Below are 262,215 nucleotides of genomic sequence, written 5' to 3'. Positions count from 1 at the left end.
ACAGCCTGAAATGTCTCCTCAGGCCTGAGACTAAACTAATCCACTCTCTCACTTTGGCTGAATCAACGCTGAACAGTCCCACACTGTGCAGTGCAACAATGTCGTACTTTAAATGTCTCTATTTGAGATTTTTTTTATTTGAGATTTTGCTTTATGAATAAATATGAGATGTGCCATCACAGTCAGTTTAAAAAAGTCCAGAGCAACAAGATGCTTTCAGTAAGCGAAGGAGAAACGCTTCTTATTGCTCTGCTTCTCTCTCCGGAGTCTTTACAGCACACGAGGAATACACTAGATGAAGAGACTCTTTTGTTAGTTGTAGTGGATGGAATTAGTTGTATTCCTCATGGAATATTTAAAAGCGACACGTTCAGTGCATACTTTTTTTTATAATAATTCTTTGATTTTATATAGCGCTTTTCTGAATACTCAAAGATGCTTTACATAAGAATCATTCACCCACTGATGAGAGGAGCTACCATGCAAGATGCCACATCAGGACTATCTAACATTCATACACCGTAGGCGCAACTACGGGAGCAATTTAGGGTTAAGTGTCTTGCTCAAGGACACATCGACACAGGCTGGCAGAGCTGGGGATCGAACCGCCGATCCTCTGATTGGAGGACGACCCTGCTCACCACTGCGCCACGGTCGCAGTTTATGGGATAAACAGCACTGCCTTTTCTGTTTTTCCTTTCTTCTCTCTCTGTATACAAAAAGGCATACAGATTGTTTGGTGCTGTTGTCAAAGAGCTCTACACGCTGAGGTCAAAAGCTGGGGAGGATTGGGCTCCATTTCATTTTTCAGTCATGTGACAGCTCGGCAAAGCATGGGTGTGGCCTCTCTGCAAGGGAAATGTTTCATATTGCAACCTTGAAGCGGTAAATTCTTTTTGGAGCATCTCAGTGGTGTCTCCAAGCGGATCGGTTGTGTAATTTTGAAGGGGCTTGTCATTGTCTTTTTAAGAAGGTAAGAAGGGAGGAATTCAGTTTCTGGAAGAGTATTATCTACCACTCATAGTGTCTGCCTGCCTCAAGTGCTAGAATAAAAGAGAGAAACTCACCAGAGACCAGATGACGAGAACAGCAAACGCTTATGCATCATTTTGCCACCGAAAGAGATTTGAGGAATCGTTGGTTATTTTTGGAGGCACACTTGTTTCATTATATTATTTGTGAGGAGGAACAAATGAGATATAACATATTATACAGTTATATTCAGAAGTGCTGACTGGCCTTCGGTCAGAGCACAGACGTGAGGGCGGTATCTTTCTTCTCATCTAATGAGTGTATTTCCAAATATGTGGAACGTTTGACACAGACACTGACATATTTGGCATTTGTTCCTAAACTTTGGGATCTCCACTGGAATTTAACATTAAGTTCTGTGATTGAAATTTGACTGAGCAGCACAAGTGTGTCAGGACTAAACCATTCGAGGTTAAAATATGAATTCAGCATTTTATGCAATTTTAAAGATTGTGTTAATTTGGTTACCAAAAATACAAAATTGTGTGCCAACCGTCTGTTAAATGAATCAAAGTGAAGGAGAGTGATTAATGGCCGACAGGAGCATTTCCTGGTTTGATGTGTTCCCTGCAGCCTCTCCCAGGCTCTGTATTCAGCCTGACTCAAGAGGACAGGGTTTCACCTTGATGGATGAATGTCAGAAAAAAACACTGAAATTAAATGGAGCTGAGCCAAACCTCACTTTTTTTATATTTAAATTTGAACAAGAACAACAGCTACGCTAATATATCAAAAGTTGTCGCATGGTCATTTTTATTCTGTGCTCATCTCTCAGTAGAATCTCTTTCAGGCACCTTTTAAATGTCGCGCTGAAAACCATCTCCTCAAAATTCAACCAAACCACTGTGACTCCGGATGTAAGATGCTGTTTAAAGATACAGTATACCCGTATATATTTCACAATTAATGCAGCAGTGGATGGAGACTTTTGCTGATTTATTTAATCTTCATTACAATATCTGAAATATTTCTATTCCCTATAATGTTGTGTGAGAGAGACACTTTTAGACACACCTGCCATACAAATATTGGGCTTATCTGTGACTGGAAAACAAATGTAAATATGTGAGTTATGACTATAATGTGAGATATTAAGCATGGATTAAGCGTCAAAGAAGTTTACAAAATATCAGAAGCTGTAATGTAAATAGTGTGCCGTCTTTAAAATGAGTGATGTTGAAGCCAACTGCTACGACAGTTTGCCCTCTGCTGGTGGATGGTGGCCACAACAGGATCCATGAACTTATCTTGTTGTTTCATAATACCCGACTGTGATTTCATACCTTTAGTCGCTGACTTGTTTTAACAGTGTCAGCAATAATTTTGTCAGATTTACATCTCCTACTATAACTTATATCGTCAACTATCTCAAACATCTGATCAGGGACATAGAATAGCATAGTCATTTACATTTTTACAAGTTTTTTATATTAGTTTACATATTATTATGAGTGCGGGCAGCAATTACATGCTGCTTAACACACCCAAATTCTTTAAAATTCTCAGTTCAACACAAACTTTAAATATGCCAGGTGACTGAACAGTAAATACTATAAATTAAAGAAGGCATTTCTTACTGGAATGAATCTATTCTATATAGGTCTATTTTCAATACAACAGAAACATGATACACATGCGTTGGCCTGTATCTTTATTTTAAAGAATGTATTTAATTGAAGAGCATTAGAGTAGTATAATAAGGTTATATATTTGAATTTTGGTTCAATACTACTGAAGACTACTGATGGAGCCTTTTTGTGAGATGGGAATGCGATTATGTATTTATATATATTTGCACCTGATGATGCATTCAAACGATGTGGGAAAGATTGTTTTACATTTATATATGGATCAAGTGATTAATGTGAATCACTCATAGTGATGTACCCAGATAATTATTCCAGACTCTGTAGTTCTGCTCATCTTGACGGAGCTTTCAGTTAATTGTTTTGGCTTTCTTTAACTTTACTGTTCACTCTCAACTACTCATCGCATTGTTTTTTGGCTGCAGCAGGCCCCCCCCCCCAAAAAGTATTTAGCAGCTAAAGAATCACATATTTCTCTACGGTGTTGGTAGACCAAAACTAGAGCCAAAAGTGAGATAATTTTGCTACATTTGTCTGTTGGCAAGAACACAGCTCCTAATGAAAGATAATGTTGCTAAATGTCTGCTGGGTGTGTAAATGAACAACTGTTTGCTAATACGTTCACCACATCGACTAAAGGCGATGTTAGTGTTGTCACACCTTTGTTTTTGATGCCACCAAAGGGGTAAAAAAAAAAGAAGCAGTTATTGCAGATTTAATTATTTCCTTGCTAACAATAAATCCTTTTATTTGAATTTCAATTGGCGTTTGGTTTACCAACTGAAACTAAGCCTATACGTTTACCATCTTTCCCACATGACATGAATGCACCATCAGCATCAGGACTTGAACCAGTTCCTCCCGACCCAGAAAGCAAGCATTTATCACCCTAAGGAGAATTTATCCTCACGTGCCCCAGACTGCCATCTTTTCACCCGAGGTCTATATCTGCATCACGTGAGGTTGCTCGGCTCTGACCGTCCTCCCACACCAGACGAGCAACCTGCCGCCCAGGATTGACTTTGCCCTAACCAGGAATAGATTATAGGCCCACAGGCGAAGTGAGACATCTATCACAGACCCAGAGGGGATGCTTTCCCGTCGTCTGAGAGTCCGGATGATTTGGGGTTACATGTCTGCGGGGCTGTGTTGATGTTAGAGTGGTGCAGAGGCAATCATGACCGGAGGGAGCCGAAGCTGAAGGTGTGAGGTGGAGCTTCAGGAAGTCAGACATGTGCATCAGGTCAAATGAGGTTACGTCGTTTCCGTGCTGCATACAGTTATTTCGTAAATTAATATCAAAACTATGCTTTTTGTGGCAAAAATCACATATTTTCAAAGAGTCACATTGTAGTCACTCCGGTCTAGATATGGTATTGTAAGAGTGCTTGTATGGCATGTCCCTTTACCCCAACACTTACCCACCCATGAATGTGAGATTCAATTTAACTTCAAGATGTAGTGCTGGGGGAAAGAGCATGTCACTGCTGTAAGCTGTTTAACTGAAATAATTGCAGATTTATTTACTCTATAAAAGTGTGTAAATATATTGAATTGCATATTTATTTTCTTTTGTATTATTGCCCTCTTCAATTTGATCACTATAAAAGTTGAATGGCTACTGATTATATATATATATATATATAAAGGTTAAAATAAAAAAAGGTTAAAATCTCAACATAATACAGACTTGCTTACAGTTTAAGAACAATGTGCTGCAGATGAGCTTCATATTTCTTTGTGCTGTTTCTTCTTCTTTGAAATGTATAAATAAAACAAAAGCTGCTTTAAAAAAAACGGTGTGAGATTTTGTGACCTCACCCGGCCGCACACTGCCAGATTACAACTCGTGTTTCGCCATCGTCGCTCAAAATCCATCAGCTGTCAATGTTTTCTCTTGAACAAATTAAATCTATAAAGATCTCTACTCGTTTTCACCTCGAACGCAGCTTCTTGGGTCCGTCAAGAAGTAGTGTACATACATGCAAGGGTTTATAAAAAGGGAGAAAAACTACTCTCATGTTTGTGTGTCTTTTCATGAAAACATCTGTAAGGATTTAACTTTTGTGTACATATTTTTTTTTAATGATTACCCTCCTCTGTACTGTTATGATCCCCTCCCTTCCTGCCAATGTAAATGTTTTGTACAACTACATGGTTTGTATATGAGAAATGCATTGTACCTGCATTATTTAAACACCTTTACCGTGTAAAACACAAGAAACGCAAATGTCTTCTTTTGTTTTTTTGGGGTTATTTATAAAAAGAAAATAAATTAACTGTGATGGAATATGATTTGACCAAAGTCTCCAGTTTTGTGCATCTACATCCTGCCACTCGGCCCAGTCGGGGTCCACTTTGAGGATCGGTAAATTGGATTCTTGTCTCCACAGTCGGTCTCCAGCAACACTGTCCTGTATCTCACTGCAGTTGAGTCCTCTGGAAATCAGCCCTCGAGCTCACGTTGTATTCGGCTCTCGTGCTCTCCCTCATAACACTGCAAACAGTCCTGCAGTGAGATGAGTCACTGATGGTGTTAGGAAGCCACTTCTTTCTCTGGTCTGCTTGTGTTTTTCCATCCTGGAGGATATCGTCACGCACCTGCAAACACAAACACACATATTTAAACCATGAAACATTAATCCTCAACTCCGAAGTGTCCAAACTTTGGTGCACCAGATCTCTTAATTCCTTTGAGATCATTAGCGAAAAGTACAAGAACACACTTGCCTACTTGCGTTTCTTGTTGCCTTTGATTTTCTGGATCTCCATGGAGCTGAGCATCAGCATGCCGTTCTTGAAGCGGCCCACCTGACCCGTGGGGGCCGAGCCAGAACCAGAAGTAGAGGACACGTTCTTCTTCTTGGCCCTAGTGAAGAAGGCAGCACAGTCACACACAAGTTTCAACCACTCCGACGCGACAAGACAACAAGTATCTGTCCATTTCGTTACACTAAACCAAAACACTAGTGCTGTGTTTTCAATCCATAAATTATGAATATTTTTTTAATGAAGGATGAATATTGAGCTTGCGAAAACTACTCAGATAATTACTGCATGTACGATATCTCAATAGAAAACAGATTAAAAAACACTCGTACAAAGACGATGTTTGCTGATGTTTGGTCTTGAAATGTTGGTTTCAATACTCTTTACACCACCCTACTGCCATGTGATATCTACGTATCAAACGCTAGTGCAAAATGTTTACAGATATAGTCAGAGGAGCTGCCTTCACCCACCTTTGATTATTCGGCTTCTTCTTCTTTTTCTTCAGGTCCTACAAAGTGACGACACGGGGTATAATAAGAACAGGTGGAGGTTTCTTCTTTATTACCACTGTTGTGTTTATTTGAACACATTTAAAATGTGTTTAGGATGTAATGGAAACACATCTCTATTTTAAATAATAAAATACATCTGCATATAATACAAGTAAAGCCGGAGCAGTTAGTGTTAAACCTGAGGCCGACCGACTGAAGGGGCGGGTCTTACCGTCTGAACCTCCTCCTTTGCCTTCTGCTTCTTGTCTTGGATCCGCTGCTGCAGCATCTTGTAGTTGACGTAGTCCTTCTTGGGAGCCTGATTAGAAACAAAATGATTTACTCGTAAACTGGTCACTTTGCGACTAAATAGGTACAGGACTTGAGAAAAACTGTTTTCCTTACTCGGGCTCCCAGCATGATCGCTCTGTCTTGTTCAAAAACCCGCTGCTGCTCCTTCTTATAGCCCGTGATTCCAAACCGATGGACCTCAAGACGAGACTGATGCCAACAAATATAGTGAAAGTGAGTTAGGTGACAATTTCCACATAACAAAGCAGCTCCAAAATTAAGCCATGATAAGAAACAAATCTCTTTATAAAAACAACAACAACAACAACAACAACACATCACCTTTTCCAGGTTGAGCACTTCTAGCTGGTCGCTCTCGTTCTCCTCCGCCATCTTCTGAAGGGCCTTGGAGTGAGGACGACACATAAAAGACAAGAGGAAAGTGAAGCGAATGGATGGTGACAAGAAGTACATTAACAGAGAATATGTTGACTGGAGGTTAGGTTTCAAAATGTCAGCGATGGAACGGGTTCTGCAATTTGCACAAATAGACTACTTGATGTCAAATCAAGTGCTAGTGAGCAAATGGCCACATTTTTCATTAACTCTGTAGCTTCATGTCGCAGAGGAAGAGGATGTTGTCACCTCTCTTGCAAAGGAAAATTCACTTCCTTTCCTCCACCATCTATTTGGCTACGGTTCAATCCTCTGAAGCAATATATTTAGTGCCATAACGAAACTTCCCTTTCTGATGTACATCAATTCTGCATCACCAGTTCTGACCAGCAACACACAGTATAAAATGCAGTGCAAACGACTGATCATTTTCTCAGTACAGATGATGGCAAAATGCTAAAGTTTGGATAATTTCAATGCAATATTTTTTTTAAATAGAATGTATTAAAACAGTTGATCTCTGCTCTTTTCTTATTAATCATAGTACCATTTTCCAGGCAAAAAAAGTTAAACGTTCGTTAGTTCCAGCTTTTCAAATGTTAGGATTTAATTGATTTTTGTGTTGTGTATGATAGAAAACTGAATATATTTGGGGTTTGAACATTTGGTTGAAAAAAACAATGTAATGGTTCTTCAATTATATTATGGATGCACATTTTCCAATATGCTTCTCTTCGATCTTTAGCACTGACGGGGCAAGACAATGCACAGTTGATTAATGCACCTTCCTTTAGTATAAAGGAAGTCCATGGTGAGCTAAAGTAGTAGACTTACGGGTATTTTGTCGGGCGCTGTAGTCTGCTTGGTTTTCCGGTTCTTTCTGGGGTCCTGATAGGTTACAACCTTCACATCGCTTACCCGCTTGATGGTTGGACCTGAGCAGGACGTGACTCATTTAAATACATATTGTCCATATATTTGGTCATTGACAGCTGTGCATATGTAGAGATGCTGAATCAAAAATTGATACATAGGCTTAAGTGCTACGAGTAGCATTTTCAAACATTAATATGACAAATTATCTGGATGCCTCTGGCTTGATTCCTGAAAACAAGATGAGTCAATGGAGGGTAGATCCATCACATGCGTGTGGGGCTGTTCCTCAGCTTGTTGCTATGCTGCCCACCTGTTTGCTCCGTCGGTGGTTGTTGTTGTTGTTGTTGCTGCTGTTCAGAGCCAACATTATTCACATTGTTGTCTTCAGAGTCCCTGCAGATATCTTTGACTGCAGGTAACTCCTCTTCTTCTGCTTCCTCCTCATATATTTTTCTTTTCTTCTTCTTCTGAGACTTGAGCTTCGTTTTGGATGCTGGTCCATCATCTGAAACATCGGTCAACAACAAGAACATGAAATGAAAGTCTCCCTCAAGTCCCTGCAACTTTTTGGGAAACACGATCAATTAAGCACACAAGACAATAGCTGAATATTAAGTCAGCATGCGTCTCTGTTAATTACACATTAATACAATGTAGGCAATACAACATGATAACTCTGCCGCACATTCTACCTTTACAAAGTTAATAATGTCATAATGGTGTTATAAACAATCACCTTTTACTGGATTGAACGTGTTTGTGCTGTGATCGGAGACGAGCCATGCACGGGACAAACGGGGATCTTTGATTAACGTCAGTTCAATATTGTTAGCCGAATTACGAACGTGACACAACGAATACATTATTCTAGTTTTAAACCGTAATATAGAGTTAGGGGACCCACGGCCAACCAAGTAAGATAGGAGTTAACCAACAACACACAGCCTTTCGAGGCATGCTAGTAAACCTAGCATATCTAGCTAACAGCACTTACCAAACTCGTAAAGTGTATCCAAAACGTTCTCAAGAAACAAACAATCTTCGTCTTCTTTTCCGTTCATTTTAAGCTAATGGTAGAAACAGGAAAACAGGAAAACAAAACCTATTACTTCTCGGGACTCAACGATATCCGCCGTTTGACAACATACAACGTAACGCTAAAGCACGTGTGACGATAGGTGATCCTTTCCGGCCACCGTAGTTCCGGAAATGCCACTGAAACGCCAGTTAATACGCCCATGTGAAGTTCTCCTGTTAACAACTAACCTAAACGTGTTTTATATATTAAGAGGGGGGAACTGCACAAACACCCCTGGACGTATGAGTTCACGGGTCGCAGCGTATATGAGTTTGTAAATAGTGACAAAGAATGGCATCCGGCGATGTTTATTCGGTACGTATGCTTCGCTTCACTTCGCCGCTGGCTGAGCTCACTCGGCTAGCTGTCCGCGGTGGCTCAGCGCTGTCTGCTTGACGTTAGACACGCAAACGGATCAAATCCGAATTAATGCACGTATGTAACGAAACGGCATCGACACGAACAGTGAAGGGGTCTTTCATTTGGCAATTTTGTTGTGTGGCATTTTGTCACCGATACAATCACTATTAAGTAATCACACTTTGCATTTCTTTAATGTGTATCCTGCAGGATGTTTTCTTTGCATAGAACATAGAAGCGTATGATGTGTTTATTTTTGGTTCGTCACATTTTAATTGTGTCCAATAGTAAACTTATTCCCTGCAGATGCAACAGTGTTTCCAAACAATAGCTTCTCCATGTATTACTGCCAACTCTGAAACATTTCAGAGGGAAATATTGCACTTTTCGTGTTTTTACTTCACCATAGTTAATTAAACTCCCAATATGTGTATTATATGTTACAAATGAGGTATTGTTATGGATTAAACTGATCAAATGCAGTTGCAGTTACCTCCACCTACAAGTACAGCAACAACATTGTAATGCTTTTATGTCTTTACTGCTCAGTACTGTGAATTTGTCAACAATATGTTACAATATTTTAGGGTTTCAGTAATGCACAACTAAGTAATATGGGTCTATGTCTTGATTCTATTATGTTTTGCTTTTAATAGCAAAGAGACCCTATGCTGAAGAAGAGGGATGACTTTGAGGACATTTTGGAGGAGAGGAGGAACTCCAGTGACGTGAGATACGCCCTCAGGTGCTACACTCCGGTTCTCTACAAAGGCGTGGCGGCCTGTACACCCAGCATGCTGAAGAGCATGGTGCTCCAGTCGGATACACTGCACTATGTCATCAGCCAGGTGAGAGTGAGGTGGTCTGACGGCAGGTTGACGTTCTGGTTATGCCTGATGGACGTGGTCTCAAGATTACACTCAAACGTTATTAAGAGAAGTGCATCTTTTTCTTTAGTTTCTAGTCTTTATTGTCTGATTTAGTGACCTGGCGGCTTCATCGTAAGGATTTCTGCATGGACTCATACGGTAGACAAGAATTAATTAACTTTGTTCTTCTCTTTATATAGATACATTTATTTATTCATCAGCTTGCAGCGAAAACATTTCATACAGCTGTATTACTAGTAGGTTTAAATATTAAACCGTATTTCAAGTTAGTACAGACATATACATTTTCATATCTAATTAACAGAAAGTAGATTCCTAGTTTATAACACAAATGGTTCATAACTGTAAGATACAGAAGTATAATTTTTTTTAAGGCTGCAGATACATAGCAAATACCAGGTTATTCATTTTGCAATTACTGTTCACCTTTCTAGCATAACAAATATATATGATGTTTATATATTGTATTTAATCCATATATTTCCACTTTTGCACTCACATTTTTCACTTTATATTTAATGAGCATTGTTTGAGGGAGCCTGAGATCGAACATGTGCATCGCCAACGACTGTTTCTCTGTAAATGCATATGACCATGAAACTCTCAAACTACAAAGTTGTAGAAAACCAGTACCATGCTTTGGTCTTCAGATCTCAAATACATTTATAATTGTATGTATTAGGCTTAAAATGTAATTATTGTTTCAATTGACCCTTTTTATTTTGAATGGTCCAGGTTTCCAAAGAGTCGGGCAGGGAGACTGATGCCGTCCAGGAGGAGGCGTCCGCCATCTTGGATGAGATGGCTCACTGTCTGCAGCTCAACACTGTTCGCTTCTTTGCCTTCACACTCACCAAGGCCTTCAAATCCTTGTTCAGGAGCATCTGTGTGAACGAAGAGGGCATCCGGAGGGTGAGACATTGGACCCGAAGAACAAGAGTGAGAGTGAAACGGTTGACGCAGACAAATGCACGCCTCATCTCCTCTTTGCTTTGTCCTCAGCTCCAGCAGGCCATTCACGAGCACCCGGTGGTCCTGTTGCCCAGCCACCGCAGTTACATGGACTTCCTGCTGATGTCATACCTCCTGTACACCTACGACCTGACTCTGCCTGTCATTGCTGCCGGCATGGGTAAGTACGGAAGAGACCGACATCCACTGAGTTACAAGCACATAATGTTGACTCTGTTTTAGAAAGGTGTTGGTTCTATATTATAGCATGTTTTTGAATCTGTACATACGACAATTGGTTTGAACTGAAGCATATTTAGTATTATATTTAGTTTAAATGAGTCAAATTACGGCCAGAATAACGGTAACACTCCTTAATATGATACAGGTCAACACCGTCATGAGTTGCACATACCCCAACAGTTGGTTTGTCCCTGCAGACTTCATGGGGATGAAATTTATTGGGGAGATGCTCCGGATGTCTGGAGCGTTCTTCATCCGGAGGTCATTTGGTGGGGACAAGATGTACTGGGCTGTCTTCTCGGAGTACGTCAAGACCATGCTGAAGGTGTGGAGAACTTTCTTTCCTCATACATCTTTTTTTCCCAGTTAAGAAGTGACCTTTTCTTGTACTAAGGTGGTGGAGTCGTGGCATTTTTGTGTGAGGCCATTTCTATGGTATTATAAAAGCTTTTTTCTTCAGTTAGTTCACAATGACAGCAACAGTTTATTGTACTGATTATTTTATGATTTGGGTTTTATTTTTAGACTGGATTTGCACCAGTTGAATTTTTTCTAGAGGGCACCAGAAGCCGGACGTCCAAGTCTTTGACTCCAAAGTTGGGTAAGGTACAAGCAAAAGCAACTGTGAACTCTCCGAGCTTTAAATGGGAAAAATGAAACGCTAAATCCACAAGTTATCTGTCGGACATCTGCAGTTGGATGAACATATATGTGACAAAAAAGTGAAAATGTTGTAAAATAAGTCATCATTATTTATTAGCAAATATCCAAGATAATTATACATACATGGTTCTGCAAATTTCCAATTTTCTGCGATGCAACTGACGAGACACATTTTATTCCATAAAGCTTTTCCTGCCACCCTCATCTCTCTGTCCTCTCCCAGGTCTGTTGAATATAGCCATGGATCCGTTCCTTAAAGGCGAGGTGTTTGACGTGAGCGTGGTCCCAGTCAGCATCAGCTATGAGAGGATCTTGGAGGAGACTCTTTATGCCAGAGAGCTGTTGGGTATTCCCAAACCCAAGGAGTCCACTTCAGTGAGTCATTTAAACGTCTGTGGCCGGTTTCACAAAACACTTCAAGTCAGAGTTAATGTTTCCTCAAAATACAATACGTTGCACAAAACACCCTTAAGTCTTTTCTTCATGGTTTCCTTAAAATGTTCTCTTAAGTATTTACGGTCTTATTCTAAAGGAATCCCTGAGAGCTAGTGTTAGAAAAATGTACTCGACACCTGGTGGTAAAATCATTGATCAGGACATTTATTCGTCGCAAGGAAGGAGCACAGAAGAATTGCACAACATGATATGTGAATTGCGTATCCTGGGCTGCTCTCTGAACGAGCAAAGAGTTACCTCTTAAATACATGAATGATACAATCACAGAAGCTCTCATGACGTCTTTAGATTACCTTGCATCGGCATGGCCATATAATACCAAGGAACCGTATGTTCCCAAAACAGAGACATGTAGGCATCCCCAGTCTCATGACTATCAGAAGGTCACTTGAAAAGCATATGTATGTTTTAACAGGAAAGTAGGTCAAATGAGAAGCCACAAGCCTTTACACAGTATATGATTAATAAACAGAACATATGATTATTAATATAACTGTGAAACAGGAATTGATTAATAGTTAATATGTTTTTTCTTCCAACAGCTAGTTAAACAGTTGCACAAAAGGTCTCAGCACCCAAAGTAAGGAAACATGCGCAATGGATAGGCTTAATGATGATTGAGTGATTTCACATTATATTTGACCGTAACAGTGACAGTATAACATTGTAGAGTTATCTGTGTATGCAATGGTAACAGCCAATCACAACACTAATCAGGTAAAATGGAACATACTTTCTGCAGCTGTGCACTTTAAGCTCCTTTGCTATTAGTGATCTATCCACAGTTATATGCTACAGGATCTTTCCAGTCAGTAAAAGGTGAGGTATTTCATGTCCAACGGTGTGCCGCTTCATTCATCAATTTTCAAATGCCCATTGGTGATGAAGTTTGGGGATGAGACACGGCACCTCTTTAAAGTTGCCGGATTATCAAAGATGTGCAGGGTGATAGACGGGACCCACTTCATGTTTAAGCGCCCTTAACAATTTGGATATCAATTTGTTCACTGAAAAAAAACTATAATAATTTCAGTCACTGTCCAGTTAGTCTGCAATCATGAAAGTAAAGTTACCAATGCTTTCTTTGATTGTATACCTCCAGATGTATAACATATTTACTCTTCTAAAGAATTTGGTGTTCTCGTCTTCTTGGCCAACTTTGTGAAACGATAGCCGGCTCAGACAAAACACGTGTGACCAATTGCCCTGCTGTGAAAGTTAGTTTCCCTTAACTATGGAATTATTTAAAGGGATTCTGTGCAACTCTCCTGAAAAGAAAATATGCCTCATACTTGAGAAGAAAACTTGAAGTGTTTTGTGCAATCAGGAAATGGAAACACAGTTGCTATTTATTGTTATGCAAAACCCTTATACGTAATATTTTGCAGCCTGCACACATGTGCTGCGATGTGGCTCTCTGCTCATCGCTAGTTCTTGTTATTCATTTCTTCTGTAGGGTCTGTTCAAAGCCAGAAAGATCCTCAGTGAAGACTACGGCAGTATCCATGTGTACTTTGGTCAACCTGTGTCTGTTAGGAGTTTAGCCGAGGGCAAAGTGAACCGCTGCCAGTTCAACCTCGTACCAAGGTATGATATCTCAACAATACATGTTGTGTGTAGTCTAAAGAACAGTAGGACGTCGTATGTTTGCATTTCCCCTGTGTATTGTGCGGAGTTAATATTCATGCAAAATCTCCAATAAACGCCTCAGGTCTGCTCTTCATTCTAGTTCGGATGTATATTGTAACAATGGGTCAGCTATCAGAACTTTCACAGCTATTAGAGCTTTACTTTTTTCATGCTACTAAAAACATGAATTAACTGTAATATTTCCATTCAAGACACATCCCGGGGAAGCCCGACGAGGACATCCACAGCTTTGTGAATGACTCGGCCTACAAGCTGGTGCGGGCCCAGGAGGAGAACATGGTCCTGAAGCCGTGGGTCCTTCTGGCCTCCCTGCTGCTCCAGAACCAGGCGGCCGGGCAGAAACGGGGGGTCGCGCTGGGCAAGCTGACGGCACAGGCCGTGTGGCTCAGGGACCTTTCCCGGCAGTACGGAGCCTTCCTTCACTGGCCCGGTACTTAACGTGCCCGCTACTTAAAGGTTCACAGTCGTACTGCTGGCTCTCTGTGTGCTCAAGTGGGTACTTTCTCTCTCCTTTAGACCAAATTACTCCATCAGAAGTAGTGTCCTCCAGTCTTTCCCTGCATCAAGGTCTAGTGAGGATCAGTGAGGGAAAAGTCCAGCTGGCAGTGGAACAAGGTCTGTGTTTGTTTGTTTGTGTTTCTTGCCGTCTATTTCTGTTTTTCATGTAACATCAGGGTAACTCAACAAAATGAGGTTGCAGAGTACATTTAAGGCATTTAGCTGTCACTTAATAATACACATCATAACAATAATAATACAACTCACAATAAAACTCTCTTTGTCTAGCACCTTTCATACAAGACATGCATCAGAAAGAGCTTTGGAATAAGCAAAAAATAGACCAAGAAAATAAGATAAAAAAAATAAAGCACACAAAATGTGAACATACGATGAAGAAAGAAAATACAAAATAATCCCCAGTGAAGTGAAACAATTGAGGATACAGAGTTAAACACTGACCTTTTAACCTTGTAATTTAGCTTTCATAATCACTATATAATAAAAGGTTTACAACAGACTATGATGTATTTTTAAGCCGATATAAGGAAAATTCTAAGTTTATAACAATGTGCCCTATTAGTCAACAAGTATATTATTACAACTGTGTATTACTATGTTGTTAAATGTTTATATACTGCTCATTAATACTAAATAGCTTAAAAAGAAGTGTTACCAATGCATGAAATGATAAAAAGAACAGTTGTGGCATTTCCTGACACTGAACTTTACACTGAAGAAGGAGGACAACCAGTGGGACCAGGGGATCCTCCCAGCGCCGCCACTCCGGAAGAGAAGCTCTTGAGCCGGGCGGTCATCGTCCTCTCCTGCGCTTCCTACAGGAACCAGGCGCTGCACGTCTTCCTCCGGCCGGCGCTGCTGGCCTCAGCCATCCACGCTACTTCCTCCAACCAGAAACGTAAGACTGAGAGAGAGAGACACACACACACACACACACACACACACACACACACACACACACACACACACACACACACACACACACACACACACACACTCTGTTTGCCTGCTTAGTAATGCTTTAAACTACACATTTAATTATTTAATCTTATTGTTCTAGTTTCACACTAGAATTTCCACAACATGAAGTTGATTTTTGTCCCTTTTTTTTTTTTTAAGGCCTTTTTTCTTTTCGTACATTAACAATGAAAAGCCACCTATCATACATATCATATTGGCTGGTATTGGCTGCGTGCTCATCATGATGTGTTTTGCAGAGGAGGTCTTCAACAGTTTCAGCTTCCTAAGAAACATGTTTTCCAATGAGTTCATCCTCTGTCCTGGAGCTACAGTGCAGGTAAGAAGCCCCATTCAGATACTGCTGTGCTTGAAATGAATGTATAGAAGTGAATGGCTCTGTTGTAAATATTTGACTGTATGGATGGCCACAGCTTTCATACGTCGCTCTGTGCTCTGAAGGACTTTGAGGAGGCCAGCTACCTGCTGGTGAAGACCGGAGCTCTGCAGGTTACCCAGCAGGAGGTTGTGGTGACTGAAGGAGGACACAGAGCACTGGCCTTCCTCATCAGTATGCTGGAGCCCTTCTTGCAAGGATACCAGGTGAGGGAGACACGAGGCGGTTGGTAGTGTGGTTTTGTATACAGAAGGGTAGTTGTGTGCACAGTAATCAGTTCAAGAAAAAGAAGAGTGTGTCTGCACGTTGACTCAAAGCCTCTTTTTACTTTCAGAATGTTTCTGAACTATTTGATTTTGTTTTTACAGCCCAGTTGCTGTTTCTAATTTGCATTATATATAGATTATGTTTTATTAAGTTGATACTATATCTTTGACTCGTATGTAAACTTTAAAACAACTTAACCGTGTAATAACAGGGTTTTTTCAGACTGCATGTGTACTCAGCACACCGCTTATTTCCCAAGTATCCTTTTCCGACCGCTTGATATATTTATATCCTTACATGGACTTCATTTCACGTAGCATTTAATATTTCATTTTGCAGATGCATGTATAAACAGTACGTACGTACACAAGTTAAAATATATGCAAACATCCTGCTTGTTTTCATTAACGACCAGAGATGTTGAAGAAAGTTTGTGTGTGTGTGTGTGTTACAGGTGGTGTGCCGGTTTCTGTGTGAAGAGGCCACTGAGACTCTGACAGAAAAACAGTTTATTCCTGCCGTCCGGAAATTCATCATCAAACATCTTCTAGCAGGTTTTTTCTCCTTAAAAGCCATTTTTCTTTTTTTTGTTTGGTTTTGGCCCGCTACAAAATGTACAAATGGCATGTTGTAAATGTGTGTGTTCTCCAGGTGGACTCAGGTATGCTGAAGTGTTGTCATCTGACCTTCAGAAAAACTCTCTGGCTGCTTTTCTAAGACTTGGAGCTGTGCAGAAAGTCAATGGGTATGTTGGTTTTGATCACCCTTGAGTGCCTGTTCGTCTTCCAAGCCGAGCTACAAATACAAAACTTTAATGACGGGTATACAGCATATCAGTGAGGGAAGACCATCCTCTGGAAACTACCTGAATTTAATATCACACACGGTGTGATACCTTTTAAGCCGAGTTAATGGTTTTATGTGTAAGACCATAATGGTCATTATATTCAATATATCATATTAACATAGTTTATTATGGTAACATAAAGGTTTAAAGTTTGAGGTGATTTGTTCAGGTAATTTCAGCTTTTAATGTGTAATTGAGCTGTAAATAATATTTCATTCACTTGTGTCAAGTCAATTTATTTAGGGAAAAATCACAAATTTTACTCAAAGGGCTTTACAATCTGAACATCACCCTTGAAAAAGATTTTTTTTTTTTATTGAATTTATTGTCATCATGCAATGACAGCGTTGGACAACACATTTCTGTTGTAGCTCTGATTGCTACACAAGCAAAATAAATGTCACTTCTTATAGCATCCAGCCATGAAGATAGTTTGGGGTTTATTTACTCTGAATAGTCAACAAAAATGACTGGGAAGCACTTTCCCTGGAACTACTCAAACTTGATTTTGCACTGAATAATAACCACTCAATGTGTTTACTCCAGTGCGGATCAGGTGACGTTGAAGGTCAACAAGGTGATGGTGAACTCATTGGAAGACACTCTAGGTAAGAAGCGAGCTGTCCGTTATGCACCCAGAGGGAATCAATCATGCTTTCCTTAAAAGCAAATCTCAAATGTGTCTCTTTGTCTAGGAGGAAAACTGCCCACTGAGAAAGCTGTCGCCGCTCGCCTCTAATTCACTGACCTCGTTAGCCAAAAAGAGGATTGAGGAGTGTGGATAATTTTTTACCTGCATCCAGCAGCTCTTTTCTCAGCGTGGCCGGCCAGGTTCAACCAGACTGAATAATTTCCATCTGGTGACAGCTTAATTTATTTTCTTTAATTTCACTATCTTCACCTCTCTTTTCAATATGCCCCTTTTCTCTCGCTCCGATCTTTTAATTAACAAAAAGCTTTTATACATGTTCATTAAGCCAGATGATGACTAAGGCCTGCAGAGGTCTATCAGCAAGCTCTTTGCATCATTTAAAAAAAACGGTGAGACTTTTGCTGTGAGCCGCCTCGTGAAAGCTTCTGAATGTGCCCACTCCACTCAGGATGGTGGCCGTTCCCCAGTGCATTTGATGAGTATCCTCTAACACTCGGCGTGGCTTTTCTTTGTGTTATTCTGTTTCATATCTGTCTGATTATTAGCTGTTGGACTTATCTCTCTTATTTTGAGCACTTTAATGATTTGATTCATGCCATGTGGTGTGGAACTGTATCTTAACACTCCTTTGACAACCTGCTTTTCTTCTTTTGTGGAACAAAAGTTGCTTCAAATTGGTGGATTTTAAGATTTGGTTGATTACATGATTTAGCGTTTGGTTACACCTTTTCTTTTGCACCGTTTGAATATATTTGAGTTGAACTTACCACAGAGCCAATGTCTACTTCAAGAATGGCTTGTTTGAGGTGTCGTTGTTGGATTTAAAGCCACCCTCAGGCCTTCGGCCAACACAAAGAGCTTCATTCATCTTTGTTTACACAGTGGAGCGCATCGCTCCAAGCGTAATACCAGTGTTGCATAGTTGCCAAACTCCATATACAATTGCAGTTACCGTAGTTATTTCCCAAGCACTACCAGCTACACCAAAATAACAAGTTTGACGTTTTTGTTCACTGTTGCAGATCATTTATATATTTCTCAAGTCTAGAATAGTTACTGCTAAATGTGCTAAATTAAGTCAGGAAATGTCTTTTTTTTTTTTTTCTTTTAAAACAACTACCGTACAAAGTAGCTCCGCAGCTAACGGACGTTTGTAGAGCAACAACCTGCCTGTCAGATCGTGTCATTTCAAAGTGTGTTTTTTCAGTCACGGCTTTTATATTGTGTAATGTCTAAATATTTGACTCCTTTGAGTTTGTGTGTGTGTTTGTGTGTATGTGTTGGGTGAGGCCTTTTACTACAAACTGTACAGGGTGATAAAAGCATGTTAATAAAGTGTTTTGAAATGCAACATTTCAGACCAGATTGCGTCTCTTCTGTCAATTATCTGGGGTCAAATTGCTCAGATTGATTTAAAATTCACATCATTCTATTACATGTGTTTGTTTGATAGTCAAACCTCTTGTGACAAACAGCTCAGAGAAACAGTTTGATCCTAATCGATTAAAACATGATGTGATCATATTCAATAATGCTGATGTGTTTACTCAAATGAAAAGAGAACATCTGAGTTTCATAAAATATGAGCAATAATTTTCACCTGGTGAAGGATTTGGTATCGAGTGTAGAAGCCACTGTTTGCATTTATCTGTTTGCCAATTGTTTCCAAACTGAAGCCACTGAGAAGAAGTATTCAGATCCTTTACCTTTTTTTAAGTATGAATATCACACTGTGAAAATACTCCACTGCAAGTGAAAGTCCAGAGTTCTAAACCCTTATCTAAAACTCTAACCTTTTTCGTGGTGTTCAGGTCTGTGGGACCCATTTTCCTTTTTTTTAATCAAAAGCAAAATTATACGATTCAGTATTTTTTCTGACTCATTGGCCGTGGCTCATTTTCTGTAAAGAACATAAATCAGACAGGGAAATGTTTTGGCTTAATCTGCCCCAAAATCTCAGGTTTTCAGTGTTCTATGCACTGACCTCAAGGTTCTATGCTTTGCTGTTAGGGTTCTATGCTCTGACCTCAGGGTTCTATGCTCTGACCTCAAGGTTCTATGCTCTGACCTCAGGGTTCTATGCTCTGACCTCAAGGTTCTATGCACTGACCTCAAGGTTCTATGTTTTGCTGTTAGGGTTCTATGCTCTGACCTCAAGGTTCTATGCTCTAACCTCAGCTAGTTCCAGAATGAAGACCATCCTGTCAGCAGCTAGCAAGGGAAGAAATATGGATGTCAAATTGTGAAATTGAATGTTCTTCTTGAATAAAGGCCTGTGATGCCACCTCCTCATATGCTTGGAACGTACCACTCAGAAACATCAAGGAATGAGAGTTGTGCTGGGCTAGACTCAAGGACTCAGTGGACACAGCATCACATGCAACAATCTTTTTACCACACAAAAGCTGGAACAGGAGCTCCTGAAGAGGAAGCTGACCAAGGTGGGAACAATACGGAAAACAATCTGAGCTCCACCTCAACTGCTGACTACACAGAACAGGCCGGTCACTCATACATGTGATCTAACAAAGGTAAAGGGAAAATATAAACCATATATATGCTGTTTGTATTGCTTGTAATTGGGATGAATTAATCATCTGTATTTTAATATAAAATTGTGTGATTGTGTTTATTAAAACCCCCAAAATGCAGCGGGTCCACCCGCTTATAAAAGAATATGAACACCACACAAGTATTTAAGTATTTTCAGTCAAATTCACTGAAATTTATGCAAATCGAAAGTACAAATTTGCACTAAAATGTTCCCTGTGTATTACTATTATATATGATGTTAATAATAATAACAATGTTATGTTGTGTTGCATTCATGTTGCATTTTAGGGCTGTAAATGTTTAAGCTTGAGTTCATTTGACCTCAATCCTTTACATTATATGATTAGCTTAATTCACAGAAAGCATTTTATTCTGTCAGGGCATCTTATGTTTGTGTGAGAACCACACCTCTCTTAAAAAGTCAAAAACAGCTGCTGTCTGCTTCTTGGCAATGCATTTTTCCAGCTGATCCAATGGGTTTTATTGTGTATTTAGCTAATTTTTTCAGCGTTAAAGAAACAAGTAATTATTTAGTTCATCACAAACATAAACAGATCAACACATCTGGATGTATATAGTTTTCACTGGACAGACGGGGGATGCAAAATGTAACCCTGAAAAGTAACTTAAGCTCCAAGACAAATGTAGTAGTATAAAAAGTACAACACTTGTCTCTGAGATAGTGAAGCATTAAGCAGGTACCTACAATGTGAATAAGTACAGCAGTAAATGTATTTAGTTATATTCCACATCTGCAAACAAATGATGATGTAGCATCATGGAAGACCTTATTGAGCATCTTTCACTAAATAGCACAAGTTGGTGAGAAACCCTCCATACAACCTCTAGGTGTCAGACTTGCCTCTCTTTAAGCTCTTTCTTCATGGCAGGTTCACACACACACACACACACACACACACACACACACACACACACACACACACACACACACACACACACACACACACACACACACACACACAGCAGCATTTTTCATTTGTTTTTGTGGCTCTGCTGCTGAGTAAGAGACTGCTGCCAGCAAATCCACCACTTTCCATCCTTATTGCCCTTTCTCTCACACTCACTCAGTATCTGACAAATTATCGGTTCATCTAAAGTTGCCGTACCAAATTGCTTATACACACACTCCAGTCCATCCATCCCTCCATTTATTTCCTCCTCCTGCTTTCTCTTTCACTCCATCCATATCCGTCTCCCCGGTGGTGGTGTATAATACTGTCAGCCACAGCCATATCAGCATTTTATCTGCTACATTATGACAAGCTGTATGGGACACACGCACACACACACACACACGCACACGCACACATACAGGAGGGCAACACCCTAATAAACTACTTTCTGACCCATGGTAGCCGCTGGGAAACGAAGGCAGCGGACAGAAGTGCATTGCATTTAGTTTTGTTCCTTTAAATCTTGTTGGTGTTATTGCTTTACTTTGTGTGTGTGTGTGTGTGTGTGTGTGTGTGTGTGTGTGTATAGGCGTGACTGAGTGCTCTGGTGTTGTGCCCGGAGGGGTTTGCGGAGGTCTATATGTTGGGAATTGATTGAAAGAGAAAGGGACCCTGGTGTATACTGTTTCAGCAGTTAACCTTAGGTAATGGTAGGTTGATGGATTCAGCTCATTTGCTGCTGCAGATCCTGTTTATCAGCGCTGGGCTGGAGGCTGAGGCATTTACATACAGGAGGGGGAGCCAGCACTCAAACCTCAAACATGGGGCCTGGCAGGGATCCCTGTGGAGATTCCAGGAGATCCCAGTTACTGCCACACATTTAAATGTTTTCTTTATTTCATCATCAAAACATCAGTATTCTTCCCTCAAACCACTCATCTCAATCTTTATTGACAAGTTAAGAGTTAACCTCAGGAATTAAACATCGTTCATAAATTACACAGGAATTGAATAGTGAGTTCCAGCAGTTTGAAGCGAGCTAAACTTTCCAGCCAAAGAAAAAGTGATTTACTCTGCTGAGCATTTGTTTAGTTGTCTTCAGGTGTACTGGCCACTGAGGTTCTCACTTTGATTAGTGCTTCAGTTCCCAGTGTAACTGCATCCTCTTTAATGGTGAGACATGCGGCACAGGGACAATTTGATGCCTTAAAATGTTCCATGAAATGACTATTATTCCTTTTAATGGATATTTAATGTGAAGAAAGCGGCAATGATCATCTACATATTGTTTTCATTGTACTGGTGAAGAGTCAGTAGGGATGAGACTTGACTGAGTATTTACATTTTCTGCTACTTTAAACACTAGAATTCAGATGGGAAATGTATTTTTTTTCTCCACTACAATTACCGAACAGGTGATATTCTTTTAAAGTATAATATTGATGAGGTGTTCAGAATAACATGTTCTGAACCTTTTGGGCTTGTGAACTCGAACTTGAAGAATCTGTGTCTAATTTGGCTTCATCAGATTTATCCTCAAACTCCTCCAATGGTTTCATTTAAATAAGTTTGAAGCACAAAGAGACTCAAAATTGTTAGATATTTTGCCAAAAAAGAGAAAGGGTTGTGGAAAATTCAAAAATATGTATAAGAGAATACTTTGTTTTTACTTCTTTCATCAACTTCAAATTTATCTCATGACCTTTTGAGGGGTTCTGACCCTTAGGTTGAGAACCACTGGACTAAACACAACTGTTGATAAACTAGCTCAACCATTAAAATGCTGCTGACACATTTATTCATCAGTGTTCGTTATCAAAAACAGATATTTGACCAATTTTACGCAGGATGAGTCAATTGTACTTTCTATAATTTAAGTGCTGATAATACGCCAGTACTTTTAATTGAGTATAATTGTATTTGCAGGACTTTTACAATTTTTACATTGTGGTATTTTGACTTGAGTAATGGATCTTAAAACATCTTTGATTAGAGTTTAAATTACATCTTTCATTAGGGAACAAATACAGTTTTTCCACACAGAAATACCGAGATTTCTATAAACGTTTTTGAACAGGTGGCTGTTTTATAGAATGACTGGAGAATTCAATTGTTTTTACAGCACACATTGAAGCCTTAACATTAATAAACAATCAAATGCATATGCCAACAACAAATGCATTTTTGTGGATATAAAATACAGTCTAGATAAGATCAGCTGATGAGACATTGAGGGCAAACTCACGTGATATAAGTGATATAATTAAAGTATTCTTGTTCACCAGTTATTGTTAATGTATTCCTCTTCTATTCCATAATACATCAAAGATAAGCTCTTCTAAGATCAGCGATTAGTGCTGACTGAAAACATTTGCATTTTTAACTATGTTTGCATAATACAGACATGCATGGATCTAATATTCTATGCTAATCTCTGCAATTAGCCGGAATTTGATTTCACGTGCTGAGCAACACATTTGCTTTAAACATCCCTCCGCGCGCACACACACACACACACACACACACACACACACACACACACACACACACACACACACAAAAACACAAAAACACAAAAACACACACACACACACACACACACACACACACACACACACACACACAAAAACACACACACACACACCAGATTGTATAACGCTGTGGGGACCAATAACTGGAAGCGTCTCGGTGTGGGATCCACCCTTTCTGAAGCCAATTAAAACAAAATGTTTTGAGTGTTAGTCAACTAAGCATTTCGTTGGTTGAGGACAATCCTGTTCTGCACTTCATAGTAAATAAAAACCACAAGTATGAAAAACGGACAATACTTACATGAAACTATCTTCTGCTGTGAGTAAAGAGGTGTTCTCTCTACTGAGACACTGAAAACCTGAGATTTGAGGCAGATTAAGGCAAAACATTTCCCTGTATAGAACTGCCATTGTATTTTCTGAGTTTACGAACAGACACACTCGAGTGGCTGATTCATGAAGTTTCATATGTTCAACTGTGGGAAATTGTCTAATTTACAAGGTCAACTGTTGTACAGTTTGTACCAGGAGAGTCTACACACACGGACAACCTCACAGTGGCAGATTACTGAAGTGCCATGTAAACACACACACACGCACACCCACCCACACCCACCTACACACACACAAATTATTCCTTTCAATCTCTGTGGGAGTCCACGGGCTGCCAGTTTTTGACAGCAAGATAAACAATAATTCTCTGATGGATGCTGCCATGAAGTGAAAGCTCAAGGAAGATTGAATCAAATCCAAGAGAATCTAATTGAACTGGCATGAGAGAAGTGGCATGCATGTGTGTGTGTGTGTGTGTGTGTGTGTGTGTGTGTGTGTGTGTGTGTGTATGTGTAAACACACACACACACACACACACATGTTTATTTTGGGGGAAATACTCTTATTCACTCTTCTGCCAAAGAAATAGATGTGAATATTGCTACCACTCTTATGTCTATATGCTAACGATAAAGCCAGGAGGCAATTATCTTAGCTTAGCATAAAGTGTGGATGCACAATGCAATGCAATAGATGCAATAGATGTCATGTGTAAGTCAAACAAAGAGTTACAACACATGTAATGCATATGACATAAATGATTCATATACTGAGTAGTAGGTGTGATGAAAATGGTACGACTACCAATAATAACAGCAGCAGTGGATATAGTAGAATAATGAGGATAATAAAAGCAGTAATGGTATCGGCAATAGTAATAGCAAGGCAACTATCCGGGGAAGAAGTAGAGTAGGAAATGTGTATTGATGGGACATGAATTCATAGAGAAGGAGAGAGAGAAGAGGAGAGAGGAGCTCAGTGTATCCTAAGATGTCCCCCAGCAGTCTAGGCCTTTAGCAGTATATCTAGGGACTGGACCAGAGCAAACCTGAGCCGGCCCTAACTATAAGCGTTAATAATGAGGAACGTCTTAAGTCTAATCTTAAACGTGGGGAGGGTGTCTGCCTCTTTGACTGAAAGTGGAAGCTGGTTCCACAGAAGAGGAGCTTGATAACTGAAGGCTCTGGCTGCCATCCTACTTTTAAGACTTGAGGAACCACAAGTAGCCCTGCAGTCAGTGAGCGCAGCTCTCTAGTGGGGAAAGCTGAGGATAGGTAAACTCCCCATTTTATCTTTCATAAAACTTGTGTGGAAATTCTAACATCATGTGTGCCGGAAAAAGTTATTAAAAAAATATTGTATAGTACACAGTAGAGTATTCCATAAAGAAGTCAGTGTTATCAAAAAGTGATAGTATACTGTTATAAAATATTTCATAAAAAAAATGAATTGTATAATAATACATAATAATATATCAATAGTATATAACAGTATAGTAAATAATGATAAGTCATGATTTTGGACACAGCCTTGGTCTTGTTATACGAATAAAGCGTCTCAGAATTAGTCGCAAAACAAAACATAAAACCACAAAATATAAATATAAAAGTAAAATAATCCTGAGTTTCTGAATGTGAGCTCACCACACATTCTCAGTAGCAATTTCCAATCGCATCAGAAGATCTTCCTGAGCAAATTGCATGTGGCCATAGAATTGTACATGTTACATTTTGTCTGAGCACTTTAGGAGCATCTCATATATGTTTGCTTAAATGTTTGGTTTGAAAGTTCTCGACCTTTGAAACTGCAGTTGACAAAATAAATGCTTTTTATCTGACAAGAGTTACATGTCTCACAGTTCTCCCATCTGGCTGCACCATTGAGTTTCTTTGCAGTTACACTTTACAGCACATGCACATTTCTCATTGCATCTTTGGCTGTAAAACACATGAACAAGATGGCAGTTATCAGAGCGGACACCTCCACCTGTTAACATATGCTGTCAGGGTATGCCACTGTCACAGACTGGATTTGCAACCAATTTGAATAGTTTCTTTCTTGGCCAACTACCAGCTTGTTTCACAACAGGAGGTTCAGATTCTGTCATGACTGCAGAGGAAATGGGATGCGAGACCAAATATTAGCCAATCAGCCAAGTTATTTGTACCAATTAAATCCATACAGCACATGTTCTTTGACAACTGGAGTGTGGTTTCCAGGTTCGATGCGTTGTGGTGAAGATGACGCTGTGTGAAGGGAAGTGTAGCAGGAGCTATTTAACTTTCTCAGTGACAGGCTAGCTGTTTCCTCTGCTTCCTGTCTTAATGCTAAGCTAGGCTAATTGCCTCCTCGCTAGCTCTCTCCTCATCTAACGTCTGGAAAGACAGCAAAAAACGTGTATTTCTTAAAATGTTAAACATTTTCTTTAAGGATTGAATGAAATGCATTATTTATGGGCTCAAAAAACAAACAGATGAGTGAAAAAGTGTTGTCTTTACAGTATATTTAATTAAACGAAAATATGATTTGTTTATTAAAACCACTTCCAGCACCGCCGATTATAAAAAATATTTTGGGAAAAGCTGACAAAATATTACATTTTGTTTTGTTTCTTGGTACCATATCAGAGTACAACATTATACCATTGAGGGAGTAAAACGATGAAGTGGCAGCTCATCAATAGCACCACATGCTCTCTCTGAGGGTTGCATGACTCTCGGTCACACCAGCTTTCATCTGGCTGCTGTCGGAATCCTGCAGTGATGATATTGCCAGAACCAGGGAGTTGAGAGATGACACGTTTGCTTTTGCTCCTGTGGACTTAATCAGGTGTTTTTCCATGAAAGTTATTAAATGGAGCTATCAAAGCTTTGCACGTGCACACAAAATGGGTACATGTACGAAAGGTGAAAAATGTCAACTTGTCGAATGTATAATGTCGTCTAAATAGGGTAATTTCTGTTTTGGCAAAAATCTGCTGAAATATCTGAAACGACTAGTATTATCATCAAATTTGGATAATACATTCATGATTCACAGAGGATGAATGTTCATGTGGTGATCACTTTTCATGTAGCTTTACTAGAAGGGGAACATTTTGGGTTGAAAGTGAAATCCTATAACCTCTTGCTCACAACACAATAAACCAACCTGATCTCACCTAATGTCGAATCAATAACAGCAATTTTTGAGTAATTTGATGTGCCATCACAACTATGGGTGGGAGTCTCTCGCCACCTCATGATTTGATTCGATTCCGATTCAGAGAGCTACGAAGCGATTTTAAAACCCAGGAGCCAACAGTCTGGTTGACATTTCTGAAGTTGCGTTAGTGACCTTTGCTTTGTGTTCTCCGCAATTATTCAACATTGTTTGGATACGTATTTTAAGCAGTTTAAACCATAATGTTTTTCCAAACTAAACAGTAACTGCTTAGTTGCATGAAATGACACGCAAAATGCTTAAAATGCGTTGTCACGCAGAATATCTTTAAAAGGGGCGTGATATGTTTACGCCTTATCATGGGATCACGTTGGCTAAATCCTTCTTATATCGGTGACCAAAGATTCAGGCTCTTACATTCGAATTGACTGCTAAAAATCAGATAGAAACATTCGACCCAATTATTTTTTCCTAGCAATTTGCTTTAGCGTCTCATGGATGATGTTTGACATAATTTGATGGCTAATGAATGTCTTACAATCAGGTGTGCCTATGGTCCATTTATTCTTTCTCTCTCTTCTCATCCATTATGATGCGCATGGCAGCAGGTCAGCAGGGCACACTGTTGTGAAAATAATCAGAAAATGAATCGGTACGACTGAGAACAAAAATGATGACTTAGCCTGTTTTTGCTTCATTGCCCTTGCGTGAAGTGAACAGGTAGTTTATTTGAAGCATACGGCTCACACCATGAAACATGACTCACACACACACACACACACACACAATGCCACATCCAGGCGCAGGCATGCGCACACCCTCACCTCAGCAGCAGTCTGTCTGAACAGATCTGCAGTAATGTGGAGGAGTGGGACAAAGTGGAGGAGAAAAAAGAAGTGGCCTGCATTGTGGTGGGGAGAGAGAGAGAGAGAGAGAGAGAGAGAGAGAGAGAGAGAGATAGAGAGAGAGAGAGCATGATAGACAAGAGATGTTGTTAATGCATTCCTGTGATGTGCGGCCGGAGAACACACAAGTGGCAGCACAGAGAAGGAAAGACAGTAGGAGAGAAAAGAAGCGATGCTAATACACAGAAAGGGTGAATGAGATAGAAAGCAATCAGGGAGAAAACGAAAGAGAAGGAGTGAGGGAGCGCACTGGGCAAGGCTGACACTCTGTCAGAGGCAGAGCTAGTTGTCAGACGGGCTAATGCTGCCTCGGTTCAAGTCCCTCTTAAAGACGTCAGATCACACAGGCAGATTGCCCGTGGAGGATTTGAGGCAGACGGCCGCCGGGGGAGCTGGGAAATTGCATTTGCTGCCTGCTACAAGATCCTGATAAGAGCAGATTTGTTCTAAGAACGCAATGACAGGGCAAGGTTATCACAAAGCTGCCTGCCTCCTTACTGCAAAGGAGAGGAGAGGAGAGGCCTCCTAACACTCCTCAGAGAAGACAAGGAGGAACTCACAAGATTACTGTGTAAACAAGATGATGCTTGTCCATAATATCTTCCAGCGGAACAGCAAAGTGTGCAACTGCCAGTGGTTGCAATGTATTTATTCATACAGAGGAGAAGCCGCGCGGGGGGAGAATCAGAGCTGTAGAAACTGTGGGGCGATTGCTGTTGCAATGAGGGACAAAACATAGCACAGCGGTGTCCCAACTGATTTCAACTGCTGAAGGTTTTATCAGGTTTTTTTTCTTCTTCTATTTGCAGTTGCTTGTGCACCCAACAGCTCACTGATTAGAGATTTCTTCTGGGAAAAAAATCCAGGTAAAAATAAAGTGAAGAGGAAGTATTTTTCTGAAACTTTATCGTTTGTTTAAATATGCAAATTATGCTTTTAATTATGCTTTTGTGCATGTATTTCATGAAGAAAATAATATGAACATCGGATAAAGCCCGGTAACAAAACATATTGTTTCATTTTGAGAAAAAACACCACAAATTGAGGGAATTTGAGATGTTTTATTATATTTATTTATTGTGTCACTCCAGTCCAATAATCCATCCATATGTATAAAGGAACACTTCATCCCTCAGTTTATCACATACATTAAAATCATCATGATGACTAAAGCTGTGAGAGAAATGTGGTGGAGTGAAAGGTACAATATTTGCCTCTGAGATGTAATGGAGTAGAAGTTTAAAGTTACATAAAATGAAAATTTTATGTAAACGTTTACTTGAATACATTTACTGAGATTCCATCACTGCATGACTAAATCAGCGTGATGTCATGCATTAAGAATGATGTGGTTGTGTGTGAATACAGAGACGAGACAGAAAGACGTGCTGTCTGTCATTCTCAGAGAGAGCACTGGTCAAGAGACATGGGAGAAAGAGATAGAGCAGCGAAGCAAAAGTTCAAAGAGGAATGTGTTGAGGTGTGAGCTTTGAAGGCTTAAGGCTGTCAAAACCTTAATCTATCTGTCATGAGTTGCGTGGATGCTGGGCTTAAAGTTGCCGGGATGTTGGGCTGATGTCATTTGGACAGTCATTGCCCATCACAAGACATTTCCCGCTGACACTATTCCTCAACACACGACCTTCTCCGCAGCCGCCGATCATGTGTCAGTTTGTGTGTCGGGGGTTAAGGTGTAAATAGAAATGTGACAAAGTTAAACTGTCCTAAATCTAATTTATTATTAGACATTTTGACTCAACTATATTTTCTTTGCAGATTCAGATTATTAATACAAAATATAAAATCAACTAATACATTAGGATGTATCATAATACCCAGCAGTATATAAAGTATTTCAAATGATGCCATTTTGCATCATGACTACTACTTTTGGTACTAAAAGTATATTTTCACGCTTGTACTTATGTACTTCTACATTAGATTACATATGATTTAAAATACAGGACTTTTACTTTTACAGCATGTATATAAGTACTTCTAGCCGAGTAAAAAATCGGAATATATTTTGCACCGCTAACTATAGTATATATGCAGTGCTGCACCAGATATTTGTGTCCTTTTTAAGGCATTTTTTTCCCGACACATTGAAGCTTCCCAGTCATTATTTAAACTTGGATGTAAATTTTAGGATTTGAGGGATCTGCTGAGTTCTATAACACAAATTAGGGAGTGTGCCATTTGCTGATCCAGAAGCTGCAGCTGTCAAACTTATGTGACGAGAAAACTCGTCCTGTTCAGCCTTTTTTACCGTCACTCCATTTTTAGACAACAACAACTGTTCGAAATCTGATGTGAGAGAGACACATGGAGTCAGAGAAAGAGGGGTGGAAATTTTCCAAATCAGCAATACAGGACGGGCTCATCGTTTGATGTACTGTCTTGTCAATATGTGTGTGTGTGTGTGTGTGTGTGTGTGTGTGTGTGAGGGAAGTAGATGCTCTTACTTGGTATAATTTAGTGCCTGCAGGGGTAAATTAAATCATGTCTCAAGGCCTCTGCTGTCAAATGTGTCACACAGAAAGATAATGCTGTCGATGCAACCTCATCTTCCATGAAACCGCTGGAGCCGACCAGAAAGGAACGAACAGGTCTTGGATCAAACTGAACACTTTATGATAATGTGTAAATAACTTGGGATTTACGTACTTTTGGTTTTTATATGAATGTTTCTGACACACCTACAAGTCTCCCACTGTTTTGGTACACAATAGCATGCTAGTATGAAATTCGGATGCAGGGATTGACAGCTGTCTTTTAACTACCCCAGAAATGTCTTAGTGGGAGCTTTATCTGTGGGTACTTCTTTCTGACAGCGGTTTTATTTATTTATGATTGTTAGTCTACAACATAACAAAATTGACAGGAGTTTTGTGAATCCATTTTCGTAATGTTCACGTTCAAATTCATGTTTTCAACACATTTGGTCTAGCTTCTCTTACCTTGTGTCTCATCTTTCTCGAAGATAAAGCGTGTTTACCTCCGCGCACTGCAAGCACACAAGAGATATAAGTATGAATCCTTTGCTTGACTGAATTCATGATGAGTAAATAAACAAAAGTTATGTTGTTGTTCACTGTCCGTAAGATTCAGTAGTCTCAAGCTTTTTGCTTGAGATGCTGCTGAAGTATTTAGTAGCATTTAGTGGAGAACCGCAATGCCGAGCAGCGGCACTGTGGTGCGATTGATGGAACCCTGTCGTGCTCTAAATCACACTCTTATTAACCCGTGAATGCCGGTGAGGTCACATCGGCACATCTCAGGGGAGCCTGCAACACAAGGTTGTTTTCACTTTTCACTCATTTCATTTTGGGTGACTCTTTTAGCCTTCAGCCAACGCTCAAGTTCAGATTATGCCTTTGATTCACAGTTAGTGATAGAGACAACGTGTAAATGCATGGATGCTGGTGGACACGAGTGATCATAAAGCATTTCGATATGGAATTGCCTCAGACGAAATGCTGTGACGTGATGATGATTAATACATGAACACTTGTGACACCACAATGCAAAGCGATATGTCTACTTGCAGCCCATCGTCAGTGGTTGCACATCTATGAGTTTTGAGACGTAAAATGGTCTTCTAGAGGTCTGAAGATTTAAACTAAATAGTATTAAACTGCACAATAATGTGGGGGAAAAGATGAGAGAAAAACCAACAATAAAAATAATTTAGTTTTTTCTTGTTTTGTATCGCAATGATCTTTAATTCTTCAAAGGACCTTGTGAAGATCTCATCACAGTCTAAATCAAGATGTACTAATGAACTACTGGTATATTCATGGTCCTCAGATGACAAATGCTTTGCGATTTTGCCTTTTAGCCCTTTAGTGACATTTTATCTGATGCCAAAAGTTCCACTTGTTCACAAGAAATAGCCCAGATGCAGGTGACATTTTAGACAGTAACACATGAGTCATGTCAAGGGAAGTACCTTAGTATCAGCATTTTTTTACCCAACTCATTTGACCTTTTGTCAAAATGTTTATATATCAGATAGTCTGGCTTTAAAACAGATTTCAAGAAGATTCCCTTTTTGAACAATTGTAATTTAAGAAATTGTTCGAGCCTAGTAATAGCTGGATGTAAAATTCACTAAGTCTGTCAACTCCGGTAACATTTGAGTTACTGTAAAAAGCAAGTTTGTAATGAGTTTAGCTTACTTATTTAATTTCTACACACACACACACACACACACACACACACACACACACACACACACACACACACACACACACACACACACACACACACGCACAAACACTCCTTTCTACCTGCCAATATATCACAGCCTCTAGGTAGGAAGATTGATGACATTAAATTGCTTCTATCCAGGTTTTTTATCAGGATTTACAGGCTTCGCTGTACCTAGAGCTTTCCACCACCACTCCCTTCCATAAATCATGCTTTTTTTTAACCTTACACCTATTCTCTACATACACACGTTTGCACACACACACACACACACACACACACACACACACACACACACACACACACACACACACACACACACACACACACACACACACACACGCACACACAGCTGCCACACACATGCACAAGCACCATGTACACACAAAGGTACACACACATAGACTTTGGGATATGGCTTTAAAAAGATGGATGACCTCTTTGCCGTCTGCTGCCAAAACAAACCTTAACCCGCACACACACACACACACACACACACACACACACACACACACACACACACACACACACACACACACACACACACACACACACACACACACACAGCAACTCATACGGAGCAACACGTGTACATTTTGACTCTGTAATGGAAAATGTCAATCTCTGTCGATGCCGGTGCCCTGGAAACGCAGTGATTCCTTCCCTTCCACCCATCGCTCTCATTATAGGAAAATGTCAGCTCATTTCCCAAGTACACGTTGCCTGATTAATTTCTGAAAAGGGGAATGAGAGAGTTGGTGAGACGGAGAGAGATGGCATCTGTCTCTGAGTCTGTTGATAGGTTTTCTATTTGGGTATATAGGTTTGTGTGGCAATAAGTGGCTGTGTGTTCCTTTAGGACACAACAATGGGGCTGACCCTGTGGAAGTAAAGCCCCAGTAGAGGCAGCCCTTTAAGCAAGGTGTCATCTTCCAGCTCCCCTTGTGGAATCCCCATGTGTTCCCAGTCCAGATGGGTTATACTGTATAATTCTTCCAGTATGTTCTGGGTCCGCCCAGAGGTCTGCTCACAGTGGAGATGTGCTCAAACTAATGTTTGAGAAAAACTAGGACGTCATCAGCAAAAGAACAACACACCTTTAGATCCACCTTCAAAGATTAAGTACAAAAAAATAATTGGTTGTATGCACATCTTTGGCAACATATTCTCACTTCCAACGTATATGGCACTATGAATCAAACTATGATGATGATATCTAAGTACTCTTCTGGCATCAGTTTTGGACACGTCAGGGACAGTGTGTCAGTTTATGCTCGTTACATGCATTGTGTCTTTTCAAAATAAACTTCCGTCATCACGGGAAACATACGGCTTCCACTCGTTGCATGCATACAGTCTCTTATTTCAAAATAAACTTCCAACAAAAAGTTTACTTATAGCTTTAGGTTGACTTACTTCACAAATGTACTTGGTCCAAATTAAGTACATTTGTTACAATTACAATTGTTACTTTTCTGGCGGTAAAAAAAGTCAACATTGACTTATCTTGGGACACGAACAGCAGCGTCTCGGTTGACAGTCTTTGGTTTGGTTGACCCGTCCAATCTAAGAAGACTTTCACGCTCTTTACGTCAGTTGCTCTAACCATCAAACAATGATGCGGATGGGTTTACATTGGGGTCAGTTGAAAGCCTGGTGCGTCTCATACAGACGCTTTAGGGTTCCTCGTGTGTCGATTTCAGACACAGAGAGTGACTGACCAATGGGCGCTATTTGACGAGTTGGGAGTGAGACCGGGTTGACCTTGTTGCCCTTATAAACAAGAGTGCAGACGGGGCTCTCACACAGACTATAAGAGCTGAATGGCTGAAGGCCCAAACAGCCTGTAATCAAGCAGAATAGCCCACGAGACAGACTCCTTTTCAAAGTCCATAAAACACATGTACCGTAGACTATAAGGACAATGACAGAGCAGTGTGCTAGATCCACTGGTGGTCCCTGATAACAAGATTTTAAGTTGCTAATAATCGCTTTTTGAGCACACAGATGTAATTGTTATTGATCTATTCTTGTAATTTTTTGTATAAACAAATGTCCCTCAATCTGGGCGTGTGCCTTTAAATGGCACTGCTGCCAGTAACTGTGGGTACGAAAATAGAGAATCGGGGAAGGCAGTGGCCAGAGAAAAAGACGATGTCAGACAAATGAGGTGGAAGCAAACTGGAGAGGCAGCGACAAGTGTTTTACAGCTGCTAAATAATTACAATCAGATAGAACAGTGGCATTCTCCCACCCCGCCTGTCATAAACTGGATAATGCAAACAAATGACCCTCAAATTGAAAACTGCGGGACAACAATGGAGAGCACCCAGTCTCCCCAGAGTCAGACACACACTCACAAATAAACACACATATCTTGGGGCACTAAAAAAAAACAGTTTACAATCCAAATTATACAGCGATGACAGTCCAATTCTTTTCAATTTGAATACAGATTAAATTCCCCTGTTGCTTTTCATTGTTACCCACCATGAATCAAGTGTGTGTGTGTGTGTGTGTGTGTGTGTTTTCGCTCAACACAAAATTGAATATTGTATTACTGTACTTTTTTGTGTGCTGCTGCCTTGTTTTGAATAACAATATTAAATCAGTTTTCCATGCAGTTGTCATTGTAAGCAAGACTGAATATAACCTTCATATTCATTACCAGCCTAATGCTGCTTTGCTGATGTAAATGAACATCATTTGGATCTTCAATTGACCAAATCGCAGAGGAAAGAACTTCACATTTCCCAGAAGTGAGCATGAATGTGTGAAAAGCTACAAGAATAATTGCTTGCCTGTAATTGTTTTGTAAATATAAGATCATTTCCTATTCAGCTGTCCTGGGACTACAGATGAACAATTCAACTGAGGTCAAATACAAATGAAAATAAATGAAAGAAGGATATGAGGAAAGGGGATGGAATAAAGGAAGAGGAGGAAGTTAATTAAACCCTAACCAAAGGCAAAGACCTGTATCGTTTAACTACCAAGAAAGTCTTATGGAAATGGAGTGATCGTGTTGTTACTACCATTCATTTTTAGTTTGTATAACGTGGAATTTAGGGTTTTCTGATTTAGACAAAGTTGTCAGTGGAAGAAAGTAACTATAAGTACACACCTGCATCCTAAATGTTTTACTTTACAAAACATGTGATGTTGTTTTCAGAGCACGCAATCTGCTTAATGAGTCATTTCAGGCCTTAACTGAGTCTTTAAAGGAAAGATTCACTCCCTTTATGGATATCCAATCTGTGCTGATGATAAATGTAGTCATTTGAAGCAATCATTTCCTCCAAACTCTTCATGATGCACCTGTCAACGACAGCACTTCTCTGGTTTGTATCTTTTCACAATAAACCCAACTTAAATTTTACTTCAGTATTTTTCAATCTGGACCATATTTTCCGATGTTTTTGTGACAATGGGGACAACAGTTTCTTTAAATGCGTCCAGTATTGAGTGAGAGCGCTGCAGACAGCAGCTGCTATATCCTCTCTCGGGGCAAATCCTCACGATCGATATATGTCCACTAAAAGTGTTTTTTTTTTTTTCCACTGACAGGCTCAGATTATTAATATAAGTATCTGACAACATTATGAAAAGAACCCGACAGAGAATTAAAACGTTTTTCTTAATTTTTGCCTTTTGTTTGTTTTTGTGTCATGTGACTTGTTGCCAGAAGACACCAGTGGAAACGTGAGTGATAGTTGAATGGAACAGTGCCCATGTTGTGAGACTTGGTTCTGTTGGACTTCAGTTTTTGCATTGCATTATTCTACTGATCTGCATTGCAGGATCAGTAGAATACAAGATACACATTATACATTACAAAAACATAAAATAATACATTTTTGGAAACTTAAATAATGAATCTCACAACATTATGGTGTCTCTTTTATTCATAGCAATTGTTGAAAAAAAAATGTATATCCTGGCTGGGGTTTCAAGAACAAAGCAATTTTATATATTTCCACATATCGACAAGTTATTTTAAAGAAAATTGCATCAGAAGTTGGGGATTTGCTCTCGAACCAGTAGGACTCTGATGGATCAATAATGAAAGAAAGAGATTTTCTGTCCCATCGAATGAAAGCTGCAAACCACTCACTCTTTTAAGTATAAGTTACCACAGACTGACTCCTCACCCAACAGATCATGACTGAAAGAAAAGCTCCTATTTGAAGTAAAAATATATATTTGGAAGTGGCGAAGTGCTTTATTTATTTTGGTGGGTTTCAGGGGAGCTGACAGTGACACTTTTTCTTTGTTCTGTCAATCTTCGGCAGCGCTCTCTCCCTTTCTTGCTTTCTCGATCCTCAGTGGTGCAGGAAGTGTACAGTGAAATTGAAACACTGACAAAAAACAGAGAGATTTAAGATGAGTTTCCTGCATGTGTGTGTGTGTGTGTGTCAGAGGTGAAGTGTGGCTTATTTGCTACCTTCTTCTTCTTCCCCCTTCTCGCTATATGTGAATGATCAGAGTCTTAGATGAATAGCCTGAGATCAAGGAGTGCATGGACTCAGAGAGAAGTATTCACATTTGAATGAAATGTAACATGCTCTTACAACTAATTGTAAAGATGCGTTTGCCGAACATTTAATGAACATAACTTGTTTTCCATTTAAAGACAGGGTTGGCATTCATCAAAAACATTTTTTATATATTTTTTGAAATTGTTATTACATCCCAAAAGCAATCACTGATTTGAATGCTGCTACAAAATAGAAAAAAGAAGAAACAAATCTGGTGTCTGTGGCTGTTTCAGGGATGTAACAATAATAATAATTAATAATAAATCTAATAATAATAACACCATAGTTTACTATTCAGGGTTGTTTGGGGCTAAACATCATCAAAATAGATGGTATCTTACTACTAATACTTTGGCTGTTATGTATTACAAATATTAGGAGTATCACAATAATGATTTCAACCGCTTTCTGGTGTTAATCAGCTGTGCAATACATATTGTCACAAGAATCAAGGACAGAAAGAGACAAGACCACATCAGTCATAATTTAAGGCTGTCAGTATTCTACATTTTTCAACTAATATTTTAAGTCCGTCTCTCAATACCTTCCTACTTCCTCGCCTATAGTGTCTGGCACTCACACTCTACTTGCTATATTTCAACACATACATCTTTAAAAATAGGTCACAAATATAGAGTTAATAAATCATACAGGTGCCTTATTTCCATTATATTCGCCATGGCAGCCATCATTAATTATATTATTAAACACCTGTGCTTCTCTGACTGCGATGTAAGAAAAAATATTTTCTGTAAAAAATAAACACCTGAGCTGTGAGTAGAATATTTAACAATTCAACATGTTTTCACACATTTACCTCCTTAATCTCTGTCGTTGCAATTTATTTTTGATTTCTTTGAACCATTGATACACATTGATACAGGTCCAGAAACCTCAAAGCGATCTAATCTACCCGCTGAGAGGGATCTGAGCAGATCTGCTGTTTGGAGACATTGGGATCGAGTGCTAAATGGAAACATTGACACTGTCAGGAGCTACAATGTACAGTGTGTGTCAGTTCCTATTCCAGTCGAGGGCTCTTTGTGGGCCAGAAAAAGGTAAATGCCACCTTCCCTTCAGGGTTGCTGCTCTCAGGCTGTCTTCCACTGAAGAGGCTGCGCTGACAGTGTAACTGTCTGTAAAGGTTGAAAAGTTAAGTCTGTTCTCTTTGTCTCTCTTTATCTCTTCACCTCTTATTGTGTCTTCCTCTTGTATGTCACCAACCCTCTTAGTCACTCTGACCTTCTAAGCAAATTCCCAACATCTTTAAAACATTTTGAAGAACAGATTTATTTCCTCCAAACCATTAAACCTACCAGGGATTATATGAATATTTACAGGCATGCGGAGAGGCAGCTAGTAGAAAGAAGGTCTTTTTTCCCGGTGAAGATGTTTACATGCACCTGAAAGCCACATCAATGAGTAATCAACTGAGCAGAATATTTCTGTCCACCTGTGTTGCCTCAGCTGCAGATGAAACAGTCCACCGACAGAGCCACCACCAAACATTGTGTAATGTTTACTTCACCGGGGAGAAATAATCATAGTTATTCACCCATAAAGCTTGAGCATCCATGGAAAATAAAAAATAAAAACACTAACATGGATTTTTCTGTGACAACCTTCGTTACATCAGAGGAGAATTATTTATGCATTAAAACGCAGGTGGTGTTTTTATTTACCAGTCATCCTACATGTTGTGTTTAGGAGTGGTTATCAAAGTTTTGCTCCCTATCTGGTAATATATTACTGTACATTTGACCCCCTGCAAATATGACAGCCAAAAAAAGCAACTAAGAAATATTGGGGAAATGCATTTTTCCACCATAGAAGCATTAAACAAGGTAGCAAACATCTAGTATAGGAAATAGTCCTATAAGGAAACTGTGCATGGAAAATGGCCATGGTTTTTTAATATGTTGTCTTGAACCCCGCAAACCTGGATTTAGGTTTTTCCAGCTAAATGAAGCCTTAGTTAAGCCCAAATTGTCAAAAAGATTTGGTTACATTAACCGTGACTTTAAAACTTTAAAGTTTTACTCAACTTAACTGTACGTCAATGACACTGTTGTGTGGCAAACAGATGTAAATGACATGGTGTCACGTCATCATGTTTCATCTCTTTAAAGATCTGCATTGAACATTATTTGCTCCTATATGTTTCAGTAGAACACCGGATGTACGAGACTGTTAAACAGCTGATCGAGACTATGACTCAGACGACACTGAAGGCCCAGGTAGAAAACCCACGGCCCGCCACTGCGTCACAATATCTACTGAATTTATAATGAATAATCATTGGTATCACTTTATTTGACTGATAATAGTTGCCTTATAATTTCCAAAAAGTTACATAGAGAGAATTCTTACACTTCCAATTCAACTGTAAACATTCAACACAGAACACAGTTTCCCATCATGAATGCAATGCAAATCAATATTTACTTACACATTACCCCCCCCCACACACACATTTCAACACTATGACCACATCAACTTTTTGGGAAAATGTTAAACGGCAGATTTCATTTGTCTACATAATCTCAGTATAGTAAAATAATGTAATACCTTTTTCTATTTAGCTGTGACACTTACGGAGAGGACCTGCAAGTGTGTGGGGAGCAGATTTAAACAGGTGTCACTCTGTCAGAGACAGATCCAGAGGTTCTCCCTGCCTGAGAAATAGTTCAGTCACTATCAAGTTGCGAAGTCACCTAAACGGATTATTCCCAAAATAATAACACTTATCTTTCAGGTGTGTACACAATGTCTCACTGAAATCCTTGTAGAATTGCACCCTGGGAAGAAAGCAATTGCAAAGTTTGCAGATCATCACACACGCACACACACACACACACACACACACCCACACACACCCACACACACACACACACACATACACACACACACACACACACACACACACACACACACACACACACACACACACACACACATACACCACACAGCAGGCTGTTTCAGTGGTGTTGATTTGTTTTTCTTATTTTAGAATTCAACTTCCTCTCCTCCTGATCCAAATGTCATTTCCTGACCTTAGCTATGCGCGAAGAGATGTTCATCCGGCCCTTTGTTAAAGTTAGCCGGTAGTTTGGTTCATCTAGTTTATACAACTTTATACTTCACTCTCCACATCCCTTGTCATCCACCTCTTCTCAAACCGTATCCATATAAGAAAGATCTAACTTGTAACTTCTTCTCTTCACCAGTCTTCAGCCAGCAATGATGTCCAGGTATCTGTAATTGCATCTGTAAAAAAAACACAACAAAGCATTTTCAGCTTCACAAAGGCGGCCCCTGTAATATCTTTGTTTTCATTAACAATATGATGTCTGTACGATAAGGTTGTATTTTATTGTCCATTCACACGGAGGATTCGCCATTGGTTGTCATCATTTATCTTGGTTTTGCAGCACGTTCTTTGATAGAATTTCCTTGCTGGACATGCTTGCAGCCCAAATTGGCGACAAAGCTCATGGTCTTCTGTCTTCTATCTTTCTAAATTGAGAAGATAACACACAAGACAATACGAGGAAGACGACAAACAAAATGCACTTTTAAAATGTTTTGCCTTTTCTCTTGTCTCATGTATTTCTCTTCCTCTCCCTTGAGTTATCTTGTTGTTTGTCATAGTTGATTATTATCTGTATAGTTATATTCTTCCAACCCTAAGCTATCATGGAGAATGAACACGGCAGTTCTGTTACCATCTTCAGTTGAAGGAATCCTTTAATAAAGTGGTCTCGCATGTAGCAGCAGCATCAATTGAGCAGCCTGGCCGGCAGCATCGGGTAGCTCCACTACGCTAGCACTAGCACAACATTAGTCTTGCTAGTAGAAGCAGCTGCAGCAGCTCTTACATCATGTTAGTGTCGTTTGTGGCTACCGTCAAAAAGGTTATCTTTGACAGTTTTGCTGAACACTTTCTGCTTTCCTCCTTTTCTCGGCACCGCCAGGGAAGCTTTGGCGTCCACTTAGCCGATCCGTTTGTTTAAACAAGTGCTGTCTTCCTGAACCCCCCCCAATCCCACACCCATCCATATTTCAACAACTTCTTTCAAACGCATATTGTAGACCTGTTGTTATTGTTTTTGCTATTGTTGTCGGCTTCTCTCTGCAATTGCTTTTTCGTTTTCGTAAAAGTTTGATTCATATTCATGCTGGGAGTGCAGTTAGTGGCAGTGTGGGCTCCGTGGTAGCTCTGACAGCCAAACTTTGCCTCATGGTAAGTCCGCCTCTGCCGGCAGTCTCATTGTTACTTAAATAATTCAAGAGAATAATTTTCTTCCTAAACCACCATAAGACATTTTGCACGACAATCACAAGAGGTCTTTTTGTCACATGTAGAGACAGGCCATTTTTAGCAATTGAACAAATTATCAATGCTTGTCGTTTGTCCGGTGAGGACAATGTCTGCACGTCTTCTGTCGACGCATCGCTCCATTCAAAAGCCATCTTCTCATCTTGCTCTTTCCTCCTCCTTCCTCACTTTTCACTTCCTTCATAATAGGATTCATAGATCGAGACACATGTCATATTCAATTCAGACAATGGGGGACTCTCAACACCCACCAGGAGGAAGCAAGGACTCTGAAGGAAATATAACTTTCTGACTCCCTGTCAGCTGGTGTGTGTCTATATCTCTCTCTCTCACACACATACACAAACACACACGCACACGCACACACACACACACACACACGGCCCCAGTACCCTATGATATCATCACGGGTGACTGCCCAATATGACAAATGTGAGGAGACAGGCTATAATGAGAAACAGTGTTGTAAGAGGGGGAAAAAATGGACGACTGTGTGTGTGTGTGTTTGTGTGTGTGAGAAAAAGATGAATTACAAGAGAGAGAAAAAAATAAATTACAGGATGAGAAAGTCCTTTACAAATTTGAGCAACAGGCTCCTCCTAATGACTTTCTCTTCCCCTCATCTATTCCCCATGTGCTTATATCAACCCTGTAAACCACCAGAACTAATAACCAGACAACTCAGAAAGAAGGTGAGGAGTATTTCTGGGCCTCCTGACTTCCAATTATAAGTCCATTTGGTCATGGATATTTAAGGAGCGACAGCAGAGAGAGAGAGAAATAGAGGGAGATGGAGAAATTTTAATATTTGGATATTCTGCGAGTTCGTTCCTCTTTTTTTTTCTCATCGTTCTCACCCGGCGATCAATTTCCCATTCCACAACCTTGGAAACTCTTCAGGGTCACGCCAAATCAATGAGTGCTCTCTCATGAAAAACTGAATAATTATCCAAACTCTATGAATCACAAAGATTGGGCTTGGTCATGATTTATTCATGTGTTTCTTATTTTATTGAGGCAGCACTGCATAATAGAGCTGTAACGAATGAGATGGATGCTGACGGCTTACAAAAAATAAATAAATAAGGAGAGAGAGAGAAAGAGAGAGATGAGCGGAAAGGAAAGGAGAGGCCGGCTGTCAGGATTGATTGAGTCAAATGGACTGATGGAAAGACGAGATGGATTTAAGGATGTTACAGTCTCCCTCTGTTCTGCAGACGTATATGATGCTGTCACCAAAGCCAACCGTTTATTACCTCCATTTTCTCTCCTCCGCTTAATGTCAGACATATTCACGTTTAAGTTGGTCTGTTAATCGGGAACAGACGACTACATACCAGTTGTGTACAAATAAAACATGAATTCATACTCAAGTAAAATAAAGATGTTTTGTGAGAATAAAGTTAAATTCTTAAATCCTGTATCTTATTTTAATTGTTCTGGTTTCGGTATTTGCATTACATGACATGACAGTTATTTTGCTGACTATTTAATTTTAAAGCGACAATAGGCATCAACCAGGTGCAACCTCTAAAAGTGCAAGAATCATGTAAATACATAAACTTCATCACATATGCTGATCTACTCTCAGAGTTATAGTTAGACTGAACTGCAGACAGAGCAGTCAAGCAGATACATACAAAACAAATGTAATGTTACTTTGACATAAACAGTTTTAATTTGAAGTTACGGTGCTGGGGCTTAATATCTAATTACTAGTACTATTACTTCCATGACATAGCTGGAGTTCCATTTTTGACAAACAAAACTGGAGATAATTAATCAATAGTTTTGTTGCCAGTCTGTAAATAAAGTATTTATAAAATCATATCAATTTTCCTGGGTGTTTTTAAACACTGAATGGCAAGAAAAATGCTAATCGTAACTCAAATTTAAAGAGGATCTCCCCGTACTAAATTGCAATTACATTTTCTCCAATGCCTCATATAATCTGTCTGTTATATTATTAACAATACAGGTGCTTTATCCTAAAATACACATATTGTATTTCAAACAATCTGGCAGCAGTCTCCGGCTGCAGCACCCTGCGGCCGCCGCCAGATGAATAAGGTGATCTGCCGTTGTTTTTACTGTGAGTTGCCATTTAGCTGTGTGTGGCTGTCGTGTGTGACACATGGTCGTGATTGGCTCAACCTTAATGCTGGCTAACATCTGAGAAAATCTACCTTGAAGTCCAAAAAAGTAATGCTGCTCTACTTCGCGCCATCAAATATTATTTTTGTTTAACCAACATTGAAATAAAATGAATTGCCACTAATTACGTCTTCATAGCTCTGTGAGGATATCCGAAATTCACTTTTTTACACACACCTAAAATCGTTCTTTTAGTTTCCTCAAGTTAGATTATTATTTTTCATGTGTTTTTATGCTGCCTAACTTCCTCAGACATCAGCAGGAACACGGATCCATGTTCACTGTCCAGCAAGTATGAACAGGGGAAGTGAAATGCTATAGTTTCCTCCTGAGGGAACCCGTGCACGATCACATCCAATAACACTGACCTGTATTGATCACAGTGGAGACGAGGCCCTTGAACATGCTCTTACAGAGAGGAGAGGGCGTTGTGTGCTAGATATTAATATGGTCTTGACTCCCCGTTGACAGCTCTTTACAGACGAGAGGCCTTTTCTCTGTGCTCCACTGACGCAAATCATATTCAGATGGCAGAGAGGCAGACAAAACAAGAATAATAGAATGAATATGCAGCAGTGACAGCTATTTGTGCTCGACTTGTGCACCTTCATTGGTTTTTTACCACCACAAACAGATATGCAAATGACTTGAGGGAAACCCAAACATCCAAATTCAAACTCCAAACAAGCTCCACAGTAAACGGTTTGAAAACTTTCTGTTTTATCAACCTAACGTTTTTATGCTTCAAAACTGTCACTTTTCTCATATATTTTGAGTAATTTACCTCTCAAAGCACTGTGGCACGAGACTGACAAGTGACGCAAAAGATTTGCCTGCAAGATCCGTCGCAGTTTGCTGAAAATGTGGAAACAGCAAAGAGACACGAAGAGCGTCTAACTTTGATGATGTAAGCCGCAGTTTCATCCTGCCGCCTAAAGAAAGAACTATGGTGGCTTATTTTAACCACGGCCATGAGCCTTACCTAAAAGCAAGGTGGGAGATGATATTAATCATTTTTGTAACACAGTTTGCGTGCTTCAGGTTTTTTCTGTGGTACCCTTCTTATATAAGTCGCATAGTCCTTTTGGAGAATTATTGAGAGACCAACGACTACTTACAAAAGTTCCATGCAAAGTCCACATTAAGAACATTAGATCTAATCCACAAAAGAATAACCATCTGTATTGAGTTGTAGATACATTTATATAGCCTTAACGTCCAGCAAAAGCCATCACATAAGCAGAGACACAGACCTATTGTATTTGGTGATGATTCATGCACAAAGGCTCATTTAATATTCATCAGGAGCACATTTTTCACAGCTACTGTGGTGTTGCTGCTATTCTCAAGAGTACTCTTAACACCATTGTTATACATAGGATAATATGTAGTATGATCTTTCTCTCTCTCACACACACACATGCACGCACACACATACGCACACACACACACAGGCTGCAGTGACCATAATAATGCATCATAAGAGCAAAAGGAGAATTCCCTAAAGCAAACTGAAATAAAAGCCATTGTAGCTCACACTAAATCATCTGTTGGCGCTGGTGGTTTGCCAGACTCTCGAAAAAGAGAATGCCCAATGAAAAAAAGAGGGAATTAAGTTGTTTAGAAAATAGTTAGTGGGAAATAGGCCATGCTGGTCTCATACACACACGCACACGCACACACACACACACACACACACACGCACGCACGCACGCACGCACGCACGCACACACACACACACACACACACACACACACACACACACACACACACACACACACACACACACACCAATTCTACCATTTTACCATTTTTTTTCAAGAGATTCAATTACAACTATATGACAAAACCTCAACATGTTTTATTGTTTTATAATTTATCTTAGTCATTAAGCAAAATGACTAAGATAAATTATAAAACAATAAAAAATAATCTATTATTTATTAATGACATTGAAATATCATGCAACCTTTTGGAAAACATAATGTGCATTGGCAGCGCCAGCTGAATATATTATCCAATCAGCAGACATGTCTGTAGTTTTGTCTTCAGTGATTATTTTCATTATGAAAGGAATGCAGCACATGACACATGTCAGGAAGAACTGTGATCACCTTCAGATGATGAAGAGGTTGTGGTTATTGGTTGTGAGAGAGGAAACAACCTGACAAGGAAGGAATGGGATTAGATGAAGGAATGGCGTACAGGGAAAACTAGAAAATAAAATCAGGTGATTATAATTATTGTGTCTGAGAGGAGGGAGGAGAAGAAAGGTGAGAGGAAAAAAATAAAATAATCAATGAAAGATAGATGAAGGGAAAGAGAAACGAAGAACGACAATGGGGATGAGGGAAATATGGTTGATTGGCTCCTATATGGTCGTGGGAATAATCCTCCATACATGAGAGGGCTGTGGCTGTGTGAGTGCATACATACCGTGCAGCACAAGTTAAGACTTGTTTAACACTGACCTCAGGACTGCAACACACAATGCAGTTTCCTTCACATGTCTGTTACCTATTCTTGCCATGGTTGAACCTGAAAAGGTTGTAAGAAAGTTCTAACAAGCATCTTGTGCAACAAAACAAACAAAAAAAGCAAACAAAACACTCACCTATCATTGCAGAGACTTTCAATTTCTTGCAGCAGAGCTTCAGCTTAGGTGTCTGCTTCTGCTCCAGTGTTCCAGTGGGGGATTCTTACCTTACTGGTTGAATATTGGCAGAAAACATCAGTGAGCAGCATGGTTATATCCCAAAATGTTGCTATCAGTGTGAAAACATACTCATTGATCTACACCTACCATGTGTATCGGAGTAATGGGGCACTGAAAGTTATGAATTAACCAGCGAACCGCAGTCAGGGGTCACTGGGATTTTGAGTTGCCCCAGCCTCTAACTGGTCCGGCTCAGCTGCCGCCTGCCGTCCTCCCAGCGACGTAGCCTCCCAGCAGCGGGGAGTGAGACGGAGTGTGCTCTAACTAGCTAATTCCAAAAAAAGTAGTGTGATTGTTAATTACGCGGCGACATGAGGGGTGAAAGCAGCGTGTAGGCGGAGCTTATGCGCCACAGAGATCACATCCATTTTGTCCTCAACGTAGCCAAAGCGTAATGTGTTACTAATACAACATTTCATATATTTAAAAACTGTTTTGTATTTCTTTTGACCTTTTTTTCTTTTCCTCTTCTATCCTTTCTTCAACTTTTATTGAAAACATGTGTAGCGAGCTGCATAGTGTGCACCAACAGGGCAGAAGAGTCAGGGACAACAACAAAACAATGGTTAAAATAAACCACGACAAAAAAAAGGATTCAAAGAACTGGTAAGCATGGAAGGGTAGAATAAAATTTAAAAAAAACTAAGAAAGGAAGCAAGGAATGCTGTAGAAACCTGGCCTCTTGTCATAACACAACATCTCTTTATTTTATTTTTCTATTTGCTTCATACAGGTAAGAGCTGCAGTTGAAAATCTACAATAGTGTAAAAGCGGCATGTTGCCATCGTCTCTGGGTGTTTGTGGGTAGCCGCTGGCCCGACACGTTGTCCCTTTTGTCCACAATGTATCTCTACTTTACATAACCCCAGAGTGTGCATCCTTTGACTTTATGAATACAACTTTGAACCCATAAATCTCTCAACCATTGGTCCAACATTATACTGTATGCTCCTCTCCAACAGTCCCACTTCCACCATAAACATAGCTCTTAGATTCTCTCTCTTTTTTTTTTTTTTTTACTCAAACACATAATGTTTTTCAGGTCCTTATACAGTTGTCTTGTTCAAACCATGCAACACATACTGTATGTCTGTGGTCAGGACTGTATTGAAAGTGTCCAGGTCGTTGTTGCATGTGTATCCATGCATTCATATTCATGTGTATTGTCACAGATGGCAGGTTTGCACAGTCACTATCAACCCTGCACACATATTATGTTTTTTTTCTATAGAAATATGCAGTTAAATGCCTTATGTGTACCTCCGTGTTTTATCATTTTTATGTCCAGTGTCCATGTGTGAGTTTTTCCTTTTATAGCCTCACAAATGTTCACATTCAGTGTGTGCATTCTGGTCACGACCTCTCAAACACACACAATGATTTGGTGTGTATCCTTGCGCAATCACAGCCTCTCGATGTCCCTGTATTTCTTCCTCAGGATGGAAACCTGATCCCTGAACAACACGGGGTCCAGCCTCATCTGGGAGTGCACCAGGGGCATGAAACCCAGCCAGCGACTGAAGGCGTTCATGCAGGTCTGTCGCTGGGCGAAGTGGTCTGGGTCGGCCCACCGAGAGGACTTGGAGCCCTTGGTTGAGAGAAACACAGATGAGAGGGGGAAGATACATGAATCAGTCAACACAGCTTTGAAGCAGCTGGTAATGTGATACTATTTATAAAAGAATGATGACAATAAACCTTTCTGCTTTACTTTTATTTACAGTGCAGCACAAGAAAAATGAAAAATTGAATATAAGGAATACACAAACACCTGATAAAGTCTCGGTCACACCAGAGAGTGGCTTAGCAAAAAAAAAAAATACTCTGCACCTCTTTGTGACATATATTTGGTTTGAGAAGCTTGGTGATGTAGTGATTACACACAGGGTTAGTTGGGGAACCACTGGACCGTGAAAGCTGACGGCTAACACAGCCAGGACTAAAACAATGCTTTGTTTCTCCCACAGAAATATATTAAATTGTAGGAAACACAGCTATTTTGATTGTCCTTATCCCATAGAAACATATGATTCCATATTGCTCATGAATCCATAGCCTAGGGAGTAGCGGCGTGCTGAGTTATTCGCCCGCGCCTTGAGCAAAGACAGCGGATTTTGATGGGTCAGGGTCGTAAAAAGGAGCGCCTCCATGCTGGGGAAGCGGCTCCTTATCGCCGACAGCTTGTCATGACGTGGCAGAAGGTGTAGCTCATCGTAAGACACAATACTGTATGTCCCGCTATTTGTTTTCACCACCTGCTCCTCTCGAGAATCCAGGTTCATCACAATGACAGAGCTGGTCGACCTGGCCAGCTGTTTCGCTCCGTGGGAATCCCCATAGTATTGGCTGACACTTTAGCAAACAGCAGCACAGAAAGTCAAACTGGTAGAAAACATACCATGCAGTGTCTGGGAGGGAATACAGCCTGCTTTGCAACTTTTTTTGCTGCAACTAGCAGGTTGTATGTCTCACCCTGTTTGTACAGCAGTGGTACGCGTAAGCGGGGAGATTTGCAGAATCTAAAATGCTGCAGCTGATCACATATTGTATACTTGTTCTTCTAGAGGCTCTCGCCGTGGGTTGCATCTTATTGTCAACGTGGTCTGCAGCTCTTTCATGTCTCCTTTTTTCGAGGTAGGTCACTGAGATATGAGGTCATTCGCTACACTTATTGGAAGTATGCAGTTGTTGTGCGGTTATCCCCTCGGTGGTCACAGCATTTGAAGCTCTCTGAATAGCTTCATAAAAAAATCATGCTATTGTCTCCTGCTGCTCTGTGTCCTCAGGGGTGGGCCCCCAAGTGGCTGCTGGGAGATGAGCTGGAGACGGGGCAGTGGAGGGCAGCAGACCCCTCTGGTTAGCTGTGGCACGGGAGCGTGGATGTGGAGCAGACTCATCTTGTGTCAGGTAGAACAGGTTCAAAACATCTCTTCTTTTGGAAGAGAAAAAATGAATGGCTGATTGCGAAATATCAGCCGAAACACATCTGTCGTGACTTCATTTGCTTCAAATCTAGTACAAGTTTCCTTAAAGATTTGTCCCCTTTACGTCCAGCAAAGCCACGAATCTGAACACTCAAAAAGGAAGAAAAAAAAGCGAGAGCGAGGGAAGAAGGAAGTAAATTTAGGTCTGCCGTGCTGCCTTCACAATTAAGACATTAATCACTGGGTCCATACTGCCGAGTCATCGTCCTGCCTGTGGTCAGGCCATCAATCAAAAGCTGACATTGTGCTGGCCACAGGAAGCACACACACACACACACACACACACACACACACAGACACACACACACACATACACACACACACACACACACACACACACACACACACACGTATAACATGGACATATATGGATCTCCCAAAGAGAAGGTCAGGGCTGTGTGTTGCCTGAAGCCTCAGCAACACAAGGAGGTGACTCCTTTTTTCCTCGTCTTTTCTATTTTTAAAAAGGGAGTTAGGGAATTTACCTATTCTATTTAAACATATCAAAACCAACGTCAAGCTCTCTTAAAGATACCCAGTGCACATTTTAACCAAATGTAGCGCTATGGAGTAATGTTAATGATAAAGGTAGCAAGAGCAAGATGCTGGATGCAGGATACACATTCATGTTCATTGTCTCACTATATTCCCCTGATTATGTAATCACCAATGAAATACTCTTTTTATTTATTTAGAAGAGCACTGAAGAGTTAAAGGGTAAAGACACATGATCAGGACAAAAGAGGATCTGAGGTCCTCTTGTTCTTTCTGATTTTTTTTATCATATTCAACATTTATCTGGTTCTCTGGTTAGCCCATAACACTGATGACTGAGCAAATCTGCTGTGCAACTCATTTTAATTCTTAAAAAAATAAAAACACATTGTGGCTGTGATCTTAAAGGTTAACTTTAGTATTTTTCAACCTGAATCTTTTCTTCCTATTTTTGCTGTGACCCTATGAGGACCACAGAAGAGCAATGCTGAGGCAAAAGCAAACACTTTTAGTGGACGTAACGTTACACTGAAGCTGCGCATTCTCCCTTGCAGCTTGTTTTGCAGTTGCCGGATACAGCACTGTCCCTCAATACTTGACCAATTTAAATAACCGTTGTCCCCATTTGTCACTTAAACCCAAAAAGATGAGAAAATAGGCTCCAGGATGAAACATACCAAAGTATTGCTTTACTTCCGGACCGACCCCGTGCCAGTAGTGTGTGTGTGTACGGCTAACAATAAAGCTCTACCTGGCTCATCATGGTTTCCTTGTACTGCTTCTTCTGCGTGACTTTGATTGGTGGCTGCTTGGTAACAGCTGAAACCACGAAGTTCATCAGGATGTCTTCACAATTGGCCATGCGGTCCACCATGGTCAGCAGGCTGGCCGGGACGTAGTGGGTGAACAGGTAGTGGTAGTATCTGAAACACATAAAGGAAATAAGACAGATGAGGTTAACTGTGTATTTATTCCTTTTATTAAAGCTGCACCTCTTTCTATTATGCTCTATTCTGTATGGTTTCTGTGTTGCACTTTCAGCAGCATGGGAGCACTAGATCACTGTCAACTCTGTTACCTCCCTGCCGAGGTCTGCTGTCCCCACACACACACACACACACACACACACACACACACACACACACACACACACACACACTTTCCTTTTCACTATCCTATTCATCAATTTTTCTATGAATTCTGTTGCCATTTGAGGTTTTAAAAAACAAAAGGACTAAAGAGTTGCACTGTAGAACAATGAGGGAGCTTTTTATCTGCATTACAAGATGAGAGCAATGCTCTTCTACATTTAATTTACCGCTCTACTTAATACTTTGGTTTACCTTTTTTTCCTCCTTCCAGTCTTTTGACAATACTTTTAAGACATATCAAATTATACCATTCACCCTCTCTATTACTCCACTTAAAACAAATACAATGTGACTGTTGAAAGATGACTTTGAATGTGGTTTGTATCTTTTGGAGAAGGAAAAAGTATATCTGTGAAGTTGGAATAAATCAACCTGACAGGTGATGCAGAGCAAGTGCACCACAAGGCAAATTAATGCTGGAAGGGTAGCTTGACTGGGCTCATTACTAATTCAGATCACTAAATTATATCATCTTTCATCATTATGCTTTGTTATGCCTTTACATTACCATCAGTGATAGCCATTAGTCTAGTCAGTGTATAGTAAACAATAACAAAGTAATATAGAGCAGTACAACATAATAAAACATATGCGTTCATAAAAGTGTTAAGATTAAGTAGAGCTTGTACTAAAATGAGAAATTGTAGTTCCTTTAGTACTTCCTGGATGCAAGTAATTTGGTGAATGTCGTACATTGTAATTATCGCATCTTCATTGTGAATCATTTGAATGACAAAAGAAAAGATCAGCAATTGCAAAGCTTGACTGATCAGCAGATCATGTGGGTTTTGTACCTGTGGTAGAAAGCGGCCCCCGTAAGGACCATGGAGTATTCATTGGTCCATTTGGAGGTGTAGCCCCAGCGGGACCTGGAACCGTCCCAGTAGTGGCTCCTTGCTGGATAACCAACGATACGCTCCGGAAAGCTTTGCCATACAATAAAGGCAAAATCCACCTGTGGGAGCATAAAGTAAAGAAAGACGCCAGAGGTAAGAAAAGAAGACGAGGCCAGTGGGAAATGAAGAGCATGAAGCAGTCAGAGGAAATAAAGACAAGGGGTAAAAAAGATGGTGAAAATAAGGAGGGGGAGATATGGTAGGGGAAAGAGGAAAGGTGATGAGAGGGGGAAAAGTGTAAAGTAATGTTGAGAGCTTATTCAAAATAAATAGAAATTCCGTCCCAATTTAAACAGCTTGTAGAATAGATAAACAGATGTAAACAACATATTGAGAAAAGCTATCAACTGGCATTTATTTTGAAAGGCTCCTTCACAACCAGACAAAAAGCATTGCAGCATTGTGAACGGTCCCCACCTGAAATGTTAACCATCAAATCACCTGTTGTATTATTATGAACATTACAAGAGATTCACTTGTTTTATATTAACATTTTGATTCTCCATTTGACCATGAACAGGCCTGACCTCTAATTTCGACCAAGTTCTTTGAGCTCGATCTTGTTTTTTAAATCACCAGCAATTCAAGCACGTCTGCAACAGTGACTACAATGAATAGCATTAACAATAAAGAGATACTGAAGAACAAGAGACCAAAAGAGAGCAGTTGTCAGAAATCAATTTAGTATAAAAGCCTTTCAATGGAAAAAAGGGATTTTTGCGTTTATGCTGCTGGAAGTGTTATGTTACAGTCCTTGAGAGTATTTTGAGTCTTTGTAACTTGCTACTTGTAAAACAATCTGGTCGTAGACGTTGCATTATAACACCAATTTTCTCATCTCAAGTTGCTAATTGCCAGTTGTCCTAATTTGATTAGGTCCATACCATAGAATCCAAATAACAATCCATTTCATTCCAGGTTTTAATGCAACAATACTTTTGCGAGGCACTGTAAATCCCTCACCGAGATCAAATCCGTGCCTGTTTGCTTCTTCTCATGTATTTTTATTGACTCTATAGGAACATACGCCCGTTCCAATTCCCTTACTTTTGAGTCCCTTACTTTTTTCAGCAGCTCAAAGGCATCCCTGTGCCTGGGTATGATTCTCTAACACACTTGTGTGCTGAGAGGGTGTTAACGGCTTCTGGAGCTGCATTTTCTTCACACATCCATTGGTCTTTCCTGCTCCGTATCACTTGTCTGGAGCACCTGGTGTCCTTGAAGAAGCTGGAGTTACCTGAGAATGAGTCTCTTTTGAATTCAAAAACACCACTGAGACTTTCAGGCAGGCACACCGGAGAATAAGGGGATCAGCACATAATGAAATATACCGACACACAGAGACACACACACACACACACACACACACACACACACACACACCACCTTGGGCCGGGTGAGAAAATTAATTACGAGAATAGTAGAGGTAGAGAGACAGCGTCGGGGAGGGGAGCACCGAAAGTGGATGTTCTTTAGCGAAACCTCGCGGCTTCTGTCACGAATCGCGTGAGCAATTACTGTAAAGCGCAAGCGCAGTGCCGAGAGAAAGGTTGGAGCTGCCATTCTCGGTGTAGTCCCTGATGATGTGTGCACACAATGTGTGTGCGTGTGTGTGAGAGAGAGATGTGTCAGATGTCTCAACAGCTGTGCAGAAAGGATTAATGACATCATGCAAATATAATTTAGCCTTCAGAGATTAAAAGGTTCTTTATAATGTGAAATGGCGTGTGTGTGTGTGTGTGTGTTTAGGTGTGTGTGTGTGTGTGAGGTTATGAGAGAGAGAGAGAGAGAGAGAGAGAGAGAGAGAGAGAGAGAGAGAGAGAGAGAGAGAGACAGAACCCAGATTTTTTGCATTCATAATCTGTCTCTCTTAATTACGGTTTAAAACAGAGCCTTTATATGGCTGAGGAATTCAAGGGAGGACTGGACGTTGAAGACAGCCTCTGTGCGTGTGTGTGTGTGTGTGTGTGTGTGTGTGTGTGTGTGTGTGTGTGTGTGTGTGTGTGTGTGTGTGTGATACATACTAATGGCTTCTACAAGGCCAAAATTGATCCAAGGAGCAGAGGGTCAATCCAGCAATAGATCTGTGACAAATCTCTTCCGACATTTGGGTTTAACGTGTCCAATGTTATCAGATGAAAAGAAGCTACATCACATTTTAGAGCCTGTATCCTCCCTCAGTATGTGGTCTTTTTCCAAAGGCGTTGTGTTTTTCAATCTGTTTTTATTTTTATTTTTCGCTCCATGTGAAGCGATGCCACTGCGGCGCTCTCACTGTCAACTACCATCTGATTTCATGGTGATAAAAGTGAGGAAAATGTGTTTTAAACTGAGCTTGTGTCCAGCAGGTTTGGAGTGCTGTGGCTTTACCAACAGTCCCAGTGTGATCCAGGACAACCAGCTGGGGCGTGAGGACCACTCTGAGGCCAGAACATCTTTTGAGTTACAGCCATTCTCAGCAGGTACATTTCTATGGTGTGTGGTTACATCTGGCCTGATGTATCCACCAACATTTAAACAGAATACTGTCAAACTTTCCATTATCTGCCCTGAACTGTTTATTTTTAATCGATTGCTTATGGCTCCTGACAGTGACCGTTTGAAATACGAAAACGGAAAGTTTAGTGTGAGCCATGCATAGGGGGAGGATAATAAGGATTAGGTGCTGGAGGTTGGTCTTAAAGGTGCTCAATTCGATACTCAGAACATATCTATTGCCACTCAATGACTCTAAACATGCCGATGTCTGAGCCAGCAGCTCGCAGCTAACGGCGCTAACAGCACTAACAGTGGCAACAGTGCTAACAGAGCTAAACGTGTTTTCCTGACGGGGAACCAGATGGTGGGCACTACGCTTTTGCGCAGCCGCCACCTATGAGAGCACTGCAGATGGTGGCCAACAACAGGAGGGTAAGCTGAGGTAACACTTGAGGTTTGAGGTTTGTCTTAACAATAGTAAAAGCCCCTTTTTTTGATAACTCGGCTTAAGATACACAAACAAAGTGTGGCCTCAGATAACAAGATGTGAGATGTATATCGTGATGTATATGTAGAATTTGTACTCAAAAACACATATTTATTTCCCAGTGTGTGTGCAACCTCACTGTTGATATTATTATTATCAGTTACATTTGTTTCTTAATGGTTTCTTTTACTGCACATATAATATGAATGTTTTACAAAGTTGACTTTCTTTTGCAGAAGTCTTTCATTTGTCATGCTACTTGCAGGTGCCGTGTCTCATCTTAAGGAAACTCCTCTTTACTGCCTTCTATTTATAATAAGACAAGTACACGCTGCAGACAATGATCCAGTTATATATCTGTACAGCACTTCAGACAACGGATCAGTCCAACACCCCCACACATAACCTTGGTATAGTCTTACCTGTCAAAATGATGGTACTTGCACTAAATCACACTAAATCAACTCTTTAAAAAGCATCTTGGATCAGCTGGAAAATGCATCGTCACGAAGCTGAAAACAGGGCTGTTTTTCTGAGCTCATGAAGAGTTGAGTTTTTAGAGCTTGGTGGTTGTCAGGGCAGCGATGCTACAAACATATGATGATAATATAGAATATGATGCCTTGCTGTTGATTAAACTACCCAACAGTATATAAAGGAGTTAAAATGACCACAACCGTAGACATATACAGCAGAAAAATGCAACACACACATTAATGCATCAGTAATATAAAGATACATCATAGTAAAACCCTGACAGGGAACATTTTAATGCACCGTGAGTACTACTTTTGATACTTTAAGTACATTTTGCGTCCATACTTTTACATAAGTATAGTTGAATGCAGGATTTTTACTTGTAGTGGAGTATTTTCATAGCGTAGTATTAGTAATTTTATTTTACCCATAAAATGATGCAGATTACGCCATGGCCATTGAGGAACTATTTCCACATCCACCATATTGAAAAAGACTTCCAAAGGGCATAACTCAGCAGCATGCTTGGCCGCCGAATAAGAAACAAAAGCTTTGTCAGGTTTTTTCAATCGTATTCCCCTCTCTAATCTCTCTTCATGGAATAATCATACATTTAATGAGCTGAAACAATGTAATTATGAAATTGGCACAGCCATTCTTCCGCTGAGGTATTATAATATGAAAAGTCCTATTAAAAGCATAATGTTCTCTCTTGCACATTTTCACTCACTTGACATATTTCAGCTCCTTTCAATAAATCCCCTCACCATGTTAAAAGGGCAATTAGAGGAACGGGTTAGTGAGCACAGCAAATATTCCCTCTTCTTCCCGTTCATGATCTCTCTCTCTCTCTCTGACATCTTCTTCTTCTTCTACTTCTTCTTCTTCTTCTTCTTCTTCCTCGCTTCATAAAACAAGCTGTGCGCCCATAAAAGTTTAGTTGTACAAACTTGCTCATATTGCTGTGCCACAAATTGTAGTGCAATAAAGTGTAATTGTGATCCCGCCAGCGTGGAAAAGGTGAACATTGACTCGCTCCTATCAATAAAACATCTCAGAGTTTAAAGATATATTGGATCTCTTGGGCTCATTGGGCTTCACAATCCATTATGGATTGCATCTTTTACTCGCTGAAAAGCTGGAGAGAAACAGGGCTGCTACTTATAATGACTCTCAAAGTAGAAGCACTCACTGAGCATCACAGATGAGCTGTTCCTTTTTTTGTGCTTTTTAGGTCTAAAACATATGAAATTTGTTATTTGTTTTACATGTATTTTTCCCGAAATAGCCATTAAATGTATTTATATTGGGATTTCCATTGTTAGTGGTAGAGTCCGCCATTCCCGTGCTGAATTGAAATTGCCTGCAGTATACATTATCTACACATGAGGAATTCAGAGGTGACAATGCATTTATTTAATCCAGCGTTTTAATCATTGATATCAACCTCACAGTCAACTGTTCACTCTCCCTCAGCTTTATCAGAGCTGTATTAAACCCTGAATTACTGCTGCTAGTTTCATGAAAAAAAAATCAATATTGGTGGAACGGGGGTATGTTTTTACAAAGTGTCAGTTCCACACCATAATTATACAAAAGTAGACCTAAAAAAAAAAAATTATACCAATTTCGAATGTGTATTGGCCTGGTTAATTAAGCTACCTCTATTTTAAGTTTTTGTCTTAGCCTAAGGAATCATACCACTCACTCTGCTAACACGTCAAAGTCTTGATTAACAAACCACTGGGGCGTTTCCCATCCTCTTAAGTAACAAGTGAGACTTTAATCAAAGAGGAGGTTTGACAGTGTAACGATACAGACACAGAGGTAATGGCTCTCGTAAAACTCATGACTGTGAAAGAGCTTTGTTTTACATTTTACCCTCTTCAACGTGCTTCTCTTCTCTCCTTTCCCCTGTGTTCCTTTACTATCTATCACTTTGTCTGCTTTTCTAATCCTTTAAATGTTTCATTTCTGTTACCTGTGATCTTTTCTCTTCTGCACTTTTTCCCTTCCCTTGTTTTCTTTTCATTCTCGCATATTTATCTTTTATTTGGTGTTTTTCTATCTTGTCTTTCAATTTCCTACCCTTTCTTCATTACTCCACTCCAATTTCCTCAGTATTAAGTTACTTTAAAAGACCACCAAACCTAACAGTATCTATCCTAACTCCACATCGCACTTATTTTATTCAAGACTGACTCGAGCATCCTGGCAAATCACTGAGCCTCCACGATATTGAAGTCTGTAATCAGAACTCTGTCTTTTGTATTTTTAATCTGTTGTTGAACTTTGTTGCTTTGCTGGAATTCTTACTCCTCCTACTTGGTTCAATTGTATCTGCTGCATTTGTAGTCATCCTTAAAGGAAAAGCACATTTTCCTCCCTGAGTTCAGTGGCCATCGCAATGTTTGGCAATTAATTTGTAATGAATGGTATTCATGACTGAGCGTGGACTGACTGCCTCATTTAGGAAAGAATCAATACTGTATTAAGACATCACCACCTTTTGCCACAAGCTGACACGGACTGTAGCTTGTTATACAAACATTGTCAGTCTGAATCATTCAGAGGGTGAAGGTATTCAAAAGTGTTGAGATCTCATGACGTGCAGTTCAGTTGTTTTGAAAGTTGAGAAAACCCTCTATAAATGAAAACAAGTGAACTATGTATGAAAACCAGAATGTCAGCCAAAAAGGGATATTTCAGAGTGGAATCCTTATAATACTAGGGTTGACGTTACAGCATAACATAACAGCGTAACTAAACAGCGTAATTCAACAGTGTAGCGCAACAGCGTAACGCAACAGAGTAACGCAACAGAGTAACGCAACAGAGTAACGCAACAGAGTAACGCAACAGAGTAACGCAACAGCGTAATGTAGTGTCAAGTGGTTGTCACCTGCGACTCACCTCATTTGTTGAGAGAACTGAGTCTTCATCCAGACTGAGAATGGCATCAGTGAGGATGACGTCGTGGGGGACAAAACGACTGCTCATCGTCTGGAGGGACAGAAAGAGAAAACTGACAATGTAAACAATGTATTGGTATAAATATCCCATCAAAAGTGATATGGGAATAAGCATCAGTGGTAACTGACCTGCAGCCAGTACTTGATGTTTTGGTTCATATTCTTTTTTGGGGTATTTTATAATTTTTATTAGATAGCTATAGAGGAGTGACATTTTAACGAAAACAATATTTTTAAATCAGGAAATATGTTTATAAGCATTTGAAGAGGTATAGAATTGGCATCAAGATATGAAAAATCAAGGCACAATAAGCAGTCAATGAAGAAATTGTCTTTGTTTCACACCCTGCTGTGTGTCCATCAATCAATGAGCTGACTCAATAGGTTTGGTGTGAGTCTTTATCAATTCACTGCGGAACAGAAAGTGAAGTGAACCTTGATCTATTGGCCGAAAGAGGGCTGCTGCAGCTGATTATTGACCTGTAATTAAAGTGTGAATTATTGAACTGTTGAGCAGAAAAAGAAAACAAGACACAAATCTTGACTTCATGAAAGAACCACCAGATGACACACTTCAGCATCACTCATACAACAATCAGCCCTTCTGTGGGTGTTATTCAAAGAAAATATGGTTATTTTAAAACATCTGGTCCATCAACCATACATCAACCATTATGGTTACCTCTGCATTAAGTAGGAGGAAAACTTATACGTGAAATTGTGTATTTTTTCACAGTAGTGGCATTTAACACAGATTCACTGTCTGAATTAAAGTGTATCGGCTTCATACGCCCCAGGGGTAATATTATGAGGTTTATTTTGCAAAGCAAAGCCACAAATATCTGCAAGTTTAATGTCTACTTCCATCTCTGCTTAATGAGCCGATGAATGCCGATGAAGAAGTTCAGTGTAACATCTAATTAATTTCAACGCAAATCTCCTGAATTATATGAAAGTGCCAAACACACAAATATGCATTAATTCACTGCTTTAAGTGAGTACTCTTGGCAGAAAATGTATTTTGGATGGACGCCCTATAATCAGCAGGCAGGTAATTAGTTCTGTCAGAATGAAGTTCAAAATAGTGTAACAGTCTCTCAGCTTTCTTATAAAAACTGCCATCACAGTGATATTGGCTGAAGTGAATTAGCCACAAATTCAAGAAATTAATGATGTCCATGAGTAATAGAAGCATATGCATGATCCCATGCACAATGCACACACATTGTCAAAGGTCAGTTTACATGAGGACCTCACTGCATTTCCCAGCATCCTTCAGCACCTTGTAAAGGTTTATTTCAAAGGGGCCCTTGTCAGTGCCTGTGATTGACTGATGAGAGTCTCTTTCATTGTTTTTCTCTTGCATCAAGTGTTTAACTAGTTTGTATGCCCCTTTACAAATATATGAGACCAATACCTGTGTATTACATCATCTAGTTGACAAATCATTATGGACTTTAAAAAGAGAAGTTGACAAAACAATCTAAATCTTAATCAGATGGTGAGGACCATGTGATATATTAAAAAGCTCAAAAACAACGTAGAAGTCAAGTCTGTTTCATCAGCAGTCAATCTACCACCTAAATTCAGATGGATATATCTTAACTGTTGGATGGATTGCCATAAAACCTGGGCAGAATTAATCCTAAAACCTTTGGGTGATCTCTTGACCTTTTCACAAGCACCACCCACGGGACAAAGAGAAATACCTCAACACAATTTGGTTGACATTCCTGGTTCCCCTTAGGAGGAATAACTTTGGTGATCCCCTGACAATTTTCATTGCAACAAGGTTAGGTAAGCATACTCAAAACGATAAACTAAGAATGTTTGCCTCTCACACATCGATGGCAGCAAACTACCATCCAAGCCACTGGCCTGACCAACAGGAACAAAATGTAGTTCAGTGTCTTCCCCAAGGACACTTCAACATGTATAGGAGAAGCTGGAGGCGACTGTTAGCCCTGATGGGCAGGTGGCACCTTGCATGGTAGCCCCTGCCATCAGTGTATGAAAGGGTGAATGATGTTGTCATGTTAAAGCACTTTAAGTGACAAGAAAAAGTGTCATATTTACCATTTAACCATCAACCCTACAATCAGTGGGCAGCCAGTTCCACCAAAGTGCTCAACATTATACCTGCTTAACGTCCGGATGTTAGTATCGTGTAGTATTGTGATAGTCGTGTACCGATTACTTGGCCCCCGACTTAGTCCGCACAGCCCTGAAGCCCTGCTTCTCAGAGCGCCGTTTACTTGTTTATTTTTTCCACGTTTATTAATACTGAATGCAAGAATGGATTGGATTGACGGTTTCGGAAATATGTGAAGAACACATCCACAAATGTACACACAGGCAGAGATTCCTTGGCTCGATAGTAAAGAAATGTACTCAAAAATCGTAGATGAACACGCTGACATTAGCAGTTAGCTCAAAGCAGTGCTGCGTAGCCACACAGGGATGCATGTGCATGGCTGTGGAGTCTTGGTCTCGTTTATTGTGATTTGTCAAAATTAATTCACATCACATCCAGACAGACAGACAGACCAAACCCCCCTCTGCCCACTTCCCTTTGGCAGGTGTCAATGCTTTTCGGCCTCCGGACAGAGATTAGATCCCACTGAGATCACTGGCAGTTCAATGGTCTGAACCTTATCTCTATCGTCTTTGTCGCTCTCCTTTCACCCATTCCCCCTCTTTATATTTGCCATGGCTCCTACTACTTCAAGGGGCGTCTTTTGGACATCTGGTCTCTCTTTATGTCGCAGATGTATCCAGATGTCTGTAAATTACAGCTAAAAGTTAAAGAGCACATCTTCAACTAGCTGCATCCTAAACTATCGACAGCTCGTCTCTCGTGATGAACATTGTGACGAGCACCTCATTATTAGAGTAAGAAGTTGTGGGACAGAAATGTTCTTTATTATTTCAGCCTTTATAAGTCAGTGCAAAATACATATAACAGATCATACACAAATATATATTGATTGAAACATGTCAAGGATAACAAAAAAGTTAAAAGTTGTATCTTATTTGAACTTAGTTTCTTTGCTAATCTTGATTTGTATTTAGTGCAATCTGCAACATGTTCAACCTATATTTTATGATTAATAATGTATTGAATTACTTTGTGTAACATGACAGGAGTTGAAAGTAGTGATGAACTCACTCAAATTATTAGCAACTGACAGTGTATGGACTGTTTGAGCATCTTTCAGTTCATTTCTCGTAGCAGCAGGCCCAATAACCCCACAAACTACCAACCTCCCGACCTGCCGAGCACGAACTGGCAGAGAGAAAACGATAGCAAATTGCTGGTGCAGGAAGTGGAGCTTTTAGCAGCTAAACAGCAAGATAATTATCCTAGTAGTTAGTGGAGAATAAAATGGAGCAAATATGAACTCAAATAGACACAAACTCAACTCCAAATATAATATAATAATAATAAATGATAATGTTGATCTGATGTGAAAATAGGCAACTGCTTGCTAAAATGTAACATAACAATTTCAAAAGGCAATGTTAATGCATGTCACAAGTAAAAATAACACATTGTTTTGTCTTAGGATAGAAAAAACAAACACATATCAATCCTACAGGTCTGTGCAACCAGAAATATGTTTAAGTTTGGTTGATACAATATACATTTGGCCAATGAGGGGGATAAAGCCTAAAGGCATTAATTAGAGTCTAAATATAATACACAAAATCATTTTTTTAGGTCAACACAAGACCATAAATTCTCGTCTGATACCGCTGCCTTGACCCTCTGTTCAATCACGTTTCAACATTAGGTCCCACTTGACCTTTGCACTCTTGACTTTTATGCTCCTTTGGTATAATTTAAATGCATAACTAAGGAGTCAGAATCAATGTTCAAGATTACCTTATCAATATTAAATGCAGATTGCGGTAGCAACACATGCAATATTGCAAGGTGATAGATGAAGGTGAGATATCGTCGACATATAGACAGTGAAAGTAAGGAGTCCTTTGACAATATTGACGTGTGGGTCATAAATGCTGAGCCAGCAGGACCCTACTTATAGCAAGGTCAAGCTATGAGCGACATACAGCCGTACAGAGATGTGCTTAAACGATTGCTAAATAATCTTAACTTGTACCATTCGGAATCATTAACAGGGCTTCAGCCGAACCGGAAACCCAGTGTAAACTACAATGATATGTTGTGTACGTATATTGACAGCACACAAGAAAGACTTAGCACAGAAGGACGTGACGGAGTTAGGATTTCTCTTGAGGATAAATGATCTTACACAGTGTAAGAAGACATTGGAAAGGGTTAATTTATCAATTAAATGGATATATGTTTCTGAAATCTCTGTTGAAATTGCCTTTCACCTGACACAGGCATCCACCTCTAATGCCTCATCCGAAAAGTTGCAATAAAAATGAACGAGGTATGCATGTTAAAAAAAAATGTCAACAGCTGCTGGAACAAAACAAAAATCAAACTAAGGCCAGAATAAAACAAAAGATTCACACATTGTATTCAAAGTTCCCAGCAAGTTTAAATGTGCAAAACGAAAGAACAGGAAAGAGTGAGAGAGAGGAAGTAAAAGCTTGCTGATGAAATGTATCCATCCACTCAGCATCATAGAGTAGATACAATCATAACCAACGGCAAATTACTCTGCTGCTGCGCTCTGTCAGGGCAATTTGCAAACTTTCCGTGAGTGTGTGGTTATGATAGTGGGAACAAACACAGCGAGCGCTTGCTAGGAAATAGACTGAAGAGCATCTGGCTGGGCTGCACGACAATATACCACATGACTAATTATAGGACCGTAGTCGCTGTTGGGTACCGGCACACACTCACACACACATGCATATTATTGCCTTTGAGATGCATTTTTATTGTCACCAGTGGAAACATTATTCTAGTATTTCAAGGGGGAGACATTTACATGAAAACAAACAGAAGCAATTAGATAACACAGCATCATGATTAGAGAGAGAGCGGCTTGGCATGTGAGAATGTGACTGGGTGTGTTTTGAGGAAGAAGCTTGATTGTTTGAATAGCTGCGCAAATGAGTAAATTGAAAAAACACGAGACAATTTTGAGCATCATGAGTTCATATGGCCGAGTATGAGAGGACAGGATGTTATCCCATATTACTGCAAATGACAGCAATCCCAACAAAGTCACACTGCCGGCTTCACTCAAATAGCTGATCGAATCTCCCGTCACATCAATCTGACATTATCAAGAGTCTATTTAAACCTGAAAATGCACAATACAATTAACGCAGGACAGAACATGATCTAATACACTATACAATAAATGATACTCCCATTCCAGCAGAATTGTCTCTCCATAGCTGTTAACATAGAGAAGTTGGTATGATTTGCATTATATTCCATCAAATTGAATTTAGGAGGAAAAGTGGTGGAATGTAAATCATTATGTTTATTCAAGTTATATATTGCTACCATGTTGAGGTACCTGCACTAAACTTTAATACCAATATTTCAAATGAATGCGTCTTATACTCCACTATATTTTAGAGTGAAATATTGTACTTTTCAGAGAAAAAAAAAAAATTGTCTGCAGCGGGCGATCAATGAACCTTTTACTTACAAGACTGTTAATAAAAGCCAAATATCGTCTGAGGCACTCGGCAGTAACAGAGCAAATAAAAGCCTTTTTCGGTGATTTCAGCCTTGAAAAGTTAAAACTGAGTAATTAATTTCATCCTTAATGAGCCATAATCAGGGTCCACTTTTGTTTTGCTGCGGGTTTTCATATAATAACAACACGAAAGGGAAACATCTGGCGTTCTCAACAGTGATTTGCTTAATTTCTTGGATCATATATCATGAAATGAAGCGGGATGCCTCCCTGAGGTTATTGCAAAACTCCAAATGCACATCACAGGATCATTTGAGGTACATTTAAAATGTCAAATCCTGTGCTGGTGAGGTGTTCTAATTTAAGAACTAGAGACTTCATAAGTCTGGGTGGATCCTCAGGAGACATTTTGACCATTAAAACCTCAAAGCTAAAGGCTGACTGTATGCTGTCACACCCCGAGCCTCTCTCGTCCTAAAAATCTAATAGTGAGATCACAGTTAATAGTTGAGGACATAGTTGTAACGTTAGGGTAGTCGTCTGCGCTTGATGCTGCTTTGCAATCCGCCCCTGACTTGCAAAGCAGCTGTGAGGGATCGCCTGATAACAAACACAGGTTTTTCAGGTTGCCTTTCTGTGCCACCAAAGAGGTGCACGTCTTCAAGCTACGGCATTTGTTGGAATGTCTGAATAGATTAAATGTACATATTTGGTACTCTGTTTCGTTCACATAATCTGAAAATATATTTGCTTAATTTCTTGAATCATATATCATGAAATGAAGCGGGATGCCTCCCTGAGGTTATTGCACAACTCCAAATGCACATCACAGGATCATTTGAGGTACATTTAAAATGTCAATTCCTGCATGGCAGCTCTGCAACCAGAGGTTCATGAATGTGTGTGTGAATGAGAAGCACATCTTAAAGCGCTTTGCCAGTTAAGGTAGAGTGGCGCTCTAAGTATTGTCGGCGGCTGTGGCTCAGTGGCTAGAGCGGATCATTCTTTAATTGCAAGGTTGGAGGTTTGATCCCCGGCTCCTCCTGGTCACATGTTTAAGTGTCCTTGAGCGAGACACTGAACCCCAAGTTACTCTTGTATGCTATCTGCTTAGGATGGGTTAAATACAGAGGTAAAATGGAATGTATGCTAAATATATTTGACAACAAATGAATGTTTAACTGTAAACTGCAGCTGAAAAGTAAGACTATATGTGGAAGCATTAATGAGGTCAGAGAGGCGTCTTTGTTTTAGTACATATGACTTTTAGCTTATCAACACACACGTGCACAAAGACAAAGAAGCATGCAGATGGTAAAATCCTTAAGATCCAACAGGTATTTTTCCTTTTGAACCCAAACATGTTTTAACCTCTTTCTTTCTAGTGTCTTAAAGTTGAGGTTTGTGGCATTGAGAAAGCAGCTAGAAGCCAAAGGGTCGGTTCTTTCATTGAACAACAAACTCAGAGTCCGTTTGAGAAAATCTGTTTTAGAAAGGGGAGATAAATCTCCTCACTGTTATTTAAAGAAGTATCTTTTAACGTAATGGATGCAAAAAGCCGGCAGCTGTTACCTTGGTCTGTCCTTCAATGACAGTGAGAGGCACGCTGGTGGAGGGCCACTTGTTCCTGGGAGGTAAAGGCTTGTCGCAGTTCCATAAAACCACAATCTATATGGGAAAATAGAGTCAGTGAACATTATGTAAGCATCAACATACTTTTACATACATTTCTGCATAGAGGTGTTTGAAACAGTTGATTTATTCCACAAAGTAAAACATAAAGACTCTCAGGAGGCATTTTTCATCTTCAAACGGTCAGTTTCCTCTAACCTGGTGTGCTATTTGTCAACTTAGGTTATAGATTCCTGAAAGGCATTTGCTGTTGAGTTTTTCAAATGTATTTTCAGGCGCTTTGAACACCACAAACCAAGTGCCACATAGTGCCATTATTTCGGAGAGAAGGCAGACATCTCTACAGCCAATATCTATAAAACAAGGCAACTCACACTAAAACAATCTGGATTGATAAATAGTATTCCAGGATAAGAGGAAACAAATGCATTTGTTGATACTCTCTTATGTGATAATTTTAAGATGGGATGTAAGTAGTCATGTTCATATTGTATCATCCCGAAAAGGTCAAGCAAGTATGTAAAGGTCAAAATAATTCAATGTTAGGAGTATGGCAATTGTAAAGAAAAATATACCAAGATCTTGAGAAAAAAAATCATTAAGTTATGAATATGTCCTAATTTTGTGAAAAAACATCAGAAAATTACAAGAAAACAATCATAATATTTTGCCAATATTAAAATATCATAAAAATTGTATGAGAAGAAAGTATTTTTTGCTTGATTTATTTGAACACCCTCTTGTATTTGAGGAATGGCTGAACCTCCTTGTCAAATTTTACTACCTGAAGATGCAAGTCGATGAAGAAAAACACACAAATAATGCAACGATCGCAGGAGGAGGAGAGCCAAGGAGAAGAAGAGGGGGAAACAACCGAACAGGCTATATTGACACCTCTTCGTATGGTGTTTACTTTGCTTCGTTATTGACTAATCACATTTAATACTGTTTTGCATTATTTCCCTTCGTTGAGCCACCAAATCACAGTGGGACGTAGACACGCTTCCCACCTGTGCACAGAACTTGGACTTGGCTATAGCGATGATGAGCTTCACCACGGGGGAGATCTGGGACTGCAGAGGAGTAACCGTATGGATCGCAGCTGTGAACTGCGGTGCCGGGCTCTTACCTGGACACACACACACACACACACACACACACACACACACACACACACACACACACACACACACACACACACACACACACACACACACACACACAGAGAAACAGTTGTCATGGGTAAACTGTATTTAGGTTTTTAACACAGTATTGTGCAGACGTAGCTCTCCATAAAGCTCCATAACGGTTAACTGGACACAGGGCGCTCTCAGCTGCACCCGTCATCAATCATTGTGACAGGATATATACCCCCCCTGCTTCCCATCAGTGAGCATGAGTAAACACGTCTAATCCAAGAGTTTGATTTGATTGTCTCCTTTAGTGAATTGGGAATCGTGCTGATTTGTTCCTATAAGGAGCCATTGTATTTGCTACAGCCTCACAAATACAACTGTTCTTGTTAGTTACATTGTTTTGGGTGCATTTTATTGTGGCAAACAAATGAACCAAACAGGTCAAAAAGAGAAATAACGAAGCGGAACCAAACCTTAAATTACTATCCACGATAAAGGACGCCCAGTGTACGGCACAATGGGTAAATTGAGTTAAGGAAATTGATCCCCTCTGTGGCAGTCTGTGCAAAAGAAAAATATCAATAATGTAAAGCATTGGTTTTAAGGATTTTATTTGATTTCCTGAATACGTTTTCTGTTCCGTAGTAAATAAAACCGTTTGTGTCTAACTGTATCTTTGAATAAGAGCATATAAAGCCATGTTACATGACGTATCTACATGCACCCTACTAGTTTGATTATTACCAGATTAAGATGAAACACACTTGTTTTCTGTAAAACAGAGTTATGTTCATGCCCGGTGTGAGAACAATATGATTAGCACACAATCATTGAATTTCGATGAAAGAAAAGATCACACACAGCTATCTTTGTTGCATGCCGATTAGGGCTGATGGTGATCATTAATATAATCAACAAACAATTCAGTTTATTAGGGCTGATCCTGAGGCTTTAATCAAACTATGTATTATCTTTTTCTCCGTGATAATCAGGTTATAATGTGCATGGCAATTTTGAGATTACTTTTAGCGTCTCAAAAGAGCCTCCAACAAAATAAAATAAAATTCCTTTCTGCAACAGCAAGCGATACGACTTATAGGGAAACCATACATCTGAGGGAGACAATTCTCTAAATCATCTTTTTTGTTGTTAATATTTTCAGTTTTCTGCACGTAATCTAGAACGAGCTGTTAACACAACCTGAACATGTTATTGCCTTCTAATATGCCACAATAAACAGTTTCCTATTTACACAACCAAAGAAACATTAGCATTATTTTGGAGTTACAAATTCATTTGTAAATCCAATAATTATTTTCCTTCTGACTTTGTTTTGGTCAACTTTTTGCTGCCTTTTTATTTGTTTTTGCTGCCAGCTGTTTCTTGAAACTGAGTGAACCAAAGGAGTAAAGTTGTGGTTTGTAAAACAAAAACAATATCTGAAAGACCGAAAAAAAAAGAAAAAACACTTTGCAGAGCCGAAGGGAGCTTCAGTTTCATTACACACAACCCTTTTCACATTACAGATTTAATTTGAACAATCGGAAAGTGAAAACTTGCCTTTATAAACCAACAAGCAAAATGCTGCTGTGTGGGAAGCTCAGAATATACAATTGGTAACCTGGGGCAGATACAGTATGAGAACACACACGCAGACACTACCAATATTCCCGACAACTAAAGAAGACGAGCATTGCAGGCACATGGCATGCCAAGTATCGGGTGGGTGTGGGAATAGGGGAATAGACATCCTCATGGACGCGTGGAGCCGGAGTGCTCTTTAGTGTTGCTCTATCCATCTCTCTGACACCGGGTCCCCTGACCAGCCATCTCAGGTGGGCCTAGTGGTATTTATGGAAGCACAAGGTCTGACCTTGTGGGGGTCACAGAAATAGGCTCGGTCCTTCTGTTTCATCTGCGCTTTCTCGGAAAGAGCTTTGCCACCTTTAGAGTCATTGAGGTCACCTGTGGGTCATTAGTCCACCTGGCTGTCATGTGAGAGCAGTTAGAGTCCCATCAATCCAGAAAGACGGCATTGTAAGTGGTTCATAAGTGTTGTTCTTTTTCAATAAAGGCTGGGGTCTGTTGAGTTGACAGCTTTGTTTATTTTTTAGTCGGCCTGCAGACAAGAGGCTGTTTTTTATTACACTTCACTTTCTTGCACCTGCTGGAGCCACTGAAGAGATACTTTACAGGACGCGTGTCCTGCTGACCCTTCAAACCAGTAGCACATAGTGGCCGAGTGTTGAAGAGGCATTCTCCGTGAGGGCAAAAGCAGAGAAACCCAATATCCCCCCCCCCCTAAAAAAAAAAATCTGAGGATTCCTTCCAACTCTTAGCAAAAAACTATACAAGAGATTACTGCCAATGCCACTGCACAGGAGACCTCAATGTGCAGCACAATTTCTGTGGGAGGTGAAGCCGGGAGGAAAACGTTTGCAGAAAGAGAAGAAGAGAGAACTTTAACTTGAACACACACATACACACGCCACACACACACAGCTAATCAACACTCAGACTCTCACATAAACACAAACACACACAGAGCAAGGACACATCGTTAATTATTTCCATCAGTATTCTTGATTTTTACCTTTCTGAATCTCATTATCACTTGAGGATTTTGCAATATTGTCTCTGTTACATTCAGGCCAATAAAGCACACTGCATTGAATTGAGTTGATCTGAATGTTTCAGCACCATGGAGAGAGACAGACTGCAGATGTCTCTCCAATCAGGGGTGCGCTCCTTCAGACGTTTTAATCCCTAAACTGAGAGGTTTCAAGACCCACCTTGCACTTACTTCACGGACTAATGGTGCATTTGGGTGGTCATTTAAAACTATTTGAAATTAAAATGAATACATTTTAAAGTGTATCATCTTGAATTGACTCACAATTGCTTACAAGCTGTAAACACTAAAGGTAAACTTGGCCAAGTTCTATGACATCTTAATAAAGAGTATGAGCGATGACTTTCCACTTGAGCACATAGTGGACAGTTGAAAAAAAACACTGTAAAAGTCAGAAAATAACATCAGTGATCAAAGTTTTAACTGGAGACATATTTTGTTGCCGTGTATTGATACTGTCAAAACAATTTGTTTGTTTGTTTTTGAAAACCTAAAGTAGCTTCACAGCACAACTTTTCACGAACAAAAGTGAAGCTATAACTTGAGCGATCACATCAGCTAATTCTTACAGCAACTTAGACCACTACGTCTGAGCAGTGAGTCAAACTTTTTCAAACTAGCAGGCAGAACTTGCAAGTGGTTTGCCATCAAAAGTTATGGGAAGGCAGCAGAGGGAGACCGTCGTCCAAACGGCATTGACGACAAGTTATTCCCACGAGCAGCAGCACTGGAGATGGCAGCCGCTAAAATAGTGATTTACTGCAGCGGGATAAACCAAACTGGCCCATCTTTCCTTCCATCCCTCCCTTCTTTCGTCCTCCTAACCCTTGTGTCCACAATTCCTCAGAGAAAGGCAAACATCGATCTTGGTTAGCCTCAGTCTCTCCAGTCTGCATATCTACACACACCCACGTATATACACACACACCAGTCCACTTTCACCTCACTCTTTGCCTGCAGCTTGAAGAGCTTCAACAGCAGTCTTATGGCACACACACTGCATATATTTACATATATTTTCGCACGTTTTGCTTATTTTATTCACAGGTTCAGTTAATAACCAGTGATGCAATATTTTGCATGAGGTTAGCTTGTACATTTGCTGATTTCTCAGATATGTTTTTTGTGTCCTGCGTTAAGTCCTGTTGGTGCAGCCAACATCCAGCAATGGCCTCCAGGCAAGCTGTTGGTGGCAGAAGCAATAACTTTCTTGGAAGAATTTTTGCTACATTTACAGAAAAACTACGGAGGAACACCTCCCATACTGAATTGAGATAACTGCAACCCCACCCAAATGCCATCTACCATTATATGTATGCCGAATTAGGTATTAACAGTTCCTGGTTGCAATGTACCCATAGTTGCACACATTGGTCAAACCAGACAACCAAGTGCACAATTACTTTGATACTTTTTTTTTTGTACTCAAAGTTCTGGAGTTATAAGGATCTTTTTTTCTATGATTTCCAAGTGGAATTATGAACACTTATTCGCTATGGATTCAGATATAAGGATATTCTCGGAACTGAAAGTCGCACTGAATCTAAAAATATTTCTTTCATGTCTGTGTATTAAGATTAAGAGTCATGATTTAAGGATTTTGGGGACAATCGTGACAACCGGGCGCCAAGGGGTTTTAATCGGCTCCATGAGATCATGTTCGGACAAAAACTGCGGGTGAAAAAAAACAATGACAGCATTTATGCATATTGAATCTCTAACTGACAAGATCAACTCTTACCCAGCATGGCATAGTAAAAAGGGAACTGGACAGGGTCAGTTGAGTACTGGGGGAGTGCATAGAGACCACCGGGAAGGGAATTCCACAACAACCCGTTTCTGGACACATGGGAGTCCACGCGGTCCTGGATGATCTGGAGAGACGGGACAGGAGGAAGTGAAGCATTAAAACTAATTAAAGGAACAAGAACAAAATACAAAAACAGAAATGCGAAGATAACGAGAAACACTAAGGAGTGGGTGTAGTGATGGAGAGGGGAGTGTAAATATGAGGTAGCTGATTGAAGAGAAGTGAAGATTAGAAGGTGTGACAAGAGGAAAAGAAAGACAAAGATGTGATTGTTTGAACAATTTCCTTTTCGCCCTATCAGTCTCTTCATTTCATGCACACGGCTTGCCAAATTAAACAGAGTTGACTTCAGGGTGTCAGTCACAGAATATTAATACAATACACATACTGTATAATATCCTATAATATCATATTGAAAGAAAACCATGTACAGGCAATATTTCCCTTGAATTAATTAGAACTCAGCCACATTGTTTTGACAACCTGCATCCAAACACACAGCTCTTCCCTCTGTCTCCATATTGCTCCATTAGCTTGTATTTGATGGATAGACAGACTGGAAAGGGTAAGAGGGAAGGGACAACATGTAGCAAATGGCCGCGGGTCGGATTCAAACCCGGACTCAGCCTTGGTCCATGGGGCTCTTCATAACGGACTCTTTACACTTAACCCTTTTAACTCCAGATATGTGATCATATTTGGGAATACAAGTGGCCAGCTGTTTAGCTGCAGTGCTTGGGGAACAAGATACTTGAACAGTTCATTTGTGGCATCAACGTGATCCCAACATGAGGAGTCCATTAGTTATTTAGCTAATATTATCCATCCGGCTTGTTACCAAAGGTCAGGTTATATGTTGAGTGTTGTGAGCCTTCAGGGGCCTCAGAGGACCAACGACACAACTTCAACCTGCAGCTGGGCCTCTGGATACACACACATCTAAAAGGATGTCATGTATTCCACTTACTGTAGTATCACTATTACTTTTAAAAAGGATATAATGAAGATATCACATTTAAAACATAGCTTCTTGGATGCTGTTCTCACCCGTGGTGAACATACACATATACACATTTATGTATTTAGGTTAGTTAGTTATTAAGCCTCTTTAAGGTTAAAAACTTGCATTCATTATATCACTGATACTAGTGTGTTTTCATGTGCAGGTTGCATTGTACTGTTGTAGTGTCAAGGTGGAGCTGACTTTATATATTGTTAGATGGTTTCATTTACCACAATAAATCATAGTTTATAAGCTCTTCACATGTTTTATGGGTAACCCTCAAATAACCTTCTAAATTGGACATCAATTTAATTTATAACTCATCCACTTTGCACACCTTAAGGCAATTTGCAAACTGTATGCAAGGACATTTTTAAAGAGCATGCTATTTTACTTTTGTCCATTGTGGTTTGTTTGTGTAATGCAATTGTGATATGAGAATATCCTTCTGGGGATTATTACAGTATTTATTGGGGAATACATGTGGAGTAGAAGTATAAAGTAGTTGGACAGGGACATACTCAACTAAAGCACGCTGTATTTTAAATGTGTACTAGAATGAAAGAGACCAAAACCCAAATATGAAGTGAGATCAGCACACACAGGTACTATATTTGTCTGACGCTGGCAGAGGGATGGTCATGTAGCCGGTTGGCTCAGCAGATAAAAAGAGACAAACTCTTTTCTTTCATAAGAGGAAAGCTAAGAACCACTCGCTCTGTTCTCTCTCCACTTATCACTAATGCAGGCGATGACCTGAGGTCCACGTCTGACGAGGCACAGCAGACTTTCTAAAGGTGTGATGGCTTCAATTACTTGGTGCTAAAGAAGTGTTTTTACATCATAGACGCATGTATTATCACGTTGGTACGCATAAGTGTATGCATGAGTATGAGAAACACATAACTGACAGAAGATTAAAAAAAGGATCTGTATTTGTTTAATTTCAATGTATTGATTGAATGAAGTTGGATTTATAGTGAAGATATCAGGCAACAGAACACTTTTTATTTGAATAATTCTTCATAAATAACTGATATCCACCTTTAAAAAACAGGTCTACCTTAACATAAATACAATATGTTATTAACATTTTTAACTCTACTGTAAGATCTCTATGATACTGAAAACAAAGAATAGATGAACACATTTTTTGGGGGCATTATGGTTTTTCTCTCCAGCTCCAGAGCTGTCTACTGATCTGTGGAGAATTGGCACTAAAGCCAGCTCTCAACACACACACACACACACACACACACACACACACACACACACACACACACACACACACACACACACACACACACACACACACACACACACACACACACACACACACACAGACACCTCGTGAACTGTCAGGCTCGCAGTATGAGGGCCACTGCAGTTATCAACAACGCCTCATTTCACCCATTTAGCCTGGTGGCATGCTGGCTCTGAGTTTTTAGCACATCTGGCTGTCAGTGTGGCTGTCAATGGGCTTCTGTCTAATTTCATACCCTGTTGGCGCTGGCTATTTGGGGGTGGCACAAAGGTGCTGTTTGTGCAGTGATTGTAAGACAAAAAAAGCTGTAGTTTGCTATTAAACTAAAATTTGGAGATCCTTTATAACGTCAGGATTTTACGGGCTGGTCTGTTGATCCAACATTCTGTTATTCTCTGCAATCTACCGATTGATAGCTGGTTATCTGAAACTGTCAGAATCAAAGGTAAACTGTGTTCTTCCTTTGTCATGCTGAATCCTGTTAACTATTGATCAGTTGCTGAGGAGCCAATTAAGCTGCCTGATCACTGAAAAGCTTCTAAAGGCCCCCACAGACACCAAGAAATATGGGGACACCTCATGCATGGTAACTAAGCACCACCATGTTCACTGTACTGGAGAAATGCAGCTGTTGTATGGCAGTAATAATAATAATTTAGTAATAGTAATAATTTTGACTTTCTATCTCAAAATTATGACTTTCTATCTCATAATTTTGAATTTCTATCTCATAATTTCGTCTTTCTATCTAATAATTTTTATATTTTACTGCCACACATGGGCATCCATAGTGTTTCATTACAAAACATTTTAAAACCCCAAAATACATTAAACCCCAAAAATATATCTTAAAGGGAGAGTATGTTTATTTTGAAAGCACAAGCAATACGTTTAATTTGATGGTAAAAGACGCCTTTGCTCAGTATAATACAGTCAGGCCTTTTACTGTGTAGCTCATTACTGAGGCGGTTTGTGACATAATGACTCTTCTTGCATTGTGATAGCATTTAGCATTATTCTGTATCTGCTACTTGTGGCCAATGTTCAGCAAAATATGCAAATTTGAAACATGCATCTTGATCGTTTAGTTTATCGGCACTGAGTTTAATATAAGACACTTAAGGCACAATGCACAGTTTCAGCACAAAATATATTTGTAAAAAAGACATGCCAGATAAAAGCTAATTTGAATGTGCTCTGATGCTGTGAAAGTGTTTAGTTTTTTCCCCTTCTTCTAATCAGTAATATGTGTAATAAAAGCACTATCTTTGCAATAGGGATTAATTAAGAAACTATTTTCTATCTTGAGTATGATGCATCACATGATAGACTGTATGACAATGAACCTCAAATGCATGTGATGAAAACATCTTTTCTACAACATGTCCACAGTTGAGGACGAAATACTGTGATTTAATTCTAAAAGATAATACTAATGATGCCCTATGTTGGTAATTATATTGTTGTGTCGAGGACCCTAATCTGAACAAGCCTGAAGTTGAATTGCGATGATGACTTCAATGCTATTGCAACGATACAAATGATGATAGAACGTGAGGATGATTGTGTGCTACGAGAGAGATCACAGCGATTGTACTGGTGTTTATGCGATGATGATGGCGGTAATTAAGAGGATTATTATGTACTGCGTCTGTATTTAGAGATGCTACGGAGAGCAAATTGTCCCCGAGGACTGAATCAAGGCTGCAGTGAACCAACAACAATAGAGAGTAAAATGAGAGGAGGAAGGTTTTTTTTACTCCAAGTTCATCCTCGACACTTGAGCTGGGGAGGTCATTTAATGAGGGCTCTAATGCTGAGAGCAGGCAGATACACACACACACGCACACACACGCACACACGCACACACGCACACGCACACACACACACACTGCAGCATCTCTAACTCGAGGGCATCTGGGCATACAGACCTCCTTCACATTTGGCCCCTCATACTTATATTGTGTTTGGATGTGTTTGTGTCCAGTCTACATGTGTAAATGTGAAAATCGAACTTTACTTTGTGAAAGACATAATAATATCTATATTCCTAATATTTACCAGCAATGTTATTTGTATTTCATTAAATATTTGTGAAATAAGTTTAAAAATTAATTTAGTTCTAAGATGTAAGAAATAACCTTTTGGCATCACACAGAAGCCAACACACACTCCCTCTCTCTCTCACACACACACACACACACACACACACACACACACACACACACACACACACACACACACACACACACACACACACAGACACTCGAGCATAATACACTTAAAAATCTTTACATGTCGAGTTCTTGCTTATACTGCATGTTAATAAGATGGACAAATTATTCATAAAACCCTATATGATAAATGGACTGCACTTGTATAGCGCTTTCCTAGTCTGACCACTCAAAGCGCTTTCACATTACTTGCCATCATTCACCCATTCATACACTGATGGGAGGAGCTACCATGCAAGGCCCATCAGGATTATAACTAACATTCATACTACTTTCACACACCGTAGGCACAGCTACGGGAGCAATTTGGGTTTGAGTGTCTTGCCCAAGGACACAGACTAGCAAAGCACTAATCCTCTGATTGAAGGACGACCCTGCTCACCACGAACCCATTCACCCATATTGTAGCAAATTACACAAAATTGTCTGTATATAACAATATTTTTCAGATTAAAGTTGCAATATCTGTTCTTTCTACTTCTAATATCTTTCTACCTTTCATATGTTCATGTCACCAATACACAATAGACTCCGTAGAGTAAGTTAATGCTGAACTAATCAATATTTTCATATTAATAATGGATCAAATTACTTTGTTTGCAGATGCAAAACCGACTGTGTGCTACCTGGTGAGTATAGCAGAGCTGGTGGCAGTTGGTGGAGACCAAAACAGAGGTAAGTGATTATCAGACTTTGAATGAAAGACAATGCTGCTCTGTGCCTGGTGGATATGTAAATAACATGTTTGTCGTGCCAATTAAAAAAAATATCACATTTACAAGGTGATACCATGTCAGTGTTGTGTCACCAGCTTTCTCCGCTGCCCCCGAGTGGCCAAAATAAGAATTTAACTGATCAAAACATCGGCATTTGGGTCGCATGTGTGTGTGTGTGTGTGTGTGTGTGTGTGTGTGTGTGTGTGTGTGTGGGTGTGTGTGTGTGTGTGTGTGTGTGTGTGTGTGTGTGTGTAAAGATGTACGTTAAAGTATATCTCTTAAGGAAAATGCACCCGTGCTTTTGAAAAGTAAAACGAAGTCGCAGCAACCTCATATCTGATCGTACAAGGATTGTCACGTTGTGAAGGTGCATTTTAAATTATTTCTCCGTGCTGACAGGAAGGTGGTTGAAAAAAGGCTGTTTTGTAAAAATGCAACAAAAAGTAAACCCAAACCTCCCAACTCCATCGAAAACTTTTTTTGCGGTGGCCTTGAGCAAGACAAACAGCCCCCAATTAATTCAGTGGAGCTATACTGTGGTTACTCTAAGAAGAGGTGGAAATGTATGAATGTGAAGCAGAACATTGATGGAAAGGAGGGGGCACATTCAGCAAAACCTTCTTTGTAAAAATATGACTGACATCTTTTAAAAGTTTATCTTTGGGAGGTGAGGCATCGCCAGCGGCGATGTACAGTATAGAGAAAGACAGAGCCGGTTGGTTGATTAAATCAAGCTCTCCTGACAAAACTCACATAAAGACCATTTCTCTCACATGAGCTTACCTCCAGAGTAGTTAAGACGATTTTGGTTACAGAAGAAAAGTAGGCATCCCAGAGGAACTGGGTCTGCTGGCGGAGAGCCAGGATCCTGTCACGGCCCACAGACCGGGTAATGGAGGGAACCTGGAGGAAGAGGAGAAAGAAGAAAAGCCAGAGGACAGAAATGACAGTGAGCTAGATTGAGTTAGATGTTAAACAATTTTGAGTGAGAGGATGGGAACCAGTGTGGAAGACAAAAAGAAGAAGAATAAAAAGCAGAGCGCCAGCAGACAGGTGGAGGAAGCATAAGTAATTTTGACGATGTGATTTTGAGACCAGATTAGAGGAAAGTCCTCCGTCCCTCAAGACTCTTCTACCCACACATCTCACTCTGTCTGTCAGCGAGCTTATCCTCAGGACAGTTTGGTAACTAAACCACCTGCTGTCTCACACACACACACACACACACACACACACACACACACACACACACACACACACACACACACACACGCTATAGCTGACTCAGGTTGATCGATGGTGCGGTCAGTCTGTTGTGATGGAGCTGGTACTTTGTTAATTATTGTGACAATAAATATTGCAAAGATCAGCCACACACCATTTTGCGATATTATTTGTGAGTTTATTTTCCTCCTAATAGCAGATATGTGCTATGAATATATTATTACTGCTATTGTTTCAAGTCAGGCTGAGTGAAATGCTTCCACAAACCGCCTAGCAAGTTAAGAAGCGCCTCACTGCTTTAGCGTGGCACTGCATTTGCATTAAAGCACCAATTAGTTAGTCTATAAAACGAAAGGAAATATTGAAAAATGTCACAATTTTCCTGAGCCCAGTGTGACGTTTGAAGAAAAATGGACGTGACAGTGAACGCAAATCCTCACAATTTAGAAGCTTAGTTTATGGCTTGATAAATGACTTAAAGGGACAGAATGTAGGGTTTAGAGGGATTTAATGGAAATGGAATATAATATTTATAACAATGTTTTCAGTGTATAATCACCTCAAACTGAGAAAGGTTTCGAAGGGTGTATTCAGCAGCTTTAAAATGAAGCCTTCACATTTCTATAGGGAGTGGGTCCTCTTCCCCGAATCCGTCATGTTGTTTCTACAGTAGCCCAGAAAGGACAATCCAAACTCTGGCTCTAGAGTCTAGAGAGGGGCGTTTAGTTGGTTGCAATCTGCAACCTCACCACTAGAGGCCACTGCATTCTACACATTGCTCCTTTAAACAATTTATCAACAGTCAAATGTGTCACCAATTCAAGCTTCAGTGAGTTCTTTATCTCTGCCGTGTTTTGTCAACCTGCTGTACATCATGTAAATCCATCATACATCATATATATCCCGACATATATTAATGATTGTTTATTTTTCTTGGATGAATATGAAGTTCTTTGCCTCCAATGTACCAACAAACTCTGCAAACCGGCTGGCAAGACAAGGTCCCAGCTCACATTGTCATGAAGGACGTGAGCAGCTGGCTTGTGCCTTGCAGCAGAGACCCCCTCCGGGAGAGGCAGCGGAGGGATGAAATCAAGGGAGACAAGGATCCTGCCAACCTGACCAGCGAGCTAAACATCCTGACGTGCCAAGGAAGACGGAGCCGGACTCTCTCTTGAATCACAGTTTGGAGAAAAACAAACTACCTCCTCGATGAGGTCAGACACACAACCTCAGCTGCCCAGCTCAGCTTGACAATGGAGCTGAAAGGGGAATGAGTAGCGGTGGAGCCAATGTTCCTGAAGAGCCTCATCAGTCCTCAAGAGGCGGTGGAGGATTTAGGATCGGTGTGTTCCGGTGTTCTGGCCAAGAACCCAAACACCTTTTCACAGAAAGTTATATTGCCAACAGTGGAATAGTGACTGATAGTGCTACAATTGAGCATTAAGCTACAGGGTTGAGATTTCACATCAACTAAGGGGCGTTGTTCGGCATGACATGGAACCTAATACCTTGTCATCAATCAATCAGATGCTTGGCTCAATCCCTCATTGTGATCAATGAGCTTCTTGACGCCTTATGAAGCAGCTGCTAGTAACGATGAGCCTGTCATTCATGTTCTGAACTCATTTTCCATTGAAATATGATGTGTCCCTCCAAATCCAAAGGCTTTTGCTTCACTAATATGATGGGGAACTACCATCAAATAGTTTATTCATGATTCTCACCGTGTATATTGTGAATTGACCTGTTTACACGGCTGGCATTGACTCCATTTTGTTTTTTCCACCTTCTTGATATTTTTCACTTATATTTGGTATATTTGCAGTTTTGCACTCTTTCCCACTTTGTCATGCAACTGCTGCACAACAATTTCCCTCGAGATGAATACGTTTGTTATCTTAAAAGTGCAGTTTAAAGTAAACTGCTGTCAGGCTGCATTGAGACACACAACAACACGGCATGAAACCCTCAGCCCCCTCATTTATTTAAAGCAGACCACTGCGTTGTTGTAGCAGGGGGTTGAAAATAACTTTAACCTGACTATTGAGTTCAGCACAATGCATCGTCATCGGGCCGGGTGCTGCGTTGACCAATCAAATACGAGCAGCACAAACACACATTCCTAGTGGATTTCTCAGTAACATGAACACCGTATTTCTTTCTGGATTGTATTTCCCTTCTCTGACTTCGAACTATATAATGCAGATTTAAACTACTTGATAATCCAAGATTAACGGTTTAGTTTGTGAAAACCAAAAAGTACATAGACACAGAACTGGAGGTTGTGTTGCTGTTGACGTCAGTGGGATCATCCGCCGACAGCAGAGCGAGCTTTAATTGTTCAGCTCTCTGAGGTGGAATATAAACAACACCAATCAAATCAGCTCAATTCTCTTCCCCTCGATTGACTCTAATAGTGTTTATGTTTCTCAGCAGGCGCCCTGTGTGTGTGTGTCTGTGTGTGTTGTGCATGTCACCACTCCACAGGGGGAATCGAAACTCTACATATTAAACAGCCAGGTATTGCAGTTCTCAGTGATGTAATTGAAAGTAATGAGATTCAACTCTCTCTCCAGGTGTTAGAGCTCCGATGTTGTGTTGAACAGTGAGTTTGTGTGCGTCTGTGTGTGTGTGTGTGTAAGAGAGAGAGCGAGAGAGAGACAATAAAGACAAAGAGGATCCATAATCTGTTTACCAATCAGAAACAGGTTCATTATTGTATTTTCATTACACTGTACAGATGCTGTCATCGACACCAAATAATTAAATGTTTTGGGGGTATTTTATTGCTTTTAATAACTCAGTTCAGTTGTGCTATAAAGCCACATCCTGAGCTTGAAAGAGTCTATTCTGACACTTTATTTCCAGGTACGGCTTGATCTCTTGCCGTCTTGGCAGCTGTCTCAGTGCTGCAGTAAAACAAAATGAAGCTGCTTGAAGGTGTCCTTAAAGTCTGGGAGGCTTTGTTTTCTAAAACACAAGAAGTGCCACACCCATTAACCTGCTCTGTTCAACTAGTATTTATTAAATCTTACATGTAAAACACATTTTCACATCAAGTAAATCAACATGTGGGCAACATCACATGTACACACGTTGGCATGTCTCAAATGTTACCTGTGAAAAGTGATTTTATGTCTATATGAAATATATGAAAACATGATGTTTTGATGCATGCTTTTTTAAGATCCATAAATTACATGTATATATGTCCTTTGTTGATTTAGGTCATCAATTCATCTATTTATTATATTTTGGACATTTTGTCGATAAAATCGAGTCCAAGGTGATATCTTCAAATTTCTTGTTTTGTCCAACTACATTAAAACATACTGAGATACTGAATCTACAATGTAACAAGAGTAATTAAAAATGACTTCAATAATGTACAACCTCGTGGCGAATGGAATGGTCTATTTAAAGAAGATATTAATGCAATGTTGAACACTTGAGGTATTTAGCTTTTAAAAGCTTTTCTTATAACACGGTATTGCAACTAATCTATTATGTCAATTATATTTCTAAGATGGGAACTCTGGCTATTTTACAGATGAGAAAAGAAAAAAAGTACTTAGCAAGAGGATCCCTTGCTCGCCACCTGTTTTAACAGACGGACTTTTGAAGGAACTTTGAACGATTTTTTTCAACCTGTTCTTAAGTCTTTAACCCAAAAGAGAAGAAAACGATTTAAATCCGACTTGGCTCACCAGATCTGGTTTTCTCACTCGCCTCTCAGGGCTTCCGTGGCAGTAAAGGAGGAGAGGAAAACGCCTCGTACAACAACAAACACTCTTCTCACCAGATTGAAGGATTGAAATGTATGCACTCCAAATTATGATGTGAAAAATGTGTTCAATGCATTCATTGTTTGATTTAATTGTTATGTGTACACACATGTCAGGTTTTTATCCCCGCCTCCTTGTGTTTACTAGTTTCTCATATGTCTGCGTCAAGACAATACGAGGACACAAAATTAAAATAATGCTTGTTTTGTTCCACCTCTCTAATAGCCTTCATATGAACACCATCATTGTTTCGCCGCTTCAAAAACATAATACTTACTTTAGCACCAACAATTAGCACGCTTTTAGACAGATGGTTCTGTTTTGTTGAAGGGAACAAACCACATAACAAAAACCTCTGACAACATTAGTGCATCATTGTGGGTCTTACTCAATGATTTAGTACAAAAAACAAAGATCCTTTATTGAATTTAAAAGCCAAGTTTGTCATACTTTTAATGATGGCTTGTCTGTAATTGTGTGATTCACAGAGAATGAAATTAACATCGTTGTTAGCCGGCGCTGATGGAGGGCTGATGGGAGACATGTTAATTAAAGGGACACATACGGTCTCTAACAAGCTCACACTGTCCAGGTGGCTGCATATAGGTCATGCAGGCGGCACGCGGAAATATAGAGAGTAATTAGATAATGTAAATACCACTAGTTCTGCATGCTGCCATAATTAAAAAGGAACAGAAGGAGATTCAACTGTAGAATACTCCATCTAAGATAAAAAAAATACTTCCTGGCAGAGTTGTGTGTGACAGTGAATATCACAGATGTCATGTAAGAATAAAATGCAATTTAATAAAAGCCAAAGACAGCAATCCTACTCCACGTCAGTTAGGTGTCGGTAGACGCTAATAGTTAATTATATACACTGAGCTGAAATCACCTTTTCCCCCATTAATACAACTCCTCATGTCGATAATACTGCAACTCTCTGTCACTCTGTTTGATTTCCTGCTCAGAAACCCTTCTGTCGTTGTACAATGTCACTATTCATCAAATAAATGTCAATTTCTTTCTAAATTTGGATTACACGTTCGTTCCTGTACATTTTTACGTTGTCTTTCGAAAGTCAGCTGTGAACATCGCTGAGGTTGTGTGTTCACAGCTGTCATGGGAGGAAAGCACGGTCTGGTCTGTGCAACAAAGTAGTGCAACCCATTGCCTGTCCTCTCTGCATGGAAGAGCAATTTTAGAAGAACAAATATTGCACAGGTGAATAGTTGTCTGTGTCGTCTCAGGCTGTTATGAATTGAAATGTACGGATGGTATGTTTTTGCATGTGTGCAGTACCTTCCAACCCGGCAAAAAACAGGGCCTCCTGTTAATTATATGTGTAATTCCAAACCTGCCTCCATCCACGTATCTCCGGTGACTGTATGGTGTGAAAATAATATTCATGCCTCCTTGTTCCTTCTTTGCATGTGCTCTCCTTGCTCTAAAGCATTTGTGTTTACCTGTAACAGAAGTCTCTCATCTCCAATGATGGCGGCTTTCCTCCAGTCGATGACTTCAGAGAAGGGAAGCTCCCAGCCGTTGCTTAGAATCACCGGGATGCAAGCCGCCTGTTAGAACAAGGGAAGTGAGAGAAAAATAAATCTGTATTTTTCGAGAAAAATGATAATGGGCAGGAAACGATCTTTTTCCATAACATCATTCAGGAATGATTTATTGAGATGAACCCAACCTTCTGTCCTTGTGTACTTGTGTTAGGAACGTATTTACAGTGGTATTTTTCTTTTCTTACTGGATGTTGCTGTTAGATCGTAAGACATGTTTTTTTTTCTGTCAGAGGATTATTTTTCCTCAAAGAAGAAATAAAATGCTCTCTAGTGAGATGTTTTCACAGCTTGTGAGCGAGGGAGAAAAATCACAGTAACACATGAAGTCTAACCAGTCGCTGATAAGCAGAGCACTGGGTGGGATCGATTTTGCCTCCACTGAGGGATTTAAAAACGTGTTTAATTAATAGATTGCACAAAAGTAGTGGTATGATGTTGGATGTTACAGCGACTTTGATTAAAAAGTTTAATGCAGATAGCACTGTTCTGATTGCATAAACGTTTTTATTAATTGTATGCATTTCGGTAGTGGGTTCTATGACAGTTTCCCTCAAATTAGATTTTTTTTTTAAAGCATGTCACCTTGCTCATAGTATTGCAAAACATTGCAATATGAGGTAATATATATTGAAGCCCCCGTATCATGATACGTATCATATCAGTCTTGACAATACACAGTAATATCAAATATTAAAATTAGATTTTCAAATATGCTCCCCTAGGGGGGAAAGACTGAGCGATTGTTATATAAAACTGTAAATCATAGCTTATTTTATGAAAAAAAGCCCAAAACTGCTGTATTTGGATGTTTGGTAAGTAAGAGGAATTTTGGAGACCTCGTCTGAATTTTCTCTGCACTAAACCCTCTCTAACTTTGTTCTGCTTCACTTTATCAAAGTCAACCTTTGCAGAGAGAATGTATGATTTGGGTTAGAGTCAGACCTTACAGCTGCATCATCTCAAAGAAATAATCATCCTGAAAGTGTTTTTCTAGGCGGACCTGAAACCTTTTCATTTACTCTTAACCAGTAACATATAGACTTATATTTACACATCGGAACACAATCTATTTTCTTATAGGAACACAATTATTCAAATAGCCCCAGTGGTTGCAGAGACACATCCTTTTTAGTTTGGGAATGCAATTTCCGAGCAGAGGCCTAAAAATAGGTTGCTTTTCTATTGGTTAAAATATCCCATTCCGGAAATACATTTTTTATGTGTGATAAACGCATTGGAAATATAATAAATTCACATGTGATTTTTCAATAAAGAAACACATGAGCAGTCATAGTTGTGAGCAAATACATGAATAAACACCTCATATTATATTCAGGAATATTACGTGTTCACATACTGCTTATAAATACTATTAATAAGAGAAAAGATAATTAAGGACTGATGTGGAGCGATCATAGTCCGGCTTTGAGTTCAGGATGCCAAAAGGGAGACACGGCTTCACTTTAATGACAGACTGTAGGTATGATTCGTCTGGGTGGCTTCAAGTAGCAGAGCGGAATGTGGGACAGAAAAATTCAATAAGTCTGGTATTTTCATTTAAAGTTCAAGTTCGACTGGATTCTCAATCAAGTGAACCTGAGAGATTAAAGGAGATTCACAAAATGCCGAGTGCATGATCAGTGACCCGTCGAGGCAAATTCCCACTGCTGTGATTAGTCTGGCTTTGTGAGATGACTTTTTCTTTTCTTGTCTTTTCTCACTGTCATCCCCTTGCATGTCCTCTAAATGTTGATTAGCATTATCTTGGCACAGAGGACTTCTTTTCCTCTCTTTGGGTTCTTTTTAATTTTTTTTCTGCCAATCATTCTACCTATTGCTTTGAGCCTCTTTTCTTAAGAAGAAATTCTCTAACCTTGATTAATGTCACCACAAAGTTCAGCCTCCACTTAATCATTATACTTTTGACGCAAAACAGTATGGAGACACCAATGCTAAATACAGACCAGAGAGAGCTTGGTGGCACCTTATCTTGTTTGTGTCGTTAAATGTATAACCTGCCCAGAGACTGCAGGCCCACATTTACATTTTGATTTATATATTTTATGTGTATTGTCCCTTATAAAGAAATAGGTATGTAAAGGAGCATGTCCATCATAACAACTTTTACCACTCAATACTTCAAGCTGATGTACTCCCTCTTCGAGCTAAATGGAGAAATCACTTTCAAAGAATGTGTTTTTAAAAAATGTGTACACATCCTTCCAGCTCTTCCTGGCTCGAAGGTGGAGGCAAACACAACATATTTCATTTCTAAGCGGCAGAGTGTGGAGCGTGTCATCAACAGAATATATCATTAGAATGCGTGGAATAACAAGAACAAGGTAAACAACACAGCCAGGGGCAGACGAAAGGCAGAGTTTGATACTTAATGTCAAAACAACAGAGAGACAGAGAGTAACCAGGTGCTGATGGAAGATGAACATGTCTGGGGTCTGAAGACGTTTCTCGTCTCTGTGATCTGTGTATCTACAGAAACAGGACTTTTCTGTGGCAAGGGGATGACAGATTGTCAATAATAATAAGATCAACTGTTGCTAAGAGGAGAACGAGTAACTCTTTGATTTGTTGAAGTGCCCAGCTGGAGCTCTACAAGCTGTCAGATACATGGATGTATAAAAAGAACAGAACACAGCGTTGGAGGCGTTGCCCTGTTCCTTCCTAAGCTCAGTGGAGAAAAACAACTGGCAGGTGCCCGGAAACATATGAGGACATTAGGTCATTTATTTTCAATTAAAATACAATATACATTTTAATATATATGTATATAACCTGTCACTATATATATTATATTTTATTTACAGAATAATTTTGTTAAACCTTCTCTTTCCGCATGACAGGGTTTGGTCCTGCCAGGTGCAAACGGTGCTTTAAGAAAAAAAAAGTCTGTCACAAATAAAAATGTGTGTATAGACGGTAAGTGGTGGAAATTGACTTATTGTCTTAGTTCATAGATACATAGTAAAAAATAATATAATAGAAATAATATAAAGTCATAATTAAGGTTTAAACCATCTCCCCACCAGTATTACATCCTGACAGTCGGGACAAACGTTGCACTGAAGCAACGTTTTAACCGTCAATATAGGAGATACAAATTACGGAACTGAGTTCAATGAATTCATGAAAACATTTCACGTGCATTTTTTGGGGGATATGGGATTTTTTGTTTTACCAACTGGGGTTGCATTTGGGAATTCGGACTCATGACCCTCTGGCTCAGAATAGCAACTTGTAAATCCTCAGATAAAGTAAAAATGTACCTGCTAAAGAAGTACCATATGTAACGTCATTAGTATGCAGTCTACTGCTACTAATAAAAACAATGCCCTCTGAAAGGATGGGTACTGCATATGTCATTTATGTACTCTTAGACTCGTAGAAAAGGAACAATGCAAAATCTTGTTTTGGCTCTTATATGACCTCGCCACACTTGGGGCTTAACATGTGTCTCTATTCATAAAATTACAAACCAAATATGGAAATAACTTTTTCAAAGGCCCGGTATGAATGATATGGCAGCATCTATGTAGAGATGTTGCTGATGTAAAAAACAACTGAAACTTCACCCATTCACCAAGTGTTGAACTACGATGGCCTACTGAAAACATGCAAGCGCAAAGTTTGTAGACTGTGAAGGGGACTGACTCCTTATTTAGATATGCAATATAACGTTTCAAAATCAACTCAGATGTTTTGCTTTAAGTGATTGTAATCTAATAAAAACAGAATAATTCATATTATATTCAATTTCTGCCAAAATGTCCCCCTAAATGCTAAACAGTCAACCTTTAAGGCATCAATATGTTTAAAACAAAGTGCATCTCTGTTGTATATGTTTACACCTTGCACACACACACACACACACACACACACACACACACACACACACACACACACACACACACACACACACACACACACACACACACACACACACACACACACACACACACACCTGCAGTGCCTCCAGAAAGCGGAATGATCCAAGACGTCGGCCCCGGGGCACCAGGCAGAAGCTGGAGTTATGAAGCAGCTCCTGGTAATCGAACCTACACAAACAGATACAACAAACATCTGGTTAGAAGATGAGGGAAGACAACCTCTGACAACAAAAGAAAAACAAAAGCGAGAGAAAGAGAAAGAGAGAGTGAGAGAGCAGAGTATAGTCAAACTTCCAAAAATGCATTTTATATTATTATTTATTTATTTATGCCTTTTTGTAATTTCTTAGCACCCAAAAAGCATTTTTCAGGAACATTTCCAGTTGACAATAAATTCTATGAAGTTGAAGAAACAAAGGGCAAAGAAAAAATAATTGTCAAAATCTGTCAAACCCTGAATCCACATGTTTCCACTTTGCTGTTTCCTCAATATTCACACATACATTTCAAAGAACAATCCCAGGCGAAATAGTTCTTAATGGCTACCTTCTCTCTTTCATAAAATGTGAGCTTGCAGAAGACAGAGCCGTAGCTTCAACACTTCAAAAGATACACAGCTGATGAATAATGATATGCGCTAGAGAAAAAAAGAAGCAATCCACAGCTGTTGTACAATGAAACACCAAGGGCCCTTAACACATTTCGTCTGATCAAGATATGTGAAGAGAGAATCCTCCACGCAGGGTTACCTTTAGTGAGGGTTTCACTAACTATTGATCTGACAGCATGGCGTGTCTTGTCTGTGAGGAGAGATGAAGGTGAAAGACAATACTTAAATTCTACTGGCAAATTTATATCAGATTTTGAGTGGTGCTTAAGTATCATACACTCCCTTCCTATATCTCCCTCTAGGAGCAGCTTTAATCACCTTGACAGCAGTAACAATAGATGTCAGTGGTGATGGACCTATCCTCTCTTTTTAGAATAAGATCAGCGAGTAGAATCCAAGAACTCAGAGATTCACAAAATGTACTTTTACCTTATTCTTTGCTTTAATAACATAATTGGAAAATAGATGGAGATTATCACGTTTGCATGGGGACAGAGAGCAAGTGGTGGATGTAAATGGAACCATGTCCAAACTACAACCTCTAAAATGTGAGGTCCCACAAAAGAGCTTTTTAGGTTATTTATTTTTGCACAATTCAAACAATAAAATAAAAAATCATAACAGAAAATTAACATCACAGTGCAGGAAGAGACAAAAAGCCAACTGGGCTTATTTGAAGCCTCCACCTTTATAGTATTTACAATTTTACAAAATTACAAACATGAAATATGCATAAGATAGACAACAAAAGAAAGAAAGAAAAGAAAGAAAAATAATGTAATTATTTCAAGTATGTGTGTGCATGTGTGAAAGTAAGCATGGTTGCGTTTGTTCCAGGAGAAAAGTAATTTACTTCAATCCACAAAGTTAGCACCTGGTTCGCAGAAAACAAGTTGGAAAACTAAAGAAGCTTCCTGTATTCAGAGTAGTGGTAGATGACTTTGAAGTTACAGCCAAGGAATCAGTTATGTACTTATGGTGTATATTAGACAAACATAACGTAACGTATAACATAACGTAGGAACGCGCGTTACTGAGGTCTAGTAAAGTAGTGTAGTTACCAATATTTTGAGTGTAATGCGTTACTTTACTTCATTACCTATAATAGTAATTACGTTACTGTAATCCGTTACTTTGTAACTCGTTACCCCAACACTGTTGACAACACATGTCAGTGTAGCAAAGGGGATAGCAAGAGTGTGCATGCAGCTCTGTGGAGGCTGATTGACTTGACTTTATTTATTTGATGTGGACATCACAGTGGCATTAGAATTCATAGCATACATATGCACACAAAAAAATAGATGCACCGTGTTAAGTGTATATAGCGAAATGCTAATTTCCAACACCTGTCCACAGGAGGCTTTTTCTTTTTTAAATGTAATAAAATAGAAAAAAAGAGAGAATACATCCACAGATACATACATAGATACATACACAAAGTAAAAGTATGTGTTACAGGGCTGTTAAATGTGTGAACAATGTTGTTTTTCTCTTATGATGGCTGGCTAGTTAGCTAGGTAGCTTGTCCTTCTACATCTCACTACTAGTAGTGTACTGATTCTTGTATTTGTTTTGAATTGGTTGGGTACGTTGTATTGACTATGTGTTGCCAGCTTCCTTCTCCTTGCTGCCTCATGACCAGAGAGTTTTTATAAGGCAGGCATCAAAAAACTATCTGATCGTACTGTTCCATGCTCTTCACAAAGTTTTTCAAATAACTAGCAAGTCACTTCTGGCTGTGACTTTAAAGCTGTGTCTGTGTGTGTGTGTGTGTGTGTGTGTGTGTGTGTGTGTGTGTGTGTGTGTGTGTGTGTGTGTGTGTGTGTGTGTGTGTGTACACATGATCTCAGGGCTGGCCTGAGGAGATTTCAGATTGCAGCCTAATCTGTCTGGGGATCAACTGTCCCCACAACCTCACCACTAGACACTTGTGTGTGTGTGTGTGTGTGTGTGTGTGTGTGTGTGTGTGTGTGTGTGTGTGTTCGTAGGTGTACGTGCGTGTGTGTGTGCCCACCGGCCTGGAAAGCGTGCCTCTATAATGTGTGTGTCTGTGTATGATAAGTCTTTGTGATGAGAGAACGTCTGGCATATCACTTACTGTCACTGCACCTGTGTTGTCTGTTTATCTGTGTGTGTGTGTGTGTGTGTGTGTGTGTGTGTGTGTGTGTGTGTGTGTGTGTGTGTGTGTGTGTTTGTTTGTATGTGTTTGTGAAAGAGGATAAGAGCAAAATAAGATGTCAGGTGCCCAGTTTGTCAGCCAAAGACAAGGTCATTCTCACCACCGCTGAGACTCAGAGAGCCTGTCGTCTCATATAAAGATGGTTATTTGAGAACGAAAACACACGACTGGTTTGACTACAATTAAATCTTCACCACAAGGCTCCTCTCTTTTATGGTTCGATAACAAAATCCCATTCTTGTGACACAGAGTTTTTCTGACGTCATCTCTATCTCAAATGAAAGAGCCTGGGGACATGAAGTAGAGCAGCTTTGTCCTGAGCTGCCGCCCGTACCCTTATTCTGAAATACTGAGCATCCAAGAACATTTTGCACATACGTGATACTGAGCTGGACACGCCACCGATGGGATTGTCTCGAGCCTCTAAGTTGACCAAAAACAAGAAACTACAAGGCCAATGAACATTGCAGAGACCTGACAGGAATGATGCATCTTTAACATATTCTTCTTCATAGGGGTTTTAAACTACGTGGCGACAAACAAGTGATTTACTAAATCTGTTGGAAATATTACAACTTAAAAGGTGTGTTTGATTTCGCCAGAGCTATTTGCAGGAATGGAATATAATACTGATAACTATTTTCCTGAATGTATAATCACCTGAAACTATGACTGGCTTTTTCATTAGCACAAAATGAGCCCTTCATATCTACATAAGGAGAGGGTTTCCTCCACGGAGTCCGCAAATGACAATCATATTCTCTTTAAAACAGTAAGTTTGGGGGATGGATTTCAATCCTCTAGACCAGATACTGACTGCTTCTCCAACAAACCAACTTCTAAAGAGCTTCCAAGACTCTGGTCCACTGTGCCACAAGTTGTTTCTCTTGGGCATTGATTGATTCAGCTGTCATGGCAGCCTCCTCATACCTGTGTTTCCTGGAATGCTTGCCCAGTGCAGCATTCCCATGTGTAGGCGTTCCCTCTCAGGGATCCTGTCAGGTGTGGCCGGCTTCTACATCTCCAGGAAAACATGCTTTCCTCCCTATTCTGGTCAAGACGTGACATGGCAACAAATGCTTTAAAGAGGATAAAACAAACTCAGTCATATTTACTTACATTGTAAGGCTTTTATCCGTCTCTACATTGTAAAACCTTACCCATTATTGTGTCTAAAATTGGTTCTCAAAGCCACTTGACCAAACATCATTTTCCCTTTAAGAGCCACGGTCTCAACGTCTCACTGCATTTGTTGACCCAACACGTCAGTGTAGACAGCGCTCTTTATTTCCGCTCATTTTCTGTCAAATCACTCTCCACACTCTGCGTTTAGAAATGGAAAGGTCAGTGACCAAGGACAAGGACGATGTACAGGGAGTAGATCCATGAGAAACTGGGACACCCCAGCTTGTCGAAGAGGGAATCCCAGAATGTCCCAAGAGGAGCTGGAGAGACACCCTGCACTGAAGAGAGAGAACATATATGCTGCTCTGCAAGGTGTGGTACTACCATCACCCTGACATAGATAACAGCACCAACATGCTCCAAACCATTTGACAGAAGTACTCCAATAAACCGTTTATGGATTCCTTTTAGCATCAAAATGAATCAGATGTATGTAAAGAAAGGGCTAAAAGAAGAACAAGAGAGGTAAGCGTTAAAGTAATAGGAGACATTGCAGTTTGAGTCAGATATTGGAGCCTCACTCCTTTCACTGGCTGATCCTCTTAGAGCACATTTTCTCAACTCATTTATCCGTCACTATGCTTTACCACAGCCACTGCCTCAGTCTCGGCAGTGACAGAAGCAGAGTGTGTGTTTCTCCTTTTTGTTCTAACACCTATGTGCATTCATTGTCTGTTTTTCAAGCGCTTGTGAGCGTGGGTTAATATACACAATACACAGCTGTAATCCTGGGTTATTGTTTGAGAATAAAAAACAAAATGATGAACTCTGTATATTTCATATGTGTCAGTGCCTTGATACCGAGGTGCCGAGGCACCCTTTAGCCTCTGTAATGCTCTGGGCTTTCTACTAACTCTAATGTGAACCCATCTGCTTCATTATTAGACAGTCAGAGCAATAAAGAGCACAACAGTCTGGGCTGCTGGGGGAACTGTTGTTCAACCAAGTGAAACCAAGTCCATGTTTTCTACATATACATATACTGTACATACTGTATATGTCTATTTTTGCCACATGAAGAGATCACACATGCATCACTGGCACATGCTCAAAAGTCTTAAATAGACAGAGGTATTAAACAAAGATAATCAGATCATAAGTAGCCTGGTTGAAAACTAAAATGTTTCACCATCCTTCTGTGTGTGTGTCCTTTTTATTTTCTGGTGCGAATGAGCCTTGTATCTGCACCTTACCTCCAGTCTGCTCCTGAGCCGTGCTCATTGCAGGAGGACCTTGATTACCTTAAACTGTTCTGATCAGTGTTTGATTGCAGCAGGACCCACAACAACTTTTGTATGCATGGGGAACACGACTCTCTGTGAAAATGGTCTTTAACTAATCTGGTAGTAATTCCTTTATAAAAAAAGAAAAGGGTAAATACGTGGAGACGATATGGGTGTGGAACTCACACAGTATTTTTCTCTGTTTGTGTGCATGAAAGAGACAGTGAGACAGACAAGAGAAAGACAGAGTTGGATGATACCCAGTAAGAAGGAATTCAAAATCAATACGTGCCACAGAGAATCACTCAGAACATTTTAGCTGAAAAACAAAACAAATCGTGTTGCTCACTATAAAGTAAAAGGGTTTTCTCAGCACAGACACTAAATAGTTTCAGGAGTGAGGGATCGATTTGTAGCCTTACAGAGTAGACCCGAAGGCCTGGCTTACACTAGTGAAAAATATGTTTTTATATCTGAGGAGCAAAGTAAAAAAAAACACAGAACAACATATCACACGCCAAAGTAATACAGTGAGCTCTCCTTACGGACACATTACATGACAGACAGCGCTGTGTAGTCGCTTGTTTATTGTCTGAGTCAGATTATGATTAAAAGGTTTATCTTTTTGTCGGAAACATTCTGCACATCATTTTCAAGGCAAAGTAAAGTGCAAAATAGGGAGCCCGGGAGGGTGACATGGAGATGTTTGTATAAAGCGCGTGTGTGTATGCTTCACTAAAGTGCACACGCACGTTAGCTCTGCCGACACACTCACTCTAACTTCACCCAGCAGATGGTTTGTCACACAGAATCATCTTGAGAGGCCGTCATTAGAAACTGTTTGGAGAAGAGGAGGTGCATTCAAAAAAACACTTGGCAGGTGATTGGATGAACCATCTGTCAATCAAAGTCTTCCTGAAAGCAAGTCGTGACAAGAGCAACATTTCGAGACATCGAGAAAAGCCTTCGGGGTCGTTCTTTGCTCTGACTTACACAAACTTGAGGGTTTTTGTGTGATGGACCCACGATTCTCGTAAAAAAAAAAAAAATGCATAGCCAATTTGTATCGGTGCTCAACGACACACACATGAAAAAAAAAAACGTGAACAGAAACTTGGTCGACATCAAGCCTTTAAAACTTCTTGAGGAACGACAAAAATGTGTCTGTGTCTGAAAAACGGTGAAACCACACACTCTTTCATCTGCTTCTGATAAATAACTGAGTCTACTTAGTTTTTGATCAAATATTTGCTGATTGCTAACTGTATTATATAAACACAGATCTTGTTCGGCTGCATGCCAGAACATACTGAAGCATTGAGGGTTTGGCATAGTTTGTTCAACAAATCTACACTTTCGTTTCAAGGTTTTGCAGAAAACACAAATCTGCACTTAAACTATGTGTGAACGCTTTACGCACAAATCCGGGATTCATCAATATTATCTGAAACTGACTTTGTTCATACTCATCAAACTAATATAGAACTGTCTCAGACAATGTGTACGCACAAAGGATGAAGGCCTGGCATAGAACATGTATAAAACACCTTTTAATGTAATGCATCTCACATTAAAACCACATTCATTAAAAATGGCATCAGTCATTCAAATATAAAACATACAAACTGAGAGTCCAAATAGTGAAAGAGGCCTAATGTTATCTAACTTTGCTAAAGTCTGGGGATTCTTGGCTCCAAACATTTATCATTATAAAGGCAGTGTACTGTGTAAACTATAAATGGCATCAGCAGTAATTATTGTAAAAAGGCACCTCAACACACACACACACACACACACACACACACACACACACACACACACACACACACACACACACACACACACACATTCAGGCAAAAACAAGTATACTAGTAGTTCCACTTGGTGTATTTGTTCAGTGTGTGTGAAGCCTCACAGGAATTGTGTGGACCCATTAATTATAATAAAGACACACACACGGATGTCCTTGAAGAGCAAAATAATGTTTGTTCACAAAAGAGCGAACAGGGCTTAAATGTTGCTCACTCGTGCAATTTACAAGACAAGGGAAATACATTTAACATCTTGATCCCTTCAGTGGAAAATAGTTTTCTTTGAACAGTTGAAAAATAAAGAGGGGGGAAAAAAGTGAGAACGCACAGCAAGACAAGAGTGGAAGATGAATCTCTAGAAAGAGGTCATCTAGTCACACAATCAGAGGTCTTTAAACGCACCACAGACTTGAGGACATTTGACTCTTTTGAAATCAGAAGAACATACTTAAAATACATGGGAATGACTTCCTCAATAAGTCCCAATTGTGGGCAGTCAGAAGTTCAAAATCTTACTTCAGCTTTGACTTACAAGTCACGTTCACATCCAAAGTCACGGCCATTTGTCTGTCACTTGAAGTGTTGCTGAGTCGACAATAAATATGTTCAATAACGTCCAGTTTGATCACTTCAGGGCCCTTTAGATTACATTAGGAACATAGAGCAAAGAGTGTGAATATACCTAAACTCAATCTTTAAAATGAATGTCCCCTTTCAATTTGAACCGCTTAAAGATGGAAAATAAATTGCAATGAAATAAAAGGAGTATAAACTCAATCCCTCAAGATGAATGCAGCTATATAGTGTGTCACAGTGTGTGTGAGTAAATGTATTGAGGCCACACAGAATAGTCACTTGCATTAATGCAATTTTCCGTCATCGACTCCTCAAATTGGTCGTCTCCTCTTCAACAAGTCGCACTCTTGCGAGTAGAAAACGGAAGAATGAAGAGTTGTGGTTTGATAAGTAAACTTACTTGCTATTAATATTGTAATATTGTAGCGAAATAAAATGTTACTGCATTTTGGAGAGACAGTAGTCTGATAATTATCAATCACTTTAACATGAGTGCACTAGATGCGCGGCATATAAAGCTGTTGAGGCAAACATATTGGCAATATAATAATTTATTTGGAGTCTTTCCACCTGACAAAGATAAGTCACACATCCCCTCAGCTTGCAGCTCTCATTCTCGTCAATCAGAAGTGACATCCTGTCTTCAACAAGTTCCAGTTAATACAATGTGGGTGCTCTAAGGGTGTAAACATGAGCACTCACACTGCTGTTACATTTGGAGCAGCTTTTATAGACAAATTTACTCGCACTAGTCTATGTTTGTAGTCAAATTACATGTAGTCAGATCTTCCATGACGAACACAGGCCCGTTTTGCACACGGTCACTAAGGGCAGCTGGTGAAGTCAGCATGATGGAGACTCACTGTTGGGCGGGTTTATAACCCACTCCCAAAGCTATTTGGTGTGAGGTGGCACGTCATATTCAACCCACCATGCGATCATGCAAACGGAGAGGAAGTGGGTCGGGAGAGGGTGAAGGAGGCCGCATTGGATTTGGGCCTTTGTGTCATACATGAGAGAGGGAAGGAGTTAGAGGCAATTAAAATGCAAAGTACAGTGGGGTTGATGGTCCCACAGCTCTGGACAGTGAATAAACACATGAAAAGGAATCCTAAGCTGATCCTTAGTAAGGCTTCAAGGCAAAGGTGGTCCTGATGTAGGACACCAAAGAGAAATGTGTCACACTTTGAATTACTAAAACAATTCAAAGCACACAGCTGAGGATCTATCTCATTAAAAACTCTTAAAGGAACTGTGGTCAACGCTTAAAACTGACTGAGGAGAAAAGGGTGAGCTGCCTCCATATCCCATCCAAATCTATCAGCACCTGGCTCTTTGGAGTCTGTTGGAAACTGTTTAAAAAACTCGTCAAAGCATCGACACAGCATTTAGTCCACCATCAAAGAGCTTGGCAGGGCGCGTGTGTGTGTGTGTGAGCGAGGAAGAGCGGCTACTTTCTCCACAGTTGGTCTTATAAATGCGTGTGCCGACATTAGTGCAGAGGCGTGCTTGTGCATTTAAAAGCGCTGCCGTTGTCTCCAATCTGTAGTCAACAAATCACATAACTCAGACGGCATATGGAAAATGTTTGATGCTTTAATGGCTTATGCTGCAAACAATGGGAAGAAATGGGGGTCTGTTTGAGTGGAGAGCATTAGTGATTTGAAGCTTTCATTTGTGTGCGTGTGTGTGGGTGTTTGTTTCTCTTTGTGTTGACCAAATGTTCTCGTAGGAATAGAAAAGATGTGAAAAATGTAAGGTTTTGGGTTAAAGAGGAGAAGGTCAAAGGTCTCAGTAGGCTTCAAATGAACTGCTTTTCAGAGAGACAATCTAATCTAACAACTATAATCTGTTCCCCTGATTTATTGTGACCATATTGAACATGTATGAACACTTTTGTCTTTATAAGGGTTTGAATGGACCTGAATAAGGTGGTCTGAGATCAGTCAGTAAGTCAAACCATGGAGTTTGCATGTAGTCACAACATATTTCATGTCGATGGCAGGAAAACAGGACAAATAAAGGGCCTCACTCGTACCACATGATCATTTTTCAAAGAGCGTGCATGTGGAAGAGAGGCTCCTATTGTGAGTCCGTTGCCCATGACATGTTCAAGCTCCCTGTCAGGCTCACGGGGTTCTGCCTGTCTCTGCATTGTTGTCTATTTCTTCTTCCTGGCACTTTCCTTTGACTACAAGACCACCAACATCAATGTAATGGTGGACAGTGGAGAACATCCTCACAAAAGACAGATTTCTATACAAATGTAGCACACATTCTCACTGATATTCGAGAAAAATAAGCAAAGGAAAATGGAAAATAAAGCCTTTTTCCATCCGCTGCCTTTATGCGATTATAAGGATCTGCTTCCTCCATTAAACCTTTGCAGAAGTAGAGGCCGCAACGCAAACGGTGCAAAAACAATGTAAAACACACAATGTATGCTATTTTAACCCTAGAACACTAACGTCGGGTGACTTTCACCTGAGAGATTGTTGCTACGTTATTTTCATTGTGTTGCTTTTGTCTGAGTTGCGTGGGTCCTTATAGCTTCATGCTGCTCACAGACGTTTGTGAAGGTGTGCGTGTCTTCCTGCTCCGATCACTGTTTTTTCTTTAGGCACCTGTTCGGGTCCACATGTCTAAGGAACATGTGGACCAAATAACAAGTATATAGCTCCTTTATTTATATTTTTAATGATATTTTATTGACGATTCTCTAATTTTCCACCGGATTTTGAGCCTTTTTTCAGGGTCTCCCCGTGATACCTGTTTATCGTTTTATGAGAAGTTCTATAGGGTAAAATAAAAGAAGACTACATGAACTTGCCTAGTATTGTTGTATTTGAATATATTTCGATGAGAAGTATATTTTATCAAGTACATTATATCGGATGAAATTCACCCGACGTTAGTGATAGTGTGACTATTATCATTAGTGGTCTAGGGTTAAAATGTATTTTTATAAAATGTTTCTGTTTGTGTCAAATATTAATTTAAGGGAAGTTTACAGTCTCCTCATTGCTCCACACAGATCTGTGTCTTCAGTGGACGCTTAGGCTGCATGCTTCATGTACGTTATCATTTGTCTAAGATTCTTTCCATTGCATTTTGTCAAATCTTTGTTGTTTTCACGCTTTTTATGAACAAATGCGCCAGCTGAGTGAGAGGGAGAGGGAATCAACCTGAAGGACTTGAACAAACTGAGTAAATTCAGCCAGCGACAAACTTGCGTGTTCCTCTGGAATGCTTCGCTGCGATTCTCCGTAGCATCGCTTTTAACCTTCATATCCAAACAACAGCAGCTCCGGAGGTATCTGGGAGACCAGGCCAGGCGGAGGTCGGGGAGCCGAAGAGTCCCAGAGGAGGCTCCTCAAAGTTTATGTTAAACCAAACCACTTTGAAGAGAAAAATACCGATTATTATAGGGGTCTGCTCCCGTCAAGTTTCATCGAAATACCAGAAGACAGATGGCACGACTTCACAGAAACACCTTAGCTTTGTGTATGTGTGTGTGTGTGTGTGTGTGTGTGTGTGTGTGTGTGTGTGTGTGTGTGTGTGTGTGTGTGCGTGTGGCGGGGTTTCAGGGAAGATGTGCGTGTTCATTGCTGTGTCTTTGAGAGCGAGACTGATAGAGGGAAATTTCCATATTCATCACTGTGTGTGTGTGTGTGTGTGTGTGTGTGTAAGTAAACATCACAGTTAAGACTGTTCCCTTCTCAGGCTGAGTTGAAACACAGGTCTCTGGGCTGGTATTAAAGCTTAATGTTCCAGACCGGTCTGGCTCAGAATATTAATGCACACTCACTAAAACGTAAATGCCGGAAAAGGTATCTGTATGGTTGGTAGAAAAAAAAAAGTTTGGTTGTTGCAACAACAGCTTTGGAGCTGCAGACAAAAGCTCAGTTCCTGGTTGAATATCGTACATCTCGAACAGATTTTAACTGTGCATCAATCCAACTCATTGGAATGGTTATTATGTAAAGGTGGCATGAGGCCGCGGATCCCACTACAAAATGTAACAAAGCGGATTTCATATTGACACTAACAAAGGAACTGCATTCAAGGAAAAGGCTGGTTATTGTTAATATTGTTCTCCCTTGAAAACACCAAGAACACTCTGGTCTATTTTGAGTCAATCACACAAACCTTAAATACTCAGCAGTGCAGTCCGCAGTTGGAAGTAGTCCCTGGCAATTACACTATTTCCTCCTGTTTGAGTAAAAGTGTGCCAAAAACTACAGAGCTCAGCTGTTGAAGGAAATTAATAAGCCTTTTTTTTTGTTTAAGGAAAGTAGCATTCAGTCTTTTAAAGAGTAAAGTCTTCAAACAGGAGCATTAATGTGTTTGTGATATTTTGTTCTTTCTTTTATGAGGCTTTGTTAAATAATGATCGTAGACGTAGAGAGACGACAGGGAAATCTGTGTCGTCTGAGAAACCGAGACTAAATTCATAATATTTGGAGAATAAATCTACCTGTCCTATAAAACCGAACTAACAGGAAACACGACTGATCCGGCATGGATATCACCATTGTGTTGCTTATTGTTATATGTGATTGTTGTGCAAGTGAGCCATAATCCATAAACACCTATTCAATTGTAAAAGATATAAAGCAACTCCAATCTCAACTCAATGTGGTTTCAAGTCATTCAGTCACTGCTGTTCACACCAGAAGTGCATTTTTGTCTGTTTACTTCATACCACGAGTTGAATTATCATCTACGTGCAACAGCACTTTGATGAGAGCCAGCTTTTTTACTTCCATTTTCAATGACTTTAATTTGACTTTATTTTAATTAGCCAGAGCGGCATCGTGTGTCACAATAACCAGAGACTATTTGGCCTTGGGTGCATCGAAAAATAATTTAGCGGCATATCCAATCTCATTCAAGTGGCCTGAACAAGAGATGTTGTTGTCGGGTAGACATTCTCGCAAGAAAGAGAACGGTAAAAGCTTTCTGCTGTTCAGCCAATGAAACTGTGACCTTTCAGGGTCGACGTCCTCCTGCTTCCACAACACCACAAAAACTACCTTCAAAGTAGAGAAAAGCTGCAAACACTGCATCTTCATTTTTTTTTTTCAAAGCACAAATCAGGGTTGACATTTCAAAATCACAGACATGGGTTATTGTGTGCGATATCAGCAGATGTGTATGTGTGTGTGTGTTATCAGAAAGCATGTGAACATGAATGGCAATGTTGTGAGTTGTATAAGTTTGTCAAGATAAGAGTTGTGTGTGTGTGTGTGTGTGTGTGTGTGTGTGTGTGTGTGTGTGTGTGTGTGTGTGTGTGTGTGTGTGTGTGTGTGTGTGTGTGTGTGTGTGTGTGTGCTGGCTTAGGCTGTCTACTAGCTTTAAGTGTGGTGTAGATATGGATAAAATGATGGTTTTCTAATTGAGATGCAAGTCTGTAAAGTGTGCTGTGAAACCAAATTCAGCGTACTGGAGCTTCCAACCAACATTTATTTACTATTGAGAAGTTTAAAGGGTCCAATGAGTTGTTTTGACCACTATTTGTGCTAATGGACATTAATGGACGGCAAGAACAACTTGTTCTGAAGTGCATGGTACGACTGATTTGGGAGAACTTGCCACATTGACTCAAAAAGAATTTTGCCTTACGTACAAACACAATTTACGAGTTGGCAAGTACAATTAGTCTGCATTTAACCAATACATTCATAAATGTATATTTAATTACTTTGAGACAATTTTGAGTTTGCAAATCCTATATAAATTACACTGCAATATCATATACTTATAACCTATATATATAGGTTGCGCCCTCTACTTCTGCAAAGGTTTAATGGATGAAGCACATCCTTATAATCGCATAACCAAACGATATCACCATCAATTTAAATTGTCAGCAATTGTTATACTCCCAGATTCCTTGGCTTTATCAGTTCCTTTTAATTCCCCTGCTGACGCTGTTTAAATAATTTATGGATTTCTGAAAGCAGGACTTCAATATTGGACAAATGAGGCAGGACTTGCACCCTTTGTATGGTATTATTGGGCTGGTAATTTACAATTATCATGAATGCATGTTCATTTACAAACAGGTGGCCTTCATCATGTTTACGCTGGTCATTTGCACAGTTATCTGATGCTCGGAGTTTGCTGTACCCACCGTACCAAATATCAAAATGTTGGTCCAATGTTTCTATAAATTGTTCCGCATTTTGTTTGTACGTATCTGTGAAGTTGAAAAATGTTGTTGCGTAGTACAATGCAATCGAATATTTGGTCACACAAACTAAGGATTGTTGAACTTCATGGTTTCTTACTGGCGTACATGGTCTTGGTTTGATGAAGAAAAAAGTTGAAACCATAATATGTTTCTATCCCTTGTCAAAGTGCTTTGTGCTTGAGGTGGTGGTAACATGCCAAGACCCAGAGGTATGCAAAGGTAAGTAGAATTACTGCAAGTTAATTAACAATTAATATAAACAATACAATAATAGCAACAAAGCTTTGCAAATGCTCTGTCTTTAATTCCATCTCTGAAACATACACAGACACATGTACCCTGAAAAAGTGCCAGTGCAGGTTTCTGGGGGCCATGTTGGTATGTGTGTGTGTGTGTGTGTGTGTGTGTGTGTGTGTGTGTGTGTGTGTGTGTGTGTGTGTGTGTGTGTGTGTGTGTGTGTGTGTGTGTGTGTATGTGTGTGTAAGCAAGTGTGTTACACTTAACACTCATGATTCTCTGTTGAGGTTGTTGTTTTTTTATCGTCTGCTTTCTGAGACGCAAGTTTAAAGTAAGAATATATGGAACCAAAACCTTTACAAATACATCCATTATTGAAACACAAATTGAATTGCCATTTTTACATTTCTGCAGTGCAGTAATTCTTCCAGGACTTGTGTTACATCGGTTGGATGAATGCCCTCTATGACCCCTGAGCAGCAATGCATAGATTTAAGTGGTTTTAATCATCAGTAGAAGCATTTAAACAACCCACAATGCTAGAGAGCCATGCTAATGTTAAGTGTAATTCTTCTATTTTTGAAATGCAAAATGTGTCATTACACGGCGGGATATAACCTCTCATTTTAAATGGTATTTTTTCAATGTAATACAATGCAACAACTATGGTATGGACAGTTCACATATCAACAGCACCAAGGTCATCAAAGGACGTGTTTAAATGTGTGTGTTTTTAGTCAATAAATCCATATTTATAGAACATCGACATAAAACAGAACCAGAGAATATTTGTTGGCTTAAACAATTAATCAATTATGAACATATGGACAGTGGACAGAGAGGCCGGGCAGTAAACATGCAGCAGTAAAAGTGTCTGTTGTCTGAAAGAGACAAAGCGTCACTAATACCTCCTGCACCCACTTCTTTTTCCTTCTTTTTCTCTATACTTTATCATGTGAACTGTATCGCATGGATTAAACCCCAATGCTTCAGGTTTATTCAGCATGGCTCCAGTCGCTCTCTGCAGAGAGCCTCTGCAGAGAGCCTCTGCTGATGACCGCAGAGACACACTATTCACACTCGCATGATGGAAAAATAAACTCGTGAGGTTACCCTTGGTGCAGGCAGCCAGGAATCAATATTTCTGAATACACGCCACTTAACTCTCGCCGGCTCTGCTTCTAACTCTCTCTCCCTCTCTCTTCTTCTCCTGAAGAGAAAAGTGAAAAAAAAAGAAGAACAGGCGAGTCACTCCCTCCCACCATGCTGAACACTTCCAAGTCCTCCCTGTTTCCAGAGATAGCGACAGGCATTAAACAACATCGGGCTGGAAATCGGAGATATAACGACGTCTTCTGCTGCTGAATTATTGAACACTACAAAGGTAGCGAACGCGAACACACACTCCAATGCACAAACACACGCTAATATGGAATTTCATGCAGGGACACTGATGATGACTTTGATAAGAGCCGGCCCAGACAGCATGTTATTTTTTATCATCTCTCTCCTCTCTCTGTCTCTCTCTCTCTCTCTGCATTAATATAACAGAACAAGAAATCAAAACACAATGTATTAAGGTGATGAATAGTCATCAACACTTTATAATTACATCATAGTTTTGGTCTTTAAAAAAAAAAAAAAGGACCAAAAGAAAAGGTCTCCAATAGCAGGAGTGGGGATGCAATGAGACTGCACATTTTGTAGTTGATAGTAATACAAAATGTTCACGTTTCTTAAGACCCGATTCAATACCCAGATTCAAAACAAAAAACAAGAAATCCAATGTAGGTCAACATCTGCTCCATTCTTGCCAAAACAATACATTTCAAGTTACCTTCACAGAAATCTATTTCACTGAATAGGCATGAAGGTGTCATAATGTAACCGAGACTTCCGTACTTTAGCCGTCAGCTCTGTTGACCACCGACGTTAACTAGGTTCTCTTCCTGCTGATTTTTAATACAGAATAGTTGTTCACAATGTAGCATTATAGTTCCATGGACAACGGGCCGACCTAAGTCTCAAGCCCCAGCCTGATCCATGGGAAGTTCTTATGTGTCATTTTACGCCACGCTGTTATCGTTAAAACGCCTGCAGTTGGGTAGAGGGAGCAAAACCAACAAAACCAATCGGTTAGCTTCAGTAAGCTTCAGGAGTTATCCACAAACACGGCTGGAATAGTTTTCATTGACACATATGTTAGGCGTGTGTTTAGGCACTCTTTTAAGACAAATTTCATTCAGTGAGGTCTCATTCAAAAACATCCATCACGCTCTCTTTCTACATGTATCATCATAGCTGTCGACAATATTGACACTTGCCAAATAGAAATACTCAGTTTCCCCCTATTCACTCTTGATTTTTCACATGATGACCATTACTCATTATCGATGGATGGGAAACACAGATGGTGGAGCCCTCGGCATGAGATCGAAGGCTGTGCTCTTGTTGGCCGTAGAGTGATTTATACCCAGTGAGTATTTATACATAGTGTGTGTTTGTGTGTGTGCGTGTTTCCTCTCGACAGACCATCTCCTCAGTGACGAATGAAAGGCCCGGGATGTCATCAGTTCCCACATTGATTTTCCTGCTCCCATGCTTAATTGAAGTTGTTGGGGTATACATAATTGAAGTTGGTTCTCTCAATCTCTCTCTCTTTTTTTCCCAAACATTAAAAAGAGAAAAGTCATACCTCTTCCTACACTCCACTCTTTTCTCATTTCTTTTCAAGAGACAAGTGTTAATGGGGAAGCCTGTGGCTATGTAGTTTTGATAGAGTGGTCGGTGTGTGTGTGTGTGTGTGTGTGTGTGTGTGTGTGTGTGTGTGTGTGTGTGTGTGACCCTGTTGTGTGAGCATATAGGACTGTATGTAGTTTCTGAGTGAACAACCTGATCTCATGGGAAGGCGTATCAATAGCACGCCACTTTTAAGGATATTTTGCATGTAATTTATACGCATTTTAAGCTTTTAACAGATTCATGGTCGTGGCTAACGTTGTGAATTGAAACACAACTATTTATGTTTCGGCAACAATGGTACTTGGTTAGTTTAAAAACCAAGAGCGTTTCTCCCTCTTTTTGGAAAAAAAAGGTGTGTTTTAAAAACTAAAACTGGGTTACCTCCACCACAAAGTCGATTTAAATCATTTAAATTCCTAAAATACAGCAACCCTTGTCAGAGTACGCGTAGGTGTGTACAAAATCATTAACGTTCAATATTTCCTTATGGGAAATTTGCGTCCATCCAAATACTAACGTTTCACAAAAGGCATCATATCTACCCCTTACAAAGTCGGATTTCAGTCTAAAACACATCCTTGTAATCGTATGAGCCTGTGGGAGATGGTTAAAGTCCAAATGACTAGTTAAGCCCTTTTAGCCGTTCAAAATTGAGAAAACTTAACAGACTCAAAGTTTTTTACTTTTTTCTTAAACATGATTTTTAATTCAAGGCTCTTGTCACTACTGTAATGGCAAGGCTTACTGCTTGGGGTGCCAGTTAGGTCCACGGCTATCGATATTTTCGGCAGGTTTGTGAGTCAATATTTTTAAGTTAGTCCACCGCACATAGGACTCAAGTATAGAGCGCCATAAACACATAAACACAAGACATATATCTTGAACCATCCAAAGTATCCCCAAAAGCAAAACAGTTAGTATAAGCCACCTCAACAGATATCTCTCAATGTATATTTAAATGTATTAGTAATTCACATGCAGGCAAAAACATTACACATTTCCCGAAAATCCCCAAAACCCAGTCCCTATTTTCCTCTCCACTCAATCAGTACATACCACAGTTTAGTTCAGTTCAGTTCAACAACAAGAAGGAAAAAACAACACCAGAAATTGTCTGGATGCCTGGAGGAAGAGGAGAATGTGATGAAGGATATATTACTTTATAAATGCATCAATACCTGGGAAAGCAAGTCCCTGTGTCTTTTGAGCCAGAAGCATGTTAAAAGGTATACATATACATATATATCTTGAGTATCTTTTGCTACTTTAAATGTGTACTTCACTGTAACACTATTTGTCTGTCGATTTACTAATCAATTAGCTGAAAAGTTATCTCTATTTAGATTGGGCTTAGTTTGTATTGACATAATTTGATTTTAAAACTGTATTTTATCTAATTTCACATGTTTGGTGTCATTTAATATCTATGTACAATACATAGTAAATGAGTGGTATCCTTAGATCACTGATTGTCTTTCATCACTGTTTTATCCCTGTGGCCACTCTGTGAAGAAACAATGACAATGATAAATGAAGTTGACACTGTCCAAGCTGAGACTCTGTTAATAAGAACAAGAAAAACCGCCCACGAAAGCCTCGATATTTACAGCTGTGGCCAGAGACCAAAGCCCAGTTATAAATTTAAGTGTTTAAATATCTCATCGTGCATGAATAATCACAAGTGTTTGCTGGGATTAGAACAAAAACAGCATAATTAAATGAGTTGTCACTTCTATAATTAAAACAGAAGAAAGTGAGCAATGAATCTCTCAGGATCAAAGTAATGCCATGTTTAATACAGATCATCAGTTAGAGGGAAGTCAGAGGCAAAACTTTACTGTAACGTCAACGAAAGCTGAAATGTCTCCTCTTCCTCATATCTTCATTCTTTGTGATAATCTTCCACTTTATCTACACATATTTTGATGCGTTTCCTTTTCTCCCTATGAGATCTTGCCTCCTCTCAGTCAAATATCTTCCTCATCTTCCACAAAGATCTCTTACCTTTTCCTGAAGATTGTATTCTCGTTTGGCATTATCCTTCTCCTTTTAGGAGACTGTCCTCCTTTTTCCTCAAAGATCATCTTCTCCCAGCATTTGTCTTGCCCAGAACTGGTAAATGTATCCTTATACTTAATATTGAAAGGTTCTATTTCGTCAGAAAACACAAATATTAAAAGGCATTTAAAACGGTCTTCTATTGAATTGATGGTTTGCTCAGAAGTTTAAGTTAAATACAATGAACACTGGAATGTATACGCTAATGAACTAAATGTCTCAAGACATTTAATGTGAAAAAGTAGGTGAACAATCAGTTGCACATTTAGTCAATTCATCATTTTAAAGCTACAGTTGGTAACTTTTATAAAAAATAACATCAGTCATATTTGCTCAAACTCTTGCTATATCCTGACAGTAGTACACGAGAAAGATATGCTGGGGCAAAACCAGGTCTCTTTGCCTCCTTTTAGTGCTCCTGAAGGTATTTAAAAGATTTCATCAGACCCAAAAAAACAAAAACAAATCAGAGCCGAGGAGTCTGTAAAGCAGCTGTCAATCACTGCTGGTGAAGCTTGTGAACTCCGATCAAACTGTCAACCTAGGCAGCGCTGATCAAATCACGATTGGTTATTGTTAGGGCTGCACCCTCTTAGACAACAAATCAGATGTGTTGTCTTAGTCGACGAAGATGCAGCACTACATTTGATTGTGAACTTGGGAAGACAACTGAAATATGTATCAAGGTCAAAGGTCAAACATTGAAAATCGGCATAGGTTCTCGACTGTACAGCGTACATGGTACTGGCATAACCATCGAGGTTCAGTTTCTTGCTCAAGGACACTTTGACGAGTGGACAGGAGGAGCCGGTGATTGAACCATCAACTCTGCAACTAATGGACGACCCACTTAACTTCGACCCCACCTGCACAAATCTATAAATGTCTTTAGCCCTCAAACATGCAGGCTTTAGAAACATCTGTTGCACATGTTACAAATGTGTCTTTGATAATTACCCTTCCGTCAAGGCAGCACCCTGAAGCAAGTGAAGATCAATTGTGTTGGCGTGATTGAATGAGGACTGAATCTTCATTGTTTTTTTTCTATGGCGTTACAGAGTGTGCTCAGGACCAGATTAATTGCTCCGAGTGTTAATTTGCAGCCCGCCCCCTGAACGCCACGTGTCTCCATTGATTAAAATTAGCCTGTGTCCTGTTGCTGCTCTTTGTTCATTTAACAGGGTAATTAATGAGGCCGGTTGTCTTGTCCTGTGTCCTTGATTCTCTCTCATCCTTCCTTTCTTTTCTTGCTCTTTCCTCCTCTCCTAAACACTTCTGTTTGCCACTGGCCTAGCTCCTAAATCACGCTGTTTGCAAGCTGTCTCCGAAGGCGAGAGTGTGTGTGCTTTTGTTTGTGTGTACCGTCTCCGCACACACAGCTCGCAGTACCCATTTTACACTCTAACATTACTGCCTGCCAGTGTTTGGTTTGGTTTATTAATCCTGACTGTTACAGCATATATGACAAAATAACAAATATGAAAGTAATAAGGTGCTGGTGTTTCTTTGCAAAGCTCCAGCAGCAGCAGCACTGCTTTTGATTCATTCAGATATGTCCTTTAATGTAATGTAGAATAGGACATTTTATAGACATGGTCAGGTGGTTGTAGAGGGGATGTCCTTTCCTGCCATTTTCAAATTTCACCACCAGCAGAATGAAGGCATCACTGACACTATTTGAAGGAAGGAACCAGGGGTCCTGCAATCCCCCATATGCACAGAAGCATTAAAGCTAGGGTTGGTAATCTTCTTAAAAAGAAAAAAAAGTTGTTGTAATTGTTGTAATTCTCTTCACATCCCAACAGCAATCTACAAATCAAATGCCATGACAAAAGAGAAGAGAATTCAAACTGTGTCTGTCACAGCAATACCATACGCACGTCCGATCGTGGCCATGTTGGTTCTTTACGTTAATGATGATCATTTTGAGGGAGCGGCTTTTGCGCCTCAGTTGTTAAGTCAGTGTGACTGACTTTCTTACTAGATTTAAGGACTTTTGGAACTAGTAATGCTACCGCCACTGGAAAAGAGTTGGCGACACTGGTCTGGGTTTTTCAGTTGGATAATATTTAAAAGCGTACGCTTGCTAGATTGTCAAGATTACATAAACTAGCTTTTAAGTTCTTGTTGCAAGAGCATTTGAAATGACAAAATGTTGTTTAATTCCAGTAGAATCGGAAGATTCTGTTCTTCACTCTTGAGGGGTGAAGTAAATCTGCATTTATTTTTCAGATCAAGTTTAATTTGTAACGTTGACTTGTCGCAATTTGTCTTGACTTTGAGGTGATGGAGAGCCAGTGAGTCCATTAGCTGTGCTGCACCAACCACTTGTATTTCAACGTCCACTGTCAGAGTACTAACAACTCCACTAAATGAAGTGGTTTGCAGGCACTTATGAGACAGAAGATGTTGTTACAAACATGTATTTTGAACAAACAAAGAATAGCTAAGCTAACAAACTAAGGAGTTAGATCCCAAGTGTTTTTTTTAATACTACCTCTGGGGAGTGCCAAAATTAACAACTAGGAAATTGTTCCCAAATTGTTCCCATATCAGATTTCCTCAATTCATTGAACTGAATTGACAAGCAATACATATTGGCTTAAAATGCAATTGCGTGGCTTTACATCCAACTTAATTTTCCTTTGTAACATGTGTAGTTAGTTTAGTTTTGTATTAATATGGTCTGATTGTTTTAGAATAGTCTACAAGTGTCTTCACCAGAAGGTCGGTTCCTTTTTAGTCATATTCATTGAAATCCATTCTAATGTAATTGCTCTAGTGTGAAGTTACTGGTTGATCTTCCTGGAAGTTCAAGGCTGCAGTTGTTTTCAATACTAAATCAAATTTTGCTGCCTGGGGCACTTTTGCAGTCTTGGAATTACAATAGGAAAGCATGATGCTTTGTTTCACAAGCAAGAAAAAGAGTATTGAAGGCCAGAAATCCATCCATTTGTTGTTGTTTGTGTTATTTTCTTTTTTATAGTATAACCAGTTTCTATCAGTTGTTTTGTATTTCAGGTGAATGATCTTATCCGACATAGCATAACAGCAGACCAAGCTTAACGCAGACAGCTCTTACAGTGAAGACAGAGCAGACGTTCAGTCCATTACAGTTAGCTTAGCAGGCCTATTTATCAGCAGGCGCGACCACATAGAAAACCCTGAGACTTCCCCTGAACGTCAGACAGCTCAGCAGCAGTGTGATTAATGGAGCCGGCCATCATGCACATACATCAAACGGACATGGAAAATGTCTGACTCGTTCTGCGACAGGCTGAGCTCTGACACATCATGTCAGTCACCAGCGTCTCGGTTTTTACTGTGTTTTCGTGAGTTGCACTGTTGACTGAGGAATGGCTACTAACCCGACAATCTCTGCTTCACTCACAGTGGTCTGGAAAGGCTCCATTATTGGAATTATCGCAGAATAGATGATTAAGAGTTCTCTCCTTGGCTCAGATATCACGTCTTTGCACCTCACTGGATAACCTGTGATGTGTCTTTGTTTCTTGAGATATTGCAAGTAAAAATGTGGACAGACATCTTGAGCTTTTAAATCTCTCGTTTAAATAGTTGTTACTACCCCTCTCTTGATCTCCCAGGACACATATCTGATGGGGCCTAAACGATTCTCACCAGATCTTCCACAGACTCTGTGTAGCTTTTTGAGGGAAATTATTTCGTTGCACTATTTGTTACATCACTTTTCATGATGCAACAACAAAATGGGCGTTCCCATTACCTTCAGTATCAACAAACAGGATTTATTAAGGGATTCAGATTTGAACAAAATAATCAAAAGAAACTACATTTTCTTATATATTGCGTTAACTCAATAATACATCAAATGTGGGTGCAGGTTCTTCTAATAGGTATACATGATCTCAAAAAACAGAAGCATTAGGAAGCAATATGTCAACTAAGGAGCTGCAAAAGCATGAGGAGTGCATTTCCTATTCACATTAGGATGTTTGAATAAACTTTATAGGGAAAAAAAACAAACAGACATCCTACCAGGTCAGACTGTAAAACGTTGTCTTTTTTCATGCAATTAATTTGCACATCAATATATGTTATATATGTTTTGGAACTGTTATTGTATTGCACACAGAACATTAATATTATTGTAACTTTTTCAGAAGGAGGTTGATTTTTCTCACCTTGTGCACTGTGAATAAAGGCATCAACCAATCACATTGTGTGGAATGGAGATGTACACAATGTGCACTGTAGTGTACAACAACACGGAGGCTCTGTAGCCCAGTGCTCTGGGTCAATGGAGTCTTAGTAGTTGGTCCTCTTAATACAAATGTGTTAAAAGGATTTTTTCTTGTTCTGGTTTTCAGCCATCTGTTATGTAAAGGCCTTAATACTGTAGATTGTTGGTAGCTCATTTTTTTCTATCAAATGACAAACTTTTTTTTTTACATCGGTAAAGCCATGACATCAGAACAAATCAGGTAGTAATATGTATGTTAGAGACACATTTGACAGTTATCAAGCTAAATAAAGTGGGGACACAAAGAGAATAAGTGAGCTTAAAGTGAAAAATGCAGGATAGATTGCATTAATCAGAGAGGAAACATAATGATGAAGAAAAGTCAAAAAGAGGAGAAAGGATGCTTACAGAGAGAAGAGGAGGGACATATTAGAGATTGGGTTGGATGGCGGAGAAGAAAGGGCTGGTGAAGGCAAAGGTGGACTGAGAAGTCATGTACAGCACATTAGTCACACTTCCAGTGAGCCATAGCGACACACACTTAGTGCTGTGACATACACTATGTTAGGGCAACAGGCAGTCACCTCAGGGAGAGACCACCACTGCACCAAAAAGAGGTTTAAAACTGGCCCTCCTAATTCGAAAGCAATGGTTTTAACAAGCCACAGTGAGAAACCACACTGTCTCAACCCGTGATTTGTATTAAAATATTTGTACGCATGGACATCAGCACAGGCAGGCTATTCCATTCCATTCATGTATGAGCTGTGTGGTGGAAAAGTAAGGTCAACATGAATCTGATCTTGTGGTGTTTGTCACTCAATAATGAGATGCACACAATTTCTAAATATATGACGTGCTTTGTATCTTATAAACTTGTTGATTTCCCTCTCAGCAGTGGGACTGTCACGTTGGTTTGAATGAGAACTGTCAAGTCATTAGTTTGAATGTATTCAAATACAACATAATCAAAACCTACACTGTAGAACTGACACAGTCTTTCATGACAGTCTCCCATGCCCATTGGGAATTTTTGGGAACAGACAAATAATTACAGGTCCAATGTACATTTTTTTCTTCCTTGTTGAATAAAAAGCGACAGCCTTGATGCAAGACATCTTTCAAGCATTTCACGCATAATCAAATCTGGAATGCTCTATGTCTTGAGTAATGTAGACGGCATTTAAGGTTTGATATATTCTACACTCATGGCCTTATGAACGGTTTTATAAATACCAAAAAGAAGGCCAAACTGAGCTCACTAGGGCATTGGGGGGTATGTATGCTCCCCCGAATATGACATAAATCTAATGGAAAATGTTGACCTCCGTCTAGTATTCAAGTATTTGAAGTAAACAAATTCCAGCAAATGCAGTTACAACAGACACTGACAAGAGTATTACTAAATAAGAACAATGGCATGCTATAAGCAATAAAGATCAAACCTTTAGATGAAAACATTTTTCTACGTCACCTCTCAGCAGTTTTTTTTTTGTGAGGATTGAAATGCGGAACATGCCGGTAAATGTTAAATATGAGGCATTAAATGGCTGCACCGAGCTCTGTGGCATCCACTAAACAGCCAGGTGGCTTAGCGGTGTCTTTAGCTTCAGGCTAACAACCGTACGAGTCACAAGATGACTGTCAGCATACTAAAGTACTCAAGGACAGTGGTGAGTGAAACATAAAATTTACATCGCCTTGCCTTGGGCAGTGCAATGCTATGAGAACGCTTTGGTATGCTTTTGAGTTGTGTATAAAATATATATTTGTCACAGTGTATGTGCTACAGGCTTTGCTGGCAGACTCTCTGGTCTTTGATATGCCTGCCATTCACCGGGGAAGAACTTTAATATTCCAACAGTAGCAACAACACACACACACACACACACACACACACACACACACACACACACACACACACACACACACACACACACACACACACACACACACACAGGCATGTGATCATGTGCACAAGCAGGCAGTGGGTGGTGGGTGGCCCGTTCAGAAGCTGCCTCTTGCTGCAGCAGTGATGGCGTCCCACAGGGCCATGCAGGGAGAGAATCACACTCTCTGGAAACACAGTGACAAACAGAAATCAATGTCTCAGCGTCAAATTTATAACCAATTCAGCCATTTTTGTCTCACAAAAAAATACAACTTAAAATGTTCACGGGAGCTGGAAAATTTGCTGTTCTCATACGCTGTTTGGAGCTTTAACATAGTAATGCACTATAATTCGTATATAGCCCACAAGTTGTGTGTGCTATTAGTGAGTGGGTAGAATATATCAGCAAGTTGGCCAATATTCAATGGCCACATATATTTGGAGGAGAAACTTATTCTGTAACATTACACTAAATTGAAATGATGTGCAGACTACGTTATCTGTGGTCATGTCCAGAATGCCAAATACCATGACACAGAGTTTTGACTTCATTGAGCTTTGCAATGGGCGCTATAAACACGAGCGTTCTTTGATCAATCCAGTAGTCAACCGGTTTAATAGCTTGCAGTGTAGACGGCACCAGTTTTGTGGTCGAACCAAATTCGTCAATAAACCACACAACAAGATACACGCAAAGACATTTGTGATGTCATTGGCTGTCAAAGGGTCTAAAAAAAGAGCCACATAGTCTGCAAAGAGAGGAGGGATAGATGGGTCAAAAAAGCCCAGACGCTCATCCAGGAGACGGCTGTCCATCTTTTGTGAAGCAAGAGGTCAACATTGATCTATTTGTCAAGTAACACCTTGTCCGTAGTTATTTTAACCCACAACAAAATCTTTTCCTCAACCTAACCAAGCCGTTCCCTGGGAATACAGGAATTCATGTTACGAGACATGTGTTGCCGGATATTTGTAAAACGCACGAAAAACCAGAATTAACTTTTCACAAATTGTCACACAAACCGTTTTATGAGGATACGCTGCTCAAAATGCACAATTCACATTTCTCAATGTGTCATGTGATGCGGTAAAATACTTTTTAGGTGGGTTGTCACTCCTTTTCTCTCCTTGGTTCACTGACACTGAGTTGTATGGCACAAACATATCTAGCGTGAGCTTTATCAGGATGTTGTCGCTTTCAGCTTCTTCGGAGGAATTGTTGATATTAATAAATTGTCAGTTCAGGAGACATGAATATACATGTTCAATATATGTGTTTGCCATAATCAAATGAGATTTGCTGGTTCTTAGAGACTTAAGAAAATCCCCATACATCAGCACAGCCACTGAATTTACTTTTTCCTTTCTTTTTTTTGACATGAATCTGTGCTGAATACAACGCCTAAAAAACTGCAAAGCCATTCATCATTTCAAGGCTTCAACGTGATCAAGGCATGAATAACGTTTTTCTCATAATTGTAGGTATGTCAATCGCTGGATCGGCCTGAAGTCCAATCTCTGACTCGACTCTGAATATCCTGATTCGGATACAGCCCTGATGAGAACGTTTCGGCCGGGGTCCTCACTTCTTCTGTTTCAGGGTGAAGACTTTTGTTTTAGGGTTAATGTAAGAATTAGGTTTAGGTCACGATTGGGGGCGCTCACAACTACACAAGTACGAAAATGTGTGTGCGAGGGTTTTCCATTTGGCTTACAGCCAGCAGTTCACTCCACTGGTCTGAAGTGAAACAAGGAGACAACGAAGCGTGCTGCTGGAAACATTCAGCTGTCAATATCCCGGTAACACACACACACGCTGAGAAATGCTCACGTATTTCTCCCACACAATGCTCTTCAGCCTAATTAGGGTTGTAATGTGAACAAAGGCAGCAGCCCTATCTGCCACAGCAGACCACAGAGCAGTCCAAGTTCAGACAGGAAGCCTCTTTGCACAGTATCTCCCTCTCTCTTACACTTAGACTCTCTCACACACACACACACACACACACACACACAAAGTGCAAATGTTTCACAGACTCACACACGATAACACAGAGAGAAGTCGGACTCAAAGTCGGTATCACCTCTGAATATGCTACAGCCCGTTCATACACAGATTTGTCGTAACCAATTTGAGCGACACATGATCATTACACGCCCTTGTGTTTTTCTCACTTAAAACATCCATCCATTTTCAACCGCTTCTCTGGGGTCGGGTCGCGGTGGCAGCAGGTTCAGCAGGCCGACCCAGGCTTCTCTCTCACCTGCAACATTTTCCAGCTCATTCTGGGGGATCCCGAGGCGTTCCAAGGCCAGCCGGGAGATATAATCCCTCCAGCGTGTCCTCGGTCTTCCCTGGGGTCTCCTACCAGTTGGACGTGCCTGGAAAACCTCTAATGGGAGGCGTCCAGGAGGCATCCTGACTAGATGCCTGAACCACTTCAGCTGACTCCTTTCGACGCGGAGGAGCAGCGGCTCGACTCCAAGCTCCCCCCTGATGTCCGAGCTCCTTACCCTATCTCTAAGGTTGAGCCCGGCCACCCTACGGAGGAAGCTCATTGCTGTAGTAAAACACTCTTCAGAGTAGATTCATCTGAAAGTGGCAGCCTCACGTTCAGGTGTGTCCACAAATTGTGACATAAGCCTGCTGCAGCATAAAGTTAAGAAGACTAAGTCCTGTCTCTAACTCTCTCTGTGATCACTCTTTATAAATGTCAACATGGCCGATCACAAGGCACAGCTGTCATTGTTAACATAATCTTTTTTTGTCTTTTGCTATGGTTCCATGAGACTCCATGAAATCACCATTCCACGGGCTTCGGTTGGGTATAAATATGTAAAGGAGAGCTATATGGTGAGTTTTGCTCCTGGGTGATCACGAAGAGAGGGAGTATTGAGACCACACAGCCTGGTCTCCTAAAGATTACGTTCCCATACCACAAAGCTGCATTGTCAATTACTTTTCAAATTTTCTGCTGGATTACGATTGTTTTTTATGTATAAAAGACGCGTATCCAATCATTGTTCGGGGGAACTATTCTTTTAAGAACGTCATGTTCACCCAACAAGGTGCTTTCATTTTGATGCACTCCTGATGATGAAGAGAGTGAAATATAGCTCAGTGACTTTAGTTCAGTGACTTTATAATGTGTTTTTATCTCGTAACTGCATATGCGTCAGTGGGTGCCAGGAAAGGATTTTCAATGCAATATGACTTTGTTCTATTGATGTATTGTAAGACGTTCCCACACTCTGTAGGATGGAAACCCCTATGGCTTTCTCATAAAACAATGGGATGGGCTTGGTTAACTGTTTGGCTCACACACATAAGCTAGGAAACACACACACACACACACACACACACACACACACACACACACACACACACACACACACACACACACACACACACACACACACACACACACACACACAGGCGCGTTCCTGTCCTTCTGCCAGTAATGAAGCAGATAATAAGCTGCTTCACGCTCTGCTGTAGCAAAACCAAAATCAAAACACTGTTGATTTAAGAATCAAAATGCGTACACTCATGGGTTTTTCATCTTCCATGCTCTGTGGAAATGATGAGGTAGAGCTTCAGTGTGTGTGTGTGTGTGTTGGTGTGCATTAAAAGCCTGAGGAGCAGGCAGTGGGTTTGCTAGGCGGCGTTGAGAATCCATTCCTCGTGCCTACCTCCTCATTTCAGCTCTCTGTGTTTCCAAGAAATGATTCTCTGACTTTGACACTGAACTTGTGAAAGAAAAAAGAAAAAAACAAACCATGCAATCGTCCTGATTTTGCAAAGGCACCGTAAAAACCTGAGAAATTACGTTTCCACGGGATCTGAGGATGTAGTTGTATCTGTGGCAACTCTGTGATATCAGGACTAGCTATGTGTTTCCAGAGCCAGTCCATAGTTTGTGTGTTCAAATCGACCATTATGCTCAAACTTGAGATAACCTATAAACCTATACCTTTATCCTTAAGTCAACATAAAAGCTTATGTTATGTATTAATTTTCCTCATCAAATCTAGAGATGTAGATAATCACAAGTGAAGAAGTCCCGACATTTTGAAGTGGAATACACATTTTTGAAACATTGTTGTTCCTGACCTTGCTATTTAATAAAACAACTCCATTATTTATTTTGAAGGTTTGTTTTTTGTCCTGTGTATGAGTTACAATAATGCCCAAATTCTCCTCTTGAGGGAGCAGTACACCGCACACACGTTGACCCTACTGTGTGTATACTTGTGTATTTCTGTATAGACAACACTCTGATTAACATAACTTATTACAACACGTGTCATATATTTGTAAATGTATGTGTTCTTCTTTGGAGGGGGTTGAACTATTGGCCAAATAAAAATGTTTGACAATGCATTAAAAATTGTCTCCAATATGGATGTCAGACATTTGAAAAACACAAGATTCCCTGCTGCACATGCTCTTCTCTCTGCGACAGCACGGAGTGTCCCAACACACTTGGATGTTCCTTTCATTCACCCCATTTGATATGGACAAAGCAAACCCATGCTTACTCACTTTTTTTCATGCTGCAACAAGAGACAATTCAAAGAGAAAGAAACACATTTGAAAACAACAGACTCTCAGACCAGGCATCTGAAATGTCTTCTGTTGGATCTAAGGAGCTGTTGATGTTGGCTTGGCAGCCCACCAGGCCTGTGCAACTGTTGCAGACACATTCATATATTTTGTCCTTGCATGTTGCTTTTTTGTTTGTTGGTTTCTGTTTTATTCCTGAGACGTTGAGGGTCTTGCATGTTGATGTCTTTGAGAAGCATCCTCCTGAACATAGTTTTATTGTTTCTATCAACGTTATGAATGCAATGTCCTTTTTCTTCTTTTTTAAAGAAAACATTTATCAAGTTCAGCCAAATTCTCTGAAATCATCCAACCTAAATTAAGTCAGTTTGGGTTCATTTTCATATCTACCGGTTTATAACTAGTCCGTCTTCTTTGTGTGTGTACATACATGCATATTGTCTAGATGTGTTAGGGAAGTCTTCCAACAAGCAGGAAGTGATGCGTCCTGTATTTGGTGTGCAATAAACCAAGTCAACCTAAGGTTTGTGAACAAACAAAAATCATAATTTGTTTCATGAAAATGTGACCTAGTTTCAATTTAACATTAGATCAATTGTTGCAGATCTGTTAGCTTCCTCAGATAATATGCTATTAAAATGCATAAATCGCATGAATGTTGTTTATGTCAATGTTTGTCACTCAAATCATATTTTGATTTGCAGTACTACATGAACTGCTTTACTATGAAAAACACTCATCATTTCCTGTTATATGGAGTCTATAATAAGTTGATAACTTAAAGACGATCAAGGTTGTGTTCATATATCATACAATATCTCCTAATTATTATGCCAACTCCATAGCTTGGAATTTCAAAAAGTAAAACATTTAGAAGTGGATAATTGTCATCCTGTAAGTACTTGTCCTCAAATCAATGCCACTGTAAGCAGAAAAATCCTAGTTTTTAATGTTATATCCTTCAAGCGTGTATCATTATTCAGTTCCTGTAACAGCTACTGAAGTATGACTGCATTAATCCAGGTGTGTATGCATATATGTGTGTGTATGTGTGTGTTATGCGGCACTCGTCTGTCTCCAGCGAGGGTTTAAAGAGGGATTGAATTAGAGGAAGGATAGCTTTCAAGTAGGGATTAGGCTAAAGCTGGGTCTCTCAGGGTCATTATTCAATAGCCACTGAGTGGCATCAGAACCCCTAAAGCCCAGCAGATAGCAGTCAGACAGTGGCAGCTCCATCTGTAATGAAAGGAAGAGAACATGGGCGTGTATGTGTGTGTGTGTGTGTGTGTATATAATGAATAATGCATTGTTATGGAGTAGTTATAGCTGAGATATTAACAGCAAAAACTTTCTTTGTGGAACAGAGACAGAGGCAGGCAGTCCACTTCGGCATACATCACGTCTCACACATGTCATTTTTAGGTCTACATGTTGGGGTTGCAGGTTGGACACCCATCCATCATATGCCCAGATGTCATTTGCCCAGATGTGTGTATGACATTAACACATAAGGGCTATGGTATACCAAGCCAACCTCAAAGACTACAGCCAAACAGTTAACATGCAAGTCGTACTGCAGCTGCATGGGAGGAAATAAGTACCCAGAGATAACAAGAGTCATATTGGGTTTGTAAACTTAATACAAAATGATAATAATCGAGGATGTAGCATCAACTCAGTAGCTTCAATTATAAAGTTTCACTCAACTGGGACATGCTTATTCAGACGATAGCAATGTATTCATAAATGTAGGAACAACTGTATTTATGCAAAGAAGAATGAATACCAGCAAGAGAGGTTTGAGTGTTTTTTTATGGATGTTTTGATACTTTTGTCACTATTAAAAATGGGTTCTTGGAATCTCTTCTAATGAACATTAATCCAGGCTGATCACAGCCGGTGTGGACCATGAAGGAAAAACAATTTTTCCTTTTACTTTAACTAAAGGATCAATGTTACCTCTAAGATGATAGTGTGACCCCATAATTGATCACATTTATTACCTGAAATGCTAATGTCAGTCATCAGTTACTGCTATATTATGTCTAGGCGGCTGTAAAAGGTTTTTAAAATTAGTTGCAAATTAGTTGCTTGCGCTAGAGTAAGCTTTTCTTATAACTTCATTAGGTTGTAACTGCTCGTGATGACAAGTTATGACAGCAGCAGAGTATTCTGAAAATCCTATTAGATGTGACCAAGTCCTGCAAGCACCTTGAATAGAATATAGAGGAAGGGAGGTACATGTCAGGCAATTGAAGCTTTTGTTTTTATTTCTGACTAAAACATTTTGAGAGAAAAAAATGCTAAATACTTTAAATACCATCAGATGAATTGGGTAATGAAAATAACCTATACTGTAATTCATGTTGCTTCTCTTTTGTTTAGTATTCAAAGCTACAACTTAAAATAGTACAATGAGAGCAATAGAAACCAACTCCTTGTATGTGTATATGGCCAATAAAGCTGACTGATTAAAAATAACAAATAGATTATAGTTTACAATACATTTTCACAATTCTGCCAAGCTGTGGTTTTGAGGTGATTTGTCATCTGGTGAAACATGAAGCTTACTTCGACGCTGGCATTCTTGGCATTGCACATCAGGTAAAGTCCTGAGACACCTCCCCATCTCTACTGTCACACAAGTGAAGCCAGTTTGAAGATCTGTCACTTTCTAGAAAATCCTGAGGTACATTTCACACACATGATTTCATCCCTGGGCACGTGAGAGTTTTTTACTTGAAAATGTCTCCATTAAACAAAATCCAAATGCCGTATTTGGTTAGTTCAAATACTGCAAATGTGGTCAGGAGAAAGGTCTCACCTTACACAAGGGCTCTTTAGTTCAATTAGAGTCTGCTGATTGGTTTCCATCATGGCTGAGGCTCCTTGATGCCTGATACCAGTGCTGCTTTTTGCAGCATTCAGTTTTTTTACACTGTGCAGGCGAGTCATTTTGCATATATTTGGTTGACTTTGCAGGTGGATGAGCCTGATGTCATGTTTTATGGTACACTTTTAATTAGAGCCCCAGTGATCAAAAGTGGAACTTGGAAATTCGATGAAGGTAGACGAGGTCATTAGATCGTGAAAGGTTTTTACATTTTCTGTTTTAAACATTTAATGTACAAAAGTATTTTGCTTGAACAGGCTGATTAGGATGAATATATATTTAAAGAGAACTGAGCTGCAGACAAGACACTGCAAAAACTCCAACGGAAGATGTTTTGGCCACTGTTTGATTTACGCATGACCCCCTTAAAGTGCAGGGCAAAACCATTACAGCAATGAGCAGCTACAATAAACCTAAAACCCATGGATTATCACTTCAACTATGGGAATGCACTAAAGTAGCAGAAGTTTGAATGAAAACAGGCAGAAAGAACTCAGTTACAACCATTTCCTCTTTTTTCTTCTGTCTTTCTCACTGTTGGTTCCTTTAAGTGGCATAAAAAGAGGAAACAAGCGATGAGATAATAATCAAGCTATCAACACTAATACGGTGAGTAGTCATTGCCGGATTCAATACAACACACACTCATACCATGTGAATGCCACCTTATGGGAAAATGTAAACAAGAAAGAGGAAGAAAATAAAAGCAGATTGACTTGGCAAACAATGACTTGGTATCAATCGTCATTATAAGGTATACTACTTGTAGAAAGCATTAATCTCTCTGCATTATTTTAATTTCTACAGCAAAAGTAATGAGAATATTTAACACTGATTATTAGCAAAATGATTTACTACGATGATCTAATTACATTTTTCGTTTAAAACCAAGTTAAGACCAGCACAAAATGAGTAAAAGGTGATTATTACACAGCACATTTATTTCATGAAAACTGATGTAAGGTTTAGCCCTGTTAAGTACTAATGACTTGCAAGAATTGTGTGAGCTGACAAAGGTTATCACTCATTCTCCATCTGGTTATACTGGAGAGCTGCCAGTGTCAGTTGATACCGGTGTTCTACAGCCTCCTGCCTACTCCTGTTTGTAAAGTTCTTCTTTGGCGCAATAGAACTGGATTGATCCATTCTTGGCCCACTATTGTGTTCATATGCCTTGTTTATGACATGTCCCACAGAACAGTTATGTTCTCTATATTTGCTCGTACTTCACATACTGGTTGTTTTGTTTAAATATTAGTACTAAGGCTACCAAAGTATGCATTCTATTATATTTTGGGTCCTTTTTCATTTTGGGGGGAAATCTTCTTGTCCATAGTGTCTACCACAATGTGGGAACAAAAAGGCAGCTGTATGCACTCCTCAGGTTCACCAAACTGCTTGTGTACCGGTTTGAGCTGGTTTGAACAGTCTCAACTGCTCAACAAAACAGAGGGACGATGTTCAGAATGTTATCTTGAAATCCCCAGATGCAAGTTCCACATTATATTTCTGCGTATTCAAATGAATAAATAAAAAAGAGTGGGGGTGTTTCAGTTACAAGCACACTCACCAGTTTTCTGAGAAATGATAACTTGACTTTTGCATGCGGAACTTAAAGCTGAGAGAAAGCTTACATCAGGTCGTGTTTTTGCATCCTGTATCAATCGTGAAACCAATTCATACAGCGGGATTAAGATGAAGGGTTGTAATCTACATAAGTGATACGGTTGATAGTGTTGATGCCTAAACCTTTACCAATACTATATTGATTTCCATACTCCATGAGCATTGCTATCAAAGTGTCTGATTCTACATATTTGAGAAGTGAATAGTTTTCTGCAGTTTTTTCGAAAGACTAGACTCAAAATATATTTTGTTAGATGAAAATATTTTGGAAATTATTTCATCCTTTTTCAAAAGTTGTGGCTCTTCGACTTAACAACGTTATGGAGTTATTGGACATTTTGGGATCAAACGAAATTCTACGCAGCCCCCACTGAAATCAAATTCTACATCGTATGATACTTAAAATAATAATAGCCTGATCTTTATCTGTAACTGTGCAGGTTTCGATAATGATAACTGCATTGCTTTCCGATGCCACCAAACAGAACGAGCTGAGTGGAAGCCTCAAGAGGCTGCATTACACACAGGTTTGCAGCCAGGAACTTTTTTTTTTTTTTTGCGATGCAAAATGTACATCAGTCTCAAAATGCAACCGTTTAGGGAGAGAGGGCCTGCACACTTTGATGAAGCTTGCGTCTGAGCTTTCACACAAAGTGGGATGAGGAGAGGATCCACTGAGCGCAAGCGGCACTCGTGGACTCATCGCTATCACTTTCTGCTGCCTGAAGATACACTAATGCTGCAGCAATGCAACTGACCAGGCCTAATTTTAACCATGGGTAAAAACAGTTGATCAAAAGAGTACTTCGACAACATGGGCGCTAGGCGTGAAAAGTACAACTGTGTCGGTCAAAATTAGCACGACAGTTCCTCTGCGCTGCTTTGCGCACGATGCAAGATTGGGTTTTTGATAGCAAATGTTTTTACACATATCTAGAAAAACACACACAGCTAATAATAATTAATTACATTGACAGACAGCAATTATTGACCAAATGCAGTGAGTTTAACATGAAGCTTTTTTTTTGTCTGTAGATGTTTTGTCTCTTTTTGTCGTTCTGCACCTTTTTATAGTTTTTTTTTCATCTATGTTGTTGAAATGAGTGTTGTTGTTTCCTTGAGTGTCTACTGGTTGGTGTGTGTCTCTTTGAATGAGATCTTGTAGATGAAGGCCAGGGGAGCCCCTGACACTTAAGGCCCCTTGGCCTGTGCCTGATAGACCTGTTCATCAAGTTAATAAATATAATGTAAATTTGCTTAGTTGTGTGCATCTCCCTCTTTTGTCTCTCTTTTTATTTAACACATTGAAGAGCACCTCAACGTACGAGTTTAATTTAAATATTGAAAAAGGAAATTTAAGATGTACAGATATAACCCATTAATAGCTATATTGATTAAAGATATAAACATATAATGAGAAAAACAAATCTTCAGATTAAGATATCTGTTTGACACTGTCATGAAAAGAGTGAGCTTCCTATATTACAAAACACTACACAAACGATGAGTCAGGGAATTTATCGCCCGCTATAAAAAAGATGTGTACCGACCAACCCACATAGATTTGACCCACCTGTGGATCTCACACTGCTCTATTTGCCCCTTTTGATAACAGCTTTTTGACTTTTACCTTCAATCTGTGGAATTAAGTGAGTATCATCATCTGTCTTAATTTATCCTGACAATTATTTAACTCTTTGTAAAATCCATGACGCAGGCAGGCTTAACATTTGCGGATTGTTTGTTTCTTGTTTTTCAGGATGAAGTGCATCGCTCTCTTTCTTGTGTTGTCGCTGGTCGTCCTCATGGCTGAACCCGGAGAGTGTTTTATTGGCACCCTTTTCGGTGGACTTGTTCACAGTAACCAATCATAAAATATATATTTTTTATTTTTCACATTTTGACATACCTGACGTACCTGAAATTGCACTTGTGTAATTAATCTTCATATCAAGTTTGGCTCTTTTCGTTAAATATAAAAAATAACTTTCCATTGTGAATGGGAACAAAAACCTACATGCCTGATAATCTACTTTCAGCGCTGTCTAATTAGTGATAATAACTCATACATTAAGGCTTTATAACAATAACACATTAAAACACATTTTATAATTATTTATAAAGTCATGTTTCATCATACCTTATGATTGCTGATCACAACAGATGATAGCGTATTATAATTCCCATAGTCTTAATGCATTTTAATATTTTCATAATCCATTATAATCACTGTAAATCAGTGGCCATTGCTTGCTTTAAGCATAGTGAACATTTGTTTTGTCTGTTGTTCCTGTATGGATTCACTTTGCTTAAAGCAAACAATAGCCACAAGGAGCAACATATAATTGCAGTATAATGCATTATAGCAGTGATTATAATGGTATAACAATGTATTTAATAATAATAATACACTATGATCAATGCTAAAAAAACTGTGAGTTAGTGACCAGCAATAATTATAGCATTACGATACTTAACCCTCTAAGTCATTATAAAATACTTCATAATATGTTGTATTTATTATTATTATAAATAAGCTGATTCTAATGCATTACAAGTATGTTAATAATATGTTATAGAACTCTTATGTAATTTTGGAGCTTTTATCAAAAGATGCCACCAATACCAAGCACTAGGAGATACACTATGTGCAAGTGTTCAATGAGTTAATGACAGTTTATAATGCCATATTTTGTGATGAATTACTTACTGAAAAGTCCTAAAAGAATCATGTGAATAACACTATTTTCTCTTGTCTGTTTTATTTAGTCGGCAAGGAGATCCATCGGTAAGGAGTTGTATAATTAAACAACTGCTCGTTGCATTAGTTGTCCTTTTGTTGAGCTGAACTCTCTAAATCCTCTCTCCCCCATCAGCCTTATCCGCAATGGACGACAGGAGGTAGAGCAGCAAGAGATGGAACAACGTGTGTTTGACCGAGAGCGAGCGTTTGCCTGAGTCTAGGATGGTCCATCTGAAAGAGCAACTCTGAAACTTTGTCTGAAGAGAAATGCTTATTGCGCTTCATCATTAAACATATTGAATTGCCTCACTAGGCTGAGCATTTATCAAAAATATTTTTACATTGTCTATAAAAAATGCCATTTTAATTAAATCCTCAAACTGCAATACACCAACATATTTCTCTGTTGTTTTATTTTTTTAATGAAAATCTGAATACATTTGAATGGAAATGATGTGAATGTGTATTATGGCCTAAACATTCATGAGATCTTAACACAATAACCTTACAGAGATTTGGGTAGATAGGTGATAGATTAAATATATAACTTGTGTAAGGTAGCTGACATGTTGCATTTAATACATGGAGGGTTAAAATATTCCAATCATGAATTTTTATCAATTAAGTAACCCTCAAGATTTTTTTTACAAGAAGAATATAGAAAAGAATGTTTTTTGTACGATAAACGTACAAACATCTCTTTAATTATATTTACACTCGTGAACTGGAAAAAATATATAATTGTACACAACCTGGCAGTGACTTTGTTTTAGCTCTGAACATTGTTTGCGTTATTTTATAATATACCAAATCCTTAAATTTCATAACATGAGAATTTACACTAATGCATTTGTCTGCTCATATAAACCAGCCTTATTCATGATACATATTGCTCGTTGTTGTAGCAAGACTGTTGAATTTATAAATGTTGTATATGTTAACCCCCCACACCTGAGGTCTGACAAAAAAAAATATTACTTCTTTACTGATTACCATGTCAATAGAATATATATAATTTGGAGCTGATTATTGTTCATTGGGTTGTTTTAATGGTGTACCACCATGTAAACAACTTTGAACTTGAGCTGGAGTTTTTAAAATATTGTAGGTAATGTATGTCAAGGATAAGAGCCTCAGACTACACATATTTGTAGCAGTTGTATCAGCCATTCTTGAATGTTTTTGTTAATCAGTGTGCCATATTAGCATTGAGGAAAAATGTTATGTGTCAAAATTGAAATCACTGTTGGAGCTATACTTTTATTCCATCCATAAAAGCAAGTGAATGTACCCTAAACGTCCCAAATGTAACATGCGGTTTAATGGCCAAAAGGCACTTTTCCACCGTGATGACAATATGGTGGCCGTTTCGCCTACATCCCATTTGGACGATAGGGACAAAAACTGCCATTTCGGGCACAGATGGTACCGGAGTGGGAATTCCTGAGGAGGGTGCCATTAAGTAATTTTTGTCATATGGGACATATGACAACATTTCTGGGTATAACTTTCAATGGACTCTCAATGGAAAAAATTGAAATGGGTGAGTTATCACAAGTTTGTGACAAGTTAAGAAAAATAATTTATCCGATCTGACAACCTTCTTCAGAGGGTTTCATACATGTCAACCCTGACTCCATCTTAATCTTGGATTTTCAAACAGACAATACATTTTTCTAGATGCTTTGGCCCCATCCACAATGTGTTTCCTAAATCTGGAGTCCCTGGGCCCAATATTTCAGATATTATGGCCATTTTTACGTATGTCAAAAAAATCACAAAAGATAAGGGAATATGGTTTTAATTTTGCCCTTTGGGACAGTTTTTGGGGACCTTAACTTGCAACTATGAGCACCAAATGTTTGTTATTTAATATTCACAAGCCCCTCTTTGAATTTGAAAAGGTTCAATTTATCTACCTGGATTTAAAGTATAAAAATAAACAGAAAAGACTGATATGAAAACTGTCTTACTGCCATTTGGGCATATATATATATACATACATATATCACATCTGCTATTTTGACTACATTTGTATGGTCTGTAGGCCAATTGTCCGTACATATTTTCCTTGACTTGAACAAGGACGTCATGGATCTGATCAAAGTACCAATGGTATAAACATTACAAATAAATATGGATTTGTCAAAGGGCAACAACGTTTATGGCTTTCTGAGTTGGGACCGGGGAGCATCTGGTAGCCACATCTGGTGGCTGCCTGGAGAATAAATCTGAGGCCAGTGCCTTGATAAAGGGCAACGGCAGGAAAATGCCTGTCCAGAGGAAACCAATATGAACATTTAGTAATACAAGTTCCAGTTCAAACTCAAGATGTCCTTACTGTGAGGCAACAGTGCATAACACTCCCCACCAATTCTAATTTTTGCACGACAAATATACCATTTTTTTTACCCACACATTAAATGTTTTTTCAACAGAAAAATAGTATGTCTTAAACTCTGCAGATGTATATTTCACAATCTACTGATGTGTGATCTGAAAATAACTAAACTACAGTGTGACTCTGAAATTATGATGTGTATGGTGTACAGCACATAGTCATGATCACACAGAACAAGAAGGCTTATGGTGAACAAACAAGAGCATCTCTCCAGAATGCATACGTTAACTGAGAAGAGGCCGTACTGCACAGTAGAAAGGAGATTCCACCAGGCGCTGAACACACCACAACACACATTTCATTGCATCCACTAAGGTAACAGAGCACAAAAGCAGAATAAAATCAGGCTCTACAACAATGGTTCCAGCACTGCAAATAATTGTTATGAATGCACACCAAACTGACTTTTGCGTTTGTCTTCTGATCCAGCACCTATTGACGATTATTTGGGTGTGTGCACTCCAAACACCAAATGACCAAATTATCAAAGCGAGTTGTTAACAATTAGACTAAAGTTTGAGCGTGGTGGTGTTTTTCCTGTTACCTCTCAAACATGTAGTATTATTCTTTATTTCCCTTATTCCCATCAAAACACAGAGACATTTATTAATCACAACTTGCACATATGTGTTCAACGATGAAGTGACGATAAAGTCCAGACAATTTATAAAGGCTGGGCCAATAAATCAAGCATGTTGTATATTTACTTACCAAACTTAACTTTCTGAGAGTTATGATCTGGTTCTGTATGAAACGCATCACTTTTCAAGCATGCTTGCAAACAACTGCAACAGTTATGATCAGTGTTGGGGGTAACGAGTTACAAAGTAACGGATTACAGTAACGTAATTACTTTTATAGGTAACGATGTAAAGTAACGCGTTACACTCAAAATATTGGTAACTACACTACTTTACTAGACCTCAGTAACGCGCGTTCCTGCGTTACTCAAGACATTTGTACCAGTCCGAAAAGTTCTCTTTTAGTGGCGCGCGAGTCACACGACACTTCCTGCATGAACAACCTATCACAGAACTCCATCTGAGTGATTTGAGTGACGTAGCTGCTGGTGCGTAGAAGGAGGGAAGCGGGGAATGGATGAGATGGAGACGGAGACGGAGAGCCCGGACCCAACTGGGAGGTTCTCTCCAGGTTCCCTAGGATTAAGGATATTGCAAAGCAAAACAACACTCCAATACCATCAAGTGCACCTGTCTGTAATGACGTGGAGCTTCTAATGAGGACAGGACACGTCTGGTATGAACGGAATCACTTTACTGGTGAACTGCAGTATTACAACTGTTAAAGCGATTGAGAACGCGCTCTTGCACCCGACATGTATATATTTTCCACACGTAACATCAACATTAGTTAGAGTCAACAAGCACGTATCATTGTACTTTCTGCCTTCAAAGTAAAAACACTTCCTGTTTACATTCTCTTCACAATAAGAGTAAATCATGTATTAAAACAAGTTACAACACTGTGGAAAGGCAGTATTGTTCTGACCCCAAGGAGGAACAGGCTGTCGGATAAAAGATTGCAGAGACTTTTACTCATGCGATACAATCGCTATTTTGCAGAATAGAGAAAAATGATAAACTTCATAGGATATAGTGCACTTTCTGTTTATTTAGGCAATGATGAAGTGGATTTTCTGTTTATTTAATTGCATTTTCTGTTTCTATTTTATGGGAAAAAGTGCCATTAATTTTTCTATTTTTCTTAAACCACTACAATGATTCCTATAACAAGCTGGTTTTGTTCTTAGGAGTCGGCCTCCATTTGGTTTAGTGGGGTCTCATGTTTCCAAAAGCCTGTTTTTAATGTGTTACTGCTGTTTGACCTGAATGTCCCCACCATACACAGCCTCTTGTATCCTGTTTGTGGATTTTAAAGTGAGGCATATTTCTTTGGTCAGACAGTGTGAACAGGGTTAATGTTCGTTCAAGTTAATGGCTGAGTTTTATATGCCATTTTGTTTTAAATGATTACAATTACAATACACTATGTGGAAAGGCTAAGAGATGCCCTTTATTGAACATTGAAAATAAAGTGATGAAAGGGCCATGATGTTTGTCCATGTATCTTTGCGGTTAATTTGGACATTTGCTTAAAAAAATGGAAGGTAAAGTAACTAGTAGTGAAGTTACTTTTCAAATGCAGTAACTAGTAAAGTAATCTAGTTACACTTTTCAGAAGTAACTAGTAACTTGCAACTAGTTAATTTTTCTGAGTAACTACCCCAACACTGGTTATGATACTGGGGCAACACAAATAAGAAGTTATTGCACATGCAAAATACTTCTGCTTACAGAAACCACATATACTGCAAAGACTATTAACTAAATAATGCATTACTTTAAGTTAAAAAAAAATTCCAACTATGAGCCTCATTCTTGTATGGGAACGCAAGAGTATATGACTACATTGTTGGAAATTAAACATGTCAGACTTATCGAATAATGTGGCTCGATCAAGAGTAAGTATACTGTGGGTGCGACTGAGCCCTTACACAAACTTCCCATGGCACACTTTCTGGCGTTGTGTGTCAAACTTTTGTCAGCATCAATGTGTTGATGGCTGATAAATATTCTTGCACTGTCAATGTGACTTGACATCTGATAAGATCTGCCCACTGTCCAGCTAGCTTGTTATGTTGCAGCATTTGTAGCACAACTGTGAGAAGGTTGATCTGAACCTTGACTGGTTTTCTCAAATGCCTTAGTCATACTGGTTTCACAACATTTTGCTTATTAAAAAAACCAGCTCCTGTTGCCAAAATGCTCCACTGTAAGGTTCAGAATGTCTTTTGTTCCTGCAGCTTTTTAATGGACAATATTGATGCAATTTTGATGGCAATTATCATTGTTACAATGGAGCTATATATTCCCCTTGTTTTAATCATGTGTGTTGAACATTTTTCAGTTGATGGCTGATAAATATTCTTCCATTGTCAATGTCACTTGACATCTGATAAGATCTGCACACTGTCCAGCTAGCTTGTAATGTTGCAGCATTTGTGGTGACCATTTCCCTTGACTGGTTTTCTCAAATGCCTTAGTAATACTGGTTTCACAACATTTTGCATATTTTTACTCATACTTTTACAACAGTGTTTTTCGAATTCATGTTGTATCCAGACACATGAAACTATTTTAATTCTTCAGCGATCATTTCTCACGGCATGAGAAACATTACTTTATAACAAGTGACATTGTAAATGTAGTCAACACCTAGCCATCTGTGCACACCAGATGTTGCAAAATACAATGAGAAACTAAATTTGACTGAATACTGCACACAAACAGTAAGGATTTCAACCCTGGCCTAGTTTTACAGAAAGTGACCGGTTCTTCACAAGCACACAGATTCATATTGTCTGGAGGTCTCACAACTGCTCCCTTTGCACTAACGTTTTTTTTCAATAGTCAATAGTTGGAAAGTAAATATTCAATGTTCCTTCTACTTAACGCAATGACTTCAGGATATGTGAAAAATAATGAGTATTTAATACATAATGTGACTTGTACAGCTGCTATAATGTTGGATGGATTAATGAAGTAGATGGAAATAACCGTGGCCACTATGTTCTTGTTTTCAGGAGGAAGTGTGTCTTTGTTTCTGGTGTTGACGGTCGTTCTCATGGCTGAATGCTTGCAGAGGCTTCACAGCTTTATGGAGAGGGTTGAAGACTAAATGGAAAGGTAAATCACAAGTGAATACTTTCAGGCCCCATTGATGTGTGTTGTCACCATAACAACTAACACCAGTAGCCATTTTTTGGCCCCGTCAAATGACCATGCAAAGCAGTCAATGTCCATTCTCCTCCTATTCAATTTCTATGGGGATAGAAATTGCTGCCAATTGATTGTTGTCACCCAACAAACAAGCTCCTTGAATCAAAGCACTGGTACAAAACTATCATGAATTAATGTAGTACCTCGGACAATTATTCTCCCATTGTTTCTACCAATGTACTGAATAAAGGTGATTGGTCTTTGTGGGCTATTTATTGGACCATGTGCGCACTTCAACAATGGCAATAGTACAACAGTAGATTTCATTACAGTAAGGTTTATTCAGTTCACATAGTCTCGTTGTAAATGGAAGATGAATCTTGACTCAAACCACTTTCTCACCACTGAGAAACTGAAATCTGTCCCACCCACTCAAAGTAATAGCTACAACTGTTAAGTACACAAGTTCACATCAGCTGTAGATGCAACAACTTTTCTTACTTTGACACCAGTCCTTGGACTTCATCAGTAGAAAAGGTAAAACACTAATATTTCATCTTCATTTACCTTGACTAAATGCAGCGTCAATAGGGAATGTGATGTGGATTCACACTAAGAAAGATATTTCAACTTTAACCCCTTTTGCACAAAATATGCCATGTTAAAATATGCCATACAATGTATACTAAACTACTAAACACAGAAAATTAAAAATAAGTAAAAGAAAAATATATCTGTAGGAATGTGGATTATGCACATGAAAGGGCAGGGTCACAGTTTAATGTGTCATCATGTGATAAAGTTGACCCCGGAATGTGGATTTGTTTTTCAGGATGAATGCATTATGATCTTTCTTCTGTTGATGTCCCGGAGAGGGTTTTTTTTAAACACCTTAAATCTTTATGGAAATGGACAAGGCTGCATTCAGAGCCGCCAAGGCAGGATGGAGAGGTAAATCATAAGTTTACATGCATTCTGTGTTGTTTTTGTGTCGTTGTTCTGCAACTCTTTATAGTTCTTTTTCATCTATATGTTGTTGTTCCTTTGAATGTGTCTACTGGTTGGTGTGTGTCTCTTTGAGTGAGATCTTGTAGATGAAGGCCAGGGGAGCCCCTGACACTTTAGGCCCCTGGGCCTGTGCTCGATAGGCCTGTTCATCAAGTTAATACATACAATGTTAATTTGTTTGGTTGTGTGCATCTCCTTCTTTTGTCTTTCTTTTGATTTAATACATTGAAGAGCACCTCAACATACAAGTTCAATTTAAATATTGAAAAATGCAATTTAAGATGTACAGATAAAACACATTAATAGCTAAATTGAGTAGAGATATGAACATATAATGAGAAAAAAAAAACTTCAGATTAAGATATCTGTTTGACACTGTCATGAAAAGAGTGAGCTTCCTATATTACAAAACACTACACAAAAGATGAGTAAGGGAATTTATCGCCCGCTATAAAAAAGATGTGTACCTACCAACCCACATAGATTTGACCCACCTGTGGATCTCACACTGCTCTATTTGCCCCTTTTGATAACAGCTTTTTGACTTTTACCCTCAATCTGTGGAATTAAGTGAGTATCATCATCTGTCTTAATTTATCCTGACAACTATTTAACTCTTTGTAAAAATCCATGACACAGGCAGGCTTAACATTTGCGGTTTGTTTGTTTCTTGTTTTCCAGGATGAAGTGCATCGCTCTCTTTCTTGTGTTGACGCTGGTCGTCCTCATGGCTGAACCCGGAGAGTGTTTTATTGGAAACCTTTTTAATAACATCATGAACGGCCTCGTTCACAGTAACCAATTATTTTGTATTTTTCACATTTTGACATACCTGACGTACCTGTAATCATCATATCAAGTTTGGCTCTTTTCATTAAATATAGAAAATAACTATAACATATAGGACATATAATGCCATATAATATAATTTCAGCGCTGTCTAATTAGTGATAAGTACTCATACATTACTGCTTTATAACAATAGCAATAACACATTAAAACACATTTTATAATTATTTATAAAGTCATGTTTCATAATGCTTCATGATTGGCGATACCAAAACATGATAGCGTATTACAATTTCCATAGTCTAAATACATTTTAATATTTTCATAATTCATTATAATCACTGTAAGTCAGTGGCCATTGCTTGCTTTAAGTAAAGTGAACATTTGTTTTGTCTGTTGTTCCTGTATGGATTCACTTTAGATTCAAGCAAACAATAGCCACAAGGAACAACATATAATCACAGTATAATGCGTTATAGCAGTGATTATAATGGTATGAAAAAAGTAATAATACACTATGATTAATGCAAAAAAAAAAACTGTCAGTGAGTGACCAGCAATAATTACAGTATGATGATACTTAACCCAATAAATCATTATAAAATGCTTTATAATATGTTGCATTTATTATTATTATTATTATTATAAATAAGCTGATTCTAATGCATTATGTTAATAATATGTTATAGAACTCTTATGTAATTTTGGAGCTTTTATCAAAAGATGCCACCAATACCAAGCACTAGGAGACACACTATGTGCAAGCGTTCAATGAGTTAATGACAGTTTATAATGCCATATTTTGTGATGAATTACTTACTGAAAAGTCCTAAAAGAATAATGTGAATAACGCTATTTTCTCTTGTCTGTTTTATTTAGTCGGCAAGGAGATCCATGGGTAAGGAGTTGTATAATTTAACAACTGCTCGTTGCATTAGTTGTCCTTTTGTTGAGCTGAACTCTCTAAATCCTCTCTCCCCCATCAGCCTTATCCGCAATGGACGACAGGAGGTAGAGCAGCAAGAGATGGAACAACGTGTGTTTGACCGAGAGCGAGCGTTTGCCTGAGTCTAGGATGGTCCATCTGAAAGAGCAACTCTGAAACTTTGTCTGAAGAGAAATGCTTCTTGCGCTTCTTCATTAAACATATTGAATTTCCTCACTGGGCTGAGCATTTATCAAAAATATTTTTGCCAAAAAATGCCATTTTAATTAAATCCTCAAACTGCAATACACCAACATATTTCTCTGTTGTTTTATTTAAATGAAAATCTGAATACATTTGAATGGAAATGATGTGAATGTGTATTATGGCCTAAACATTCATGAGATCTTAACACAATAACCTTACAGAGATTTGGGTAGATAGGTGATAAATTAAAGATATAACTTGCATAAGGTAGCTGACATGTTGCATTTAATACATGGTAAAAGGAATACTAAAATATAGAAATACAATAGGAAAAAGGCAAAGGCAGAAGCTTAATGCTTATATATATATACCTATCTAACTCTTATCAATTAAGTAACCCTCAAGAAAAATTAAACATAAAAGAAAAAAAGAACAAAAAGATATTTAATGAACACGTGTAAGCCTAAAAAATAGCTTCATAAACAATCCTTTTGAAACCAAAAATTAGCAACACATTCTCATATCTTCCTTTAATCCCTTTTTTAGCTTTTTGTACACTAAACTAATCATATTTACACTCATGTATTGAAAAAACAAACATTTGTACAATCTGACAGGGACTTTGTTTTAGCTCTGAACATTGTTTGCATTATTTTATAATATACCAAATCATTCAATTTTACAAACAATGCATTTGTGTGCTCATATAAACCAGCCTTATTCATGATATGTATCGCTCGTTGTTGTAACAATAACTGTTGAATTTTCCTTTGAATATTATGTTTTACTATCCTCTAGTACTTTATGATAGTATTCCTTTTTTCAGTTGTAAATATTTCTCACTTCTCTCCGGTGTTCTTAATCTTACCAATTTACACAAAGGCGCACTTTCGCCAACTGAGCCGGTAACCTTTGAATTATGTCGGATCACAAATATAGGAAAATTATCACTGATATCAGTTGAAAACAAACTACTTGTTACTTGGTCATGGACGTTTGTAAAAATGTTATCAATAAGTGTGGCACTTTCTTCAGTTATGCTACTAGGCCAGCGACCAAAGCTAAACATTGCATCACAAAAGTATTTTCCCATTTTAACAGATAATTATTAAAATCAACACAAACAAAAAATTATTTCTTATTACAAATTTTACCAAAAATATCAACTACGGTTTTCATAAATTAATCAATGCAGGAACCAGGCGTTCTATAAATGCAACTCAAGAATATTCTCTTAATTTGTTATTGTCAAACTCTCCATAATATCATCAACAACTATGCTATTAATTACCTTACAATGAAAGTCTATCTGTACATAAAATGCTACACCACCACCTCCAAATTATGACACATTTGGGCGTGCCTACAACATACCAGCAGAGCTCTGACAAGTTTAGAACAAAATTTCTCCGATCTGACCAACTTCTTCAGAGGGTTTCATACTTGTCAACCCTGACTCCATCTTAATCTTGGTTTTTTAAACAGACAATACAATTTTCTAGATGCTTTGGCCCCATCCACAATGCCCAATATTTCAGATATTATGGCAAGTTTTACACATGTCAAAAAAAATCACAAAAAATAAGGGAATATGATTTCAATTTTCCCCAGTTTTTGGGAACCTTAACTTGCAGCTATGAGCACCGACTGCTTCTTATTTAATATTCACAAGCCCCCTTTTTGAATTTGAAAAGGTTCAATTCATCTACCTGGATTTAAATTATAAAAATAAAGAGAAAAGACTGATATGAAAACTGTCCTACTGACATTTGGGCATATATATATATATATATATATATATATATATATATATATATATATATATATATATATATATATATATATATATATATATATATATATATATATATAAAATGGAAAGACAGCGATAAGATAACAGAGTAAAGTTCAGGTTGTGTAAAGACAAAAGAGCTTCTCTACCCACAGGGAACATAAAGTGCTGCAGGCCTTGTAGAGACCGTTTCCCACAGAGATCTTCAACCATATTGGGCATAATTAATGAGATGATTAGTCACTGCAATGTACAAAAATTTGAAGAAAAAAAACAATGACGCATAAATGGACTCTGTAGGAATGATAGTGCACAGCTACGATCCACGCATAGAGACGGGAATACAGTAAGTATAATATTGAAGATTCCTCGCCCTTCAGGTTTCATGTAAACTGAGCACAGCAACGTGACGTATGGGAATGATCAACTCTTCTTCTTTCATAAAGAAATTCTCTGCTCAGGTATACATCCTTCCACTATATCTTTACGTCCACATCTTTACTTTTAAAGAAGCCCCTGAAAGAATAAACTAAATAATGTTTTACTTTAAATGAAAAAGTGAAAAGAAAATGTCCAACTGAAACTATGGACCTTATTCTTTAAAATTAAACCAGTGGGAACGCAACAGTATATTACTACATTGTTGGAAATTAAACTTCTTAGACTAATGGAATAATGTGCCGATGTCTGCCACTAAATTAAACTTTTGGATTCTCTCTCAGTTCAGCCGGACCTTTTTCTGGCTCGATCAAGAGTAAGTATACTGTGGGTGCGACTGAGCCCATACACAAACTTCCCTTGCACACTTTCTGGCATCGTGTGTAAAAACTTTTGTCAGCATCAATGTGTTGATGGCTGATAAATATTCTTGCACTGTCAATGTGACTTGACATCTGATAAGATCTGCCCACTGTCCAGATAGCTTGTAATGTTGCAGCATTTTTAGCACAACCGTGAGAAGGTTGATCTGTTCCCTTGACTGGTTTTCTCAAATGTCATACTGGTTTCAAAACATTTCGCTTATTTAAAAAAAAAAGCTGCATTTCTTACTTTTCTAAAAACATTGACACAACCAGCTCCTGTTGCCAAAATGCTCCACTGTAAGGTTCAGGACGTCTTTTGTTCCTGCAGCTTTTTTATGGACAATGTTGATGTAATTTTGATGGCAACTATCATTGTTGCAACGGAGCTATACAGTATATTCCCCTTTAAGGACCCCGCCTGGTGTTAACTGTGATGTTGATTTTTGTTGTGTTCATTGTGTCTATGTCTTTGTATTTTGTTTGTTTTTGTTCATGGTGGGAAACCAGTTTCCCATTAGGGGACGAACAACTTTCATCATATTCTACAGTTATGAGGCATGAATTCCATTGGTGATATGAAGTCATGAAGTCCACAGTCACCGACACTTTAAGTACCACAAATGTTTGATGCAACAATACATTTGACATTATTGCTTGTTTCATCAAATGGTGATTTTGTTTCCTCATTAGATGCTGTTAATTGAATTTAATAATCTAACGTAGATGTGCAATATTCCGTCCATACTGACGCGGTTATACAAAGACATCTGTTTAGGTTGGGGAATAATGAGATTTCATGGTGCGATAGTAAATTAAAGAAGAAGAAAAACAAATATTCGATGACTGCCTGGATTTCAACCTTGACTTTCATGCACTTTTGTTTTTAAAAGGTCTCATTTCGACACCATTGTTCTTGAAGTTTATTTAGGATATCGTATTCAGACACATGAAACTATTTTAATTATTCAGCGATCATTTCTCACGGCATGAAAAACATTAATTTATAGAAGTGACATTGTCAATTTAGTCAACACCTAACCATCTGTGCACAGTGCCAGATGTTGCGAGATACAATGAGAAACTAAATTTGACTGAATACTGCACAAACAGTGAGGATCTCAACCTGGCCTAGTTTTACAGAAAGTGACCGGTTCTTCACAAGCACACAGATTCATATTGTCTGGAGGTCTCACAACTGCTCCCTTTGCACTAACGTTTTTCAATCAAGTCAATAGTTGGAAAGTAAATATTCAATGTTCCTTCTACTTAACGCAATGTCTTTGGGATATGTGAAAAATAATTAGCAATTCATACATAACGTGAGTGCTATAATGTTGGATGGATTAATGAAGTAGATGGAAATAACCGTGTTCACTATGTTCTTGTTTTCAGGAGGAAGTGTGTTTTGGTGTTTCTGGTGTTGACGGTCGTTCTCACGGCTGAATGCTTGCAGAGGCTTCACAGCTTTATGGAGAGGGATGAAGACTAAATGGAAAGGTAAATCACAAGTGAATACTTTAAGGTTCCATTGACGTGTGTTGTCACCATAACTACTAATACTAGTAGCCATCTTTTGGCCTTGTCAAATGACCATGCAAAGCAGTCAATGTCCATTCTCCTCCTATTCAATGTATTGATAGAAATTGCTGCCAATTGATTGAAGTGACACAACAAACAGGCTCCTTGAATCAAGACCAAAGCACTGGTACAAAACTAGCATGAACTATTGTAGTACCAATGTTCTAAATAAAGGTGATAGGTCTTTGTGGTCTATTTAATGGACCATGTGCACCCTACAACAATGGCAATAGTACAACAGCAGATTTCATTACAGTAAAGTTTGTTCAGTTCACATAGTCTCGTTGCAGATGGAAGATGAATCTTGACTCAAACCACTTTCTCACCACTTGAACAACTTGTTAGATAAGAAACGTAAATGTAGCACCTCCAGAATATTAAAAAAGTGCATACAGTACTGCTAAGTCCCACACTAATACTTAGAAACTGACATCTGTCCCACCCACTCAAATTGATAGGTACAACTGCTGAGTACAAAAGTTCAGTTGACAGCTGTAGAGGCAACAACTGTCAACTTTGCTTACTTTGACACCAGTCTTTGGATTTCATCAGTGGAAAAGGTAAAACACTAATATGTCATCCTCATTTTATTTGACTAAATGCAGCGACAATAGGAAATGTTATGTGGATTCACACTAAGAAGGATATTTCAACTTTTTTAACCCCAGAGAAAACTTTTTCACAAAATATGCCATCATAAAATACAATATATAATGGGTACTACACTACTAAACACAGCAAATCAAGAATAAGTAAAAGAAAAATATATCTGTAAGAAATTGTGAACCACCATGTAATCCACATTCTTATGCGTACCGAATGAAAGTGCAGGATAGTGGTTTAATGTGTCATCATGTGATACAGTTGACACTGGATGTGTTTTTCAGGATGAAGTTTGTTATGATCTTTCTTGTGTTGACGCTGGTCGTCCTCATGGCCGAACCCGGGGAGTGTTTTTTTAAACACTTTAAATCTTTATGGAAAGGGGCCAATGCTGCATTCAGAGGGGCCAAGGAGGGATGGAGAGGTAAATCCTATGTTTACATGCATTCTGTGTTGAATTCAGACCTATGATTTGATATGAATTAAGCATGAGTATCATATTCTCAATTGACTGCACTCAGCTGTATTATCTGCAAAGCACTAAACCTAAGTGAAGAGAGCATCATTAATCTGATCATTTCAAAAATATTAAAATATACAAATATTTACTGACTATGATAACAAGATATAATGTAACTTTCATCTTTTTGTCTGTTTAGCACACAGAAACATAGAGAAGGCCGGAGGGTAAGCACTTCTGATTGTTGAAAACATTGCAACAAATGCAGAACAGTGTGTGTATTGTTTGGATTTAGAGCAACAACTGACCTGAAAATATAAAATGTATTTCAGCAGTTCATCTGATTAAACCCATTAATTCATCAATCATTTGACCTACAGGATCTACAAAATATGAATGATATGAATATGAAATATGTGTGAAACAATACGCATCACTATTCGATCAAATGAATGTCTTCAAAAACCTTGTTTGTCCAACTTATTCAAAATCAATTCATATCAAATTTGTGTTATAATCGAGAATAAAGCAGACTTATTCCAGAAGCTGTCATTTTGGCTCGATAAGTGATTGTAAAAGTTATTAAATTATTAAAATCTATATTTGCCTTCTCACACTAGGTATGAAGGCAGAATGAAAAACCAACAAAGAGGCCAAGTGGATGACGATCAAGGTCAGCCGTATCGGCGAGACTGAATCAGTCGATCCTGAAGTCATGGTTCGAGCGCTAACTTCCTGCCCGGCAATGCAAGAAACAAACGGATGAGTGAACAAACCTGTGGTCTGGAGTTTGCTTAAAGCACTTGAGATGAGAAGTGATTTTCGGCACCACTGCAACTGGTTTTGAAAAAAAGTAAATGTGCTAAATAATATATGCAAACTGTCCTGCTAAATAAAGCTTTAATGCAACAAGATCATCTATGCTTTGTGGTTTTCTTTAAGTGAATATGATAATGAAAAACAATGTTTTTTATTCAGTCCTGGGTAAATGTTAAAGTTACTCTTCTGCAGGTGTGATCAGTTCTTCCGGTGTATTTGGGTTTGTTTCTGAGAGCACTTGTGTCAATGATAAAGAATCACGAGTCTTTGGGAATTATGTAATTCTGGCAGGAGGTATAGTTGATGTCTCTGTCAAAAAGAAAATTATAACATTGATCAAAAATATGAATGGCATTAAGAAATAATTGGCATTGTTCACAAGTGGTTGGAGGATGGGTCCAGATCACAGATTAAGGCTTCGACTAGTGATTATTTTTGATCTATCAACTGATTATTTTCTTCATCAATAGATTAATTTCACAACCTGTATCCCTGTTATATTGTTGGGTGAAGTTATAATAATTAATGTATTGCAATAAACAATTTAATTTTCAAAACAACATAATGTGTTTTTCCCATTCAACCTTGCAGTATTACAGTTGAATTAAAACATTGTGAATGACGTTAAAATCTATTAACTTTCATGTTAAATGATGTGTGAGCTTTGAATATTAAATAGTTTGTGCAATTTCCCTCACTCCATAACACTCTGATGGTATTTTTTTTGTTTCATGTACATCACTTATTTGACAAAAGGCTGGCATGACTTCTTATAAAACACGCAACCACTTTCTTTGTAAAAGTTGTCAATAATAATTTGGAGTTTAAAAAGCTTCAGTTATTAAATAGATGATGTTTTTTTAATGAATGATTCATTTGTACCTGGCAACACTGTCGGTAGCCTACAGATGTTAACATACCACATTCTAAAGAAATGTATTATGGCGCTATTGGAGGAACGTCTACTTGCAGTTGCAGTATGATGTTTCCCAACCGATGGAAACAGGCGATTCACGTACTGCTTAAGAAACACTTCAGATATCTTGTTATCATCTTACGGACCTTAACATTTCAAAATACAGTGACTAATACAATGTTGCTAAATATATGTAAATACTGTGAGCATGAGCCTTTATAAAAGACACAAGTACTTCCCAACTCGCACATACTGTATATTCACAGCACCACCAGTAGATCTCATTTTGCTCTCTTGACTGGTCTTTTTGGGTTCGACGCTCAATCAAGTAAAATAACTTTTGCTTCCTACTTTATTTAAGGCAAAGTCTTTGGGATATGTGACAAGCTTTGCACTGTACATATACTATGACTGGTAGCCCTGGTCTACTGTTGGATGAACTAAAGTCTTTGAGTGACTCATGATGTGTGTTTTCAAAATTCTAAATTCAAATGCCAGAGACATGGTCTATTTATTTTTGCCAAAACTTTACTGTGAATCAAGCTACACTAATTACTCTACAAGAAGTCATTACTACAGGAAAGCTATGAATTACATTATAAAGATATATAATATATATTCTTAAGAGCAATTAAGGCAGAAGTGGCTCTACATACTGAAGCCGTAAGTTTTCTCTGAGTTTATGTTAGAAAAGTGAAAAGCGGAACATTTGCAGGTTGTCTCCTCAGTGCTTCCAGACCATCGCTTTAAACAGTGAATAATGTACACGTATGTATATGTTTGGCCCGATTGTTATACACTTTCGGCTTTTCTTATTTTTTCTTCGCCAAATGAAAACAGATGGGAGAACAAACTGGGAGAAGACCCCTTTCCTCTCCACCGACTGATGTGGTTTGAATCTCCATTGAAGTGGAGATACTCACATTGTGCGAGTATACACAGGAAGCCATAGAAAAAAAGACGCCCCCTTTAACTCCAGAACTTCATGTTTTTAATTTCCCTTCAGTATTAAAGTAGGTGTATGTACATCCATGAGTACATCACAAAGAGGAAGTGCTAATATCTGATTCCACACACTCCTAATGGGGCCAATTTGCCAAACCAACAGTGTGCATAGTAGCTTATGATCGTGTGTACAACTTGTCATAAAGCCATAAAACCCAAACAATGAGCTGAAAGAAATGAGCTGCCGTTTCGTTGTCTTTCACAAAATCAAACGTGCATATAAATGCTCTCCCCCACCCCAATAAGCGGCTCTAATATGAATTTCTAATGTGATGTTATTGATAGTTAATCTTTTGCATGTGTGTCAACCACCTGGCTCTTCCCTCCACTAACCCTAGCCTCAGAGAGGAGTCCAGGCAGGCGGTGGTGTCAAAGATAGCGATGATTGATCTCTCTCACAGTCGCCTGAAAACAACCCAAAGGGCATCACGGAGCAACCCTGAAAATGACACCTGAATGTCCCCCCCACTCCACCCACACACACACACACACAAACACACACACACACACACACACACACACACACACACACACACACACACACACACACACACACACACACGACATAGAATAAAACAAACACACACCAACCGATCGAGCAAAGTTTGTTTTGGGCAGATGGGGCTTTGCTTAAAACATATTGATTGGAAATGAGATGTGGTCAGAGGACGGATGAGGTTAGAAAGATATGTGTGTGTTTGTGTGTGTGTCTGTGTGTGTGTCTGAGGGTCAACCGTGTCACTGGCAGTGGTTGTTTACCTAGAGGCGATTTCTGGACTCACACACAAGCCCTGCCCAGACAGAGAGGATAAATAATAGAGGAGCTATGACAGAGGGCAGACACACACAAACACAGATCAGCATCAAGGTCAAAGATGGGCGTGGGGCGTAACGGGAGAGGTCTTCGTCGACGTGGCGCTCGTACGCGAGGAAGGAGGGAGTGCGGAGACGGTCATGTAGTCGCCGTGGATCCCGACATCTGCATATCAAACGCACGAGAGGTCTGCGTGTCTCGATGACAGTTCTGTCAATATGAGGGTCAGGTGACTCCCCGCTCACTTCCTCGCATTACAGACTTTCACCGTTCGTGTAAGCTGTTGAAGATCAGGTGTGACAATAACAATAATGTGGTTTTTGAAAAAAAAACTCGGCAAACAGTTGCTGCAATGTTTGATGTTTGAGCAATTTTAAGAGATGTGAAATTATGATGGCTATTTTTCTTGACTGTTTGATATTTTACAAGCATTTTATAATGCATGTCTAAATAAAAGCATGAATAAATGACATCTAAATCATTTTTTTTATTATTTACTAACACTTTATAAATTGTCTTTTTAATCATCTATACGTCCTTAATACTTTTTGTTTAATAAAGTATGAAAACCCAATCATGAAACGTATAATAGTGAATCCTATTAATCAAGAATAAAACATTTATAACTGTGTTTATGAATGGCATACTAATGAGTTACTAATAAGTATTCATGTTGGAACAATACTTTATAAATAATGAATTAAGTGTTTATTCATGCTTTACTAATGGTAAATAGTGTGTAGTTATGATAAAGTGCTATCAATTTTCATGTAAATTTCTACATTAAAATTACTTTTACTTCAAAGCAGTTTTTCATGAGAATCATAGTGAAAAAGAGCTCTGTGAAGTTGTGTATTTTTCTTTTCTTTCAGATTTTTTTGCTCTTGCTCTGGATTGGCCTCTTAATACTTGGCTGCTGAGGAGTCATACAGGGCAAACAAGGAAGAAGGGGCAAATATGTCATCAATCACAAAAGCTTTAGCACAGGAACAACAACACGATCCCTCTTGCTACGTTTCTCTGCTTCCTCTCCAACTCACTGCAAGTTCATAGTTACAGCAACAACAACAACGCCAAGGGTTGACTTTAAGAAGCAAAACATACATGCATTAAATATGTTTCCTAAACGCAACACAATGTCCTTGACACTCTGGGATTACTGCTTTTTGTTACGTTTGTAATTTAAAGTTTGTTTGTCCTTATCTTATTTATTTATTCCAATATTATCTCAAAAATAACACTCAGTAACATATGAGTACAAAAAATAATATTATATCGTATCATTATTTAATGTAAAGCACAAAACATCACCAGATGTGCTGCTGGTACATTTAACTAAATGACCACACATACATTTGCTGCTGCGTGTATGAACACAGTCACGCCTTTGCAGATGGCTCGAATACAGTTTGACCCAACGCGCCTGTTATCTGGAGAAGTTGCCTTCCAGGTTGTTGTTCGTGTCACCCTGAGAGCTGCAGCGAAACAAAGAACGTGAACGCCAGTAAAAGAAACAGTAAACAGGATCACAATGTACTGTGTGTGTGTGTGTGTGTGGGGGGGTGTGTGTGTGTGTGTCTGTTGTGCATTGATCAATATGGTGGTTGTCACCAATCTCCCAAGTAGTGGCCGAATGTGGATAAAATCCCCCAGAACAATTACCTCTCTCCCTCCCTGTTTGTGTGTGTGTGTGTGTGTGTGTGTGTGTGTGTGTGTGTGTGTGTGTGTTTGCTCGCTTTTATTTTTCAGCTCCTTACTCTTCTCCACACAGACAGTTTGACAGGTAGACAGCTGACAAACAGGCATTAAAAACAGACTGATATCCACAGTGGATATCTATAAACACATCAAATGGATATTATTGTGGCCGATCAAATGTTCTGTTTCGCTGCCTCGAGGATCGGAATAAAAAACACTGCTTATTTTTTTTTAGGCATCCTGACTTCTTTTTGGATGAAATTGTTGTATGCAGCTGACGGATTTGTGTTCTTGTCTGTTTATTTATTGGAAACAGGAATAACTGCAAGTTGAGAATGTATCGACGGTGAACAATTATTCAGCATTACAACATTTCTCCTCGTTATGTTGAAGGGGGATGTTCCTTTACTTTCTTGTTTGGCGGCACAGACATAAGCAAGCAAATGAGTATTTAATGTGAGTCACAGAGCAACCCGGTCTCCTAGAAAATGACGTTCCCATTGAGCTAAACTGCATTCTCAATTATGCTTTGAGGGATACAACAAATTGTTGTCCTTGATTACAGTTATAAAAATCATGGTTTCGCTTAAAATACTTTGTTTGTTACGTTACTAAGTAACCAACGTAAATTTAAATAGTGAGCCGGCAGAGGGCTATTCCATACTTTATGCATCTGGGTCAGTTTTTATGTGGCAAACTAAAAAGCCACTTTAACGCCGAGAGCAACACATCAACAGCTGGAGGCCCTGGAGAAAACTTTGACCTGGAACCTAAAAAGGACACCTTTGGTTGTGCCTGTGAAACAGATTTACACAGCATGCGTTGTATAAATATTTGTTCCTTTTAGACGGACAACAAAAAAATAACGCACAAGGAGTGGGAAACGTCAATTGTACAAACAACTAAATAGCAACTTTAAAACGTCACTCGGATTTTCAAGGAATTATTATGCAAGTTGCAGCCCTAACATGCAAAAGAGACGCATGAAGACACACAGGAACATGCACACACGCTTGCAGCGGTTCAAACTGACGGCGAGTTAACCGCTGGGAACAAGAAGCTCTGCTCCCCTTCTTCAAAGTGGTCCTGTTTATAGGATGAAGTGCCTCAGCGAGCCCTTAAAAGAGACACACTGAGCAGACTGACGGAACAAGACTTACTTCTTTTCTTCTGTCAATCCACCAAATCCATACGGAGAGAGAAAGAGCTGTCTGCTCAGATCAAAGTGGAAGTCTAACAGAGAAATAGCTGTGATCCCAGTCATCTTATTACAAACCTCCTTACATGCAGCAAACGCAGCATGGCACATTTTTTTAAATCCAAAACTCATAAAGTGAGAGACAGTCACAAATGGGGGTTAAGACCTGCTGCTTCAAACCGATGAAGCGGAGCGGCCAGAACATGAGTGCCTCCTTGTTGAATGGAAACAACCTCACACAGACATGGATCCCACTCAGTGAGATTGGGATTGCTTATGTTGCATTTAAAAAAATATATATATACACATTTGTGGGTTTATTTAACCACTTTGCCTCTTTGCATCTGTAGATTTCTCCTAAATTCACCAAATGTTAGCAATAGATAATGATGTTTGTTTGGTGTCCTGTCTTATTGTGAAGTCCTTGTCTTGTGTGTCCTCTGTGTTCCTGCACTTCCTGTCCCTGTGATTGTCTGTCCGCCCTGTTCCCTGATTGTGTATTCCTTTCACCTGTGCTGCCCTCATTGTTTCCACCTGTTCCTCGTTACCCTCCTCTTGTATTTAAACCCTGTTTGTCTCCTGTCCCCTTGTAAGTTTGTACAGTTTTTTCCCCTGTCTGTTACCTGTCGTCTGTTTTGGAAGCCTGACCTGAGTTTTGTTTTACGAATACATTTACTTTGAAACTGTTGCTCTGGCGTTTGGGTCCACTCTATCATACCAGAACCGGACAGATAATGCCTTATGTGCATATTTCAACATAAAACAGCTGAAAACATGTGATACACAATAATTGTCTTAATCACCTGGGGAAGTTTCATGGTAATATCGATTAGTTTAACCCTTTTTATCTTCGTCGAAATTTGTTGACTTTCCTAAAAACAGTTTTTTCCTCAGCCAGAAATCTCCACTTCAGTTGCACATACATGCATCTGACCTTTCAGGTTAATTATTTTCTATATTTATATTTCTTTAATAGTCTGATTGATACCAAATTGTATTCCTAAAAAACACGGAGCAAACGAGCATTAACAAGAGCTATCTAAAATGAATCCTGTAGACACTTTTGACTCTAATATGTTAACAAAATGAAACAAGAATGTTGAACCAGTGTTATCCAATATTCAGATATTTCTTAAGTCAATGTATGAAATTAGCCCATATTTTTTATAAAACCTAATTTGCATGTCTAAACATAACATTTCAGAAAACTATGGTTTTATGGTAAAAAAAAAAAATCAGCTGGGGAAGTTTCATGATGAATTATTACAGTGATCATCATCAAAAATCTTGGGACGGAATCCTTCGCTTACAGTAATCAAGAAAAACATCTTAAAACTAAGTTGTTTTTTTTTTTTGTTTTTTTTTTACCTCACTCCCATAATGCTCCGTCTTCTTTACGCCTGGCTACCTGAAGCCGGTGCTGCGTGCGTATTGAAATCATAGTGAAAAAAAGTACATTATTTTCGAATGAGAAATGAATGCGCCGAGCGCTCTACATGCACCACAGCAAGGGCAGCATGCAGACGTCCATCTGTGACACAGAGCCGGCCAAAAGACAGCATTTCATAACTTCGTATTTAAGTAATAAAAATACAAAAAATTAAAAAATCTGTCACAATAACAACCCGCTTTGACCAATTTGACCCGGTTCAGACATAATCACGATAAGCTGTGACCGCTGCAGTTAAAATGTTCCCCCTATGCTCCGGTAGTGTCTCCCTTTTACACGAGAGTGGAAGATTTAAATGGCAAGTTAAAATAAACTAGCATGACCTTTTGGGTACATAGAATTGAATGCAGATAAAACATACAAGTGCAAAGAGATTGATGGACTGAAACCCTGGAGAAAATGTCTTTGGCCTGAAAAAGACATCATGGGGCTCTAACACTTTGCTTGCTTTTCAGACAGCTGCGTCGAAACGAGCAAGTGCTACTGTGACGCGGGGCTACTTATCCAAGTGTATCCAAAAAATGGGCTTCATTTAACGATTTCAAGGTAGGCTAAGTACTCAGATGTTTTACTGAAAAGGATGCAGTGATGTGCATGTGTACTGCAGGACCCTGTGACATCACAGTGATGGTCAGAGGTGAAACAGGTGTGGATCTTCCAGCCAGAAAGGGCAGCCACAATCTTTCAGTAATAGTGTCTTCAACTCATTAAGCAGATCACCAGTTTCAGAGTAATGTATATGACAGGATTATAATCATTGATGCATTCATGTGTGTAAGTGTCACTGTAGTGTTGCAGCTGGTAAACGTGAGGCTAATTGTTGGTTGATCGCTTTTGTATTTGCCCCTGGAGAGCGATACAGCTCTATCGACACCTATAGTAATACATTAGCATGTGTTTGTTGAGTATCTTTTGTATTATTATTCTGAAACTGGGAAGTAAATAACGTTGTAGACAGGCTGCAACCTCTGGGTCTGAAATGTGATGCCAATGGGGAAGTGCCTTTAACCGGCATTCTTTATTATGGCCAGCAGGGGGCAGTCTATGAGAAAAAGACTCTACTTCTCACTTGATCAGTAAACATTGTAAAAATGAGTTTATGGTCTCAATTGCTAGTTTCAAGTCTTCTTCAATACAGCATGATGTCCATTTAGTAAATTATGGTCCCATTTAGAGTGTGCTTTAGGGCGTGGCAACCTTGTGATGGATTTTTCGGCGTTTTCATCCTACAACTCTTTCACAGTGTGTTTTCAGGTCATGAAAGTTAATTATAACATTTTGGTTACATTTTAGCATTGAGTTGTGCTTAGCTTCACCCTGTCGTGTCACTTCTGGATGCAAAAAAACAAATTGCCAAACTTGAGGCTTCAATACGGCAGTCCACAAACCAATGTGTGACGTCACAACTGTCAACTTATCTAGTCTGTCAAGTAACTGAGGAGTAAAAAGTACAATATCTATCTCTGAAAATAGGAATATTAGAAAGCAACAGAAAATGGAAATGATTTGTGTACTTTGACGTGTACTTTGGTGTAGTATTCAGTCAGGTATGTTGCATATACGCCGTCCAAGAGGGTTTCCCAGAACAGCCATAGGAAAAGAGGGAGATACATGACAGCATCCATTAGTGTAATCAGAGCTACTCCACAGACAGTCAAATTGTGTTATTTCTTTGCTGTTGATTGTTTTTGCTTGATTTAGCACCAAAAAATGCATCTCGCTGGGTTTTTGATTTGATTTTTTTTTTTTAAACGGTGTCTAACCATTTGTTAGATTAAAAGCCTGTGGAGAGAGGACATTTATGATTTCTGTTCTAGTTCTTCAGAGTACTGTAGCTGCAAAAATATGTGTCACTTTGTGACGAAAGAAAACAACCAAAACAACAACAAAACAACTGTAATGTATCGGTTGCTTCCTTAACCCTCTGGGGTCTAAAGTCATTTTCTCGAATTTACATAATTTCTTAAATCCCACTTTTTAGGCACTTTCATATGATACATACACATGTCTTGTATATCAAAAATTGCAGAACAATCTCAGCTCTCGAGGCACCATTGTCCTAAGGCACAAGTGTAAAGTGGTAATATAGCCTTAAACGTCCATATTTCAAGCCATAATGATGGATTTTATGGTCTCATCCGAAGATAAATGTAGCCTTCTTTTACACAGTTCTTAAAAGGATATACAATTACACCATGAAAAAAAGATTTTAGCATTAATAAATAACATTAACAATAGTAATTAATTTGAATAAAATTAAAAATTAAGCCAATACAATTCCCTTTCCCGTTTAAGGGTACATAAAAGTACTCACTGCAAACACCTACAAATGTAAGTGCCATCGTTGAGGAACAACTGAATTAATTTAGACCCGGACTCAAGCTCATACAGCATGAGGTGAGGCAACACCGCAAAAATAAGCCAGCTATTAAACACTTTGCAGATTCCTACATGGATGAATAAAAACATGTATTTAGGGCAGATTTGCTGCTCTCTTCATTTCCCCCTCACAGTAAACTGAGACCTGTGGGTAGTGGGGGGGCAATATTAGTTAAGTATTTATTTACAGATCCTGGCAGAGCCGTCCTGTGAATAATTCATCTTCCATGCTCGGAGGAGTCTGTTGACAAGACAGGAGAAAGGAAATCAATGCAGCTATGATGGGCAGCAGACTTCTGCAGATCTTCTGACCTGAGCCAAGCTCCAGAAGAGTGTGTGCGTGTGTGTGTGTGTGTGTGTGTGTGTGTACTTACAGTAGTTACAATACCGTCCTATGTAAAGTGATCAGGTCTTGATCTGCTGATCTGAGCGAAACAGTGTCCGTCGAGGGCAGACATGCCGCAGGGAAATGTCATCCTCACGTTCCTCCGGTTATACGCTGCAAACAGCCACTTGAGTATGCTGCTGCACCTGAACCCTCTTTTACAGACGCCCAAAGGCCGATGTGGTGGACAGAACACTTAACTGTAAATTGAATGGATCTTTTAATGTGACTATTTTGCAGGACAATCCATAAAAATAAAAAAAAGAACCACAAAAGACATTGCACATTTTTTACAAGCTGAGGACCTGCTGTGTCCCCAGATTGTAGCAGCTAATTTGGGGAGAACAATTGTATCATTAATGCTAGAAAGGTATGACGGCATATTAAGGCCATTGCAAGGGAAACAAATTATAATTATCTTCCCGGGGGGAGCGGGTAATATTCTGAAAAACAAGCTCAGGATTTCCAAGATTAAAGTTGTAAATTTACAGAAAAGAAACAGATATTCTTGTAGATTAAAGTGGCAAAGAAAAACTCAGATTTGCTATTATAAAGTTACATGTTCATAAGGGAAAAAAATAGAGTGCAAAGCCATGGTAACGCCAGCCACCATCTGAATATCGTTACTCCTTATTTTATGTAATTATGGGAAGGGTGACCTCTGATCAAGACGAATGTCATGACAAATACAGATGTGGGTTTATTTCCTGTTCTTTCAACAATATTTTATGAACATAATGCTAATATCAGAATTAATTTTACTTCATCCTCATGTGAGATCTGTTGTTCATTTTATTTTGCGAATGCGCTATCACATAAATCTTAAGATTCCCGTTACCAAATCAATGTCCTCTTCACCAGACGGCCTCTGAGCGAGACAAAGGTCCCGAAAGATATGAACGTGTTTGCATTCGTGTTCTTTCTGTATTCTTTTATGAACAAATATATATATATATATATATATATATATATATATATATATTTCTAGAAGCTAAAGCAATATTTGACTGCACGTAGACATGTATCTTTCGAAAACCAACCGTTGAGACAATGTTACTCTGGACATGCTGCCTTACAGGGACCATGTACTGTCACTGCGTCGATGTGAAGGGAAAGCAACATCACATGACTGCTTGTGTTGAACACAGATTGATGTGAATTATGTCCTTAAAGGTTTGCTGGGGAGAGAACATGTGGAACAACATGCTGAGCCGCCTGAGCCTGCGACCCTGGGTAAGCCGGTGAGGATGGATGGATGGCTACAATACAATGGGTTTTGTACTTGGTGGCTCGTTTTACCGTCGTTTTTAAAGGGTGGCATCAGTGGCGTGATGAGGTCTATCCAACCTTGTGAAGAACACTGGGAGGGCGGCACATTGTTTTGTATGGTTTGAATGAAGTGTGTTTTATGATGCTCTAAATCACAGATGCCGCCCCTCCTCCCCTGAACAAAGTACCTATTTTAACACAAACCAGGATTTTGTCCCAAACCGTTTTTGTCCCGAAATCTAACCAAACCCGACCTTGCAACATGATGAAATAGATATGTCTCTAGCCGTGATTTGGTTTGGTTTTGTATGGAACAGACACATTATGTTGTATCCAACTGTTACGGCCGACGAATAAGAACACATTTGCTTCATGTTGTTGTAGAGGGCATGGACAAGCAACATAATTTGTCATTAGGCGCCGGCCAGCAGCTCCACTGCCAGTAACTTTTATCTTTGCCAATATTCGTCTTCCTCCTCCTCCTGTAGGAAACCTGCCAATAAAGCCAGACTTTGCACATAGTTCCAGTCCCATGGCAGACTTCCTCAACTGGATTTGTGGGCTAATAGTCCTGATGGTGACGCTATAACCATCTGAAGTTTAACCATTTCAAAATCCATAACACATCAGCCGTACATGCTTTCGCCACAACGTAGGCCCAAGTGAGAACTAATGTTCAGATGCTTTGAGCTGCCAGGAATTATAAATGACGTCACTCGGTTTTTCCTCAAAAACTTTAATTTAACCTATCTCATATATTGCTTGATTGAAACTAAACTTGCTTCGTTGCATCATTCAGAGTGACCGCTACAAAGATTCAGGCCAGATTTTTTTAATTACTACACATGTAATCCACAGTACTTTCAAAACTGAATTTCAATCTTTGTGTACGCTATTGCAGTCAATGGGAATAGAGCATCTATCTATAAATATTTATGTAAATAAATTAAAAGATATCTCAAGTTTGTCTCAATGAAGTACACAAGTTCTCAGAATGTTATCGTGATAACTGCATTTTTGACGCCTGAATCCCATTCAGCAGTTGGCTCAACAAGATCATGACCTTCCCTGACTGTTAAAGGTTTGAGTTGAAGGCCTGGCTGGTGCAGAGCGAACGTGCTAACGTCAACTCAAATTGCTGTGTGGATTAGAGACGTCCACACCAAAACGCGTTGCAAATATTCGCGCCGCGTCAGTTTACTCACTCGACAATAATCCTGTGTTCACACCAAACGCGTTGCGAATGTTACTCGCGCTTGAAAGAGGGCGTGGCTTATTTCCGTAAAAACAGTTACCGTTTCCACCTTGGCAATAACCACTAGGTCTGCTTTATACTTGTTGTGTAAATTCCACATACGTCGTAACATCAAACTCCATCGCGTCTGGGTTCATAATATTATCCGTCTGAATGACGGCCGCTACCAGCGCTACTTCAGGCGGACCAGCAGGAGTTTGCTTGAGCAACGGCAGTGTGGCGGTGATGACGGGCGGAGCTTCTCAACGCTGATTGGCTTACGCAACTCAGCGTCACGCGAATTGTTGGAAAATTTCAATTTGCGCAAATTTGCGCCGCGTCAAGCGCTCTGTTCGCCCCACCTCAAACGCGTCATTCGTGCCACCCGGCGGAAAATTCGCTTTTTCGCAACCTATCACGTCTGTGCATTGACTTTGCATGTAATCTACTCGTGCGTCAAATTCATAATGCGTTGGGTGTGAACGCAGCATTATGATTTAAATTATCTTCCTCCTCCTTTTTTATATCTTACTTTATATCTTCCTACTCTGCCTCCTTCTTCCTCTTCTTCCTCTACATGGCCGGCCCGACTCACAGCAGCTATCATTTGATCATCATTGTTGAGAACACGCTGTATGTTTGAGTGCATCATAAAGTGCAGCGACAGGACCAGTTTGGTGTATTCACTTTTCTCTATCCTCCTCACTTCAGTCCCTCATTGAATCTGTAACCACTTATTTCAACTACTGTTTGTATGTTTTCTATTTAATATCGCTCAGTCAACGTCAATCCCTCTCTCTCTTTCTCTCTCTCTCTCCCTCCCATCCTTTAAAGCTCCTCGAGCAGAATGAAGACAAACTGCGGAGCGATAATTGGACACTAACATGAGTCAGAGCGAGATGAATGAAGACAGACGACAAGGCTTTTTCCCAGGATGTCTGTGCTCCTAACGGGCAAATTCAACAATATAGTGAGTGAGATGCCTTTGGGTTTTCAGTTCATTGATTTGAGTAACAACAGGAAATACCTGCATTGAAGCCATCTCTTTATTTAAACATATTCCCTTCTTCTCAGTTTGGCTTCTTATTGTCCCCTGTTTCTTCCCTTTATGAAGTTGCGATCGACACATTTTAGCGTTGAGTTTCCACTCAAATTAGAGCCTATAACCTTGGAAATGTGGGGCTGCTATGGATCACATTCAGTGTTTCCTTCAAGAGTTTTGTGTGTGAGATTTATTTTGTGCTGTCAGAAAATATTTGGAGGGCCCGCTGACACAGGAATGGCTATAGACACATATTTGTGGAGTTGTAGATGTCAAATTACGTTTCATAAAATGCTTCAAGACGTCTTGCCTCCCCTCTTCCTCCTCCTCGCTCCTGTCCTTCTCCTCTGCATTTTTCTTCTCTCTCATCTCTTTCCATACTTCCTGTGTCACCTGCGGTCCTGTTTAATAATGGAATACATCAAGTAAAGTATTTGACGAAGCAACCGGAATTTTTTTAGAAAATAACTTGCATTTCTACATTTTACACACAAAAGATAACATACCCTCCTCCTCTCCTCATTAATTTAATAAAATGTGTATTATTCTGTCAGCATTGGCATCACATGACATTAAAATATGAATTATAAAATTAAAACTCCAGCAGAAATATATTTGAATTTCTTTGAGATGTTAAATGTGTATTTGTGGAACTTCGTTCACTGGGATTTTTACAATTCATAATCCACGCTAATCCCCAACTGGCTGATCAAAGTAAAAGATAGTGTGTATTGCAATTTATATAGCAGCGGCACTTATCACACTTCACTTGATGGACATTTTTCAAGGTTTGAAAGGGCTGATTGAAATAATCAGCAGGTTTCCATCCCTAACAAGTCTGAAATGATGTGCCAAATACAACGAAAATGCCAATTACCTCTCACCACTGGAGAGGTAATTGCAGTATTTGGAAAGTAGTCTGTGCATAGTTGTGATGTGACGCTCTTCCCATGATTCCCTGCCAGTTTACACTTCTGTCCTGCAATTGATCATAGACCACTTTAAAGCTGCTGAAACCAAAGGAAAATATCCAAGAAATCATCTTCATCATCCCCTTCATTTGTCAGTCTAACAAGCACTAGAAAGTGTTAATCTCTTTCTCAGCTGTTTGCATCTCAGCTGTTTGTACTGTATACACAGCACTCCATCAGGTTTTGCTTTAAACAATCTAGTTTTCATCGGCTACAGAAAACTAAACTAAAAAGAAGAGACCCTTTCATCTCCACTTGATCACAAGGGAAGTTTGTTCACCACACACACACACACACACACACACACACACACACACACACACACACACACAGTTGAGCATCTCAATGATTCACTGGAGCCCAAATATGGTCTCTCCTTTATTAGATTTTTCTTTTCTCCCATAACCATCAAATTTACTCGACCTACATTAACAGCCCATTCTCATTCCCAGGGCACTGATTCTTTGGCACGGCCGTTGTGTCTGAAACCGACGCACCTTTTAGCGTCTGTATGAGATGCACCGGGCTCTCAAAGTAACTTACGTAAAGTTTACTTACTTAAGTAAATACTGAAAAAACACATAAAACCACGTGGGCAGGAGGTGGATGGGTCAAACAAACACAGGACAAATTTTACTTTACATTGTTAATTGAATTTGGAAATTATATACGCAAAGAACTTGTATTGATGATATTGCACTCTTTCGGGAAATGTGAATGGCTATCAATAGCTACTAGGATAAAGCACTACCCTCTTCCTGTTTTGGTTGGGCGATGTCTGACGCAGTTCCTTTGTGCTCTAAATCAAGCCTTCATTTCCCAGGAGATCGTAACTGGTGGCAGACAGAATTACACAGAGAAAGCAAGACTCTAAATGCCAACGGTAACGTTATTCTAAAGTCAGGCAAATAAGTGTATTGCTTTTTGCCATTAATATATAGGCAAACATGTGCTCATTGGAGTCAAAGGATTTGCATGTCAGGGTGAGAAAGGTCTAACTCCAAACCCGTCCCATACGGAAAAACTGAACCTATTCCACAATTACATCAATGCACCAGTACATCAGTGTCCCCTTCCCTTTTGCGAAATAGAGATATTTGCTTTCTTGCCAAGAGTTAAGGAGAACATTGATTCCAGTCTCATATCTACAGCCAGAAAATAGTTAGCTTAGCATAAAGACGAGAGAAAATGTGGGGAAAGAACCTACTAGCACCTCTAAAGCTCATTCATTAACATGTTATATCTTCTTTGTTTTATAAGTACCAAATGTAACTTTACAGGACTAATTAGCATTACATACGGTATTTTCATCTCAAACTGTCTGCAAGAAAAAGAAAACGCATATTTCCCAGAAATACGCTTTTCACAAAGCATTTATTATTTATTTTCTGAATGCGTTTTAATCTGGTGCCTCTGCTCTACAGCTTGTCAGCTGATGGAAAAACATGCTTAGAAAGAAGGCAAGCAGTAAATAACTTCTAAAGCTGAAAATGCAATTTTCCAGCATGTGACATACATACAAGTTGTCTGTATATATTATGTACTGTGTCTTCATCTGTCTTCAACTTGTCCTTTCAGCTGCCTCTCAGTTGTCAACTCATACTGACAATTAAGGACCAATTACATGTCATAGCTGTATGTTTGCACACCTGTTATGTTTGCATGTTGCTCAGAAGTGACAGAGACGGACGAACAAATACAAAAAACGGCGGTCGACACCAGTTTCAAAGATCCAATAATTCATCCATTATTGAAGGTATGAAAAGCAGCGTAAACTCCTAATGAGATGGGGATGAAAAAAATTAGATTCTGCAACAAAAAAAGATAAATACTGATGGAATTGACAGGTGACGGATAAAAGATGAATGGAAATACTTCCTGAGAAAACAACAAGAATGATTAATGAGGCAGGAAGAGAAAAAGATGATAAACTATCCGTTCCGATTCTTGTGCCATCTGTATTGTGTTACGAGTCAAGGTCTGCAGTGATATGGGTGCTTATAGGTGCACAATTTCTATCTAATTTGTAGAAATCAAAATAAACAAATAAATACAAGTTGGAGTGTTTCTTCCTGCAAGAGGACACTGTTTCGTAACAGATGTACTGAGACGAAGGACAGGTCTTGCTCGTTCATTGTACATATTTTTTTCAAAATACGGTCCCATTGTGTTCAACCTGAAGGGGCTGGACTTTGCCCCAGCAAGCACAAACTCCAGAGAAAGGATTGCACTTCATATGTGGAACCCAAGTGAACCCAATGCCGAAGTGCCTTAAAGTTGCGTTCTTTCTAATGGCCATCAGGGGGTGCTCTGGTTGCGAAAAGAGGTCTGATTGAATAGAAGCAATAGAACCATTTCACAGTGTGTTTTCAATACATGAGAGTTCTGTTTTAATAATAATGCATTTAATTCATATAGCGCTTTTCTTGGTACTCAAAGTCACTTTACACAACATTACAATGTCCTAAAAATTATGTAATAAAACAAGTATAATAAAACAGATACAAAATAAATAACAATAAGAGCACACAGTCATACATTAAAAGCAGTTCTGAAGAGGTGGGTTTTGACTTGTGATTTGAATATGGAGAGGACAGTTACTAAGTACTTCAGTTTGACACCCTCTTGTGTCCCTTCTGGTTTATAAAAAACAAGATGGCAAGTGCAAAAATTCCATACTCCAGGCTTCATAACGTTACATGTGAAAATGCAATGTTGGTTGGACATTTGTATGCATGTATGAAATATTCCCCATCAAGGTTCAAAGTGTGGTTTTGTTTCAGCCTTTGCTTTTCAAAATCAATGCCATTGTTGGAATGAGTGAATGCAGCCTGGTGTATAGCATAAAAGCACTGTATAAAAATGCTCAAAGCGATCTGAAAACTAAAATGTATTGAAGAAAATATGAGTGAGTGTGGAACTCCTTTAAAGAGGTTTGAAAAAGCAGCGTGTGTGCACGAGCTGGAATAGGTATTTTCAATTATTTTCTGAAGTATGCAGTCTGGAGTAGACAGGAACTAAAGGAAAGAATAGAGACAATCCATCAAACAGACAGTCTGCACAGACAGAGCAAAAGAAGAAAAAAAATCAAAAGAAAGGGAATTGCCTCATACGAATCGGAACACCTTGCTACAAGCATATCTTAATATGCTAAATCTGTCACAACTCACAAGGAGATGAATAGAAACTCCTCTGTGACATATAGGGAGACACCACAAAAGGAAGCATTCATATTCAAATAATCCAGTAGACATAAGATCACAAATTATTTCTATTATCATGTCTCCATCTAATAATGGGTACTAAATGGGCATTGCTGTGCATTTCCAGAACGAGACTTTCCAAAGAGCACATATCAATCCAATACTGCAGCTTCTTTTCCTTCAGATTGTTCCCATCACTGCTCCAACAAGATACATTGTTTTTCCTCCTTTTATGTCCCTTTTCTTTCATTTTAACAAAATCTGGAGAGAACACACGTCCATTGTTGTACCTCCAAAATAAGACTCTCCAGTATCCTGCATGTGTTACAGCATCTCAATCAAAACAGGAATTTAAACATTAAAAGTGTTGTTCTGTTTTAAGGAGTGTTTCCACAGTTGTAGTACCGGTACATTTTCAAGTAGAAGAAAGTTTTGCTTCAGCTGTGAAGAAAGGTGCATCTCTCCTGTGTTTTGTGCTTGGCAGAACATTTACATTTCTTTGTCTCACACAACTGACTGGGGACTTCGATAGTCAATGTCTTTTTGTTATTTTTGTACTTTTTTTCTGTTTTCTCATCTAAATAAAAAACATTTCCCCTTTTAAAAGGAAAAACTACTTCTATGATGTCGTGGAATATACTTTTCAAGAATACCCATGTGCTGGGGGGCAATAGTAGATAAAAGCTGCTAGTTTGAATCTCATGGGATGTAGGTTCCCAAAGTGACATCTCTGGGTATTTCTTTTACAAGTAAAATCTTTAACAATTATTTTACTTATTTCACTCAGTTATACATTTTTACTGGATACTTTATAATGTTGCTCCCCATCAACAGTTTAGACAACAAATTAATGCAGTAGGGCTGAGACACTTTCAATTTAGATCATCAATTAATGGTTTTATCCCGATCACAATTTCCTTAAGCCCAATGTGTTGACTGTAGCTGCTGTGGTGATCCTATCTTGAAATGGTTCAAAGAATTAGAATCACAAGAACCATAGCGTTCTAGTGATATATCAAACTATAAATAGCAATCGTGGAAAGTCGTAGAATGTACAGTCTGAAATCCAGGGGGCGGTCCGTCAGAATATTAAGACGGCTTGTTTTGTACAAAACCCTGAAATGCAGCAGTTTTGAGTATTTTTTCACATTTGTAATTGTTTTAACCACAGAAAACAACTTGGTTAGGTTTAGGAAAAATGGTTTGTTAAGGCTGTGACGTTATGCAACTCAAGTTAAGTTTGTTACATAACATAATTAAAACCTAGAACCTGTGTCACTGAACGCTAATTTACCCAAATTGGGTGTGCAATTTTCGAGCAGAGACCTAAAAATAGACCTAAAAATAGTTTGGGTGTATCTCTGCAACCACTAGGGCTATTTGAATAATTTTGGTGTTACACATGTGAGATGTTGTTCAGATGTGTAAATATCACTCTATATGTTACTGTTAAGAGTAAATGAAGATGACACACAGCAAACATGAAAAGGTTTCAGGTCCGCCAAGAAAAAAAGCACTTTCAGGATGATTATTTCTTTGAAATGATGCAGCATTCTCTCTGCAAAGGTTGACTTTGATAAAGTGAAGCAGAACAAAGTTAGAGAGGGTTTAGTAGAAAGAAAATTCAGGGGAGGTCTCAAAAATTTGCATTGGGGCACATTTGCGCACATCTGTGACATTTTAATTTTCTCATGTACCAAGCCATATATTTCACTTTTATATTACTTATGGTGTTCAATATATCCAAATACAGCAGTGATGGGCTTTTTTTTTATTCAAACAAGCTATGATTTACAGTTTTATAAAACAATCGCTCAGTCTGCCCCCCTTAGGGGGGATTAGTTTTTAATTGGTTAAAATAAGTCAGCGATGACTTTCAGTTTCACATAGGACACAAACAGAAGCCTCCTGAGTGAAAGTCCAGTGATTTTTTACCCATCCTACGCAGATTTGTCCCTCTCCATCACCTGGGTTCCTCCTTTACTCTGGCCATAACTACAAGCACAGACAGCTACCAGTTGGAGCATCGGATCCCCGACCGAGCTGCCGTATATGACGGTTTGGGAGTGAGCCTGAGCTGACAATACGAACAACATGGTGACAGGACGGATCAAGTCAGGGAGAAAGGAATCTGTAATCTGATTTGTAAAATTGCAATATCCTCTTCAGGTACAAACTTAAATGTAGAACAGGAAGCAGACCGATTCCAGGGGGCAGCTGAATTAGTTCCACCTGTAGTTTAAAGTCGCAACATTAGCTGGTGTAAGTTGTTACCCTTTAGAGCAACATGCAAATCACTGGCCTAATTCTCCGACTATAGTTGAAAAATAGTAGCTGTATTAATCTGTTTGGTAGGACCATCAATCATCAGAGCCGCTGTACGCTCTTTCATATTAGAGCTGCTTTCGGGTCAGCAGCCCCAACAACGTGATGTATTCATTACTTAAGCTGACCAGCAAACTTCCCTCTTGGTTCCCTTTTGCATTCTGAAAGTGTGTGGCCTTTAAAAACACACATCTTGTTTTCAGCATTAATTCACTTTTTCTTTAAATTAATTTTAGTTCCTCCCTATTTTACTTAAATTGTATATTTTTTGTTTGTTCTAACTATTAACTATCTGTATACTTTTTGTTTTACTATTACTTACATGTTATTCATTATGCAAGTGAAATGTGAAGTAGTATCAACATGTGGTCTAATGAGAGGTTATCATTATTATTTTCACCAGTGTTCCGCTTTTTCTGTTCTGACACTAGAGCCATGCACTTGCATTTGTTTTAGGGGTGCAACTGAAGATTGTTGCTGTTATCAGTTAATCTGCAATTAATGTTCTCGCTTGATTGTTTAATTGTTTGGTCAGAGATGCTGTCAACAGTCTAAAAACAGAACTGAGAAACTGGAACCAGACAATTATTGTTGCCTTTTTTGCTTTAGAAAAGAAAAGAAAAATGACAATCATCAAAATTGTTGCTATTCATTTTTTTGTCAGATACATAAATAATCAATTCAACAGACTCAAAACTGTCCCAGAGTTTTCTAATGTGCAGTTTTCTCTAAAGTTATATCTAAATATTCTAGTACTGTCTTTGTTTCAGTTTCTACCAAAGGACAAGGTGAATTTGATTCATGAAAAATGGCTAAATGCTGATGGTACACTGGTTTAGAGTAGTTTTGAGATAAATTACGCATTTGTCTTACAAAAAAGAATCATAAAGAAAGTCATTTGAAAGACAAAATCACTCAACAAGAGGACTGCTTCAACTGAACCCCCCAAAAAACCCGAATGAATCCCACTGTTCCCCATTATGTATTCGCACTTCCATCAATGCACATCCATCACATAAAAATGACTTACTATACAGTCTTTATTGAACATTTCAATCCTATTACTATCTTCTACTGTGCTGGCCCATTTGAGGACGTTGAAAAAGGATATTTGCGTAAAGAAAATAGTTCTGATCCATCATGCAGGACATAAATTCTATGTATCTGACCATAATGTCCTCTAGCAATGCAGGGACACTTTGGCTCCAGCGGTCTGGGGAGGACACGCATGCTGGAGGGGACAGCGCCATCAATCAGCACATAATCTGAGAAGGCACACTGTCAATGACAAAAGAGAAATAAACACGACAGCTGGGATAATACAACAAATATTCTTCAATAAACTGGAACACCAGCAGGACTCTCAGATGAATCTGCTCAGCTGATTTTTCCGAAGCTACACTACAAACCAGACATTAGTGGATGCTGTGGATGAGGAAGGACAGTTACTGGAGTGACCAAGTAATTGTGGCCCGAAAGACATGTGAGTGACAGAAATAGAGAGCCAGAGAGGTCGGAAGGACAAAGGAAATGGGAAAATGAAGCCCAGCTAACCTGAGGGGACGGGCAACCTTCACCACTTCTATTATAGAAAGACAGCAGCTGCAGCTTTTTAGTCATTACTGTGGACCTGAGAATTTGCCCTTTACATGTGGATCCACATAGCATGCACATAATGCAACAGTTTCTCCCAAAAATATACCTAACTATTACGAGCCACAAATGTTTTGCAAAAAAAAGAAGATATTGTACCTGCCATATTTTATTTTTTGAATCAATAAAACATACAGTATCAGCAAAATGTTGATTTTCCATTGTTTTTTCCAGCGTGAATACATAGCACAACTCCTCTCCCACGTGCTATGCTGCATAAAGCCATGGCTTTCATTTGATGAACGTAAGCTAGAGTTATGCCGGACTCAAGGGGTTAATGGTAGACCCCATACGACTACCACAGAGTAGGGATTTGCATTTCAGTGTCAGATTTCTCCCGTTGAAATCTCACCATGACCTCATAACAATTACGTCGTGGTGTCGCGTAATGTGCACCATGGAAACAATGCCAATAGCAATTAGGATCCTTTGTGGTGGTGGACACACAATGTGTTGCTCCAACTCTGTGGGTCAGGACTTTTACCCAGGAAACAGATGTTCATGTCCCGTGTGAAACCAAAGGTCATCATTTACTTTCTTGGGATTACTTAGACAAGGTAGTTACGTACAAAATGTAAGTTATTTTCTTGTAAACCATGATCTTTTCTTTCCCAAACTTAACCAAGTAGCATTGCTGCCTAAACACAATAATGTTTTGTTGTCTAAACCTTGAATTAAAGTATTTTCATCACAGCGTCACGTAATTTAATACACATTTAGCACACACTGTGCAATCCTAAGTGTTTAGGCCATATCATGCTTCATTATGTTTCTCATAGCAACTGTGTTTCAACCAATTTCTACATTTGTTGCACGCAAATAATTTACAAAAATAAAATAATGATCTTTCTGGCTGGTCAAACCTTCAACCCTGGTTAAACCCTGGAACCAATTTTGGCTCTAAACCCTTTCCTTGTGTTTGAGTCATCGTAGGAACCCCCAAATTAATTCCAATACTTGTGTTTATTGTATGTATTTGTTCAGCAAAGACTTGGAAAAATATATATATCTGAAAAAAAAATCACTTTTAAAAGATATTGTGATCATAACTATGAACATCGAGCATGATATGAGCAAGATTTCCCAAAAATGCCTCCTCGAGCGGTCACCGAGTTTTTAAAACTCTATTATGGTGCCTTAACAACAGCCCACATACTAATGAGACACCTTTTTGGAAAGATTAGGAGCTAAATAATCGGAATTGTCTGCAATAACAATCACAATAAAACACAGCAGTTAGGTATTCAAAGGAGTTTCAGTCAAAAAACTGTTGTTCGGTTCAAAAATGAAAAAAATACTTATTTTATGTGAAAAGATTGTCTGAATGGGGCATGTTGGGATTTAAAATGTCCGTCTCCTTCCACACTTCCTGTATGACGTAGTGCTAGGAATGTGAGCAGAACGTGACAGAGGAAGAAAAAAAAATACTCCGCCCGTTTTGTGATTTTTAGGGGGTCTGGAAATGTAATATTTGGAATCACACAAGTTTTAAGTTTCGGATGAAACACCTCAAGAAGAGAAATTTTTGCAGAAAATAAAAACTCCCAGATGAAACCCCCCTTGCATGAGTTGACAATTAAGCTGACAGGTAAGATTAAATGTGCGCTGCCAATCAATTCTACAACCGCTGTGTGTGTTTGTGTGACTATTTGTAGACCTTCACGTTGGAAAGACCAAAAATAAAATAAAAAATGACAGTGAATCTGTCTTACCTTCATATTTAAAGCAACAACGGAGCCGGAGATGTATGCAAAACAAGTTGTATCATATCTGGAAGCTGCCCAGTACAACCAGCTTCAAACTGTTGGCCGCTGAGCAGCTCTGCTGAGGTGGGGATTAAATGTCATGCATGAGTGCACACTGATATTGCAAAAAAAATAAAAGCAGGAAGTGACCAATTTCCCTACTCAGCTTTTCCCAAAATGGAAAGAATTATGAGATCACACGTCTGAACTTCAGATCGCTGCTCCTCATTATCAATCTGTAATCTATTCACTCGCGCAGGTGTTCCAACCAGCTTGGCTTCAGGACAGCAGGTGGATGAAGATGTCCGAAACGTCCCACACTGTCATATTTCCTCTCTGGCAGGAGTGGATGTTGACTTTCGGATGTGCCAAAGCGTGTAAAAGAAAGTAATGATGTCGGACCAGCGTCAGTTATCTTACAGCTCTACATCCAGAAGAACTGGTGGCCACAGAAGGTATAAATTAAGATGCTGGTGACATTTTTACATCTGGGAGTACTGGCTTTAATTTAAGCCACAGCCAGTGACAGACTAAGCGTGGCTGTAAAAAAATGTTTCTCTGCCCAGAACTTTGCTTCTTATCCAGTGACTTTATATATATATATATATATATATATATATACATCAATCAATTTATGCAAATGGTGTCCCAAAAGAATACTGTGTACCCAAATAACCTCCCTCCATCACCGCATCCAGGCGCACCGAGCTTAAAACTAATCTGATAAAAGCTGACTTTGTCATTAAACAATAATCAAATACCTTTTCAGCCAGGGCCTCCAAATGATTTAAGTCTCTGGAATTTGGAAGAGATATATCCTTGAGTGGGGTTGGCTGGATGTGCAGTGATAGCAGTCACTCCGACGGTGATCCCGCTTTGCAAAGTCTTTGAGGTTGTGGACATCAGAAAAGGAATTTATTTATGCGACAATGATTGTGAAACTGACATTGCCAAGTGTTCACTAATCAACACAATGTGGGGTTTTCAAACACGACAGTCGGTTCTAGTCCCCTGCCAAAGATTCTTTCTTTCTTTTCTTACATGAAAAAAAAATTCTTTAAGAAAAATATGTTATCATTCTTTCTCTACTCTTTCATTCAGCATTTCTTACAGTGAGCCTGTAAGCTGTGTGGCTGCTATTCATCAGTTCAAAATCTAAAAGACAAGGTCAGTCGAGAGTTGGGAAAAAAAAATGAATTGCTTCGTGTGACGAAAAGCAGATACGGCAAGAAATTGTGTGAGCTAGGGTTGCACACAAGCTGCTTTGGTTCATTCCCATCACTCTCTCATCACTTTGATTTTAACGACGCCTGTGTGTGCACAAGTCTCTGCAATGTGACGGCATATAGTTCCAATACTTGGCAGCATAGTTTGCTTGTACCTGAAGGATTAAAACGCCATTGGGGAGCTGACCGAATCATCCCTGACTGACACTGGAATGTTTTCCTCGCAGTGTAACAGTTAGTTATTGTCCTGTTGGGAAACCTTTTGTGTCTGTGGCAATTACCAGACGACCACCACAACAACAAAGTACACTATGATTAAAGACATACATCAAACAGCAGTCGGCCTCGGATGTACCATCACATCTCTGATATACTGTCCCCACCATGCATATACATTCTACCTTGTGTTAGTGTTAACACGTCTGAGGATGCACAAAGCTTACAGGAAAAAGTTGTTATTTATCTATAAAAAGAAGTAATTTGTCCATTGATTCATCCACTAAATATAAATTAGGTCAAACTCCTCTAAATAATCGTGGACAGTGTTTATCTAGTCCGCCGTTTGTCCCGATTCACAATGAAGTATTTTACTTTTTTCATCCGTCCCTTTAAATAACAATCGCTGAGACCCACTAAATAAGCTTTTTTCAGCACAGACAAAAGGTTGTCCTGGTCAGTGTCATTATTTGCGGAACGATAAAAGCGGCCTTTAAAATGAGAGACAGCATATTTTATGGGTTATCCCCTGAGGAATATATCTTATAATAAAAGAGTTGAACCAATCCCAAAACATGCTGCTCTTTGCAAAAACTACAAACTACCCAAGTGTGTCGTTTCTTTAAATTAACTGGGTCTATTGATCAAACACACACTGCTGACACATGCTCGTCTTTACAATGTTTCTGTAACTAAGGCGTTTATTTCACTCGGTATCTAAACAAGGCGGCGCCTGCAGGGATATGTATGTGGCAGCACAATGTGCAGATGTTGAAAACAACATAAACTTGACATTGATTTTTGCTGGCTGAAAACACATACTGCCAAGCCTCTCTTAAGGTTTCTACATAAATCCTGAAACAGGCGTTTGATTTCAACAAAGATGAATCCCTGTTGGGCAAAACTGGACCTCAGATTCAATCCACTTCCAAAAAAAGGAGCCGTTTGTCTGATTTAGTGGCATTTAGTGCTGTTGAGGTTACAGATTGCGACCAACTGAACTCCTCTCGGCTCACCTCTCCTTTTCCAAGTGTGTTGGAGAACTACGGTGGCTCTCGCGAGAGCAAGTACTTTGTTTGTCCTTTCTGGGCTACTGTAGAAGAATGGCGAACTCCGTGAAGAGGACCCGATCTTTATGTCGATATGAAGGGCTCCTTTTGAGTTAATGAAAAAAACAAACATTGTTTCAGGTACACTAATGAAATAACTAATTAATAACTAATGAAATACACTAATAAAAACAGTTATCAATGTGATACCCTATTTCTGTCTAAATCCTGTACACTGCTCCTTTATTCATTCTCATTAAATAAACATTCTTACTTCTTTGTGTGTGTCTGTTTATGTGAAAACATGTACAGCATCAAAGATGACTGGACGATTAGCAGTCAAATGATCTGTTGCCGTGTTGACGCTGATACAAACGTGCACACACATCCATCAAAGTCCAGACTGATACCAAAAACCATAAAAGTGTATATTAATGTTTCTAAGTCAGCCCACGTTTCCCACATTAGCGACAAATCCATCCCGCCGATGTCATTTTGATTGAACATAGAAGCAACAATAGCGGAGGCTACAAGCAGTTATTTTCACAAGATCAAAGAAATATCTTGATTTATGACTTGTAATCTCTCAGAGTTGACTTACAACAGATCACTGCTGCCGTGTCGATCTTATCCACGCTTCTAGACCTTTTTGTGACCACTTTGCTGTCACTATAAATAATGTCCTCCATTCTTAATCCCACAAACAAAGCTCTGATTGGTCAACTGTTGCATCAGATGGCAGAAAGTGCCAACGGTGGGCACAACAAGAGCCCTGAGGGCCGGGAGCCAATCAGCTGGAAGTAGGAAACAAGTGACACTAATGATGTTATCTATCTATTATATGTTACAGCTTAGCCTTTGCAGCAGTCATTCCCAAAGACCGGGCCGGGACCCACAGGTGAGTGGCGGGAGATTTAATTAGGGTCGGCAAATAAATTATCAAAATTTCCTCCATAGTCTTTAATTTAACATTGATATCGCCAGTACACCTTTGAGCCTGAATGCTCATATTGTTATGATAATTGTCGCCTAATTACAACACTGAGTCTCATATTAAAAGCTTGCGTATGTTTTTCTGATGACACCGGGGAGAAAGGTTGGGTACACTCTGCACAGGCCGCCAGACAATCACAGGGCTGATACATAAACACACACACACTCATGCTCACACCTACAGGCAAACAGCGTATTAGCGTTAACCTGCGAGTGTTTGAACTGTGGCAGAAAACCCACGCGAACACTGGGAGAACATGCAAACTACTTAACTCCTTTATACTGTTCAGGGTCACACGGAGTGGGGCTTCCTCCTGAGGCACGACGAAGGAGGCAGCAATCCAAGTCAACAATGATATTAAATAGAAACGTTCTTGCTGTCATTCAACGGCAACATTTCCATTATTATGGGGTAAAAGCGCCGCGCGCCAACCACAATGACGTTAAAGGCGTTCTATCCATCTGGGAGGGAGGCACATTAACCTTAAACTGATATTTAAATGCCAAGACAGTATGTGTGTGTGTAGGAGGAGCATATAGAAAATGTAATTCAATAGAGGCCTACCCTTTCCAGCTGCATATTATATCAGATTATGCAGTCAGAGATGACTGATTGCAGGGGCCAATGTTTTCATCAATTAGGCCCAATTACCAAACAGCTCCAGTAGCACCCGACCTCAACCTTCTCAATTATTCAGCGACATTGTGTTGTTCAGAGCCGAAGAGATTTTTCAACTGCCAAACAAGCTTGTTTTTTTAAGAATGTGCATGAGTGAGGATGTGCACGCGTGCAGGTCCATACGACGTTTGCATGTTTGCGCAGTGCAGCCCGGCTTATCGCACAAAGCAACCTGAGATTTTAATGATCTGGTGTGGAGATTTAGAGATGCTTTGTCATTTTGTTTCAACTCCTGCATCTCTTTTCTTATTCCATATCATAAGAGGAAAAAAAGTATTTGGTACTTCCATCGTTTGGTACTTCCATTGTTACTACAATCCATTATGGTAAATCCCATGTCCAGAGAAAATAGGACACATTATCACAATTGGTCATTACATCATTTTAGGGCTACAACTACTGGTTATTTCCATTATCAAATAACCATTTAGTCTATAAAATGCCATATAAAAGTAAAACATTTCCATCACAGTTTTCCAGAGTCCAAGGTGACTAAAACAAAAAGATAAGTTTAGAAAGACTAATGAAACAAGCAAATATTCACATTGGAGAAGCTGGAAACGGTTATTAGCTTCTTTTATCTCTTCAAAATGACTCAAAGGGATGAATCCATTATCAAAGCTGCAAATTAATTTTCTAATCGATGAATCAACTGATTGTTGCAGCTCTAGGTGTTTTCCTTCTGATTTTCTCCTCATATCCTTTATCATTTAGTTTTAAGTACCGCTCTAGACTGTAGTTTTTGGTATTAACGGTACGTGTCATTACTTTTATTATGACTTCTAATTTGTCATTGCTAAAGAACCAAAAGGGTATTTGGCAGTGAAGTGGCTTGTGTGAGTGTGTGTGCAAGGGAGCACAGCTCTGGTCGAGTGGTCTGGACGCCTCCAGTACGCAAAGCCACCTAGGCCTCCAGATGGTCACTGGGAACCCTGGGATCAGACCAGGTTAAAACCTCCAAACACTGAACCCCGCGCTGTGTTTACCTCAATCTGCCCAAAAGTACAAAAACAAGTGAGCATGTTCACACCCATCTTAACAACTGGAGGGAAGTGCAAATGCACTGGCAGAGCAACATTGTGCTCGGTTTCAATCTTGTCTGTCTTTGTGGAGTTCTCCTCACGTTTGCGTTAGTTCGGATCCTAAAGTCACACACAATCACACAAGCAAAGCAACCTATTGATGGGGCAATAAACCAGCAACTACCCGGTTCCGCCAGGTAACATGACTGTTTTTGTCAGTGGAGTCTTGAAACTTTGAAAAGGGCACAGAAAAGGTTTCAGTTCCCTTTTGAAAAGGGCTGATTGCAAGGTCAAGTGGTTGAAATATTCTGAAAACAATCAAAGTGATATTGATTGTTTTAGGTGGATAAAATATGTTGCCGCTCCCATCAACAGCTGCTCGCCAACTACAGCATCAGTAATGTTACCTTGCAGAACAGGGAAGTATACATACAACCCCACTCCAAACTAACACTTTTAGTTTTTTTGCAAAATTTAGCCCCGATAATGTTGACTTATTTTTCAGATGTAAAATGTAAATAAAAACAACGTTGTTTTAAACTCAACATTAATATCGATATCAGCCAATCCATCCGGCTCTGAAGTTAAAAGCACTCCAAGTGGCCAATATTCTCATCATAAATCAGAGTTAGATAGGAGGCATTTGAAAGAATCATGTCGCAACATCTCCCTTCATCCAACCGGTGCTTTTTTGTTTGTTCTGCACAGTCACAGTAAAGTCTTCAGACAGACAGTCTGCCCATCCTCCCCTGGAATACACATGCACTGTGAGAAACCCCAAATCTCACTAAGTTGCAGCAAACGCCTGGAACCACAGAGACATTCAAGCTGCTTATCCATCCCATCTCATTAAAGAATGTCACTTTGGATCCTGTCATTACAGGGCAGGGTTCTTAGTGCAGCTGAGATTGAAATCGCATCTCTTCCAAGGGTAAGATGTCAGATCTTGCCAAAGATCTCGGGGATGTTCACGATAGTGCCCTATTTTTAGAGAAGCAATTTAGGCTTTTTCTAACTGCGGCAGTTTCTAACATCCATTAGAAACACACCCATGGTGAGAACGCACGGTAGACGCCTGGAGCAGGTGTAAACACTGTGTGACATAAAACAGTCTTTAATCAGGAGAACTCCATGCATGAGCTCCATGAGCTCCATGAGTTCCTGCTTCCACTGGCTGTGGCAGCGATGAACACTTCTCGTCTCTGCCTTTGTCTGTTTTTGGGACATGTTTCGGTGCAACGCTTTAGCTTTACAATATACCTGCAGAAGCACTCACACAAATAATTTGGCAATAGGCTCATGTATATATCACTTTTTGAAGGATTAGACAGTTCTCTGTTTGGTGTCTAGTGAAGACCATACATCTCCGTCTATTTAGTATTTCTATTCAATCAGGTAGTTAAACTCAAACAAGCACACAGCCAGCGTATTACAATAACACTTATAAAGCAATCAAGTAACATTTCATTAAAAAAACTAATCCGTCATATAATCATAATACATTTTTGAGTATCCAAGGTTATTGGATAATCTCCTATACTGTAGGTAAAAAGACGGATATGATGGAAGAGATGTCAGTTTTATGAATTAATTTCATGATGATATTATAAGATGATTCCTTATTGTCAATAAACTTAAAGAGAAGATTAAGTGGGTCATTAGTGATAGTGCAACACACTGTGATTGACAGGATTTAACTGCTTACGTGAGTCCTCAGATCAACTGAATCATTAAAAGTATTGCATTGAGATGTTGAGAAATATTCCTCCAATTTATTTGGCTACAAACGTTTTTTAATGATCAGATTATTCCCAAAATAAAGTTGTTGTTCTCCTTAGTTGACATTTTGGAGATATATTTGACAATAGGCTGTGTATTAATACAAAATAAATGTGTATAAATCCATGTAATATAACATCATTAATATGTGAACATCATTTGCTTCATTGTCCTGTTTTTTTTCCCCGAGCTGCTGGCATTGTGTTGCAGCGAGCAGATGTGGTGTTTAGAGGCCAGGCTGAAGGGACTACAATATCCCATTAATTGCATTTGCTAAGAGAACATGCTCATTCAGCAAACATTAATTTACCAATTGCAATAAAAACATGAACCTAAAATATTCAAAACAGCTTAAAAGCAGGCCAGAAGCTGTGAACGAATCCCAGCTGCTTTGCACCAAATAAAGAAAAAAAAAGACTGTCAAATTGGCCAAAAAGTCAAAAATTCTCCAACCACCCAAATATCTGTGACTCCAACCAGGATTTACTTGAAGATGAGAGGACATGATAAAGGCATGGCAGAAGGCCTGCCTTCAGCTAAAGCCTGCAAGGCCACAGTGAGATATTCATGCAGCTGCAATAATCTGGCGACCCACTCTGAGAGCCGGCATGGCCTCGCTGTGGGAGAGAGGGGCCCCGCGTCCCTGCTGCAGCTGCAGCCGGCGGTAACACCGGCAACAAAAAGGTATCACAAATGTTCCTCCATGCTTCACTTGCCAACAGCTTGTGCAGAACCCATTACTTACGCTATGCATGACGACCGGGTAGCGAGGCAGTATGCGTCAAAAGAAGCCGGTTGGAACTCACTACCAGTATACAGTATCTCTCCATTGTCTATTGAAGTTATGAGGAAACTACAGCTGGTATTATATAAGTTCACACAACAGCTGCTGGAGAAAATGTGTCTCAGGTGAATCCCTGATTGTGCATTGTGCTGTATGGAATCAGTGACATATCTAATAAACAAAGCAATTAAATCAAAGCTCAATAATACTGTGTGTGTGTGTGTGTGTGTGTGTGTGTGTGTGTGTGTGTGTGTGTGTGTGTGTGTGTGTGTGTGTGTGTGTGTGTGTGTGTGTGTGTGTTATCTTTCACACATTTAGAGCTGTCGGTCCCCATAAGAATCAATGTGCTCCCCAATCATCTGGCTGGTGTCCTATTCATGTGCTCTGGGTGGGACGACACTTTATTGTTGGTGTTCATGTGCATCGTACAGATACAGTGTGTCCGATTGTCCATCTAACTCGTGGACTATTGCATTTGACTGTGTTGATTTAAGGAAAGGATGAGGAATTATAACATATATGGCTTTTACAATAAATAATAACTGATTCTAGTTTATTGACTTTTAGTGGAACTAAGACAGTCATGGTCATATTGTTTTATTATTTGACAACACTCTTGAATGACAACAAATATATATAGTTGAAAACAAAAAGCACTTTTTTGTTTCATACGTATGAATTCAGATTTGAACTGTTGTGCTTTGTCCGATGCATAATACGGAAGTATACAGTAATGAGCGTCATTTTTAATATCCGATTTTGTATACATTTACCAGTTTGCGATATATATATGTGAAACATATTTGGATTATTTATTTTATTTCAATAAAACATATCCTTCAGCTGTGTTCAAAATGTAGGTGCACTCTGCAACTGTATTTAATTTATCTGGATAAGTCAAATGGAAATCTAATGGGAAAGCCTGATGCCCGTAAACGGAGTACAAGACGAGCGGTATGGTGGTAAACTGTCTTGTCCTTACTATACACAGCTGCAGCCCACTTGAATGCATGTAAGTAAAGGTATGCTACCGTGGATTTTATGTCTTCTAAAACTGCGGTCACACTCAATTGACAAGCAGACGGCTCGGAAGTTTGTGGTGTCTGCGTATTTGTGTGTGAGAGTGCACTTCAGAAGTGTGAGCTCAGCAGGTTACTCCCCATCTGGAGCCCGGCGCCCAAGGGTTTGACAAATAGGATCTGCCCCGCTGGTGCTGCTTAGTAGCAACATTTGTATGGGACCTCACCTGTGTGTGTGTGTGTGTGTGTGTGTGTGTGTGTGTGTGTGTGTGTGTGTGTGTGTGTGTGTGTGTGTGTGTGTGTATCACTTAACATTTTAATGTGATCTAGGGAGCTCACCTTTGCTAGACCTGCAGTCAGCATTTCTCACATGTAAGACACACTCCTCAGGTTGGCGGGCAGCTAATGTTCCCTTAATACCTGCGACTGCTGCAGTCCTCGGAGTGATAAGAAACTTCTCTAGAGATCAGCGTTTCACGATGAGGGGCCGTGTTGGTAACAGCGCCGAGGAGAGGCAAACACACTGGAGTTTATATGTGTGACTAAGAGTTGAAGAACTGAATATTAAATGTAACTGCAGATTCTGGTTTTATCCAAATAAGGATCCATTTGCGCCTTTTAACCTCCGCCACCTGTTAATGGACTGTAACACATTAACCATCTCAGACATACATATACATAATTACATCGCAATTCTAACCAATTACAATTTCTATCTGATGGTATTTTTTGTGCTCACACTTCATCTTCAATGGTAGTGGTTGGTTTATTTTTGGGATGTTAGAATTTTGCAGTGAAGAAGCAGCACATTATCAAATGTAAAGGTTTAAAGTCTGGTTCTCCTCGACTTCTGAATCAAACTGTAAAACAGAAAGTCTCTCCAAAAAGAATCATGCAAAAAGAATCACTTTTTACCAGAGTCGGCTCATTAGTTTCTTGGAATAAGGTCGTTCAGCATGAATAAACGACTAGTGGTAGTTAAATGTTATGTCACTTTGCTAAATGAAGACTCTAATGCAGCTGGAACTCACCATAAGCTTTTGGAGCAGAAAAGAGAAGTCAGTTTAGTTTTCACACTTAACTAGAAGCTACAGAATTGACAAACACATGTAAGTTAACAATCCTCCTTTCTCTTCTCTTCCTACAACATGGTGACCAATCCAAAATCGTTCCTTTTTGTTACGTTTACCACGGGTCCAGAAGAAACTGAGGAATTAAATCATCAGAGAGAGATAGAGATAGAGAGGAGAGAGAGGAGAGAGAGAGAACGAGAGAACAGCCACCATCAGGTTAATGAGCTGTGAAATTAAATGTATTTCTTAGCCTGCAGCCCACATCCCCCTAAATACCAACTAACATGGCTAACGAACTTCACACCGTCATCAATTACCTGTAGCCGTAGGATTAGAATATGGAGGCTGTGTAGCCGGGAGAGGAAGACATGCTGTACCTATAGGCATACATGCTCTATATGTAACACAGTATACATATCACAACTCTATAGATAGACACAAATTTATAGGTTATTGGAAGGAATTAAATCGACTTTACATTGCCTGACTTTGTTAGTGAGACAGCTGAATGGAGGAAGAATACATCTTTGCTGTTTAAAAAAAAAGACTGAAAAGGTAGAAGCATAATGCTTATATATTCCTATCCTAGATTTGTATCAATTAAATCTGACATACATACATACATTTCATTCACACTTGTAATCCTCAAAAATAGTTTTATAAACAATCCTTTGTTTGTGTGCCGGACATGTTGTACATCCATAGATGTTTATATTTGATGAGCATCAACAGACATACCTAATCGAATTAGCTCTATCTGTTCTATTTCTATACTTTTGGTGCTCATAAATGGGTTCCCGGCTACAAAATCTCCACAGTCTGAGGGATGCATCGACTGTGAAACAGCTTTGTCTGAGGCGAAGGTACACAGCAACAAACAGCAGCAGGCTCCAGAAAGTACCTGAGGTCGAGTAATGTGATTTGATCTAAAACGTTATTGTCTTTCAAGCTGCAAAACTGTCAACATTAATAAATCTCTGAAAGAGAGAGTGTTTCCTGTAATCACTACCACCATCTGATCTGGAGTTGCATTGCGTCATCGCAGGGCAAAGTTAGTTATAAATGGCCGGAGTGAGTCTCCAATCAGAATCAAGGGTTGGCAGCCATGTTTAATTGTGCTGGTTTTGGCACAGAACTAAAGATATCATCACAACTGTCAAAAACAGAATTGAATGCCAAAACAATAATTTATATTTGAACCCACGGCATATTCATTTATTTGCCAGCTCCTGTGAAAGGTTCTCAAAAAAACAAATCAGCCTCTTTTGTTTCGAGCATCTTCCATTAAAACTTTGTTCCATGCAGTGATTGTGTGGACTGAGCGCTACTAAACCTGGATCATGTGACTACGTCTGTTCACAATTCATCAGACATTTAATGAGTAGAAGAGATAAAATATGCCGTGTGTTCAACTTCGACACTCACAAAAATACACTACAAATGCTGTAAATTAAAAAAGCTGCCGAGGAAATCCAGATTGACATACCGTGAGACAGATTATTCATTTCATTAGTAATTTGTCCCTCAGGCTAAGTTAGCTCTCTGTGGATCGTCGTCAATGGAAACAAAAGCATGCGCGGAGACGAGAAGATGGCAGCGGTTGTGGGATCGCGCGGTGGCAGCACGCAGGAACGCCCGGCCGGCAACGCACTGCACTTTGTCTCCCACGCCGTCTTTCCCGCCCGTCCGCCTTGCACTCCCTCCTCTCGGCACTCCACCTTCGCTTCCTCCTTTGACACTAATAAGCAGTGAATACTGTTGGGCGCTGGAGTCCTGCACAGCCGACCGTCATCTCAAATAAAATCATACGGCCTCGGCTCTGCTTTCTTAACCCCACACGCAGCCTGTCAGCTTCCAGCGCACAGCCACCAGGAAACGGACACAAAGTGGTTTTGAGGCGTGCGACTTCTGATGCGTGAGGAAACAAGTATGATAGGCCATCCAACCGGATCACGCGCAGATGAGTTGTACACAGTTGGTTGACAGGTGGTAAACCAGTGCTCATAAAACACCACCGTACACTGCCCTGCCTGTTCAACTCCAACAGACTGAGCTGTTTATAATGAAGTTATTTCATTAGGAAATGATAGAAGAGTGAAATACACAGAAGTAGAGTAGTTAGTGTGTCACTCGATTATTTGCGTGCCTGTGGCTGAACGTGACTAATGAATTTTAAAAAGAGAGATTCAATTGTTCAGCTTTATAACAGTTCTTCTTCGAGTCCTTAATAAATCCCTCAACCTTTAAAATGTCAGAAAAAGCATTAAACGTGCCAGCACAAGTTCCGGGAGCCCGCGTTCACATCTCTCAATGCGTGTGACAAAACAGCAGAAATATTCATCGCAAGCTTTTCTCATTTTGATCACTCAAGCAGGGAATGAAAAGAACACCCCACAGAAAGAAGTTCAGAAAAACAACAGGTGAAACAAGGTTGGCAGACTTCATGCAATCACACGCTGCCGGGGAATCACACAGACACACTTTCACCTGCCAAATAAAGAAGTGGAACATATGCCGCGGCTTGACTCTGCACGTGATATGTTGAGGTGGAAAGAGGTGTCATCGAGACATAATAAGTTATTAAATATCGTTCAAAAAGAACTAATTAACGACCTGAGCTTGAGGATTACGAGTTGTCATGAAAGCCTCTCGACTGTGCGTGCTAATGAACGTGAGCGTGCCCCACTGGTTAGCTTGCGTTCGCTGCTCGACTCTGTTTTGCTGTTAGCGCTGTTAGCGCCATAAGGCTCCGGGGGCGGACGCCGCCATGTTGAGAGCCGCTGAGAGGCAATCGAAATGCTCCCAATCTCGTATTAGGCACCTTTAAAGCCTGTCAGTTCGGCCATGCAGGTAATGGATGCCAACAGTATCGATGAATGATATTGTCATTAATGTATTTGTATTACTTATTGAAACCTATCCTACAGAAGGGCCCAAGAGGCTTTGGCTGATTGCTTTTCACCTTTATGTCTTCACAAGGAGTCTTCTCAAAGTCTCTGTGTCTATGTGTATCATAGCAATTCTGGATCACACACACACACACACACACACACACACACACACACACACACACACACACACACACACACACACACACACACACACACACACACACAGATCCCTGAGCAGTTGACTCACAGGCCAAATGTGATTGTTAGAGGCAGAGCGATGGGAACAATTGTTTGGACAGTTAAGATATAATCCCTTCATCTGGACCCTCTCTCCCTCCGTCTTTTCATCTCTCATACACTGACACACTCTCACACACGCAGAGATACACACACACTCTCCCTTTGCCCAGCATGGCACATAACAGTGTGTAACTGTGTCACTTCCCTTCACTTGCAGTGTCTCGCTCTCTCTCTCTCTCTTTCTGTCTCTGCCTGGTTCCTCAGTCCTCAGATATCAGATAAGTCCAAAAACACAACAAAACAAAAACAATGCCGCTTACCGATGGGAACCAGTGCATCCACTGACTTAACTGGACGAGTCTCACAGGCTAAATTTCCTCTTTATAGATGCAATATCATTGGGCAGTGTGGCCTTTTAAAATGCTCTCTGTGTCCTCAGCATACTGATGGCTCCGCTGCTTTTTAATACTTCACTCGGTTACACTGTGAGCCAACAGGGGCCAGAGAGTCTGCACATTGTGTTACATTATTTCAGTACCAACCATAAGTGGCAACATGATCCATCATTTTCTGTTGCACTCATATTTCATGTGCTTTCCCTTTCCTTGCATTTGGCTAATTAGAGATCAGTTTGCCAACAGGATTTGAGAAAAATAAGTAGCTGACTGCCCCAATAACACGACAAATATTATGCCGTCTATTAGTAGAGGTTCTTTTGTTTCCATATACTTACTTCAAGCTTCACCCTTTGTACTCAAGCAGCAGAGCTACTGTTAGGGATCGCCTGATAACAAACGCCTGCTTTTCAGGTTTCTGTGCCACCAACAAAGAGTCTGCTGAGAATTGTTTTCAGTTTCATTTTACACCTCAGGTGACGAGAGAAGCGGCATATTTCAGTCATTATGTGTTATTTAATTAACTGTGAGAAAGAACTGTTTTCAACTATCAACTAATTTAACACTTCTTTTCTTGCTTCATTAATTCAGAGTTTTGTCTTAATAATAATAAAAATGTCCACGACAATTGTAGCTGTAGACACTCAACAACGTAATATTCACACAAAATAAAGATTTTCTAGCCTAATCAGTCTGATATCATTGCCTTCTTGTTAGCCATATACTGTTCCAGACGATTTGGTATTCATTTTAAATACTCTGATTGTATTTTACTTGCATATGCCGCACATCAAGGACATAGATATATTTACAGTAACATACTTTGCAAGTGCATTGCAAAAAATAGTTTCCATATACCTTATTCATTTTCAACACTCAGTAATTCTTCACAGCTGGAAGAACGCTCCATGGTGTTGCTGTATCCATGTGACATGATGCCGCCATGCCGGGTGTCTCTCTAAAATAGCAACACAGTGTCTCACTACCTGTGTTCATTATGTGGGAAAAGCCTGATTTCTGCTTTAATGAGACATGCTGCTGCTCTGAGCAAAATGTGGCATGTGTGTTAGTGTGTGTCTGTGGGAGAGCACAAATCCAGAAAGCAGACGTAAGCAAACAGTAGGAGGCAACAAATCCACACACACACACACACACACACACACACACACACACACACACACACACACACACACACACACACACACACACCTGTGCTCTACAGAAGATCAACTGATAAGGGACATAGACTCAAACCTCAGAGTCAGAGAGAGTTAGTGGTACGCTGTACCATCCCGTCGACTAACACACACACACTTAGTTCCTAAATGAAACGTCATTATCAGCTTGTGTGTTTGCGTGTGTGTGTGTGTGTGTGTTGCTGAATGGCTTGACAGTCAGCCATCCCATCGCTGGGGAGAAGAGGCGGCTGCCGCATTGTCTGCCATACAATAGTGATTAGGAGGGCGACGGAGACAGAAGGAAAGAGAATGAATCTTATTGTGTGTCACACAATGGAGTTCTAGAGGAATGCAAGAGAGAGAAATAGAGATAAAAAGGGGCTTTACTGTCTGTTGTACAATAGTATTTAGCAGGATGAGTGGAGAAGAGAGGAGAGGGGATTTAACAGGCGATTGACTCGATCTGTTGGACTGTCATTTCAAAGCGGGGCATACATAAACATGCACTTATGCAGTTTCCAAACTGTGAACAATGGCTGGGTACCAATCCCTGTGTTTTTTTTTGTAATGGGAATGTGGAGAAAGACAGCAATAGAAATGGTCAAGTGCGAAAGGATCATCTTCCAGATTTGAACACTAATAATTTTGAAACACTTTAAAGTGTAGTTATTTTATTGATGTTTGTCTTTAGGAAATATTGAAAATGCCTGACATGTTAAAACATGTTAGACTTTCTTTGCCCTGAGAAATAGAAAAATCCCTTTTTCAAATGTTAAATATTTTTTTCTAAAGACAAGCAACCTCAATACATTACTGACATACCACAATGACAGTCAACTGCATTTATAAGTTTGGCACAAAAAAAACATCCCTCATTATTGCTTTTTTAAGGGCTTTCACTGAACGCTGAAAGCGGGAAAAACTCGTAAATCCAGCAGATGATATTCTATAAATAAATCCAGCTGTATTATAATGCTACATTTTAAATAAGGGTAGAAAAAAAAGCGGTCGTCATGTCTTTAGATGTGTCATATTGGCTCTGAAATCAGCTGCAGCTATCAATTAGTAATCAGGGAGCTATAGAAAATATATATAGAAGTAGAAGAAAAAATATTTGCAATTTCTATTGCTTAAATTGCAGACAACACATTAACTGTCAAAACTTACCCCGTTCAGTGCATTTAAGTGCCATGATACATGCTAGGCTTCAAGGTACCAGCCTAACATTTTCACTATAAAATAGTGTTTTTTGTTCATTTGTAATATTTATTATGCTTGCTATGTTTTATATATAATATTGTTTATATTGTTTGCTTCCATGATTTGTACATTTGTTTACATTCCTGCTCTAGTCATGTTATCCCTTATCCTTGTTATCGTCGTCTATAGAAGTTTCTTGCATAAAAACAAACTGACGCCTCGGAGCTCTTCCAGGTGGGTGCATTAGAGGCAAAATATAAATATAATTCAACCAAACTCTAGGAAAAGACACAAAACGCAATGATTTATGGGTGGGAAGGGATGGATGTTGACGTTCAGCCGTTCATTATATCAACATAACAAAGTGAAGTCTGGACTGAAGCTCATATTCAGCTGTTTCCTCATGTGCTTTTAGCCTTTGCAAGCAGCAGAGAAGATAAATCACAGTCAAATCCTATTCATCTCCAATTACAAAGACTGAACCTGATTTGCTTTGAGATGCCACAGACTTCTTTGTAAAGTTAACTCACAGAGACACATTTCTTCACCGTGTCTCCCCTGTACTGTCTGATCATCCTTTCCTCTGCCCCATCTGTTATCTCCATGCAGATATCCTCTGGCCTCCATTCCCCTGATTGTGATTGAGCCGGCTTCGTCTCAGGATTGGCTCTCCAGCGTGCTCTTCTTATCCTCAAAGCTACATTGCTAGTCATCAACCTCCAACATGACTGTCTCTTTGACTTTGGAAAGTGATGAGCGTTTTACTTCATTCAAGTCAGACGAGGATAACAGAATAGTACAGAACTGGTATTTCTGTCACTGTGTGGGGCTTTGTACTTTGAAAGTCGTAGAGGCGGATGTTTTGAGGTGCACCGTTTGGAGGCGGTGTGTTTTGCCCTTCAGCTAATTTAGGACACCCGGACTATAAAGCTGGCATCTACGTCTTCAACACTGTCACAGCACACATCCATGCACTCTTTTCCCCGTTAGCCTATTGTTATTTTCAGTCTAATAAATTGCCCTTCTTTGAAATTGATCTTATTTCTTTTCTGACACTGTAAATGCAAGTAAACACCACCAAATGTTGATCATCCAAAGTCATAGGAAACCTGTGAAATGTTGCCTTTTTGATGACATAACTGTATACAACATATTCCCCTCACAGCAACATTGTTTAATACTTCAATCAACACCTTTTTGAAATCGGAATGTTTCATGTTTCAATTTTGTTTTCATCTGTTCACTAAACCAGCCATATGTTTATCCCCTAAAAAAGACACAACCAAGCGCTTCATTTCATCTGTCATATCAGAAGGTAGAATCAAACAGATCAACAGAGTTTTCTGTCAATAACATTTTTTTTTCGCATTCTTATTTCTGAGATAAAGACCATTATGAATATTGTTTCAGACTGACGAGGCATGCAATAGAATAAATCAAATTGTCTTCTTGAGATCAGAGCTAGCGTGTTGGCTGAGATTCATCTCTTGATGAAACGTATTGACACACAGACCTGAGACCTGCAGCAATACAATACACCTGACCCGATTTTATTTGAATATAATTTGGAACTGGCGTTACTTGGGTTCCTGAGAAGACCCATGGCCATCTTTAACCCGGACGCCAATAAGTGAGCCAAATGCAGCTCGGTTAAGCTGAAGCACTCCTCTGATGTGTTTTATTATTTTTCATGGCAACACAAATTGTCAAGTCTGCCCAGAGAAGAGATGCCACTTCTCATCTTCACCTCTGCTCCTGTACCGCCAGCCACCAAAGTCACTCAAAGAAAAAAATCCCATCACAGTCGAGGAAATGAGGGTCAATGGCGAAGATAAAAGATGTTTACCAGGAAGAAAAAGCATCCTGTAACACAGCCCAGGGTGAGGTCCCGGTGATAGCCATCATGTGACAGTTTTCATATCTCCTCTGTGGTAAACTGGCAGAAGGTCAGGGATATTGAACAGACATGTTGCCAGAAGTTTGGCTTAGTGGATTCCCAGGGATCTCAGTTTGGCTCTTCTCAACAAGCCTATTTATAGCCAATTCAAGCTCCTCTAATACAAATATCTGTCCATCTGTGAAAATCAAACCCGTCTGACCTTTTTCCAATTCGTGTCATACTCCACAGTGAAGCACAGGGATAATGTGCTGTTAAGGGGGATTGGGTCGTAAATAAGAATGGATCCCGATCTGTTTGATTGATTTTACTCAACTTACTGTACACCTTTTCTTGGCCATATTGTCAGTTATTTCTTTCTCCAGATTGATCCTCCTACAAAGCATATCTACAGAAATACAGGTGTGAAACAATGTGCACTCTGAGAAAAGAGTCTACAAAAGTGATGCATTTTACACTGCTAATCTTTTGAACAGATCATCTCTGCTTTAGCCTCATCGGCTCGGAGCTTTTTTTTAACAGATTTTTCATAAATGAGGAAGTGAGTTTTATAAAACTCAAACGCTTCTAGATCATCAACCACAGGTCCGAGCTAATACATTTAAACGGCTAAAGTACTGTAAACCCTTGTGAGAAGAGAAACAATGGACTACATTTAAAAAAAAAGATTTTTATATTTTTATAACGATCCCTAACAACGGCGGATTTCGCTCAAAGTACCTGTAGAGACTGTACGAATCTTCCAGTAGTACTAATGTACTGTTTGTAAAGTATTGACGTCGCGAGCTGCGAAAAGGCAACGGGAGTATTTTTTTTTCAATTTTTGCTTCCGTGATCTCATTGGGCCTCAGATGACACGCGCTGACGGAGACGGTCATTTGAAGTACACAACGGTCATAATGTGAGCAAGATTCAGGTCAAAGTTGCTAATTTTTCTATTTCTGAACCGAAAAACATGATTTCTGGACTGAAAGGCTTGAAAAAATGTCATTGCTTATGTTTATTGTGATTAGTATTGCAGATTTGGATGCTTTATGTCTTAATCTTTCTAAAGATTAAGACATCGAGACAGCGAGGCACAAACAGTGCCATGTTTGCGCGTGGTAAAGCAAAGACTGGTGGGAAATTCTTCTTTGGTAAAATAAGGATGAATTAGTATTCAAATTAAACCTGATGTTGGTGCTACATGAAAAGTCAGGGGATCACCAAAGTTTTTGTAATTCATCCTGAGGGGATTATGACAATCCATCCAATAGACGAGAGATTTATTGCAACCAAGATTGCAAAGATCAGCCTCGTTGTGATGGAAAAGGTGCTGACATCTTCTCTTGAATGGTTGGCTCAATATTTGTAGTAGGTGTTGTTGAGGAATGTCACTGTATTAATCAAAGCTTTGGCCTTGTGGCAGCAGATTGAAAAAGCAGAGATTCATCCTCAAGAGACCAAGGACATCAGTATGAAAACAAGTCCTCCAATACTTGTTGAGATATTTCCCTTTAGACCAAAGTGGTTAGGGTTAGCGGTATACTGCTAGCATAGTTGAAAAGCTAGAGAGCAAGCTTTACTGAAGATCCACACCTGATCATAGCCCACCATACCACAAAAAATAAAGAGCTCCTTGACTTTTTTTGGGAATTTTTGTTGTTACATCAACACAGTTGTACTCTTCATCATTGTGAAGTACAAATATCAACCTTTATCGCGCTGTACCCTCGGCGTTTTACAGCAGTCCTTCCGAGGTCTCACTGTTAATTTGACAATAATGGATGACACTATATTGGTCTAAATGATACACAAAGTAGTGTCAGCATTCAGAGTCTCTGTTACATTGAGCCATAACAGTCGCACTGGTAAGAGTGGGAGTTCACCGCTGTCACTGTTTCCACATGATTTGCTATAATGGAGGACTCAACCCCCTCTGTGTATTTCAAGGATTAATGTGTTTGTTAATGCGTGTACATGTATATCTGCATTATTGCCTGTGGTCACTATTTTTCAGTGTGTGTGTGTGTGTCTGTCTGGCCCTTTTCTAAAAGGTTAATGAGAGGGGAGTCACCACACTGAGGCTCCTCTACAGCCCACAGCTAATTGGGACACTCTTTAACTTTATGGTTAATGATGTCAGACTACAGTGTGTGTGTGTGTGTGTGTGTGTGTGTGTGTGTGTGTGTGTGTGTGTGTGTGTGTGTGTGTGTGTGTGTGTGTGTGTGTGTGTGTCACAGTTCCTTTTATCCAGGCTTACCAGTTTTTGGTCAGTAAACTTGGATGAAATCCAAACAAAATGTGCCATTAGAAAAGGCCTAAGAACATGAGTTGAGTGTTAAAAAGTATCAAAATTACCATTTCATATGCACTTGTACTTTTTAAACAGCTTAAACGTTCCTGACAGGTTAACCTCATCAAAAGACCATGTAGCTGCAAAGGAGACCTATCCGACATTCAGTTTTTTTCAAGGCAGACTAGAGAGAAGCATACAGAACTGGGATGGAAGTTAATACAGTCCAGAGTCAGGCACAAAACCTGCTTCAAACCCAAAATAACTCTTTACTGGTTCTGCCAATAAGATCCAATGATATGCATTTAAAGTAAACAGTTAAGGCATTTAGACACATGTCTATACATATCTATAAAGTCTACAGGTCTATTTGCGCAGATAGAAGACCAACTACCGAATTTCTATTGACCCAGAGAATCGTCTGGCAGTCCATCTGGGAAATCATTGTGTCCTATGAGAAAACCGTCTTGGCCAGTCAACTAAAACTCAGGATTAGGTGAATCTTATTGATTTAATGAGGAAATAGGATTTTTGCAGCGGTAAAAAGCTTAAAGCAGGAGATACTAGGGGAAATTAAATACAACCCAATCGATACAGCACTAGGACCTGTCATGAGTGAATGGATGGATGAGGGTACGACAGTGATACAAGTCATTGCATTTGTACATTTGTTTAAGTGTGTATGTGTGTGTTAAATTGTCAGCAGTGCAGTGTGATTTACACAAGGTCTTTACGGCAAAGTACCATGAAGAACATTAGACAAATGACACTGAGACCAGAAAAGATTGATTATAGCCAGACAGGCAAAGGACGGGAGTCTGTGTGAGGGTGTGGGGGGTTCTCCACACACACACACACACACACACACACACACACACACACACACACACACACACACACACACACTGAGGAAGAAACATCGGGGCCGAAATGAGATGTAACCGAAACTCATCCTAATGGGTCAGTTTAGCTGGAAAGCATACCCTATTAAATATGCATAATATTCAGAAAAGCCATGCGTAATAGCCACTCTGAGTCACGGGGAATGGGCCAGGATCATAGATAGAGCCTACACACACACACTTTAACAAAAAAAGTGATAAGGATGAAACTTTAATGACCCCAGTGGGGAAACTGGGTCATCAAAGTGCAGAGAAACAGAAACATGATACAACGAAAGCCTGGTAGAATTTAGTTAAGAATAGAACAAATGGTTAGAAAGTGTAACTAGACTTCTTTTATTTATGTTTTTTTGGCAAGTTCATTCATTATTAAACATTATTCTGTTGTGAAACGTAACATTCAGTAGATCACAGCTCTGTTATAACCAAATGTAAGGGTTATTACTCATAAATGTGTATTTATGTAATTACTAAAAAGTGTTTTTGCACACATAAGTGTGTGCATGAAGTTTGGCAACAAGCAGTGCGGTAGATTCTGACATGTACCACTGGTTTCGTATACAGGATTTTTTCGTGGTTATACTTAGAGTAATAAATAGTCGATACTACTGAAATTTGTGCAGAAATATTTGTTATTATTTATATTTGGAAAGTTTTGGAAAGTGAGAATAACAAACAGGCAGACAGCTATCATGCTGTTATAGGCCTCATTTCTAAATGTAAGTTAAAGGAAAAAACCTTCCAGATCAATCTCTGCTGATTTAGATTGACAGTACACAAATCCGAGAAAGTTTTAAAAATAATCTTAAGAAGGTTATACTTTGATTGGAAGTTATTGGTAGTAAATTAGCACATCAAGGTTCTGGTGAGGAACATGGAGATGTACAGTACCAAGTCAGCACACTGTTAGACTCAGAGTTGTGTAACCGCGGAGCGACCCCAAACTGTCACAAACCTTTTCTGCTGTTTCCGACTTTTCACTAAACTTATAGTTGCAAGTGAACCTGTGACAACCATGTGAGACTTCTCATCTTGTTTCCTTCACAAATGGAGTATGCAGCTCCCATCTTAATTCTTCGGTAAATAAGCAGAGTACCATTGATAACCCTTTACAAGGCCCTTTGAAATACTTTGAAATTCAATGGATGAATGGATGGAGACATCCTCAGAAGCCCTAGCAAACAAATTAAAAGCCCACTTGTGTGGCTTGTTTTTGATATACTGCCTCAGGTTGCCGGCTGTCTTCCCTTTGTATGCAACCATCACCTCATCCACAGACTGTTTGGGGGTCTGTGGCTCAAGCAGAAAGGCGGTAGTGAGGAAAATTACCATATATGGTTACTTGGTAAGGGCTTCTACTAATGGAAAGGTGACCACGGACCTATGCCGTGTCAACATGTGGGCTGATCTGAAAGAAATTAGTTTGGGATTCAACGTTAAATCTTAACACAAGGTCCACTTTGTTGATTCTTCTCACACATGAGTTTGCTCACTTGTCATGAAGATGGTTTACTTGTGTGGGGAACTCTGGTCACATAATAACAGATAGCAGGTTACATCTGGTACTACGCTGTGGACAACACTTTTATTAACCAGCACTTTTCCATTTGCACTTTTCCATTAGTGGCAGGTGTGGTGGGGCAGAGACTCGGAAGTAGAGAAGACGACAGGAGTCACAGTGAGGCAAAATCCAAAAGATATTTTACTCAAAGTTACAAAACAAGGTAAAAGACTGGTACAGGAAACAAACACAACAACTGCAGCTCAACGGCACCGCAAACACGTGGGAAGGAAAAGAAGACAATATCACAACTGACAAGGGAAAGACACAGACTAAATACACAGGGGAAGACAGGCAACGAGGCACAGGTGGAAACAATGAGGGCGGGGCTTTACAATCACACAGGGGGGAGGAGTCTGGAACAAGAACAGGTGACGGGGATAAACAATCAGGAAACACTGGGCAGACACACACATGCCGTGTTCATACCAAAAGAGTTGCGAAATATTTGCGGGAGTAGATTACATGTTAAGTCAATGCACAGATGCGAATGGTTGCGAAAAATTCACTTTTTTGCCGGGCGGCGCAATAGAGGCGAAAAGGCCTTGCGAATATTCGCTTTTCCACTTATTAGTTGTTGTATTTCAACCCTGGCGAAGAATTCGCCCGACGCAGAGTTGCGAAAGCCAATCAGAGTTGAGAAGCTCCGCCCGGCGTCACCGCCGTCGCTGAATCAAACTGCTGCTGGTCCGCTGAAGGAGCGCTGGAAGCGGCTTCATTCAGACACTCGCCCTGGAAGAGTCGGAGCTGTGTGCGACTACGGGTAATATTAAGAACCCAGACACGGGGGCGTTTGATGTTCCGACGTTTGTGGGACTTCTTCAACAAGTATAAAGCAGAACTAGTGGTTATTTCAATGGTGAATGGTGAAAAAGCGAAAAAGTGAATTAACCACATAAAGTCGAGCAAGTAAACTCGGGCGAAAAAGCGTTGCGAAAATTCGTGAACACGGCAACAGAATACACACACAGTTACAATTTTCATGATCAAAAATTAACCTTGAAGCTCAAGTTCAGCTTGTTTAACGGTTCATGAGATGTGATTTTTCCAAATCATATCCAAACCACATTTGAAAGAGTTTTAAAATAAATTTCTACTTAATGTATAGAATATAATTTAAGAAACAAAAAAGCTTTCAAAGGATGTCACTCTCCCGGGTCATTAAAAAGGAAGAAAATGGTGGCACCTAAATTGTCTTTCTTGCCAGAAATGTAGCGGGTAAGCGTTTACCAGCAAATCTTGCAATTTCTTAAAATCTTTTTAATTTGTTTTGCAGAAACAAAACACATCCAGACACAGCAGATGCCGTCTGCAACTGAGTAGTGACTGAGGTAGAAGGATGTCGACAAGCAGAGTTCACTCTGTAGGAAAGCCCCGAGGGCTGCTGAGAGCAGAAAGAGGACGGCTTTACACACACACATGCGCACACACAAACACGCGCACACACACACACAAACACGCGCACACACACGCGCACACACACAGAATCCAAAGAGACAACCTGAACGCACCCTCTGATCCAGCGGCGCTGGGATTCATACTTCTGAGGACATTTTGTTGTTCTTAAAGGAATCGTTAACTCCTCTCGCCTGCAGCAAAAGAGAAGGCAAAACTGCCCAAAGGCAAGACCACTCTCTCACACGCGCACACACACACACACACACACAACTACACAAGCCTTTGCCTCGGTGTGTAACCATAATAAAACTGTCCTACGCTCCGTGAGCTTTTCACTTTCCGCTGCCCTGAGTTTGCTCGGCCTTCACCCCGCACCCTTGGAAACGCACACACTCTGATAAAGACATAAATTGAACGCACACCTGACAGACGTGCATTCACCCTCAAACGGGCACACGATGCTTGGCTGACCGTGCACTTCCTCCAACGCCCAGTTACACTCCGTCAGTCAGTCAGCAGAGAGAGTTAGGAGGCTGATTGACTGCCTGGCCCGCCGGCTAGAAGCCTAATATAGCTAAGTGCTCCGCACCGAGTTAAACCGTGGCCAGTGACTGTTGTGTGACTTTCTAATAAATGCTTCATTTTCTAAACGAGTCTTGTTCTGCCAAAATTCCTAATTCTCACTAAACATTCTCAATTTTCAAGTAACTTAAAGAAAAGACGAGAGAAGAACCAAATCCTATCAAAGTTGAGAAGCTCCCAACTACGTCATGTTTGACTTTGAACAACAACGCCACAAATCAATTTAGCAATTCATTGTTTCAGCTCTAATCCCCAATTTTCCCCATAAATCTGTGGAATGGTTTCTTATATGTATCAGCTTTTTAGCCTACGAAACATTACTTTTTTTTTAAATGGCCTACTGTCCAAGCAACAGTATATACATATATATATATATATATATATATATATATATATATATATATATATATATATATACTTTTTGTACAGTTGTGAAAAAAAAACCCATTATGAACACCTAAATGTTTCAAAATCTGGTTTTATTTTATGACTGTTTCAGAGGAGAAAGAAATGGGGAGATTGAACTGCCTTCATGCTAATGTGAATCTTTAACCTCCATTTGGTTTTCACAAGCTGGTTTCACTTCTTTTTTTTGTGTACAGGCATTCTTCCCCCAGCTGGCTCGCATGTCATGCCGGTTACTCGGCGACCCCATAAATGTCAGGCCATCTCAACGTCACTTTTCCAACATCTACTCTGGTGCAAGAGGACGCTTTCTCCGGCAAACCTGTCAGCTTTATAAGGCTGTTAAAATGATCAAAGTCCCTTTTAGAAACCCGGAGAGAGAGAGGGCAGGAGAGGGAGCGAGAGACGGAGTGCAGACAAACACGCAGACAGACAGGAGGCGACGTGGTATAAACACAAAAGACAGACAGGAGAGTTTGGAGAGTGAAATAAAAAGACGCATTAGTCCTTTGAGAATGACACAACGCGGATCAGCAAGACGGGCCCTTCGCCGTTGCCTTTGGTACTAATTACACTTTGTAGCGAGTCTCCAGCCAGAAGCTCTTGAGTGATAATGTGAAGCAAACATGATGTAATCTACGAGCCGAAGCTGGTAATGCCAAAGAGATGTGGAAGCTGGCGGAGAATGAGTGAGCAATAGTTGTCTCAAGTAGTCCGGTGAGTGCGAGCCGGCTATCAGAGAGGAAGGCTCTCCGAAGCGACATTAGAGAGCCTTATATAGCTTGCGTAATTGGAAGCGGGATGCTTTAATTATCACGGTTTTGTGCAGCAGATAAAAGCAGTCAGATGCGTGTTGTTATGAAACTGTTATGTGAAGCTACCCCAACGAGATGACATAAGATTCGGATTTTAGACGTCGGGATCTTGGCAATGTATCGCCTCTGCTTCGTCTTCAAGGAGGTTTTTTTGAGGGGGGGAGGGGGGGGCAGGCGTTTGAAGAGTTCAGCCAAAACTCTCAGAGAAAGAGCCTCATTTCCACCTGTCAATCAGCTGCACACTGATTGTTCCAGGTTGGAGTGAGGAGAGGAAGAGCAAAGCTGACAGCGTTTGTCTGTTTGGTTTGCTTCAAAGTTTTTGACAGACATTTTACTTTGGAATAAGCTTTTTTTTTTTCTTTTTGCAGTTGTCCACACATCGGGAGAACATGACGTGAAGTTCATGTATCCGATTGTTTTACCAGTCGAACGTACAAACATGGGCCGCGTGATTGTCTAACGTCACAGCCAAACACACAACATGCAGGTGTGTTCATGTCGGCTGTCAGTTATAGTTCTTAGAAAGAACGAGAATCAGAATCGAGGGATCTCCAAGATCTCCATGAGGACGGAGTCATAATCAGCCAATAATGGGCAATTTATATCATTCAATTATAGCCGATATATCATCAGCTGATAACGGAGCCTTTCATTGACATCACAAGCACAGAGCTTGCGCACTCTGATGGGCGAGGAGTCTGTACGCATCGGTCACGTTTGCCCGCGATCTGGCAAAACACACGGTGAAGAAGAAGAAGAAGAAGAGCGAGAGCCAAACTCTGCCGGTCTGGATGGTTTTCACAGTTTCAGAGGAATGAGAAGTGGGTAATTACCCATTCAGTATTGGCTGAAATAAAATCCATATCATGCATCCCAGTCTGGATTGACACCAATTTAAATCAGGAGGGCAGACTTTTCTTATCCAGATCCTTTAAGAAAATCTCTAATAGAGCATGCAATAATTCTTTGTATATTTTGGCAAATATATTTTTGTATACATCTTTCATGATATGCAACACAGGGGTGTTGCAGTTTCATTTAGTTAAAAATGTAAATACCATTAGAAATGATATATTACAACACTTGAAAAAAACATTTAAATGTACCCTATTTAAATCTAATCTGCAAATGAGTGTTTTTCACTGAGAAAGAGAAAGGGGAGAGATCACAAAGCATAAAAAAGAGAACAAGCAGCAGACAGAAGAGAATAACAGAGTTTGAGAGGACACTTGTTTTCATTATTTATTCCCTCTGATGTTATCCACTTTAATGTCCATGTGATTAATTTAAAGAGTTCAGGCGGATTCGTAAATACATCACAACCTCCCGACTGTGGTTCAGAGATCCGCCGTCTCGGAGCACACTTCCCCATCTCTATTTTTCATGGAGGACTTGTTGTGTCCTGTTTGATCTTGTTGTGCAAAAAGGAACCGTCTGAGGACCAAGTTGAAAGTTGCATTTACAGTCAGAAGGACTCTCTGAAAGCATTGTGTGCATCCTTGGGTTATTACAAACATGTCGAGTGCATTTCATTCCACATAAAAAGTCTGAAGCATGTATCGTTCACATCCACGTTTCCTAGCTAGCACTCTTATTTTCTAGCCTTTTCTGTGTAACTTGGAGCAGTATTGCCACCTGTTGATCAGTGGGATCATGTGAAACCATGAGCTGGACTGCTAATCTTCTTTTTGAGGTCAACAGTTTTGAGGTTCAAAGTGTACTGTAAAGCTCACAACTAGCCGTGGCTTTGAGGAGACAACATGGTATAAAGGTGTTCTCTATTATAACACCTTGATTGGAGTTGATATGTTTCTCTGCTGCTCACTTAATTATGACGTGTGTGTAAAACATGTCAAACTGACCAACCCACGTGATGTTTCACAGGAAGCCAATAGGACAAGATAATCATTTATTTTGGGAAAGGGCAGTGTGCAAAATAACACAATTCTTTCCGTCTATGAAGTCAACGTGGATTGTTACCCACGGTGACAGAGCTGGTCCCAGTGAACCCACAAAAATAACGGCATCAACCAAGAGATAAATATGCTGCAGCAAAACCAACTCCACCCTGAACATTCATAATACTTAAACATGAGTATTCGTATTCTGCTTTGTAAATGAACAGCATGAGAGCATCACAGGGTACGTGGCATATTAACCAACACAATAAGCTTAGTCACTACAATAAATGAATTCATAATTACTGTGATGCCAATACAAATAACAAACAGATGGGAGCAACATAACCACAAATATTAGCCAGCAGATGTCATGATTTGAGTGGACCGTGACAACGTACAAAGTACTCCCTTAAATACCTTTTTGAGGTACTTGTACTTTACATTTTCTGCTACTTTATTCTTCTACTTCCCATTATAGAGGAAATATTATACTTAGTAGTACTCAACAAACCTATATGACTTTCCAGATTCAGATGAGAAGTACAAAATATAACCAACAAACACATTACTTTATTTGGAAAGCTGAGAACCAATACAATTCATTACATTTGCAAGAACATAATCAAATAATTTAGCTAAGAAACCTCTGAGGACGCAAAGAGACCATGCTATGATTACAATTATAATCCCATAAAATCATCTCACTCACATCAATTTAAACAGATGAGAAGTAGAGAAAAAGACATGACATCAATAACGCACAACATGTCTGATATTCTCCCTTTTACAAGTGTGCTTGCTTTGTCTTGATTATCATCCAACGCAAGACGTGTGATGATCAGTAGAAGTATTACCTTACCTTTCGTGCTAAGATTCTTCGTGTCACATGCACATTCATACATTCATACGTTCATACATACATGCACAGAATTTACAGCAGGACAATCAACTATGAACAGTAAACTTCAGCAACGAGCAAGCATTAGCCTAATATGCATTCACAAAGCCACCACAAAAATCCTCTCAGCAAAATATGAATTATGAACTAATGTGAATTATGGCTCTGCAGGACCGTGGCGTCTGCTCATTAATCAATGTGTTATTCAGTAGAGAGGGAGAAGCTTAGCCCATTCCCAGCATGTTAATTCAAAGAACAGGTAGGTGCACGTACGGATGTGCCAACACAAACAAATGAGCAAATTAGATTTGGAATCAATTACGGAGTTTGAATCGATGTGGCCGGTTATCAGCTTCCACTGGAGTTTGTTGTGAGCCAAGAAGATTGGAAATGTTCATAGCTCAGGATCAGTTATTATTTTATGACATTGGACGTTTCACATGGGATTCTTCATCCCTCACTGTGGACAACTGCTTCGGGGGCCCAAATCCCCACGGCACTCGAAGGCCCCACAAGGTTCACCGGTTGTGGTAATTTGATTTATTGCAAATGTGTCTGGAAATATGCACCAACCCTGCAAAAATGCATCAAATGCATGGTAGCTACAGTTACCAGGTTACGGAAAGATAGTGGTTATGTCAAATAGAGAGGCAGTTAATGCATTCTTTGGGTTAGGAGGCTAACATTGTGTTTAGTAAGATATGAATGTTAACTCCAGGTCTGTGATGAGAACATTAAAGCCCATCATCTATCACCCTTTCACACTCCACAACCTCACTTTCCTCCTTGCTGCATAAAGGTCACACACACTTTCTGGATTGTTACTGAACTTTGCTACTGCAGAGTAACTCTGAGGTGCAGAATCATGCAATTTCGATGATTGATGAAATTCTGAGACTCCTCTTGTCCAGGGTTATGTCTAGTTTTTAACTTTTTTTTATTATTGAGTTGATTATTTGCTCAGTCTTAATACCGATGCCTCTATGTACCTGCATTAGCCAAAATTTGGATGATTTACGGCACGCAGGTCCACAAGAAACTCCTTCAGCTCGTACTCCAGTGGGGCCTCCGGCAGCCGCCGATAGACCCGGAGCCGGCTCCGCTGCCGCCTTCGACCTGCGGTCTGAACCTCCGGCGGGAGGCGGAGAGATCAACGCTGATCATTTAATCAGACAAATTGTCTTTTTAAAATGCTGTTATCTTCAGCTCTTCAGTCTGTGATCTCATTAACTTTCGACAACAATTTGACGGCTTTTCCGAGCCCTGCGAGTCTTCCAGTCAGTGCATCCAGTGTGCTGACAGACTTAAGTGTAATTGACAGTGTCAGGGGGAACAATCACAGCTGATCAACACATTTATTTTGGGCACATAGCACAGCAGTCCGATGTCATGAACATGATTCAGTTGTGCGTGAATGTTATGTATAATATTCAAGATTCCTGTCACAACAAGCCTGTTGAAGAGCGTGTTTTCTGCATCGTTTACAGATATACAGAAACTCTAAGGCAATGAAGTTTGATATAATTCATCTACGGGAGGAAAAAAGAAAACTCTCATACTGACTGAATGACGTGTCTTTGCTTTTTGGTGACCACACCGATGCTGTAAAAGAGCTCGTTCAATTTCAAATACCGATCTGCAACATTTGCATCCATATAAATGACCACAGCAGCCAGTTCCCAAACTCACTTTGAACACTGGCCCATGAGTCATGAGTCCTTCCTGACCTGACATGCACTCACAAATTTCCCTTTAGCTCCCCTAGGAGAATCCCTGCTGCTGTTAAGTGCTCTTCCATTACTGCGATAACTCAGGTGAACCTCCCAAAATAGACCCTTGGAGAGAGAGAGAGAGAGAGAGAGAGAGAGAGAGAGAGAGAGAGAGAGAGAGAGAGAGAGAGAGAGAGAGAGAGAGATGATGTAAACTCCAAGACTCCTATTTATGCCCAGAATGCTTTGTGACAATTCACCATTAACTGAGCACGACGCACTGTGGCAGGAGGACGAGCAATGCATGGAAAATACTTTGAGCACAACGTGTACCTCAACAAGCAAATGCTCTCCGTCTCCTGGAATCTGTGCATGACGCGTGGCGTTATGATTAAGTACTGTGGGGAAAAAGAGGCGGAGACAGGTCACTGGAATCAATGACAAAATGTGACTGAGGTTGATGCCAAGTCAGTCGGTCTCTGGTAGGTTTATAAAGAAAAAAGAAACGGAGCAGTGAAAGCCAATGTGTCAGTTTCAAAAAGGAATTTCCAATCACTCTAAATCTTGTCCCTGTGTACATTTAGCATGTAACTTCGGTGTGTTTCAACCTGGACCCCATTGTTCCATGTTTTTCTGTCTAAGTGAGTAATGGGGACAATTTTGTTTAATTTGTCTGCTATTATTCTCTGTAATCGCTCAGTGCCTCTTCGTCAATGAACATCCACTAAAAAAGTTGCTTTTGCCACCGACAGGCTCAGGATCTTCTTACGAGGTCGCAAGACATTGTACAAAAGGGCTGCCCAGCAACATGCAGTTTGACGAAGGGGAAGAACAGTTATTTATTTCTCTCCATAATGTTCAATGTTACAATCTGAGCCTGTCAGGGACACACAACAAACACTTTTCGTGGACGACATTGCCGGTTAGGAATATGATCACGTTGCAGCTTGTTTTGCGGCTGCTGGCTGAGGCGTTTTATTATCAATTTAAAAAACAGTTTTCCCCATTAGTCGACTGGAATTGATCTGGTTTGCTTGTGATCAGATTTCATCAAGTTGGACATGCAATCGTCACATTTTTAAGAAGGAAATTCTTCCCGCTGGCCTGAGCGATCCGGGCAAAAGCTACAAGTTGCAGCAGCATTACAGTGCAGTCAATGTGTGATTTGTGCTAAAGACAACAAGATGCTCAAAAAAAGGTTACGCTCCCAACAGCTTGGCCGCAACAATTAACCAAAGTCTTTCGAATGTCATGAAGCTCTTGCTGCTGTTTATGACTCCTTTTTACGTCCTTTGGATTCTGCACCATATGCTTTATTCATTTATTTTATCCGTGTTGCTATTTCAACCACACATAAAAAACATGTTGAATTGCTGAACTTGTCTTGTTAAGCCAAACCATTTGCAGGTTTTTCTTCTTCTATTCTCCACCTCTATGTGGATTACGGGGATGGATGGACGGAGGGAATGAGAGGAGGAGGAGGAGGAGGAGGAGGAGGAGGAGAACTGGAGATAGAGAGAGGTGCGAGGCGGCCGCAGAGCCTTGGAGGTGGATGAAGGGAGCACACAAGGAGGTGCAGAGGGATGGTGGGCTGACATCACTGCCTGCTCTGCTGCTGCTGCTGCTGTAATAGGCCCACATCACAGTTCTGCCACCTTCACCCATCTCCTCCCATCTATCCCGACTGTCTTCGTGCCTTCTCATCAGAGAGGGAGAGCGAGCAACAGGAAGAGAGGCAGCGAAAGATGGAGAGAGAGAAAGAGAGAGAGATCACACAAAATCTAGTGGATGGCAGGGTCAGCATGCTGTGTTTAGATGAATCACAGCAGCTTATGTAGTGATTTTATTCGGCTGGTAAGATATTCTTTGCTGGTCAGGGGTGATAATACAGACATTGCAGACAGTGGGGTTGCAGCCGCAGAAAGAATGGGACATGCAACAACTTGCTGGGTGTAAAATGGGCTGCTTTTAGAAATGGGCCTGTGTTCAAAGGAAAACTCACAATAACTTTCAGATGGTGCCATTTGCTTTATGACTTTAAAATGCAAACCCATCTTAGTCGTAGTTTTCATTTTGGGGGTAAAATAGCCAGTAGTTCTTTACAACAAAATCATATGCGTATTTTACGTAAACAACAAAATCTTTGAATGAACTATACTCTGGTGTTTTGGTCACATATATACAGATATGCAATGATGATAGCAGGCGCCGCTGTAACAACCTTACGCCACCGCGGGTAGTCCAGCTTTCTGTAGGTTGAACTAAAAAGAGGATAATTTGTCACCCAGATTATGTTGTAAATTGGTAATTTGTGTTCGGAAGAACTGGTGGTTTGCATAGTTTCTGGTAATAACCCAGCTAGCCAGACAATTTCTTCAATAGTGTATAAACGAATACTGTGAATTTAATTGAAATGAATTGTGTTTTCGTTACTTTAAAATAAGCCATTTATATCTAAATGAGGAGCGGGTCTTCTTCACGGAGGCGTCCACCACGTTTCTACAGTTTCTACTGGAGATAGGACCTTTTGCATTTTAGTTTGTTGCAATATGCAAGCTCACCACTAGATGTCGCCTTATCATATTCCCATCCCCTTTAAACCTTTGTCATGGTAGCAGTAGCAGTCAAAACATACTTAAGTTAGTTGTTTTTGGGAAGGTCATGCGTTTATTTCTGCAAGGGACTGTCATTCATTTTTGTCATCATTAGCTACAGTGTCATGATCTGTTGGACTGTTTTTTCGTGTGTGATTTTGTTTTCTGCTGACGGAAAAAGAGCGATGTTTTGCGAGGAAGCTGAAGAAACACAATGCAGTGAGCTGATGGGGAGCTGTGAAGAAACAGAGTTTACAGACGGATGCTGGGTGTGAATGAACTGGCAGCAGCAGAGAATGTCTGACAGCTTAAACAGCCCGCCCTATGAGAGACAGCAATTACACGAGGTCAGCTGACATGGCAGCTAATCCAGTGCTGCTCAAACTGTCTGCCTTAACAAGTATGACATAAAAAGTTTGGGTTTTTCTTTTATTATCATAGGAATTTCAAAAAAAAGATTGTCTAAACCCTCAGTTGTTATATGGTTAGTCGGAAAAACAAGGGAAAAGTTTGAAGAAAAAAAAGTATTGGCTGCTGTGGTCTCTTTTCGTGGTCGGGACTATCTTCAGGCTGAGGGTCAGACCGTGATTAACACCCATGCAGGACATATTTCATGTTGTAATTTATGTAGCGTATTTTGTCAGGGACATCTTTACATCGTGACGCATCCGAGCCGCTCCTTCCCCTGAGCATGGCTGGGGGCTTTCAGTCATTCAGACAGCCCGGCTGTAAAGACGCTGCTGACAACCACAGTTTTAGATAAAATTGCTCTTGGCACTAACAACTTTATCTGGATGTTGTGCCCTTTGGATATACTCCCAACCAAAATGACTCAGTTACTGTCAGCATCTGTCAGCTCTTCAACGTAGAGATTTACTCCAGTGACAGACAGTCAAACCCAAACAGGCCAGACCTTGAATCCCCTCAGATGACGATAGCCAAGAATTTGGGCATGACAGTTTAATCTGCAGCACTCAAGATCTTCTTAGTTTACACTTTAAATCTCACTCGCTTTTAGAGAATGTCTTTCACATCTCCCTCTCTCTCGTCTGAGGTACGTCTCCACTCATCAACTCAGGACTACATATCTCAATAAAACTACAAACAGCCCTCTGTTCACTTATTTAGAATACAAGATCATGCACCAGTGCAGCAAATCAAATGTGTTTATTTTTATATATCCAAATTTTGCAAATAAGCTTAAACTGAAACGTAAACCGTGACGCATGTAAGTCCATGATCAGTCTCTTATTGTATATTAAACGTTAGTATGTGTAAATCAATTAACTAAAACAGTTCATCTGTTATTTCCATAACTTTGATCAAATAATTTGAATATTGATATAGTTATTTTATTTTTAAGTTATATATTGTATTCATAACACCCTTAGTATGTTGTATTGCAGTCTCTTTTGTGTTTAATTTAATTATTGGGTGTATTAGTCTGCTATTTTACATATAATCCCATTAATGTGTTCAGTTACTCATTATATTAGCCTGTACTTTTGAGTATGACTTCATTATTTCTAAAGACAATTCATATATATATATTAAGTTCATTATTCTGTATGTCAACATCATTATTTTACATCAGTCCGTGGTTTTGTGGATCAGTCCATTATGTCATATCAATGTCCATTATCAGCCACTATTGTATCCGTATCACGGTTCCCTATCGTGTTACCAAGTTTGTTATTTTGCAGATAAGGCTGTTATCTTGTGTATCGAACATGCATTTTGTATCGTAGGACCATGTATTGAAGTGTTGAGGCGCCGATCAAATTGTTATCCACTTTCAATGTTTGTTTGTGGTTAGTTTGACGTAATATTAGGTATAATATGAAGCAGAAGAGTTGTGTCTATTGTTACCTTGAGTGAAATAGGGTCTACTCTATGCACTAAGTCACAAGGATGTTTCAAATGTTGCAGAGTCCTGCTACCTAAGTTTAACAAAATACTCTCTGTAGCCATGATATAAAGTGGAAATAAACCTATACAATGGAGGTGTGGGAGGAGACCCAGCTCAGCCCGGATCATATGTCACTAATGCAACATGAAGGCTGGTTAATATCACGGCATGACAACTGGCCGTATGAATAAAACAGTGGCTAAGAGCTCCTGGCCGCATCCAGGGATCTCCAGATACACTATGGTCTGTCCTGCTTTCAGTTACATCTCCACAACATCAGACCGTGTTCCCCACTATCGCCGTGCACGCCTGTCCAATCTCACTCTGATGGAAAACTCTGGAGGACGGGGTGGGACAGCTGGTCCCTGCGTGAGGAATCCTCCGGCTATATGTTGTCACAGGCAGGGATTTGAGCACAGGGCTGGAACATTTCCAATGGGCAGGTAATGTATTAGTTTAAAACAGAGCAATGTTTGGGTGGAAAAGGGGAAAATTCACTCATTAGAGACATCTGAAACTGAAGCTGTGTCCCAAATCCACACTATACATACATACTATTTCTAGTTGTGTCATAGTAAACCATTTTAAAAGTTAGTACCATCGTATATTAACAAGATATTACTTTTCTAAGTAGCCTTTTTTTTTTGCTATTCCAGCTGTAAGCAGCTCCTCCATTTACCTTGCAATGCATTGTGGGAGGATAGTTTGTATCTATAGGGAATTGAAAATGTACTGTGTCTGCTAAGAATATTTTTCTATAGTACATACTACATACAGTATAAAAAAAAGTCTGGGAATCAGTATGTAGTCTAGATTTGGGACACAGCTTAAAGTATCATTTTATTTCTAAATTCAAGAAGTGACATATTGAAAAAGTGAAATTCATGTTTAGCTCCTGTATTTAAAATGAACATAAATACATGTTGTCATATTTAGAAAGCACATCATGATACATTATTGTTAATACATATATTTATCCCATAGTGTTCCGTTGGTATTACGTAAACTGAGACTCAAAGATAAATGGTAAAAAGTTTTAAAATGATGAAAGTTGAAGAAAGAGATTGATTTTTTTTGATAAAGACAAACAATACTTTAGTTAAAACACATTTGGTAAAAGTGCCAAATTGCCATTGCCTCTGTCTGGAAGCTTTACATCCAGTAAAATCTTTCCGCCTGACATACAGGACGAACCGAAGGAGGACCAAACAATGAGTTACTGTAAGGTGCTCTGTGGAGCTAAAACTGCATTTTACAGTAATATGCAGCTGCAGTCCGGCCTCAGGGAGCTTCAGTCAGTACAGTGCGTGATGTTAAATGCATGGTTTGATCAAATCATACATGTTTTAATAATAGTGTTCATTTATGTGGAGAGTTAACACTGAAAATAGGAAAACCTTTCTTGCATAGGATGGTAGGAGGACAACATGTTTTATTTTTCTTGAGCTGCCCGCTCAGGAAGATTGGTGCAGAGGTTTGTGGAGAAGCAAAGTTTTGACAGCAAAGATGCAGAAAAAAAGACAACAAAACTTTCTTCTCTGTCAAAAAGGATTTGGTCTGGAAGTGTGCAGATGCTGTTGAGGAGTTTTATCTTTATTTCACTACTTTTCCAACTGGAATATTCTTAACCGAGGTAAAGGTAGGGGATGTTAGGGAGGATGGGTGGTTAGAGGGAGAAGGACAACATGTAGGGCCAAGCTCCTGAGAAGATATGATCATTTCTGTGCTGCTTCTGTATCTTTACAAAAAGTGTATTCCCAGGTAACACATTAAGTCCCCCCTATTTAACATTTATGAAACAGTATGAACATATTGAAATGGTTTATAACACTACTTCTATGCAAGTATAAAGGTATTTCTATCTGTATTACTGCACAGCATTTGTTAATAATTGTAACTTATCCCATGAAGACATTTTAAATTATTATTACAATTGTTTTTGTATTATGTTTATTCTTCAGCCTCCACGTGTGGGTGACCTCCACAAGTTATACTTTTGAAAAAATGAATTATATCTACCTGCAACTACAATATAGTATGTTATAAACTATGAATGTGCATATACTGGTCGTAAATGTTAAATAGGGGGGACTTTCAGTTACATTTATTTTTCATAAAGGATGGTAGTTTTTTTATCTCTGGCTTGATTTGCTGCCAATTTTTTTAATCAATATTTATGAATGTATTTTTAATTGGTTGTATGTCTTTGACTATAGATTGCTGCCGCGCTATGCCATCAATGGGATTTCTTTGACTTATGCGTTTAATACGTGGTATCTTACAAAATGTCCCTTGGGATAACAATGAAGTTAAATAACTTAATATGAAAGAGTTCCTAAAAGCTACATATTATGTGTGAGACGATGAAAAAGAAGCAACCAATCAGAGGATGGGATTTATATCAACATCAATGTCATAAGACTCTGTTAAACGGTCCATCGTGGGGGTTGAACCCTTGTGTTTTCAGTCGTTACCACAGAAGCAGGGTTCTATTCTGTTCCAGCCTGGTTGCTGAAGCTGTAGGTTCATATGTCTTCCTGTCAGCCTCCACTTGTCCAGTAACAAAGAGCCTGATGCTTCGCCTCATTAGTTACCATGCAAACGAGATCACTATTGATATCTCTTAACGAACTGCCACCTTGTCCGTTCGATTTCCTGTTAACTCACTCCAGACAACGGAAATCAACATGCAGCAATTAGTTTCGAGGCCGGGGGGATCTGTCTGCAGGGCTCGGATACGATGTAGATATTCATTACTCTAAATGGGACCCGTCTCGTTGCTGTTCATTGGTTCAGCGCTGTCACTCGTCTGATTGGACGAAATGGTCCTCAAGGGGCAGGTCTGAAGACGTCTACAGCGGATGCTCACTTTACTTTGGGCTGTTCAGTCCCAAGTTTACAGGAAACGGTGGGTTCCCCAATAGGGGTAACACATCTGAAACTGAAGCAAACTGCTTATGAAGGGGAAGAGCATACAGTTATCTTATCTAGTTATAATTTACAAACATAAATACAAGAAAAAAAGTTAAAAGGAAAACAAGAGATCTACAAATTGTAATTAATACACATTTTACATTTAAACTGTTTCAAACGATTGTTCATTCAGCATGCTTGTTGAAATAGTCTACAGAAATAGCTATTTTTAGTTATAATTCTATACAAACTCTTGTTGTGGTTTTTCTTCTCAAGTAAAACAGCAACTTTCACAAAAAGCTACTAAGTACTTTCCAAGGGGGAACAATTAAGGCAGCACTATAAATCAAGCAAATAAGAAAATGTAACTGAGTGAAATATATCAATATTATTATATAATATAGTTTAAAATAAATGAAGTTAAAACATTGAGATGCAACACAAAACTACATTAATCTGGGTCAAGACCAAAAAATAAATGCACTCATTAGGAGTTAAATATGTTTCGATTGATACAACTCTCATGTTTATGCTATGACTCAACAAGAAAAGGGAAAATGTCAAATTCAAAGAGTATTATATGACTGACCTACTGAACAATTAGATTTGCATTTAATCTAAATTACCGAACGTAACCCAGCCAGTGGAGATCATCTGCATATTCTCTCTCCATCACCAAATGCTAATCTGTTGGCTGGAAAGTGTTTTCTCTGTGTAATGGAGAAATATTAATGACACGCCTCCACCTTTTAGTAGCACTGGCTCTCTCGTCGTGTCCTCTCTCAGTGTGGTGCGGCGTTGGAAACGACCAACAAAAATGACCTCCTTTGTATCTTTGCAGATCCCCTTTCATTTTCACGTGGAAGGAAAGAAAGAAAAATAATGAACAAACGCACTGTACGAACTATTGGAAGTCAAGTCAAGAATGACCTCCATTTTCTCTTTCAAAAAGAGTATTATTGGACAACTCGTACGCCTGGGCTTTTATCACGATAGAAATCTAATGTTTTCATGCGGTAAAACATTTCACTTTTAAAGTGTCAGCTCTACGGAAAAAAGCTTCAGTTGGCACTTCTGTGACCAGCTGAGAGGGGGGAAAAAGCCAAAAGCCTTTTATACCCATTTAACTATTTTCCTTGCTTTTCATTTCTTATTTTCTGCTTTCACTCCATCTCCCTCTGCTGCTCTTTGCTTACAATAATAATGATAACCGCATTCAGTCACAAATAATACTGCTCTTAGAGTGTGTAACATTATATAGACTAAACAGGCTCAGACTCCAGTACCGGTGCATTATTTGCAGTGCCATTAGCTGGTGGCTGCTTTTTTTTCTTGCCCTCAGCAGCAAAGGTGAGTAATTTCTGCCTCTGCCAAGCCGCCACCATCCCACCCACACACAGCCAGACACACAGGGCCATTTCCATTACTGTGGCTGGGGTCAATTGCATGTGGTGGGTCGATGTCTAGGCTTCGATACGCTAAAGCAGGGCAGTTTATCAGACTGGGCTGGGACCCGTGGCGGGTCACCAAGCTTTTCATTGGGGGGGATTCACGTTTGCAAATGAGTAAAATTGGGTTAAGAATCACATTTAAAGTGTCTTAGTTAGTTTAACAAATGTCCCTTGTGAATAAAGTATATATCTATCCATCTATCTAATAAAATATTAAGTAAGCACATTATAAATAGTTGCATTTTTTATTCAGTGTACAAAATGAGTAAACATCTTTGATTATTTGTATATGTAATAATCATGATCATATTTAGATGGCGCTGGAGTGACGTAGAGACGCCTTATACGCCTCTGGTAGGGTAATGACCTGTCGATCATAAGGTAGCCCCGCCCTAAAGCATACTCCGCTTCGTGGGTCTGTACCTAATTGTCCTATTCATAATCCATCCTTGATACCAATAAGGGGGTCCCTTATGGCCTGTGCCACCCCCCTCTGTTTCTTCCCCTGGCTGGGACACTCGTCTCTAACCTCACCCATTTTATTTTATTCTCCCACCTCTTTGCTGATCTCTCTCTTTCTATTTCTTTCTCCTTTCTGTATTGTCTCATTCTTTGTGTCCAACAAATGCAAAAGGCAAGAAAGGGAATTGGAATATTGAAAGAATGAGGGCAGTGTATTTGTCACGGTGGAGTAGACACACAATGCAACACCACAGCGGAATAAATCTTTTTCACATGGTGAGAAAAACTCTGAGGGATTTGAAACGATGTTGAGGCTCGGAGCCAATCCCCCCATAAAACTCAGAACACTAAACAGACACTCTGGCTTCATTAGCTTATTTGGAGACCAACTTTATTTTTTGTGTGTTATTTCTATGATGGCACACTGAAAAGGGGAGGGGTTAACATATATTTTTTTAATCTTCCTTACATTATTTATTTGAAAGTTAAAGTCCAACTGAAATGCCATTTAGTCATACATGTCAACATCTTTAAAAATATATATTTTTATATAAGTCCTGCATGTTTTACAACTCAAAACAAGTATCAGAAGTTTTTGATACTTTAGTTAATGATCTGCTCACCCCCAACTGAAGGAGAAGAGAGAACTGTTTACGTAATTTATTTATAGCGGGGTTCTGAAGAGCTCCTGTTTATACAATGTGGGCCCATAGAGTGGGCTTTAAATGAAGCCGTAGTGAATGACTTATGTGAATGCATCTCAGACAGTAACAGCACCAGTCTTCCTCCTCTTCTTACATGATGAAAGGATTCGGACGTTCCATTTGCAGCAATCATTATTTCAGCCATTAGCTTCTGTATTAGCTACCGGAGGCTTTTCTAAATCAGCTACATATAGATTTACAAACACACACACACACACACACACACACACACACACACACACACACACACACACACACACATTGCTGAGTCCATTAGGGCTCCACATACAATCAAGCAGGAAATACAAACCCTTGTGCTCCATCACTGAAAATGAATATATGCAAAACAATGAGATGCTCCGGCTTTTAAAACATCAATCCAGCAGTGGTCCTGAATTAGGAAATAAGATACAGGAGACAGGACGTGATGCCAACAGGTAAGCAGAGATGGCAAGAGCAGAATTAAAGAAACTCAAGGCCCGATATCCTCCCAAAACAGTTTGCATTAGCTATCATTTTAAAAAGTGCGTGTTAAACGTCTTTGGTGCATGTACTTTTTTTTTTTAAGTTATGCGTTTCTCTTGGTAACTTAAATTAGATTTTACTACAATAATGTGGGAAAAAAAGACTAAAAGAAAAAAAGTTATTTAATAGGCTCTACAGCTCCACAGTATATTCAATACCCCTCACTCACCCAACATCCTGAACACATATTATAAAACACACGCACACACATGTTCCACACCTACCATTTGCATCCATTTTGCTGGACTTCCATTTTCTACTCTCAAACCGATGAGTTTGAAACTGTGTTAAACTCTTCTGATTGTTTGTGTCGTCCTTCTTACTTTGTATTATCCCCATTGTGAGTTCATGTACTTGTCTGCATTTATTTTCACACGTAAAAAATAAAAATAGGACAAGAATGTGGTTACAAAGCTACCATCAACCCAATATTACACACATCATTTGTACTGTATGCACTGTAAATGCACACATACCTATATTCCTCATTTCAGCTCTCGGCGCTACTCTCGACAGATATTCCTGACACTCTGTTGCCGAGCAATGTACGGATACTCCCGCAAGGCATGGGTTTCTCCTTTTGTCTGTCTTCACATCTCTGTCTCTTTCTCCTTCTCAGGTACATAACAGTGGTACTTTTGCTTTCAGGCAACTCCTAGAAAGCCTGTTTGGTATCTGAGTAGAGACAGAAGAGCCAAAAGGAGAAGGATCTGAATAAATGAACTTCAGAGACTGTCGGCATCTCGGGGAAAGACAGGGAAAGTGAGCGCCGAAGTCAGACGCGGGGAGCCTGCAAGAAAAAGGGAGGCTAAAATAAGACAGAGGTGGGGGTGTTAGATGGTGAGAGGAAGACAGCCAGACATAGCCGTCTTGTTGTCCAATCCTCACCTTTTAACCTATTCTTCATTCTCACACCTCCTCTTTTTCAATATTAAGTTGTTTTTTGTTGCCCAGTCGTGCCATTTATAAAAGTTGTATTCATACAGTCACAGCAGAATAGCCGTTATCATCATTTCTATGTCTGAAATGCTGCAAGGACCTGCCAGTTCACAATCTAAAATATCATTGTGAAGTGCTGTAGGAAAATAGATGTTGGCAGACCAGGATGTGCTGTCTATGGATTGATATAAAATGATAAGTTGTCAGACTTCCGTTGCAGACGTCTCTCGTGAACAGCATATAAGATTGAACTCGTATATGAATATTTGAAGTGGTGTATTCCGTTTGCAGTGTGAGTATTTCTCCAGAAGAAAGTACTTACTGGTAAAAGCTGGTCACAGTAAAGACAGTGGGTTGATATGTGGAATAACAGGGACCTTATTTATGAAAATAACCGTCGCTCTTTAACAACAATTAGATCTAGAGGTAGGTAGGTCCAACACCAGACTTACTGAAATTTGGACGAGACATGCATGGTCCCGCAAGGATGCATCCCACTGATGCATGATCCCAACTTTTCATCTAGTTCCAGGACAAGGTTTACAACATTTTGCACAGAGATTCATGGTCCCGAGAGGATGAATTATAATTCCACATTTTACCTCTAGTGCCTTCATGAGGTTGAAATGAGTGGTTTTGATTAAAATGTCTCAGCACCTACTGGACAGACATTCATGTTTCCCTAAAGAAGACTTCCTTTGACTTCAAGCGCTGTGATCAGGTCAATGTCAATGTTTTCACTGATCCAGCAAAATCTATTATAAATCTATAATAAAGATGACTACTAAATGCATTAGCACAACAATGTTGTTGCGGTTCCCAGAAGAAGCATCTTAATGACTTCCTGACTCTTCTTCTCCCACCACAATGAGGTTGATTTTTGTGGTTTTGAGTTAAATGCCTCAACAACTATTGTATGGACTGCCATGAAATTTGGTTCAGACATTTATAGTACCCTCAGGATGAACTCTGCTTATCTCTTAACATTTCATTGAGCACATATGGATGAAAGTCTTTTATCATTTTGGTTAAATATAGTTTCCTACCCTACAACAAAAAACAAATACTCATCTCACATCCTCCTCCTCTTGGCTTTGTCACCAACAAACTAATTACAAAGTGCTAAAGAAAAAAGGAAACAGTAAACTCCATGTGGACCCAAATAATGTGGACCCAAATAACATTATTTGACACTTCTTTGCATTGAATAAATGTTGTTTTGACTCATAAAACTTCCACCGGTTATTTTGCATTTGATGTGTGGCACTGAATATTTCTCGGCTAATTAGAAAAAGTTTGAATCTAATCAAAACAAACAGCTGTGCTGTTACAGTAGTGGGGATATAAATAGCCCACCTGTGTGGACCATTAAGAACTACTGTATCATAAACTAATGTTCTCTACAGAGGCAAACTGCTCAGATGAAAAAAAAAAATAAAACACCACAGACTCTAGCTTCGGGCAAAAAAATATGCTGCTGTCAGACGGCTGGAACAAACAACTGCACCTCTGCTGCAATTTGCACTTGCTGAAATCATCAATTTAAACAGTTACTTCCAGAGTGGGGTTCCTATTAAAGATGAATATTCTCAGCCACTTTGAGTGCTACGCCTATTTACCGGAGCGTCTTCTATCTTTTGTGAAATGACTGTCTATTGCAGTCGGAAGGGGGAAGTTGTGAATGTGCTACATTTTACTTGCATTTCCTGTCTTCTAAAATAGTCAGTCTCATGACAGATTAGACACAGACGTCTTGCTAACTGATTTATGATCATTTTAGTTCGCAACCCACATGAACTTCTTACATAGATTCTCAGGTGTGTGTGAAAGTGGCTGAGCTAGTCAGGTTAGCATATGCCTTGTAATTTCCTTTACCCAAAGAGCTTACTGTTACTGTTTCTTTTCTCTGCAACATTGTTGTGATGATACAGCCATTCTGTGCAGGGTCAATGTTTTCCTTGTTTACATTTTCGCAGAGAGTCAACATTCAGTCTTCTCACGTCTCGTTCAGCCATCGAGACAAAGTCAATTCAGTTTGATGGATTCGCTCGCGGGGTAGAGGTAGAGCTGTGCAAATCTATTGCCTCAAGAGCAACGCTGGTTCATTGTTTGGGAAGAAGCTAATTAGCTTGTGGACTGCCAAGCACGAGTGCCTTATTACCATAGGCAAAAGAATTACAACCAATCAGTCGTCTCTAAATCTTGAACGTTCCCTCCCTTCAACAATGCTCATCAAATATGTAAAACTCCACAAGTAAAAGCAAAAGGGGAATCGTTATACAAGTTCACATACGGGAGTAACGTATACACATGAATAAAATATGAAATGAAGTGAAATAAATGTGTGGTATGGAGTTTTCTTGGAGGTATCGGACCGGCTGCTCGGCCAATCAAACACCGCAGCATGCGACCAGTTTAAAAGAAAACTTGCACAACAGTGCAGTCGCTATGTTGCACCCAACAGATGATGAAGAAAGTTAGGTCAGTATAGGTTTTAGAGGCTGATGAGTCGAATCCAAACCACCAAAATCAACTATTGGACCACAAAAACTAAAAGACAGAATCTCACTGAAAGGGAAAGCATTGATTTCAAAGACCAACAGTATCCTGATGTATTAAATAATTTGAATTGACGACACCTTCTGGAAACCTAGTTTCAACGTTTATCACTTTATTGTATTCCAGCAAAAATGTTGTAGTCGTAAAAAATAAAATAGCCCCATTCTCTGATAATGCCACACACACACACACACACACACACACACAGCAACTGAACGCACACTCTTGTCCCTGGTCGCTGTTATTAATCACAGGAATGTTCAAATCGCTGTTAAATTGTCCGTGATGCAAAGTAAACCTTGAGACAGGGACGACGCTGGATTTGAGCTCCGTGCTCTTTACCTATTAGGAAGTGATGCGTGTGTGTGTGTGTGTGAGAAATGTTTCATCGTCTCTCAAGCTCGTACACAGCGGTTGCTGCCTGGCAGAGCTCTGATTAATTATACAATATCTGACCTCTTAATGTTCACTTTGTTAAGCTCTCTCCAGCTCTCGTTCCGTTACTCCTAATCTCTTCTGATCTCCCTCTTCCTCTCAACTGATCTCCAGACGATTTGTTCAGCTCACAATGTGTGGTCCTCCTTTCTTTTTTTAAGAGTGTCGATAGCGTGTCCTTTTTTGTGAAACATGACCTGTTCTCAGTTACTGCTGAGGATGATTTGCCAGGTGACCTCCATGTTGAATGGCTTGCCTTATCTTTTTTTTGGAGTCAGGTTTGCGGGGATGACTGTAAACCTGTGTGATTTAAATTATGTGTACCGTAAAAGTCAGGCTACAAGCCGCTTCTCCGGTGGGTGTCCCCGCTGTAGCAAGCTGCTGCTAGTTCCCCGCTGCTGCTGCTACTGCCCGTGTCCCCTCTGCCCGAGTCGGGTGTCGAGCCGGGGCTGGTCCCGCTACCTTCGGTTGTTGTCGGGGGCCTAGCGGAGCGCTAGCAGGAGCGCTAGCTCGCTACAGCGCTAGCTCGCTACAGCGGGGAGCTAACAGGGACACTGACCATAGGTAGTAGCGGCTTGTAACCCGACTTTTACGGTATATGCTGCTCATGCCATGAATTAATCCTAGAGGAAACCGTAAAGCTACTGTATTATGATCAAGAGACTTTCTTATTTGGTACATTCGAGACTTGTGTCAGTGTTCTGCATCTCCAAAAATGTATATTTAGGAAAATAAAACGGAAAGACAAGGTTAACACTGCATGAAAGCAGCATCCGAACATTAGGTTATGTGTTGGGGAGTGTGTGCCGTCAGAGTGATCCCTTACGCTCGGTTAATGTTACTCTTGTCCTTGAGTTACAAATGCAAATGACAGCTAGCTCCATTTTCCTCAACGCACAGTTGGAGAGGCATTTTAGAGCATCACTCTTCACCTCCTCCGTTGATCCCGAACACACACGGACACACACACACATACCCACACACTGTAAGAGTGTGTCAGGCAGTAATGACGAACAACTCGCATGCATTAAAAGTTTCCACCTCTAGCCCTCGCGCTGCAGATAGGCGTCATTTTCACACAGGAAGGCCACAACCTTGACTTGATTTATTTACCTCTTTTCCCCGTCTTCTACACATCTAGTGTCTCTTTCCCCATATGTGTGTGTGTGTGTGTGTGTCGCTCCCTGTCTCTCTTAAGGCGTCAGCGAATCCGCCTCGCTTTTAGGGCCGTTTAAAAAAAAGTCAGCCTGGCGAGTGGCGAGATGGCCAATCTTTACTTTGACAGTGAACAAAACTCTACACGAATCCTGACGGATGGTCCTGACCTCGCATTGTCGGGGATAACATTAAAGTGTGTGTGTGTGTGTGTGTGTGTGTGTGTGTGTGTGTGTGTGTGTGTGTGTGCATAAGCGACCTTTAGCAGCAGCATGACAATGCCATTGATCCTGGCCTGTAATTGGACGGCATCAATGCAGACCCATCCAGAGTCAGTCTGTACATGTGGTTGTGTGCACATGTTTTTCCCCCAGCTCTTTTCATTACTTTAACAGGAAAGTAGTTGCTGATCTTTGCACTACATCAGGGATTCATATTCACACTGTTTGACGCTTTCACAGTCGAGTATTAAATTGGCAAAGCTTTTGGAAAGTTTCCTTCCGCTATTTCTCAGACAGATGCCTCCTGGATTAATCGCCAATGCGATAGTGTTGGGCTACAATGTTGAACATTTGAACGCATTATGTTTCCATTTCGGCTGCAACCCATTCCAACCAAATCCGTCCCAGAATACCAGACCAAGAATCTGAAATGGACAGGCTTGTGCAAAGCATATTCTCCATTAGTGCCATTTTAAGATTAGTGATTGGATGTTTCCGCCCCGAACCCCTCAGGAGTCGAAGTCGTCCTCGCTTTCTAAACGTTTAACGTCCATTAGTAAACTAAATGTTTAGTACTCAGCCTGTGCACAGCGCTGTAATATCTTCTCGGGATGCCGAGGTGCTTTGTCAAGTCTGAGAAAGTAGAGTAATGCAGAGGTTGTCAACTTCTGATTTAGTTTCATACATTTCCCAAATAAATGAGAAACAGAAAGTTTGAAAGATGTAGGCGTTTACCAGTCATGGAGAGCCTAACAAGAAGAGGCTGTCAAGTTGCATCAGAAGAAGAATACAGAATGGAGCAACTTTGGAGCTTGACCCATGCCGGCCCACTTCTTTTTTCTTTTTATCAGTCCCTTGCTTGTCTCACTAAAAGTGAGGACACCAAATCACCAGAGTAGTCGATGAAATAACCAGATATCTTCTCCTGACAGTAACCGCACATTGTTTGTACAGAAAATGGTATGAAATTGAACTTTTAGACAGACAAAAATACATCCCCGCTCTTCCCTCCATAAGGAAACTGGCTCCTAGTCGTCTCCTGGTAGTGGTTCTGCAGCATTCGCCCAGTGTGTGAAAACACAGATACAAGGCCAAAACCCGACTTCAGGCTTTTTGTGCTGTACGAATGTGCGCATGTAAATACGATCCCACTGCTGACACCGACACTTTCCACTTTACATTCTGTTGCCTCCGCACTTCCCTGCAGCACACACTTTTTTTTGCGAATGTTAAGCTGCTAAACTTCGATATCTGTGAAACCACAGGGTCAGACTGTGCACTTGCAGCTTGTATCAACGTAGGAGGAATGGTAGAAGAATCCTTTAAAATGTATCCACAGAATGTTTTAGTAAGCCTGCATCCCATCTGATTTCCTGGGACACACTGGAGGATATTTGGGATGATGTAAACATATTTGGACATTCGGGAATCCATGATCTGAAGCACAGTTGGCACCGATGCTCATCCATCTGGTAGAGAAAGGTTTTCTGATTCAACGACCAAAGAGATAGTCAAATAAAAACTGAGCGCAGCCGATCATATATAGAAACGAGTTATATTTATAACCCAGTGGATGCACAGTTGTCGACTGCTGTGAGTGTGTGACAGGTCATGAGTCGACACGAAGGCTAAGAAAAAGTTCTCGAGTTTGTTTCAAAGTGTTTTGTATTCCTGCTTATTTTATCCACCTGAAAATCATTTTCTAATATGAGCCGTGTATTCAGGATGTCTGTGTGCGAGACACACGACTTTCAGCACGTAAAGCTAAGCCAAACCCTGAAGTTTATGTAACACCAGCCAGGTTGTATTTTAGGAAAATTAGCTGAAAAAAACCCCCTGAAAGTTTCTCTCATTTTATTTTTAACGTAAAAAAAAAACATTGCATACGCTACTTAATCTTGACATTTTGAAATTGGGTTGAAAAAAAAAGAGTGACGCACCTCACAAATGGAACTTTACTCAGTTAAAGTCTCAGTGAAATGGAAGTTGGAGCGTCTTTAGCTGCTGTCGTGGTTTCAAATGTTTGATGAGGCATCCGGCACTCGGCGGCGTTTACGTAAAAATAAATCCAAACAAATTAGGCGACCAGTCGGTAATCTCGAACCGCAATCCCGCAATCTTGTTTGGATGTCAGTGGGCAAAAGGCGGCTAAGGCAAGGATTTCTCAGCCCGCAAAACGACCGACGGTCCTAACAAATGCCCCTCAGAACTGTAGACGGGCTTCTGGTCCTGCTGATCCCACCGAGAAGCAAATATCCCGCCTGCAGCTCTACGTGCGGCCTTCCGCAGCTCTTTGTTTCGGTCCTCAGCGCCATCTGGTTGAGCCCCGTGGAGATCTGTGGACAGCAGCTCCCAGCACACACACTGATTGTACACTACGTATCCGCTCGGAGCCAAATGGCAGAGAGCCGAGGTAAACAAGTGTCTGTTGAAGAGAAGTCAGGCAATTTTCTGAGGAGTCGGTGACTGACTTTCTTTTGTTTCTACAAAGAAAAGAACAATGCGGACTTTTGGAGCTTGTGCTGCTGCTATCCACTTTTATTGGAAACCAGTTGGTAATGCTGAGCTGGATAATGTATCTAATCTAGCGCTTTGCTAGTTTCTCCAATGTTACTTACGCTTTAAGTACAGTTCTGAGGTATGTGTACTCCACTTGGGTATTTCCATTTCATGCTACTTCATACTTCTACTCTACGAAAAAGAGGAAGATTTGGAACGTTTTACTCCACTACATTAATTAGACAACTTGAAATCCGATGTATTTTAATGGATGAAAATATAAGACTGTATTGATCCACTGGTGAAATTCACAAGCGAACAGCCAATAGATCGTAAAAATAAAATGAGCTCCACCTTTGCATCTTAATGCATCAATAATCAGAATCCAATAATATAATATACATAATTTGTATTGCTGTATCATTATTTCTTTCACTACCACTGCACCACTAAATGCATGTGGTGTACATTATCATGCTTTAATAATGAAGACATAAAGACATAAGTAATACATATACTCAGTCGTGTGGTATTGAATAAGGCCGGCCTTTTCTCTACAGTGAATTGGACACAAACACTTTCTTTCTCTGCGAATATCGCAGTTAGCAGCGAGTTCGTAGCTGAAATGTTTTAGCTGTATGGGCGTCACTGGAGAAAAGTCAGACAGCTGATAATAATCATAGATCATTAATAATATACCTGTTTATCATGGCAGACATGTTGACTTGACATACACAGGTGAAGCTAATTAACGACGGCTCAGGGTCCAAGCAAGCAAAGCCAGTGAGCCAGCATACACAATACCAGTATGGCTTTTAATGGTATTAATTCCACCTGTTCCTTTCCTCCTGCTATTACATGCCAACATGCACTCCATAAAAACACACTTACAGTTAAGTAAATAATAACAGTAATAATACTTAGCATAACAATAAGGACCGTGCCATGCATTACTAATATATGTGAAGTATCCATGACGTTTGGGTAGAGAGGAGTCCAACGAGTGTGTGACAGTGCGGAGGGGAGACACACACACACACACACACACACACACACACCAGTCAGAAGGAGAAGTAGGGAGGTAATAAGAATGGAGATTAGACTTTCGATTAAACTGCTTTCTTATTCTCCAGCCCTCCAACAGCTTTGACACGGCGCGCCTGAAAAGCAGCCGTGGCCAATTCGCCTTCAGCGTTTACAAACGGAGACGACTTTGAACGCTAACTTCTGAAAGTGTGTCTGAGTTTCCAATCGGCAGCCATAGCGCACAAAGGGGAACGTGCCATGGCGTTTGCAGAGAAGGGGAAATTGCATTTGTGTGTGTGTGTGTGTGTGTGTGTGTGTGTGTGTGTGTGTGTATGTATGTGTGTGTGTGTGTGTGTGTGTGTGTGTGTGTGTGCTCATGCATATGCATATGGAACAAATACATGCCGACGTGAAATAAACAAAATAACAAGGAAGCTGTCAATAGATGGCAGTCGGGGTCACGGGAGACGGTGGTGATGCTCGTGCTCAGACACACACACACACACACACACACACACAGAAAGCAGGGCAAGACTGAAAACAGAAGTTAGTAGGGAGACAAGCTGCTGTCATCACATCACAGACATGCTAGGCTCTGGGAGCAGGGAGAAGATGGAGATTCACACGTTGGCTTTCAAAACAAACGGCAGAAATTTACCACAAAGGCTGCCACAACTTTTCACCGACGTGTTTCCACCTCGAGATTTGTGAAGAAAGGATTTGTGTGGCTTTCCCTTCTTGGCAGAAGACGGGAGAAGCCTGTGGCAGACTGCATTATGGTTAGTTTACTGCAGATCTAGTTTTTCCTCTGAATTTAAATTTCTTTTAAAAACTGGTTTTCAGTAACACATGCATGAAAAAAAGTTATGATTTATCATCTCTTCAAAATGGCTGAAGGAGGTGTGGACAGGGCAGTGAAGATTGTCAGAAATATTGGAACATTTACTAATGTACATCTATAAATTAGGCCCATCGTGACCTAGGTAGGTTAGTGGGTCGCCCGGGATCAGACCCACTGGAAGGTACATCTCTCAGAGCTAAACCTTTATTATTGTGATTACAAGGGAATCTGTATGCTCATTTACTCATGTAAGGTCTGCTAACCTGCTGTGGAAAGACTCAAAAACTCTCCAGATTACACAGCCAATTAATTAGAAGGAATTAGCTGGAAGCGATCTGATCAATTGAACACCATCCCCATGTCCTCTGTAATTAGTAAAGATCCTTTTTTTGGAACCTCCCTGTGAATGTACAATTAAACATCACTTACTTTTCAGGAAATGATGTAATCATATAATCATGGGCAGATTTGTGACCGTTGTTATCATTTAAGTATTAAATCATTAGGTTAAAATAATTAAATGTTGCAGGTACAGTGATTTAGTTTAGTGGTAACGTGCAGACGTTTGTTCCCCTCTATCAACCAATCGATTGGTTCAAGAGTAGAATTTCAGTCGGTCAAGATTTTTGAATTATTGCAGGAACACAAACTCAGGATTTCATAACTGCACTCTCACGTTGCTGCTGCTGTAGCCATACTGGGTGTGACCATTTTGTTGATTTCCTTTTTTTAAGAAATAAAGGACATTGGGTATTCAACATTTGCCTTCTGAAGTGGAAAAGCACACTTCATAAAATCCAAATATCAATCCATATATTCATATAGTATAGGCAACACAATGTCCACATAACCCTGCAAATCCTACATGAATACAAAGACACGGACACTTTCATCCCTGTGGCTACAAAGAAATAAGATATGCATTTGTTTTCATTCTGAAGGCCATTTACATAAAAAAAAAATGTAATAATGATAATAATGTGGCCTGCTGAATAATCCAATACCATCCAGTATGATGATCCTGAAATAAATACACCGTTATGTTAGTGAAGCATATACCATTCAAATGTTTTGGAGACTTTCAGAGACTCAATTATACATATATTCATAACAAAAACTAGCAGATGAAGGGACAGACTGGGCCTCACTGATGCTCATTAGTCTCATGTATATGTTTTATTTGTCAGTCGTGCCTCGGTGAGCTGTGGATGTCTTACGCATTTTTTAGTTATTTTTTACCGTAGTAGAATATCAAAAGGTCAAAAGTCGTCCCTCTCTCTCTGTGAAAGTTTCTTTTCCGCACAATATGATGGCCGACAAGTTGAGCTGCAGAACTTCAGTTTGAGAAGTGGCCACCGACACAGAATGTGCTGCAGATGTTTGACACCTTGTGAAACAGCTGCAGCACAGTTTGCGTGTGACGTGTGCCGCAGTCAGCAGGAACAACATATGGCTGCATTAGAAAATAACACAAGTCAATTAATAGAGCAGGTTAGATCCGCCAACTTTTTCTTCGAGTCAGTCTACAGACCAGATCAAGCAAAACTCAAAGTGCATTGTACAAAAAGGCCCTGATGCAAATACATTAATGTTGGTCTTTTGTTTCTCTGATTGAAAATGAATTGATTCGGGAATAAAACATACTTATTTATTTTTTCTCTCACAGTGTCCTGTTTTTCATTGAACTTGTTACACTTGTTTTTATACATGTGACTTTTGCCATCTGATCGTGCCAATCGCATAAATAACTGGCGGGAGTGAGTGCGTGAGCTCCGACACTCCGATGCTCCTTTCTGACAGCGAGAGACATTTGGACTCGCTGTAGCAGGAAAGCAGGTGAAGCAAATGTCTCGATCGACGGCTCAGTTCCATTAATGTTTTAGCCGGCTGCTCCAGTGACCCAGAAGCCTGGAGGCGGCTCATCGGAGTCGAATGCACTGCTTATTTTCTGACTTCTGACAAAATTTTCAGCAGAACGTAATCTAATTCTAATCATGCCAATTTCAGTTAATCAAATTATACTTTTCAATTAAGACTTCATGTGTCAAGAAGCTTGAAATACAAGGTGTGCTAAATTTTATTTGAAATCAACATGGCATCATCATCTTTTGGTCCAATTAGTGTGTTTATTTTCACAAAGTTTACTGGCAATGCATTGATCTCACTTTACATTTTCAGGTCGTAGCTTCCAGAATGCAGCCGTGTTATTGAGATAAAGTATCGACACATTAGTAATTCCAGAAATCAAATGACGATGCCAAATCCATGTGACGATGTGAAAGGCGCTCTCCTCGGCTTTATGGAGCTCTGGTGCGTTTCAGTGCATCGGTTATCTGTCTGGCCCACAAATGTATGCGTTGGGTTCACTCTCATCGCTCTCATGTGTTGTTTTCAGATGAAGGCGGCAGATGTTTTCACTGAAAAAGCTTGAAACCTGTACACTACCTGCTCAGCAATAAACAGCAGACCGACACCGTTAACGACTGCAGTAAAAACACTGATATTTCCCTGAGGAGTATAAACAGAGCTAGAGAAAGAATTCATATTGGACTTGTATGCAATTGAATGGAAAGTATGCTCCATAACTGCTGGATATGTAAATAGGCAACTGACTGCTAGCAAGTTTGTACGTGTCTTTACTTTAAAGGTCAATGCTGCGTTCACACCTTGTTCCGCAGCCAAGCGACAAAAAAAAAAAGTAAACATTAGTTGCTGTAATTTTAACGATTTGGATTGTGGCCCAAAAGAAAACAGGATATCCATATGAACAATTCTCTTGCATGGAATATGACAAAAATGATGAATGAATTAGCTTTTTTGATTGTTAACTTTTCTCTTTTTTTTATGCCATACAGGTGCAGGGTTGGTCTGAGCTTTACATGTGTTACTGTATACAGCCTGCTTCTCTCTAAACACAATCTTTACGCCCTGCTCTTCTCGTGTTAAGGAAAATGAACGACACAAAATAAATAAATCTGTCACAAACTGGGCTACTGGAGAATCAACAGTAATAGGCAGTTTGAAATAAAATCTATTACAAATAATATAGACAAAAGGAAGTGTATTTAAACATAACACAACCGGTTTACTGCAAATACTTACATCACAGAGACAAGAGCAGACAGATGTGTTACAAGTCGGCTGTCAGGAGTCAAAGGGCCTCGCACCATTTTCTCCTCACCTGAGGCTATTTCCTCTCTCTCTCTCTCTCTCTCTCTCTCTCTCTCTCTCTCTCTCTCTCTCTCTCTCTCTCTCTCTCTCTCTCTCTCTCTCTCTCTCTCTCTCTCTCTCTCTCTCTCTCTCTCTCTCTCTCTCTCTCTCTCTCTCTCTCTCTTTATATGACTGTGTGTGTGTAGCTCTCGCCTCAGGCACATCAAACTCTCAGCATGTAAGGATGAACTAACAGGCATCATGCAGACACACACACACAGACACACACACACACACACCATCATCATCACATGGCCCTAGTTTGGTTTAATCCTAACCTTGAAATGACCGGCTCTCAACACCGCTGTCATGCTACAAGACCGACACCAGACCAGACCACACACTGTGACAGAGAGAGAGAGAGAGAGAGAAAAAAATAACAGATGAGCAGATAAGTAAATGGAGATTAATATAAAAGAAAAGCATGAAGAATGAGTAGGAGAGGACAGAAGGGAGGAAAGGTTTGATGGGCAGAAAAAATAAAGAGGTGGAAGAAATAAAAGAAGAGGCAGAAAGGGGAGCTGGAGAAGAGAAATTGAAAAGGAGGAGGTGAGATAACTGGAGGAAAAGGGGAATGGTGAAAAGAAAAATTATGATAGGAAAGGAAAGGAAGACAGAGAGGAAAGAAGGTACAAATAATAGGGTAGAGGAGATGAGGAAAGGAGAAAAGAAAAAGGTAGAGAAATGAGAATAAAGCACAAATTGAAAGAAAGAGGGTAGGGAAATTAGGATAATTCAATATAGGGAGAAGAGGAATGAGGAGACAAGACCATAAAATGAAATGAAAGGAAAAGGAAACAAGGTGGGGAGAAGGGGGATGAGGACAGGGAGTGTAGGGTAGAGGAGAAACAAGAAGAGGAGACGAAGATGTAGAGGAAAAGGAGGACAAGGAGACAAAACAAGGAGAGAAAAAGAGGAATGATGAAGGGAAAGGAAATTAAAGGGATAGAACGGATGGAAGGAAAAAAGGAGACAGACAGATGTGAAAAGAAAAGGAAATAAGGAGAGGAGATGAAACAGGAGGAGAGGAAAGGACTAAGGTTAGGTAAACAGGGAGAAAAAAGGACAAAAAGAAAGGAAACAAAATAAAAGGAGAGAGACACACACACATTTTGGCCGTTGACCATTTATTTTTGCCGGAGAACTATACAAGGTGATGCCGGCTCCTTTTTGCCGACACAGCGTAATGTATAGTGTAAACCTGACACAGACGCCACGTGGCATCTTGTAACAGACACACAAAGGCGTCCGTTATGCTGTATACACGTTTGGCGTCTCCACCTCTCCGGGTTCCCCTCCATCTCTGAACCAGGACACTGCAGAAGACCGGAGGCCAAGAATAACCGGAGGGGTTTCAAGTGCAATATCACATTTTCATAATGAGAGCCAATGAGCTGTAAATCCCTGCTGACAGAGTTATGGAGTGAGAAGAGCTTATGGCGGCGATACTGGAACTATTAAAACAGCTGCCTCCCTCCGGCACACGGCGCTGCGTGTGTGTGTTTGTAAACATACTGCATATGTATATGTATACGTGTGTGTTTGTCAGCATTAACAAGAAACAGCTGCATGTGGAGGTTCACTGCTGAACTCCCATCGTGATGCTTACATTGGTTTACAAGCTCCCTTTTTTAATTAAGCTGATCCCACATTACCATTGTGTGTATGTGTGTGTGTGTGTGTGTGTGTGTGTGTGTGTGTGTGTGTGTGTCTTCTCATCAAAGTAAAAAATATAGACAAAGCAGCTGGTTTGTTTATAGGACAATAAATCTTGTATTGTGTTTTTATTGTTTTATTGTTAATCCAGTGTTTTTTTTTTATGGATGAATACTTTATTGCCAGATAAAGAATCTACTGATTATGGAAAAACTGCCGTGAAAAACAGATCTAGGAGGCTGGATACTATTGCGATTTTTTTTTATTAATCTTCTTTTATACCCATGTATTTCATTTTCATCTTGAAAAAAGATTTGTTTTATTAAACTCAATAATTCAGCAGCTCAAAAATAAATATTAGAATAAAACAGATAAATAGACAAAAACATCTAATTTAAAAAAGGCCAAAAGTTCAGGCAAATATGTTTTCATCATAATTAACATTCTCTCCATCCTCTTTGAAATTCCAACTTAACTCAAATATAATGTTGATGTTTTATGTTTTCCCCATCATTTGATTTCCAGTCTTGAATGCATCAGAATGATTTATACATGCATAATTTAGATTATTTAGAGATCTTTAACATTTGTATATTCTATAAACTGTAGAGCATTCTGGGAAAGAGAGGATTTAAATTTGGAATTATTGAAGTCCACTGAAAGACCAAATATAGCGAATGATGTGTGAAAAACTGTATTAACAATAACATTTAGCAGAGTCTGGTCAGGGGATTTTTAATGCAGGGGATGTTTTAAGAGCTCAACTCAAAGACAAGCAGAATAAATCTAGCTGCTAAAAACTAATTAATTGCAAAGAGACTCTCAACTCTCACTGGTTACAACTACAGGGGGTGTGTGTGTGTGTGTGTGTGTGTGTGTGTGTGTGTGTGTGTGTGTGTGTGTGTGTGTGTGTGTGTGTGTGTGTGTGTTTGGCTAATCACAACTGACTACACACACTGTGGCAAGTAGCAGTGCAGGAGGTGTCAGGCATTGTGTAAACTCACATGCCTGTACCCGTTTATACAGATGATATATGTCAAAATGGTGCTTTAAATCCAGTTATTTGACTCATAGATTTCTTTTTCACAGACAAAACCTGTGGAAGGCAATGCATTGACTTACATTGATCCTCCAGGCTCGCCCTGACCTTCACATCAGAACTTAAACGAATTTTGACTTCATGCTGTAGTTTCCTGAGTGCAGCTGCAGTGAAAAAAAACACAACACGGCAACATCACCAAAACAAGAGTTCTCCGTGTGGTTTCACTCCATTTCATCACCTCACATCAACAGTTGCTTCAATCACAAAGGTTCATCTGCCAAATCCTGAGCTGTGATCAACTCCCCGGTGAGCAAAAAAAACAAGGCTGGTGTTTATTTTTCTGCACCATAGTCCGGTGTGAACATCAGAGACAAACATGATCCTTGTCACTGACATTCAAGTCGTAGATACTTTTTTCACCATGAAATAGAGTAAATACCCACCGAGTGAAGCCGATGCTGAAGTGTCTTAAAAATTGCATTCTCTCTCCTGTCCAGCAGGGGGCGACTCCTCCGGTTGCAAAAAGAAGTCTTTCTGTGTGCTCTTGTCTTTCTAAATATGGTAACTTCCGTTCACCAGTTGCAAACAGCCAAGATGGCGACGACCGTAATCTAAGATTTCCGAATTCGAGTCTTCACAACGGAAGTCCACAAACCAACGGGTGACGTCACGATGACTACGTCCATTTCTTATGTGCAGTCCACGGTTAATAGATAGCAAATAGGCAAAGCCGACAAAACAGGTTTTGCCATAGTATTTACAGTAATAAGGCTGTGACTCCTTTTTTTTAAACAGTTCTCTGAGTTCTAAAATCTACCTTAAAATATGATGTCCTCTCTAATTATGTTGAATTTTAAAGAGGACAATAAGCATCAGAATGTCTGTCCTCTCAAACCACTCTTTGGCTCTCACAAGCAAAAGTAACAAATTGGAAACCCTCAAGTTAAGTGCTTAAATGTGTACTAAACAGTAATGAGTAACAGTAAACGTATCTAAAGTCGGAAACAGTAGCAGCTTTCCAAGGAGTTCTCCAGGGAGCTGCAATACAAAAACTGCAACTAAACCAACAACAGCTGAAATTGTACTATTTGGGTCCCTGGAAGTACAGAAGAGAAAATGGATACACCTGCTGTAATGTATGTGTGTGTGCGGGATTTTATAGTTGGAAATGTTTGAAAAATAAATGTCTGCTTTCTGGACCATTTGTCTCAACTCAACAGAGACAAGTATGCTTGTTGACATGCAGCAAATGAAAAGACCTACAAGAACCCCACTTCCTCGTTTCTCCCTGATAAAACCTCTCTTGCTTTTTCTTTCTAAAGAGCGGCGTGTGCGAGAAAGTGATGAATTCACATTGCAATCCATCCTGCCACGCAGCGCTCCCACTATTTTACCGCCTCTCTAATTCCGTCTCTCTCTCGCCGAAGGATGGACGGCAAACATCCCGGAACGACCCGCACACCTTTCGCTTCGACTCGACTGATCGTCAGCTCTCGTCCAACAAATGGAAAGAGGGAAAGAGGAGGAGAAACAAAACAAACAAAGAAGCAACGACAACAGAGAGATCAGAGTGCGGTGGGCAGAGAGTGCGGAAATGAGACGGCGATGGAGGAGGTGGAAAAAGCAGTGATTGAGTTGAATTGCGTTCCTGGCTCATTTTCTGGGTACACAAGGAGAGCAAGTGGTGCAGGGCTGAGTGAGGAGGCTGGAGACACTTCATAGGGCGGCAGAAAATGACATCCTTTCTGCAGACGGACAGCCCAGCATCGCACGTTGTTGTTTTCCCAGACGGAGAGATTGTTCCTCCGTCGTGTGTCGTTACGTCAAACGGGAACAGTGAGGAATCCCTTCTAAGAGAGAAAGGGTTTGAGCTTTGATTCTGAAATGGACAGTTCAAGCAAAGTTGCAGAAAAAGATGATTTAAGGGCAGCATCCAGGAGGCTTGATGTTTTTAAATGTCCTAAATGTGCTCAGAAAAATAGAAAGTTTGAACATCGACAGCTCTGAAAAGATTCAGAACAAGCAAATAAGGTTGGTTGTTTCTGGATTTTCACAATTGTGACCCACAAATAGACCCACATATTGCTTATCTCCGAGAGATCCCCTATATAAAAAAAAGAAAATACATAAAAAGTTAATTGGATCAATCTCACAAATGTTTATGACCTCGGTTGTGATACCTTACATTAACTGGAGATACATTAACTTATTTTCCCCGTTAAGACTGACAGTGGGTCAGCTGAAATAAAGCCAAGGTCTTCTCGCACTAAATGCCAATCTATGTTTGGCTTTCACAGCACCATTAACCTCTATTCAGCTGCTGATTGGCTGCCGTGGTCAAGTCAAATCTGATCGATAGAGCTTCCTTTTACCCTCCAGCCAGCCTTGGCAGAAGCCTTCCGATGTATTGATGGGTGCAGCTGCTGGCTGAGAAACCTGCAGGCGCTAAAAGGCCCCAAAGAAGCTCTTAAAGATCCTGTAAAGAACCAGCTCCACAACACAACTATTTCCATCTGTAATATAGTATGCTATGACTGGTATCTGTACATCCTGATGACTTTAACATGAATTACCTATTATTACAGGTCAGCGCAATTGTGACTCATCTATTTCAGCATACTAGAGTGCCGCCATATATCCGAGGAGGAAAACAACATTTCAGAGAGGTCTGCAGAGAAAAGTGATTTTAACTAAGTGTTTCAGAAAAGAAATTTCGGAAAATAATTGCTTTAAAAATGCATTTCGGTCGTTGATTTCACGAGTTTCTTCCAGCAGCCACTCAGAGTTCTTACTAGAGAGGGAAACTTTATTTATTTGTTCACATCACAGGCTGGTAGCTCACACCGATCCATCAGCCAGGAGACCGCTGTTTGTTCCCCGTGTGAGACGAGAAGAAGAACTTCATTTGTTACCCTAAAAGCAGTTGAGAAAATAAATCTCACCACAAGGTCTATAGCTGTTTAGGAGCTTTCGATCACATCTCATGATCTTCATCGGCGGATTGTGTTTTGAACCAACAAAGTCCTCCAAGATGAAGATCAAGTGATAAAACTGAAAGCTGCTTTAAATGGTCAAAGGAATGAACTTAAATTCTGAGCTTTTAAGGCAACATTGACAGACAGTTGTCGTGGGATCTGCAATTCCACGACAACTGAACAAACTATCTGCCCATCAAGATCATGTCATGATTAAAAGCTTCAGAAAAGCTAATTAATGGACCTCTTGGTGAAACCTTTTTAATTGGAGACTGTATATTTCGGGGTTTAAAAAATTGATAACACCTCGTTTTGATGCAAATATGAGATTTCATGGATCGCTAAGTCAGTTTATCCACATAGCCCAACATCTCTAATTGTGCAACACATGACACGCTCGATTCAAATGAAACTGGAAAACAGGGGAGAAATCAATAAATATAATATGTAGTTATGGGATAATGCAGTATTTTGCGCCTTTACTCTCCGTGACAAGACAACCGAAAAATACAAACTAAAGCACGTATCGAGTTCTGGTTCATCCTGTTTCTTCTTTCTTTAATTAGGTTGTAAAATCGGTCACACATCAAAGTTTCTAACAGTCCTGAATTCACTCTCTCCCACTCTCCCTCTCTCTCCCAAACTGGCAGACTCTCTTATTATTCCTCACGGTGCTCTTCATCATGACTTGCATCAAAGATGCACTGAGACAGCAGGAAAAGCTTTCCCAAGGTTTAGTTTGGCTCGTTGGACAAGGGGAGGAAGAGGAAGAGGGAGAGGAAGAGACAGAGGCAGCGCAGATAAGGGAATGAAGGAGGATGAGGAGAAGGTGAAGAGAGGAGGATGTGGAGTGAGGGAGATAAGTGCCAACAAGGCAAGACGACATTGACTTTTGATATGCTTTAATAGAACATCTCACAACAAGGAAGAAATAACACACACACACACACACACACACACACACACACACACACACACACACACACACACACAGCGCCGGACACCCACATGACCACAACTGACATTTTAATGAATACTGTCAGACCCTTTTCTCCTGTCATACATATTGAATTCTGCAGCTGCCAAACATTCACAGATGTGACAGCAGCTGTGTCTCCATCTGAGGGTCTTTATGCATTCTGGGATGCATTAAATTAGAAGGAGCACATTATAACTAATTCATTCCCGTCTTTACTTTGCTCATTATGAAACAATTAGTGACGGAGACACGTTTGTGAAAAGAAGACAGAGTGATCGTTTGAGCACAGAGCGAAAAATATTAATAAACATGTGCTTGCTGGATTTGGGTCTTTGCTATGTGGAACTTTCATCGTGTGGATTTTTGCCAAAATTAAGAGAGTTGGAACTTAAAAGATCAAAAGTTGCTGTCCTGTGAGAATCATGAACCTCTAAAGTGTCAACTTTTCATGCGTAAAAAACAAAACAGCGCTGCTTTCAGCTATGTGAATATGATATTTCCAGCTGATCAAAGACGCTTTTTAGATTCGTATTTACCTTAAAAATTAGGGAAATTTCTCAACACTTACAGAGCACATCATCCGTTTTCCTTTGAAAAGGAAAGGTTGGAAAAAAAGTTGTCAGACAAATGTTGTGCAGAAAAAGTACAATATTTGTCTTTGTAGAAGTAAAAGTAGCAAGAAGTGGAAATAATCAAGTGAAGTAAAGTTTCTATACCTATGTACTTGTGAATAGCACTGGCTAACACAAGCTAACAACTGATAAAATGTCAGCTGTGTTGTTTTTGTTGTGTTGTTCATCAGGTTAAAGTGGCTGAAAAAGTCAGTTATTAATAAAATAAACCATATGAAGCCTGCTTGCCTTTTTTTTTTTGCCTCTAACATTTTTCTTTCGTATTCTCAATTCTCAGATCAAGGTGTGAGCTGAAAGAACAAAGTTTACACAGCCATCCATCTGAAGCTGTTTTTATGACATGAAAATATCTGGAAACCAACTTTACTTGCTTCGATTAAAATTGTACCTTCGTCACATTCTACCTTTATGAAATTTCTAAAAACACATTCAGAATGTAATAGAAAACATGGCTATATTGAATTTTTTATTTTTTTTTTCCAAAAGAATGCATCATCTGACCTTAAAATGCCATCCGTTACTGCAACAGGGCCCGTAAAGTAAAGTTGAAGTATAGAAGATAAATAAAGAAGCTAAAATAGCGACAAGGTCCTACAGAGATCAAAATAAAAGAGGAGGTTGATGAGCAGAGAGGAAAAGAAGAAGAAAAAGGAGAAGGAAATGTTTATGGATTTACCGTATACAGCCAACCTCTCATCACATTTGACTACCTTCCTCCCACCTCTCTCGTGACCATGAGAGCCACCGTGGAAGACGTGACGGCGATCTGAATCAAGTGTTTTATCAGCCACTCATCGCCCTGGTATCAAACACCCTTTGGAGAGATACTTCTGTACAGCGAGGCTCTAATTGGTGAAGCCGGGCCGGGCTGTTATCTACGTACAGTAAAACAGCCTGAGCTCAATCCAGCGCCACTCAGTGGGAGGTGAGATCTCTATCTATCCCCTTCATTCACAGCTTAATTCAATTGGAGGGCAATTATCGACCGCCCGAGGCTTCAAGATCCTCGTCGGTTTCTGTTCCCATCAGGGAGGCTGGCTGTGTTGGTTCCCCCCCTCCCTCTTGCCCTGACTGAACCGGGTGATGTCTGTATCGATGTGCCGTGTGTGTAAAACACCAGAGCAGGCGGCAGCAAACAGACAAGAGGACTTTCTCTGTCACAACCTCAAGATTCAAGAGATTGTGAAGCTGTGAAGCTGTGAGCTTCGACGGATTCGTGACTGTCAGGAAACGTCACAATTACGCATGCCTTCAGTTTGATAGCTGATGGTTTTCGACACAAAGACCAGAAAAAAGACTGAGAGTGCAGAGGAAAAATAACAATACGCTCGTTACGGAACAATCGCACCCGGCAGGAATGAAGTGCAGCATGAATAACTGAAGTAGAGCATTCTTCAAGAAGGGGCCTAATTTAAATCACAGATAGCTGTCATTAGCAAGGTTTGTGCCCTTGTGAATTTTGCTGTTGTTGACCATTAAATTACAAGTATCATACTTTTCATTTTGGTCTTTGGTGTCATAGGCCAATTCAACACAAAGAGATTACATGACTTCATGAACTACTGAACAGCTAATTATTCACATTACTCGTTACTTTACAGCTCCAGATCCTCCTCGCTCTCCAACACGTATTATGGATTCTTTAAAAATGTTTGTCCTATTTGCTCATTTGTCACTATATCCTGACAGCAGTGCATGAGACGGATAATCTGTGAAGATAAATCAGGTTCCTCTGCCTCCCGTTAGTGCTCCTCATGGAAAACAACCAATCAGAGCCAAGGGGTCTCTCACGCAGCCGTCAATCACTGCTCGTGATTTCCGATCAAGCTGTCACTTGTGAACAAACATTTGGAAGAGTGTGTGACCCAGCCGCCATGTTGAAAACAGTCGAGCCAAAACCAAGCACTGTACACCGACCGGAGCGGACATTCTCTTTTCAATTACTATATTTCAGACACTGTAAGCTTCACAAAAGGTTCACTCTTGTACTCCAGACTCTGAGTTTGTTGTGTCATCTATCCACCAACTCTTCACCAATATGTGGCTTTTGTATTTATATTTTTCTTCAAAAATAGCAAGTTGTTTATAGATGATTTCCACATGTATTTGGCAAATGCACTCCCACTCCCATCTGTGTTCTCATGGGACTTGGAGGGCTTTGTTGCCGCACAACTTCATTTGTGATCAAATTAATATGTTAATTGTTGTATTCACTGTATTGTATTTAAATTAAAAATTCTGCCTATCTTGGTATAAAAAACTAACTTGGTGTGGAGCATTTAGTCTAGAAAGTTTTAGGTACTCTTAAACCCCACCCAATAATCAAACCTGTGGCTTTCCGGCATTGGGAGACGATGCAGCATTAACCACGTGGCTGGGAACCATTTCCTACATTCAAAACACCATAACACTTTTGAGGCAGAGGTGGAAGTCCCGAGTTCTGTCGTTCAGTGAACGAGAGAGAAGATAGAAATTAAAGAGCTCAACTCAATGCCACTTTTTGTTTTTGTTATTGGATATCAAACAGATGCCAGACTGTGAAAGAGAACGGACTAATGGAGCATTAATTTAGGGATGGAGCCTCTTGAGCACCTTCTGTTCATTAACGTCCTCTATTGATCATCACCCTTTGTGTTTAATGCGGCACAAAGTGTTCACCGTGGGATCGTCTTTGTTCAAGCACCTTTTACATGAACTACGCCGCCCATGCTGAAGCCGAAACATGTTGCCTTTTCTTCACAGTAAAAGCTGCTACCAGCCACATGCATCACTACGAAACACAGAGGGTCGTTTAATGCACTCCAGCGGCCCGTTAAAATACAGACGGCTTGCCAGCGAGGAAAAAGCTCTCCTCCATTGTTGTTGTTGCTGCTTTAATGTCACGCTCGCATTAATAGCAACAACCTTCTCACCACACGACACACCGGAATACAGAACAGAATGTCCCAACATGCACTGATTGAGGAGAAAGTTTAAAGCAAGAGTACACAGGAACACAAAATGAACTACCTATTTGTTATTGTGATTTTGCATATTGCAGAATGTGTACCCTCAGCGTGTGAGCTGAAACTGATAAAGTCTTGGCTCGAGCGTGTGGAGCCAATAGGAATAAAAAAGATGGACCACCGGTGATTGCAGTTCCTGCTCAAACGCTAGTTTCACCGTTGACTTTTTGCTTCAATTTGAAGGCGTTTACATTCACATCAGAGGAAATGTGGCCCTTCGTACACGTAGCCTCATATTTTTAAATGTGTTTTTGCGAAATTAGCATAAAACTTAAATAAAGTCTTGACACTCCAAACTTGGTGGTTCATCATTTGCAGCCAGTGACTAGAGGGGTTTCTAGCAGAGCCGTGCGCCACTAATGTCGGAAAAAATCAGCACATAAATTAAATGTATAATGATAATATAATATCAACCTAAAAAGGGAAAAAGAGCAGAAGGTGCCAAGTTGACGACGAGACGAGACGTGTGCGGATCCGTCTGATTCTAGTCAGCGAGTGGCAAAGAACAATCAAACACATTGAGCGCAGACGTTGCTGGAATGAATCAGAGCAGCATTTCACAAAGACGGGTGAGAACCTTTAACGTTCTGTCAAAAACAAAGCGTTCATGTGATCGAAATGTGTGAGATTCTCATGGTTGTTGAGAGTTTTTGATCCTCCTCGTGTCAAGATTTCCTGATGTGCCTTTCCGACTAGTAATCTGCTGAGGTTTGGGAAGTAAAGGTGGCTGAATCCCTCACAATACAGTCTGCATCAAGTTGAAGCAGTTTTTATATAGATAGTGGTCGGTAGCATGCTTATTTTTCACCAAGTGCTTTTGTTGCCTAAACGTATTTAACAATGCAGTTCTACGTATCTAGAAATGTTCTGATACTAAGCGTGCAAAACCAACATTGTATTCTGGCTACTGGGTTGCAAGTCAACTTTTGTTGCACGAAAGAAAATACTTTTTCTCTCTTCTGTATGTTTGGGATATTTATCTTAGCCTAAAATGAGCTTTGAGCATTTCACTGTTCTCAAACAGCGTTAGACCTCACAATCACTGTTTCACTTCATACAATGTGCAAGAATGGAGCCAAAAAACAATGAAAAATATGTCACTGTCCTCATATTTTGCAGACCAAACTGTATGCAGATTCTCCCGGCAACATTCAAGTCGCTGTTCGGCAGTATTGAGCAGGATCCCGGCTCCACAGTGGCTGTGCTTTGGTTTTCTGCAGCAACTTAAGCTAAAATATGCAACAGATGACTCCCGGGCTAACGTATCCAGGAATAAGTAGCAGAAGTTGAGAATGCTGTTCCCATTTTACTCTGCCTGCGAAGGTTTCCCTCCTTTCGGCTGTCAACTCTCGCTAAAATTTTTAAAAGATGAACTCCTCTTCTCGGCTCAGATCACTTTTCCCTCGACCAACTGCTGAGCTGACAAAACTTTCTTTCTCTTAACCGTCACCGCTTCTCTGCTACACTCTCTCTCTCTCACACACACACACACACACACATACACGTCTGCATTTTCTGTCTCGGGAGCACAGCTACGATGAAGCTCAACTCCCAAGACAATGGTGAAATATGCGCATGAAAGCCCCAGTCAAACAGAGGAGAGGCGTTTCGTACACAGCGGCTCGTCCCCGTCACGTTCGAGCAGGCCAGTTCCCAGCCAATAAACCACGTTTGTAATGATCGACAGCATTAGCGTGCCGACGTCCCTGCACACAAGCACAAGCAGCTCCTGTGTGGGGCTGTAATGGTGTGGAACGAACCCGCTGCTTTCTCAAGGACCAACAGCAAATAAGAGCCAATAATGAGACAACCGCCATGGTGCTAATGTCGGCTAAAAAGCAGGCCGTCTGCTCTCCGACGACAAACCAGCAACAACCAATTCTGCAGGGCTGTATTGAAACACTAACGGATGGACCTTGAAAGCACTCTTTTCAAACAGAAATAAAAGCACCCCAGAAGCAACAGAGCAAGGTAAAGAGATGAACAAGTAGGACTTACTTTGAGTATTCTTCATTATCTCGGTCACACCGAGAGTCCTTGTGCTTCTCCCAGTCCTTGCCATGTTTGCATGTGGTCAGCAGAATAACATCTTCCCCGTTGTGGATGTGATACAGAGCATTCCTCGTCTCCGAACCGATGCCCGTCAGGTATCGCTTCCCTTTGAAAACCAGCAGGTACTTCCTGTAGGGCGATGCGTCGTTGAGCGTCAGATAGCCAATGCCCCCTCCTTTCAGCGGGTGATCCTTGGAGAAGAGGGGGATGGAGATATCAAAGTTGGGTCGGAAGTTGACCACATCCGCGCTGGCCTTGGCCAGCATGGCCTGGCCCACCTCGAAGCCCAGATCCTCGGTGTAGTCCGGCCAGGTGCCCGAGTAGAGGTTGAATATGAGGTGGTTCCTTCCATCGTTCCACGTCGGCAGGCTCTGGATGCGGAGCCTGACGTTCTGGACGTACTGAGCCGAGAGCTGGTCCCTGTCCAACGTGTCCACGGCCAGAATGAACAGACAGGCCCGGGTCGGGTCCGTGGTGTGGAAGCGAGACTCCTCGATGGAGGTCAGGATCTTCTGGTAGGTCTCGGAGATCTCGTCCCCTCTCTGCGGCGGGTAGACATAGACCCTGAAGCCCGACTGACAGCGAGCGAAGTCGAAGCAGGTCTCCATGCGGCAGCGCTTGTTCTTGTAGATGTTGTCGCGGATCGCACGCCGCTCACGGGGCGAGGTGTGCTGGTGATGGAGCTGAGGGCTGTCCTCCTGCGCACAAGGACACGCACAGTTAGGACAACCCAAGACGAAGCACAATTACATCTATACTTTAGATCTGTGGAGTTGTTTAAGACATTGCTTTATGCTGTCAGTAGAGGCAAGCAATCTATGTTTGGGTTTCATTGCTTTGTTCCTTGACTCTGATAGCAAGTCCACACAAGAAGACAAAGGGTGGCTGTCTTTGATTCCCCTAAAGCAGTTGTTCTCAAACATCCCGGCTTGTGGCCCTTTAAGGCACAGCAAAGGCTGCATATGTCTCCGTCTGGGTTAAAAAAAAAAAGATAAAAGCACTGCGTGAGGAAATATAGAGAAACAGGATCTATTTCTCCGACCCGCCTTCCTGGATCGTACAGTGCCGTTTATCGTTTTGACTCTCGTTAAGAACTGCAAGCAGTTCAGCCAAATAGTGACGTTCTCTTCTCAGATTGTATCATTTGAATCAGCTTTTTTTTTAGGCCTGAGGAGGTTGCTCAATCAAGTATTTCACAATTAAAGAAGCAAATACTTCTTCTTCTTCTTCTTCTTCTTCTTCTTCTTCTTCTTCTTCTTCTTCTTCTTCTTTCTATATCTATTTGATCACATGATCAATCATCTTGCAACCCCCAAGGCTCTAAAAGTTCTGAACCCAAACTCATCATCCATCTTTAAACCAATTTTAAAGCCATGCATTTTTAAGAATGTATTCACTATGAGTTACTGGAATGTGTCCACTGAGAAAGCGGACTACTGCTGCATAGTTAGTAGTTTCACCTCTGATACATAAAATGATACCTTAGTGAATTTGCACGAAGGACTTTTACGTGTGATTGAGTGTTCCTATATTGTGGGATCTGCAGACTTTCTTCCTTTAAAGCGGTACAGTACCTCTTGCTCTCCCCCCTCCAGGTACGGCTCCAGCAGCTGGGTGGACTCTGGCCAGTGCCTGGGCGGTCTGGACGGGCTTCTCTGGGGCACGGGCTGGGGCTGGTACACCTCCTGGCTCTGGTGGTAGTACTGGTTTTCCTGCTGGTGGTACTGGGGGTACTGGGGAGAATGCTGATATTGGAGCGGCTGCTGCTGGAACTCCCCGATCTGCAGACCCCACAGGTAGACGAGGAAGAGAAGACCGGCCCCCACAGACACAAGCAGGTACCGCTTCTTGGCCTGCATGTGTGCTGTGGGGGGGGGGAGGGGAGGAAGAGGAGGAAGTTGAAGGATAGAGATAGGGAGAGAAAAGGAGAAAGAGTAAGGGGGGGATAAAAGGGTTGAAGAAGGGAAGCAAGAGGAACTAGGAGATGATTAGGAGAGGAGGTGAAGGGAGGTAGAGGTCTATCCACAGCTTGGCATTTTGGGATTTGGAGTCACTGAAAGAAAGAAAAAAGATTTACACATCAATGAAGTTACCAATAAAGTAACAAATATTTTTTAAACAAAGGTAAAAAATATATAGACACTTACATTTTTTTTTTTAAGTTAGATAAATACATAGAAATACGTCACATGCATTGTTTTAGGATAAACTTCAGGGTTCACTGTAGTAAAAAACAATAGAAAACACAAAAATAGTTCATGCATTACATATCAAATTGATGCATGTCACTCTAAGCGGTTCGCTGACCACATAACATGTTATTATTTATATCAAATGGGATACCTTGTGAATGATCACTGGTAGTGAGGCATTTGTACTTCGTGGGTAAACAAGCGAAGACACTTTTCTATAAATAACCTTTTGAAGACACGTGCCATTGACAATTTTGGTTTGCTTTAATTCAATATGACCAAACTCATGTCACAAATTAAAAACATTATTTGTAAACACATCACAGCGCCTGGTGTGGGTTAACTTGTGAATGTATGCCAACATTTTCATCAGTATCCGAATAACTATATTAGGAGGTAACAGAATAAAGCTTCATTAATAAAGAAATATCTTAGATTAAGCCCGATTAGCAAATGCAGCGCTAAACTGCCTGATTTCTGAATAGAGTCTGGAGCATCTCTCTGTATGCATGTGGAAACAACACGTGGGCTATCTGTGTGTTTAATAAACCAGCACCTTTGCACACATTGTTAGGATATTCCAGATAATAACGACCTCTTTCATTTTTTCTCTCGGTGGCATGAATCCATAATTGGAGAGCAATCCCCAAACTCCACTCACTGGGATTTACCTGTTTACCGGGAACACCTGTGGTCCCAGGAAGGGATTGGTATCTGCCGCTCACCCCTCCAGCCTGAGCAGGAATCAACAGTTCGGATCCACATTCTCCAGCTACACCCCCGATCACAATTCATAAATCTTCGAGCCTTTGAAAAGCACGTGGCAGTGGGGCAGTCACTGAGCTCTGAGCCCGAAAAGGTGCGCTGGTTTCATCCTCCGCCGCGTCCCAGTCCCAAACTTTCCTCGAGACAAGACCACGGAGTGATGTTCACGCGCACGAGACCCCCAGGTATCCACGTTGTGAGCGGAGACACGCGATCACCAGGCAGGACCAGCAGTGATAACGTCTACAGCATCGATCCGGCGCGTGCATCCCTCAATCAACGACTCACATCCCGCTTTAAAAAAAAGAAAAGAAGAAACAGAAAATCCCGGAGAGAGAAGATCCAAACTTTGAAATTTAAATCCACACCCCCAGTTGCGCGCTCGGTGACAGATAAGCAGACATCATCATGCCAAAGAAGTTAAACACGGGATCCGAGGAGACGCGCTTTGGTAAAAAAAAAAAAAAAAAAAAAAATCCAATTTGAAACGACCTGTCTGTCTTCGAAACGGTCTGAATGGCAGGCAGCGAGTTTTTCCTCAATAAAGTAATGGATCAGAAACACCACAAGTGCATGCTGGGCTTCTTCTGCGTTATTCCATCCTGACTACTCGCCTCCAACAGAACCCGTCCTCACGTCTCCATCCTCACATCCTCAGCTGGATCTGGGCTGCGCCACCGAGCAGCAGCCAGGCAACATCAGCAGCAGCGCTGATAAGCCAGACAGCAGCAAGCTGGCAGACCTGTGTGTGTGTGTGTGTGGGGGGGGCAACAATGTGGCTCCGATGCTGAGGCATGGGAGCTCTCTCCATGAGTCAGCATCTCTCACTCATGTTGAAAGCTCTGTTTGCATCAGTTTGATGATTGATGAGTTAAGTACATTTTGTTTTTTTTGTGGAAGCTGAGAAATCCCAGAGGAGCATCCAGGATATCTAGACTGACTGAGGCATCCCTGTTTGCAATGTCTTAACCAAACCATTCAGAAATCTTCCAATCAGGATTCTTATCTGGGATAAACATATAAGTTAAAGTTAAACACAGTTGAGGAAATTCAGGATTTTTTATTTTCATGAAGTGCTGCTTGGTGCTGAATGGATGCAAATGAACTCTCAATGTATGTCTATAATTAAGACGATGTTTTGATTGATTTGTTTTGTTTTCTTACAGGATGGACTCAGGACACACGTTGGGGTTGTTGGAAAGTTGAACATTGTAACGTGTCTCATTTGCTGCACTTAACATGGACATTGTGTCGGCTCCCCTTCAGGTTATGATGGTTTGGTTATAAATCTGGCTTGTCAGGGTTTAGTGAACTGGCTCTTTTGCAAACCTAAACCACTTTTAATTAAGTCCCAGCTCATTAAATCTCTTAACGATTCAAATATTTGGCCCAATGAATCAACTTTGACCACTTATCTTTCCATCTCTCCTGCCCTTCAATCGTGGTGCTGTTTTTTTTTTTTTCCAGAAGCCACCAACCAAATGAAATTAATTTGCTTATGATTTAAATAGCTGTCATTGACTTATAAATTAGAGCGAGTGTTTACGGACGTGGTGGAGCCACACACATCGGACATCATGTAGCAAACAGCGCCATCGTGTGGTTCATGTTGCAGCCCACACTGGCTGATCTAACCAACTGTGTTGCAAAAAGATAATTGCTGTAGAAAAATAACTGGGATTTGGGTTAAATTTCCATTTCAAAAGCAAACATTTGCCTTCATTTTTGTATATTCTGTACCCCACCGCTCTTTAAAAAAAGGATGACTTATTTTCACTTATGCCACCGAAGAAGAGGCAAAAGATGTCTGGCATGAACAGCATTACAGATCTTGAAACCGGTTGTTATCCCATGCTGGAGCGGAGTTCACATCTGCTGTATTTAAATCCATGCTTTAACAATCTGAGCTGCTCTAATTGCAGATTGAGGATCCCAAAACAATTCTGAGTAAATGTGGCTTTCAGTACCGTACTCTGAATTGAATACTAGGCCAACGGAAGAACACTTTACTTTACTCAAATATATTAGCTCTATTTCGGGAATAGTGTGGTAATAGTAGTGGTAGTAGCAGCAAAGAACCACCCCACATGGCAATGTAGACATAGATGCATATTTCCCCAGTAATATAACTTCCAGTCGGAGAGAATGAGGGCAAATGACTCAAAGTTTAAGTTGTTTTAAAGTCTGAAAAGATTCACAGCTTTTGAGAACACATTCTGGGCTGGAGGCCCTACTTCAGTAAAACTTTGAGGTACTTTATTTGTTTTTCCATTTTCTGCTATTACACTTCTACTACACATCTCAAAGGCAAATGCTGCACTTTTTACTCAACTACATTTATTAGAGGCTAGCTCCATAGGATAAACATAATGTACATATTAATACTGCCACTTTTACTAAAGTGTAATATCTGAGTGCTCAAGTCATGGCAGAACAGTGTTGGAAAGGAATGGCTTACATATATACAACTCTAAGGATTAAGAATACATTTTGATATTTACTGTACATGTTCATAAATAAAGTTACCATCGTTTCAGATTCAGTGTTACAGGTGTTGCGGCAAATGAGCTCAACTGTGAAACGTACACCCAGGCTATGTGGTCATGTTTTGCTCTGGTTTGAGTCTAGTGGAATTCATTTTTGGACTATATTGATAATATTGACTTGACTCGACATATTTCCAATCTCAGCCCATTGTGTTCTCATTTGTGCGTTTCATCTGGTGTAAGACGAGACTGTGATCTGGCTTTAAAAGTGTTTATGTCATTACTTTTAGATTGTGTCTTATTGATCTTGCTGCATTGTTATTCTTTTTTATTTACCATCCTGTACACCGATAAAACGTTTTGCTCGAGCAGTTTTATGTGTAACTGTTGTTCTGGTGCCAAAACTGGACCGCTCGCAGGAGGTGGGAGCGGTATAAATCCTGGATTTGAAATGGCCCGAGGAATGGGAAACCAATAAACGTCTCGAAAAACAACACTTTGGGGAGGATCTCTCATCTTTAATCTCTGGCTGTAGAACAGCAGGATAAATCCATGGACACGACTTAGAATAGTATGAATACACAAGCTACATTTGTCTGAACGCTATCGGTCTCCCTCTCTGCGCAGCAGTTTTGTTTTCATTTACCTGTACTGTGATAACTCTGAAGGATCGGCTGGTTTTGATGGCTTCATGGTCGATTAGGGGAAGATAAATCTGAAAAGGTCGCGGAGCAGCAGAGAGAAGGAGCGAGAGCTACACTTTGATCTGTTTCTGGTCTCAGTCCATCGCTTCAGTTCCTCCGCCTCAATCATCAATCATCAATCTGGAAGCTTACGGGATCGTCCAAGTAACTGTAAGTAAAGTCTCTCCTCCTTCACCGGCTTATGGGACCAGACTGGGATCCAGTTTTCACATGATTTTGTTTTCAGATTATGTTCTATATTTGATTTTACTGGACTGCACTCTCTTCTGCTAAGTGAATTGACTGTACATCTTGTGTAAGGTTATTTATTAACTGCTAAATTCCACCTTTATCCTCATCTGCTTTTGGTGAAGCGTAACTGGGCCAGTTGTGGAATATAACTAAGTACATTTACTCAAATAGTTGTGGGGTATTGTTACTTTTACTTCTGTAAAGGGTCTTAGTACATCACTGACTTTGGCTATTTAATGAGGACGTATGCAGGGCCGTAGGTTTGGTTGCAGAATGTTTTCCTAATGCTCCAATCATATACATGCAGCGACTAAGAAATGACATTTTGGGTTTCATTTGTCTGTCCTTTTGAAAAAAAAGCGGTAGTTTATCCGTTCACCAGCGTATCTTTAGAAAACCTCTCTTTTTACCAGCACAATCCGTCCTGGTTCTGGTTCTCCTGGGCCTCCCTTTCCTCCAGTGGGCGGAGCAGTCCGGACTGGGCCTCCTCCCACTGGAGCCGGATCCGGGTCTGTCTGAAGGCCAGGCATTAAGAATAACTGGAATGATTCAATTAAAATAGCCAATCTTTTCGCTGATGATCTCATTTAATGAAGTGGTCATAAAGAGCCATCAGTATTAATTAATTGCGACTTTTTCATAACCGATTCAAATGGCCTCATTGTAGTGTTTTCTTTATCTTTGACACAAAGGGCTTCCTACTTCAGTGTCTTACATTTGATGTTCAATTGTAGTGTCTTTGTACGAAATTATTAACGGTAACAAAGCCAACAATGTGTTAGTCTGTCTCTTAATGCTTTCAGACAAGGTATAGAACCGCAGCTCCATCTAAGGAAGACTTAAATCTGTAAAGGTCACAATACATGATCTTTTCGCGGGATTTGTTAATAATGAGAAAATTATAGAATATCATTGTACTAATCCTTTAATTTGATGTTGGTCAATCAACAGAAAATGTATAAAAAAATGTGATATTCAATGAATCATTTAAAGTAATTAATCAAGTCAAAATGAAAGGTTCCCACTTCTCTTACACGAGCGAGGCTTTCCAGATATTCTCAATCCTGATATTACAATAAACTGAATGAGGTTGAATAGACGCAGAAAAAAATCAATTCTGTTTTTCATTTCCCCACTCACGGCTACAATAAAAAGCACATCAACAATATTTCAAGGAAATCAAGAACAATGTAATTAGCTCATCTGGTTTCTGTCTTCTAAATCTTCCCATCTCACAATCAGGCTCATTAGATTATTATAGAGGGAATACAGACAAAAACGTTTTTTGAACAATAAAGCATATGAAAGTGTTCTCGCAGAAAAATTCCAAATACCAGTATGAACCTGAAAATGAACATGAAATGTCTCCTTCCAGGTGAATTTAAACTGTCTCCTCAGAGGAGAACTGCGATGACTACACAAAAATGGTCAGCGACCCGAGAGGCGATTTCTGTGTGGAAGAAAACATGATTTGACTCCGTCTAAATCTTTGTTCCGTATGCCATGTGGGGGAGTCATCTAAATGCTAACAATGTTGACTGAGTCACATCATCGGCCGAGAGCACATGTAGAACTCCCTTAACAACACAACACACACATACACACTCCAACACACACACACAAACACACAAAATCAATGGCTCTGTTCTGGCTTGTTTGTTTCATCTAATGACTCGAGCTAACTCATAATGTAACACTACACACACACACACACACACACACACACACACACACACACACACACACACACAGGAAGCCAGCTGGGCCACTAGCTGCTATAATCTAGTTGTGTTCTGTTCAGACGCTCCAGCTCAGGATTTGAGGCTTCGGTGCAATTTTCAAACAATCCACATTTTCCCGACCATCTGGTGCCGAACAAAACACACAAAAGTGAGGCTGTAATTATTATACATATGAGAGTCATAACAAACCAACTGGACAGCTAAAAGCTTCCAACATGAAGTGAAACATGGTGGTCAGCAGCCAGCAACGTTTTCATGGTGGAGCCAAATAAAAGAAATTCTAATGAAAAAGCTGAATTATTGTGGGATCATCACAAAGCAGCATACATCATTCGATTGCACTTTACTTTACGGAACACTAATAACAAGTACTTTGTGTCAAATTAGAGCAACTAGAAATGTGTTCTTTATTAGACAACAAACACAGTTATACCCAAATTGATAACCATACACCTAAATTATACCGTAACAGAAGCCAGATATAATACAGTATTAGGCCCAAGATATACAACAGCACTTAGACTCTATACCCAATAAAAGTGTAATTAGAAACCAAACTAATACCCCATCAGACTCCCTTTTACAAGATCATAAAGGCTAATATTAATTAGGAAAAGGCCTTTTGGGAATCTTTATGCATTGTGCGAGTTACATTTTGCTAAGGACAACCGACCCAAAGTCAGTGGACCTTACTACAACTTGAGGACCCTTTTAATTTGAAGCAGGTTAAGACCGAACTCTGAACTCTGAACTCTGAACAGGCTATAGTATATCCCCAGTCCGGACTATACCTGGGGTTAAAGGGACCAGGTATATTATGGCCTATGCCAATTTATACTTTGGGGGGTTCAGCTTTCTCAAGTAAGTTAAGTGAGAAAGCTAACTGTCTTAAAACCAAAAACTCTAAAACATAGACATGTATTACTTCTACCAGAAAAACTGAAAAAATACTAGACTTCCACAAAGATCAAAGATTACTACGTCCTGAAACTTCAACTACTAAGACTAGCAAGTCCTCACTACAATATAAATGTTCAAAGTTAAACACTGATAACAACATCAAAATGATCATTTTTGTTTTCAAGATAACTGCATGTTCTGTTGATGACTGCAGATTGAAGCTTGCGGAATAGGTCAACCACCGACTTTTGTGTGGATGACGATGTTGCAACTCAACAGATTCGCTGTGGCCATGATCTCTGCATCAGTTGCCCAGACTCCTTGCTTTGGGCTGTCATTGGCAGAGTTACTGGGAGAATCATCGGGGGACTGTGGTGGTGGAGAAGCCTCTTCATTCAGGTAAATCATAGGGTTGCTGACGTGGTAGGTGTTTCTCAGTATCTTGTCGGTTTTATTGTTCTTAAGTTTTACTCGTCCCTTGGTCTAACTATCAAGATTACCTGACATTATGATCCCTATAGGAAGGACCGTACCTGACTGGAGGGGTATAGTATGCTCTAGGCTATTTTACACCCCCGGGTATAGTTTGGCCTAGGACAGTTTATCCCCGGGGTATACTCTGGGCGGGGGGTTCATTTGGCCTGTTACATATGTAAGCGTGCGTCCCGTTTCAGAACCACGCTTTCAACTGACTTTTAACTGACAACTGACATTCAATTTCATGGTGATACATAATTTAGACATATTTTTAAAGGGCTTAGCCAATGTGACAACCCTCTCCGCCCTGTCTGCCTATTACTGTGTGTGTGGCTGCTGTGTGGACTGAACCTCGACTGTACCGGGATGTGCATCCTGTTCACACTGTATTGCGTTAATGGCCATTACTTTTCCAAAACTCAAGTAGACATGGATAGAGACGAAGAAACAGCATAATTACATCTTGTCAAATAGTCTCAACAGCGAAACCACAATTCCTGCGACACTAATGTAAGAAAGGACGACAGAATGGACAGTCATATAAAGTAAGTGCTGCTTGCAAATATAAAACACAAACTGGATGAAGCATTTCATTCTTTTCACATAATGTTTTTGGGGACATTTTTGGTTTAGAAGGAATTGACTCCATGTAAAAGTGTTTTATAAAAAAATCCATATGTTACATAGAAATACAAACATGTTGCTTATGAATATAATACAATGTTCTACATGTCGTTATTATATGTCAATATTATATATATATACCAAATATTAAATAATGTGTGGAGCCAGACCTTTCTCTTGTTGTCTGATGAGGCGAGACTAATACGAACTTGAACTTCTTATTGATTTAATTTGACTCATTTCAGTTTTCAGTGACAAAGAAAATAGGCTGAATTCCAGATAATTGAAGTGAAAATATTACTCGAAGACCCAGTGACATCTAACCAGATGTCCATCAAACAATTGTCCAGAACCTTTACCGGTTTATTCTGAAATGTATTGAGATAAATGGTAGCAAGAGTGAAGTGAAGGTACAAATACACCAACCTTGCATTTCCTAATAATACAATCTCCAGCTTTAAGCTGTTCTAAAAGGTCTTGACTGATGATATCTTTATGGTCTAGCGTTGCATCAGTCAATTTCAGAGTCACAGAAAGCTGTGGGGTGATGTGTCACTCTGCAGCGCCTCAATGCATCTGCAGGGCAAACTGATTTTTCGTGTCACCACCACTGGCAGTGTGTGTGTAATCAATAAAAGAGAGAGCCTCCAGGACTGCAAATACAGACAAGCACCTCAAACTCTGTTTCCGTTACTGATCAGATTTGACCTGTCTGACCTCACTGCTGCTCTTGTGGCTGAATTGGAGCTTTTATAAATATAGGTATTTAACAATCACATATGGGTGTGATTTTTGGGTGTCCGTACTTGAGGCCTAAAACTAAGCATCGCTTACTGCAGTCAGATTAGAAGATTTACAAAACACTGATCTGCAGTATTTGCTCAACATATCCTAATTTCTACCTTGAGTATTTTCTTATAATGTATCATATAACATAACATGTATTGCTAAATTCTCCACCTTATAAGACTAATTGTTATCCCTAACAGAAAACATTTGGCGAAGCAGAATTAGGAACTGCAGGTAAAATAAATCCTAAGTGTCCCTCAGCAGTTTTTCTGTTGATGCCTGTCTGAGTAATAGCAGCGAGACCCTGTTTATGTCAACGTCAAGCTGAATGTTTATCCGGCGAATATTCGCCCAGATAAATGAATTCCCTCACGGCCTCCTCATAAAATATTTTCAGCATTAATGGCTTGTGATGGAAGCTGTAAATTCATGTTAAAATGAAGCGGCCATTTTGAGGTTTTGGCATTTCAATTATCCACAACACCCTGCGCAGTACACTCTGTCATTCTGTCAACTTTAATGTTTTAATATTCTGTTTTAAAAGCCTGCTCACAAACACACACGCAATACATACCGAATATGGGCATTTAGTGCCAACACACACACATTTTGATTTATGGTCGGAGCTATACCTCAGTGACTAACCAGAGTAAAATATTTATGTGAAGCCAAATGAGTGACGTTCTCATACATTTTTGAGTCAGTGTGTGAAGAGGGATAATTTACTGTAGTGGGTAATCATTTGATGAGGAGCAAGCAGGCATTCAGGGGAGCATGCATCATAATGTTGATGTTGACTGTAATATGTGATTATCTTGATCGACATGACACCACCTACATTTCCAACACACACACACACACACACACACACACACACACACACACACACACACACACACACACACACACACAAACATATATTATTTTGCAGGGGTTGAGTTTTACTTAAGTAGAATAAACCAATGTAATAGTGTTGCACAACAGCACAAGTAAAGGCCCCGCATTCAAAATCCTACTTTAGTAAAAGTACAGCCGTATCATCGGATAAATGGACCTGTGAACAAAAGCAGGAGTGTTTAGCAAACACCAGTGTCCCTTAGACACCCATTTATAATTTCAACCTGGCTCATATTTTTTTTTGTTCTAGTCAACATCTCTACATCACTGCAACAAAGTCCCAAGAAAACCGAGCGGTCGGACAAACGTAGACTTTATTGCCACAATGAAGGGATGTATAGGCTTACCGCTGTAAGCCTATACATCCCTTCATTGTTGCAGTTTCACATTATGACAACAGAATCTCGAAAGCAGAAACGCGGCAAGAATTGTACATTGTAATCACATTGTAACTTTGATGATCTGACAGGGAATGAGAGGAAATGGGCACATTGTATACTGTAAGGGCTGAGAAGGGAAACTGGAAACCGGTGAGCAGGTGGAGGAGGGAGTCAGGTGAATGGAGCAGGTGGAGAAGATTATTTAAACCACTTTATTTGAAGCTGAAATTAAAATTGAGCACACTGTTAAATGTTAATGTTTATTTTCTTTCCCAAACAAATCTGGCTAACTAGGTTTGCCTGATTGCCGACTTATTTTCAACCACCTTCCAAGATCTATGCAATTGTGAGTACGTAGTCATCTTTACAGATATACATAATGTATAAACCTATTAAACTGTAATTTCCCTTTAAGTTACATAGAGAACATTCATACCAGAGTTCCCGTTACGCGGACTGGTTCCAGTTACAGATATTGCAGCTTGGATGTTGGTCCCTGCTGACAACAGTACGACTGATACCACAAGGTGAGAAAATAACTTTTATGAATTAATTTACATGAATGCATACATCACATATTGTTAACATATCCATAATTCATGCTGCAAATGCAATTAAAAGAAGACAAATCACTGATCAGTGAGCAGAACAAAGTGATGACCGGCTGCAGAGCCAGCGGAGGTGTGCAGAAGAAATGAACACGATACATCTCCACCTTCAGCCCCTCCAACGATACATTAGTCCTAGAAACAAATGAACATCAGTTCTTGCCCTAAAACTCCCAGTTTACTCAAATTCCCCACATTGGCTTCCTCCTTGTGTTCTAATTTCCCCTCTCCACTTTCTCCCTACCGCTTAACTTTGCAGTTAGAAATAACTTGTGTGTTAGGGTCAGCACCGACCTGTTTTAGGTTTTTAAATGCATAAAAGAACAACATAAATTAGTTTATTGCATCAAGGCTTTTTGACTTTGTCAGGAACTTCTATTTCAACAAAATAAAACAAAAACATTTTTTTTATTAAATTATAAAATGCTCTGGTTGAAATTATGACCTTTGTGTTGTTAGGGTCGGTTTCGACCAAGTTATACAAATAAGATTTGCTTGATTGGTTGTTGTTTGTTTGACCTTGCAAATGTATATGTTGTGTTATGACTTGTTCTGCTTTTAATTTTGTGTTTGTATTAAAGTTCTATTGCTGAAAAAAATACTTTTTTGCCTTTTTCTTAAAGTAAATATATATGGGTCGAAATTGACCCATAACACCATAGATGTTACTATAGTTAATAATATTAAAATGAAAAAACAAATGTATGTAAGAGATGTGTTCTGATACCCATCAGTAATAGTTGTTACACTGCAGTGAGGGCTGTCTTGTCTTGGGTTTTTTGTCTCGTAACTTCCTGTTTTATTTTGAAGCCTGACTCTCCTCTCGTTTCAGGTCACTTGCCCTTCCTCATGTGTCACTGGTCTGATTGTCTCCCCTGATCCCTGATTGGTTCCACCTGTTCCCCATTACCCTCATGTGCTTATAGTCTGCGTCTTCCCTCTGTCCTGTGCTGAAGTGTTTTGCCTCGTCCATGCACCAAAGCCCGCGTCCATAGTCATAGTTAGATTGTTCCCGAAAGTTTTTTGTGCGTAAGTTGTTTTTTGTTCCCTGTTTTTCTTCCTCCTTCAGGAGTGCTTTATGTTCGAAGGATTAGTGAGAGAGTTGTTTTTTGGATCAAAGGAAACAATAAAGTGCGCCGGTACGAATATCCCCTGCATCTGGGTCCTCCTTTCAGTCCAGGCCTGACAATAGATATTTTTATTAGCCATGATATTAGCCATGATATTTCTGTTGCATGCGGGTCATGCAGTGGCTATACCGTACGGCTTGTTCAGCCAAGCTTTAAAATGTTTTTGCATTATTTTGTCGGGGTTCAATTTGACATAAACCATAAAAACAAGCGGAGGCTAAATCATGAAGTCGCATAAGATCTGCTCCATGAAGCAGAGACTACAGCAGCATACGTCTGCACAGGCAGGTTCAAATCTGAACTGAACTGTGCTTTGTCTGTGTCACTCTTCCCCACACAGTTGAATTCACAGAAAATACAAATTGAAAACTGTGGAGAAAAACACCTTTCGTGTGCAATAGAAATACAGTATATTGGACAGAAAGCATCACCATCAAGCACATAGCTTGTGTTTACTGCTTGACACGTTTGGGGTTGTTTTAAGACGCCCTGATTTAAAATGTTTCTGATCAGAGCTCCAGCCATAACTGATTTGCTTTTTCTCACAAGACTTAGCAGCATCCATCCTCTCCACCTCCATCGCTCTCTCCCTCTCTCTTTTTCACTCCATTGCCTCCAATACAGAGAAGATAAATCAAGTGCCATGAGTCCATTGATGTGAGGGGAAATAGATGGGCCATTTGTTGACAAAACTCATTTCCCCACTTCCAGGTAATAAAGTACACTGTGTTGTGTTTTTTCTTCTTCTGCCTTCCTTCCTGTGTCACTCGTTTGTCTTGACAAATGGTTGTGTTTGGTAGCAGACGGTCATAGTGATTGGACTGGTGTGCACACGCGCACACACATCCACGTTCAGTCTGGCCTTGTCTGCCAGAGGCACCTGCTGTAGCCTGTGAACAGGTGCACTCTGCTAATAAACTCGGCAGGAGCACTGAATCTGCTTTTATTTAGCTGTCTCTGTTATCTCTCGCCCTATCTAGCTTGCGTTTTCATTCCCTCTGTTTACTCCTAACCAGGTGCATCGTTTCACCAAACCCTGAGCCAAAAATATGCATCAAATAGCAACTGAAAACTGGATGAAAATCAACACTGTATAGAGGATGTCCAGACAGAGAATAAGTAAGCGAGCTGTAATTAACACCCATGAGTATCTCTCAGTATCAACACATTACTGTGTGCACAGGGCATACATTTAACCAGCTTCTCTTGCCTTAACCTATTTTTTATACATACATATCGGTTCTTCACCTGCGGGGATGGTTTGACTGAATGTGTGGACGTTTGCCGGTTACGCCACATTGATCACTGCTGAATTGAAGAGTCTCGGGAGGGGAAAGCTTCAGGCTGCTGGATGTCTCTCTTTCCGCTGTAATTCAATTGCTAAGAAGCCCCATGACAGAAATCCCGTTTTGAATGAAGCTGGAAACATTGACTCTCAACTCTCAGCAAGGATTTGGACCAGAGAGGAATAAAAAATGAAAGACTTAAGAATTAAGTAGCAGAATTGAAAGAAGCTAAAACGTATTAAATAATAAAGGAGATCTGGTGGAAAAGTGAAAAACAGCTTCTCAGCATGGGATGTTAAAGTGATCTTTTTAGTAAATGATACTCTCATGAAAGCTTCTGTCAACTTATTTCTTAGAAATGTTCTTCCATCTATCCTCATCATAATCCTCAGATAAGTGACTTATTTCACATTAAATCAAGACTAACAAAAATAAATATGCAGAACTCATACCTGCTCAATAGTTTTAGTCACCTGCTGCCTCTCGACCTCCTCCACTATTAGGTTCACTCACCTCAAGCCTCACTCTTGGAGCAGGTCAGAATTATTTGCTGAAGACCTCTCCAGCAGGGTGGACTGCTGCAGGCTCTAAAACGTCATGTTCTAAGCTCACTCCACCGCCTACTCGTTCTGCATCATGACTGAACAAATGCAGCACTACAGGCAGATATTGTACTGTATTAAGACGCACACTGTGTGTGTGTGTGTGTGTGAATTGTAAGACTGAGTGTTGCAAATGCTTCTCTGCCACGTCCTATGCAGAGCAGCAGGAAATGAATGTGCTTTTAGGAAAGCTTTCTCGCAGGGGCTACAATAGTATTACTGTTAGTGAGTGACTGAGTGCACCTCTGTTATTATCCACGGCTAAATCTAACATTCTGCTACAGCAAACTGCACAATATGTTGACCTATCGTGGTTGCAATGACTCACACTTTATGCAAACACCTTTTATTGCCTGTTTTATACAGCCAGCTGACTCCTTACTCATTCCTCTTAACTGGCTCCCAAGCAGTAGGGGCTAAATGTTAAAGAAATTAGAGTCTTTCGGTTGTGTGTGACAAACGTCCAATACCCTTGCGGTCTAAACAAGGGATTAGCCAATTGTGGGTTGTGTTCATTCAATCACACACATAAAATACAGCAGTGGTCGTTGCACACCTGGCAGAGATCTGCACTCTACTGAGCGGACCTTTTTAGTTTGAATATAATTGTGTAATAGCACAAGGGGTGCTTCAAATTACTATGAAAAGTCACGAAAAAAATAAATAATAAAAAGCAAGGTAATTTGATTTAATTATTTAAACCTTGACGGAATTTTAAATAATCAATCAAAAAAGTCAATGTTATGTATGTTTTGAGACAAAGGACAACAAAAGATACAATAAACCAGTACAAAATGGCTGTTATTGCTGGTATCTACATCCTATGTCAAATTAAATGTTATAGAATCTTGTTTGTTTGTAAAATGTCACTTTGACTTGTTTAATGATATTAAATAACATGCTTGTTTTATCTCGTGTGACTGGGCTAGCAGGCTAGCTGTAACGGTAGCCATGCATCTTGAAATAATGCATAAAAACTCCCCAAAAAGATTAACAGGAGTGTTTTGCTCTGTCCTTTACATTCAGCCACCATGGCGTGAATGATAAAATGTTAGCCATGCGAGTGTTAAGTTAGCTTTTCGCCCTGTTGCGCTTGCTCGATATGCCAGCAGCTTCAGTCCACTGTTGGCTTCTTGTTAGCTGATATTTGCAAACTAGCAAGCCAAAAATACAAATGTCAGTCTCTAATCCTTGTCACCTCCAGCAGCTTCCACAGAGGAGGATATTTCAGGGTTCTGCCAACAGTGTAACAGAAACATAATGTGACAAATTACCGCTTCAGAGAGCCAAAAGTAAAGCTGATAATGTTACTTTTCAAATGACTAGCCTTCAGCTAGGAAGCAAATGTGTGAGCAATGCCGTGAAGTCAAGTGAGCAGCAGGTTATTGGCACGGCCTCCTAAACTTTCACATCTCATCTGAACTTACACTGAACTTCTCTCATTTTCCCCCTGACGCTAACTCATTTTTCTTTCAGAAACTATGGATTTTTCTTCCCCCAGTCTATGAATGAATCACAACGCAGTGACAGAGAGGCCGCTGTGGCTGGAAGACACTGATGGACTAAGGGAGGAGCAGGAGGCTCGCTGACTTTCAACTGGCCTGTTTAAATTGCGGGACGCCTGGTCTCAATCACAGATGCACTGTTGGCCTGGTTGTACGGAACAATGAGAAAATACTTTTGTGGCTGTTACCCTCGATCCCTTTTCTCTCTGAGAGAAAACAGGGATAGGTCAATATAACAGCATCAAAAGTAGGTGTTTTAGCTGACCCATCAAATGTGCTTATATATTTGTTTATCGGTCTGTTTCACAGGAATAAGACATATATCAGATCATTTGCAAAGATTTGCATGGCTATGATTTGCAATCATTTACATTACTTTGTTCAACAGACCACACCTAGGCTGCATGCCAGAAGACGCACACTCGAAAGACAAACTATGTGTAACTATGTTGAGTGCATTCATGTGCATAGATGGCCACAGCCCATACGTTTTTTTTTTTTTTTATTTAATTTTAAGGCAAGTAGACAAAGAAACAGTACAAGTACAATTGTGATACATTTAGCCTTTTTCTTCCCCCCTCCCAAGCATTCAGGTCAACAGTATCATTCAAAACAAACTCCCTCCCCAACCAACAAAAACAACAACCTCTTAATTGAGGATACACAAACATCCATCCATCCATCCATCCATTATCAGCCGCTTATCCGGGGTCGGGTCGCGGTGGCAGCAGGTTCAGCAGGCCGACCCAGGCTTCCCTCTCAACCGCAACACTTTCCAGCTCATTCTGGGGGATCCCGAGGCGTTCCAAGGCCAGCCGGGAGATATAATCCCTCCAGCATGTCCTCGGTCTTCCCCGGGGTCTCCTACCAGTTGGACGTGCCTGGAAAACCTCTAATGGGAGGCGTCCAGGAGGCTTCCTGACTAGATGCCCGAACCACCTCAGCTGACTCCTTTCGACACGAAGGAGCAGCGACTCGACTCCAAGCTCCCTCCTGATGTCCGAGCTCCTTACCCTATCTCTAAGGCTGAGCCCGGACACCCTACGGAGGAAGCTCATTTCGGCCGCTTGTATCCAAGATCTCGTTCTTTCGGTCACGACCCAGAGTTCGTGACCATAGGTGAGGGTTGGGACGTAGACCGACCAGTAAATGGAGAGCTTCGCCTTCCGGCTCAGCTCCCTCTTCACCAAGACGGACCGGTACAGCGCCTGTTTTACTGCTGCAGCCGCACCGATCCGTCTGTCGATCTCCCGCTCCACCTTACCCTCACTCGTGAACAAGACCCCGAGATACTTGAACTCCTTCGCTTGGGGTAAGCAGTTTGTCCCCACCTGGAGGGAGCAATCCACCAGTTTCCGGCAGAGCACCATGGCCTCAGATTTGGAGGCGCTAACTCTCATCCCTGCCGCTGCCCTGCTCCAGTCCGAGGAGGCAAACAGGACCACATCATCCGCGAACAGCAGAGAGGCGATCCCGAGACTCCCGAACCGGATCCTCTCCGCCCCCTGGCTGCGCTTAGACATCCTGTCCATGAAGGTCACGAACAGGACCGGTGATAAAGGGCAGCCCTGGCGGAGGCCAACACCCACCGGGAACGTGTCTGACTTATTACCGAGGATACGAACACAGCTCCTACTGCAGGCGTACAGAGACCGGATGGCCCGTGCTAACGGGTCCGGCACCCCATACTCCCGCAGCACCCCTCCACAAAAACCCCTGAGGGACCCGGTCAAAAGCCTTCCCCAAGTCCACAAAGCACATGTAGACTGGTTGGGCAAACTCCCAGGACCCCTCCAGTAGTCTTGCAAGGGTAAAGAGCTGGTCCACTGTTCCACGACCGGGACGGAATCCGCACTGCTCGTCTTGAATCTGAGGTTCGACAAGCGGTCGGAGCCTCCTTTCCAGCACCCTGGCATAAGCTTTTCCCTGGAGGCTGAGCAGTGTGATGCCACGATAGTTTGAGCACACTCTCCGGTCCCCCTTCTTGAAGATGGGAACCACCACCCCGGTCTGCCAGTCCATGGGCACTGTTCCCAACCCCCATGCGACACTGAAAAGGCGTGTCAACCAAGACAGCCCAACAATGTCCAGCGCTTTCAGCATCTCAGGGCGGATCTCATCCACCCCTGGCACCTTGCCACCAAGGAGCTTTTTGACTACCTTAGCAACCTCTGCCAGGGATATGGTTGAAACCACCCCAAAGTCTTCCGGCGCTGCCCCCTCTCCGGGGGACATGTTGGCCGGGTTTAGGAGTGCTCTTTCCACCGCCCGACAATGTCCCCAGTCCGGGTCAGCAGTTCCCCCCCCCCTGCTGAGAACAGCCTGGGGTAGCCCCTGCTTTCTCTTCCTGAGCCGTCGGATGGTTTGCCAGAACCTCCTTGAGGCCAACCGAAAGTCCTTCTCCATGGCCTCCCCGAACTCCTCCCATGCCCGAGTTTTAGCATCCGCGACCATCGCAGCTGCAGCCCTTCTGGCCTGCCGGTACCCGTCAGCTGCTTCAGGAGACCCCTGGGCCAGCCAGGCCCGAAAAGGCCTCCTTCTTCAGTTTGACGGCTTCCCTCACCCCCGGTGTCCACCACCGGGTTCTCGGGTTGCCGCCACGACAGGCACCGATGACCTTCCGGCCACAGCTCCGAGCAGCCGCGTCCACAATAGAGGCTTTGAACATGGTCCACTCGGGTTCCATGTCCCCAGTCTCCCTCGGGATTTGTGAGAAGTTCTTCCGGAGGTGGGAGTTGAAGACCTCCCGGACAGGATCCTCCGCCAGACGTTCCCAGTTCACCCTCACTACACGTTTGGGCTTGCCAGGTCTTTCTAGCCGACTCCCCTGCCATCAGAAGTCCAACAACAAAATACCATTCGGGTTCAGATCGGGCAAGCCGTTCCTCCCAATCACGCCCCGCCAGGTTTCTCTGTCATTGCCCACGTGAGAGTTGAAGTCTCCCAGGAGAACAATCGGCAGGCGCCGCCCTTTCCAGGACCCCTCCCACCGACTCCACACAAACAAACAAAACAAAACAAAATCTAATGAAAAATAAACAAAAATGAATTAAGAATTAGTAAATTAACAGTTATATAAAATCAACGATACACGATACACGGTACACGATAGCTGCTCGCATCTTGGCTCAGCAAATGAGAACCTGCACTTGTAAAAGAGTAACTGGACTTCAGCATTTGTTATTAGGTCAAGCACAGGCTCGGGGGTGGGGTGGGGGCACCAAGAATGTGTAATGAGGGGAGAGTTTCATCATTCCTATTTTTTTCACACAAAAAATGAATTGAATCAGTGACGTATTTACAGAAGGTTATATTGGCCAGTAGAAGCGAGTCCAGGCGCCAAAATCTGAATTCTTTTGGTTTGAGGTCAAAACGAAGGTCTAAAATTACAGTAGAATGGTCAGACACGGTAATAGGAGAGTATTGAGTATCAATAATTGACGAGATTAGTGCTTTATCAACCAAAAAATAGTCAATCCGGGAGTATGATCGGTGAGCGTGAGAAAAAAAGGAATACTGTCTAGTTGAGGGGTGTGAGAACCTCCAAGGGTCAATGTAGCCAAATTGTCCCATAAAGGCTGAAAGAGTCTGTGACATTTTTCATGGCGAGGCAGGCCGGGAGCTGGATCTATCTAATATTGGGTCTATGACACAGTTCATGTCGCCTCCAAATATCAAAGTATGGGAGTCCGAGTTTGGGATAGAGGACAGTAAAACCTTGATAAAATCATGGTCATCCCAGTTTGGAGCATAGACCGATACCAGGACAACTGACTTCTGATATAGTATACCTGAAACAATGACGTACCATCCGTCTGAACCAAAGATTGTGTTAGTAGGGGTAAAGTGTACATTTTTCTTTATTAATATGGCTGTGCCTCTTGTTTTCAAATTAAATTTGGAATGAAAGACCTGGCTAATCCATGGTCTGTTCAGTTTCCGGTGATCAGAATTTTGTAGATGTGTCTTTTGAAGGAACACTACATTGGCATTGAGGCTCTTAATATGTGTCATGATTTTAGTTCGCTTCACTGCAGCGTTTAATCCATCAGTATTCAAGGAGACAATCCTCACCGCCTGTCCGCCTGCCGCCCCTCCGTTGGTTACACTAACCATATCCCAGCACAGAGTTTCTGGTTAGTCCCAGGATGCGAGCAGCAAAAGAAGAGTAAACAGTGAGTGTATGAGCAACATCGTGTTATAATACAAAATAAAAATAAATATAGCCCACACGTTGACATTACTATCAGCCTATTATTTATTTCAGAAACCTAAATATACAGGAGAAATGTATACAGAAAAAAACAGTTGCACCAAAAGTTATGAGAGCTCCCCCTACATTTACATACAAGTGAGGCTTTCTCGGAACAGCTTTCAATTTACTTTGGGTATGCCTTGGATAGGCCTTTTAGGCAAATTGTACAGTAGTGGGAAGAGGTTAAATAATACCGGTTTTATCGATATCAGAAGTCGAGTTTAAACTTTGCCGGTCAGCTATTCATTTGGAATCAAATCTTTGGAGAAAGAGAGTGTGAAATGAAGATGGAGCTGAAGTTTAAACTTCCACAGAAGTCCACGGCACTCCAACGTAGAGTAACTGTTCACCTACTTAGCAAGCGAAGCCTTCATTATTCCTGACGGTTTATTAATTTATTTTACAATGTCTGACAGTTAAACATCCAAATCCATGTCCCCTGTCATATCCAACATTTAAAAATCATGTGTAATCATATCATACCACTGGCTTGTTGATGTATGATAACGTGTGTATAGAGCACATACACCTGAAACCCAAATACTGTATTTGTCAAATAAGTGAATAAAGCAAATTGATATGTAGTTTCTTTTGAACAACCACTTTTTTGATAATCATGGAGATTAGAATCAGAAAGGTAAATGCAATTATGTATTATAAAATCCTCCTTTTCTAATTGATGTAAGGTCCTGAGTTATTGTTCAATGCAGCAGATCTTCATCAACAGCTGCTTTCCTTTTCAGTCTTGACTGAGGCTGACTCTCGCTCTGGATGCAGCTTCCAGTATGTGCCCTGTAGCGGTGGTGCTCAGAGGAGACGCAACACTGATCAGGTCCTTCTTCTCCTCCTATCCTCCTCTATCACACTGCAGACCTGAGTCCTGAGTGAGACCGGCTCTCAGTATGGGTGCTGTTTGAAGTGTGTGATGGGGCAGTGTTGCTCATAGGCAATAGACGCAGCTCTGATCCGGTCGCACACGGCAAGTGTGGGGAGAGTCTCGGCTGCTGTCGAGCTGCAGAAACCGTCTTTCATTTATGATTGTACAACTGGAGGTTGTCAGAGTCGTCTCCATCAGCCATGTTTCTTTTGACTCTTGGTGGTGAGAAGTAGCTGCTGCTACTTGAACTGGATGGAGCTGCAGAGTTAGCTGCAGACCGGACCATTTCTGATGGATGAGAGGTTTCGGTTGTGTCATTTTCCTCATCAACTTTTCTTTTCATCCCTAAATTAATTGAACCTGAGGTCTGGGTCATAGAGCAGGGATGAGGGTTGGTGCCTTGTGGCCGGCTCAGGGCGCCTCTCTCAGCAGACGCAGAAGAACGGTTCTGCTGGACGGGATGGGCGGTCCCTGAGGATGACGGCTGCAGAGACCCACCCACAGCTTTCCCACTGTCAGTAGTCAGGTTCTGACAGAGGTCCATTGTCTCATAACAAGACCGTACACTGCAACCAATTATGAATTACATGAATAAACTTCCACATTCAGATAAAGTAAAGTGCAATAACTGAAATCTCAACATCAACTTACTAGGAGCTGAGATGGTATCTGCTGACCATGTGGTGCATGCTGGTGAATTGATGCTGCAGCACCTGACATGGTGTCAGTCTCTTGGCAGCATCAAGCGCAAGCATCCCTCTGAGGATGTCCCCAAAGAGAAGCCTGTCATTCGATTCTGAAACTTTATCAGCAGTCGTTTTACTCCTGATGATCTGGATCTGTAAAATCAAGAAACAATAACAGCCATCAGGAATATCTTACGTCACCTCCAGAAGTGAATGCTTCTGTATGCTTCAGAAATGTTTTTTTTAAGTGAATAATAAAAAATAAAAAAACACCTACATGCAAGATATCATACAGTGAGCTGAATTTCTTGCACCTGGTCTCCGTCGACTGAATCCCAGTCTCACGATAGAACTGTTCTGGTGTCTTAATAGACCGTGTTATTGTTAGCCATGACATTCTGAGTACAGTCAACTTGGACAAACAGGCAGACAGACCCAAATATTCTACAGTATGTTAGAAATGCAACACAAATCCTAGGCCAAAGAGAAAGTCAGTGAGGTCAGAGGATTGGTGAAGTGGCAGGTACCTTGAGTTTCCAGGAACTCTTCGTGGAGTTGTCGTCCCGCTGGAAAAAACAGCCAGTATGGTGTCCGAGGGTGAGCAGGGTGTCCGGTGGCTGACCCTGAGTCTCCACTATGCACCTCATCTGAAGATGCAACACAACATCAAGTCCCAATGGGGTAGAGGACTTTCAGCAAGTTTTAACTGATTCATTTCTATATACATGACCGCCAGAGCAATAGTAGTACTTACCATGTCATATCCACTCGTGCCGGGGTAGAGGAAGAAGCCGAGGTAGAGTAGAGCAGTGACGCAGCCCAGAGACCACATATCTATGGCCTCGGTATATGGTAGACCCAAAATAATCTCTGGAGATCTGAGAGAGGAAAAACAACCATAATCACACTAGCCATGATGACAATGTCCACTATTTTGACAGGCACCTGTATCATTTACAACTTAAAGCATGTGACCTCAACAACTGCGGTGAAACCCTCGACAGATCCAACATGGTTTCAGTCACTCACCTGTATGGGCGGGTCTGAAGGTAGGCGCCCTGGGTTGCAGCCGACACATCATGGGCCAGGCCGAAGTCGATGACTTTAACTCTGTAAGGCTCCCGCGCATGGTTCACCAACATAATATTCTCTAACTTGAGGTCTGCATGAATTATTCCAGCAGCCTTCAAGTGAGCAAGTGCATTGGCGAGCTGAAAGGTTATTAAAGTCAGTCATTTCCTAATAAGGGCAACGACGTTTGATCAGTATGCTTATTCATGCAGGAAGAACTGCAGTAGAATGTACCTGCTTGACAATGGGTCTGATTTCCTTCAGATGGAGAGGTTGGAAGGACCTGTCCTCCATGACGTCATGAAGACTTTTGTCCAGGTGCTCAAACTCCAGACAAATGTATTTTTCGCAGGTGAAAACCTGGTACCATCGAACCAGGTTGCATTTGTCAGAGTCCAGCAGTTGGAGTTTTAACAGGGCAGCCACCTGGTGATACACAACAGGTCACAGACAGATGTTACAGTAGCTTGACCCACAGTAACAAACCATTATATTGTATGTTGTATTGTATTGTAGGCATTTCTTCAAATTCAGTTGATGGAACGGTGGTACAAAGCATTGTCACACAAGTTTTACAAATCAAACTTTGATGAGCATGTCTCTCCTACCTCTTCTCTTGCCTGCACGACTAAAGAGTCCTGATTCCTCATCATTTTGATGGCTACCGTCTTGTTATCGCCGATCCTCCTGCACTTAGCCACTGTGCCGAAGGTGCCCTGCCCGAGGACAGACTCCACCAGGTACTTGGAGGAACCCGAACTGAGCAAGTCTCCAATGACTTCCCGGTTATGATGGGAAGGTAGAGTGACAGACATGTTTGAAGCCATCAGATGTGACACCTGCTGCCAGGAACCCAAAGCTGAGAGGAATGCAGATGTGGACACAACATTTAGTCACAATGTAACACTATAACAGTAACATGTTGATGAAATAAATGAAAGGTATGATGCGAGAACAAGCAAAGATACTTACCAAGTTTGGCAGATGTCATCACTGGGATTTGTTGGGATTTTCTTCTAGATTCAAAATTCAAAAGTGAAAGTTTCAAGGTTGAGGTAACTCTCTCTCTCTGAGTTTCTGAAGATACTGGTTCCCGACAGTGGGTCACTCCAGCTTGGGCCTTCTACATTCCGTTCTATGATTCCGTGATGGAATTCTGTTTCACAGCATCACATTCTATACTCACCATTGATAATAATTAGGTTCTGAATAAAAGGTTATTATGATTTGAATTGCATTATAAACCATACTGATGCACAGTGATGTCAGTGAAGGGTCGTTGGTTGATGCAACCCTTTACTCGTACAGAACACACAAGGTTTTATACCGTATCTGACTCAATATTTTGACAAAAACAATAATACTTATAAAATATCTGCATTATGCAGACAATCAACGATGTTTAACAGCCAATTCGGATACACACATTCTATACTCATCTGTAATGTATTAAAAGGCCTCAAATATACCATAATTATCAATTTAAGGGCCTCCAATTTAACATAGTTGTAGCACATTACCTGAGATTTAATCTGAACTGCACTGAAAGCAGCAGGAACGTCAGTTGAAGTTGAATTTTTGAAACCAATAATACCATATCACCACCTTTTGAGTTGTCATAGTGATCTTGTAAACAAACAGTTGGTTCTTTCATTTGTCCAATATTCACTCTCCTCTCTGTTTGAAACGAACATGCGCACATTCAGCGATTTTGATTATAAAATGCTTGAAATTATTAGAATCATACAGAAACTATATTAATAGCAGATCAGTCGAGAAATATTAATATTTATTTTTATTTTATCGTTATTAGCATATTACCCAAAATGCAGCATATGTAAATAATAAGTATGAATCATCCTGTGGTTGGATCAGGTGTGTCTTTCTACGGCGTGTAGCCCTGGTGTAAAAGTATATAAACAAGTTAGTTCCTAATAAAGTTCAATGAAATTATTTCAGTAAGGCAATTATACTGAAAATAATTTTGAAAAAACGTTTTACTTATATATTAAAACAAAGACTTCGGGAACAACAGTGGGGTAAACTAAAAACTAAAAAGTATGCCATTAGTTTAAACCACTTAGTTAGATTGGTTAGGTATTAGTTAGTGACACCTGGGGTAATTTGTATAGGTCAGCAACAGGAGTAAAAAAAAAAGCTAAAAAAGCAGAAGAGACACCAAGAAAGAGAAAAAAGATATGAATGGTCCAAAATAATAATAAGGATCTAAGGAAGCTAGGTCTATCATGTCTCTTTCAGGAGAGATGAGCTACACAAAGCTCTCCGTATTTCAAACCCTGGACCGGGCCTCTTAGATAAAATAAAACTCAATGCTACAAATATTGTGTAAATTGTTTCATGAATTTGGTGGGCAAATTGACCTCACCCCATCAAACTATATTAAAATAAATGTGTGCCTGGCCCTTTGGTCCGCCATCAGTTTTCTAACGCACTAATGCTGTTGGCGGTGAACAGGAGCAAATCCCTGCAGCCAGAAAGTGATTAATGTCAATGACTCAATGGGTTTTTATACAATGGCGTAATGTTTCGGTGTCCACATACTTGTACATATAGTGTATTTAAATCACACAAATCCAACTTCAGGTCATTTTTTACCTGATGTGCAATACACCCCACTCTGGTGATGTTGTTTTCTAACAGAGGACATGTCGTGATATAAGCTGAATTTGCATTTGTTTGTTTAGTGGCTGAGATTTCCTTTTGGCTGTCGTCAGGGTCAGCGGTGTATTCCATCACCTCACCCACCTTCACTCTTTCAGTGAGGTGGATTTACGTTTGTGCTGAGTGAACGCTTCCCCGGCCACACCCTCACAAAATCAAATGTCACCCCATCTCATGGGGTATTAATCAAACTCAGACACACACACACACACACACACACACACACACACACACACACACATACACACACACATTCAGGCCCAGCAACCGTCAGAAAAGAAGGGGAAAGGTCACTTGATGGGTTGGTTTGTCTGGAAACATCTATATAATTGTGAACATGCACTCAGGCTCTCACTCACAGTTTTCAAAGACATGTTGGGTTTTGCCCTTTTCAGCCATACACCTCTTTTCCCTTTGCATTCCTGTGTGTGTGAGTCTTAAGTGCATGTTTGCGATTATATACAACTTGTATTATAGTCTTTTTGCTTAGTTTCTGACTAATTCACCAGCAGCTCAGTCCTTCCAAGACATCTTGTGCAGCTAAACATTGTTCAAACACAGAGAAATGCATTTCAAATTCAAGTGTAGATCCCAATAAATTTGAGGTAAAGAAAAAAACATTTTTTTTATGATTCAGAACATTTCCAGTTGATCGGCTGGTGCAGCCCTAAATAACATTGAGTCTGGGGTTTCAGTGTAAAAATCATACAGCTTCACTCAAAGACAGTATGAAGTATGAAGACAGTATGGAACAAAGTGACATGATAAACGTATAAGCTACTTAAAGGGAGGAAAGATGAAGCTGGAACTGTGAATGCAGAAAGATGACATATTTTCTTGGCAGGATTGTGTTGCCAAAGCAGCAGTTTTAATTCAACCAACCAGGCTGTAGCATTGCCATAAAAACATGTACAGAAATAGACACAACCTTTTATTGTATGTGATGCAAATGTGGAGGGCTAGTTGATGCCTATATACACATTCAAATGAGCTCAAAAATCATTAATAAAAGAAATAGGGCATTGTATAAAATTAAAGTTGCAGGACCACTTGCATTTAGGACTGTCAGTTAAAACAGGATTAATCACATAAACCAGTATATGTATGAAAAACAAAACTGCATAAAAATCCAACAAAATTAGAAGATTTACTGTAACTTTGTTCAATATTCACTTTACAGAAACAGTGCATTGTTTGTGGTTTATCAGTCAAAAATACAAGTACAGGCATTTCAAAGAGAGATTAAACAGCTGGATTTTAAAATGACTTCCAGTCAGCGTGTGTGTGCGTGTGTGTGTGACCAACAAACGCAAACAGAAGTTGGACATTTGTCTTGAGCACATTGAAATGTTTAAATGGAAACGCAGCTATTCAGACTTTTGGATTTTCTCTGTCTGTGAGGTGTCAGCGTGCTAACATATGCTAATAGCCCCCTTTTCACAGCAGCCACAGGTTAAAAACAGGTGTAATTGATCAAATTAATTATGGTCCGGTTATATGTAGTGTGTGAATGGAACAGGGCCATTATTAATGTTATTAATTACACATGTTTACCCTGCATTTACATGTCAAAACGGCAGCTGTGAAAAGGGCCTATTAGCACTTAACAGCACTGAGGCGGTCCCTAGTTTTGCGGATATTTGTTCATAGAAAGTATCGAACAAATTACATTTTTGACTTGATGATGGTCAGCAGTTTACAATCCATCCTGAGGCGGAACATGAACATCTGCATCAAATTTCTTGGCCACCCATTCAATAGTGGTTGAGATGTTTCAGTCAAACCCACTAAAGTCAACCTCATGGTGGCGCTAGAGGAAAAGGAAGAGGATCACCAAAGGAGGTAGGATTCATCCTTTGGGGATCATGATTGTCTGTTCAGAGTTTCATTAAAATTCATATCACTGTTGGAAAACTTCAGTCTCGACCAAAGTGGCTTAACCAACGTAGCCAAAGATATTTCATGATACACTGACAGGATGTAAACACACTACAGAGAAAGAAGAAGGGGACTAATGGACAGCAGGGCTCAGAAAAAGATGCTCAGACAAAAAAAAAAACAATCTCATCCATCTGCACAGGTCAGATTTCACACAGGAAATGGGTTTATTTCTCTCTCCATTGATTCTTCTTTCTCTTTCACCTTCTCTTGTTATTTCCATCACTCCCACTTTTCTCCCTCCTTCACATGGACGAATCAATGGATGGGAAATGAAAAAGGAAGCCGCATTTCATTTCCAGCTATGAGGAAAAACACTCTGCAGAGAAGCAAAGTGAAGTACAAATAAAATATTGGTTAGCGGCTGGTTTCTCTCGTTGGATTTAAAACACTGGCGACGTCAGATATGTTTAAAAAAAATCTTGATTGAAAATAATCATAAAACATATAGTTTTGGCTGTGAACGGGCAGAAACCAAACCAAAAAAACATTAATATCCTGCTTGATTTCATGTGAATTCCTGTGCATATTACGTGTTTGTCTACACCACCACCAAAGGAAAACCAACAAAAACAGCTATTATTTTTACTCGTTTGACACACAGCTACAGCCTGAAGATTAAGTCATTTGGCATTTATTACCAGAGCAGATGTCATTGAGTTCATTGATTTCTTCCTGAACTCTGAGGAGGAGGAGGTCCTGCCAGATTTCCTGCTGCTGCTCCTCAGCCTCCACCCCGAGCTGCTCCAGGTGATGATCCTTTAATCTCAGCAGCGCGCGGCCTCCAGAGAGAAACGTGCGAAATGTGAGTGAGAGTGTTCGTTCATTCACAAATCAGGAGTACAGTTCAGCGAAATCTTATTTCACGAATTCTAAATCGGAAAAAAAGGCTGAAAATGATTGAAGTTTAATCAGTTGTACCTGATATGGCGTGCTTAATTATGGCTTCATGAAGCGCGCCCATGTGGTTTGGGTGCTGGTCCTGCACCCACTCCAATACCTCTTCCACCGACCACATCAACACTCGCTTTGACAGCACCATCCCTCTGCAGCCGCATCAGCAGATACGCACTGAGAAGACAAAAGCAGGAAAGCTACAAATACATATTGTTCTGGAGTGGGAATAGAAGAGCAATTTTTATTTACTACACATAGGAGTTTTGTAGTTTTGGCCATTTGATGGACAAGAAACACAAGCAGTCGTATAGGTTTTAAACAAACTCAAAGAAAGTCATGTTCACAAAACGTATCTGGAATAGAAAACAAAGGCAAACATGTCTTTTCTGAAAAATTCATCAGACTTTATAGACAACTTTCTGATTCAACTTTGGCCTACTGTAGTATTACTGACATTTTACACATGCTCTCTTCTAAATTAAATGGTTCAAAGTGGTAATTTGTGGTAATGACCTGAACTCTCATTATGGGGTTTATATCAGGGCAAGAGACAGGTTGATGAGTGATGTCTATGTTTCCAGATCTCAGTCATTTCTCGGGTAAATAAGATGATATGATAATCATCAGAATTCATACACAAGGTTACAAATATTCTGTGTTTAATTAAAGTAGAATCTTCCTTGACACATCCCTTCTTATGTGTTCGGCTGAAATTAAGGGTTATTTTTATTAGCAATTAATCAGTCAATAATTTTTTAAGTTCATCAAAAACGTATCTGAATAAATCGCGGGAAAAATAAATAAATCTCAATTTCACCAAACCCGATGTGGTCTGCTTGTTTTCACCAAGCATGATAAAACTGAGCAAAGCAGGAAATCTTAAATATATTCAGTTCGGCTTAAAAAAAATATTATTTATTAAGATTTGCCAGAAGAAAAAAAGAAAACCTGACAAAACTTTCTGTTCTCAACAGAAAGAAAAAGTTACTTCTCCAAAGATTATCAACGGGGAAAGTTATCTGACTATTAAAGTTCCCCCCGACCAGGATTTGAGTAATTCAGCCTCCCTCTGCAGCAGCTCAGCCTCGGGGCACATCAGCCGAGGACAAAGTTGTCTGTGGTAGACCCCCAAATGTGAGGAAATGTCATTTTCTCTTGACATTTGGCGCTTTGGATTAAACTTCCTTCTCATGCTCTGTCGCCTACTCCCTCAGAATAAGCCTGTTTTCCAGTGATTAATGCAACAAACCCTGGAACATGATGACAAATAGCTGGTTAACAGCAAGGTGAAAACTCCAACACCCTTGAGGTCCAAAAAGTTCTCAAAAAAATAAAAAGTTTCTTCGTGGCCCCGGGTTCTTTTGGCTTCCCTCCCAGCCATATCCTCCTGGGCTGCACTGCCATAGGGCGAAAACTGCTAAACTGTTGTTGTGACCTTTCCAGCGGGCCGGTCTAGTTATTGGGGTATAAATATAGGAATGTAATTTCCTGTGTTAATTAAGTGGGGCGCGCGATTGGCCGGGCCAGTAACGAGGTCCCAGCGGAGTAATTGACATACAGACAGCGAAGACCTTTTGCACTGGAAGACGCAGAGGAAGCTTCCCGCTCACAGTCGGGGGTGAGCTGAGGATGAAGAAAATCTCACTGCGGTCTATAACTTTGGATTTATGCCTCAGGACAGCATTTGTCAAACTATATGACTCCCAATTGAGCAGCGGTGGGTCTATATCTGCAGGGGAATGGAGTGACTATATCCTGCTTGTCTTATTTACTCTGAACCATTTCATTCACGTCCACACTGCTCACTTACAACTGAACCAGGACTCGTGAACAAAAGCAATTTACAGCAACAAGCAGGCTGGGAAATTGGCTTCCTGCAACGACTGAAACTGACAAACCATATATATATTATCACATATATAGAAATGTATAAGCACATCCGACAGCTCAAGCGAAGTGCTTTAGGTGGTATTAATCCCGCGCTCACTTCTCGTACTATCTGTTCCTGCCTCTAGTTTGACAGTTTTATTGAGCTTCAGGGTAGCCAAAGTTGACGTGAATGTGTGGGCAGTTATGTTGGTTTTACTTGGCAACTTGATTTAATATACAACTACGGGAACTGTGTTGGAAGTGCAATGCAGAGGAGTGGTCACAGAAAGAAAAAGACAAAAAAAGAGAGGTATATGTTGTAAACAGAAAGCAGTGCATCGATATCACTGTGGGAGCTACAAAAAGGCCTTTTTAAAGATAGGGGAGTGGGGGAATGTGTTTATATCCCACCAGGGGACAGAGAGGGAATCAAAGCCTTCAGCATGGCAATCCCCTTAATTTGATTGCTTTTTTTCTATGTGGGTGTCAATACATTTAAGTACTGATCAGTACTTTCAGTAAACACAAGCTGCCACACGACATGGCATGACGCACAGTCTAAAAATTGTGGGAATGAAGACGTAAACCAGGAAGGTTCTTAACAGAGACAAAGTAAAGGACCACCAGAGTTCATATGAGAGTTTTCTCATGTGGTACAAAGAACTCAACTGGAGCAAATCTTTAAAAAAGGGCACATTTTAAAGTGGCAGGTTGAGGTCATCACTTCTCACACACCGAGGTGTAATCCTACCATCTTGTGGTTCTTTGCAGAATTACTTCATCTCTTGAACTAGCCTGAACATTGTCAACTTTCACAGGAGCTGGTTCAGCTCTCTGATCTAAAGCCTTTCTCCACTTGGCTTGGTGCATTCTTTCTGCGCTGCTAGGAGGATTAAAATGACTTTTATGTTCCTAATTCGAACAAATACAGCTTCATTGTGGGTCTCCTTTTAGCAAAGTTATGGCAAAAAAGGAAATTATAGTTTCCTGTTTTGCCATATTTTAATCAAACGTGACGTTTACGAACGTGTTAAGTGTTTTGCAGACTAAAATATTGTATACATCCAGCGTGCATCACGTCATCCACAACGGCAGTGCCTTCCAGGCACACTTATGGCGTAAACTGGGATGTAAAAATTCAGCAGAAACTGGATGAAAAAAGTGGAAAGTGGATGTCAATGTGGAAATTGAGACAACATTTTATAAGTTTTTTTCTGACTAATTTTGAATACTGCCGAATTGAAGCCGTGCCTCTCAAACTTCTTTTCTGTGCTATAACAGGTGTGTACCATTTCCGGTATATTAAACAGATCAACAATATCAACAATAGAATTGGGCGCATTGCCCTGCAGAAGAGTACGGACGGCTCAGGTTTCTTTCTTTGTTTACTGTAAATACACCACACATCCATAACAGACTGTAGGTCAGATACAGCACTGACATATTTACCAACTTCATCCGTGTTTTTGTTGAGTGATAAGTCATATTTACCGACGGTCCCGTACCTGTTGGAAATGAAACGTTCCTTTTCTTGGCTCCGCCCACCAAGCGGGCGCGCGCTCGACACGTCCTTCTTCCGCAGTCCCGCGCATAGCTGCTCGTGATCCCCTCAGGGCTGTCAGAAATATATTGCGATCTGTATGGTGTGTGTTTATTTACAGATGAACGGACAAATAATGTATCTTGCTGAATTAAATCACACGAGATAATTATTGATAATTCTTATCATGTAATCATAGGACAAAATACAACATATAGTATAGTAGTATGAGTACTTTTACGACTGTTCTTGACTACTGTAATGTTTATTAATTGTCCTATTGTTTTGTCATTTGTTTTTAATAACAACGTAAGTAGTACTTATACTGAGTGGTCATATGCACAAAAATGTCTGGGATTGAAAATCTAGAATCTATCAATGCTAAACACATTTATAAAAAAAAAAGGTATGTAAAAATGTGAACCTAAGACATAAGATAGTGCAGAAGTTAAAATAAAGCGATATAATACGATATATGTCAAATATATAATGAAAAGGGGGCTGTGTGTGTGTGTGTGTGTGTGTGTGTGTGTGTGTGTGTGTGTGTGTGTGTGTGTGTGTGTGTGTGTGTGTGTGTGCGTGTGTCTGTATCTGTGTGTGGTGTATGACGATGCCAGATCTTCATACACCATGATTGATTTTCAAAAAGGGACTTTCTACACAAAAATACACGCACACACACACACACACACACACACACACACACACACACACACACACACACACACACACACACACACACATTAATAACAAATACAGACGCACAAGAAGTGTGTGTTGTTTATAACGTCTTGACTTAGTTATTGAGGGTTTCATGAAGGCATCATCTAATTAAGTGTACATTATAAGTATGTACACTGTTTTCTCTCATTTATGTTGTATCCCAGTCAATCCTCTCGCTTGTCTTCTCTGTTTCTGAGTCAACGGCTTTAATTAAAACACTATCAGACCTTTCGAAACTATCCATCCCCGTGATGTACCATCTCCAGCCAACAGAGGGCGCGCGCACAGCAGGGCGCGCGCCTCTCCTCCGCCAGCTGCTCGGCAGGCTGAGCAAACTTCAGCTGGAGTTGTGTGATGGTCACATGACGATGTTGATGGTATATTACTCCAAACGTCTCAGCGTGGTCGCTTCTGCAGAGCTCTGCAGCACTGACAGAGACGGGGTGCGTTTCATTCTGTGTCCATCTAATGCCGGTTTAAGGACCATCTGACAGCCTGGAGTTACTGCGCCAAGACTCAACTATTTCAAGGGGAATTATGAGAAACGTGGAGGTGTGACTTTTATTTCCATTTGACAGCTGAAAAGGTGAGATAAAAGCCAGTGTGCTACTTACTTTATGTTTAGTGTTTAATGTCTTGCAGGTTTAACATAATCTGACACACGTTTAGTATTGCAACATGCATGAATCCTGCAGTGACTGCACCTGTTTTAAACTCCAGCTGACTGTGTGTCACCTGTCAAACTTTTTTTTTGTTTAAAGATATGAAAATGTGCTAAATCATTAATTAATGCCCTTTTATTTATGTTGAGTTGACAGGTTATTTGTTCAGCACAAAGGCTGCAACACTCTAAAAGCACTCTTTTTGACATCTGTTAAATATTCATTGCAGTTGCGTTGAATGGCAACAGTTAAAAGGTTGATTTAGATGTTATCTATTAGAGTGGAGTGCTGCAAGGACAACGGGACCGGAAATGCATGTTTAATGGAACTCATCCGCAGAAAATTGTTGCTTTGTGTTTAAGCGGTCATGGATGAAGTATATCTGCCTTTAATTAACCGAGAGAAATGGGTTAATGTTGCACATGGGTGACTGAGCAATGACATATGTACATAGTGGGAGATTGTCCTCCAACTC

The 262,215-nt window shown here is 40.1% G+C and overlaps 4 protein-coding genes across 5 annotated transcripts; 1 reads left to right on the top strand and 3 right to left on the bottom strand.

Annotated features, from left to right (window-relative positions):
• Positions 1–4,525: 4,525 nt before the first annotated feature.
• fsaf1 (40S small subunit processome assembly factor 1) lies at positions 4,526–8,577 on the bottom strand. 2 transcript variants are annotated; one of them, XM_079214760.1, is made up of 9 exons: positions 8,439–8,577; positions 7,755–7,949; positions 7,403–7,503; positions 6,515–6,577; positions 6,287–6,382; positions 6,114–6,200; positions 5,861–5,898; positions 5,349–5,487; positions 4,526–5,219 (listed from the first exon to the last, which is right to left on the bottom strand). In XM_079214760.1, the coding sequence occupies exons 1-8, from the start codon at positions 8,503–8,505 to the stop codon at positions 5,349–5,351; spliced, it is 786 nt and encodes a 261-aa protein (XP_079070886.1). In that variant the 5' UTR covers positions 8,506–8,577; the 3' UTR covers positions 4,526–5,219. The 2 variants fall into 2 exon arrangements, with proteins under 2 accessions (XP_079070886.1, XP_079070885.1); XM_079214759.1 differs by having other exon boundaries at positions 5,353–5,487.
• A 236-nt stretch (positions 8,578–8,813) lies between these two features.
• On the top strand, positions 8,814–18,677 carry gnpat (glyceronephosphate O-acyltransferase; the record flags this gene model as incomplete). Its single annotated transcript, XM_079214667.1, has 17 exons — positions 8,814–8,837; positions 9,539–9,730; positions 10,508–10,684; positions 10,775–10,904; positions 11,164–11,291; positions 11,492–11,567; positions 11,853–12,004; positions 13,542–13,672; positions 13,927–14,165; positions 14,252–14,350; positions 14,973–15,152; positions 15,472–15,551; positions 15,674–15,814; positions 16,330–16,429; positions 16,527–16,620; positions 17,269–17,330; positions 17,418–18,677. The coding sequence occupies 17 exons, from the start codon at positions 8,814–8,816 to the stop codon at positions 17,459–17,461; spliced, it is 2,049 nt and encodes a 682-aa protein (XP_079070793.1). The 3' UTR covers positions 17,462–18,677.
• A 28,456-nt stretch (positions 18,678–47,133) lies between these two features.
• On the bottom strand, positions 47,134–229,081 carry LOC306733537 (exostosin-1; the record flags this gene model as incomplete). The annotated part of the gene is made up of 12 exons (XM_079214790.1): positions 47,134–47,319; positions 49,962–50,133; positions 51,156–51,316; positions 57,613–57,702; positions 64,838–64,933; positions 65,908–66,026; positions 70,407–70,539; positions 76,476–76,595; positions 82,171–82,278; positions 86,252–86,345; positions 227,169–227,920; positions 228,797–229,081. 12 exons carry the CDS (start codon positions 229,079–229,081, stop codon positions 47,134–47,136), a joined length of 2,316 nt encoding a protein of 771 aa, XP_079070916.1.
• A 27,152-nt stretch (positions 229,082–256,233) lies between these two features.
• On the bottom strand, positions 256,234–257,072 carry LOC306733613 (sterile alpha motif domain-containing protein 12-like). The gene is made up of 3 exons (XM_079214882.1): positions 256,971–257,072; positions 256,691–256,831; positions 256,234–256,368 (listed from the first exon to the last, which is right to left on the bottom strand). Exons 1-3 carry the CDS (start codon positions 257,065–257,067, stop codon positions 256,352–256,354), a joined length of 255 nt encoding a protein of 84 aa, XP_079071008.1. The 5' UTR covers positions 257,068–257,072; the 3' UTR covers positions 256,234–256,351.
• Positions 257,073–262,215: the final 5,143 nt, after the last annotated feature.

This window comes from Taurulus bubalis (assembly GCF_910589615.1).
Source record: "Taurulus bubalis genome assembly, chromosome: 3".
Taxonomy (NCBI): Eukaryota; Metazoa; Chordata; class Actinopteri; order Perciformes; family Cottidae; genus Taurulus; species Taurulus bubalis.
Note: the sequence above shows the minus strand (reverse complement) of the source record. Positions and strands in the feature narration are given on the sequence as shown.

Bases quoted from the DNA above. Each gene is read 5' to 3' on its own strand.
- fsaf1 (XM_079214759.1), bottom strand. From the start codon at position 8,505: ATGAACGGAAAAGAAGACGAAGATTGTTTGTTTCTTGAGAACGTTTTG. The intron at 7,504-7,754 runs GTGGGCAGCATA...CGTCCTGCTCAG, and splicing joins ACCACCGACGGAGCAAACAG to GTCCAACCATCAAGCGGGTA. The intron at 6,578-7,402 runs GTAAGTCTACTA...CCTCACTCCAAG, and splicing joins CAGCGCCCGACAAAATACCC to GCCCTTCAGAAGATGGCGGA.
- LOC306733613 (XM_079214882.1), bottom strand. From the start codon at position 257,067: ATGTGGTCGGTGGAAGAGGTATTGGAGTGGGTGCAGGACCAGCACCCA. The intron at 256,832-256,970 runs GTACAACTGATT...TTCTCTCTGGAG, and splicing joins AATTAAGCACGCCATATCAG to GCCGCGCGCTGCTGAGATTA.